Raw genomic sequence first — 288,358 nt, forward strand, 5'->3', positions numbered from 1 at the left:
TAAAAATAAATGTTCCTTCCTTGTCTTTTTTCCGGTGTTCAAAATCGGAGTTATTCTGTTGGCTGCCTTCAATCCTTTATGTGAAAGTATTCTTCCCCTTATGAGCCCTTATAACATTTGCTTATCACGATCTAAGCTGAATTACAGTAACGCTTTCTCTCGCACTGGATTTTAAGTTTCCCGAGGGCAGGCAAGGCCTGTGTGTGTTCATCTTTGTATCTCTTTGTGTAGCACAATGGCTAGACAGTGTTTAATACAGGTGGGTTTCTTGACCGTTAAATAATAACTACTCCATTGCTTTTCCTAGTTTGTGGATGGACTCACGGACTAGCATGGATACAGCACGCTCCACCAACATTTGCTTAAAATACATCAGGCTTAAAGACCAATTTCCCATCCTTGCAATATCTCCAATGAATATAACATCACTATGACTGATAAAACATAATTGGCTTGTATGCATATCTCAAATCATCACAATGTACACTTTAAATATCTTACAATTTTATTTGTCAATTATATGTCAATGAGGCTGGAAAAAAATCTAATAAAGAGAATGCTAGTTTTAAAAAGAAAAAAAAAAGGCTTCATTCATGAAAGATAGTATGTATCATCTGACTCTTACCTAATGCTCCTCTGGAGAAGTACCCAAATCCATCTTATAAGCCTGGATTAAAGCTTAAGTGATGCCTGAATATAATAATGCAAAAAATTACTTGTAATGAAACCCCCTGTTTATGTGCATTGTTTTGTAACTCCAAAGCTAATTCATGTCTGTTCTTCAGCATAACCTTTAAACTTCTTTTATTTAATTAAGTAAATATTTGAAGCCTCACTCTGCCAGGTATTATACCAAGTGCTGTAGATACAAAAACAAAGAGAAAGAAAAACATCTGTAGGGGCGCTTGGGTGGCTCAGTCGGTTAAGTGTCCGACTTCGACTCAGGTCATGATCTTGCGGTTCACGAGTTGAAGCCCCACATCAGGCTCTGTGCTGACAGCTCAGAGCCTGGAGCCTGCTTCATATTCTCTATCTCCCTCTCTGTCTCTGCCCCTCCCCCATTCACTCTGTCTCTCAAAAGTTAATAAACATTTTAAAAATTACCAAAATAGGGGCGCCTGGCTGCCTCAGTCGGTTAAGTGTCCGACTTCAGCTCAGGTCACGATCTCGCAGTCCGCGAGTTCGAGCCCCGTGTCGGGCTCTGGGCTGATGGCTCAGAGCCTGGAGCCTGCTTCCGATTCTGTGTCTTCCTCTCTCTCTGCCCCTCCCCCGTTCATGCTGTGTCTCTCTCTGTCTCAAAAATAAATAAACGTTAAAAAAAAAATTAAGAAAAAAAATTACCAAAATAAAGAAAGAAAAATGTCTGTCTTCACAAAGTTTATGAGTCAGTGAGGGAAGCTAAGGGAATATGGATTAGTTAACAAATATTTATCAAATAGAAAATTAAGTGCTATAATTTTGGAATTATAACAATGCTAAAGGAGTATATTTAAGAGTCTTTAATCCAGAAAACAAGAATATCTATCTATACTCATTTTCTTTTCCTTTTTTTAAAAAATAACTTTTAAAATATTTATTTTTGAGAGACAGAGAGACAGAGTGTGAGCAGGGGAGGAGCAGAGAGAAAGGGAGACACAGAATCTGAAACAGGTTCCAGGCTCTGAGCTGCCCACACAGAGCCTGATGTGGGGCTCAAACTCCCAAACCATGAGATCATGGTCTGAGCTGAAGTTGGACACTAAACAGACTGAGCCACCCAGATGCTCCTATACTTTTCTAATGAAAAAAATTCTTGTGGTTATTTTCTGTTACCAATTAGTTTAACTAAGCTCATTTTTAAATTGTTCTGGCGGGGCGCCTGGGTGGCGCAGTCGGTTAGGCGTCCGACTTCAGCCAGGTCACGATCTCGCAGTCCGTGAGTTCGAGCCCCGCGTCGGGCTCTGGGCTAATGGCTCAGAGCCTGGAGCCTGTTTCAGATTCTGTGTCTCCCTCTCTCTCTGCCCCTACCCCGTTCATGCTCTGTCTCTCTCTGTCCCGAAAATAAATAAAAAACATTGAAAAAAAATTAAAAAAAAAATAAATAAATTGTTCTGGCATTATAGATACCTTCCCTTTCATCCCCTAGGAACTTACAAATTGGACAGCCCAAGCTTATATTAATGATTAAATAAAATAACATATATAAAGCACTTAGCAGGGTACCAGGGCCACAGTAAATGTTGTTCTCATTGGCCTTCCATGTGCCATGTGTTCTCCTAGGTACATTAACAAAGGCCATTTGTTTAGTCCTTACAACTACCCAATAAGGTAACTGTTATCACTATAATTCCCATTTTAAAGACCAGAACACCAGGGCTCAGAGTTCAAGTAACTGGTCTCAGATCACCAAGAAATTTGTAGTAGTGCAGTGAAGATCTGAACCTTGGTCAGTCTGAATATTAAGTACATGTCTGCTTTTTCTATTGCACTCTGCTATCTGCACTATCTCCTTAGCAGCCTAGATATTCCTAAATATTCACTTTTTTAAAATTTTTTTTAAAGTGTATTTATTTTTGAGAGGGGGATGGCAGAGAGAGAGAGAGAGAGAGAGAGAGAGAATCCCAAGCAGACTCCACACCATCAGCGTGGAGCCAGATGCAGGCTCGAAACCACTAACCATGAGATCATGACCTGAAACGAAATCAAGAGTCGAATGCTCAACCAACTGAGCCATTCAGGCGCCCCCTAGATATTCACTTTTATTTCTGTCCAGATGTTTCAAGGGCCTGCATACCTGATCGTTATACTTACCATGCTTTCCTTTGCTACATCTACCTTGATGCCTCCAACCCTACACTCTCTCTAGCTCTATTACATTTCTTCCAATAACTCTAGTACACCTCAATCTTCCTTTTTATTGTTTATAACTGGTAACTGGTGACTATTCCTCTTTTTTATTATTATTATTGTTATCTGAGAGAGAGAGAGAGAGAGAGAGAGCGTGAGCAGGGGAAAGGGGCAGAGGGCAAGAGAGAGAATTGTAAGCAGGCTCTATGGTCAATGTGGAGCCTGACTAGGCTGGATCCCACGACCTTGGGATCATGACCTGATCTGAAATCCAGAGTCAGACATTCAATTGACTGAGCCACCCAGGTGTCCCACTATCTCTCTTTTGATATTAATTTTATAACCCTTTTCCCATGGCTAATGATAGGGCGCAAATTTGACGATCCGAGTATTGCAGGAACCTAGAAGGATAGTCCAGATGTTAATAGAACTACTTTTAGATTCAGATCAATCTAAATTCAAATCTTACTTCTAGTGCCTTATGTAGCTTCCTGAAATTCTTCTGCTTCTGGCTGTTTACCTGCAAAATGAGGATAACATAATTATTGTGAGAACTAAATTAGGTAATGCTTCTGAGTGCTTGGCATATGACTGGTACATAGTTAAGAGCTCAGTAAATGGTACACATGGTAAATATCATTATTCAGATATGTTTAATGAAATAGAATAATAAGCTTCTTAATAATGAAAAATTGTTAAATGAAAATAATGTTATCTCATTTTATCACAATGTGGATAAAATAATGACAAGATTTGCTAAATATATACATAAGACCCATGTAACCAATTACAGATCTCTTACACTACATTTTTATAACTCTGTATTTGGCTTACATTAGTAGTCAACAATAGATAACAAGCCACTTTTCAAAGTTGTAGGAAGGTTAGAAATTAGGATAGCTAGACTTTTATGCCTCTAGTGATTCTTCCTCATGTTCATAGCTTTTTAAAAATGTTTTTTCTTTTAATGTTTACTTTTATTTTTGAGAGAGAGAGAGACAGAGCATGAGCAGGGGAGGGGGAGAGAGAGAGAGAGGGAGACACAGAATCCGAAGCAGGCTCCAGGCTCTGAGCTGTCAGCACAGAACCTGACACGGGGCTCAAACTCATGAGCTGTGAGATCATGACCTGAGTCGAAGTCAGCCGCTCAACCGACTGAGCCACCCAGGTGCCCCTCCTCATGTTCGTATCCTTCTGTGGTTTTCTTCCCCATAAATCAGAGCTGGTATGTGTGATTGATAGAATATGACAAGTGTCACAGTGTGTGACTTTCAAAGCTAAGTCATAAAAAGGATAGCTTCTGCCTTGGTTTCTTGGAATTCTACTCTGCTGCCATATTATAACATAGAGCAGTCCTATGGAGATGCCTGCAAAGGATACAGGGTGAGATCTCCTGCCAACAGGCATTGCTAATTTGCCAGACATTGAATAATCCACTTTGGAAGTGAATCCCTCAGCTACCAAATCTTCAGATTCTGCAGCCCCAACTGACATCTGTCTATAATCCCATGACAGACCCTTAGCCAGAACTGACCAATTGAGCTACTCCCAAATATACCACCCACAGAAACTGAAAATAGTAAGTGATTATTATTGCTTTAAGACACTTAATGGATGGATGTGTTATTCCAGCACAGATAACCAATACAGACACGGGGGACTTAACCCAGGCATTGTCTCTTATCTCAGTCTCCATGTTTCTTATTACTTTCTGCTGGAAGAAACTCCATTTCTTCAGGATCTTTGAACTTTTAGCTTTATCTCTTTCTGAAAGAATATTTCCAATTAATATCACCAGCAGTCTGCTGGATCTTGTTGCTAATACTTCTAAGTCACTACGATTTTTACCTCTGTTCTTTGTTTTTATGCTGATTTAGGTAAATCAAACTTTTAACGTTGTATCTACCTATATCTTTTTCACTACCCAGCCTTTCTTGGACCATATTTGCATGGAACATATATCGCACCAGCCATCATTTTGGTCAGAGTGGCTGTTATGAGCACATTAAAGAAGATGAAGGAGGGGGATATATTACTCTAGGGCTTTCATGTGTTTGATTTGTGGTTATTTTTCCATTCCTTAGGGTCATGAGTTCTCCAGCATAGGCTGGAATAAATAAGCAGTGCTTATTTATTGGTCTCAATTATTTCCTGTTTGTTTTGGATCATATTGACAATCTTCTTAGACTGTACAGCAATTTTCCACTTCTCCTTGTATATCTAGGATGTTCAAAGGCTGACGGTTCCTGGAAAGGCCAATTAAGATGCCTTAGAAGCTCTTTAATCATTAAATCTTACCTGATTGGTCATAAATAGTCATTATCGTACAGAGGGGGGAAAAACCACAAGAGACAAATGATCAGAGTCTTGTGTGACTCTGTGAAGGTTGTTTACTCAGTCTCAACTTCAAATCCTCATCCATAAAATCATACCTACCATTCAAATCTGTAACGAGGACAAGATCTAAAGTTAGTCCCAGATACTCTACAAGTGCCACCCATTACTAAAGGGGATCTTCCCATGATTCAAAGAAGTGCATATTTCCCCTCAATTGCCCCTCCACATGCAAGTGTTTTACCTTTTATTCTTTTTAGAGTGATCAAAGTCTTTTAGAAAACATGAGGGTGATCATTTCAAAGAAAATTTGGGAATCCCAGGTAAGCCACCTGTAGTGGTCCTAATTTGAGGTCTATATAAATCACTACAGGTTATTTGCAGGTTATTAGGCATTTCAAAAGGTCTGTCAAAGTATATAATATATCCTTCAGCTAAAGACGCTGAATTTGTTAAAGTCAGTATAGTTTTCTGATTAAGATCACGTGTTACGAAATTTGACTTCCTGGCTTCAAATTCCAGTTGGCCACTTATAAGCTTCACAGTAAGTTGCTTAACCTCTCTGAATCTCAACTATACACATGCATGTGTGTGTGTGAAATGAAGATATTAATAATGCCTGCTTCACAGAGTTTTTAAGGACATTAAATATGGTACAATATATTGAATATGTAGCATATTACCTGGACCAAAGAAAAACTCAGTACAATCCCAAGAGATGCACTGCTATGAGGGCAATAGGCTATTATGTTGCCTTAACAATTTACCTGGCTCACTTCTGCATAAGTAAAAAAAACAAAGTTCTTCTTCCCTTCCCATTAGATAAATGCTTCCCAAATAGTTTCCTGTACCAAATAGAGCTCTAAAATACATTTATGGTATAATTTAAGAAATGATATTGAGGAACACCTGGGTGGCTCCGTCAGTTGAGCGGCCGACTTGGTGTCAGGTCATGATCTCACGGTTTGTGAGTTTAAGCCCCGTGTTGGGCTCCGTGCTGACAGCTCAGAGCCTAGAGCCTGCCTCGGATTCTGTGTCTCCCTCTCTGTCTGCCCCTCCCCCACTCACTCTGTCTGTCTCTCTCTATTTCTCAAAAATAAAAAAATATTAAAAATTTAAAAAAATGATATCGAGTCCATTTATAGCCCATATTAAAGTGTACCTCAAAGAAAAGAAATATGTCTAAGACTCCAGCAGACTACTCTTCTCAAAGAAGTTAAAACTAGTTACAACTTAGGCTTCTTCAATGTTTCTTTCCCAATGAAAATCTGTTCTTGTCAAATGGCTTAAAATGATACATGTCTTCACCTTCAATGACATTGTACTTTGGAAGTTCTTCCAGATGGTCTCTGGAGTAGATTTATTACAGTTTTTGGATCAGTAAATATATTTCAAAGTATATCCATCCATAACTCCTATGTCAAATGAATGAGACCTGGGTTGAGTCCCTGGGTATTTTCTTCATCATCAGCCACCATCACCAGGCCAGATTCCATCAGAGAAATTTTGGCATGCTCAATCAATGCAACACAAAGCTTCCAAGGATCAGTTATGTGTCCTGTGAGGAATGCTGGTTTTAACATTCACAAATTCTCTTTTGTCCCAAACAGTAATTAAACTAGTGTCCTCAAGTCCATGGCAAATTAACAATTGGCTGTGGTTACCAGGAGTGAACATGTGATTCTATAATTAGCATTGCTTATCTCCAATTTCATAAGCAGAACTTTGTCAAACCAATGAGGTTGAGATAATAAGAAACAAGTGTTTTCATACTTTTCATTCCATAATTTATGGACTCTTTCCAGGAGAAGGAAATAAGAAGAGATAGGAAGAGAGAGGAACTTAACTTTAATCAGATAAGTTTCTTAAATGTTTCTATTTGTAAACTTCTTTTATTAAAGAAAATTAAAACAAAACAAAACAAAAAACCATAACATCACAAAATCCACATAACCTCTGTTAACATTTTTAAAATAAAAAATAATATATGCACATAGCTTAGAATTTCTAAGAGTATATATATACACACACATATATATGCTCCTATGTATATACACAAGTATATAAACATACTCTTAGATTATGTATAGTTACACATATTTATATCTATCTATGTATATAGATAGATGCTTGTAAGTGAAGATATTTTATTTTATATACCTGAGTGACTAGGACTACTTGGTAATACAAATGACTGACTCAGGATACATAGAAGATAAACAAAATAAGTTTGTACGGAGAGGTAATTTATGAGTCACTAGTTTATACTAACAATCTTAAACTGCTGAGATTAGCCCAAGGTTCAAATATTTAGCCTTTTATCCACAGATCTTATTATAAAGATCTCATTATAAAGATTTTAGCTATTGCATTTTCACAAGGGAGGATAATCTAGGAGCAACTTTTTCTGGGTACAAGGAATTATAAAACCAATATCAACAATAGCTAATGTAAGAGAAAGTTTATTCTGTTTCAGTTACTGTGTTAATAGTTTCTCATTTAATCTTTACCATCCTTATGAAGTAGATACTACAGTTTTTCTCATTTTACAAATGAGGAAACTCAGAGTTAAGCAATGTGTTCAAAATCTGATTATCAAGTGTAGGGTTTGGAGCCATGTTGATCAACTATAAAAATCTAAGCTCTTAAAACATTGCTATAAGATCTGAACTTTCTAAGACCTAGAAGATACCTATCTCACTTGCTTGCACTGAACCTGCACAAGCAATATATAATTTTTAGATTGAGTATTCAGATAGGGACTTTATGATTCTCTTAATTCTCACAATATGAGATGAATGATAGTCTGTTTTACAAATAAATTTTAAAGATGTTTACAGATTATATAAAATACTTTAATAATATGAATTACTTTGAATAAATGTTAAGAATAATTTTTTTCCTCCAATTGAATCCAGATCTGTAAAATAATTTGCTTTGTAAAAAGTAGTTTAGACACAAAGTAACAGCATTTCAATTGATTAGATTTTTCTCCTATTTTCTATTATTCTAAGAAATTAACTATTCAACCTGTCAGTTGCCCCTTTTCTGAGGTATCATTTAAAAAACTACTTTCATGAAAGTTTTCATGTCATTTCCTTTAGCATCTAAGGTACCTTAAATGGGAGTTAATGTTCAGAGTGATGACCTTCAGCACTATAAAATCATCATCATCAAAGATTCAATGATATACCCACATTTTCTAAGGCAACCTTTTATCAAAAAGAAAATCTACCCAATGAAAACACCTCATAACTTGGAAAGCATAACTATTCTATTGGAAATTTAATAAAAAGATGAGTAATAAAGACATAACTCTGGAGATGGATAGGCAGAGGAAGCCATGGACGTGGAACCTAAACTCAACAATGGAGAATCAATTGGGGTAAAATGGAATGTTCATTGCTTTGGCCAGAAACATCGTGCAGGAAAAATAATCACTGTTATGAGAAAAGTAGAACCCTGGGAGAGAATTTTCCAAGGCTTATGCCAAGATCTATAATGTTACTATTATTTTCTATATAAATATATGTTCTGTAAAATGGACCTAGAGTGATTTGATACGAAGACCTGATTCATTAGCAATATCCAATAAATCACAGCTGTGACACAAACCCTCACAGAGCATCTAATCATGAGGCATATTTTATTTGCAACTTTGGCTCTAACCAGAAGTGTCAAGTTATTAGTTTTCATATTTTATAGACTGGTTTTAGTAGATTCAATATAGCCAGAGGATATAAGTTGGTATTAGAACGAACGCCCTTATGGAATTTTCCATCGAAGCTTAACTGAGGATAATCCCGGAAAAGACATATTATAATTCATGCGTATGAAGGTGTATGTATAAAGCTTTCACAGAGAAAACAAGAGCACCTGGCTAAGGATTCGTTTATTCATTCAGGGATGGACTTTACTCAACATCTCTTTCAGCCTTCTTTTACAGCACTTTCCTGTATATAGAGTCTGGAAAGGTGAAAGTGGAATTTCCCAGACTCCCTTGAAGCTAGGGTTCCAAATGTGATATTGGTTCTGCCAAGAAAGTGAACTCTGAGGAGAGAATCAAGATATGACGCAACCATTTTATAGGTTCAGGTCAGCAGGTAGAGCAGGTACCTGAAGCCAACCTTTCCTGCTGTTTCCTCCTGACCTCCATATCACTGCTAAGTAATGATTTCCTACAGACAATGATGTAGTAGGTGTAGCACCTTACTGAATGGATTGTGGATGAGCTAATGTAGTACCAGGGCCAATAGCTGGTATCATGATTTCCTGCTTCCTCAGCTTCCTTGTTGTGGAAGAGATAGCAATTCCCATAATAAGCAATTCTTGTAGTTTATTCTGGGATTCTTTCCTTGGGGACAAAGGCTAGAACTGGCTCCTCTAGCCCTTGTAGTGATTTTATAAGCACCTAAGAGACTATTTCAAGTATCCTTCTGCTCAGAGATCAGATAGGGGTAAATTTTCAATTTAGACTAATATGAAAGATGGAAGCTCTGTTTAAGTCTGTTAGTGCAAATTGAATTCCATATTCCTGAACTTTTTAAGGATGAAAGCAGAGATTCAGTCTTAAAATTCATAAATGTTGATGACTTTAAGAGTAGAAAAAGATATTTTTCTCTTTATGTAATTATTTATTATTATTATTATCATTGTTTTAATTGTGGGAGAGATCGATTCATAAACTTCATGGTTAAGTTCCTACTCAATATCTTTGATTCAGCTCCTAATTTTGGTGGAGTTGATCAAATGAAAGTACTTCAGATAGCGATGTCAAAAACTCTACTGGAAAAAGGTTGCTGTGATCCTTGAATGGGGAGGGAATTCTCAGCTGTCTTCCATGCCAACAAAACCTCTTTGCTCTTTCCAAAGCAATGTTTTATATACAGATACAGATATAGATAAAGATACAGTCATAGACATAGACACAAATGAAAATAGATGGATCACAGAGACTAATTGGGCCTCCTTGACTACTTGATTGGCTACTGGCAAAGTTAAGTGCACCCATATGCATGTTATGCTGAAGGGTAGGTAAACAGAGTCTTAGTTTTTTGTAGCAGATTAAACCGTCTCACTTTTTGCTCCTCTTTTCTTCCCTAAATGCAGCAGTACTGTCATTTCTTCTGACTCCGAGACCAGCTGGGGGGTAAGTTTCCAACTGAACTAAGACAAAAGATAAAAACTCTGTTTCGATTTTGAATCTAAACTGATTTTCCAACTTAACTTTATCAGTATCTTACATTATGTGATACCAGGCCCTTGACAAGTTAATAAAAACCAATACCTATTCTGCTGGGATTTGAATGTGGAGGTTTCTGTGAGACATCTTGGGTCATGAATAAGGCAATAGTCAGTTATTCCTGAGTTGATGGTGATCATATCAAAAACCTCACCTTCAGTCCTGGACTTAGGAGTGGGGAGTAGAGTTTTTTCATTGCTCTTCTGGTAGTCTAGTATCTAGTATTTTTGTGAACATCTGGCAACCCAAGCCTTAAAACTATAAAATGGAAAGAAATAGTTTAGTGGTGTCCAAAATAAATATTCACACCTAACAAGATTATATTTGCATAAATCCTTGACCTACTTGGGTAAAGATGGTTTTAGAACTGTCAGGTATTCTACTTAAACCACAAGGGAGTTAGTAAAAGCAAGTACAGAAATAACCAAGGCTGCATCACTTCTTGGAAAAAGTACTGTTTGATCGAGTTCTCATTATGTTGAATGCTATTCTTCCTCTAAAATAGATACTGCATTTCCCTTTTAAGTGGGCACTTCAAGGTAAAAACAAGATCCCCCACTGTTTAACTATGGTACATACCTAATCAGCCAAGTACATTTTGTCAACTGTAAACAAATGCCAAAATGTTAAAGCCCTTTAAAACATGAGTAATTTGGTCTAAAATCCAAGGTTAGATATATAATTCGTTAGCTGCTTTAAAATATTGTATAGATAGGAGAGAGAGAGAGAGAGAGAGATGAAGTGAGGCTAAATCTTGAGCCTAACCTTGCTAAGTTAGATTTCACCAACCCCCTGCAGAAATTGATAGCAAATGCAGGAGGCCCAGGATTGAGAGGCAGCTCTGAATAAGAAAGCGAGACTAATGAAAATCAGGTTTAAACTTCTCTAGATGGTAGACTTCTCCACTCACCGTGACTGACTCCATAGTTTACAGTGCTTTGCACACTGGCTGAGAATCTTGATCTATTTCATTGGTTAACACATCTGAATCCCGACTCAGCTATAAACACCTGAAAGACAGGGATCAATTTTAGCACTCTAACAAATACAAAGCTCTGTTCACTCCCGGCAAAATTTCAGTGAAAGTTGGTGGAATGAATTAACCATTTGCACGTTGGATTTCACGTCGGTTGATGGCACCAAGAGCTCTAGCCGAGTGCTTCTCAAAACAAATGTGAATGGTTATCTGAATTTTGTTACAATTTAGATTCTAGATTGAGGAGATCTAGAGATTCTGCACTTCTGAGAAGCTCCCGAGCTACTTAGATGCTTCTGTTCTTCTGCCCACACTTTCAGAAACAGGGATCTAACTCCCTCCATAAAGGTCCTATTTCTGTGGGGCAATGCCGCACAGTGGTTAAAATCATGAAATGGCGCCAGAGAGACATGACTCAGATTTTGCTCCTATACTTACTAATTGAGTGACTAGGAAAATTATTAATCTCCCCATGCTTTAATTTCCTTATATATAAAAATTGGACAAATGTATCAGATATTGTGGGTATCATGATGTTTAATGAAATAATGACTGAAAATATTTAGCAGAATACCTAGCATATGGCAAGCACTCAGTAAGTGGAGCTATGCATTCTATAATTTTTCTCCCTGCCTGTGACTGAGACATTCAAAAAATGTCTTTGTAGGCTACACGAGGTTAAACCTCAAGCCAGTCTTGCCAAATTTGATTCCCTTGACCTGCTGCAGAAATTGATAGGAAATGCAAGAGGCCCAGGGTTGCAAGGTAGGTCTGAGTCAGAAGGCAAGACTAATGAAAAGCAGAGACTTATAGACATCAGATAGTAATGTGGAGATAGTTACTGAAAAAGCAGAGTTTTTATAGTGAAATAAAGGAGGGGCGGCTAGGTGGCTCAGTCAGTTAAGTGTCTGACTTCGTCTTAGGTCATGAACTCGTTGTTGCTGAGTTTGAGCCCCATGTTGGGTTCTGTGCTGACAGCTCAGAGCCTGGAGCCTGTTTCAGATACTGTGTGTCTCTCTCTCTTTCTGCCCCTCCCCCACTCGTGTTCTCTCTCTCTCTCTCTCTCTCTCAAAAATAAACATTTAAATTTTTTTTTAAAAAAAGAAGGAAAGGGGGTTAAAGAAGAATATGTAGAGAGACGACCTGTTTTCACAGGAAAAATGGAAAATGTGTACAAAATACAAAAATGTCATTCAGAATGTTTTTATTTTTTATGTCTTATGTCAGGTTGCCCACCAGAAAGACGGTGAAGCAAGGATTCATGGTAAGTGGTTTAGTTTGGAAGTTTTCTCAAGGAAAACCAGTAAGAGTGTGGGAAGCTGACAAGGGAAAGAGAGAACACTCAACAGAGGTGGACTGGCTCTCAGGCAAAGTCTCACAACGGAAGCTTCAGCCAGACCTTTGGGGGAATCCCTGGAGTGTAAATTTGCCTCCAAGATGTCTTGACTTGAGGAAAGAGAGCTGTTTTATTCACTGGTTTCAAGCTACCCCAGAGAAGTGGGAGAGACATAAAGTTAAGTCTCCACACACTTTTTATTCTCCACAAAGCAAAGCAGGCCCCAGTGCCTGAAGGAGTCTTTCAATAAAGAGCCACAGGGCCTTGAGGTGAGAAGACAATCCCTACAGAAAGAAGGGAGAGGACACAAAATGATAGATGCCAGACTACTGAAAATTAAATTACAAAGGAAACATTATTGTTTATACCTTCCCAGGACAACTGCAAACAATGAAAGTAGTTATTTATCTCTGTGATTCTTTCAGTGCCTACGGCTTCTGATTGTGAGACATTAAAGAGAAATGCCAATGTTCCCTGCAAGTCAGGTTGATTTTTCAATGTGAGGTCTTGTCTTGTTTTATTGTTTGTTTCATTGTTTTAAAAAACTCACTCTTCAGTACCAGAACCAGTGAAAATAAGCAAGATGAAGGGAATGTTAGTAAGCACTGTCGTATATAGAAATTAGGAAGGGATGCCTAGGTGTCTTGGTCGGTTAAATGTCAGACTCTTGATTTTGACTCAGGTCATGATTGAGCCTCCAGTTGGGCTCTGCACTGACAGCAAGGTACCTGCTTGGGATTCTCTCTCCCTCTCTCTCTGTCTGCACCCCCCCCCCCAACCGTGTGACCTCTCTGGCTCTCTCTCTCTCCAAATAAATAAATAAACATTTATAAAAAAGGAAATTGGGATAAATATATATATCACTTATAAAATTTAGATTGAAGATTAGCTATAGTCAAGTTGCTTAAAACCTAATGTTGTAGATCAGAAAGGAAAGTGTCCAAAAATTATATGCTACAAGGAAACAAACTATGGCACCAAAAATGCCATTAATCTATATGACTTTAAAATTTGTTTCCCTCTTATGTTTGTCTCACTTTCTGAGATGAATAAACTATCATTAAAACTATAGGGCTGAATCAGCGATGTATTGAATGATGTCCAAAATAGCTGTGCAATTTTAAATTTCATTAATTGACTGGCAGAAACTTAGAAGTTGAACATAGAATGAAGCGTCTTAGGGTAAAAATAAACTGAAATGTTCGGTTCATTCACTCCAATATATATATTCACTCCAATCTAGTCCCATATATCCCATTGCACACAAACTGAATCTGAGGTGAAAACTAAAAATACTTGAATGTATTTTTTGCACTTGCTACCAAAAATACTGAAACTGGAAGAAAAAGAGGAATTGCTTTTCTCCAAAGACAAGAAATTTAGAATATTTTCTTCTAAAATTTGAGAGTTCCGTTAGATAAGGCAAGCTTTAGGTTAACGCTCAAATAACTGAAGTTTAAGAGAACAACAAACACAAGTATTGTGTATATGTGTGTGTATGTATAATATATATATTTGTTGTATATACATATATATAAATCATATTTCTCAAGTAAATTATTTTACATATAGTTATTGAATTAAAATATTCGTTATAAGAATAGACTAGCAAAGTATCTAGGGTCCTTTCAAGTACTTTATTTATTTTTTTATTTAAAAATTTTTTTAATGTTTATTCATTTTTGAAAGACAGAGGGAGACAGAGCATAAGCAGGGGTGGGGTGCGGCAGAGAGAGAAGGGGTGGGGGGGACACAGAATCTGAAGCAGGCTCCAGGCTCCAAGCTGTCAGCACAGAACCGGAGGCAAGGCTTGAACTCACCAACCACTAGATCATGACCTGAGCTGAAGTCAGATGCTCAACTGACTGAGCCACCCTGGAGCCCCCTTTCAAGTACTTTAGAAACAAAACACATTTCAAAAGAGCAACAAAAACTATCAAACACCTAGGAAGAAACTTAATAAGAAATTTCCGAGACCTATGAAGAGCAAATTAAACAATACAAATGAAAAAATACAAGTAAAAACCCCAAATAAGAAACATTTTCCCAGATGGTAAGACTCAAAAATTATAGAGATTGTCAGCCCAAATAATATGTAAATTCTATATAATCTCACGAGAAAGTCATTAAATTTTCAGATGGAATTTGGCATGGTAATTCTAAAGTTCACCTGAAGTGGAAAATGTGACAGAATAATGGAGATATTCTTGGTAAAAATAAGGAAGCAAACTTATCAGATCTCAAATCTATAAAGATACAGAAATTAAAACAGGATTGTTGTAAATGAAAAGATAGATCAGTCAAACAGAATAGAGAATCTATAAGTATTTGCATAGGGATTTTAGTATTAAAAAGTTAACATTGCAAATCAGTGGGAAAAATATATGCTACTTGATAAGTGGTGTTTGGATGTGGTGCCTGGGTGGTTCAGTCAGTTAAGTGTCCAACTTCAGCTTGGGTCACAATCTCACAGTTCATGATCGCAAGCCCCACGTCAGGCTCTGTGCTGACAGCTCAGAGCCTGGAGCCTACTTTGGATTCTGTGCCTCCCTGTCTTCTTGCCCCTCCCCTGCTCACGCTCTGTGTCTCTCTCTCTCTAAAAAATGAATAAACATTAAAAAATTTTTTTAAAAACTAAGTGGTGTTTGGATAATGGGATCTCCATTTGTATCTACTAAAGGCAAAAATAAATTCCATATGGACTAGAGATCAACTTTAAATGAATTAAACATAAACAAAAAGTACACATGAGAAACACAAAAACCAAAAACTATAAAATTTTAAAAGAAAATAGAAGGAGATGACTTTGATAATATTAACGTAGGGGGAACTCTCCTAAGCAAGCAAATCAGAGACAAAAAAAAAAAAAATCAGAAGGGTCTTTTAAACACTTAAAACATCATAATGATTAAAGATGCTGTAAAAACAGTTAAAATATAAGGGTCAGTTCAGAGAGAGAGTATTTGTAACATTTTTAACATAAAATACCAACGTCTCAAATATATAAGGAGGCTAAAAACCTATAGGTAAACAGATATTTCACTAAAGAAGAAACACCAATGACCAATTACCATATAAAAGATACTCAATGTCACTGATAATCAGGCAAATACATTATAAAATGGGAAGCTAGCATGTAAGATAAGAATACATTCATACAAAACTTGGTAGGGCATATTGTATATTTTTAATTAATATTTGAATAGGTAATATTTCCTGTGGGCCCAAATGCACAAGTACAAATACTATATAATAAAAATCTCCTTCCTACCCAGTTCCCTGCCAGCAGTTTATCTCTTACAGGCAATTAATCTAACTAGTTTTCTATGTATTTTTACAAAAATATTGTATGCATATAAGCCAATACACAATACTTGCACTTTAATTTTCACATAAGCATACAAAGAGCTTTCTCATTCTTTTTTATGGCTTTATAGTATTCCATTGTACAGATATGACATAATTAATGGATAGATAGGTTGATTACAGTGCTACAATAAAAAAAAATACTACACATAAATTGTATCACATAGATGTGAATATACATGCAGGATAAATTCCTAGGAGTATAATTGTGGATCAAATAGTATCTGTGCATTTGTAAATAAGTACAGCCTTTTGAGGAGGAAATTTGGAGCCTATCCCGGGTAAAAGCACTTTTCACGTTAAAAAAACGTTCTCTGCAAGGATCACAATAAACTGGAAATCTAAATGTCCCTACTATGGGAATGGTTTTGTATATTTATAAAATATATAATGATCTCTTCACCTCCCAAAATAACATGCAGCTATTAGAAAAAACGAGTTAGGTCCATATGAACAAAGATGGAAATATCTCCAAGAGGTATTTAATTAAGTGAAAAAGCAAGTGACTGAACAATATGTATCATATGATTTGTTGTTGTTGTTTTTTTAATATCTCTTGTGTCTGAAAGGATACACACCAAGTTGTTAAAAGTGATGGTCTCTGAAAAAAATGAAGAGACACAGAGTAGAGGGGATGGGACAATGTGAAGAGGAATTTCATTATTTTTGCTGTATGTCTGGAATTAAATCAGTTTTTAAATTACAAAATGAAAATGTTAAGAATGCTACCTGAGTTGTGAGAGGCAGGGGCATGGGTGAACTCACTATGAAAAGTCAGCTCTAAAGTCCTTTGCGTGGCAGCCTCCGAGATCCTAAGGTGGAGGTTACAGACTGCAACAGATAAAAAGGTATATCCACAGGGATGACAGCTAGCCAACACCAGCACAGGCAGGAAGGCTGACTACCTTTGCCGGTACATGTGGTATTCCCATTTTAAAAGTACCTTTTCAGCTCAAAGTCATAGATCTCATGTTAAACTAAAAAACAAAGAAAACATAGCCACAATCTTTGCAATCTTTAAATGATGAAATGTGGTAACCTTGGCTATATATATATATATATATAATACATTTTATGTAAAAAGGAAAATGTGGAACTAATATAAATAAATCATGTTTTACAAGTTATTTGCAACTGACTGCTTTATATGAATCTACCATATGAGCCTATACTTACACCTTATAAACATGAAAAAAAAATAACTAAATCAGCAGGAGGGACTCCTTTCCCTCAATAAAAGAACCATATGCCACGTAGAAAGGAAAATGATCAAATCCACCAATGCTGTGTCTGAACCTCTGTCCTTGCTCAGTCACAGTAAACAGCTGAACCCAACCATCCATTTTACATAATGACATACAGTAATCTTTACTTAGGATGTGAATCAGGGGAACAGCTAAGTGGAGGGACTTTCTATTCCTGATTCCATCACCTGAGAAGCCACACACAGAAGTATTCTTACTGAAAAGTCGGATACAGCCCATGATAAAGACCTGGTGTAAAAGTCCCTATTCCCCATCCCAGTGGGGTGAGGAGAAGGTAATCAGCAAATCCTGTCATCATCAATCAACCAGAATTATCACCAATCCAGGTGAAAATTGAAAATTTTCAGTTTTCCATTTGAATCTTTCTCTCTTGTTGGTTAAGATATTTGGTTCTGCTGTTGATTTTGATTGTTTAATACTTGTGATAATTGTGATAGTTTATGCGGGTAATAAGAGTATCTGATTGGGGGCACATGTGTGGCTCAGTCAGTTAAGCCTCCAACTTCGGTTCAGGTCATGATCCCACACAGTTCGTGGGTTCGAGCCCCTCATCAGGATCTGTGCTCACAGCTCAGAGCCTGGAGCCTGCTTCAGCTTCTGTGTCTCCTTCTTTCTCCACCCCTCCCCTGCTCGCAATCTGTCTCTCTCTGTTGCTCAAAAATAAATAAATGTAAAAAAAAAAAAAAGAGGATCTGATTCAATAAGGAAATATGTTCATCATAATTCTCATAGGATTTTGTCCTTACACCTACTCTATCAAGTAGAATGTTAAGAATTTAATGATTCACCCCATATTTTTTTAGTACTCTACATTGAAAAAGAAAAAAAACCACTAATTTCTTTCAAGAAATTTCTTTTAAGTTAATTTCTTTAAAAAAAATTTTTTTTATTTATACTTACAAAGCCGGAAAGATCAGTCTCTCCCTCACTATACTGAAACGGATCATTAGTAAATATTTAGCATGGAATATCATCTGCTTTCCAAGGCTCTTGACAGGGAAACATTATTTGTGAATACCTCAGTACAAAAGGCAAAGTTTAATATGCAGCTTCAACTTCTAGATTTTATCATTTCAGAGCCGGCCCTTAGGTGCCCCCACTCTTTCATTCTTTTTTTCTTTGCTCTTATAGTAGTATTTATGCTTATGTTTCCTTCATTCTCAGTATTTCTGAATAGAAAAAATAATGATAAAGATTTCAGTGCATTCTATTTATTACTTATGCAATAACAAATATGTTAAGTCAAATTTTAAGAAAAGGAATAGATCAAATAAGTAAGACCTTATTTTTTTTTTAACGTTTATTTATTTTTGAGACAGAGAGAGACAGAGCATGAATGGGGTAGGGGCAGAGAGAGAGGGAGACACAGAATCAGAAGCAGGCTCCAGGCTCTGAGCCATCAGCCCAGAGCCCAACGCGGGGCTCAAACTCACGGACCGCTAGATCGTGACCTGAGCTGAAGTCGGATGCTCAACCGACTAAGCCACCCAGGCGCCCCGTGTAAGACCTTATTTATGTAACACTTAAGCTTAGCTAATTTAAAACTTAGGGTCCTAGTTACATTTCCATTGTAAAAACTAATTATTTATTAAATTCTGTTAAGCTTAGTTAAGCTTAGTTTTTTTTTTTATCCTTGTATTTTGCCAGTTTCACTATGATATGTCATACAGAAGATTGATTCAAGTTACGTCTGAAGGGAGTTCTCTGTGCCTCTTGGATTTCAGTGCCTTTTTCCTTCCCCTGATTAGGGAAGTTCTCAGCTATTATTTCTTCAAATACACCTTCAGCACCTTTCCCTCTCTCTTCCTTCTCTGGAATACCAATTATGCGTAGATTATTTCTCTTTAGTGCATCACTTAGTTCTCTAATTCTCCCCCATACTCCTGGATTTTTTTATCTCTCTTTTTCTCAGCTTCTTCTTTTTCCATAATTTTATCTTCTAGTTCACCTATTCTCTCCTCTGCCTCTTCAATCCGAGACGTGGTAGTCTCCATTTTATTTTGCAGCTCATTAATAGCATTTTTTTTAGCTCCTCCTGGCTGTTCCTTAGTCCCTTGATCTCTGTAGCAATAGGTTCTCTGCTGTCCTTTATACTGTTTTCAAGCCCAGCCATTAATTTTATGACTATTATTCTAAATTCACTTTCTGTTATATTGTTTAAATCGTTTTTTCATCAGTTCATTAGTTGTCGTTATTTCCTGGAGGTTTTTTTGAGGGGAATTCTTCCATTTCCTCATTTTGGATAGTCCCTGGAGTGGTGCGGGACTGCAGGGCACTTCCCCTGTGCTGTCTTGAATAACTTGCGTTGGTGGGCGGGGCCACAGTCAGACCTGATGTCTGCCCCCAGCCCACTGCTGGGGCCACAGTCAGACTGGTGTGTGCCTTCTCTTCCCCTCTCCTAGGGGCAGGATTCACTGTGGGGTGGCGTGGCCGTCTGGGCTACTTGCACATTGCCAGGTTTGTGGTGCTGGGGATCTGGCGTATTAGCTGGGGTGGATCGGCAAGATGCACAGGGGCGGGAGGGGCAGTCTCAGCTCACTTTTCCTTCAGAGATCCGCTTCCAGAGGGACCCTGCGGCACCGGGAGGGAGTCAGACCCCACGGAGGGATGGATCTGCAGAAGCACAGCATTGGGTGTTTGCACGGTGCAAGCCAACAAAGGGTTAGTTTTAAGAAGGTCAGAAGTGGATGAAATGGCTTTTTATCACTTGTTGTCACAAGCAACTCTAACTTTCATAATTTTGTATCCATGTTGCAATTTAGGGTGATTTAAGTGTTAACATAGCTTTTGTAAGTGAACCAGTCTCAAACTATACAACGGAAGTGTTTATGTTATATGTTTGCACATTTCTTACCATGATCAGAGCCTTACCTTATGGGAGTTATGGTAAGGTGTTAACCGACTGAATGAAGAACTAAATGCGTGAATTAGAAAATAAATAAAGAAGATCTGGTTCTTTTGATAAACAGATGCTATGTATTGAGGTAAACATTGATAGTCACTTAACTTAAAGGAAGATTACGCATATCATGCATATAATATAAAATGTATTGTGTGTACTCAGTGTGCATTGATGGAATTGTACCTCTCCTTTGTTGCCAATACAGACACTCAGCAGTTTAGAGAAACTTAACCATCTTATTAGTGAAATAAATACTATAAATACAGTTAATTATAAATAGATTCTGGGAAGTGCTAACTGTACTTCCTTGATTTAAAGTACATGTTTCCCATGTGTAATGTGATGGTGAACCTTTCAATTAATGGCTTATGTAGGTCAGGAAATAGATGAGCTATACAACCTGTCTCTAACTTATAATACTTCAACATACTCCTCTTTAGCCACCTCTTTATCTTAGAAACATAAAGATGTGGCCAGAATTATGTGTAAACAACACTCACACTCAACATTGAATTATAGTGATGAATGGTCTGCATGGCTGTACCAAAGAGCTGTTCCAGCAGTTAAAACATGAAGAAATTTGACGAGTGGCATATATCACTAGAAATTTGGGTCCAAAAAGTTTTCTCATATTCTACATTGTGTATTACTCATATATGCTCAGTAGAAACATATCATCTCTCATATAATCATTGTTCTTTCCTATAAAAACAGATTAACCAGAAAACCAACTTGAAACCAAAATATGTATGGAATAGAAAAACAAGTTTTCTTAATTATATCTTTAAAAATAAGGATATATATCCAAATGATCTATTATGTTGGATATATTTTAATAAGCCCTCAAGCTTCATTTTAAATGTTATCATTTACAGTGTTAAAATGGCTTGGTAATCTTTTCCAGACTGATAGGCACATTAGGAGCACAAGGAAACCATTGCAGTGGAAATTTACTGCCATGAATTTAAGTAAAAATGTTATAAAAGGTAAAATGTAAAAGATAATACATCAATCTACAAAAATGTACTTCATATGTAATCAAGGATATTTATCATATTAAGATGAACAAAAACACAGCAGTCTTGTTTTAATTAATAAATGTATATCCTCAAAGGGGCATTGAAGTATTACTGATTACTTCTTTTGCACATGACCTATGGAAACATAATTTGATTCAATTATTATTGAGTTAATATGTTGATTATATTGTGCATATTCCATATAATAAAATATACATAATACATGTCAGTATATTTTAACAAAATTACACAAAATACTGCATTATTTTATTGCTGGAATTTAAATGAATGACTTCAGTGAAATGCTATTTCATAAGACTTGTAAATCAAAAAGGGAAAAAACCCTATATTTCAAAATTCTCAATTCTTTACCACAGTTGTTCCCACAAAAGGACCATAAGAATATCAGAGGAATCGGAACACAAAAATCATTGCCCTAAAAAGTAAAAGTTACATCTGAGAAGATGTTACTTATTAGTTACAAAAGACAAATAGTCTGAATCACATAAAGGAAAATGACCAGATTAAGAAATTGATAAAGTCTACCCAAGATGTCCCTAATACTATTACCAGGAAATGCTCTGAGCAAAAAAGCGTCATGTAGTCTTGGAAGAAATACCACATTTTCTCTGAGAATCTTTTACTTCTATCAATGTTTGCCTACATGTACGTGTGTTTGCATGCTTATTTCAATCCCTCTTCCCCATTAGTCAACAAATTCCATGACAGTGGGACTCACGGTTATTATATCCAGCCTAAATGACAAAGACTCTCTACTTGACCAAGTTTTAGTCAGACTCCTCTGAATTTGTTTCTCAACTAGACCCTGACTCAGGCTTCCTTGTTCAGACTCTGCAGAGTCCAATTTTAGCAAGAATCCTGCGAAGTCAGTTTAACCAGCATCCCCCATTCTCTATCAATATCTGATCACACTCAAATCTGATCTGGTTGCTCATCTTCCAACCACCCCTCAGGAGATGTCTGATTGCCCTGGCCTGCAGTAGGAAGCCTGGTTACTGGTTGTTTAAGCCAAAGTCCTCCTCAGTCCTGATGTTTCCTCTTAGTGGTTTTCCATCCACTGACAGCGCCCCACCCCCCCCACCCCCACTCCCTGCATCCGCATCTGCACCTGCACCTTGGCTATGAAATAAAATCTTCACTCTTCTTTGTTGTAAGTAGGAGCTCTCTCCAGTCTCTTTCCCTACTACAAAAGTCCTTTGCAGTGTTTCTTAACACCTACTGTGATGGCCCTGATGAAAGTCTGCCTTACTGCCTTTAACAAGTGCCATGAATAATTTTTGTCCTTAACATGACAAAGAGTATGCCCTCAGATTTTTTTAAAAATTACAATAACATTAAAATGTCTCTCAGTTGGAAATTAATGATGTGTACTAGAATATTAGAAGTTTTGGGGCGCCTGGGTGGCTCAGTCGGTTGAGCTTCCCTCTGGCTTCAGCTCAGGTCATGATCTCACAGTTTGTGAGTTTGAGCCCCGCATTGGGCTATGTGCTGACAGCTCAGAGCCTGAAGCCTGTTTCGGATTCTGTGCCTCCCTCTCTCTCTGCTCCTCCCCCGCTTGTGCTCTCTTTCTCTCTCAAAAATAAATAAACATAAAAAAAATTTTTAGAAGTTTTAAGTGACTCTTCAGTAATGGAAACTATTTAATTTTTAAATTTCTGTTTTGCAACAGAAAAATTCATTTTGGGAAACTGAAATGCTAGGCTAATTGTAGCTTTCCAATTCTGGCATGTAATGTAGTCAAAATAAATATAAAGATAAGACAAGAAAAAAATGGCTATGAGGATAGGTATCCAAGTTGAAACATGTTTAAGGCAGAACTCATTTTGTAAACTATTTGGACATTAAGCAAGTTTTGCTACCTATGATTACTATATTCCAAGGATTGAACTTGGTTTTTAGTTATTTGAATCCCATACACAATGCTATGTAACATGAGCAAGATACTGCCTTAATATTATCTTTACTTGTATATTTTTCCCATGCATATGTTAACCTAAAGTAACGCTTTAGGTTGCGCTTTCCTATAATATTAGTAGCATCAATATGATAACTGATATGTAGATATGATAATAACTTTCTTGTATAAAATTAATACATTGGGGTGCTTGGATGGCTCAGTTGGTTGAACGTCTGACTCTTGATTTCAGCTCAGGTCATGATCCCATGGTTTGAGACTGAGCCTCCCATTGGGCTCTGTGCTGACAGTGAGGAGCCGGCTTGAGATTCTCTCTCTCCCTGTCTCTTTGCCCCTCCCTCACTCTCTTTCTCTCTCTGTCTCACTCTCAAAATAAATACAGAAACATTTTTTAAAGAGTTAACACATCCATATTATTGACTGAAAGTTAGTTACACTTTTCAATGGTGTGGAGTTCCTCAAAAAATTAAAAATAGAATTACCCTATGACCCAGCAATAGCACTACTAGGAATTTATCCAAAGGATACAGGAGTGCTGATTTATAAGGGTGCATGTACCCCAATGTTTATAGCAGTGCTATCAACAATAGCCAAATTATGGAAAGAGCCCAAATGTACATTAACTGATGAATGGATAAAGAAGATGTGATTTATATATATGATGGAATACTATTTGGCAATGAGAAAGAATGAAATCTTGCCATTTGCAACAACATGGATGGAACTGGGGGTATTATGCTAAGTTAAATAAATCACTCAGAGAAAGACAGATACCATATGTTTTCATTCATATGTGGAATATGAGAAACTTAACAGAGGATGATGGGGGAAGGAAAAGGGAAAAATAGTGTCAGAGAGGGGGACAAACTATAAGAGACTCTTAAATACAGAAAACAAACTTGATGGGATGGGTGGGGAGAGGGGGAAATGAGTGATGGGCATTGAGGAGGATACTTGCTTGGACAAGCACTGGGTGTTGTATGTAAGCGATGAATCATGGGAATCTACTTCCAAAGCCACGAGCACACTGTATACACTGTATGTTAGCTAACTTGACAATAAATTATATTTAAGAAATAAATAAAGCTAATCTGCAGTGCAAAAAAATTGAAAAATTTATTTTTATGTAGACTCAGCCATAGTCTCAATATTCTAGACTTTGAGAGAAAGCCATTTTAAATACATTATACATGCAATTATATATGAAAATATATATACATCATAATAGATGTAATCTTTTGCATTTTAATTTTTTCATACCTGCAGTGTTTATTACACATTTTTCTATTTTCTAGCCAAAACTACTATTAGTAAAAGATATGTTTATTTGTACTGTTTAAAGTAAAATTCCAGGAGTAAAATTCTGAAAGATAATGCACAGCTATTGTGAATAGTTTCAATGTTTCAAAATATCTATTCAATGGGTATGTCAGTCAAATCAGTAAATCCTCCAAAGATAAGAATCACTTCCCCCAAAATCATTAAGCATAAGTTAAGTAAAATTCAATATGAAAATTCTCTGTACCTTTAGGAAATATATTCTTTTCTATTTGCATGAAAAATATTATAGAAATGCAGAAAATGTATACTTTGTATCTCGATAAAAATTAAGGCTTATTTGTCAATTATAAAGTTTCATATAAGAAACTACATCTTTGATTCTTTTTGCATGAGTGGAAGAAAATGGAAGTTAATGGACTACTAAATTTCCTTCTACATAAGAGTCTCAGCAGATATGAATTGTTATCTTTCCATGTTTATAATTCTAGCATGATAATTTGTATAATATCTACATGGATCAGGAATATATCTTTCTGTTCACCACCTAACATTTTATCAGGATGTCTCAAATTAATCTTCTCTTCCTCCTTACTTTCTTATATGCCTTTTACTATGTTTCCTTAAAATCTCTTATACTATTTTGTTCATTTGATTAGGTGTTTCTGGAAGCAAGAAAATCTCAAACATTATAGTTGCATCGATAGCTATATGTACCAGGATAGAAATATCTGAATATTTTTTCTCTGACCCTCACTCTCCCCAAATCTCTCATATCTTACACTGAAGCTATTTCTTAAACATCAATATATGCCACACAATTAAAAAATATTATACATGTGCTAAGTTATCTCTTGTAATTGTAATGGTTTTAATAATAGTTGTCTACTTTAAATCAGAGATTTATCATTTAAAAAAATTTTTTTAACATTTGTGTATTTTTTGAGAGACAGAGAGAAACATAGCATGAGATGGGAGAGGGGTGGAGAGAGAGGGAGTCACAGATTCTGAAGCAGGCTTTGAGCAGTCAGCACAGAGCCCGTTGTGGGGAGCGAACTCATGAACCACTAGATTGTGACCTGAGCTGAAGTCAGACTGAGCCACCTAGGCACCCCTCAGAGACTTATCATTTTAATTTAAACTGGAAATATATGATAGCATTAGTATATGTAACAAAAATAAGTGCACCTTTGCAAACAAATCGAAATTTTAATCAAATCCTATTTTACCTGTTCTTAGATTATTATCTACACCATCTATTTCGATTATCTTGGAGATTGCATATATAATTTTAAAATATCACTAGATGAATAAAAAAAAATATGATCTAGAGGTGTTCTGTCCAATACAGTAGCCACTGGTCACGTATGACTATTTATTTTTTTTTTCAACGTTTATTTATTTTTGGGACAGAGAGAGACAGAGCACGAATGGGGGAGGGGCAGAGAGAGAGAGAGACACAGAATCGGAAACAGGCTCCAGGCTCTGAGCCATCAGCCCAGAGCCTGACGCGGGGCTCGAACTCACGGACCGCGAGATCGTGACCTGGCTGAAGTCGGACACTTAACCGACTGCGCCACCCAGGCATCCCACGTATGACTATTTAAATGTAATTTAATTAAAGTTAACTTTAGCAAAATTAAAAATTCAGTTCTTCAGTTACATTAGCATACTTCAAGTACTCAATAGACACTTGTGGCTGCCATATTGGACTGCACAGATTATAGGTTAAAGTTATTTTTGACATTATAACATTTCATTATCAGGAAAGTTCTATTGTTCAGCTCTGGTCTGGTGAGGTGAGATCAAATCAGCTGTAAGAAACTAGAAGGTATTTTTTCTGAAGTCATAGTCTTGCATATAAATAATTCAAGATTTCCCTTTTAATATCCTCAATATTTCAGTGACACAGGCAGCCAGTAAGTAATGTTTCCTTCACCTTTCTCACAGATGTGACATGGATGTGATTATTTTTCTGTTTCTTGAGGGCACGTCACACTTGGAGTTCCCCATGGTACTATGCTACTAATTCCCAGAATTTCATTCCTTTTTGCAATCAAACATTTTACTGTGACCGAAAAATCTAATTTTTCAGTTTAGTTGATGTAAAGTAATTATTCTTCACCATCATTTTGCTGCCAAAGATCCTGGATTAGTTGAGGCTTACTGATACTGGATGACTTTATCATGAGAAAAAAAAAGATAGCATACTGAGTGCTGTCTCCCCTATAATTTAATATAAAGTTTTCTTATCAAGGCCTGAAAATTCCTTCTAGTTTTATGAGTTCTTTCTTTCCAAAAGACCCTTCATTATAGCTATTTCATATCTTCTTTCTTAAGGTTCCATTTACTTCCTTTCATCCTCAGAGCAAGTGACTATGTAATATTTTCTTTTTTTTTTTTTAATTTAAATTGGAGTTAGCATACAGTGTAGTCTTGCGACCAAGGCTACCTACCTGTGTTTTTACATGTAAGTTCTCTCATACTTTTTGCTTCCACACTCTTGTCTACATCTCTGTTCTCTCCCTTCCCTGATGTTGTAATCTTCTGGGAAAGAGAGCCTATCTTCTGTTCCAAAAAACTTTTCCATCCATTGCCTTTAAATTCTACCCGCTCTTGTCTTTCTGTAATGTCTTAAATCTCTAACTCCTTCCTGGTTCCTCTTTATATTGCATAGGATTATATGGTCACAAACAACAGAGATTATCCCTGGCCAACTATGAAAAAGAAAATTTATTGGAAGCACATAAATTCCTCACAGACTTACAGGAAGAGTTGGAAAAAACAGGAAAGGGCCAGAAACCAGAGGAGCTCTAAGGGTCCAGACGATGAGCTCAAGTCAGGCAAGACACCACGATTAAGGTGGATCAACTCTAACCATTTTTCTCACATTTTGGCCTAGGAGAGAGCAGAGCACCTTAACCAGAGTGCCACCTGGCTGTATACAAAGGGACAGAGTAGTTTTCCTAAAGCAAGAGCAGGGTGTTGTTACTTGAAGAGACACTGCATGCTAGAATGCATGAACTACAAATCTGTATTATACTTCCCTTTCAAACATACACAAAACCACTTTAAATTCACATGTACACACAAATGCACCCCCTAAAATATTATATCATTGGCCTCCTACAATTATCATTCCATAATAATATATGTTATTCATTGGGCATTCATTGAACATTGAGTGTTATATGCAAACACTGTTCTAAATATTTTCATACGCTATATTATTTATTTCTACAAGTACGTTGTTGGTAGGTGCTATTATGATCCTCATTTCTTTCAAATGAAGAAACCAAGTCTATCGCTCAATAGGGTCCAACTTGCATCTTCCTGATTCCAAATACTGGATTCTAAGCAAATATGCTGGAGTATTTCTATTTGCAATGAGTTTTTCAAGTAAGGAGTCTGTGGTCTGTTTTGTATGTTTTTATTGCATTCATAATTTTCTTTAGTCCTCTAAAAATGGTCTTCTGTTTCTTTCCAGCCCTGAGACACTACTAAATCTCAGTTTATCAAAAATTTTCTCTTAGTCAAATGCAAGGCAATTTCTTTCAGCCTCTCAGACTTCTGTTTCCAGATAACACCATGAACCATCCTTTTATCAAAATGTTCTTCAGTTTTGAGGCACCTGGGTAGTTCAGTCGGTTGGTTGAGTGTCCAGCTCTTGATTTCGGCTCAGGTCATGATCCCAGGGTCACGGAATCAAGCCCCATGTTGGGCTCTGCACTGACAGCTCAGAGCCTGCTTGGGATTCTCTCTCTCCTTCTCTCTTTGCCCCTCCCTTGCTCCAGCTCTCTCTTTCTCAAAATAAAACAAACAAAAAATGTTCTTCAGTTTTTGTGACACCATGTTCCTCTTGTTCTCCTCTCATCTTCCTGTATGTCAGCTCCAAAGATTGTTCTTCCTCCTTTTGTGTCAGAACCCTGGATGACTTCCTTAGCGTATAAGCCATAAATGCCAAAGACAAAAAAAAAAAAAAAAAAAAACAAGGCCAAGGACAGAACATTTATGCCAACTTTCTTAGAGAGCTAATCAAGTCTTGTGGCCATCATTACTCAGTGCTATTTATGTCAAACGATGCATACCAATTTCTAACTCTTTAAATTCTAATTTCATATTTGCAGCTATCTGCAGGCCACTAGCCTTTCCAGCTTATTTATAAAATGTATCTTAATTGGCCATCCTTTGGGACATCTCTATTTCTGTATTAGAACAATTAGGCCACTAAATCCTGTCAACTATTTAAATTATTTTAGGATTTTTGCCTGGATCACTGAAATTGCCCTTTAAATATAATGGAATGATGATTGCTTAATTGATATTAGTCTTAGGAGGCGCCTGGGTGGCTCAGTCGGTTAAGCATCCAACTTCTGCTCAGGTCATGATCTCATGGTTTGTAGGTTCGAGCCCCACATCAGGCTCTGTGCTGATAGCTTGGAGCCTGGAGCCTGCTTCAGATTCTGTGTTCTCTCTCTGCCCCTCCCTTGCTTGCACACGCACTATCTCTCCCTTTCTCTCAAAAATAAGTAAAAACATTTAAAAATTTAAAAAAAATATATTAGCCTTAGATTTTCCCCAGTGACTCTGATCTCCAGAACTGAATACATCTAAATAGCATACTCCACTTTGCTCACTTCCCCAGCCAATCCTCACCATGGGGCAGAGCTTAGAAGAGATTTTCGCAGTCATAAACCCAGTAGTATCTGCTATACCTTTTTGAGTCATGAACATCCACCCATATGCCCATAAAAACTTAGTATCTTCAAACCCTGCTAAGGAAGATGGTATCATGCAGCAGTCATAGATATATACCTTTGACCGAGTTGTTTAACTTTCTATTCTTCAGTTTCCTTAACTGTAAAATGAAGAGGATAAGGTCACTTACTTTACATGGTGCTGTGAAGAAATAAAGGACTAATCAAATAAATGAACAAGTAATCCCAAGCAGAGTAAGTGCTATGATAAAAATAAAACAGACTTATGTAATAGAGTAAATCAAGCACGTAAAGGGTGGTGGGGAAGGGAGGGTTACTTCATACAATCAATGTATCCAACTAACAACTACCCAACTTAGGGGCACCTGGGTGGCTCAGTCGGTTGAACGTCTGACTTAGGCTCAGGTCATGATCTTGTGGTCTGTGAGTTCGAGCCACATCAGCCTCTGTGTTGACAGCTCAGAGCCTGGAGCCTGCTTCAGATTCTGTGTCTCCCTCTCTGTCTGCCCCTCCCCCGCTCATTCTCTGTCTCTCCCTGTCAAAAATACATAAACATTAAAAAAAATTAAAAAAAAAATAAACTACCCAGCTCCTATTCCTCCATCTGGCACACACAGATATCATGAAATATTTTGTCAAATATCTTGCTCAAATTGTGATAAGTTTTGTCTATGGCATTTCCAAGAATAGCAGCCTAGTAAATTTCACATAAATTCAATAATTTTTGCTTTCATGACTTGTTCTTAGTGAATTCCTTGCTGGCTGCCTCCAGTTACTTTCTGCTTTTGTCGGTGCTCACCAAATCATCTGTTCAGTAATCGGTTATGAATTTTAAAGTAAACAGCATAATGCTTGTTTCTATGTTTGTTTGTTTTTTCACCAGTGAGCAGATTATATAGAAAACCCTAGAAAGCTATATCTTTAAGTTTGATTTATCTCAATATTGTGACTCTGTTAAAGAAAGAAAAGACAAAGACAAACAAGGATCCAGCAGGTTGAGGGGGTAGTGGGTGGAAAATTACTAAGAAGAGACATCAAACACAGGGGGATTCTTGCTAAACTGGCCTTACAGGATTCTTACTAAAGAGAGACCAAGGACCTAACATTTAAAGTAGGAGTTGAAGAACTTTATCAGATATCAAGGGTGATCAAATATCAAGGGTGGGACTACTTAGAAGGATTATTTGCTAAAACTGGACTGAGCAGGCCAAAGACAGAACTGGATAGGGGCCAAATTTGACGGTTGGTTGAAAAGAAGTTTCAGGAGAGCCTAACTAAAGTTAGCTGAAGAGAGAGTGTTTGTCAATTTGAAGTCACCCATTTTAGTTATTAATTTCTTTATGACATAACATGGGTTGCAAATTAAAAACAAAAAGAATCTAAATGAGTGATGGCTGGCTATGAACTGAATAAATGACATGATTGTCAGTGATTTAAAAAAAAAATCCCTTCTTAGCAATTTCTGACCTCAATTAAAGCTTAGCAGTATCTGTCCTTTGGAATAAGATGAAGAAACCATTATGGTGACAAACACTCAAATAATATCCTGTCTTCAAACAGTTATATGAGCCCATTTTCTTGAAAGTTATTCTAAACTGAGTTATCATTTAAATGATTCACCATGCATAATTATATCTCCAAGGCGCCATTGTAAAGCAAATATTTTTACTGACAGCAGAATTTCAGAATAGAATATTTGAAGCATGATGAACGAATTTCTATTAATTCAATTAATATAAAATAAGGCACTCGCATAATTATTGTACTCTCTCTTTTCTTTCTTCTAATTTTTTTAAAAAAAATTTAAACATCTTTTTTTAATTTGAGAGAGAGAGACTGTGCAAGCAGAGGAGGGGGGCAGAGGGAAAGAGAGAGAAACTTAAGCAGTCTCCTCTCTGGGCACGGAACAGGACTCAATCTCACAACTGTGAGATCATGACCTTGAGATGATGACCTGAGCTGAAATCAAGAGCTGGATGCTCAACTGACTGAGCCACACAGGCGCCCCGCCCCCCTTCTTCTAATCTTAACACTGTGTATCTTTATGTATTTTTTCATAATTAGGATATCAAAAAAGGTAGAGACTTGCTTGATAACTAATAAACATTGTTAAACAATATGTTATCTTTTAAGACATGCCAATAGTCTGCAACAGAAGGGTCATAATCATTTCTACCTTTCTACCAATCTTTTCTGACTCAAAAGAAATTCTGAAAGGCACTGATTTCATACTTCCATCTCAAAGTTACAAGCAAATCACTTTCTTTTTTGTTTTTTGTTTTTTATTGTTTTTAATGTTTATTCATTTTTGAGAGACAGAGGGCAAGTGAGGGAGGGGCAGGGAGACAGGGAGACACAGAATCCAAAGCAGGTTCCAGGCTCTGAGCTGTCAGCACACAGCCCGATGCGGGGCTCGAACCCACGAACTGTGAGATCATGACCTGAGTCAAAGTCGGACGCTCAACCGACTGAGCCACCCAGGTGCCCCCAGACAAATCATTTTCAATGAACAGATCTAATTATAAACAAAGTATGTTATTCTTCCTTTATAAAAAGAAAAACAACTTCTAGCAAAATAAGTAAAATAATAAATAAATAAATACATACATACATACATACATACATACATTTGGTTGTGAAGTATGTATAATTGTTTATAGTAACACACATTTTGTTTTACCAGTTAGACAATTGCCTCTTTTCTCTGGCTTCTTTCATCTTTGTGCCTTCTGTTGTTATCACATATATTAGTAGTTCAGGGAGAAAATGTATCTGATTGCTGCGCAACTGCTCTCAAAAAAGATATAAATCAGTTCCACAGGGTCTACAGATCCACATTTACAATTTATCAAATCCATGGCCCACTGATGAGTATAAAGTTTACATGTCTGGTCAGCTTGGCAGTGGTTACCAAATCAATTAGATGGTGGCTATGTTGACATACTTCCTTAATAGCCTTCATAAAGATCATTTTAAGAAAAATATTTGGCACTTTTATTGTCTATAAAAATTCTATATGCTTTCTACAATAATTCAACAAAAGTACCAATAAAAATGTAGGAAAATCTTTCTTTATTCTATTTAGCAATAACAATCATCAAATTCAGCTGAACTGCCAGATACTTTTCTATGCATAGATCTATGTCTATATCCATGTTGATAGCTGGATCCATATCCACATCTGTCTAGGGATTCAGGTAAGTAGATAGTAAATACACAAGCAGATAAATAGATAGTATCTACTATGTAGTAGAGAAGTATGTAGTTATAAGAAAGTAAATGTTTATTAAGTGACTTTTATTGAATTTTAACTGACATACAATATAACATTACAAAAAATAACATTACGAAAATTGGATTTAACACTAAAAATTGATGGACCCTATGCTAACAGTCCCTGATGTTAACATTGCAAATAATAGCTTCTGCTGAGGCACTTAATTTTCAAGCTAGATTTTTCTTTCTCTTAGATAGAAAAAATAAATCTGTTTCATCAAAACATATTATTGAAGAATGAGAAAAACCATCAGTAGATAGTAACACTAAAATGACATGAATGTTGGAATTGTCTGACAAGGGTTTTAAAGCAACAATCATACAAATGATTCAATAAACAATTACAAGCACTTGAAATAAGTAGGAAAAAATAAAAACAAAGGAAAGGCCCCAATAAAGAAATAAAAAATATAAAGAAGAACCATGTGAATATCTTAGAACTACAAAATTCAATAGAAATAGAAATTCAAAGGAAGAGCTCAACAACAGAATGGCAGGGGGTGGAGGAGGGCAGAAAAAGAATTAGTGAACTCAAATATAGAATTCTAGGTATTACCCAACATGAACAAAAGAAAGAAAATAAATTGCAGGGGGGGAAATTATGAGCAGAGCTCAGTGACTTATTTAAGTAAAACAAAATAGTTAACATCATGTCATTGGACTCAAGGAAAGAGAGGAGAAAAAGAGTGGGACTGAAAAATATTCTAAGACCTAATGGCTGAAGTGTTTCCATATTTGGCAAAAGACATAAGCCTATAGATTCAAACATGGATGGACCTTGAGGGAATTATGCCAAGTGAAATAAATCAGACTGAGAAAAGTAAACATCATATGATTTCACTCACATGTGGAATCTAAAAAACAAAACAAATGAATGAATAAACAACAAGCAGAATCAGATCTATAAATACAGAGAACTGATAGTTGCCAGAGGGAAGGGTTTGGGGGATGGATGAAATGGGTGAAAGTGGGTAGGAGATATAGGCTTCCAGTTATGGAATGAGCAAGTGTTGAAAATAAAATGCACAGCATAAGGAGTATAGTTACTGATATTGTAATAGTGTTGTATGGTGACAGATGGTAGCTATACTTGTGTGAGCATAGCATAATGTATACAAAGTAGAATCATTATATTGTACACCTAGAACTGATGTAATATTGTGTGTCAACTATACTCCAATAATTTTTTTTAAAAGAAGCTGAGTAAATTCCAAATGGGGTAAAGCCAAATAAATCCACAAAGATATACCATAATCAAACTTCCATAAACTATAGACAAAGAAAAAAATCTTAAAGCAGAAACAGAGAAACGACATTTTCCCACTAGAGGTAAAACTTCAAATGACAGATTTGTCATCATAAACCAGATACCAGAAGGAAATGGCACGTTTTCAAATGCTGAAAGAAAAGACATGTCAGCCCCAAATTCTATATCTGGCTTCAATTATCCTTCAGAAGTTAAGGGGGAAATCAAGACATTCTCAGATAAAGGAAAATGAAGAGAATGTATGGCCAATACACCTACCCTAAAAGAATGCCTAAAAGAAGTTCCTGAATATTCATGCACTTGATTGTTTCACTGAAGAAAGGTGTAGTTAGTATTCTTATCCAAATTATATAAAGGAAAAGTTGGAAGCTTAAAGCTATGAAAAACATTATTCAAAGTTGTCCAGAGATAGTGTTTTATGATAAAAATCAGTCATAAAGAAAAAGCTATTTAACATGTTTTATTTCCTCCTTTTTGGGTCCTTAGTTACACTTTAGTTCCTCCACCATAAAAAGTGATTGTTTTCTTTAATCTTTTAAAACTCTTTAATGGAATTATAAATGCCTTTTAATTGTAATATAAGGTGTAATATTCCATTCATATAACTAGACTATAAAAATGGGTATAATACCTTTAACAAATTACAGAAACTATGTTCTTCAAATATCCTGCCTTAGCTAACGTCTATAATGACAAACAGTGAAATTATTTTGAATCTACTGGGGCCAATTTACTGGTGCAGCGCACAAGGTCCAGTGCTTCCAGCTATAATTAGAAAATGGCGCCTGCTCTCGATTAGTTTCGGTTACTATAGTAATTCCATATGCAACCTATGCCTGCTGACTAGTGAACTAGATCGTGTATCTTTTGTAAATTGCTCTTGTTAGTCACTTGCAATTTATTTTATGTTTCCAACAACAATTTTAAACCAGCATTGTCAGGAACACATGTTTTTGCAATTATTGGAAAAACAGACCAGAGAATGTGCACCCTCAACCTCATCCCCACTATTGGCTATCAATATTCATGCAAACTACTGAATATTTTTGAAGATAATCAAATCATCGTGAACATATTTTTTTTAATACAAGACAGAAAACATACTTCCTTTTGGCCAGAATATTGCAAAACTATGAGATTGCATAGCATATGAGAATCTCTAAAAGAGACTGTAAAATAACTTACAGTCTGCATTGTTTTCCCCATTCTGCATTCTGATAGTCTTTATCAGTAATAGATTTTTTGAAATTTTATCTTAACATCCACTGTGGATTCAAATTCAGGGAATATTTTTAAGGTACCTAATGTGTCTAAGGTTAGCAAAAACCTTTTACCCATTCTTGTCCATGGCTGCATCTATATTCAGTGGAAGCTAACAGTGTGCTATTTTCTTGTTCCATTCTGGCATATTGTCAATGCTCATAAATGTATGCATAGCCTCAAACAGAATATCTTACAACATAAGTATTGATAATATGTCAGATGGTTGGTATAATAATGAATATTTCAACAGCTATCCCATAGAGTTTTGAACAATTATAGAAGGTAAAATATCCAATACTGATTTACAAACATATCTATATTTTATATATTGCTTTCCAGATGTACTTTTAAGAAATAAAACAATTGGTTCATAACATAAAAATATATACACTAAATAAATTGGTTTGTAATAAGTTTTAGTGTACTAAGTCACAGACTGGTGTATAAGTAGGTGATCAAGTGCTATTTGAATAAATGAGTAAACATTTGCAACACAAATATGAAACTGAAAGGTTATAGTGAGGAGGCTTTACTCGTGGTGAGAAACAAATAAATTTGTCTCTAGAATAAATTTATTTTAAATATTTATGCGATATATATTTTAAATATTTATTTTAAATATTTCAGTACAAATTTCAAATATGTCCCTAACATTAAGATTATAATAGACCTTATTCAGAACTTGATAATGCTACCTGTAATATATGCATAAATGTGAAATGTACACTGATTATTCACATTTTATAACCCTATGCTTATACTTCTGAATTACTGCATAACAAATTTTCTAAGATTTAAGTCCTGATCATCCATGAGATAAAAAGATAAAACCACAATGAGACTTTAAAACACTGTAAGCTCTTTTGAACCCAAACCTTTACCCCAATATTAAGAGTAATGAAGCTTCAAAAGACAGTTGTATACACATTAATTATTGTAATTATTCAAGCTGCTTTCCCTTAGGGCCACCAGATTTCTAAGCTGAAAGGGCATTCTTAGCCCACCAGGACAATTAGTACCTGATAAATGATGCTACTGCCACACTTTTAAGATAGTGATTGATCATTTCCAATTAATTCCTGAGAGAAATCAATGCTTCCTTCCTAGAGCATTTATGTTAACTAATTTATGTTAATATAAATTTCTATATCCACAATTATCTAGGGAAGATGGGCCATTCTATTTATAACTGGCCCAGGAATTTATAACTTTAGAGCATTGTTTCAGAGCTCCAAAAATGTGTAAAAGAGCTATAAAACCAAATGAAATTAAGCAATTTAATGACAGCAACTAAATCTTGACATTGATGAAGGTGGATCCATATCAAACACAACAAATAAGCTTTAGAAGGTTTTTCAGATTGTTGGCTTACAGTTTGAAATAGCTACCACATATTGAGGGCTCCACTCTCTTTGTCTGGATTTGTATTCCTTGGACCTACTAGGAAAATGACATGTGTTTCTTAAAGATATGACCCAAAGGGTGACACTCTAATGAATAGGTGACACTCCTATTTTTTGTTGAGTCCATTCCCACACACTCATAAATAGTTATCAACTACTTATCATGCCAGTATGTCTAATGCTATGGAGAGGACAAATAACTTGACATCAGAAAGCTATCTTTTGAATTTGGCATCAGGTATTGAGGGCAGAAGTTAAATTGGTGTGGGTTAAAGGGAGAATGAGGACTTCCACTCTGGCGAAGCTATAACTGTATGTCCCATAGGGCTCAACTGCTACAAACATTTCAATTCTCAACAAAACATACTTTTAATGCTTCATTGGAATTTTAGGAAATAAAGGAAATTTCCTAGCCGCCTCTCTCACACTTCACCACCCTACCCCTCCACCCCCTGCCAAACATATATGTCCAAAGGCAGGGAGACGTGAGTAGCATGCAAACGTGTGGCTTCATGTTTGGGGCTACAGAAGTTCCAGCTGACTTCAGCGATATGATTCAAAGTAGCTCACTAGCACCATACTAACATTCCAATACATTTGAAGGGAGAAAGGGCATAAGGAAAAATAATTTCATGATCCTAGAGTGTGAATCCTAAGCTGTTCCTATCAATTCTGCTTATATGTAACTGGTCAAAACCTAGTGTGAGGACCATACCCAACTGCAAAAGAAAATTGGATATTTACTAACTGGGTGGCCATTTCTAGCTGAAATGTGGGGTGAGATAGTTTTATATATCAAAAAAGATATGTAGTACATCAACACAAGACTTTCAGTGAAAGCAGAATTCAGAAGTCACTTTAAATGTTATATAATAATACAAAAAGAGGGTGCCTGGGTGGCTTACTCAGTTAAGCCTTCAACTTAGACTCCGGTCATGATCTCCCAGTTAGTGAGTTCAACCCCACATCAGGCTTTGTGAGGACAGCTCAGAGCCTGGAACCTGCTTTAGATTCTGTGTCTCCCCCTCTCTCTGTTCCTCCCCTGCTGGAGCTGTCTCTGTCTCTCTCTCAAAAATAAACAAACATTAAAAAAATAAATAAACATAAAAAGAAGAGTTACAAATAAGCTAAATGTCTTTGTTCAAGAAGGAAAGAATAGAATAAAGCAAAAAAAAATGAACTTTTGAAAAGGAAAAAAATGTATGATAAAGTGTTAGTTTGCTGGTAAAAATTATGTAACATTTAACATCTGAAGAGACTAACTGAAAAGAAAGAAAAGACAGGCTATGTAAGAAAAAAAAAAGAGACAGAACTACAGATAACTAATGATGAAAAAGCTGAGAAGATACTACTGATTAAAAAAGTAAGAAACTACTTTGTTCCAATAAATTTGAAAAGTTAGATGAAATAAATTTTTAGATAAGTGTAACCTACCAAAACTGACTTAAGAAGAAATAGAAAGTGTGAATAGCTCTTGTAACCACTAACAAAATTTGAATTTTAGTTAAGCAATTCAATTAAAAACCATCAAGCTCATATTGTATTAGAGAATAATTCTCTGAGCTATCAAGGAATTGATCATTCCAATTTTATAAAATTCTTCCATATGGTAAGAAAAACAGAAATAGTCCATAATTCAAACTGTATGGACAATATAATCTTAATTTCATACAAAAATAAGAATAAAAAATTATAGGCTAACTTCACTCAAGAATTGAGATCAAAAATCTAAGCAAAATATACATGAAATTGAACAGAATATTAAAAAGTTTATACATTTGACCAAGTTGAGTATCCCAGAAATGCAATGACAAATTATCATTAGAAAAGTTAACATAATAAAGGTGGAAAAATACCTCAACATTTTCATCTCATTAAATGTAGGAAAAGCATTCAACTAAAATTTATTTAGGGCTTAGTCTATAATCAGTGCAGGTTTCCCTAATTTTAGAGACTAAATATGAAAACATTTGATAACTTTATAAAATTTAGGAATGGTATGTACATTTATTATAGCTATGGAAATAATAGACTTACGACCAAAAGATGGGAAGGAATACACAGACATGTAAATAGTGCCAAGGTGACAGGCTATCCCTTTAATATTGTCATTATATTATTTATACAACAGAAATGTGTTTAAAATATTAAACTATTTTATTTTTAAATTTATTTTATTTTTATATTTATTTTAATGGTCAAATCTAAATAAGTTTCATTCTTAGCTCTCATTATAATTGTCTGTATGGTTGCTTTTCATACTAATACTAAAGGATTAAGTGTAGATCATAATTTACAAACATGTACTTATATTTATCAGCTTAAAGAAGAGAAAATAAGTGAATCTGCCTATTTATAACTTGTGACATCATTTTCATAGGCATTATCATTTTATCTTTTAATTATGCTAATTAGCAGACAAAGTGGCATTTTTCCATTTTAAGATGAATAAACTCTCAGAGAGCAAAATAACTTGGTAAAAGTTATAGCAGGTGACAACCCAAACGTAAAGAATATTGAAAAAATGTAATGCTTCCCCTGTGCCAGACCCTGTGTCAATTTGAAGTATACAATGATGATACAGACCTTTTAATTGAACATCGGTTTTCAAGTTACCAGTCACCTAAGATTACCAAAAAGATATGTGGAGCAGTTCAAGTTAGAAAAGATCCAGATCTATGTTGACTTTACCACCTAAGAGCCATGCGGTGTTGGACAAATCGCTACCCTGAGCCTCAATTCCTGAGTCTCAATAAAACTGGAAGCTCATAGGACATTGCCTTGTTTTACAGAGGTTCTGCTAGATGATTTAATTGTAGAACTTTGTGAACTATAAGACACCATACATAGGACACCATACATATGCCTTATTTATTCTCCAAAAGCCAAACCTTATACGTTTTCCATTAAAATGTTACAAGTAGCCAGCATATAGACAACAGTATTTAAATTTGAAATATTTTAATATACTTAATAAATGTACAACTAGCCCAATAGAAGTTCTAAGAGAACATTGAGATAGATGTCGTTAAATAATACTGACAGCAACACAACAGACATGAAGTCGTTTTATTTGCTGACTCATGAGAAGCTTGAAGCTATTTACTCCATTTCCCATTCTTTCCTCTCACTTTTTCTTATAGATTCCTAGAGGAATAAGATTGCTGTATTCAATAGCATATTTTCAAGTATTTAATGTTGCTTAAAATAAGATAAAAAATACAGATTAAGGTTCTAATCTTAGCTTCATTTATTGAAACATTTGGAGTACCTACCACATGCCAGGCACTGTGCTAGGCTCTGGGGGAAATAGAAAAAAACAAGATAGAGCTTCTGCTCCCATGTCGCTTATTTTGTGTGCCCTTGAGTATTCTACCTGATCTCTTTCAGCCTATACCCTGATTTAAAGAATACAGTCTTGGTGTGAAAATTAAACAAGATTATCTGTGTAATGAACATAACAGAGAGCCTAAAATAAGGTATGGGAAGTATAAAAATGATTTTAAAATTTTCTTTACTTAGGTCTATGTCCATTTTTATCATTTTAAATAAGAGTTTTCAATGTAGCTGTAGAACTAGGGAAATAAGTTTACAAACTGTCATTCTCTAAAACTAAAGCTTAGAATTATGGAACTTAGAGTTATGGGTCACAATTAGGACCTACCCCCGTAAAACTTCTCAGGGTTGTTTCCTGAAACAAGACTTTCGTGTAACTGATAAAAGGAATTGCCTTTCTATGGCAAGCAATCTAAAAGATGTGCTATATGGATGAGAGCTAGAAAAAGGAATCGGCCAACAGGAAATAAAAACTGGATACTGTTAACCCAGATAATTAAAAAAAAAGTGTACATGGTAGGGGAACAGTAGTTTACTCCAGATTCTACTATAGAATTAAAAATTCTACAAGATTACACAACTCCTCATTCTAATTCCATTTGTGAAATTAGAAATTAACTTTCTGAAGCTTCATATGTTTTCCAAGAAAATGTTGCTACCAACTAACTTGGATAGGGACAAAAATTTCTTGATGAATGCAAAGTTATATCCCCCTAACAAGAATTAACAAATTGCTCTTAAACTGAGTGACTGGGAACCACTCTGCCAGCTGTGGAGCATCTGGGTAAACTCATGAAATTAGGTTCCTACAAACACTAGACAAATATTCTAAACTGTCCCCAAAGGGCTGCCACCAAGGGAAAAATGAGGAAGTTTAACTATTTTAAGCACTTCATTTAACATGAGGCAACTGTAACACCAAAGTTGTGATTTATTAATCTAGTTGGTGACAGAAGCTGCTCTAAAATCTGGGTCTTCTAATTCATGTTTTGTTTGATTCTTTTACCATCAAATGCTATATTAAACCCATGGGCATATATTCGTATTTACTATACTTTAAGCAAAGTTTTTCCTCATCCTGAAGTCAGCGCTTTAAAGTACTGTTTGGTCTTTGAATTTCAGGGAGTAGTGATTTGCAGAAATGAGAAACAAACTTGCTGAACAACACAATTTCAGTACAGGTTGAGGCTGATTAATTGGTTAGAATATTAAGTTAAAAAGGCCAAAGTCCAGGGTTTAAACTCCAAATAGCCCAGTTAGCTTTTAAAATGAATATATATATATATATATATATATATATATACATACACATATACACACACACACACCAACACATGTTGTTGGTTAAAGATTAAAGAAAGCTTTAAAGCTTTTCACTACTTGGGGGGCAGGGGAACCTAAAAAAGTAAATTATACTGATAGAAAAAAAAAGTGTTTTGTCACTTTGAAAACTACATTATCTTTTCAGCATTCGTAGAAATGAGCCTTTAATAAAACTTTTTTTTTAATGCTTATTTTTGAGAGAGAGAGCACGAGAGCACAGAGAGAGACACAGAATTGGAAGTGGGCTCCAGGCTCTGAGCTGTTAGCACAGAGCACGAGGAGGGGCTCAAACTCAGACAGCAAGGTCATGACCCGAGCTCAAGTCGGAGGCTTAACAGACTGAGCCACCCAGGCGTCCCAGAAGTGAGCCTTCTAATATGCAAACTATTGTTAACCTCATGGCTTTAAGGTACTTGCAATGTCACTCCTCTATCCACAAAATCCATGACAACACGAGGCAGTTACTTTGCACAATTGTAATTGTAAATTATAATTCCGTCTATTACAAATTAGCACCTAAAATACTATTTTGTACACATGAAAGTACAGATCTGGTGCAAGCACTGGAATTTTAATTCGGTAAACCATACATTCAAGTAATAACAAAACATGGCCCAAAGCGAACTGGGGCCCGGTCTGAGACCTAAAACTTCTTTTTTCCTAAGTGCAGTATCATGACCCACACCCAAGAGCTAACAACAGGTCTGTCCAGATGCTGAGACCACGGACTTGAAAATCTCCATCCTTCGCCTTACAGGACTCCAGGGCAGCTAGAACGTCATCTTTCAGAGGTGGGGGGGCCTGACAGAGGCTTTGAAATTTGCCATACAACTCCTCCCAGGGCACATGTTGGGACTCAGTTCCAATCCAAATGCCTTTCTGAAGGTCGTAGTGCAGATGTCGGGCCCAGTCTGCGAGCAGACCCAGATAGACCCGGGAGAGCTCTGGGTGGCGGCCTGCCACCGAAGTTAAAAGCCCGGCTGGGAGGTTACGGCAAAAGGCGGCCATGGCATCCGACTTCGTCAAAAGCCAACGGACCAGCTCCTGATCCCCGTCTGCGAGTGTTTTGGGGGTTCCCGGTTCCAGCTCCTCTTCTTGGAGCCGGGGAGACGACGGGGGGAGCAACAGCGCGGCCGCTATCACCTTCAGAAAGTTGTTCTGAGGCAAGCGCTCCCACAGGATGCTGAGAAACCGGCTAGGGCCCTCGGCTTCGGCCTTCGGCACCTCTCGCAGACGCGCCAGCAGCAGCTCCGCCTGGGTCTTCAGCACTGAGTCCTCCTCAAGCACCGAGTTCTCTCCGTAGCCGCTGAGGCGCAGCAAGTGGACAGCGGATCGGCGGCGGGCGAGGCGGGCCAGGTTGCCTTGGAGCGTCTCCGGGTCGGCGTCCGGGACGCCAGGGCCCGGAAAGAGCTCCTGCAGCAGGTAGTGATAGGCGGCATCCCCCAGGGCCCGGTTCTCTAGCAGGCGCAGAGACAGCAGGAGGTCACAGCGCTCCAAGGCCTGGAAGTTCGTCAACCCGGGGACCGGAGAGGACCCAGAGCCGCCCTCCAGTCTCCACTGGTTTTGCAACCGCCGTTCCAGAGCCATGCGAATGCGGGCATGGCGTCCAAAGCGCCTATGGACGTGGCGCAGGTAGCGAGCCCACTGCAAGGCCCTGCGCACTGTCGCGGGGTCCCAGGTCCTGACGTGGGTCGTGCGGGAGACCGCCAGCACCTCGGAGAAGCGCTCAAAGTGCTGCAGGAGCGATTCCATGGGGGCGTGCTTACTTCCGCGTTCACCTTGGAGACGCCGACTCTCTGCGTGCCGATTGGAGCGTCTGTGTAAGGATACGCCTCTCTACAATGCTATTGGATAAAGTCCCTGTCGCTATGACAAGGACGTTCATCCGGGTACTTTGACCCTGGGAAATTTAAACTGGAGAAAAGGCCCCGCGGTTTTACTTTTGCCACTAAAGTGTTCAAAACAGAGTTCTCTGCGTCACGTGCGAGATACTGTTAGTCGCGAGAGTCTCCATGCTTCTTTCACTTTGGAAATAAGCCCAAGTAGAAATTTCTTGAGCTTGGCCTGAGATGGTCTGTGCTGACGTTTATTGGGTAATGCCAATTGGGTAATGCTGTTAAATATTAAATGAAATCTTTAGTTCAATTCAGCTTAGTAAAAAATGTACTGACCACCGATTAATTAATGCCAGGCACATTCTTAAATTCTGGGCCTTCACATTGTTATTTTGCTATTAGAGCTGAAGCCCAGATTAACTGAAGCAGACAAAAAACTTCAATACTAGTACTTTTAAATTTTTTAAAGGAATTTAAATTTTTATTAGAAAATTGCACTTTTTTTTGTTTTCGTTATTCCCATGGCAAAATAGCTTAGTTGACTTTCATTTCACACAAATAACTGAGCAAAATGACAGTTAAGACACTATGACAGAAATATATTTGACTAAGATTGTGGGAAGAGGGGAGAGGAAGAAGGATTCAATTCTGGAATGTCATCTGGATTATTCACTCATTTATGCATTCAAAAAATACTTACTTGCCAACTTCTAGAGGTTGCATTGTCTAAATATGACAGTTTCTAACTTACTGATGTTGGTGACATAATTCATTTAAGCTGAATTTCTTTACAGTCCTAAAGACACTAGCCAACACTTTTAATTTAAGTAAGCAGAACTGATGTTTCCTTTTCTTTTGTTTTAACAAAAAGGGGAAGAGAAATTTAAGAGGGGGAAGAGTCACGTTTTATTAAGATGAGCATTCCCACAGTTTTTTTTTTTTTTTAATAAATAAAGCAGTGGTGCTTATGCTGTTAATTCAGTTTTATTTTTTTGATATTTTTTAGCCCACATTCTTTTGGTCTTGAAGTATTATTTGATTTTATGCTAAGGATACCGTATCCTGAAATTCTTTGTATTGGCTACTAGAAACTTTGAGCCCAGTGTGCAGGCTGCCTTTAGAAAATGTACAGACTTCACTAATTCACTCATTTATTCATGCTTTTATGAAGAGTACTTATTACATCACATCCTGTAAGATACTAAGGATTTAGTGCTAAAGAAAATAAATGTGACCCTTGTCCTGGTGGAGGAGTTCATCTCCTCACTTTTGAGAGTGACATTAAACAAATAGCCTCAAATGTGGTAAGGAAGATATAATGGAGATAGCTCAGCAAGACTTAGGTGATGAGGCCTCTTTAAGAAACTGACTTTTCCGGGGCACCTGGATGGCTCAGTCGGTTAGGTTAGGTTAAGTGTCCACTTTAGCTCAGGTCATGATCTCACAGTTGGTGAGTTGGAGCCCTGCATTGGGCTCTGTGCTGACAGCTTGGAGCTGGAGTCTGGAGCCTGCTTCCAATTCTGTGTCTCCCCCTCTCTCTCTGCCCCTCCCCTGCTTGTGCTCTGTCTCTCTCTCAAGGATAAATAAACACTAAAAAAAATTTGTTAAAGAAACTGGCTTTTCCCTGGGAAGTTCAAAGATGAGTGTTGAGAAAAGTTTTCATGACCAAGGGAACAGTTTAAGTTGCAGATACCTGAGATGAGAAAGTCAATCCATTCAAGAAGGTGAGACATCTTCTATTCAGGATGGGGTGAGACCTTATGGCAAGAATGGTTCATAACTTTTCCAGCTTCATATCTTTCCACTTACCTCTATAAAATGCTACTTTAGGGGCATCTTGTTGGCTCAGTTGGTTAAGCTTCCAACACTTGATTTTGGCTCAGGTCATGATCTCCTAAGTTCATGAATGCAAACCCCGTGTCTGCTCTGCACTGACAGCGTGAAGCCTGCTTGGGATTCTCTCTCTTCTTCTCTCTCTGCCCTTCCCTGCCTGTGCATGTGCTCTCTCTCTGTCTCTCTCTCTCCCTCAAAATAAATAAATAAATAAACATTTTTTAAAAAGCTATTTTATTTTAAATCCTTACTTGAGCATTATAATGCATAAATGTATGCATATTTCACGTTAGCCCATTTTCCTTTTTTTTTTTATATGTTTACTTATTTTTGAGAGAGAGAAAGACAGAGTGTGAACAGAGGAGGGGCAGAGAGAGAGGGAGACACAGAATCCAAAGCAGGCTCCAGGGTCTGAGCCGTCAGCACAAAGCCCAATGGCTGGGAGAGGGGGGCAGGGTGCAGTGCAGTGCTGGAACTCACGCAGGTGCCCCAGCCTATTTTCCTTAAACAATGTCTGTGAAGTTTTCCCCCTTAGAAGAAAAAAAAGAAAAGCCTAGGGTTTAGAGCTTCTCCTCAGTGTTCCATTTAATTCAATAACATTCAATGAGCATTTATTAAGCTTCTACTCTATGTAAAGTGTTAGAGATTGAAAGATAATTATGACAGGGCTTTCACTTCAAGAAATCTACAATCTTGGGGCACTGGGTGGCTCACTCAGTTAAGCATCTGACTCTTGATTTTGGCTCAGGTCATGATCTCACAGTTTGTGAGTTTGAGCCCCGCATTGGAGCCTTCTGAGGCTTCTCTCTCTCTCTCTGTCCCTTGACCCTCACCTCTCTCTCAAAAATAAATAAATAAGCTTTAAAAAAAGGTGTCTAACAATCTTGAAGCAGGGGTGGGGAGGGGCAGAAAAATACTTAACTGTAATGCAAATCGGTTGTTATATGTTTTAAAAACTGTAAGAATGATTCTATCAGAGACCAGTTGTAATCTGGAGAGTTCTACAGGAGCTTTATAAAGGACAAGTACTTTATTTAGGCCTTAAACTGAGCAATCAGGGAATAAAGGAAGATTGAAACGAGAGGAATAACACAGTAAAACATATAATGACGTGACCATGTACCATGTGGACTACACGTACCAGGAGCAATCTCCCATTTCTTGGTTATGATCCCTAAATTCCTGGGAGACAGTAAATTAAGACAGTGAATGGAAGGCTGACAGCTCAGAGCCTGGAGCCTGTGTCTCCCTTGCTCTCTGCCCCTCCCCCGCTCATGTCTGTCTCTCAAAAATAAATAAACATTAGGGGCGCCTGGGTGGCGCAGTCGGTTAAGCGTCCGACTTCAGCCAGGTCACGATCTCGCGGTCCGTGAGTTCGAGCCCCGCGTCGGGCTCTGGGCTGATGGCTCAGAGCCTGGAGCCTGTTTCCCATTCTGTGTCTCCCTCTCTCTCTGCCCCTCCCCCGTTCACGCTCTGTCTCTCTCTGTCCCAAAAATAAAATAAACGTTGAAAAAAAAATTAAAAAAAAAATAAGCAAATAAACATTGGAAAATTTTTAAAAAAAGAGTGAACAGAAGGCCAAATTTCAGGAGATTTTTGTTAAAATATGATAATTATTCAAACCATGGCTGTTAAGCAAAGGTTAAGGCTTTTCCAAAAAAAAAAAGGCTTTTACAAAATACATACCTCATAGGGTCCTGATGAAGAGCAAATGAGATAATAAATGTAAAATGCCATACTTGATATTGTGACTGTCTTTCAATAACCATGCTGTTATCAGTCCCACCCACTTTGAAAGATAACAATGCAATTGGGGATACTGACTCAGCTCAGCCCAAGGGGTAGTACCTGGCAATTTTGAGCGAACCATTTTAATCCACCCCGCTCTTAATTCAGTAATTAATTTAGGAACCCAGTCTTTTATTTATTTTTTTAAGTTTGTTTTTGTTTTTGTTTTTGAAAGAGACAGACAGACAGACACAGCACGAGTGGGGGAGGGGCAGAGAGAGAGGGAGACAGAATCTGAAGCAGGCGCTGAACTGTCAGCGTGGAGCCCTAAGTGGGTACACAAGCTGAGTATCAGTCATGCTTAAGAGCTAGTTTCTGTCTTCCTCTTGATATTGTTATACGTTTATATGAAGTCCGCAGCTGCCGCAGCCATCGCCTTCCCCAGAGCCAAGAGAATCTCAGAATCACAAAGAATCCATTGAATTAAGACAACCCTCAAACTAACCCTGTTTAGGATTATAGCCCGATATATTCCCAGTTGTGGTGGGTGTGTGTCTTATTTGTTTGGCTGATGGTGGGTTTTCTTGTGTGTGTGTGTGTGCCAGTTTCAGTTTCATTTTTGTCACTTTCAGCTAAATGCACCCAACTAGTACAAGCCCTTTAGAACACTGAACAGCACTTGTAAACAATAAGCATTGGCTGTTGTTGTTGTTGTTGTTGTTGTTATATAAGCCTCCAAAGCATACATTTTCTCACACCTGCTCTAAATTCCACTCCTCCCAAATATAAAAGAGCAGCCACCAACATCGTTATGGGTGATGGTGAAGAAAATTTTATTGAAGAAAGATGCAGCTTGCTGCTGAAGTATTTACTCATGGTCCTGCGAGTTTTCTAATACACTCTTGTTCAATGGACTATAAAGACTAGAGAAATCAAATTGATTTTATTCTCTAGGTTAGGTCTAAATTTCTGGTTATTTTAAGATATACCATCAGCCGGAAATTATAGGACACTATCCATCTGAGAGACCACCGGAAACAAAACATGCTGGTATCTCTTTATTCTACTCTGAACAATGTCATAGTCACATATCACTACATTAATTTCAGCTACCTGGTTGTTGAAATAATATCTTTCTATATGAACAAGCAGACCTGGACTCCCCATCTTCAGGCAAGGTGGACACAGAGGGTTTTCCTTTCATCTAGGAATGCCTTCGTGAAAGGAAAGTGTTTTGACTTTTTTATAGTCCCTCTGAGAGCAAATATTATGGGCAATAACACCGGATCCTGACTCCATTACCTCATTCAAAACAGGGGTAAGAATAGGTCTGTCTGTATTCTTCAGTAACAACAATGAATAACAAGCTGGTACACCTTTTAAAGAATTTTATTATTGAAATATAGTTGACATATAAGTTATATTAGTTTCAGATGTGCAGCATAGAGATCTGACAATTCCGTACATTAAGCAGCGCTCACCACAATAAGTATAGTTACCATCTGTCAAGTTGGCACAACTTTTGAAGACAGATTTCTCATAAAAACTTTGCAGACACTTTTGGATTTTTTTTTGTTTTTTGCAACAATGCAATCTATCTTTCTGAGAAACTCGTCATGGGAAAGGGGCCCAGGAAGTTAGTGGAAGAGTTCCAGATGTCCAAGAAGGACAGGGCATAGAGGAAGAAGGGATTAAAAGGTGAGACTCTCCATGTAGGCACAGGTGTAGATGTTCACCCCAAATCTCTGTTTTTACAAATTTGAGACACTCCTTTCCATTTGCAACTATATGTGGCTTTAAGTGGTCTTTTAGTAGCAGAAAGGCTGCTCTAACAATGCACATATATTCTGAAAATCAGAGCTTTCACGAAAACTTTTAAATTCTTGGTATTAGAAATTTTTGGATTCAAAATTCATTTGCAACATTATTGATAAGGTTTAACATTATGTTGCCTTTATAAGGAAAGAAGAGCTTTTCTTTTAAATATAATCTCATTTCTTGGGGCACCTGGGTGGCTCAGTCCGTTAGACGTCCGACTTCAGCTCAGGTCATGATCTCGCGCTCTGTGAGTTCGAGCCCTGCCCCGCGTCGGGCCCTGTGCTGACAGCTCGGAGCCGGGAGCCTGCTTTGGATTCTGTGTCTCCCTCTCTCTGTGCCCCTCCCCTGCTCATGCTCTGTCTCTATCATTCTCAAAAATGAATAAATGTTAAAAAAAAATTTAAGGGGCGCCTGGGTGGCGCAGTCGGTTAAGCGTCCGACTTCAGCCAGGTCACAATCTCGCGGTCCGTGAGTTCGAGCCCCGCGTCGGGCTCTGGGCTGATGGCTCAGAGCCTGGAGCCTGTTTCTGATTCTGTGTCTCCCTCTCTCTCTGCCCCTCCCCCGTTCATGCTCTGTCTCTCTCTGTCCCAAAAATAAATAAACGTTGAAAAAAAAATGTAAATATAATCTCATGTCCTGTAAATTTTAATTGGCACAAAAATGGTTGTATCTGTTTTATTAACAATATTTCTAGTCAATGGTGACTCTCAATGATGATCAAGAATTGTGATGGACCATACCAAACATAAAACTAGTATCTATAAAAAATCATGGACTCAAGAATTTCCCTCTAAAAAATTTCAGAATTTCAAATGTCGTTAAGAGGTTTATTATAAATTTAATATGTAGATTCATCTCTATTCATACTAGCATAACAGGAAAGTGCAAAAAAAAAGGTTTTTTCACCATGGTTCCCAACTCTTTGTTGACTGCCAGGTACCACCATGTGAGAAGGGTGGAAAATACTGCTCTAACATAGGCATTAGCACAGCTAAGGAAAGGGGAAAAAATAAAGGGCATTGCAATTCAAATTAGCCTGCCTGAGGTTTTTATAAATATGATGAGGCAGAAAGTTAGGTGGTTAATTATTCTCTTTTTGTACCTCCCATTTTATTTCATCCATTTTCTCCCTTCTCTCCCCTGCTCTGCACAGAGGACTGGCCTCATCCTTGACTGTGTCCATCTCTTCTCTTACCCTCTTGCATGCTGCTGAATTAACCAGCCAGAGGCATTAGCAAGCAATCAGAAGGAGGAGAGAGTCATAGGGTTTTTCTTTCTCTGCTCTCAGCTAAGACCTCAGGATTCTTGTTCCTTCCTCTAAAAGTTCTATCAGGCCCCCTTGAGCTTTTGATAGCAATTACTCCCTGCAGTCCTGGGGACTTCCTGCTGTTGCTAACCCTGGATACCTTAACACACCTATTGATTTCCTTAACCCTGGCCATACCTCTGTAAATATTGCTCTGCTAAATTATTTTCAAAATCCCTGCTGACTGAGCCTATTTCCTGCCAAGACCTTGACACAGTTATTTGAATTCTCAGCCATTCCTATAATTAACACGAGTCTGTGAGTCATAATATTATCAATCAGTATATGTTTAGGGAATGCTGGGTAGTCTAGTACAATGATTCCCAAATACCTTTCACTGCCATACACTGCTGCCAATATATTACAAAGTCATCATTATTACAGTGATACATGAAAGATAGACGACAGCACAATGTGAAATGTTTTCATAAACATAATTAATTTAAGCAAAGGGAAAAAAGCATTTCTTTATAAAGCCATGGTGATATTAAATGGTAATTTTCATGGTGTTTTCATTATTGGAAAAATGGTGTTTTCATTATTTGGAAAAATGAGAGTCTGCAAGTATTATCTTAGATGCCTGCTTTAAAATACCTATGTGTGTGGGGCGCCTGGGTGGCTCAGTCGGTTAAGTGTCTGACTTCAGCTCAGGTCATGATCTCTCGGTTCATGGGTTCAAGTCCTGGATAGGGCTCTGTACTGACAGTGTGGAGTCTGCTTGGGATTCTCTCTCTCCCTCTCTCTCTCTCTCTCTGCCCCTACCCCACTTGCACACTCACTGTCTCTCTCTAAATAAATAAATCAATGTAAAAAAAAGAATATATATGTGTGTGTATAGATATATGTTTCTATCTAGATATATAGATAGCTTATAAATCTATGAAATCCACAACTCTGAAAATCTCCTGTCTACTGTAGAAGTGTTTATGAAGACCTTGGAAGATTGTACTAAGTAACAGGGTCTGTGCTCAATTGGCAATCAAATGCTACTGACAACTTTGGAGCACAAGAATGACATGATTACTAGATTACTAGATTACTAGAATGCAATGTAGAGAATTGGTTGTAGCCAGCTGGGGAAAATGGCTAGAATGGAGGTCCAGTAGGAAAATATTGCAATAGTTGAAGTGCATAAAATGACAGTTTCATTAAGGGAGTAGCAGAGGAAACATTAAGGACAGGTGGGTAGAAGTTGTGGTAAATTGATAGGAAAATTCTTTGTGAATGAGAATCAATATCTTAATGGAGAGGAGAATCAAAATTACCTAGCATATTCTCTTTAAGTGATTGGTGAAATCTCTTTGTTTTTAATTTTTTTTAATGTTTATTTATTTTTGAAAGAGAGAGAGAGACACACAGAGTGCAAGTGGGGGAGGGGCAGGGAGAGAAGGAGACACAGAATCCGAAGCAGGCTCCAGGCTCAGAGCTGTCACAACCCAAGCGAAGTAGGTTGTTTCACCACCTGAGTCACCCAGGCGCCCCTGGTGAAGTCTCTTTACCTTTGGAATGGAATGCTTGGATTGGTATTGATTTTGATTCATAGCAGTATTTGGGAAAAAGAAAAAAAAAAGCTCATAGCAAAACATGGCTAAATAGACATTTTAATGAATTTGTTTAATCCCAGACTACTGTCATCCCTTACCCTCTTTAGGGTCCTCTGGATTAGCATGTTAAATAGTAGAACAAATAATTCGTGGATCGTATGCTAACTTGAGAAGACATCTTGCCTGCATGAGGATTGAGTTATTAAAAATATGGATTGAATTATGCAAAGGGAAGAATTTAAGCAAGAATCTCTCCAGTTCCTTAAATAATCTCAGATTCAATTCCCAGAATCTGAGCATTTAAATTGATACCTCTTGGATTGCTGATTTTCAGAAACTATTTAAATACTTGAATTAATCACACTTGAAGAAGCTGCTCTGACTTTTATCATTTTTATGTATTTTCCACTGCTTGGCACATGTTTTTTTTTTTAATTCTATATAAAAAGGACAATGATGAAATTCATGTTGACATTAATAGAATATATTATATATAGTTTTATCACTATATATCAATACACAGATTAACACCTTTCTCTATTTATATGTGTGTATTTGTACAGAAGTAAATGACATGAAATTTCTGATAAGACACTGGAACTAAATAATTGAACTACACTTATTTTTAAGATTTCATTTTTCTTTCACAGTTGGTGTTTTTTTTTTCTTTTTTCCTAACGTTCATACCAGAAAGAAAAAAATAAGATGAATCAGTTTCTCTCTTTACCTTTGAATTAGGAGTTTGATTTCCATGGAGGAGAGCTCTGTAATAATGTCTGGATGCCTTTATTTTTATCCCACAGTTATCAGTATATTGCTATATAACTACCTGCCAGGAAGGGCTTTTTTTTTTTTCCTCTGGTTCAATAACTTTTTAAGTGTCTGTTGTTCCCATTTTCAAGTCTCCAAAAACTTTTATGTGAATTCTTTCAGCACATTTTTTTCATTATTTCCCAACCTTCTTTTTTTTCTGGATGGCTGAAGTTTCCAGACATATAACCTGAAATGTCCTGAGAGAATTAATATATAAAAAAATAAAACTAAGGAAATGGAAAGCAAAGTATGCATGTATAATACATGTATATAGATACGTCAATTCATTTCAAATTTTCCTTGAAAAAGCAATAGATGAATCTAATTTTCCTTATTAATATTCTCTTACAAAATAGCAAATATGGTAGAAAAGTTCTCGAGAAGCTTTCTTGTTTTTAATAACTTCCAGACCTAATCTTAGTTCTTAGATTGGGCTAGTCTGTTAATATCATTAATGTCAAGAAGTGTTTTCCCCAAAGATTCCTAACATTGCAAAATAAACGGACCGAAATAAGCCAAATAAGTGATTAAAACAAAATTCACGGTATCACAGAGACATTTTATTGGAATGTAAAAATTCTTTCTGGTAATGTTTTTATCAGTAAGTTACAGAATTTTAAATATAAAGGGAGGCTTTAAAGGGAATATTTCACTGTCAGATGTGAGGGAAACACTGCATTTGAGGGGAGGGAGAGATGTTTGAAGCAAAAGTGCCATAGTTAATATTTCTTTTTCCTTTATTCTTTTGAGTGGGATAATGAAAGTTGTAACTTTCTACCTACCAGTTTGTGTGTCTTTACTTCAGCTGACCTAGCGAGTAAAAGCCCCTATTTCTTGTTATCTTAGAATATGATGAGTCTTTACCTTCCTCTAGTTGATATATTTTGGTATTCATCTGTTTTATTGATGCTGGACATAGAGGAGGAGATACATACAACTGAGCAATATCTCTTTTTCCAGCATGTTCATAGTACCTGGATCCATTTAAAGACATTTCAGTTTTCCTTGAACAGCTCAGAAAATGCCAAGAGTTCAGAACAAGACAAAATTATTGAGGGAATTGTAAGGTAGAAGGAAAAAAAGCAGTTATAATACTAAAGGCAAGATTTAAAAAAGGTATGTAGCAAGCTAAATTTGACTGTATAATGGGAAACACTGAGAAAATTGTTTTTCAGAGAGATATGTGCCAAATAATGTTACTGAGATATTACAAAGTTAGGGATATTACAATCAACAATATAATTTTAAGCAAATTTGAAAATGTCAGATTTTATAGTAAGAAGTTTGTGTATTAAAAAAATGTATTTTTTAAAGTATGTCAACCTAAATAAAGAGGTAAACTGAGGCAACGTCAAATTACCAGAAATTGAGTCTATTTGGGAATAGCAATTTGAGAAATGCATACTGTAGCAAGCTACATATGAGTGAGTCCATTGAGGGTTTGGGGTGGGCTGCATTTATGGTCCAGAAGTGCGAAGAGTGGGGAGTTCACCCCCAATCCAAGCTGCAAGCTCATTGGCTTGAGGATGGAGAGGGATTCTTAGCAGATGTTAGCTGGTTAAGAGATGTATCTCTCTCTTCTGTAAACCAGGTGTTTATGGGAAATCAGTTTCTCCAGATCTTAAGTTCGGTTCTTCTGAGAGTGCATTCATGAGATTCTCTATTTCCTATTTCCTGGGTTCCATTGTAGATTGAAATTCTTTCACCAGTGTAACGTTCCTAACTTTTCCTAGTTCAAATAGAATTTTCTGCTCTTGGGGTTCTTGGTTGTAAAAATATAAAATGCGTTTGGTTTTATTCATTTAACTGAGAAAAAACAATTTCGTATTTTTATCCTCTGCCCAACCAGGAGAATATCAATTAATATCTGCAACTGTGTATAATGAAAAATGATTAAAGTGAACACTGTTCTCCTCTAGCTTTGCAATGTGGAAATTTTAATTAGTTTCTTTCTCTCTCTCTCTCTCTCTTTTTTTTTTACAGATTTTAGTAAAAAGGAAAAAAATAGCTTACTTTAAACAAGATGACTGAATATCTCTACAGTGTGGATTATGATGAATTTACCTTTCATTGCCTATATTAGCTGCCAGATTTTCCCTTACTTTCCTCTGATTTTTCAAACTTAAAGTACACTGAAGCTAGCGCTCAAGTTCCAGCAGTTCAAGCATTTTCAACTTAAAACAAAAATTTTTTTAATGTTTATTATTTGAGAGACATAGAGAGAGAGCATGAGCAGGGGAGAGGCAGAGAGAGGCAGACACAGAATCCGAAGTAGGCTCCAGGCTCTGAGTTGTCAGCACAGAACCATAGGCAGGGCTCAAACGTGGGAACCCAACCGTGAGATCGATCTGAGTGGAAGTCAGAGGCTCAACCAACTGAGCCGCCCAGGCGCCCTGCATTTTCAACTTTAAATCCATCTATGTGTTCTTGAATTTTGTAATCTCATTAGGTATATAGGCGAGGAGCATGATCTATGAATATTAATCTGACAACTAAATGACAGGAAATTGGAAGGACACCCCGCGCACATCGTTAAAGGAAATGGACCACTGGAACTACAAAATAAAACTCTATTTTGAGAAAGGTGGAGTGTTTTGGAAACGGAATCATAAGACCTTTGACTATGTTAAATTGTTTTTATATGGCATGTTTTTTAGAAGGTAATCCAGAAATCAAAAACCTCCTTCACACACCAGTCATGTCAGCGGCTTAATGAAGTAGAATTAGCACACTGCCAAGTTTGTTTTCTATTTCTGAACATTCCTCCCTCCCTTCTTCCTCCTCCCTCCCTCCCTTTCTTCCTTCCTTCCTTCCATTCTGTTTATCTTTCTTTTTTGTTTTTTGTTTTTTTTGTCTTTCTGTTCACTCCTTTTTTTTTTTTTTTAAAATATATATGGTCAGAATAAGACTCAACAGCTTTGCAGGATACAAAGCCCTAAGGAAAAGGGAGCTAATATTATTTTGTGCGTATAACAGCTGAAAAAGTAGCAAGAAATATATGCAGGCTTTATTTTATGATTTTTTTTTTAAATATGCACCTTACCTCTAATCTGACTAAAGTAGTTTCATTTCTATTCCAGAACAGTCTTGTTTTTTCTTTTCTCAACCATGTTGGTACTAATGATTCTTGCATCTGGAACCATTGTCTTCCCTTCTGCTTTACATGAGACTCTTACTTCCACGCTACAAAACCTAAGTCAAGTCTTACCTTTTTTATGAGTCTTTCCTGATAACCCCAGCTGAAAGTAATCTGTTTCACGTCCAGATTCCAATAACGCTTGTGGCTGGACTGTTAATTTGTCATTTACTATTTACTGCCTTTTACTACAAGTTAGGTTCTTTTTATGATGCACACAGCATAATAGTTTAATGACATGAACCTACTGGATCCGTCACCAAGCTAGGTATATTGCTACTATGAGATCCAATAGTCCAGGTTCATTGTGCAGGGTCTCTCCTCCATAAAAATGGCAAGAATACGCAAGTTAATTACATTTTCAAGTGGATATGTGCATCTTAGGTCTGACTTCACCTTTTTGAATGGGATGGCTGTGTTCTTAAGAGTATTTTTAAAGTCCACAATACTTTTTACAGTAACTTACAGGATACAGGAATGCAAGATGATGGACTGGAAAGGATATTTGTCTTCTTAGATGGTAAGACTTCTTTTCAACAGACATTGAACTTCTAGAGGGGAGGGACTAAGTCTTTGAACTTTTGGTTCTTCGAATAATCACTGTTACACAGTTGGTGGTTAGTAAGTGTTGAGCTCAACCAAAGCTTGGAATCAGACAGACCTGGGATTAATATCAGTGTTGCTTTTAAGTTTTACCCTGGACAACTTACTTAACTTTTCTGAGCCTGTTCCTTCATCCATAAAGAAGACATAATAATATTTGTTGTAAAGACTCCGTGAAATCATGTTTGCAAGGCATGTAGCACAGTTACTAGTACATCATCATGTACAATTCATATTAGAGAGTTCTTTTTCTCATTAAGGATAGATAGACAATAGATAGAGATGTTAATTGGCAGACAGGAGATTGAGAAGGGTATTCTAGCTACAAGGACTGGCAATATGAAAAAATCAGGTGAGCAAGATGCATTTGAAAAATAGTTTATTCATTTTTTCAACTAATACTTTTTGAACCCGTATCACGTACCCTATTATGTGCTAGATATATGCTAATGAATACAATAGAGCCTGCATCAGCAGACCCAGTCTAAGAGAGAAGAAAACTTCAAATAGTCAACAGTCATAGTTGTGATTGGGTTACTGGGTCTGGCAGTTTTAAACAGGGTCCTAGCAGGGTGCCAGGGTGACTCAGTCGGTTAAGTGCCTGATTCTTGATTCTGGCTCAGGTCAGATCTCAAGGTTTGTGAGTTCTAGCCCCGAATCAGGCTGTGCTCTGACAGTACTGAACCTGTTTGGGATTTTCCCTCTCCCTCTCTTTCTGCCCTTCCCCGGCTCGCACTCTTTCTCTCTCTCTGTTGAAATAAAGGAATAAACATTTAAAAAATAATAATAATAATTGGGGCCCCTGGGTGGCTCAGTAGGTTAAGCGTCCCACTTCGGCTCCAGTCATGATATCGCCGTTTGTGAGTTCGAGCCGGGAGTCGGGCTCTGTGCTGACAGCTCGGAGCCTGGAACCTGCTCCGGATTCTGTGTCTCTCCATCTGCCAGCCCCTCCCTTGCTCATGCTCCGTGTCTCTCTGTCTCTCAGTAATACATAAACATTAAAAAATAAATTTAAATAAATAAATAAATAAATAAATAAATAAACAAACAGGGTAACAGAAATAGTTGACACTCCTCCTATTGAAAGGATAGACTAACATTGCACAACAGAAGGCATGCTACAGGACTCCCGAGGCTAGATCCCAAAAGGGCCTGCGGCTTCCATGGTTCTCTCAGACTGCCTGCTCTCAGGACATTCCTCCAGCAACACTCTCTCTAGGAATCTGGCCACCCTGCTGTGAGAAGGCCAATTCACATGAAGAAGCCTTCTGTTATCCAAGCCCAGACACCAGATGTGTGAGTGGCAAAGTCTGCAGATTATTCCAGTTCCTAACTGAGTTTCCCACCTGAGATGTTTTGTGACAGAGATAAGCCGTCCTGCACTGCTCTGTTTGCTATTTCCCATAGAGTTTGTAAGCAAAACTATGTGGTAGCTGTTTTCCATTGCTCAATCTGGGGTGCTTTGTTGCACAGCAGTAGAAACTAGAGCACAAGGGGATACCTGGGTGAAGGTGCTGAATTCAAAAACGAAGTTAAAGACTATGAGGTCATTATCACTTAATGGTTCGCTACTATTTTTAAATTCCTCCAGTCGGGATTATTTAAATACTTTTCTTCCTAGGTAAGTGTAAAATAACTTGTAAAGTAACTCATAGGTCCAAGTGATGGGAAATAAATAATAAATAATATAAAACTTACTGCTTTTTTCCTGATAAAAAGAGACATTCCTTCCTATTGTGTAGTGTCTACCTGGATCTTTATTACGAAACTAAAAGACCATAAAGAGTTAAATGGTTAACTATACTATTGCTCATGGTTAGAAACACAATTTTCATTAGAGAAAAAAATATACTGTGTGATGCTTACATCTGAATTGATAACCAACTCTGTTAGAAAATTAATTGAAAGCTTGAGTTATACTCTTAAGGGTCCAAACTTCTGTTTTTTAAATTTATTTATTTTGAGACAGAGAGAGAGAGTCAGGGAGGGGCAGAGAGAAAGGGAGAGTATCCCAAGCAGGCTCTGTGCCACCAGCACAGAACCTGATGTGGGGCTTGAACTCACCAACCATGAGACCATGACCTGAGCCGAAACCAAGAGTCAGACACTTAACCGACTGAGTCACTCAGGCACCCCAAGGGTCCAAACTTCTTAATATTGTATCCAACACTATCTAAAATCTGGTCAGAGCCTCATCCCCTGTACTAGCCTCTATGATCTGAATGCCCAGGCTCTCCAGACTGCCTCTCATTCCCTGAAGACCGGACATGTTCACACCTCCGCTCCTGGGCTCACCTCCCCTAAGGTACCATCTAAGGAAGGGTCACCCCACCTTGCCACCTGCCCTGATTCTCAGGGACATGCTGACTCTGCATCACTTTGTTCTTCTGTGGATGGCCTTTTGTACTGATATTTAACATTTATTTCATTTTGCGTTAGGCTAATTCTTCATGCCTGTTTCCTCCACCAAGGGAAGATATTTCAAGGGAAAGACTGTGTCTAATTCATCTTTATATTCCCACAGGATCTATCTTCGGTACTTAATAAAGATTTCCTAAATGATAAAAAAAATACAGAACACACTCTGAGGTAAGTGTGTAACATGGCAAGAAGCATTCCAAAAACACTATCAGGGTCTCCATCTATTCTTTAATTCCAAAATGTGTTCAAAGAACTTGAAAAACAAGAGCAACAAAAAAATTACTGTACTTTGTTGAAATCATAAATTCCAAATAGTAGAAATTGCCAGTTTGTTTTGGAAAAAATTAGTGTCTCTATTGATGAAGACATCTGTCTGTATAATTCCCATACATAATTTAGTTCTACTTATAAACTCTGTCTCAATGAAAAAAATTAATGTATGGTTTGGCAGGCCTCATACATGCCTCATCTGCTGGAAAAAAAAAATTAAACCAAACCATAAAATGTAAGTAGTATTCTTTCTTGATACAGAGCTTAGCTTTATTCCCTTACCTTCTATGTGCGTAGCACAAATATTTAGGGTTAAATATTAAATTTTAATTAGCAAGATTAGTGCAATGATTAAGGGTGAGTATATGAGATTTTTAAAGTTATTTAATAATTCTGAGGAAGAGTGTTAAATAAGTTTTTTGTTGATAGTATGTTTTTGTATTTTCTGTGCCTCTTGGATCGTACTTTATCCCTGTTATTTCATAGAAATATTATTTAATAAAAAGTAAAAATATCTTTACATGGCGTCATATTGTCTAAGACTGCAGACCAACATTATTCATGAACAAGGAACAAAAAGTATTTCTAAACGAATTGGAAATTTCTTATTTCAATCACAATCATAATTTCTACAAACCTTACACCAGAGCATATCCTAGTTTGTTGATGTGTCTTCTGATTCTTGCCTTAGAATTCCGGTCTTCAACTTGGCCACATTTCCTGAAACTTGAAGCTTTCCCTAGTCTCCTTATGAGTTACAGCAACATATGTCATTAATGAAGGGAGTTGGGTAACCTCCCTGCTCTTGTTCTTAATTCAGCACATGACAGACACCAACCATCAATTAGGGAGATCTGCCTTAGGCACAGAACGTTGAAAATAAGTACCTGATGAAGCAAAGAGGATGATCTAAGAAAAAGAAAAAAAAAATAGAACAGGACTGGGTAAAGGAGAAATTGAATGAATGCGAAGAGTATGTCCATGTGTTGGAGAAGAAAAACAATGTGTAATCCAGGTAAACTATAAAGAATTATGGGAAATTAAAAAATAAAAACAAAATCACTGAGAAGTAAATCCTATGCTTCAACGAATCCACAACCAAGTGGTAAAGCAATATGAACAAATGAAAATCATCCCCATACTTTATTCACAAGCTACAAGATATATGAGCTAAAGAAAATTGCTGACAGTGGAAATAGTCAAAGGTAGTTCAAGTTACGGTGGATATCACACAGAAGTATTGCTTATTACTTTCCCACTGGTCGTGTCTGTCATGACTGTGTGTATGTCACTTATAACACCTATTTTTGTACTCTGTGCTGGATATTTTCATTTTTACTCTCTTAAAATTTTAATATTTTTCACTCTTCTTTAGTTTTCTCTTTCACATAGTATTTTGAGATAACTTTCAAAAATTTATGAGCACAGGGAAGAATGACTACTGTATTTCTATAGCAAGGAGATAGTGGGAAGGAAGGAATATTCTAAGAGAGAAGAACAATGAAGCAGGAAGAATCCAGTGACCCTGTAAGAGGGGAAGAACTCTGGAAATGTGAATAAGGTGAAGAAAGGGCAGTAGGATAAAAACAGAGTTCTCCATCTCTTCCTTCTTATTTTATAAATTTAAAGATCCTTTTCATGGCAGGACACATCAAAACATAATGACCCTAGGAGCTGAAAGTCAGAACTCTTTGTTACAGCTCCAGATGAGAGAAGGGTGCCAGGCAGAGTCATGTAAAGTATTGCATCCTGGAACAGGGTAACAGCAAACAGGAGCTGTAGGGGACAGCTTTTATATGGCAAGCTCAGTGGGTTTACACAGTTTTTCAGAGTTCCCTGTGGACTGAATAATTTGAATAGCTTTGCAGACGTAGGGCAAAGGGGCTCCCCAGTTGTTGATACCTGGCTTCAGGAAAATTAGAGTGATTGTGGGTAAATATCTCCTTGTCACCTCTTTCTCCTGTGGTGCTTAAGTTTATGTATCAGCCTGACTAGGCACAAATATTTGGTCAAACACTATTCTGAGTGTTGCCATGAGGATGTTTTTAGATTAGCATTTAAATTGGTCTACTGACTTCCCTAGTGTGGGTGGGCCTCATCTAATCAGTTGAAGGCCTGGTAGGCTAAAAAGACTGACTCTCCGTTGAGTGAGAGGCAATGCTTGACTAATTTTGAACCAGAACATGGCCTTTTTTCCCACCTTCAGGCTCAGACTGAAACACTGGCCCTTCCTCCGTCTTAAGCCTTCCGGCCTTCAGACTGGAACTACATCAGCTCTCCTGAGTCTTCAGCTTGTCAACTCACCCTGCAGATCTTGGGACTTGCTAAACACAAGAGCCAATTTCTTATAATAATCTCTTTTGGTTTCTGGGCTATTTGGCCTGCTTATGCAGTGGGAACTAATTAACAAGAAGCCTTTCCTGACTCCCAACTAGCCTTTCCTGCAGCCAAACCCAAAAGGAAGGAAACTATTTCTAAGTAGAGTTTGAAACCTTCTCTTGACTTTTCCTGGTCAGAAAATCTGTCAAAAGAAAGCAAAGTCAGAAGGAAGGAAGGAAGGAAGGAAGGAAGGAAGCAAGGAAGCAAGGAAGGAAGAAAGGAAGGAAGGAAGTGAGGAAGGAAGGAAAGAAAATATGAGTCTGAATCCCACCTCTGTGCCATTCAACAGACCATTTTTCCTATTATATTGTGAACTCCCAGAGAGCAGGGCATATGGCCTCACTTTTATATAATAAGTACACAGACAAGGCTGGAGAATGAATGAATAAATGAATGAATGAATGAATCATGAAGCCATTGATGTAAAAGGGTATAAAATGGAATGCCATAAAGTGGGGAGGAGAGAAAATTCAGAGAAAAGATGAATAAAATTCGCTGATCTTTTGTACATTTAATGATGGTAATGTCCTTATCCCTGGGGTTGGGATGAGGAATTACTGTAATGAGACAATGAGATGATTTAGGTGCTCAATTAGTAATAAAATACCTAATATTCATTTCACACTTGCTATCTGCCAGAGAGTAAACTAAATATTTACAGGTATTATATTATATAGCACTCAAGTCATGCCTATGAGAGAGGAGACATTTGTTAATTTCACCTCACAGATGTGGAAACGGATAGCTGGAAAGGTTAAGTAATTTACACGTAATTTTTAGCAACTAAGTGAAGAAACTAGAACTTGACCTTGGGTTTGTCTTTCTCCAAATCTGGATTCTTAATCATTATGCTAACTGTAATGACTATTATTTTTTACAATTTAATATGTTTATTCTTTGACAGCTTCAGTGGGAACAATGGCTGGTGACATCTCTTTGCAAATCTCGAGTCTGAGTGGCTACTGTGAAAGCAGCTGTACTTTCCTCTGCCAAAGGAAGCCCCTGGTCACTTCCTGTGTCGCTCTCTCACTTTGGGCCAAGTGTGCCACATTTCGTGGCAAGTTGCCTGGTCTAGAAAAGCCCTTTGATGAAGAGCTATTTCTCTAAATGTTTCATGTAAATCAGCGGTCGGCAAAGTTTCCCTGATTATAAATTAGGTTATAGTTACAATAATGGAAGTTTCAGCAAGTTTTGTCAGTCTTAAACAAAGTAATCCTAAGTTTGTCATTATCAGTGTTCTTAAAATGTAATGGACAGATGGACCACGGTCTGCCTTGAGTCCCAAGATATGTGACAGTAGAATGTCACTTATAATGTAAATTGTTCTACCCACAATGATGCAAAATCAGCAGCTGGTGCCATCTTTGCAGAAGAATTTCCATTTAGTTCTTTTTTGATGCACACAGTTCTTCCCTTCTTGTATCAGTTCCATCACTATTTATTCATTCATTCAACAACCTTCGGTTTGGTACCATGCTGAGGACTAGCTATGCAAAGATGTATAACCTAGTCCCTGTTCTCAAGGGACTCACAGTTTAGTGGGGGTGGGGTGGGGTGGTGGAGATACAGATGCATAAGAAAATCACTGTGATGTTACATTATAAATAAGATACACAAGAGATGGAAAAATTCTCAGAGCACCAGACAGAGAGACACAGCAGTATTTCTGCCAGAGAGAGCAAGAGAACCACAAAGAAGATGAAGCCACTCCTAGAAGAATGAATCTGATTTCTTCTGAGGGAGAAAGTAAAAGGTAAAAGATCATTCTAGTCAGCATGAGCAAAGGCATGGAGGTGTGATGGTGTACAGTGTTTGGAATATTGTGACATTACATCATGTCAAGTCTACTGCTAACAATATATGGGAACATCTGTTTTGTAGTTTATAATGAAACCATCTGTTCACTGATACCCTATCTTCATTTTGACTGATTCTCTCCTTAGTTTAGTTTCTAGGTCAGATTTTTTTTTTTCAAACTGTGGGTTGTGAAATGTATTTAGCAGTTCTTCAACAGCATTTCTTTTCAAATGAGTGGCATAGGAAGACTAGAAAAAAGCCAAATAGAAAAATATCACAAAATTTTTTTTTTTTTAAATATCAGAGTGCACTAATGGAGGAAGGTAAGTACTGTTATGTGAAACCTGGTTTGGTCCTGGGTGTCTGAGTGTGTGTCTATGGGTCTGGTCCATAATGTACTTTTTATCGTGGGTCACAATAAAAAAAGTTTGAAAGCCACTGAAGTAGTAATTTTTTCTATTACTTTTCACTGCAATCATATTATATTGGTTATGATTAAACCTTGAGTCCAAATCAACCTTGGTTTTTAATGAAGTGACAAGTGACACAGACTGACCTCATTTATAAGCCTGGCACGCAGGCAAGCATCTGTTTTACTGAACGCTAGTTACATTTTACCAGATGAAACGATTCTAGCTTGGGAATGAAACCATCATTTACAATGTTATTTTAACATTAGTTTTCTATTCTGAGTTCCAAACTACTAAATTAAAGACAATATATAAAAATCTAACCAATTAGTAGTAAGTTTCCTAAGAGACTGGCTTTTACTGTAATAGTCATTTATTCATTCAACATTCATTGAGTGCCTACTATATACCCATTGGCATTCTAAATGCTGGAGATAACAGTGGTGTAAAAGAAAGACAAGGTTATTGAAATAAAAATAATTTATATTAAGCACTCATTAAATTTGAGCTTCTTGCAATTAGGACGCCATGATATTTTAACAAAAGGTTTAGAAACAAACCACAAAAAAGTTTAATGAAAGACAAGTTAAAAAAACCCACCTCCAACCTAGACAAGGAAAATCACACAACAGTCTACATTGTATAGGGTATTTAAAACTAGATGAGATAAATGGCATATTTCATGAAATGATTTTAATCTATCCCCTGTGTAAAAGTGAGAAGACATAGGCTTATATATAGCACACATTTTGCAAAAATATGAGTCTTGAACAGTAGGGAATGAACATCTCTGCTACTGTTGTGCTGTGCTTATAAAGTTTAAAGTTCTCCATTGAGAGTAAAGGCAATAGATTTTTTTTTAAGTTGCATGTCAAACTGAGTAAACCTTGAGCTTTTCCCATGAAACTTCTCTCGTTTATTCTTTGTAGTTTTATACATGAATGGTGATGAAAAGTCACAGCCTCCACTTTTTATCCCTAACAGTATTTGTAATTACCACGACAGGACTTTTGTTTGCCTTATGATATTTAGAAAACATTTATTTCAATATATATCAGTTGAAGGCCTGCACCATGGGCCAAGATGCTAGGTAGGGAAATATAAACATGTTTTACATCACGGATAAAGTATTTCAATAAAATGTAAGTGTTTCACTTATTCCATGTCTTCGATTCTCCAGCATCACCGCATGTGTCTGCGTGTTGCTTTCCGTATCATTATTCTCACCTGCTTTGACAGCTAATCACTTGCCGTCTTTAAGTGCCTTTTTGAAGTTATTTGGCAATATAAGAGTGTCTTGGTTACCTTTGCACATTTATCTTACCCAGTATGTCTTTCCATGTTATTTAATGTATTCCAACACGCTGTCTGATCCCCATCATCTAGTGAAGGTTTGCCCTACTTTTCAGAATAAGTGAGTATTGATTATTTCCATGAGGGAGAGAAATGAGGGAGAAGAGAGAGAGGGGAATGGGAAGGAGGAGAGGCTGGCCTATAGATGAGGAAAAAGTAAAGAATTTATTGCTCATTTTCTCTATGTACATATTAAAAGAAAAGGCACACAGGGGCGCCTGGGTGGCTCAGTCGGTTAAGCCTCCGACTTCAACTCAGGTCACGATCTCGCGGTCCGTGAGTTTGAGCCCCGCGTCGGCTTCTGGGCTGATGGCTCAGAGCCTGGAGCCTGTTTCCGATTCTGTGTCTCCCTCTCTCTCTGCCCCTCCCCCATGCATGCTCTATCTCTCTCTGTCTCAAAAATAAATAAACGTTAAAAAAAAAATTTAAAAAAAAAGAAAAGGCACAGTTCATATACAAGATGATATCGAAGGTTTAGAATGCCCGAAACACATATTAACCCCGAAACTTTCAATATGGAGATCCTCTAAATTGTGGTAACTTGAAAAGGAAAACTAAACTATGCTTTCTTTAAATCTGGCTTGACTTTTCCTTTTTTATGCTGTCAAGCTTCAGGAATGTATTTAGACATTGTTTTTTACCTCATTAGATGAGGCACTTGTTTCCTGCACCGTCACATTGGGGAGGTTATAGTTGGGTCTGTTGGGCCATGGTTTTCTAAGATGAACACATTTAGGTTGAGACCAAGTCAAGAAAATTCTTGGGTGAAAAGTGTCTGACAAATGTATCAGTGGCCAATCAGAATACATAAACACGTTTGATTTTGAAAGTCACAAAATAAAAAGCAAACAGGAGTTGTTAGAAATGCTGAAAAATTGTTAAATGAAAACATTATTTTGATGCCTCATCAGAGCTCTTTTGTATTATTTCTCTTTTGTCACTAAAAGAATATTTAGCACAATGCTCAGACGTGAAGGGAGAAAATGCATATTTCTCCTAGCATTTTCCTTTTGGCTCTTGCTAAAAGGACAGAGGATGTGCTATAATGCAGATATTAAAACTAAAAATACCTGGACGGAAAGGCCTTGGAGGGAGTAATTTGAATGACTATGCTTTCCCAATGCTTCTGTAAGCTTCTTTATTGTCCCAGATTGGGTTGAGCATTGCTCCTGAATCAACAATAATACTGCCTTAAGCTTTGCTTTTTATATTATCAATATTGAACAATATGACAAGAATATTGGTATCTGGAGAGAAATAGGATAAAAGATTTTCAAAATGCATGGTATTAGATTCTTTGAACTCTTATTATATACCCTGATGATACTTAAATTAACATCTATTGGCTGATGATATTTTGATCACAAAAAAAGTATCAAGGATGTTTGATCTTCTACTTAAATTGCACAGATTCAGAAACTCCAGATACTTTATTGGGGATCTTGGAATACCCAGATCTGGTTACATTCTGAGAAATTTTTATTATTCAGCATCATTCACTCAAATTCATCAGTAAGCTGCTCGGTACGTTTTGTTGTTTATGTGTGTCTAAGCAATAATATAAGCTTTTTATAATGCTATTTCTCCTTGAAATGAGGAATGGCTCTTTTCCCCTTCTTGTGGGAAGCTAAGGAGGACTATGGAGCTGACAGCTGCGACATCAAACCAAATTAAAATAAAAACCTTGGAGTTCAATGACGTCCAGCGTTCCAATCTTTCTTCATTCTTTGTACTGTTACAACAAGCAAATAACTGATGCAGTTTCTAGATGTTGTAGAGCAAATAACCACTTCCAGATGAAAGCAATAATACACGCAAAATGCCTTTTTTCCCATTATATCTAAAGTTATGCACATCACTTAGCTATGTGGACCTACAGGTAGTTACTAGCAGGAGCGGGGGCAGGTGGTCTAAGTTACCCACCAGGTAAAAATATGATGTTCAACAGAAGATCAGAATACCTGTGTCCTGCAACCACATGCATGGGATGGAGCTGTACAGGCCACTGATGAGCATGTAAACACAATCACAACACAAAAGTGTGATGGTTTTCATCTACCCTCCGTGGAGAGGGGTAACCTGACGCTATGAGGACACTCAGCAAGAGTCACATGTAGAGTAGAGGTGAAGCAGACGCTTGAACATCTGTCCGCTTCATGGGAAGGCTTTTCATCTCAGCATACACGTACTAATAAACAACAGTTGGAGAAAATTGTCCACGACATTCAACATGAAGCTGAGCTTTAACTGAGAGAAGGAAGGGTGGACTTGTATTTCCCTTTGCAAAGCGAAAACAGCCGTTGAGCGCGGCCTCTTCTAAAATCTGATATTTAAAAAGAATTGTAAGAAATCAAATTGTTCAATTTGGGACGAAGAGTGGCTGAAGTTACTGGAAAGCTCATGCCTCTGAGTCTGCAAAACCGCTGGCCAGGAGAGGAAAACTTTTCCAACACCCAATTTGAATATTGTGCTAACGCCATTGACTCTGTTAAAACCCTGGAGTTAAATAGGATCCCCTCCCCACTGCACCCCCCGCCCTTTCTCTCTTAGGTTCGTGTTTGGGGGACAAGGGGGCTGGAGCTTGGCCCCAACCTCGGAATTGCTGCCAAGGGCTTGTAATACAATCTCTCCCCATTTGAAGGGTAAATCAGTGTCAATTGGGTTTGCCGTCCACCAGAAAAAGTAAGCATTTTACTTCCGCTCGGTCTATGTGGACTGATGAAATGTAGGAAATCTGTTTCTGGCAGGGGGGAAAATCGTTTTCCCAAACAGCACCGAGAGGAGCCATCAGAGAAGTATGAAGAGGGGCAGTGCGGCTGTCGCTGCTGCCTCTGCCGCCGGGCTGCTGGGGTGCGGAGCGCGGCTGCTGCAGGACCTGCGCCGGCAGGGGGCCGGCCCCGAGACGCTGCGGGAGCCCAGCCGGGAGCCCCGGCGCCCCTGAGAGCCGCCAGCAGCCAGCTCCGGACGCGGGGTGAGCAAGGCGGGCCGGCCGGCTTCCCGCCGGCGCCGCCGCAGCCGCAGCGCGCGCTCCGCAGCCGGGTCGCTGGGGGGCCCTGCCCGCCGGTGCGCGCGGGGCGGCGGGGGAGGGGCGCGCCTGACGGTGACCTCGGGGGCGCGGCCGGGAAGGGCGAGGAGCCGCGGCCAGGCGGACGGGCTCTGGCGCTGGTGGGTGGGCACTGCAGTGGGTGACTCGGGTTCCCTGGACGCAACCATCCCTATTGTGGAGCAGCCCAGATGACCGCGTCCACGAGAGCCCGCTGGGGCGGCTCAGCCAACCAGGGACGGAAGTGAGGGTTTCTAATCAGCACATCGATTATACACGCACACTTCTGCATGCGTGCACAGGGGGTCTCTGTGATGCAAGCTCAGCGTGGTCGGTTCCCGGGAAGAGGCGAGCGGAGCGAGGGCGGTCTTCATGGATTGATGTTGGGTGTTTCACTTGAGTGGGGGAGGCGGGGATGGGAGGAAAAGGGACGACACTTGTGATTTGGGGAGATACTCCTTGTTTTCAACTGATGGGTTTCACAGAGTTGAGTTCTTTTACGTGAATAACAAAAACGCTAGCCTATGAACCAACCCCTTTGGGGAGATTTTGCATAGTAGTATTGTTCTTTTCATCCAAAGAGCGGAGCTTTGGAATCCGCAATTGTTTGGGGAGCAGAGGAGCCAACTTTGCTTTGGAGGCATTAGTTACTCCGGCAAAATTAAATTCTATCAGCCCAGTAGGGTAAATTGTCATTAACCCGGCCCAGACACCCAAAGTTTCCACGGCCTTGAATAGAGAGGGAGCAAAAGCAGGGGTTAACAGATTCTGTTTTCTGCATTCCAGTACAATTGGGGTAAGGGGTGGGGGGGTGGGGGGTGGGTTGTTCAGTACTTCCCTCCGGAAATCAAAACCTTCGCTTCCCCACCTTCCTCGTCTTCATTCTCACACCTCCTTCACTTCCATCCACTTCTAGTTAAGAGTTTGCAAAACTTTACCGTCCCTCTTGTAAACTCCTCCCTCCCCCCAAGAAGCCTCTCCAACAAAGCTAAATCAGCTGTGTAGGGGAGATCTTTTGTGGGGGAAATAAGATCTGCGTGTGCACAGGAACACCCATTTGGCCTCCTAGTGTTAAAATAAAGGTGCAGACAGGTCGGATGTGCCAACCAGGCAGAGAAGTCCACCTTTCCCCCTCACCGAGCCCTGAGGTTCACCGCCGCAGGGCTGGAAACAAGCCGGTGTCGGTTATTGATTCCTGCCCCCAACCTCCTCGCGGGGTGGACACTGATTAGCTGCAGCTGGGGTCTAGTTTACCCAGCCTTTGAAATCGATCAATGAGTTCCCTCTCGAGGAATGCTCCCCCTTAACTGCGGAGGAGAGGGGGGTGGCTGTGGTGGTCTTCTCCAACATGGGCGTCCTGGTTCTGACTGCCTAAGAGAAGGTAAGGGGCAGATGTCTGAGGCATGGGGCAGGCGGCCTTTGCAATGCACACTGAAGCCTTCACACATGGCCCCCTGAATGGGCTCTGGAATGGAAAGGTAGCTTGAATTTCAGCCTGTGTGTTACTAAACTTTGGGCTTGTTTCTTCACCCTACTTTTTGTGATGTGGACTGCGCTTTACTGGGATATAAAGTCATATGGCACAATTTATTTCTAGTATCTTGGTAAGAAATCTTACTTAAACTTGCAGGTGTGGTGAAATGGTGGGTCTTGCATTAATCCAAGTGTGTTATGTAGAATTTTAGAATTTTGATTCAAGGCTGCCAGTCTGTATTCTAGACTTTTGGAGCCTTTGGAAGGCCAAAGTTACCTTGGGTGAAAGCAAATAATGAGGTGCTGGCAATTTGTTTGCCGAGTTTTGTTAAAACTGCAGTTGATGTTAAGGCTGTTTTGATAGCTTTGTGGTTTTGATGTTGGGGCACAAACAGGATGGCACTATTTCTTTTCATTTCTCCTGAGCAACAATCAAGATTTTCCACTCAGTGTTTTTGGACTAGAGAAAAGAACTGGAGAGAAGATACAAAATATCCCTTGTCAAAATGAGTAATGCTTGTGTAATCTTTCTGACCTAAGTGTTTTCAGGGTCAGTGGAGTTTTTACTACTGTTTTCCCCTTATATGAGACTATTCTGCACAACAGATGTATGTGTTCAATAGAGTGTAGAACTCTGCTAGCCCTCAATTTCATTATAGCAATCTTTGCATCACAGACAACATCCAAAGCCCCGAAGTGTCCTCATGAATTAAGGTTTACTTACTCAACTTAGATGAAGTTTTGAGGTAAGTCTTTAGTCTAATTGATTAATTACTTTCAGATGTTTTTCTATTCAAATTATGTTTTAAGTTAAGCTGGTAGGGATCCAAAAACCTGTGCTAAGTTGTTTGGAAAAATGGATTGATAGGGCTTTTAAAAACTTGAAAAAAAATTTTCAAGTGCCATGGAAATACAAGAATCGGTGTCTACTCTGTTATTTTTGGGTCATGATTTGAGAAAGAATTATTATTACAGGTATACCATCATTTAGTTCAGGACAAATCATCATGGGGCTGCAAGAAGAGAAAGAGATTCCTGGAAAAAAAGTTAGCATTACTTGAAATTGGAGGCCAGGAGAGCTGAGTAGGATATTTTTAATGATTCTGTGACTAAATAGCTTTGTTGCTTTGGCCAAAGTATCTTAGGTCTCCAGTCTCTTATTAAAAACCAGGAATTTGACTGTTACATCTTCTATGGTCCTTTTGAGTTTAAAGATTTTGTTACATAATTAGAAAAATTAATAATGAGTGTCATTTTGCCTTTACTCTTGGTGTGTGTGTGTGTGTGTGTGTGTGTGTGTGTGTGTGTGTGTGGACAAGTTGTGCTTCTTAGCTGAAATGTGCGTCCATTTCTAAGATCTACAGTGACATTTCTGATTAAATTTTGGACTTTTATTTTCTAATTAGACCCTTAGGTTACAGTTTAGCATTCATGACTTCGTTGGGATGGTGTAGCTTTGTAGAGATACTATTGGTTAGCCAAAATGGATCACATAGGAGGAAAGAACTCAGAATGATGGAACAGCACATCTAGAGTGGTCCTTGGTCATTAGTTCTTCGAATCTCAGTTGGAAGATAGCAGTTTCTCCTTCCAAATTTTGAAAGGGTGTTTGGCGTGGGGTGTTTTTTGTTTGCTTAATTAAAAAAAAAATAGTGCTGGGCGCCTGGGTGGCTCAGTCAGTTGGGCGTCTGACTTTGGCTCAGGTCATGATCTCACGGTCCATGAGTTTGAGCCCCGCGTCGGGCTCTGTGCTGACGGCTCGGAGCCTGGAGCCTGCTTCGGATTCTGTGTCTCCCTCTCTCTCTGACCTTCTCCCGTTCATGCTCTGCCTCTCTCTGTCTCAAAAATAAATAAACATTAAAAAAAATTAAAAAAAATAGTGCTGTTGGCCTATAAACTTTGTTTCTGCAATGCTTCACACTCATAACACACAAAATTGAAAAGAGGTGAGGTCAGTGCTGTTAGATCAGAACAAAATTGGCCTTTAGGGATGGGAGACCTTAACTGTGGGTTCATTAGCACTGTTTTAAATGGCCACAGTTAAGGAGTGTGTGTGTGTGTGTGTGTGTGTGTGTGTGTGTGTGTGTGTGTGGTGTGATGTGTTGGGGTGGGGGTGTGTTGTGAGATCTTTCCTCATTTATTTTGGGAGGTATAGCATTCCCCCCATCTTAATTAACAGCTTCTGAGTCTTCAACTGGTGCCAAAAATGAAGTATAATTTGTTACCAAAATTTGTTTTTAAAAATACTTGTAAACTTCTCATTTTAGAACTTAACATGTCATTCTTCACCTTGGGGTTTCATCCCTGTCAATAAGAAAACTTTGGATTTTCCATTATTTATGGCTTTATTCCATCAATACTTTGTTTTCATTTCTCCTTTTTTTTTGGCTTTTCTTTGTGATTTAGTTCTATAAAATCTATTGTCTTACAGGAGTTTTATTTTGGCACATTTTTTACGAGGGTGATTTAGGCTTCGCTAGTATTTATTGGATATAAAGTATATACCTCAAACTGGCACAAATATTTAATCTTCCGAACTATCTTTGAGGTCTTTGTCTCCATTGTATACACTGGGGAGCTCCAGTACAAAGAGAAAAAGTCATCTAACTGGAGAAGAATAGCTATTCAGTGTCGAGGTAGTGGAACCAGTATTTGACCCCAGCACTTCTGATTCCAATAATAATATTCTAATCCATTAAGTAAGCTTCTTAGTGGATCTCATAGCAGACAGTAGTGATATAATGTTTATCATTTTATTCTTATTTTTCTTTCCTTCCCCTTTATTTTCTATGCAATACATTTTTTTTTAAATTTTTTTTTCAACATTTATTTATTTTTGGGGGGAGAGAGAGAGACAGAGCATGAACGGGGGAGGGGCAGAGAGAGAGGGAGACACAGAATCGGAAACAGGCTCCAGGCTCTGAGCCATCAGCCCAGAGCCCGACGCGGGGCTCGAACTCCCGGACCGTGAGGTCGTGACCTAGCTGAAGTCGGACGCTTAACCGACTGCGCCACCCAGGCGCCCCTGCAATACATTTTTAATAACATGTCAGCAACTTCTAGAGATAGTCTGGAAACCATCTTGGTCATAATCAAAGCACACCTCTAGGTGGCGTGAAAGAATACTTTTTTTCAGAGTCAAAACTATGATGTCTTCAACTGGGATTGTGGAGCAACAGACTAAACAGTCTTTAAACATGTGAGATTTTACTTATGGAGTCATTAATTTTTTCTTCTTCCCCTGGGCTAGTTCAGTCTCATCATATTCATAATGGTTATTCCAGAATCAGTTCTACTATGGAAAGAAAGAAAAAATAATACACACACACATTCTTTGAAGAATTCTGTATTAAGTTTCTGCATGTTTTTCCCTTTAAGTTTTATTTTTCTGAATTCCAAATCCTGAGGGTTGCATTATCCATTTTTAGATAGACCCATACAGCTTGAAGAAGCCATAGCTCAGAGAGTCATGGAAGCATTTGAATCCTTACTTGTGTTTCCAAGGCGATTGGCTTTGCCTAGTACTTACCAAAGTCACTTATCAAGCTTTTAAAATATTTAGATTACATGAATTTTCATGGTAACATCTTTCAGTGCTTACATACCTGATACAAAACATTTTTCTTTCCCCCAAACCTAACTTTTTGCTTCAAGTCTAATGGACCATTAATCATTTTATTTCCCATCTTTAAAAGCTACTCCTTGGCATCTTTTTTGGTTTTTGAAAACTTTTGAATGGATTCAAAGGATCAGAAATTATCTTTTTGTTATAATTTGTTCTTTGTGATATAATTCAACTCATCCACTTGGTTAAAGTTGAAAATATAAAAAGATTACAATCCTGCAGTGATCTTTTTATCTGAGTGATATAAATTCATTTGGTTGTTACCTATACCAGTTTAATCATTTCAATTAGAAATTACTTCACGATGCAGTAATTCTTCCACATTCCAAATTTCAATCCTAGCTGAATTCATTTCCATGTTTCCTATTCATGTCTCTGCCATATTTAAATCCTAGACTTCCGTGTACTTTCAACTAAACCACAAAGGCATGCTAGGTTTGATGGTGATTTGAAATATGAAAAATGGATCAGGAGAACATGGATTGAAATCACGATTTTTTCCCAAGGCACATAAACAGAGGAGCCCTTGTCTATGACAGTGACCTTAGGTGTCTATGTATTTGATACATGTTTAATTAATTTCCATTATATGCTAATTACCCACTAAGCCATCTTTCTCTCCCCTTTTGCTTCCTGGGGAAATATAATCCTATTATTGCTTTTTTTCCCCCTTTGTATATAATTTTGATTATACCTGAAGCAGCATAACAAAAATTGCTTAGTTACTCTTCTTATTTTTACTTAATGATCATCTATAAATATTAGAAGATAGTTTGAATTACATTTCTGGCAAAATACAGGACAGACTACATGAGAAATAAATGTGCCACTGTCAAGGAAAATAAAAACTTCACTGTTTGGAAGGATTGAGGGGAAGGATTGTGTCCCTTTGGCTCATTGAAACTGTTACATGCCTTTAGGCTTACTGTAAACTATCCCTTGATGAATTCTTTGCTGAACAATGAGCTTAAGAATCTGAGGTGTCTTCTTCCTTTTACCGAGCAAAGTAGGCTTCTGATGCTTAAATGGAAGTTGCACAGCACATAATAGGATGTAGGTAAAGTTACTGAAGTACAACATCTCACTTTCAGGAAAGTAGTGGGAGAGATTGTGTCTTGAGAAGAAAGGCATTTTAGAGGTAACCCTTTTAAGATTTCAATGAGTTATTTAAATGTATCAATCATGTGCTTAAATGTATTATTACTTAAATGTTTGTTTCTGAGGCTAGCTAGCCTTTACCAATCCTAACCAGCCACAGGTAGATCTTTTGTTTTCCTGGGACTGGACCTATTTTTAAAAGAATTGGAGCAAAACTCTTTTAGGTTTCTGATATTTAATCACAGGGTTTGGAGAAAGCTTCAGGACATTGTATGAATAGTATGATGATTAACCGCAAAAAAAAAAAAAAAAAAAAGGCAATAATGATATTCTGGCTCCTGTAATGATAATTTAGAAACATAGGACAAATGTATTAAAATTATTTCACATTTGCACTGGTTCACTTTAGGTAATTAGATATATAGAGATTTATAAAAAAATGTTTTCAAAGACAATTTATGGGAATTTTTTTTTTTTTTTGCAAAAAGTTATTCCAAAGCATAATTGCTTTGGAAATGCAATTGTCTGTGTTTTTAAATTATGCATCTATGACACTTTTTAGGTGTTTATTCACATTAGCAGTTTTTTCTAATACTATGGCAGAATGTTTGGGAAGCAGTCATGTTTTAGAATTTTCTAAACACCAATGTTGTCTTGTTTTTCTTTCAAAAGCAGTCTTTAAAAGGCAAAAAATTAGCCTATGATAAGAGAATTAGAGTTGGACATTAAGTAGAAAGGATTATTACGTAAAGTTTCAAAGAATAGAACCAACAAAAGTGTATACAACTTATATTGGTAAATTTAAAATACCGTAAATAATGAAATATAGCTGAAAACCCTATTATATCTTATCATACTTCTTGCCAGCTGCAAATATTTTCATTTTCATTAGTCATACCATACTTGGTTATTTCATATGCACTCTTTGTGTACAGAATAGAGTCCTGCACGTTGTTGAAGTGATGAGTTTATTTACTCTAGCTACTTCAATATTACTTCTATAGTCTTAGGTCCTATAAATAATGCATACAAAGTGCTACATTCAAGGCCAAGTATATATTCAAACATCTCTTCTACAGCCCATACAGGGGACTGGGCTGCTCATAAGCCCATAAGGGACTGGGGTAATGAAATCATCTTTTATTTTATAGACCTAAGACATTTAATTACTTCTACTCTAAAAATGATCACAAGCAAAACCTAGTGTGTAAAATATGTAAAGTGGGAAGATACAAACTAAGTTAAAAGAAAACCCTATGGTAGTATTTATTAGAATTCCGTTCAATTCTTGGGTTATAGTATGGGTTCTCGATGAATCTATTTTGTAAAAATGTATCATTCTGGCAAGAATAATGGTCTTAGAGTATGAAGACCTAGGTTCAAGCCTGACTCTGCCATGATCTTGTATATATGATCTTGGTTGAGTCACTTATCCTCTCTGGTTTTTGTTTTTCGTTTTTGTTTTGCCTTTTTTTTTTTTTTCATTAACTGTAAAATGAGAAAAGTGTGGTAGGGTGTCTTTGAAAGCACCTTCTACCCTGTCTCCCCACCAATTATCTAAACTGTGAGTTCATATTAACTTACCCAGCTGAAAGAGCCAAGTGCTATACTTAATTGTATAGGTAAAAGTTTTGAGAGAGCTGACCATGTTTACAATAAATTGTGCAAATTATGTCATTGCTTGCACTCAGTTCTAAAATTTTGTGGAAACCTGTGGTTTCAAATATGAACCCAAACATTGGGAGTGTACAATTGAGATTCTAAAATTTTAATCAAGCCCTTTTCATTGCTTTTGCATAGTGGAATTTCTTGCCTTAGACGCTGACTTTTTCTAGTATGGTGTTTCACATGAGCTTAGAGCTTAGTGTTTGATTTTTCTATTTGACCTCAGATTGCTGCTGTTTCCTACCAAGTGATTGGTCAAAAGTGATAGGGCCAGTGCAGATAAAGCAAGTAGTGTTTTGTGGGGTTTAATAATTAAAAACCTCACCCGTCATCAAAACGTCCATGGATCTGGTTCCTTACTGTGTCATTGGCAGAAAGATTTTCACGAGACAAGTCTATACAAAAAGCAACTCCTCTTTTTTTTTTTTTTGTTTTCAAAACAGGTATTACAAGTGGATAAATGATGTGCACTGCTCTGAGCCCAAAGGTACGCAGTGGACCTGGCCTTTCTGATATGCATCAGTATAGCCAATGGCTGGCCAGCAGACATGAAGCGAATTTGCTACCGATGAAAGAAGATCTGGCCTTGTGGCTAACCAATCTATTAGGTAAGGTTATAAGATCTTATTTTGTGAGCCAAGGTAACAGGCTGTTTTTTCTCCCCCCTCATGTAGTGTCCTTCACCTAAGCATGTGACGGCACCTTGGGAAGAAAGATTTCATTATTTGGATTTTGCATCTGGGAAACCTGAGGCAGGTGGAAATTTTAAATGAATTTCTCAATATCTCTCACATGAACTGTGCTTAGTAATACCAGTATCATGCATTGAAATGTGGAAATGTGTGGTCAAATCTCTGGTTTTGTCTATAGGCCGGTCTGATTTATTTTTTACTTTTCTTTCATGCAGCTGACCAATTTGACCTGTTCTTTTGATACTGCACACGGGCCACAGTCTGTGAAAATCTGACTTCTAAAACTAGATTTCTTCGTCCTACTTTTGTAGCACACCTTCCAAAACTGCTGAATACCCAGACTCTAGAACAAAATTGTCTATCCTTTGTCTAAATGAGCTGGCTGGAGTCATCCAGCCTTGAACTAAAGTTTTCTTTGCATTTCATTTTTGTTTGTAAGTGCTCTTCCAAAATTTGTCTCTGAGAAAAACGCTACCTCATGCTAAGGCTGCCTTTTTTTTTTTTCTGTTCTGCCAGCATATTCATAGGATAAAATTTCAACCATGTGCACAATGGAATCGTGCATTTAAAGGATCATCATGTTTTCACCAGTAGCTTTTCACAGAGGATAGAATTAAAACCTGAAGAAAGGACCTTTATAGATATATGATAGAAGAGTTGAATACAGAGTAAACATAGAAAGCATGTGGTGCTTTATCATTTGCAGAAGGGATTTCACAACATTATTTTCTTATTTAAAGGATCCGTCAAGGCACATTTTTTATCTTCATTTTCCAGCTGATGAAAATGAGGAGCTTAGTGAGAGTGCCCTGTTTATCTAAAAACGTAGCAAGGTTTTGGCAGGGTTTGGCAAGATTTTAGCACATTTTCGCAAACGTTTCCTTTTGCTCACCATGGCTCTGGAGTTTTGCAGGGCTTTTATGTTTTTTAAGCCTTTATCCTAAGGTGAGATGTCTCCTTTTTCCTCAGTGTGTACATATGACTCTATGTGGTGTAGCAGGGCTACGTGTCGGTTTTCAGCGTGCCCAGCCACAGGGTAAGGACAGGAATACCAAAGGCATTCCCAGGAAGACCCTTTATTACGCTATGACACTATATCCCCTGGAAGGAAGGGGCTGTCCCCTTTTAGTAAGACATCCATACAAAGGTAGAGGTTTTATCACCATCACATACAGGGAGTCAAGTTTGTCTAGGCAGATGGATTTCCCTCTCTCTTTCTCTCTCTCCCATCCTTCAAGGGTTTACTAATGATTGTTACATTAGTACTTTATCATTAACTTTGAGCTGTCCTCAGATACACAGGCTATTGCAAGTGTAGCAGCATAGAAGAGAAATTAAGAGCACAGATTTGAAGTAGACTGCCTATTGTGCTTGAACCCCAGATCGGCCACTTAACTAGCAATGTGATCTTGGGCAAGTTACTTATGTGGTCTGTCTCTCAGTTTCTTCATCTGTAAAGTGGTAATAATAGTAGTGTTATTCCACAGGGTTGCTGTGGGAGTAAATGATGAAAATACATATGCTAATTAGTACTGGGCATCTTCTAAATGCTATATGGTTTGTCATTGTTATTCCATTTATATAGTTTGGTGATAGTGTTAATTTGATTTTGTGGATAAGTTAATATATTCAACAAATATTTGAGTGTGCTACCGAATTATATATCAGTTTAGGGGCCCCTGGGTAGCTCTGTTGGTTAAGCTTCCGAGTCTTGATTTCGGCTCAGGTCATGATCTCATGGTTTTGTGAGTTTGAGCCCCACATCTGGCTCCACAATGACAGTGCAGAGCCTGCTTGGGATTCTCTGTCTCCCTCTCTATCTGCCCCTCTCCCACTCACACCATCTATGTCCCTCTCAAAATAAAGAAATAAATCTAAAAAAATATATATTATATGTATAATATATATTAGTTTAAAAAATGAACTCTGGAATCAGAGTGCTTGAATTCAAATCTCAATTCCATTAGTTACCAGCCCTGTGATACTAGGCAAGTGTCTTAATGCAATGTGCCTCAGTTTTCTCATCTATAAAATAAGTATAATATCAATACCAACCTCATAAGATTGTTGGAAATTAGAATGACATCACCAGCTTTAGAAATAGATCTGGCACATAGTAATCAACTAGCTGGGAAATACTAATTCTTGTAGTTAACTGTGTTTTAGACACAGTCTGCTAAGTCTGGAGGATAGAATAGTGATTAGGAATAGAGTACCGGCTCTTATAAGAGCTTGGAGTAAATTGAAAAAGAAACATTTTAAAGAAGTAAGTGAATAAATAATTCATTAACTGAGCTTATTGTAAACACTAAAAGATACAGGTTGCAATAAGAATGTAAAAAGAAGGAAGTGTGAATGGGCAAAGCTCAGGGGGCTTGTAGGAGGGATCCTCTTTAAAAGGTCTTATATTTGGGGCGCCCGAGTGGCTCAGTTGATTAAGCATCTGATTTCAGCTCAGGTCATGATCTCTCAGTTAATGAGTTCGGGTCCCACGTCGGGCTCTGTTCTGACAGTTCAGAGCCTGGAGCCTGCTTCGGATTCTGTGTCTCCCTCTCTCTCTCTGTCCCTTCCCTGCTTGTGCTCTGTCTCTCTGTCTCTCTGTCTCTGTCTCAAAAATAAATAAACATAAAAAAATGTTTTTAAAGTTCTTATATTTAAACTGAAAACTGAAGAATAGTTAACAGCTAGCCGGAGAAAGCATGGGAGAATAACCTGAGTGGAGGGAATGGCATAGGCTGAGACAGGAAGGAATTTGGTACCTTGCAAGAACTCAGTGAAGGCTGGCATCAGTGGCACAGACCAAGAAGGAGAGAGGTTCATGTGACTTGTTGGGGCTGGATCGCATACTGCTTTGAAGACCGTGTTAAGGGGCTTTATAATTTTTTGTAGGGTGAAGGAAAAGTCAGGGAAAGATAATGATTAGAGTATAGCCTGTTTGTATAAGCATGTTCCAACGTCCGGTGACTTGTCATCAAAGACATTTTATTTGGTGAATGTGATCATTTACAAAGCAGATTGATCAGGGTGAGCAGCCCAAGACATCCTCAAAGAATAGAGACTCACTGTGTGTGTAATGGAAAGATCTTTGGATTAAAAGTCAGGAGACCTGGCTCCTAACTGGGTGTCAGGAGACCTGGCTTCTGATTCTGGCTCTGCCACTCGGTAGGAAATTTGCCCAAAGTCACTCAGCTATCTGTTCTGGGCTCAGTGTCCTCAACCATAAAATGAAGGGCTTGGAGTGGATGATCTCTAATGTCCTTTCCAGTTCCAAAAGTCTAGGTTTCCAAGAAATCCATCTCTTGAGACCCAGTTTGAGATCATCAATATGCATAAACAAAGTGAAAACAATTTACATAAATGAATAATCTTTCTTTTAGAGAATAAGAATAATTTTTTTAATGCTAGTATTTGGTAACAAACATGCAACTGATGGTTTGTGAAATTTTCTCAGAAAAGGAATCTTAATCTCAAGGTACAATAACGTACCACCTCGCATTGACTTATATTCGTAGAAGTAGAGAGATAATAGCTTTCAAGTGAATATTCACATGGTAACTTAGAAAGTTAACTCATAACTTGAGATTATTTTAAAGTGGTGAAGCATTTGGAGTTAAGAAAATGCATTATGTACTAGAATGGTAATGAAGAAGGGAGAAGAAAATGTATGGCTATGTTAGAAGATACTTTTATGGGGTGCCTTGGGTCGGTTGAGCATCCGACTCCAGCTCAGGTCATGATCTCACAGCTCGTGAGTTCGAGCCCCATGTCGGACTCTGTACTGAGCTCAGAGCCTGGAGCGTACTTTGGATTCTGTGTCTCCCTCTCTCTCTGCCCCTAACCCACTTGCATTCTGTCTCTGTCTCTCTCAAAAATAAATAAACATTTAAAAAATTTTTTAAAAGAGGGTATTTTTATTACACATAATAGATACATTTAGAATTCACATATTTTGGAAATGGAGTCCTTAAATTAAATTTTAAAATTATTTATTACTGACCTTTTTGTCACCTCAGATATTTGCAAATTTATATTGTGTAGTTCTCTTTCAATTCTTGTTTTTCATCTACTTGAAAGTTAGAAATGTTTTGAAAGTAGTTTCAAAGTTGATACTGTCTCCATATAAAGTTTCTGCATTTTTTGGCAATGTAGAAATTTATATACTAAATTAAGCCTTTCAATTAGATGGTGCCATTGTGATGTGGACCTTACTTGTGGAAAGGCTTTCTGCTTCTTTTAAGTAATTGATTAAAATATGACTTTTTTTCTCTTTCAAAAGGAGTATCAATGGTTGTTTAGATTCATATATTTCTGCTCCTATATATAAAATGTAAAATATATAGTTTCTTAAAGAACACTCAATATGTATTCAGATTTTTTGGTATATAAAAATGTTTGTTAGAGAAAATAATTACTTTGTTGGTTCAGTGACCAATATTCACATTCATGCCATATATGGAGTTATATAATACCGTAATTTCCAGGTACTTAATAGGTAACAATAATAAATAGCACTTTACATTCTTAGGCATAAAATTAAAGCAACAATAGTGAATTTTTATATGGAAATTTATATATTAGAATATCAAATGCCAGCTATCTTATGACAAATTAACTAGTTATGGTGAATAAATAGTTATGGTAGTTGGGATTTGTTTATGAGATAGCATACCAACTTGATTCATGAAAAGATCATCGTGTAGATGTTTATTGACTACTCACACATTCTTGGAAATATCTACCCATCTTATTGAAAATAGTCTTTGCAGTCCAAGTATATTTCTAGTACCTGGCACCATGGAGCGTTTTATGAGCAACATTCAGAAAAGACAGCAGAAGAACCCCAAAGACCCCTTTATTCTTCCCTATAAAACATTTCTTTGGCCATTGTGTCCTGTTACACATTAAATATATACATTTCATCTTTATTTTAGGCCTTCTGTTTTGTTACTTTTTTTCATGAACTAGTTATTGCCCATTTGTTATTTAACTGTGTCCTTAGGACACATTTGAACTTCAAGTGATTATACAAATAAATATTGGGGAAACAATTATCACTTTGAATAAACAGCATGTTATTAAATTAACAGTCCCAGATTATAGCACCCACCCCTCCTTGAAATAGATGAGGCATATTCTATGAATTTCATGATTACTGATGGAGTATTGAATATTGCTGTTGGCTTAACTTTGAAATGAATATACTAATGTAAATGTTCTCAAGTTGTTTATTTCACTTGTGTTTCTTTAATCATTTAAAAATAATGGTCTACCTTTACCTTCAATTAGTATTTGGTTGATAACATTGTATGAACCATATGGTAATATATTTTTGAGAAAAGATTTTAGTTGTTAAGCATCCAAGAAATCGACATTGTTTTTAAAGATTGTAGATCTTTAGGATGTAAGTGTATAAGTATTTGGATATATGCAGGGACTTTGAGTAAATCATAAGATATATTACAAATTACATTATGCTGAATTGTTTCACTTAAATTTAAAAATGCATTATAGTAATTGATAGTATGTGATTTACCCTTTGCCTGACTTTCCTACATGCACAGGAAAGAAAATCCAGTTATTATATGCTTAATATGATCAATATAAAATATTTTAAAATTTTCAGTTATTTCTAAAATTAACCATATTTCAACATTAAAAAAATTAAGCACCTGTTTATTGAAGCTGCTTCTGTCAAATACAACTGCTGTATAATGAGTTTGGAACAACTTTCTTTTCTTTTTTCTTAAAACCCTTTTATCAGATCCGTATCCTGCAAAGTTTTCGTATTCTTGACATAGTCAATAAAAATTCCTTAGGAGAGGTGGTATCTTATGCTAGTTCAAAAGTTTAGAGAATCAAATTCATGTTCATGAGTTAACACCTTTCAGAGAATATACTGCCTCATTTTTTTTAACCCATTTTTTCCAACAGAAACAGCTTTGTATTTTCTTGATATACATGGAGGGTAGATACTGTGAATCAGAGGGGACCAGATGCTGATCTAGGGTTTCTGGATATAATGAGTCCTTTCCTATCTCCCAACCTTCAAATTTCAATCTCAAAACACTGGCTAACCCGAGTTAAGATAGCAGATGAGTTTCTTTGAGTTCTCCAATTAGTGAAATATGCTGGGAATGAGCGGTGCATTGAGCTTGGAGTAGAGTTTGGTCCTGCCTGGATCAGCTCTAGAGAAAACATACACCAGTTTTCTCTGCAATGAATCAGGCCTCACATCAGAACATGCCTAAATGACATTCTCAGCTATTCTCTGATCTACACAGTGGACTGCGATTCAGTTTTTAGCACCACTGTCTTCATCCCCAAGCTGTTTCTGTTTTTTCTTTTTGTTTGTTTGTTTTTGTTTTTGTTTTTTCCTGAAAGGCTTTTGGTGGAGTTTCTACAGAGAAAAAGACAACAAGAATTAGGGAGAATGCTTTATTATAGAAACTAGTCATTTGTGTATTCAGCAAATATTTATTTAAGTAGCCAAGCACAGTGGCTAGCTAGGAGCATTGGACTGTAGGCGTAGACATCAGAGGTTAAAAATCCAGATTCACTGAGTAATTTTAAGCAAATTGCTTAATCTAATACCTCAGTTTTATCATCTATAAAGTGAATACCATAATAGCCAAACTTCACAGTTTGGTGAGATGATTAAAAAACATGAATACCTGTAAAGTGCCTGACATATAGTGAGGTTTCAAATGTTAAATACCATTATTAGATGTTATCATATCTGCTAACTGACTGGGAGGAAAGCTTTCTTTCTTCGCCAGGTAGAAGTCGAAAGGGATTCTTTTTCCACATGGCTCTAGTCCAAAACACCACAGGTTGATACTTAATCTTTATGGAAATTATGACAAGGCATATTTCTGGGAGGAATACACCGATGTGTAAAAGCGTGTGTGCTGATTTAGTTATTTGACAAAAAATTTCAGGCAGATCTGCATTTCATATGATTGTGCCCTAACATTTTATGAGGAAGTGAATTAACTACCATCTTTACTCAAACTCCCTGATCTTTGTCTATTGGCAAGCTGTCAGTCATGACTGAATTGGTGGTATGACAATCAAAGTCCGCAATTATGAACGCAAGAAGTAAAGATATTACTTCTAGACAAGACTGTTTTAGATTAACCTTCAAGTCAACGGTCTTTACATCCTAGTGTGGGTCAGTTGGTACTCCAAGATGATTTGATTATATCTATACATTGTCCTATCTTTTCTTTTCTTTTTCAAAGTTTATTTATTTTGAGAGAGAAAGAGTGCACACATGTGTGTACACATGAGTGGGGGAGGGGCAGAGAGAGAGAGGGAGAGAGGGAATCCCAAGCAAGCTCCATGCAGAGCGCGATTTGGGACTTGAACTCACAAGCTGTGAGATCATGACCCGAGCCAAAATCAAGAGTTGGACACTCAACTGACTGAGCCACCCAGGCACTCACCCTATTTTTTCCTAAGCATACCAATAACCTGGGAGGACAGAGCTGGGGAAGAAGTGATTCTATTCTTCTAGAATCTTACTGCATGTAGTATTTATAATCTAATGTCTCAAAACAGTTACCCAATTCAGATTAAAGAAGATCTGGTTTTGCCTAGCAGAGATATTTCATTTTTTATAATGTTTACTTCAGAATTGGAATTAGTATTTCATACCTTGTTCTAATGGACTTGTCATGGTTAAATTGAGCTAACTTCATATACTGATATAAAAAAAACTGGTAATATTAATGTAATAAGATAATATGTATCATTCCATGTAAAGTTTATATTGATTTCTTATAATTATAAAGTATGTTTAAAAATATATTTTATGATTCTTTGTGTGGAAAATATATTACACATGAAGATTAAAAAAAAAACTTCTCCATCTTGCATTTTTTTCCTTCATCCGAGGCAGTATATTTCAACTATAAAGTATGTAACAGTGTCTGTTTTAGCAAAAAAAAATCCACCTTTTGGAGCTATAAAATATACAGAATTGAAAGCTGACACCTAATATATTTTTCATTAGATACAGATGTTTAATGTAAACTCATTCTTTAAGTATTCAGGAAAATCAGGCTAATGAAAATTTTTCAGGTATAGTGTATAAAAAGTAAAAATCATACCTTTTGGTAAATTGCTAATAACTTTTTAATGAGAGACATTTTTCTTTTTATAATTGACAAGTTCTTTTAAATTAACTGTAATCATCTTGCCACTTACCATTATGAATAGAATCTTTCCATTGCCATGGAACTTCATGAAAGACGAATACCTAAATAGCTCTTTTAAATGAAGATAATCTTATAAGTAATTTATAAAGGGATCCTTCAACAATTTGGAGTAAAATTTACCTTCTCTACATCAAAATGTAACTTTGGTAATTTTGAAAATATTTCTAATACTTATTTTTCCTACTTATTTCCAGAATTACTTTCTTACTAGACAATGCAGGCCAACATGGTGACTGCATAACACAAATTTTGCTGGACCGGCCTTTTGTATCTCCAGAATATTACTTTCATTCCTGAATGAAGTTCAGCTGCATACAATTTTGAAATAATAGTAGTGTTGTGTAGGCTACCTCTGTGGTGAGTAGTTAGGGCTCCTGATGTTTTGCCACCTGCAGAAGTCATCATCCTATCTGGGGGCTAAAATGCGAAGCATCCAGTAGGGAAGAAAGAACATTTTTAAAAAGTTAATTGTCTTTCCTTCTTTACCTGCCCTTCCCCCCAAACCAAATCAAACAAACAAAAAAGAATTCCAAACAGATGTTTCTTGAAATCCAAATATATTCTATGTTGTGAGTTGAACTTTAAGCCAGGACTTTATCTGTTGTTCCAGTTGGGTTATTTTTAGGTGTTCATGGAACTGAGCTGCATGCGTTGCCCTTACGATAAAAGCTCCTCCTAAGAGAGTCTCAGTACAAAACTTTAAAGCACTCCTTTTTTCCTTTTTTTTTTTTTTTGGCTTTAACTTAACCACTCTTTGCAGAAATAATACCCAGCATTTTCTCCAAATTTTCCAGCAGTTTGTTTCTTTATTTGTTAATTTATGTGCTCACTGAACACATTATCTAGGTGCCTACTATGGTAATATCATTATACTTCCCTCTGTAGGACCACACAAACACACACACACACACACACACACACACACACACACACACACACACACGATATTGCCCCAGGAGGTTTGAGGAAGACAATAGGTGCTTTTGGAGCACCTGGGTGGCTCAGTCGGTTGAGTGGTTGAGCATTTGACTGGCTCAGGTCATGATCTCATGGTTCACAAGTTTCAGCCCCATGTGGGGCTCTGTGTGGACAGCTTGGAGCCTGGAGCCTGCTTCTGATTCTGTGTCTCCCTCTCTCTCTGCCCCTCCTCTGCTTTCTCTCTCTCTCTCAAAAATAAATAAACATTAAAAAAAGAGGTTTACAATGAGATACCACCTTACACCTGTCAGAATGGCTAACATGAACAACTCAGGCACCAACAGATGTTGGTGAGGATGCGGAGAAAGAGGATCTCTTTTGCATTCTTGGTGGCAATGCAATCTGGTGCAGCCACTCTGGAAAACAGGATGTAGGTTCCTCAAAAAACTAAAAATAGAACTACCCTACGACCCAGCAATTGTATTCCTAGGTATTTAGCCATGGGATACAAGTGTGCTGTTTCAAAGGGACACATGCACCCCCATGTTTATAGCAGCATTATCAACTATAGCCAAAGTATGGAAAGAGCCCAGATGTCCATCGATGGATGAATGGATAAAGAAGATGTGGTATATATATACAATGGAGTATTACTCAGCAATCAAAAAGAATGAAATCTTGCTATTTGCAACTACGAAGATGGAACTGGAGGGTATCATGCTAAGTGAAATTAGTCAGAGAAAGACAAAAATCATGACTTCACTCATATGAGGACTTTAAGAGACAATAGAGACAATACAGATGAACATAAGGGAAGGGAAACAAAAATAATATAAAAACAGGGAGGGGCACAAAACAGATGAGACTCATAAATATGAAGAACAAACTGAGGGTTACTGGAGGGGTTGTTGAAGGGGGGATGGGCTAAATGGGTAAGGGGCACTAAGGAATCTACCCCTGAAATCATTGTTTCACTATATGCTAATTTGGATGTAAATTTTAAAAAATAAAATTGAAGAAAAAAGGAAAAAAAAAAGTTTGAGGAAGACAAGAACTTTACACAAAGCATATTACTAGCAGTAGAAGTTTGGAAAGTTACCAAAATGAGTGATGCCTTTGAGTGTGGCCATCTAGAAAAGAGAGCAGTGTACACTGGGAGAATCTCTTTGTGGATTTCTGATTAAAGGAAAGATAGAACTTGGTCAGGCAGATATAAGGAGGATATTGTAGACAGGGGCCCACCAGGAAGAAAGGCTTGGTGGTAGGAATGGGAAGGTCTTGCTGGAGAAACAGTGAAGGCACTGTGTAGACCAAGAATCAAGGAGACTATAAAGATGCTAGGTTAGAAAAGTGGATTAGAGGCATAAGTCTCATCCTTTGGATATGTTAAAGTGGATATATTTCATATTTGGGGTAGCACAGAAGATTAGGGACTATGCAATAAAGAAGAATAATGACCCAGGAAGGATAGTGTTTAGCAACAATAATTTTAGCAATGAGTGTGATATGTATTGGAGAAGGAAGTTGAGGATACAAGGAATAGCCGTTGTTTTTGTTGCTAGAGGTTTAAATATCAAATCATGAAAATCAAAAAAGAATTTTTTTTCCATTTTATTTATTTTAGATAGAGACAGTGAGGGAGAGGGGCAGAGAGAGAGACAGAGAGAGAGAAAGAATCTTAAGCAGGCTCCACACTCAGCATGGAGACTGACACAGGACTCAATCCCATGACCCTGGGATCATGACCTGAGCTGAAATCAAGAGTCACATGCTCAACCCACTGAGCCACCCATGCACCCCCCAAATTTTTATTAATATTATGGTACCAGAAATAAAAGGAAGTATGGATCTATAGGAGCTGTGACTCATAAGTTATAGGAAATTAAGGCAGGAAAATAAAATATGTTGAAACTTAGAGACTTAGAGTGCATGAAAAGGGGAGAAGTTAATTTGGGTTGCATATAAGAAAAAAATAGTGGTTTATAACACTGAAAGAAAGAAGGAATCAGGAGTAACAGGTTTAGGGTATAGGGTTTCGTTTTGGGGTGATAAAATATTCTGAAATTGTTCATGGTGATGATTGCACAAGTCTACTAAAAGCCACTGAATTATACACTTACATGGGTGAATTGTAAGGTATGTGAATTATATCACAATGAAGCCATTATAAAATAAAAGGAAAATGAAGAAACAAAATCTGTTTGGGGAGAATAGAAGAATGAAGACAAACGACCTTTAACTGGTTAACTGCCAGGGATGAACAATGGTAAATGATGGTCATAAGAGCAGTAGAAGAAGCCGAGTGGTTTTGAGGAGAGAGAAAAGCAGAAACTGAACCCAATAATCCTCAGTTCAAGGATGGTGGTAGGAAGAGGAATGGTTAGAGGGGTAGTGTTTCTTTCAGGGTTGCATTAGTTTCACCTCATCATCTTAATCAGGAAAACAAACTCAATAGAACTTAGAGATGTGGTTTACACATTGGCCGTGCCACTACAGTTGCCAATGGTGGTTGACTTTTCAATGCACTGTGACTCTATTTCAAATTAAAGAAAAGAGAGCTTATGGTGTTCTTGTAGTCAAAGACATAAACAAAACACAGGATGCAGGCTCTGCCTTCTGCCTTCACCTTGTGGGCCAGAGTAATCAAATGGGCTCCTGAGGGTAAGTTGAGTGCATCTCAGAGGTCAAACTGCAATCATGGGAAAAACATTTTGAATTTCGTTGACTGGTTGGTTTTTATTCCTCTGGATTGCCAAGTGGAGGGACTCTCACATAGGATATCTCTTTGCCATTTTGAATGTGAAATAAAACTTTTATGCAGTTGAAATTATGTCATGAACATCTAAAATGTTGAGATTCTTGCCACCAGAGGAAAACATAAAATTCCAGAGAAACATTCTTTTCCTGTGTTCCCATCCCAGATATGCAACCCAGCTGGAATAGAAGTTTTGGTGATAAAAGCTGTGTGTCAGATATGTTGGCATGAATGTCATATTTGCATTGGGGAATGCTTATGCTTTTATAATTCTCCTTTTTGTTATTGCAGGGAAGGAGATTACGGCAGAAACTTTTATGGAAAAATTGGATAATGGTGCCTTGCTCTGTCAACTTGCAGAAACCATGCAGGAGAAATTCAAAGAAGGCATGGATGCTAACAAGCCTACAAAGGTAGGAGATCCCCAGGCAAAATCATTCAGGAGGCGGATTACATTTGTAGTTGCTTATGAACAGAGGTTAATTTTAGTATTTTGTTGTCAATGGTGCATTAATATGTCTATTAACAAAACACAGAGGATGCATCTTAATCAGGCAACATGTAATTTGCACTGTACATAAATTACATAATCCTTTCAGTAAGTCTAATTAACTAGAAGGTTATGAAAATTGATGGTATTAATGCAAAACAAGTACTGTGTATAAGCTGGTTGAATATGATGTATTGATTACAAATTTAGCACAGAAATAATTTATGTAATCAGGTGATGAACAAAATCTGGTCAAGAAAGATTTACTGAATAGGTCTTTGTTTCCACATAGATTATTATAATAGATCATTGGAATAAAGTATCTGGAGTGTGTAATTTTTTTGTAAGTAGTAGCATTGAACTAAGTAACTTTAGATAAATTACTTTTTTCTGACTGCTCAGATTTCCTTTGTGCACATATTCTTTTAAGATTATTATGAGTTCATAATGAGAGTATGATGCTTGTTATCTTTTTAAAAATTTTTACATTGTTTTATTTATTTATGTTTGAGAGAGTGAGGGAAAAAGAATGAGCAGGGGAGAGGCAGAGAGAGAAGGAGATCCAGAATCTGAAGTAGGCTCCAGGCTCTGAGCTGTCATCACAGAGCCCCACGCAGGGCTCAAACCCACGAACTGTGAGAGAATGACCTGAGCAGAGGTTGGACATCCAACCGACTGAGACACCCATGTGCCCCTGATGCTTGGTATTTTTTGGAAGAAACAAGATAGATGACACTTTTTAATTTTTAAAAGAGAAAGAAAAAGCATAAGAAAAAATAAGTTTAAAATAATGTTGAAAATAGCTTAACATAAAAACTTAAAAATTGTTAAATTTTCTGCAACTGTGGCAAAAAAAAAAGTAAATCTGATTACTCATGTATAGTTTCTTATGATTACTGAACTAAAATTCAAACAAAACTCAAGCTCCCTAAAATAATGCATTTTTTTACAGCTCTGTACTTACTTTGGAGATAATATTTTACATCACTCTGTGAAGTACTGTATGCTATATACAAAGCCCCTCCATTATATTTTCCATCTTAAAAGCAGCTCTTTGAAAGTGTTAGTTAACGCAGTGGTTCCCAAACCTTGCTGCACATTGGAATCACCTGAGTGTCTTTAAAAATGATTCAGACTGGGCTCCTGTGCCTGAACATCCTGATTTAATTTCTGTGGGGTGCAACCTGGGGATTGGGATGTCTCAAAAGTTCTGCAGGTGATTCTCATGGGCAGCAAAATTTGGGAACCACTGTGTTCATCTTTTTTTTTTCTCTATCGGATAGATGCTAAGTGATCTGTGGAAGATCAACAGGCTAGTAAGTGACAGAGCAAGAATTTGCTGTGGACCTTCTTTTTCTAAGCCTCTCATTTTAGTGCACTGTGTGTAGTATAGACATGAAGAGATAGATCATTTATGAACATGCTTATGTCACACTTAGTGTGAGGACGTTAGGAAACCCATAATTCTTTTGCCGTGCTTTCCATTGTAATGAGACTCTACTTCAGCTGACCGAGCAGAAAACATAATGCCTAATAGGAGGACAATTTGTATAGAAGGTTCACTGTGAAATAATTAACAAAGAGGAAAAAACTGCTGGGTGCAAGATTGTTTTGAGATCATTATGTTAATATTGCATTGGTCCTGAAACTTCTATTTATATTGCTTGTTGTTGAGAAGAGAGACCGTTACTTCAGTGCTAAGGTCTTGAGCCCTTCATAGTAACAAAGAATAAACAACTCTACAAAGGCTGGTGTAAGGTTTTCTTGTTTTGTTTTGTAAGCTTATATTTTATAAAACAGAAGCTGAGATCTCCAAATAGAGTTGTACGGCCATCAGCTGTAAGAGAACCCCCAAAGCATTAACCTATAATTTAAAGGCTTTGTTCTTGGGCACATTTTGCTTGGGTTTTAGTTTTGTTATTTATTAATTGGACATGTCTATCTTTGATTTCCTTACCTGTAAAGTAGGAGTAATAATTATGCATATATACGTTCCAGAAAGCATTGCACAAAAAAGACTTTAGATAAATATTATTTCCCTTCCCTACGTGAAAGAGTTAAGAGATCCTGATGAGAATTTTTGATTTGCTAGAAGAAACTAGAAGAAAAAGATGAGTACTTTGTAAATATAACTACTCATAGTTAACACGATATATACAAATAGGTGTATCTTTTCTGTAAATCTCCATGAGAATATGTAATAGAATAGTTATGGATCAGGATTTTGATAGCTGTTTCTCCTTTGAAACATTCATTTCAAATTATATCATTTTTATAATACAACTATAAAACATAAAAAAGAAACAAATTAAGTTTTCCTTTCAAAGTGAGTAAAAATAAAGCAAGGTCTTATTAAACTTGAAATACTTCCTTGACTCTAAGCAATTTGTTTAATTAAATATAAAGTTCAAATTTATTCTGATCATAATAAATATATTTTAGTATAAAAACTCAACTGGTAATTGAACAAGTGTAGATTTAAAAATACCCTTTATGATCTCACTTTCAGTGCTCAAAAAATCAAATTTAATTTGAGTTAGAAGTCGACACAATTACTCTTGACTGAATTACCTTCTGTGTCCTTGGCAGAATTTATATATTTTACAACTTACTTCCAACAATATGCAGCTTAAATCAAAATAGCATATGTCTTACTATATGAAAAAAGTGCAAAGAAGGTTAGTTTTCCTTTTTTACATTTTATGAAATATTTTTCAAAAGATGAGAAACCACATGGCTAATACTTCATTGCTATTACTGTTCATAAATATAATTTTGTCAATCTATCCAAGTTTGATATGAGCACTTTCATAAATCAAATATAATTTTGTTTTCAATCCATCTTTTGTCTAAAACAGGAATAGATGTTATATGAAATTGTACAGTATTTTGCTGTTATTAAATCTAAATTTAAACAAGAATAAATTCACTAAGACCCAGGTAGTTAGGTTGACATTGAATATTTCCCATAGAAAAACAAGGAGGCTTTCAAATTGCATATAAATAACCTATGGGTTACAATATTACCTGATTGTATGTATGTGTAATTATTTTCCATCTTGGCACTTTAGAATCTAGGAAAAACAATAGTGGTAAAGACTGGTAAGTTGGTTAATACCTTTGCTGAATTAGTGAAACTGTTACATTTAGGGAGATATTAAAACATAATTACTTTAAAAAAAATCAACCACAAACTTGATCCCTTCTTAAGTCCTTTGTAATTTTCTCCTAGCACTTAAAGCTCACATGTTCGTTCTCATAGCAATATTTTTACTTTTCCTAATTGATATTTAATTTGGAGATTTTATAGCCATGTAAACACATTCAGATGAGTAAGTTATACTTGGTACATGTGAAGTATGTCTGTGTTAAGAGTGACTTAAACAATCCTAATACTTGCAAGCCTATTTAATAAATATGTTAGACAGTTTACATCTTTAATATTTGAGTTATAAATCCATGAGTTATATCCTATTCTGGCTTGATAACATATCTCAATGAAAGTAAATGATATCCTATGATTCTTTCTTTCTAGGCATCAATAATAGATCAATAAAAGTAGCCTCTCTCTGTTTGTTAGCTATAAGTAGTAAATCCTACCCTTTGCATTTTTTCACTTTGCATGGAAGCAATGCAGAAATTTCATAGAATTAAGCAATAGGTAGGTAGAAGTATTTGAGACTCACGTGCATCAGTTTAATGTATAATTTGGTTTTGATTAACTCATATATACCACAATATGATTAATTAAGTCTAACTATAAATGTTAATATTCCTGGAGCTGAGGACCCTAAAAGGCAAAAATCTAACCAAAACAAATCTTTCCAATATCATATCAGGGTAAGAAAACCAAAATAAGCGATAAGTCCAAGGTCATATTTTATGTTTTTTGATCCTTAGTTACCTGACTCAAAGTTAGCATCTCCAATCAGGACAGAATAATTGTACCTTGATATATGAACTTTCACTTCGTGGTCCGGATAGTATTCAACTGTAGGAACCCCTTCTTATTGTGTATTTACTTTTCTTTTAACACCAGCCATCTTGTATACTTGCTGATTTGTACACAAGATTCTCAACGACTGGGGCATCAACATGGTGCAAGTCATTCAAAGGGTTCAACCTCTCTTTTTCTCCTAACATTCCTTTCCATTTGTCTCATTTATCTTGACAGTCTCTGCCCCAGGCATCAGAGTTTTCCTGGGTTAAGAGCTTTCTTTGACTTCAAAGAGCCCTGAATGGTTAGATCAGTTTTGAAGCACAAGAAGAGAAAAGAAAAGAAAAAAAAAAAAGAAGTTCTGTTAGCTAGTAGAATGCTACATTATGCTCCAAGGAAGGAACTGAACATTCACCATCTAAATGTAGAATCCAGGCCTTGTTTGAGGGAAAGAACATCCTAGTCAGATAGAATGTCCATAGTACATTTGCCCATCAAGAATATCTAGTTCTCAGGGCGCCTGGGTGGCTCAGTTGGTTAAGCGTCTGACTTCAGCTCAGGTCATGATCTCACAGTTCGTGAGCCCGAGCCCCACGTCGGGCTCTGTGCTGACAGCTCAGAGCCTGGAGCCTGCTTTGAGTTCTGTGTCTCTGACTCTCTCTGCCCCCTCCCCCACTCGCACTCTGTCTCTGTCTCTCAAAAATGAATAAACATTAAAAAAAAAAAAGAAGAATATCTAGTTCTCTGAGCTGTAAGATAACACTACCTCAGGATGTCTAACCATCAAGGAATTAGATAAAACATAGAGATTCGAGTTTTTCCCTTCAAAATCGATAGCATGTTTTGTTTGGAGAACATCTTACTTATCAAGATTGATTTCAGAGAAATCCAGTAAAGTGTGTTTACTGCTGAAGCCTCTGACAGAACAAGGAAGTATGATAGAAATGATCAGAGGTTTTTCTTGAAAAGAAAATCTCAGCTGTGATTAATCTAGAGTCATCTATATCTGGCTGTACAACTAAAATAATTGTGTATTTCTTAAGAAATTCATGGTTTTTAAATACAAATGTAATGCTAGGACTAGGACTAAACCAACAGAGTGAGTCATGATAAATGGAGGGACTAAAGGTGTAATGATGTGGACATAAATGTTTTTTTTCTTTTGAGTTATTTTGCTGTCTGGGACTGAGAGGAAAAGGAAAAAAAAAGTCAGGGATAAAATCCAATTACTCAGGATTAAAAAAAAATACAAATATCTTCAAATTTTAAATATATAAAGGTGAATTATTTACCAATATAAAATTAATTCCTTGTCACCAATTTTCTAAGTCCTTGATCACCAGGAAAATCTTAATCAGAGGCCATGAAATATCTTGCTGAGTTTTTTTTTTTCTCATTGGGGGTATTACTATTCTAGACCATCTTACAGGGTTATGTCTAAGTCAGGTTTCACTGCCATAGCAGTAAGTGTTGATGAATCATATAGAATGTTAGGAAAAGAAGCTCAACTTTTTTTTTCTACCCATAGTCAAATAGTCATAAGAGACTTGATACTCAACTTGATCTGGGTTGCTGTATGTATGGACTAAGGAGAACAAAAGCAGCAATATGAAAGAATGGGTATAATTGGGAGTGAATGATGTACTTATGGAATTTACCTGTATCTTAAGGCCTAATTGAACGAATGCCATATGTGAGAGAATATTTGTAAGTGATAGAATATTGGTGGGCACCACCGAAAATGTGGCCAAGTTGATTATCTGGCACTAAGTTCATAGTAAACATTTCAAGTTCTATGGTCCCTGGTGTCCCAAGATGGAGATTCGACCTCCATAAGACAACAATAGCAAGTTAGGAACATGTGCATAGTATCCTTTACATAGAAGGCAGTGTTCCGACATGGCCCCTACTGCTGGATCCAGAAACTTCATTTAGTTAACAAAACCCCATCCTGAATTGTCACATAATTTATCCCCTAGAGCGCATGTATTTTATGAAACCATCTAGTTTGCCTGCTATTCCTGCTCTGTAACGTCAAGTCAGCCAAATACCGTGGACCTAGTAGAAGAATGTGTTGTGTGATGTTGAAATGTTCCTATAGTTTACGTTTCAAAGCCTGAGCCAATGTACAGGATAGTAAAACACTTCTGTTATTTTTGTCAAGTGTATGCAAACAGCTTCTGGAATTTTCTATGTTTCAGGATTAAGAAAATTGCATTTCCAGACCAAGAGATGCATGCTAAGTACTAGGATATTTTCTAATATGTATACTTCAATGGAAAGACCAAATCTGGAACAGCAACTCGATTGACACTATTGATTCATTATAATATCCCTGCTGTTCCCCATGTCCCATCCATCTTTCATATTGGCTTGAATTGAATGGAGGTGTGATAGAAATCACTTTTCTGGCAATGTTCAGGTCACTGATAGTAGCATGAATCTCTGACTTTTTCTAAGTTGTGACATTTTATCCCATATGTTAGGGAACAAAAATTATGAAAGTTGCTGAGAATATCCTTGCCAATTATATATTCATGGAAAAATGTAAAAATAGCTTCTATATGTTCAAAGGCATAATAGTCATAGTGTAACTTAGGCTTAGGTCAAAATCCATCTGTCACTTGATCCCCATAAGGTATTTCCCTTTCCCTAATGCATAGCAAACTCTTCAGGTCCCTTTAAAGATTAGAAGGAAGCTTTATAGGAAAGACTTGAGATCATTACTCCTTTCATTCAATGGGCCCTGGGTCTATAAATTGGCTGTAGTCTAAGAACTAGGCCATCAGAAAGATTCTCTTATTGTGTTGCTGTTGCTGTTTTCTGTTATACAACGCAAGAACTTAGGAAGTTGCCTTTCAATTTTCAGCTAAAGGCCTCATGATTAATAAACCACATTCAGATCTCCTGTGGGGCAGGTTATTCTAAGAGATTTGATTGGCCTACTTTGTATGCTAGCAACCATATCCACCTTGCCTATGAAAGTGCTACCATGTATTTCTGCCACCCTGAGAATCCCCATTCACATTAATAAGAGAAAGCTCCTGTCACCAGCATCCTCTCTCTGAAGTGAAAAATCACGTTAGGAAATTAGGGAACTCTCCTCACCAACCTGTTCTTCATATCTTAGCGAAAAATAGAGCATCTTTGGGCCCCACTGAGTGACACTGTAAAAAGTTTGCTTCGATGAGGTCCACATTACAAATTCCATGCTGCATTTCTTTTCCAAGGTTTGAATTCCTTCCCCTGTATTTTACTAAGTGATTTCTGGCCTTTTATTGTCATTTAGTGTGGGCTAGCATCACATCTACGTTTGTGTCAGCAAATCTAGCAGACTATTAACGGGATCATCTGTGGCTGTCCACGTTAGCACACCGAATTCTATTTAGTGCAGTTAAAGTGCATTAATTCTGCCAAATCTCAATTTACATCCTGTTCTCCTCAGACTAACACTCCAAGTCTATTACATTAATAAAGAAAAACCCTGCCATAATACACTTAGTGGCACTCAAGATTTTAAATGTATGTTGAGATACATAACCAGTTGGCCAGGGATTCCTGTGTTGGCTAGGAGTTATGCTGTGAGAGGGATCTAACTCCATCCTGATCCAGACTGCAGTATTTTGATACCTGATGGAGATCATCAGCTCTGACTATGGCTAGCTGAGATTCGAAGAACAGAGCAGTGGTACCAGGAATGTCCAGGTTAATTCGTAGTCCTTTCTTAGCCTGGTCCAGGAGAATACCAGAGGTAGGGGAATCCACCATGTACCTTCCCCAGTTCCTGAGAAGGAGTGCTTGCTGTTTCATCCCAGCTTGCCCCCACTCTTTATGTCTCTGCCACTCTCCCAAGATAAGAATGTCTAGCTGTGTCCCATTTGGAAACAGAAAACTGGTCAGGGGACAGGAATTAAGCAAAGGACAAGAGCCAATACCAAATGCAAATCATATTACTTGAATTATTTCTATCACAACTATCCTGTGGAAAATTATTCTGCATGCAAAAGCTCACATGTAAAAGAAACTTGATAAATTTCTCTAAGTGGGACAACAGAATTTTAGTAGATTTCAAAATTTATGGCATTTATTAATAATGAGTTATGAGACTGAAAGATTATTCTAAACTGTTAAAAAAGATTTCGTTTTGCTTAATCATGCTAAAAGAAAGACCGGGTTATCTTTCTATTCTCTCTATGAAAAGATTTCCAAGTTACTGTTTGTGAAGGAGCAACCAGAAAGTATAAATAAAGCCAAAATCTATAAGGAAAAGTAAAATAGTGTTCTGTCAGGCAGTTAATTGATTAAGATATTATATTCTTTTTCTTTGATGGTTCCAGTGTTTATCCTCTTTAAAAGTTGTTTGTTTGTTGGGCCTTATTTTATTATCCTAAGTAAACATCTAATTCCCTATCTAAGTTTTTGTTCATAACCCTGTATTCTTTTTCATTAAGAGGATGCCAAAATAGTGTAAGCTTAAAAGCCCACAAAAACAGTTTATTCTCCATAAAGAGAATGCTAGTTTTCCGTTCCAGTATTAGCCTCAACACCAATTCCAAATATCCTATAGTTTTCTTTTTTTAAAAAAATTTTTTTTCAACGTTTATTTATTTTTGGGACAGAGAGAGACAGAGCATGAACGGGGGAGGGGCAGAGAGAGAGGGAGACACAGAATCGGAAACAGGCTCCAGGCTCTGAGCCATCAGCCCAGAGCCTGACGCGGGGCTTGAACTCACGGACCGCGAGATCGTGACCTGGCTGAAGTCGGACGCTTAACCGACTGCGCCACCCAGGCGCCCCAATCCCATAGTTTTCTAATGCCAAATGCCTGAACTTTACTCTCTGAGACTAAAGAAATAAAAACCGATGGCTTTGGAGGACCTAGGATTTATACCAACTCTGAAGGTTATAAAGCGTGGATACATGAGCATTCACTTCAGAGTACCATTATTAGAATGAATCATTTTAAACACTTTTAGAGAGCTCAGCTAAATAGAGTGGTTAATTGTGTGGACTCAACAGGCACACTTTCTGGGTTTAAATCCTAACTCCACTGTAATTAGCTTGGGAAAACTACTTAATTTCTCTGTGCCGTAACATCCTCATTTGTAACCATGTAGCTAATAATAGTACCTAACGTATCAGTTGTTATGGAGGCTAAATTTAATATACATAAGCACTGAGTAATACCTAGTGTACATGGGTGCTCAGTAACATTAAACTATTAAATCCATTTATCATTTCTCTCAAGTTTCAAATGTTAGCAAGAGGGAGTTTGTTTAGTGTGATGAACAGTCAGCTGTCTGACCAGGTCATGGCTTTACCTTGATTGATGTGTTCTCAGACTGAATAAAATGAGATAGGGAATATTTCCTAAAGAAAAGGTAGAGGGATCTTGGAAAAGTAGAGATGTTTTTAATATTTATGGTTTCCCCATCTGTCGGAGTACCTGTACTATATTGTTATACTTAGTTTTTTGCTTGCCTTTATCCCTTTACTAGACCCTAAGATCATTGAGAGCTTGGTTAATGTCTTATTTGTATGTAGGTCTATCATAAAATCTGGCATATAGGTCTTCAGTAGATCTGTTTTTAGATGAATGAATAAATGAATGAATGGGCCAATGTAGATATTTACTTGTAGATCCAGAATGCTGTTGTCAGTGGGTTTTAGCAATTCTCGATTTTTAACCCGAAGACTTTTGTCACCAAGTTTGAAATTCCTCCCTCTGCTGGTTTTGCTTCACTCAAACACTTTGATGTTCAAAATCATAAGGCACAAAGCTGACATTTTAAGTAATGGGGAAAACAGAGAATCGGAGAGTTTTGGGGTGGTTCAGGGAAAGAAAAAGGATCTGAGGACATTAAAAGTGCTGACAAGATATTGGTGAAGTAATAGACCATGGAGGCCTAAGTTAGTAAGGAAGTTCTGGAGGAGATGGGTCATTTAAGTTAATTGCAAATGAGATTATGTAGTCACACACTATGTTATATTATTTGAGTTCAGAACATTATCTAAAGGTAAAAATGATGACAAAAATGAGCATATTAATATCCCAATGTTTTATTCCATTGAAGGATTACTTTTCAAGACCTGTTTATAGTGTTTGCTGTGGTTTGAATAAAATATAAAATATAAAAGGATAATAAAAGGATCAGATGAGTGATAACTAATGGCTTTATGAACTTGCTTATCATTGATAATTAAGAAAAAGAATAATTTTAGGATCTTTCATGGACTAACTTCTCAAGGGGTACTTTTGACCTGAAATAAGGTACTACTAGAGTAATTAAGGGTTGTGTCTTTCAATGACTGAGGAGCTGTAAAGATATAATCCCTGTGGAGGTGGGTTTTTTTTTTTTTTTTTGCATCTTTTTCTCAATAACTGCTCCTTTTGTCCAATAAAATAGTTGGTGAGTGAAATGGGAATATAAGAACCATTGTTTCTTTTCAGAGCCCTAATTAGCCATCTACCAAAACACTCTGTAACAACCAAGGTAAAAATACAGTTTCTGTAAAACTGCAGGAGGGAGTCAGAGAATTCTTTGCGTAAGAGCAACGAGCAATAAACGCTGCTGTCAGCTTTCCAAAAAAAAATGTGTTATTTTATTAACTAAGGGTTAACTCAAAAAGGAGATAAAAATGACCATGGGGCAGAGCAAGTTCATCATTTTAACAACCTTAAATAATAGAGAATAGTATGAACTACAAATATTTTACAATAACTGAGTCCTATTTCTTTTTTTCTTTTTCTTCTTTAATGTTTATTTATCTTTGAGACAGTGAGAGAGAGAGAGAGAGAGAGAGAGAGAGAGACAGAGAGAGAGAGAGAGAGAGAGACAGAGAGAGTGTGAGCAAGGGAGGGGCAGAGAGAGAGAGGGAGACACAGAATCCGAAGCAGGCTCCAGGCTCTGAGCTGTCAGCACAGAGCCCAACATGGGGCTCCAACTCACTGACCAGATCATGACCTGAGCCGAAGTTAGACCCCTAACTGACTGAGCCACCTGGGCGCCCCTATTTATGTATGTTATTTTAAAAGTTGATATATGATTGATGAGTATAAGAGCTCTTGTTAGAAACAAGAGATGACATTATTTACTGTGAATATTTCTGTGCGTATGTGTCATTGGTAATAATGGTTGTGATGTAAAGGTAGACAGTCTTCTCAAGGAATTTACTACCTATTAGGGAGAAATAAGATACATGCGGTATTATATAGATTTTGAGATCAAGCTCACAAAATGATTTGAAAACGAATTAATTTTAAGCAGCCACAGTTTAAATAAAAGAAAGGCAATATTTATCATGTGACTGAATTTAGAACAGAATTTAAAGCATATAGTAGTATACATTGAAAAGTTTTCATGCACATAGTTGTTTAAAATTTTTATTTTGAGTGTGTCTCATCTGCTTTCTAAATCAAAAGGTATACCAATTAAAAATCATATCTGCTTTATAAAATAGAATGGCTGTTGTGCTTAAGCCTACTGCAATGATTTTAAGTGGATTTCAGTATATTAATTTGATTGTTCCTACTACCCATACATTATTATTACAGCTTTTTCCTCTTTTATTATCACAGAGTCAAAATTTAAACTATTCTCATTTGGTTGTCCTCAGTAAATCATAGAAGAAATTGCCACTTTCCCTTATATATATATAACTCCTTCGGTGGGTGGCAAAGACAGCCAATGTCTAAGCCAGGTGGGCTGAAGTTTTTTGGGAATTACCTAAAACAGTATAAAGTTTGTTGAGTTGTCTGTATGATGAAATTAGAAGTGGAACGATATTATGGGTTTACATACTTAAAATTATTTGGACAAGCATACAGGGCTCGCTAAATGGAATATAACCAGGTGCAAAGCATGGAATTAACCTTTGTGACAACACTCATGTTTGAGATGGTTTTCTTTTTATGTACAAAGAAGCAAATGAAAAGAATCAGAATTATTTTAGAATTTCCCTCAAATTACAAGAGAGTAAAATATACCCTACCATTATCATATTTGGCTCCCTACTTGTTTGTTCTAAACCAGTAGTTGCCAACCTCTTAATGAGCAAGAGTGAGTCATTTTCCCAAATCCTAAGCTTCTTTTCTTATTGGAGTTTGCTTCTGATGAGCTAAGAGATGTGAAGGGGTATTTCTAGCCCTATTCAGTACCCTGCCAAGAATCTCCACATTCCAGAGTGAGGGGGAGAAGAGAAAGACAAGGTGGCAGCACTGAACTTAGAAATTTGCCAGGTTTCAGTAGCTGTATGTTTATGTGAATCTGCTGATAAATCGCCCTCCTTCAAAACTGCTCAGCGGTTCTTTCCTCTCAAAAGTTAAAACTGTAAGCTATTGTTTGGTAGTGTAAATAATGGTTGCATTAAAAGCATACGAAGCATAAGACTAAAAATAAAACATGTCGAATTGAAGTTCCAAAAGCATGAAAAAAAAAAAAAAACAGATCTGGCTTAGAAGAAGGAGTACACACACACACACACACACACACACATTTTTCATCTACATAATTTCATAACATCAGCAGAACATTGCCCCCGAGCGTAAAAGTAAAGCTGATCGAATTTTTCCACAGTGACATCATCTTTTCCACTTATAGGCTCACATCCTGCATTTAACCGCATGCAGGCACATGGGCAAGGCGTGTAACTGGGGAACTGTTTTTCTGATATTTGATAGCACTGACTGTGGCCACTGCTGTTTCAAAGCACTGTGGATATAGAATACTATGTCAGGAAAAGTCACTCTCACCATATGGAAAATAGAAAATTAATTACTTTAAAATGAGCTGTTGCTAAATGCTTTGGAGAAATTCTGGTCATTTAAACAAATCAATAATGAATATGCATGCCATTTCTTAAAGCAGACCATTTACAGGTTTTATAACAAGAACATTTTTAAGGGGCTGTAAATTCGAGGAAAAATGTTCCTTTTTAATTTGAAAATGTCTGAGGATTGCTAGATGATTTAAAATGTAAGTACTCACCATATGTGTGTGTGTGGTCCAAGGTATATGGTACTGGTGCATTGCAGAGTAATGGCATAATGTTTTCTAGATGAGGTAATTGAGTTTATAGTATGTAGAGCTCTCCAACTGTATAAGCTTTTAGGAGCTGCCTACATGAATACCTGCTATTGTTTTGCTTAGCAGTTTGAATATGCATTACATATCATGCATGGAGCTGTCTCATATGTGTTTTGTGTTTATACCACTTTGCTGGTCATGTCTGATTTCCCACAGGCTGTTTGTCTAATGGATGCTCCCTGTAAGAAGTCATAATGCAGCAATTCCTGTATCTTGAAGCCAAAACTAAAATAGAAACAAAACAAAGAACTTAGCTCTATCTACAATTGTTAAAAAGAATGAAACCTCTGAAGTAAAAAGGAAGAAACGAATCTTTTTTTTCTTTTTACATTTATTTATTTTTGGAAGAGAGATACAGAGCACAAGTGGGGGAGGGGCAGAGAGAGGAGGCACAAAATCCAAAGCAGGCTCCAGGCTCCCAGCTGTCAGCACAGAGCCCAGCGCGGGGCTCGAACTCACAAACTTTGAGATCATGACCTGAGCAGAAGTCGGACACTTAACTGACTGAGCCACCCAGGCACCCCAGGAATCTTTTTTTTTTAAAGGTTTATTTAATTTTGAAAGAGAGAGGAAGATTGAGAGAGACAGAGTGTGAGTAGGGGAGGGGAGAGAGAGAGGGAGACACAGAACCAAAGCAGGCTCCAGGCTCTGAGCTGTCATCACAGAACCTGACACAGGGCTTGAACTCAACAAACCACAAGATCATGACCTGAGCTGAAGTTGGACGCTTAAACGACTGAGCCCCCCAGGTGGCCCAAGAAGGGAATCTTTTTTTTTTTAAATTTTTTTTTTAACGTTTTATTTATTTTTGAGACAGGGAGAGACAGAGCATGAACAGGGGAGGGTCAGAGAGAGGGAGACACAGAATCTGAAGCAGGCTCCAGGCTCTGAGCTGTCAGCACAGAGCCTGACGCGGGGCTCGAACTCATGGACCGCAAGATCATGACCTGAGCCGAAGTCGGCAGCTTAACCGACTGAGCCACCCAGGCGCCCCAAGAAGGGAATCTTAAAATGGGAGTGAACTGACTAAATTCTGAATAAGTCTAGGGAATTTCTTGAGAGGCAGTTTTGTACTAGGTGTTATAAAGGCCAATAAGTCACCGACTCTGCCTTCTAGATCAGAGACAATTATTTTTGTATCCTGCCTTCTTTAACCATTGGGTGAGGCCTGCCGATCCTTTTTCATGATGATGTTTTTAAATGCATGACATTAAGGATTATAAAACACAAAATAGAGGGTATCAACATTTTTTGAAATATGGTTACTACATTATTAAAAATAAATATTAAAGCACAAGTTAAAAAAAAATAAGCAATGTGTTTGCTTATTTTTATTAATCTGGCATTGGTTTTGAAAATACTGTAGTTTTTTTAAAAAATGTATTTCAATTCTATTGTAGTTAACATACACTGTTATATTAGTTTCAGGTGTACCATGTAGTGATTCAACAGTTCCATCCATTACTCAGTTCTCACCATGACAAGTGTACTATTTAATCCCTTTCACTATTTCACCCATCCCCCACCCCCCACCTCCCCTCTGTTAACCATCAGTTGGTTCACTCTAGTTAAGAGTCTTGTTTTGGGGTTGCCTCTTTTCCCCCCCTTTGTTCATTTATTTTGTTTCTTAAATTTCACATATGAGTGAAATTATATGGTATCTATCTTTCTCTGACTAGCGTATTTCACTTACCATTATATCTTCTAGATCCATCTGTGTTGTTGCAAATGACAAGATTTCATTCCTTTTATGGCTGAGTAATAAGATTCCATTGTGTGTGTATATATATATATATATATATATATATATATATATATATACACACACACCACATTGTTTCATCTATTTATCTATCAGTGGACACTGAGGCTGCCTCCCTAATTTGGGTATTGTAAATAATGCTGCAATAAACACAGGAGTTCATATATCTTTTCAAATTACTGTTTTTGTATTCTTTGGGTAAATACCTAGTAGTGCAATTACTGGATCTTAGGGGAGTTCTATTTTTAACTTTTTGAGGAAACTCCATACTGGTCCTCAGTGGCTGCACCAGTTTGCATTCCCAAACAGTGCATAAGGGTTCCTTTTTCTCCACATCCGTAACAACATTTATTGTTTCTTGTGTTTTTGAATTGACATTGAAAATCATTAGATCAGAGGGGTACTTATATTTTTAATTTTTTGAGGAGCTTCCATTCTGTGTTCCATAGTGGTTACACCAGTTTGCATTCCCACCAACAGTGAACAAGGGTTCTGAAAAATACTGTAGTTTTAAAGTAAAAGAGAAAGTAAACTTAATATTTCAGGTATACATTCTAGACATTACATTCATAATAAAAGTATATTGAAAATCAGAGGAGAGGGCAGCCTGGGTGGCTCAGTCAGTTGAGCATCTGACTCTGAATTTTGGCTTAAGTCATGATCTCATGGTCATGGGATCAAGCCTCCCATTGGGCTCTGCACTGAGTGTGGAGCCTGCTTAAGATTCTCTCTCACTCTGCCCCTCTCCCCCACTCTCACACTCTCTCTCTTTCTCAAAAAATAAAAAATAAAAAATAATTAGAGGAGAGTAAAAATAAACATAATATTTTGCTTCCCAGACCAAGAACGTATTCTGGATGATCACAATCTAGTGAAGAATAGTGTTATAGACACTATTCATGGTCTTCCCAGACCAAGAACGTATTCTAGATGATCACAATCTAGTGACGAATAGTGTTATAGACATACAAAACTCAGAATAAACATATTTTACACAGGTACGGTGGGAACATTAAGACAGGAAAGATTAATCTCTATATTTGTATGTATATGATAAATGCATGTACAAATGTATAAAAAACATGTGTGTGTATTGAAAATCATAAATGAGGAACCACCCCATATTTTGTTCCATGTTATCATATTTGCTATGTTTAAATATTTTTTAAAGTTTGAGAAGTAGCTATCTGATCTTTTTTTCAGACTTACTGAATACCATGAGATATGATAATAAAGTAAGCTTTTACTAAGTACTTATTCTTTGTCAGAGTAAACTTTTAACATAGATTAAACCATCAAATAATTTAAAACTTATAACATATCATGCTATTTCTTAGCTGACAATTCTCTAATGGCATCATGACTCACTTCAACTAAAAGCCTAAATCTTTATGATTACATACAAGGCCCTACATACTCAATTTCCTAGCTAACTATCTGATCTCATTTCATGTGACTTTCCCCAAACTCTGCTTTGCTGCAGTCATAATGACCTCCTTGGTCTTTGAACCCAACAAACAGGTCCCAACTACCACAGGGCCTTTGCAATTGCTCTTCTATCTTCTCAGAATATTTTTTCTTCAGAAATATATATGACTCGCTCCTCACTCCCTTTAGGTCTGTGTTCAAATGTTGTCTTTTGGCTGATGCCTTCTCTGACTTCCCTATATAACGTCTTTCACAGATGATCTAGATTTTTCAATTGATAGATATGTTTTGAGTGCTGTATTCAAGATACTGATAAATAAAAAAAAGTGTAAAACATTCCTGTCCCCTCTCAAAGGGCTTAGATTCTAGTTAAGTTAATAAAATACGAACATGTAAGAATACAGATATAAATAAATGTTCAATAAATGACATATATCAGCAGTTTGTATCGCCATGCCATCCATTATATTGATGCCATTCAATCAATTATTCAAAAAGCATTTATTGAACACCTAAAATATGCTACCTTGTGGAGTAGCAGGTTGTTAGGAAGAATAACATTAAGCAAATAGTTAAGCTAACAGTGAATTACAACTGTGTGATGTGTAAGTATGGGAAAATCCAAGTATATGGTAACTTTAAAAGGGCAACGTTGTAGAAAGGGCAGTCTTGTCGAAAGGACTTTTATATTATTTTGAAGCAGGAATGGGAATTAGCCAGACAGAAAGGGGATCTAGAATGTTCCAAATATGGAAAATAGGTCATGGGAAAAGCTCTCAGTTGTGGAGGTGCATGATGACTTTAAGAAACTAAAAGTCAAGCAAGTGTTTGGATACTAGCATGTATTATTAGTGTCCAGAATGAGACCAGAGCCAAATTTGTTGAATGTTGGCCCGTATATTAAGAACAACAAATAAGCTTCCCACTTTGACTCAGGTAGTGATCTCACTGTTCATGGGTTTGAGCCCCATGTCAAGCTCTGTGCTGACAGCTCAGAGCCTGGAACCTGCTTCGGATTCTGTGTCTCCTTCTCTCTCTTTCCCTACCCCACTCACTCTAACTCTCTCTCTCTCTCTCTCTCTCTCTCTCTCTCTCTCAAAAATAAATAAATGTTAAAAAAATTAAAAAAAAAAGAACATTATGCCATTGAAGTATTTTAAACAGGGGCTTGATAGAATCTTTTAAAAAGATGACATTTGCAGTGTGGTGAATGGGTTGGAAGGGAGAGGTGAATATGGAAGTAAGGACCTCTCGTAGGAAGCTAGCTATTGCCCTGCTTAGGAGAGAGATAATGACCATCAACCTGAGGTGCTAGCAGTGATACTGGAAAGAAGCACGTGGTTTTGAGATCTATTGAAACTTGGTGGGACAGGGATGGAAAATGTTTCCCTTCTTCCTTTCTAGGGTCTTTGGCTAGCCTAATAATTAAACTGACCCAAGACAGATTAACAGACAGAAAACAAATTTAATTTCATATGTTTGCGAGTCCCATAAAAATATATGACCCAAAGAAGTGACCAAAGCAGGAAGCTCTTATAGCTTGTAGACAAAGAAACAATACATTTGTGAAGAATTGACAAGACAAAGGGGTTTGGACTTGGAGTAGTAAATTAGTGAAGAAGAAGAAGAAGCATAAAGCTTGTTTACGTAGACTTCTTGGCCCTAAATTCCCATTCTCTGGTGATAAGGATGCTGTCTTCCCTCCTGGTACCTTTCACATGGGAGATTTATCCCCTGCTTGTTGAGAGACCAAGTAAGGTCAGAGCGCCTTTCTTGCTCTGGCTGTTTCTCAAGTATCTCTAGTTCAAAATAATATGCCAAAAGGTGAGGGAGATTGGGTTTCATATGTGAAGAAATGGATGGCGGTGCTTTATTTTACAATTGGAAAAGCAGGGGAAGAAAAGTTTGGGGAAAAATCATGGGTGTCTGTGCCATATACCCTCATGGGTATCCAAGAGTTATGAGCCCTGTGGGCTCATCTCACACCACTCTTTACATTTCTGCTCAAGAAAAGAAATAAGCAAATGAGTTGGCAAACTTACTTGGGCAAAGAGGTAAAGGAAGGACAGAGAGAACCCTTGTGTCAGGGTTGTGTGGTGGGAGGGAGCACGGGGAGCATCAAGAGTGGGAGTAGAGGCTGGTGAGCCTGTAGGGGGCATTGAGGTCCTCTGCTGGGTCCGCAGGTAGGAGTGGGGCTAATACAAATCGTGGAAGCTGTACTAGAAGGAGCTTTGCTTTATCCTAAAAGCACTGGGACGCTAAATTTGCCTTTTTAAAAGTCTACTCTAATTGGAATGTGGAGAACAGATATGAATGCACAACATAATAATGAAAAGAAATTAGAAGATGGATAAAAACAAATTGTGATTAAATCACCATACTAATGTAGAGCGTCTGCTTTAAATTTTTTCCCCTAATTACAGATGTGACGACGTAACTATTTTTCACTTCTCCTCAGGGCATTCTTTGTAAAAAGAACTGAAAGTAGACACATATTTGAAAAAAAAAATAACATTAATCGAAGATAAGCTGTGGTCTAGGATAGACACTTTCCAAAACATCTTATTTAATTCTCAAAACATGTTACAAATGATAGATCTGAAGTTCCAAAAGGTTAAATAGATTAACTAACTTCTTGATGACTCAGTCTGATTGCTGATGAGTTGTAGTTTCAAGGCTTAAGCCTTTTCTCTTTGATTTACTAAAAGTTTAACATTTCCATCATTCAAATTTACTGAAAGTCTAGGGAGCTATCCCTATTGGTGAACACTTGTAGTGTGCCTAAAATCTGTAGTGCAGTGAAGTTACCAAAACAAAGTGAGAGAGAGAGAGAGAGAGAGAGAGAGAGAGAGAGAGAGAGAGAGAGTCTTTGCTCAAAAAGTGTTTGGAAGTATGCTAGCCACTAAAATAAATTGGGTTTTCTGGAATCCATTCAGGAAACAATCCTTGGACTTCTGACAATGCTTTTCTTTGTTGGATATTTTAGAGATGCCTACCAAAAAGTAGTTTTAGCTAAAATATTAGCATCAGTGGCTCTGTGAACTCAAAATTTGCTGCCAATCATTTTAAATTATTATGTCTTAAAATGTACACAATGTTAGTGGGAAACGAAAAATTCAAGATGATGAGGGTAGGGGGTAAGCTGAGGGCAAAGTGCAGGCTAACAGCACCCCCCCCCCACCCCCCATGGGATGCATATGATACTCCTTGAATACTCCAGGCTATCCAAAAACAGGAAAGGACAAAACCAAAAACAAAACAAAACAAAACAAAACAAAACAAAATACAACTGGTTAAACAGATAAGAGTCTCCACCAGTTTACCAGAAAAAGGCGATCCCATCATAGCCTAAAGTCCAGGAACTTCCTACTGTCTTAATGTTAATGCTTTGCTAGAGGGAAAAACAACCTCAGCTTGACAATAGCTAGGCCTCCAGTAAGTCTTTAGCATATGAAAGCTTTTTTGGAAACCCTTTCTCCCTGACTCCATTAAATGGTCACCCCTCCCACAACCCCAGTGCACCTTTTCCTGCCCATGGGTCCTGTCTCTGTGCTTTATTAACATCACCTTTTTGCACCAAAGACATCTTCAAGAATTCTTTTTTGGCTGTCAGCTCCAAACCCCATGAACCCCAAATCATCCCAAAACTTCGTCACAAGATACATCTGATAAGACTTTTCTTGCTTGTTTCCTTAATATAATTCCTTAATTTTAGAAGGGACACAGAAAACTAACATACATTCTCAAGAACATGTTTGAAACTATCATCAATTTGAGCTCCTATAATTAATTAATAATTAAGAAATCTGAAGGACTGCTCTGCCTAGTATCCAACAGCCCTTTTTTTTCTCTGTGAAATCTTTCCGGTTCACAGAGTAAGTTTCTCTTCTTCCGATTGATGCCCGACTCGTGAAGTCTTGGTACTCTTGCTGTGAAGATGGAGATGGCAGAAGAAAAAGAAATCAGTTATTTTTTACGTCCATAGAATTATGTAAATTTTTTTATTCAGTCCTTTAAGTCACTGTTGACAACAAATAACATAATTATTTTTCCAGAGGATATGTGTAGTTGGATTACTTATTAGTTTATATGTTAAAATCGTTTCCTGCAGGCAAACACATGCATCCGTCTATAGATTCAATTGTTCAGAGTCAAGGAGTTTGCACATCAAAATGTCTAGATTTCCAAATTCTTCTAAAAAATTGAAATGTCTAACAACATTGAGACTGTATTTTTTATGGTGATGTCTTAGACTTAAATAAATATGTCGGCCCCTCCTGGACTGGTATGAGTTCTTCAGATTTCCACAATCCCCATCGCTCCTTATAATCTCTGGGAACCAGCTGCTTCATTCTTTTATTTGATCTGCCTGGCCACTTCTGGGCCTTTGAGTTTGTAACCCTGGTTTAGATTATAATATTGGCAATTCTTGTAAGGTATAATTATACCTTTTGTGACTCAAACCCAGTTGACCTTTCCGGTCTCATTTTCTCTTCTACGTGCATTTTATGCTCACCCATAGCAGCCATCCTGGTTCAGGCTTTGTCTGATGTTTCACTTTCTGGACAGTACTGTCCTTATATGCCTGTTGAGCACTTGAGATCCTTCAATTGTGTAAATTACTGCCCCTTTCTGAGGCTTTGCTATCGTGGTGTTCAATCAGCCCCTCCCCATTCAGGTTGAAATTTCCCAAAGAGCTAAATTTTAACTTCTATTTAAATACTTAAACTTCTATTGTATTTCTTATCATAAGAAGTGATGATTTTATTTATTTATTTATTTATTTATTTATTTATTTATTTTTGATGATTTTTTAATGTTTATTTTTGAGAGAGAGAACATGAGCAGGATTGGGGGGGGGCGGTGCAGAGAGAGAGAGGGAGACACAGAATCCAAAGGAGGCTCCAGAATCTGAGCTGTCAGCACAGAGCCCGACGTGGGGCTCGAACTCACGGACCCCGAGATCATGACCTGGGTTGATGTTGGACATTTAGCTGACTGAGCCACCTAGGTGCCACAAGAAATGATGATTTTAAAGTCTTTTTCTCAAAGTCACTGAGGGTCTCTGAAAAGCAGCCTCGGCTTTATCTTTTTTGTATTTCTGTCTGCAGTGCCAACCGTTGCAACTGATGTGGAGCTATGATTTAATAATGATTGCTTGAGTTGATTCAGATTAAATTATCTCTATTCAGAATTAGTAGCTGTGCCAGTTAACTGAATTTTAAAGGGTAGGACTAGACTTTTGAAATTTTTAAGAAGCTAATCTCCATCTGGTCATATGTAAATAATTATTTCGGAGAACAGAAGCTTTTCATAGTAGCATAGCATTTATATAATGATTCCCATGTGGGTGTATATGTAAAATTAGGCACAATGTACATAACAATGGAAACAATGCATTTTTTTGTTTGTTTGTTTAACACCAAGGTTTTTTTTCTCCTTTGTGAAGCATTTGGTGCTTTTAAACACCTATCAATAACATAATAACTTTTTTATATACTTTAATTTTTAGAGCAGTTTTAGATTCAAGGCATACTTGAGCAGGACATACAACTGGATGGTACATTTGTTACAAATAATGAACCTATATTGACACGTCAATATCACTCAAAGTCCATGGTTATAATAGGATTCAGTCTCCTGGTTGTGAATTCTGTGGGTTTTCACAAATGTGTAATGATGTATATCCACCATTATAGTATCTTACAGAATAGTTTCAGTTGTTCAAGTATCTGACTCTTGATTTCTGCTCAGGTCATGATCTCGTGGTTTGTGGGTTCAAGGCCCATATCAAGCTCTGCACTGACAGTGCAGAGCCTGCTTGGTATTCTCTCTCTCCCTCTCTCTGCCCCTCCTCTGCTCATGCTTGCCCTCTCTCTCTCCCTCAAAATAAACTCAAAAAACATTTTTTTAAAAGTTAGTTTCACATCTTAAAAATCCCATGTGATGAATCTCATGGTGAATCACCTATGCATCCTTCCCTTTTCCCTATCCTTTAATTATTTTACTGTTTCCATAGTTTTACCTTTTGTATATAATTAGAATCATGAGATTCGTAGCCTTTTCACATTGGCTTCTTTCGCTTAGTAATATACAGTTAAGGCTCCAACATGTCTTTTAAGGCTGGATAGCTCATGTCTTTTTTTTTTTTTAACTTTTTTAATGTTTTTATTATTTATTTTTGAGAGAGAGAGAGAGAGAGAGAGAGCGAGCATGAGCAGGGGAGGGGCAGAGAGAGAGGGAGACACAGAATCTGAAGCAGGCTCCATGCTCTGAGCTGTCAGCACAGAGCCCGACGTGGGGCTCAACCCCATGAGTCGTGAGATCATGACCTGAGCTGAAGTCGGATGCTTAATCCACGGAGCTACCCAGACGTCCCAATAGCTCATGTCTTCTTAGTACTGAATAATATTCCATTGTCTGGATGTTTGTAGAGCAGTTTCATTCACCTATTGAAGGGCATCTTGGTTGCCTCCAAGTTTGGGCATTTATGAATAAAGCAAAACTGCTATAAATATCCATGTGCAGGTTTTTGTGTGGATGCAAGTTTTCAACTCATTTCCATCTTAACTTTCCATTATCCATCTCATCCTTTCAGCCTGAAGTTTGAGCACTAGGCTTGGACTTCATTGCCAGCATCAGTTTACGTTATGCCAGAAGTATATTTCTGATGATTCAATTTCAGATGATTCAAAATCTTAACATGTTTTCTACATTTATTTAAGTGATTTCCTCATGATTTACTGGGTATACCAGAATTCTGATGTGAGAAACCTTTTAAAAATATTTAAAAAATTTGTGTGAATATTTGTATGCCATACAGCATGGAGATTACACCAAATTTTGCTCTAAGACCTGTTCTCTCTAGGGTAGAATATATCTGGAGAAGGAAAGGAGAGAAGAGGTTCATTTTGAGTTAAATCCAGTGAGTTCAGTTGTGACTGTATTAAATCATAGCTCACTCTGTCTGAGGCATAAAGTCCTATTGCAGAATTCCCAGGAGAGGTTGGTGGCACCAGAAAGAAGTTTCTCCTATTTTTCATTTTAATAATTTTGATCTTAAAGGATACAATTTCATCCTTTCCAAAGCCACTTGGTAGTTCTGTTTAGATACCTTGATACTGTGAATGTTCAAATAATTTTATTGAGAGGTTTTCTTCCATAAAATATATCAGTGAAACTAAAAGCAACAAGGGGATACAAGTGGAGACATTAATTCCATCATGGAAAGAGTGACTTTATTGCCTGTGTGTTTGAACAGTACATTCTATATACTCTTTGGAAAAGGAAAGATATTAGTTCTTGGCAATTTCCACATCTTCTTTTATGTATGTCTTCTGTTTTATATCTGAAATGTCTACTAGATGCAATCAAACTTTGGTGAAGAATGGATTATTTAAACTACTAGTATTAAATTTTCAGTTCTCTGCGTGCAGAGGACCAGAGATGCTATTCTCTCTATTCTCTTTTTAGTTTGACAGGGGAGAGAGAATACATATTCTTCATTTTAATGTTACCTGGCCAAAAAATGGGAAAATAAATCAACTGCTGAAATATATTAAATTCCAAGCATTGGTGAGCTATTATAGAACACTTAGCAGCATATGGGTATAAGAGATTGAATAATTTGATTTAAACTATGTATGAGCTCAATTTTTTCTTCTTGGAAAATGTAGAAACTATTACCTACCTAATTCAAGGCATCATTTTTTTTTTAAGAATGAAATAGGATAATCTATATGAAAGTAAGTTTTGTGTGCCTGAAGCATGGTTGTCACTCACAGTTTTAATCCTCTCTTTTGCCACCCACCATATGATTCAGACCAAAATAAATAAGTCAGTACTGCTTGTAAGTAAGGCACTAAGTAATATTCTGTTTCTCTAGGTGTAGGCTATTGTAAGAATTATAAATAGATCTATAAGTACTATATGTAATCACGCTGCCCTTTTGAAGCTACAACACTCACAACCTTAACTAGGACATACACAAGTTGAGCTCTGCAGCATATAAGTTAACTCTTTGTAGGTGACCAATATAATTGTGTGTCTCATGTAACTATATCCAGGGGAACTATTGGTTTTGAGGGTAGTTGAAAGAAATGAAAATGGTATTAGTTCAAAGGAAACTAGTCAAGTGGCCAAATATTGGACCCTCAAACCCCAAAAGCAGCTGTCCTTTCTCTATTATGAATGTGCTAATAGGATAGCCATAAGCCACATGTGACTTTTGAAATTTAAATGGATTTTCCCAGTTTTATTGAGAAATACTTGACATACATCAGTGTTTATGTTTAAGACATGCAGCGTTATGGTTTGATTTACATATGTTATAAAATGAATCCATCATAGGTTCAGCTAACATCCACCATCTCACGGAGATTAAAATGAAGTAAAATTGACAAATTAGTTCTCTAGTTGCACCACAGTTCAAAGGGTTTACTAGCCCCATGTCACTAGTGGGTACTCCCATGGTAGTGGAGTAAACTTTATGAAACACTTGCTTCTGCACTCGAATTATATTATTTAACTCACATTCACACACGTATACCCGATGAGATGCATTGTCTTCTATGTGCATTTGAACAGGAGGCTGAGGCACTGAAACATTAAGTCATTTGCCCAGAGTATCCCAAGAAGGTGAGATAACTGACTTTGGCCTCTAAAGCCCTAGCAGATAATGGAAAAAATTAAAAGCCTTTAGAAGTAAATTTAAATTCTTTTTATTGCAACCTAACTTGTTTGTTGCCAGAAGGGAATGGGAAGACACTTTAGAATTGAAACCATTCTTTTGTATATTAATCATCCAGTCTGTAAGTATTTTGGGGGCCATGAGTACATATCCTGAGTTAATCCCACTGAAAGAAAAAAATACAAACATTTAACTCGATACTAGAAAAATTAATGTGCACCCCGTTGACTACTTGCATGTGATCCCAGTGATGGAGAGTCACTTCTCGTTTTGCTAACACAAAATATCGAATCCCATGCTATGGAGGCTGGGATACAGTAGCATGACTCTTGCTAGTGAGTCAGTGAGCCTAAATTTTGACCCAGTCTCGGTTCAGCGGGGTGATTATTCTGTACTCACCCTTCTATATTCAGTAACTTTCAAAAACAGTTCAAAGGTGTTACTTTGATTTTTCAGTTATACATTTCTTAGTTTACAGAAATAATGTAATGTATAAGTTATCCTATGAATTTAATGAATTTTAAAGGCCCTGGAAATGTGCCCCCTGGGAATGAAAAAACTCCGATGTAAAACTTTGCTCCTGCCCTACATTGATTCCAATATAGTTTGAGGGGTCAAGTCTTAGCATTCATGCAAGTCTTACCATTCATCAGTCAGGTTTTGGGGACATAATGAGTAACAACACTGCCTGGAAAAACTTACATCAGTAAATAATTGAGATGGTCTATAATTTAAATGTTGTAGGAGTTGTTTGAAGAGGTGAGCAGTAAAGGGAAAATTAATATGGACGATATGATGAGCCCTGTGGGGAGGTTCCCTTTCAAATCTCCAGTTCTTTAGGGCAGAAGTATTTCTCTCCATATCTATAGTCCATTTTCAGCTTTTCAAGTGTACACATCCATGATTACTTATAGCAGTTCTCTGGAATAAAACTCTTCTTCAAGATTTTCTAGGCAAGGAAATAGTTCGATTTTATCCAATTTATTAGTTTTTATTTTGTTTACTGATATTAAAGAAGAGATCCAGAGTTGGTTCCCCACCCCCCACCCCCGACCCCAGGATTTTCATGAAAACCTAAAGAAATTAACAATTAAGAAAGTAACAGGGAGAACCTGGGTGGCTCAGTCCGTTGAGCATCTGACTTCACCCCAGGTCATGATCTTGTGGTTTGTGAGTTGGAGCCACGCATTGGGCTCTGTGCTGACAGCTCAGAGCCTGGAGCCTGCTTTGGATTCTGTGTCTCCCTCTGTCTCTGCCCCTGTCCCACTTGCACCCTGTCCCTCTTTCTCTGTCTCTCTATCTCAAAAATGAATAAACATTAAAAAAAAAAAGAAAGAAAATCACAGAACTGGAAGAGATATAATTGCCAAGGTGTTTAGAACTTTATAAATACTTTGGTATAAAATATGTCAAAAACAATTTTAAGTTCAAAAGGATTGAGGGCTGATATTATTAAATCATTTGTTCTGTAATTCAAATGAAATCAAACTTCTGCCCTAGGACTCTTAATTATAAATGACACAGTAACCCTGGAAAGACCTTTGATTTGAGGGTGGTGTTCAACCAGGAAGAATCATAGATTCTGTAAGTGTGCTACTTCTCTTAGCCAGTGCACAGAGATCCTTATTCCTGGTTATGTGTTATGACCTTTATAGGTACTGTGTGTGAGGGCTCAATTAGTTAGCCATTTGGACCAATGAGGATGACTTTTTCAAATTTTACCAAATAAAACATTTCATCTGGATGGAGATTGGAAGTTTCCTAAGTCTTCAGGTGATACGGAAGCACTAAATCTGACAGCTCCAGAACAGAAACAAACACCCTATAAATCACTTAAATAACACCTTGTTAGATTGCTATTACTATTGAATTCCTTGCACTGGAAATTCCCAAGTTATGGAGTATCAGTAGCCAGCTTTCATTTTATTTAGCCTACAATAACTTTCATGTCTTCAAATATGAATGAATTTTAAATAAAACTTACATTCAGGTATATGTTATGTAAATGACTTTGTAAGGTTACAAGCTTATAGGGGAAAAATGCTATTTTCATTTCTGTGTTCAGTGCTTGTCCTTGTAAGTTCTTCAAGAGTAGGCTGAATGATATTTGAGGGCTTGTTTCTTGTGAGTATTCTCTCAAAATGTGTCCCTTGGTAGATTAAGTGTCAAATCAATCTCTAGCTTCTCGAGTGCAATATGGATATTGTATTCCTTTCTGCTATACAGGCTGTGAGCCGTTATGTCCTTAATGTGCCCTTAACTGTGTCAAATAGTTTATAATTTCTAGGTTATACTTCCTATATGAAAACTCATTCCTATGTTTTAAATAGCTTTACGTGTTATTTCTTTCCCCACCCAGGGATAGAGGTGGTAAATCTTTTTTTTTTTTTTTTTTGAGGTGGTAAATCTTAATGTGGCTGTGTTTGAATCTGTTGATGTTCTTTCTTTAGAGATGATGTTTGCCTTAGTCACATCATAAAAAACTTTATAGTCATCTCTTAGAGATTTTTTTCCCAGAAAATCCTCTTTTATGTTTGAATGATACAATTGGCTGATTTTGACGATTTAATCTGAAAATATTGATAAAATAGTTAAAGTCATTTAAAATCATCCTACTCAGTTTGGAAATATGTAATGAAGTAAATGAAACTATATGCATCAATCACCTTCCTCAGTGGTAATTACGATCAATTTAATGCATGTCATTCTTTAATTTTCCCTAAACTAACATTATTTAAGTTAGTATGATACTCATATTTATCATACAACATATTTATATGCAACTTAACCTTATATATGGCCATCTGTATCTCTCCGTATATAGTGTGTGTATGTATACACACATGTACACACAATCATAACATGAAACTGTGGTATACATATCTGTTGGCAAATTATTTTCAAGTACATACTGAATATCTGTATAGTTCAATATACATACATTTTTTCCTTGCTTTTTAAAAATAATTGCTTTGTGTTCCATTGTATGTATACTATGTATTATTCCACCAACCAACCCTCTTTTGACATATTCTTGTTTCTATATTTTCTGTTCAACATATATTTGTATATATATTTTTAAGCCCAAATGCTATTATATCTTTAGGATATATACTTAGAAGTGAATTGCTAGATTTAGGATATATATATTTTAACTTTAATAAGTAGTGATTGATGGTTGTGAATATTTTTTAGAGGAAATATTAAACTATGCTATTTCTGATTATTTTTACAATTCATATAGAAAATCATTTCTTTGGGATGCCTGGGTGGCTCAGTTGGTTAAGCATCTGACTCTTGATTTCCACTCACATCACGATCTCATGGTTCGTGAGATTGAGTCCCATGTCAGGCTCTGCACTTGAGATTCTCTCCCACTCTCTCTGCCCCTTCCCCACCCTGTGCACATGCACCTGTCTGCTCTCTCCCTCTCTGTCTCTCAAAATCAATAAATAAACTTAAAAAAAAAGAAAATCATTTATTTCAAAACCATTACTTACCCAAAATCGTTAAGGGGTTATTGCTGCATAAGTAGCCCCATACATGATTTATGTATATGGCAGTAATGCCTAAAATATATAACTATAGACATATTTGTGTGAAAAAGTCTTGATCATGTCTCCTCTAAGTTAAATTCAGTTGGCAAGAAAAAGACCTTTGTGATTGGACAGACACAGACTTTAAGTGAGGTAGTAACTGAATGTTTTAGGTATGTGGCTATAAAATCTTTGGACAGGAAGAACTCTAGTATGATGTTAGCAGGACTTCACCAATCTACTAAGGCCACTATCTCATTTTTTATAGCTGTTCCTGCAAATGAACTCAACAATCAACAACATTTTGCTTCTATTTTTTCGTTTACAATGAATGGAGGAAACATTTATTTATGAATTTAAATCACAAAGTGAATTTCTCTCCTTGAGGCAAAGCTCTATGTAGCCTCCACCATGCAAATGCATTGTTCACTCTTTCCCATCACATAGAATTGCATTCTGTGACTTCCTGGAATGCCATGGAAATTGGTTATGTTCTATTAAAGAAAGAAAGCCCACACAGTTCTTTATAACACTTGTTATGGTACCAGTGGAGATTTCCTAGCTAAAATTTTATGACAGACTGTTAATAAAAAAGTCTGTCCAGGTTCACACCCTCCCTTTATCTTCAGAATTTTCTTATCCCAGAAGAATGTCAACATGTTTCAGGGTCAGATAGCAGAAATCCAACCAGAATTATTTTTATATTATAAGGTAAAATATTAATAATATAATATATTGATATATGTGTATGTATGTAGGCACATAAGAATGCAGGTTTGTGTATTACATATTATCTATCTTCATATAGTATATTTGTGTTTCATTCTTTCACAAATGGAAAATACATTTATAAATAATTTGTGAGAAGTAATGATAGAGTACTTGGATGAAAGATAAAGCCAAAAAAAAAAAAATAATAATACAAGAGAAAGAAAAGAGGCATTCTGAGCCAGGGAAGGGACTTATGTGTATTTCTACTAGACAGTAGAAAAGGCAAGGATTTGTTTATATGGACAGTTTTTTAGAATTTTTTTTTTAAGTTTATTTTGAGAGAGAGAGAGAGTGAGTGGAGGAGAGGGGCAGAAGGAGAGAGAGAGATCTGTGAATGCCAAGAGGGCCCTGCACTGTCAGTGTAGAGCCTGATGCAGGGCTTGGACTCACAAACCGTGAGATCATACCTGAGTTGAAATTAAGAGTAGGACGCTTAACCAACTAAGCCACCCAGGCACCCCTATAGTTTCTTAATGGCATCTAAATGTCATGTGCATTTCACTTCCTTTTCTATAGCTCTTCACTAACCTATTTATTGACATGAGGTTATTCTAAAACATTTTGTTGAAAACATAAATGTTTACTTAATGTGCTGCTGTGATGACTTTGCCAGACCTTCCACCAGAGTGAGATTTTTTTTGTTTTTTTTCAGCGTCTGCCTTTGAAGAAGATTCCATGCAAAGCCTCTGCGCCCTCAGGCTCCTTTTTTGCCAGAGACAACACAGCAAATTTCTTATCCTGGTGCCGAGATTTAGGGGTAGATGAAACCTGTCTGTTTGAATCTGAAGGTTTGGGTATGTATTTCCTTCAGAATTTTAGCTGATAAGATTATTATGTATCTTTGTCATAACTATCAAAGACTTTGTATAGCTATCAAAACTTGTTTGTGTGGTCATTTCACAGGTTAATTGAAAAACTTCATGTAAACTTGCAGTTTTGCTGTAAACTTGAATCTTTGAAGGTAGAAAAATATGCATGCCCTTTTACTGTTTGTCACTTTATGCATGAAAAGATAGGAATATGAATAGTGCCATTCTTTCCAAGCTAAAATCATGTATATACAATGCAAAACTCGGGTATTTGGAAAATGTAGGCTTCAATTTTACCACCAGGCTCTAACCTGGACTAGAACAGTAGCTCTATATGTCTGCTACAGCCATAAAGGCACCATTGTCTTTTCACCTCTACAAAAGGATGAAACACCATTTCCTGTAAACTCTATCTTTGTTGAAATGGACGTTTATTTATGTATCTATTTTTAGTGAGTTAAAAATCAGGTAAGCAAGCAGGAGATTGGGATAATTGAAGATGATGAAATAAAAGATACTTTAGTGTCTAAACCTACCCAGATAATTATGGGGTTTTTTACTTGTTTTACTTATATAATTGAATTTTGGCAAATCCACTTCCAGACCACAGAGCAAGCTTTTGTATTTCCTTGGGAGGAAACATACATTGAATGGTTCAGTGTTGTTTTTTTTTTTTAATTTTTTTTTCAACGTTTATTTATTTTTGGGACAGAGAGAGACAGAACATGAACGGGGGAGGGGCAGAGAGAGAGGGAGACACAGAATCGGAAACAGGCTCCAGGCTCTGAGCCATCAGCCCAGAGCCCGACGCGGGGCTCGACCTCACGGACCGCGAGATCGTGACCTGGCTGAAGTCGGACGCTTAGCCGACTGCGCCACCCAGGCGCCCCGAATGGTTCAGTGTTTTGACATCACTTGATATGCTACTGTTAAATGTTGAACCCACCTGTGTCAGCTCTGCCCAGTATAGCTCTTGCACGTAAAGTATCGGAATTAAAGTCCCATTATAATGAAATAGAACTGAGTGAAGAATGGAGACATCTGTGGGGGAAGGATGGGAGCTTTGGTTCTTTTACTGAGGCTTTAAAAATCAATTCACAAAATCACATAATACCAAATATTAGCATCAGAGTAAGCAGAGCATCCTTTAGAGAGAACAGGTATACAAATTGCCTTCCAAACGGTGAGAATAACCTTTTGCCCCGAAGCCTCACAAAACATTTCCCTGCTGAACCCAGGAAAATTGATGGTTAACAGCTAAAATCTTACTCATTTTATATGCTTATGGAAATTTGTGTTTGTACTAAGAGGAGGGAAGGTGATGTGGAAAAGATTGCCATCAAATTTCTGAGAATTCTCTCAGCAGAGAGGAAAATTATATGAATTTAGATGAGGAGAATATTTTATACTATACCTGAAAGAAAAAATAAACTGGAAGAATTGCACAGTAGCCTACCAGACACAATCATGTGCTTCTTGAATGATCGTTATATAAATGGGCTTTGACTACTGTTTCCGCACATTAAAGTAAACCAACCTTGGTGGAAGATGTGTGTACATATATCGCTCTTCTTCAGTCTTCTGCTAATTTTACAAATAGATTTTAACTTTCATGTTTATGGGAAACTATACGATTGAGGAATTATAGGAGGGGATCGTGGTGGAATTGTTCACACACACACACACAAATGTTTGAAAGAGCAAATGAATGAACGATAAGTTAAAAAATTCAGATCTTAGTCACAAGGAGTATACTCTTCCTATGTGGACAAACAACATCATGATTTAAAATTCTGCAGTGCCCCTGCGTTATGAAAGGAACTACCACGTGGGGAAACTCCTCTCTTACTTGAGCATTTGTTTGTTGTACTGGTTTTCATTTAAGAAACATCTTTTTCAGTGACTGCCCTAGGATGAGGAGGAGCTGGGAATGGGAGTGTGATCTTGTCTCAGTTTTCTCACTGCCTCTGAGTTCCTTTTGTTAATTGAAGTAATAAAACTTTTGGTTGGAAGCCAAGAAGCTTGGATGGCTTTTTAAAACCCCATTCGGATAATAAGCAATACATTTTATCTTGAAACAATAAAGCCTAAAGCAACTGTATAATAAAGGTCCTGGTATATAAATACATACTCTGCAGCATATAAAATTATGTCAAGTTGAATTTTGCGATGACTTAGTTCTTCACTCTGCTTGAAAAAGAAAAAAAAAAACGCTGACTTTATAAAAAGAAAATCCAAGATAATTTATGCATAATAGCTACTGAGTATTTTATTGAAACCTCTTTCATTTTGAATATCTTCTATATTATAACTTGCAATTAAAATGTATTTATGTATCTAAGAAAGTTTAATGACACCAAGTTTTCGAGTAATTTTTAAGCCTCTCGGTAGCAAACTAAATCAGATAGTTGGGCTTTCTGGTTTGTTGCTCAGTGAAAGACAAATTTGAAATTTCTGCTGCTCAGAATAGGACATGAGGTGAGGTATAATAGACCCTGTGGAGACAGAAGGGAGCCAATATTATAGCGTTGACTTTAGGATTATTCAGAGAAAGGAAACAGCTGTGCCCATAGATGCTAATGATAATCAAGAGAAGGACAATGAGAAATTCCATTTCCCCAAGTGGAACCCTTTCTTCTTAGATTTTTCTTATTATTCACTGTGGGTAAGGAAGCGATTGAGTCACTGCCGATGGCCTTGGACTCCGGATTGCAGAATTGACTTTCTTGCAACAATAACGCTGTGTACTCTGCTTGATGTCTTTTCACACTTCACTTTTGAAAGAGAATTTAGGGCAAGCGTTTTTCTTTTTTCCTACCTCAAGATTTCATTTCAGTGACACACAAGATGAAGTGCATCCTTTGTGTCCTGGTGTTTTGAACAGCAAATAAATGAAAAGATGCCCTGATGAAGGGGAAAAATCTGTTTGAATGAATGATAAAGTAGATCACTGTCCTGAGTGTGTATCAAGAGGCTTCTGTCTTTAGCTGTTCAAAGGTCTTTGCCTGCATAAAGCATTCTTATCTTTGTGGCAACTGATATGCTACCCTCTGTTGCAGTGTTTCTTTGTACAGTTATTTGCAAGGGGATCTAGATTCCCAACTCACTCAATCTGTTCTCTTTCCACAACAGCTAATGACAAGAAATCTCAGTGGTGGGGAAGGTATGCCAGGGATGAACTGGGGTGTATGGATAGCGGCTGACTCCATATGCTTCTCTCATGCTTCTTGTCTTTTTGATTCTTGGCAGATAGCTTTTTATGCCACCCGATATAATCACATACAGGGTATAACCTGCAGTTTATCTTCTATGAAATTCTTGATAATTATTCCTCTGTGAAATGTCAACTCTCAGATCATAAATTCACTCTATCCTAAATAGTGTTTCAGAAATGAGGCAATAGAAAAACGGACAAAAGTCATGAACAGCCTCGTCATAGAAGACATAAAAAAATCTAATAAAGATACAAAACCTTAGCAATAAGGTAAATGCAAATAAAAGCTATGGAAAATTAGCAAAATAGAAGAAAATTATATATTTAGGTTGAGTATGTGGGAAAATAGGATCTTCTATACATTGCTGAAGAAAATTGGAAATAGGCATGCCTTCTTTAGAGGGCAATTTGGCCTTATGTATTAAAGACCTCACAAGTGTGTATTTATTTATTTATTTTCAGCAAATTGTTCTACTTCTAAAAGTTTATCCAAAGGAAATAAGTAGAAGTAAGCACCAGAATGTCCACTGAAATGCTTTTTTTTAAATAATAGTAAAACAAAGGGAAATGAACTGACTCTATGACATTTAGTGATATCTTAAACAAACTAGAGGCATCTGTGGATACGAACCAAAAATATTGCTGAGACTATTTAAGGATATAGAAAACCTACAATCTGCTATGAACATGAGGTCACACATATATAGTAAATGACCATTAAAGTATTTTCAGAATTTGAAAGAAAGACAAACAGAAATCAGGTTATAAACGATATTATTTTCTTCTTATTGTCTGTTAACAAACATCAGTCAATAGAGGTGGCATGCTATCTGAAGTATGAGCAGTTAATGTTATTTATATTAAGATATCATTGGAACCAATTTGCATAGAGAATTATTTGTTGGCCTAGAATTGTACACACTGAGAATTGTAAGGGCTATTTCCCATTGTCGAAGTTAAAGTGACATTTCAAGTGCTTGGTGAATTTTATACTGCTCTAAGAATAGACCACGTGGATCTTTGTGTGCTCTGCGGGGCAGGCTTTACCCTTACAGGTCTGCATATAATGCTCAGCTACAACCCCCACTGTTCAAACCATGCTGACATATAGGTCAGTGGCTAGAGGAGATTTGTTTTTTTTTTTTTTCCATGTCTCACAATTGGTTTCATTGGATTCTTTAAAAATATTTAGGATTGTGCTTTAGATTCAAAAGATGAACATGAATGCTTCCTTAAATTTAATAGTATGTAGTTTATCATTCTAAAGACGAAATACTCCCGCCAATAATTATTTTAAAAGAAATGAACTTTTCTTTTAATGGTGAAGAAAAAATGTTTAGAAGATTCTAGGTGTGAAAGCATTTTGGTTTTCAGTCTATAGAAGTTAATAGAATGTATTAATATTCTCCCTAATAATAAATATAATAATTTTCAAAGGTTAAATATTTTAACAACCTTTTGTAACCCAGTGCTGGATATTTTGATATGGTTCATTTTTTATCATTTAAATTAAGACCAAAAATCTATGATATACTCTCAGTCTTAAAAAGTTTTAAGTTATGAATTCCCAATATTGGTGCTCTTATATGAATTTCTCTAAGATATTTTAAGTAAGAAATTTTTTCATTCATTAGCAATGTTCTTGTATAGGGGATTTATTATTTGTAATTTACTTTACTATACTAATTTAGAAATTTTCAAGTGTAATTATTTTTCCCAGAGCCTTATTTACATTGCTCAATATGTATACATTCCAGGGAGCTGTGAGATGGGGGGGGGGGGAGGATGGGGTGGGGAATACTTTAAAAATGCGTAATGTTGTGTTTGCAGTAATTGTGTCTATATCATTATGTCATTGGATGATTATAGGATTTGGAAGCCAGTGACTATCCTTCATCTATTTCTCAGAGAAAGAATCTACTCAGCAAGAAAAGGGTTTGCTATCTGTTGTGCTAGCATGCAAATGTGTGTGATTTGTTCTTTATTTTTATTTTCTGTGTTTGTGTTGGCTGTGTGGCGTTGTCTTCTGTGGATGCATGACCCCAATGAGTAGTTTTACAAAACCCTTTCTTTTACTGAACCTTGGTCAAGCACTGTTCTATTCACAGTATTGGTTTGATGTTGCTGCAAAAAACTAAAAAGGATTACGTGTGGACTTTTAAATATTGTTGTCCATTTTATAGTTTAAAGTCACTTGTTAACATCAGAAAAGGAATCTATGCCTACCTTCCAGTGTTTGATAAATCATCTCTTGTTATTATCTTGTTATTATGGACTCTAAGAACATTTCTATGGAAAAAAGTTATATTAGTTTTATTAGTATAAAATAAAATATCCTTTTGTTAGGATGACAGTTTCAAGACATCCATTCAGCATTTGGGTTATTTATATTCAGTCTCTTTCCCAGAGACAATTATGTTAGACTTTTGTTTTTTTAATTTTAATTTATTAGCATCTCAGTTCACATTTTTACTTTTGAACTCAGAAATTCTTTCCAAATTTAGCTATTTGCCGTATGCCAGGGCAAAGGTATGAGAAAACAGTACAGAATCTGATTGAGAGAACTAAACGTCTCCCTAGAATGATAATTACATCAAGACTCAGCAAAGTCAAAGTTAAATTAGGGAAATGAACAGCTTTCTAGCTTTTCCAGGATCAAATTTTTGCTGTACAATATTCAATACTAATAACTATATGCTCAATAATGGTAGCTAGGCAGTGCACGTCTTACCATATCTACTTCTCCAACAACCTTCATTTTATAAATGAGATCCTGGGGCCCAGAGAATTAAATAACTTGCCCAATGTACACACCTTCTCAATGGCCCAGGTGGAATTTGAATTCAGCTCCATTTACCTCCAAAGATCATGCCCCTGTGTTATAGAAAGTTATGCTCTGAGTTAATTTTAGAAGTTCATATGATTATTTAAAGAGGAAAAATAAAGTGTAACTACAAACCAAATTAGAAAAGATTCTTGCCTCTAATTGCTGTTCTGATTGTTAGTGACTTAACCCATTAATTTCACATGAAGTCCAGTACTAAAGAAAGGAAGGACATCACTTGGTGCAAGACATTTCTTGACTCAGTGGCAAAGGCACTTAACTGCATTTCATTCTATACATATTCCATAACTGATGAGATTATGAATGAAATATTCTTGTTTCTGTGAATTATGTGGATGTCATAGCCTTTCTAAATGTGAATAATGATTCTGAGAAATCTGGGTACACGCACACCCAGCGTTTATGAGTTGGTGAGATTCTTTGCTTTTTCTTTAGCTTTCTTGAGATCAGTTTCAAGGCACCTAAATTGCTGTGCTATCCCTAATTGCCCCCTACCTTTAAGCTGAAAGGTTTCTGCATGGGTCTTACCAGGAGTGACATACAGGGAGCAGTTTGTGACTAGCCCTTAAATTTCTAGAATTTCTAGAAAAACATTTTTAGTACTTTATTAATCCTGGCAGGAGAGAAATGCCCATAGTACACATTAAGGGCTAATTCAATGCATGAATTACTTTCCCTCCATTCATCATCATCATCACTGCTATCTGAAACATTTGTAGAGCATATTATATATAGCAAAGCACATTGGAATCTTTTTAACAAAATAGAGGAATTATAACTGATGTTTAATGTTTATTTTTGAGAGAGAGAGAGAGAGAGATAGACAGAGTGAGCAGGGGAAGGGCAGAGAGAGAGGGAGACACAGAATCTGAAGCAGGCTCCAGGCTCTGAGCTGTCAGCACAGAGCCTGATGTGGGGCTGGAACTCATGAACTGTGAGATCATGACCTGAGCTGAAGTCAGATGCTCAACCTACTGAGCCACCTAGGAACCCCTGACTGATGTTTATTATAATAATCACAGCATTGGCTAATACAGTGCTTTTCCAACCTTAAAGTGCTTACTCATCCCCCGGAGAACTTGTTTAATTGTAGATTCTGATCAGTAAGTTTGGGGTGGGGCCCAATAATTTGTAGTTTTATTCAGCTCCCAGCTGATGCCAATGCTTCTGGTTTGTGGACCCCAATCAAGTAGCAAGGGAGTCACATTTTTTAAAAAAAAATTTTTTTTTTCAACGTTTATTTATTTTTGGGACAGAGAGAGACAGAGCATGAACGGGGGAGGGGCAGAGAGAGAGGGAGACACAGAATTGGAAACAGGCTCCAGGCTCTGAGCCATCAGCCCAGAGCCTGACGCAGGGCTCGAACTCACGGACCGCGAGATCGTGACCTGGCTGAAGTCTGACGCTTAACCGACTGCGCCACCCAGGCGCCCCAAGGGAGTCACATTTATTGAGTACTTGCTATATGTACCAAGTGCCCTTCACCTCATCAGGAAGAACAAGTAGAAGGCAAAATGCCTGTTTGAGAGATGAAAAAATTATGCAGCCTGGCTAGAACTTCATCCTTCTGACTTCTAGTTAACTGTATTTCCTATTATACCACCTTTCTGAGTATTAGAGCCTTCCCTATTCTGGGAAGGTGGACAGCTATTAATTTATGATATTTTCATGACTAAACAATATTCTGTCAAAAACATAATTGTATTTCAAATTTCCTTCCTAAATATAAATCTAAAAACCGGTTTCCCTCAAAGCCAGTGTGTAAATATTGTAGTCTCTAATGTACAGACACCAAATAGACAACACAATTTTTCATGCTTTCGTTTCTTTGCCCATGTGTTGAAACTTAATACATTTAGCTAAACTATACATTTATGGTTGAATGCATTTTATACTTGCAGATTCTGTGACATTGAAACTCTACCCTTTGCTTTAGGGGAAGGCCTCATTTCTATTCCTGGAGCTAGCAGCACTCCATTTGACATTTGATGCCCATGAGATTTTTATAGAATCTAGGTTATAAGACTGAGTCTCTTGCCACATATTTTTGAATAGGGATCTGTGTTACTTTCCCCAGAGGTGTTCTGCATTCTGCTTTTCTTTGAGATGGTTTTGATTATTAAAAGAAAAACCTCAATGATAAAACCTTTGGCATAATAATGACCATTGACCAGAGAGCTTTTGATTTGTTTTAAAAAGAATTTTTTATAGGACAGAAAAAAGTAGTGATCCCCTCTTCTAACTTAAAGGAAAAGACCATGTAAATGTTTCGATGACAGACTGAAAAAAAATGTTTTCTACTCTAAACTTCAGCATAAGTAGAAGTTTTCTTGGTTTTTTTTGAAAAGATGAATCAGTAAAGTGATTTAACATAAATATACTTAGGACTCAATACAAAGTCTTTAGTTCAAATACGATATACTAAAAGCCATATTTTTAATCATTGCGACAAAGACATGCCTTCAGTAATACATAATCAACTTAGGTAATTTACTAAACATGGACTCATCTAAATTATTTCATTCACAGATACAGGAAAATTAATGTAGGGTGTTTGCTGTTTCACAAAATCACGTATTTTAATACAATTGTTACTTAAGCTCTGTATTGAGCACAAACTTGTAATAGGTATAGGATATCTGCTTTAAATTTCTTTATATGCTGACCAAATTGACCTACTTAACCTGGCATTTGATTTAGATTGATTGATTTTTAATTATTTCTGATATAAAATAAATGATAAAATATTCAAAATACACTCCTTATAATGGGACCACTTTAAATTATACACATTTTACCACTAGTAATTTTTTATTCCAAAGTTTTTTTTAATGTTTATTTATTTTTGAGAGAGAGAGAGAGACGGAGTGTGAGTGGGGGAGGGCAGAGAGAGGGAGACATGGAATCTGGAGCAGCTCCAGGCTCTGAGCTGTCAGCATAGAGCCTGATGCGGGGTTCGAACCCACGAGCCATGTGATCATGATCTGAGCTGAAGTCCGACGCTTAACCAACTGAGCCACCCAGGCACCCCTATCCCAGAGTTTTTATAGTGCTTAGTGTAATGACTAATATCTGACTGGTGCACACACAAAAACACGTTTTTAGGGAAAAAATAAGTGAATTATTGTTGGCTAAGCTAAATGAAGTTAATCTTTAAACAAAGAATTTATAACAAAAATTTAAAAAATAATAAAACTAACCTCGGGAAAATCTTTCCTATGTGCCAAACACTGTGCTAAGAATAACAATAAATATTATTTGGCTTAATCCTCACAAAAATATTGCAAGGTGTAAACTGTTGTGTTTCCCAAAACGAGATTTTACAGAATAACTTCCCAAGAGAATACAGCCAGTAAGCATGAACACTCACACTCAGATCTTTGTGATTTGAATCTCTTTCTATTAACTTAGTTTAGAACTTGTTTCAGTGCAAAAACCAAATAAAGTCACCTCTTTGGAAAATTTAGATACTATTTAAAGACTCTTGAATTTAATTTTATAGCAATAGGGGAAGAATATTTGCTTTTACAATTAAACAAACATTGCCATAATTTGCATTTTCTCAAGACACCAGCTAAGGGTTTAGTCTTTATTTAGTTCACTGTCAAAACCACTATCATCGCCAGATGATTGTCATCATCCTTGAGTTTTGAGATATATTATTTATTGAGTCATTACTGTTTTGTGTTAAATTTTGCACCTGTACAGCTTCATCTCATTCATTGCTTATTAGTAATCAGATACTGTTTTTTTTTTTTTTGGGGGGGGGGGGCGGTTGGCCATTATGAGCCAGTTATAATATGCCAATTAAAAAAGCCATTAATATGTGAGACAATAGCACAAGTGTGGTTTTGAAGCAATGTTTTCCTTTATAAAATATATTTCCAAGAAAACTGGGCAGTAAAATATTATCATTCTACTAGTTTTTCCTAAGAAATGATGCTGAAGAAGAGGTTCATTTGTCTTAAATTGTATAGGCTGAATCTGTTAAGGATATGAAGAATCATGCAGTTACTTTTTAGTTTGCCAAAATTAATTTTCTGATGAGTCCATGGTAGATTCAACATCTGAGTTTGGGCATGCTAAACCTGTTTTAAATTGATTAGCTCCGTTGAGGAAGCAAAGAAGTACACAACAGTAATGTGTCTTTCCTTTAAATTTTTTTTTTATTGTTTATTTTTGAGAGAGAGAGAGACAGAGAGAGAGAGTGGGAGGGGCAGAGAGAAAGGGAGACACAGAATCTGAAGCAGGCTCCAGGGTCCGAGCTGTCAGCACAGAGCCTGATGTGGGGCTTGAACTCACCAAGTGTGAGATCATGACCTGAGCCAAAGTCGGACGCTTAACTGACTGAGCCAGCCAGGTGCCCTTGTAAAGTGTCTTATATATCACATTGTCTTTCCTTTACTAGCCACATGATTGTTTTTTTCAGGATGAATTTTATTTTCCATAAAGTGTATCTATCCCAGTGCTTACATAGTCCTCAAAATATGTATAATGAGTTGGTTAAGGAATCAGTATAGTTGGGTCAGGTATTACTTTTTATATCTGGGTGTTGACTGCACATTGACACAATTTGGTCAGTTCACTAGTAATTTATATATTTTGACACCATTTTCATTAAGAAATGCATGAGATTTTATCCACATCTCCTGGTGCGGTAGCCACTTGCTTCACACAGCTTTCACCGAAGATGAGGGTATTAACAGAGCCTTGAAAATCTTCCTCTCCTCAGTTTTTGTATATTCCTTTTTCCACTCAAAACTCCTGTTTATTATTTTGTTCTATGGACAGCGTATTTTTTTTAAAGACTGAATCAGAAAGAATTGATTATCTAGACAGGAAGATTGATTTATTTGTTAGATTCTGCTTTCCAATGTTTGTTATTGTTCTCTTTTTGAAATTGATGCCTATGTGATATTACAGTCCATATGTTATATTGCACTGAAGTCGATTTAATATGTCAAAAGTTGTGATGTTTGTATCATTCCAGCCAGGGTCAAACAGTAGTGCATTTGAAGTTGGAAGTAGTAAATATCCTTATTTTAAGATCTTTTAATTAGAAATAATTTTAGGTTTTTTGATTAGGGGAATTCACTGATGGTCAGCTAAAACTTATATGACCAAGAATTGAAATAGTCTATAATCGAGATTTTTCCATAATTCTGTCTTAAGGAGCATTGTTGGTGGGAATAGAATTTAATTTAAAAGCTTTAAAGGTGACATTTTATGACAAGATGACAAAATTGTGTCCGTCTAAAGCCAAGTGAAATTATACACGTTTACAATCCAAGTAAATGTTCGTTTTATACTCATCACAAACAAATTCCACTCTGGCATCAGTGAACCAAATGTTGCCCCTACCATAATCTATGGAGAGAAAGAATTAGATATTTAAATTAAAGGAATAGAATAATGCTGGGAAATGGAATTATAAAATTATATGTTTAAGAATTAAAGCAAGATTACTTTCTTAAAATAGATCAATAAGCTATCAATAAGCCAGTATGTTCTTTTATCAGGATATTGTCTATGTAAAGACCATTCTCTAAGTCAATATATTTTTTTCAGTATCTGTTGACTTTATTAGGTGATATATATAATAATATTTTTAAAATTATTTAATCTTTGTTTAAAATAAAGCAATACAAGCAGGAAATACTCTTTTGGTAGATTCAACAAATGCAAGCGTGATTGGACAGCATTACTGAATGTGTCCAAAGCAATTAGTAAAGCAAATTTTATTAAAACATGAGATTATATTAGAATTTGATCCAAACAAAGAACAGTCTTCTAATTTTCTCATTTTATGGGCAAAGCTGGCTGATAGTATATATATACATATATATATGTATACATATATGTATATATATATGCATATATGTACATATATACATATATACATATATATGTATGTATACATATATATGTATGTACATATATATGTACATATATATATGTATGTACATATATATGTACATATATATGTGTGTGTATATATATATATATATATAGGTAGGTATTTGCAAATCCATTCATTTGAAAGTATATCATTCTAAAGTACCATTTAACCAGACTTGATCAGGAAGGGACATCAAATTTCAGAATCTCACTTGATGTTATTGTTTGGCAGATAACAAAGGATAATTTTTCTTATATAATTTTTCTCCGTATTCATTGCATTATTTCTGCCCAAATCACTGGTGAAGATAGACTCAGGATTTTGCAAAGTCTAGTCTTTGCTCCACTGTCTTCTGTGTACTGTGTATTTTAGGAAAAAAAATGTTAAATCATTTTTGTAATGTTTATTTATTTCTTTTTTAATTATTTAAAATGTTTATATTTGAGAGAGAGAGAGAGAGAGAGCAAGAAGGGGAGAAGCAGAGAGAAAGGGAGACACAGAATCTGAAGCAGGATCCAGGCTCTGAGCTGTCAGCATAGACCCCAACACAGGTCTTGAACTCATGAACCATGAGATCGTGACCTGAGCCGATGTCAGACACTTAATCGACTGAGCCACCCAGGTGCCCCTGTAATGTTTATTTATTTATTTTGAGAGAGAGAAAGAGAGAGAGAGAGAGAGAGAGAGAGAGAGAGAGAGAGAGAATCCCAGGCAGGCTTTGTGCTATCAGTGAAGAGCCCAATGCAGGGCTCGATCTCATGAACCGTGAGATCATGACCTGAGCTGAAATCAAGATTTGGATGCTTAACCTCCTGAGCCACCCAGTTGCCTCATGTACTATGTATTTTAAAATATCAACTATTTATATCATAATACAGCTACTTGTGTTTCCGATATTGACTTACTAATATTAACTAATAAAGCATTTTCCGGGGGAGATTTACTCAGGATGAGATTTCCTGAGACTCGTGGCTTGGAGGAGGGATATTGGGCAGAGTTTTGAAAGGGCTTTAAGACTTTAGTAGAGCTAAGTGTATCGTGGGATAGGATGGTTTCTGTGAATGTCAGAATGAAGACTAGCTCATTTACTGGAAGCATGAGGGAAGAGAGGTCATTGGCAAGCCTGTTCGCTATTGAGCTGCTTTACAATCCCTTCTATTGTAAAGGTGTCCACCTCTGTCTTGTCTTTCAGTCCTCCACAAGCAACCCAGAGAAGTGTGTCTCTGTTTGCTAGAGCTTGGCCGGATTGCAGCCAGGTAGGTCAAACTGTTGCCACTATGTCAAGACATGGACCATCCTCAGCATCGAAGCAATTGAGAAGCTTGCTGGTTTTTCGTTGCTAATTTAACCTGGGTTTTGAGAAGCTACTTTTTCCAATATAATCCGTCCGAACAGCGCAAGAGCAGTTGTTCAAAATAAAGCATGCCACTAATATTCTTAGCACCATGATCTTGTCGAAGCCACTATGTCTGATAAGCATTTACTAAAAGCATATCCTCCCATCCAATACATTTTCTCTCAACTGACTGAGCCACCCGGGCACCTGTCAGCTCTTTTAGCTTCTACTTCTGAGTAGGGGGATAGTTTTTAAATTATTCTCCATATTTTGGTTAGAGACAGTCCTAGAATATTATCCTTCATAAGGGGAGAGATGTTTGGAATCCTTCTCTTCTAGGAAAAAAGGAGTAATTGTAAAAGTCATAATCCTAGCTAAGTAGGCAGAGAAAGGGACTTTATTACCTCAACTAATCTGCTTTGGTTTCACGTCTTCTCTTTTATTATCTGGCAAATGACCAAATGGAACCTCTGACAGTTCTATGAAGCCCAAAGAATTAGAAATGAGGATACAAGTGGTTGAAGAAGTCTTGATTCAAAATAAAACTTAGGAATTGATTGGAAGATGTTGTTTTCATCTAGATCTGGGTATACTTTTAAGACAGAGATCAGATGAACCAATAAAGTGAGAGCTGACTCTGGGTGAAAATTCTCAAAGAGAAATTTATAAAGAAAATCAAGGTAAAGAAAATACAAAGTGTGCACATCAGACTACAGCAGTGGGTAGAAAGCTTGCTGCCAGTGAATAGACCTGTGTTTTGTTTTGTTTTGTTTTGTTTTATTTTGTTTTGTTTTGTTTGGTCTGATGGGAAACTAACCTGCAATCAGAAATAACTCCAAGTTCTGTAAAATGTGATAGCAACATAATCTCAAACAGTTGGACATCAGCTGTGAATTTTGCTTTACCGCAATAAGTGGGTATGAGAAAGATTTTTTCTTTTTTATTTAAAAAAAATTTTTTTAATGTTTATTTGGTTTTGAGACAGAGAGAGACAAAGCATGAACAGGGGAGGGTCAGAGAGAGGGAGACACAGAATCTGAAACAGCCTCCAGGCTCTGAGCTGTCAGCACAGAGCCCGACGCAGGGCTCGAACTCACGGACCGCGAGACCATGACCTGAGCCAAAGTCGGCTGCTTAACCGACTGAGCCACCCAGGTGCCCCTTTTTTATTTTTAAATAATTCAAAGTAAATCTGACTGAGTCTCCACTCAAAGTGAAAAAGTCAATTTGAGACATTTGGAGGTTTCCCTATTCTCTCCCACTCTGTTCCCAGATACTGTGTGAAGGCCTTGGGAGAGGGTCCCCTAGGCCTCTATCTCTCTACCACTAGGGCTTAGTTTGAGCTTGTAGTGTCCAGCTATTTCCTGGAACCCCACTCCCCTACAGCACTGTCACCTTCTTGGTTTCTATGAAGGAGTAAGACCAAGCTATCAGTTGCTTCTAGGACTCTGCTAAACTACTCCTCCACCAGTCTTGGGGCTTCTGACCTGTAGGGCAAACAACCTTGAGTCAAAGGGCTACCAAGGACTCTACAGATGTCCCCTAAAAGGGGGGAAGTTAAATACTCAGGCAGGAGGAAAATACACCAAGTAAAATCTCAGTAAATGAGCAACTGTCCCTGAAATGGTAAAGTGAGAGAAACATGGATGGTCTAGAATTCCTGTTTAATAGAAGGGTAGGCAGAACACTTTTTGTTCAGTTATTTATTTAAAAAAATTTTTTTAAGTTTATTTATTTTCGAGAGAGAGAGAGAGAGAGAGAGAGAGAGAGAGAGAGATACAGCACAGTGGGGGAGGGGCAGAGCGAGACGGAGACACAGAATGTGAAGCAGGGTCAGCAGCACAGAGCCTGACATGGGGCCCAAACCCACAAGCTGTGAGATCATGACCTGAGCCGAAGTCGGACACCTAATTGGCGGAGCCACCCAGGCGTCCTTCAGTTGTTTATTTTAATTATACTGCTAGAATATTCTACAATGCCAGATTCCATTTTGTTGCTTTCATAATCTAAATATATGAATGAAATAAGCATCATGGTTCTGAAAGCTGTGATATGGAGGTAAAGAGAAGGAGTTGTACCACCTGCAGAATTAGCTGTGAGTTGTCATTTTCCTCTTTAATTTGTATTAGTTGCCTGTGTTTTGGGTTTGTTTTATTTTTTGTAATTACACTTTTTATGACCAGAACACTCTGATTAGGAATCCTGCTGAAGTAAACTTTCTATGACTGAGTCATCAAAGGAGAAGACATGCTTCCCAATGACAAAATCCCTCTAGAAATCTCCATGTCTGGTGTAAATTGCCCCTTGCCATAGTATATAAAACAAATTAAAAATTTAATTTTAATGAAAGAGGATCATAATGGCATGGTGAATTTCATGATGAAGGATCATGTCAACTGTTATGGGTTTTTTTCCCCAAATCTTTCAAAATTGAGATTCTGGGTTGCTCCATTTCTTTCTTTCCTTTTTTTTTTTAAAGCACTTTATTGCCTACAATTGGCAAAGAAAAAGCTGTACGTATTTAATGTATACAAGTTGATGAGTTTAGAGATAAGTATACATCTTTGAAGCCTTCCTGCAGTCTATGCCATAAATCTAACCATCACCCCCCCCCCCAAATTTTCATCCTGCCATCAGCAGCAGCAGCATCTGTGATAGAAATGGGTGGCTAAATTTCTCACCACACTATGACCATGTGAGCTGGTGAAAGCAGTAATTACTCACATTACAAAAAAATATTACTACTTTCACAAAGGAATTATCTAAGGATTAAGATAACCTTTGTGTTACAATGCTTGATTTGTACACATTGCTATTTTATTCACCTATTTAGGTGATGTGAAGTATTGCACACCTACACTGAAAACCAGAAATGTGTTGGGGTTATTCAGGGTGTTACTTTTGTTGTGTGCAGGATAAGGTAAAACAGTCGAATGCCAACTGGATAGATTGAACATTAAAATATAAATGTATAAACAGGGCGCCTGGGTGGCTCAGTCGATTAAGCATCTGACTTCCGCACAGGTCATGATCTCCGGTTTGTGAGTTCGAGCCCCACGTCGGGCTCTGTGCTGACAGCTCAGAGCCTGGAGCCTGCTACATATTCTGTGTCTTCCTCTCTCTCTCTGCCCTTCCCTTGCTTGTGCTCTGTCTGTCTGTCTCTCTCTCTCTCTCAAAAATAAATACAAACATTAAAAAAATAAAAAAAAATAAATATAAATGTATGCACATTTTATTTGCACACATTTGAAGACCTTTTTATTTTTATTTTTATTAAAAAAATTTTTTTTTCAACGTTTTTATTTATTTTTGGGACAGAGAGAGACAGAGCATGAACGGGGGAGGGGCAGAGAGAGAGGGAAACACAGAATCGGAAACAGGCTCCAGGCTCTGAGCCATCAGCCCAGAGCCTGACGCGGGGCTCAAACTCCCGGACCATGAGATCAAGTGACCTGGTTGAGGTCGAACGCTTAACCGACTGCGCCACCCAGGCGCCCCTTAATTTTTATTTTATAGAAGGTCAGTTGTGTTTTACAGTCAACAACCCAATAAACCCAAATCTCATTACCTAAGCCCTAAGTTGGAGCATATTAGTTAAAGGAAAAAAAAAGGAAAATTCATCTACGTGATCTAATTTTACTCCTAAATTTTTCTGTAGACGTATTAAAACCCATGTCTACATCTTTATTTTGTGCTTCCTCCTCTCCCCACTTCTCCACAGAGGATTACATACATTATTGAGTTAAGGCAGATTTAGCCAAAACAGGCAGTTTTGCTCTTAAAAGTCAATACATGAATTTGCACACACAGTAGATGAGTTGTGACTCTAACAAAGTCTCTAGTACAATCTTGTGAGTTTGTGTGCATTTAAAAAAATCACTGATAGATGATGCTTTTTAAAATATTTGATTGTGATCACTTACATCTTAAAATTATACAGATGTTATCTTAAAAGCATCAACATCACTTCAGATATGATTCTCAGGATGCTTCTGATTCTCTGCCATGTTCTTTTGCCTGGGAACACTCAGCTAAGCCCCATTGGAGCTGGGCTTCTCTGAGTTCTGAGATGGGAGAATGAGACCACTTATTTTTGTTCTCATGGGTAAAATTTCCTATTATTTTCAGCTAAATAGAGCTATCATCACTGGAGAGTGAAATCCCACTGTTAATATTTCAGAAACCAAGTCAGTTTCTGAGTGTAAAATATGCATGTTTTTCTTTTGAAAAGTAAAACACTCAGCAAAAACAGGTCAATAAACACTGAAAGATCTTTTTAATGACAATGCTTTGATATTCATTGCTGAAAAATGTTCCTATAAATTCACCCTCTTACAGACTGCAGAGTTAAGATTAGCTTTACGTTAAAAGTGAACTTTTTTTTATATTTTGGTTTGGGGCCATAATCAATAATTAATATCTTAGTGGAGCTTTTTATATTTTTATTTTTGAGTACTTCCTTAATTTTGAACACAATTTATGACCATTTGAAAGAAACATACTTGGTGAATATTTTCATTAGTCTCCTATTTCAATCTGTGGCCTAATTAAATGTTGCTTAAAGTAAATATACTCTTATACAAAATTTATTAATTAATGCATCCTAATTAAAGCACTTGACTCTGACTACTAAGACCATCACATGTGTTCATGTAGGTGAAATTTCCTTCCAAATGTAAATCTATCTTTAAATTACTTCAAAACAGAATAAAAATGGGCAAAACTGCAAGAACCTATAAACCTCTGTTAACTATAAACTTATTCATTTATCTCTAAACTTACCTGCCCTAAAAAGGGGGAGTTTTTTAAATGTCTCCCCCTGACTGTAGTGAAATAGGCCCCGGATGTCTTTTGTTTGAAAATTCTAGTCTAGTTAATAGTTTGAATGAATTCTCTCATTCAGGGCTCAGTTTGGAAGCTAAACCATGTCATCTAGACTAATCTCAAAAATTGTGTCATGTGCCAGAAAAATAAAAACACCATTCCTAGAACCTCTTGATAAAATCCTTAACCAGAAGAGCCTTCTCCTAGCCCTTTGCATTGTTTTTTCAATGAGACAAAACCAAATTCATTGCCCTTTCATTACTCACTCTAGTCTTCTATAACTGGAGTATACAGAAGATTTTTGTGCCTTCAACCTTCTTTCTGTCTTTAGTTTGACCCTTATTCAGTGGGAAAGCAACAAACTCTCTTTTCCAAAACCCTAAAACCTTATAGCCAAAAAAGAATGCAAAAGAGTATAGATTTGTGAAAGCCTCACAAAGTAGAAATGTGAAGTGGTATAGAATTAATCATGGAAACCAGAAAGGAGCAGCCTTTTGGAGAGTAGAAAAAAAAAAAGACCTATTTGGTGACTAAGTTGGCTTGCAGGTGCGGGCCCCCAGCCCCAGGGGAATGTCATGATTTACAGCCTGTTGACATCTCCAGACAGACAGGAAGCCAATGAACGGTATTTAAGTGTGCATTTTGGGACTAGCTGACTCTACCTTAGGCAGCTTGAAGTATTTAAAAGCCAATATAAGCAGAGATTTGGAGCTTAGTGTTGATTTTCTATGTTCAGTGGCAGAGCTAATTTTCAACATTCCCAGATAAAGAAAAGCCTCCAGGGCAAGGTTTTCTGCATAAGACTTTGTTACCAACTTCATTCAAACTAAGTCTACTTTGTATCAGATATGGTGAAGGCTGTTGTTACTCTAGTAAATTTTTTATTATTTTTCTTTGAAAAAAAGAGAGAGAGAGAGGGAGGGAGGGAGGAAAGGAAAAAAGGGAAAAGAGGAAGGGAGGAAGAAAGGAAGAAAGAGAGAAAGAGAAAGAAATGAAAGAAAAGAAAGAAAGAAAGAAAGAAAGAAAGAAAGAAAGAAAGAAAGAAAGAAAGAAAGAAAGAAATTATGCAGCCTATTCCTGAAAGGTGGCCTGATTCCACCAACAATTACAAATGAAATCATATTTTCCAATTGGCTTAATTTGTACTTTGAAATATGATGCTTTTACTTATGACTGACTTTTAATTGGCTGCGAATTCTAGTGTGTTAAATTCCTCTAGCTTCACTGCCCAGTTTGTGTTATTCTCTTAAGAACATTAAAACATAACACAATTTTATGCCTTGATGGACTAAGAATTCAGAGAAATCCAGGGAGATTAAAAAGGGTGAGGTAGTAGCAAAGCTGAATTTGTAACTTGCTGTGTGACACTCCAGCACTGAGATATTTTCTGCTGTTGAAACTGGTATAAAGAAAGCCTGTAATAAGTTCTTTTGTAAAGGATACAAACAATAGTAATAATATAAACAGTAGTGATAATACTACTTTACATCTTAGTATTCAGGCTGTTACATTATTTCATCTGGTGGTGTAATATATTTTTCAAAAGCTTTGCCCAAAGTACCTTAGTGCTGCAGTTTCCTAGTGGTACAACCTTTGATATGTCAATTACCAACACATTTTCAGAGGCTATGCCATGTATTAGACCCTGTACCGAGCATATAATGGATACTCCTTTAAAATTCCTTCTAACATTATTAAAACGCAGGAGTCAGAATTTCCATTTTCCATTGAACTTAAAAGGAGCCTCAGAAATAATGTACGTCAAGATGCCCAAATGTGCTGGATACATTAAAGATGGTCAGCAGTAGTTGTTTTTCCAGCATTCTCCCTCCCTCCCTGCACTGTTCCATAGGACCTCTAGGGCAGGCCATTTTCATTTCTACTTTCCTGATAGAAAACAGACTTCCAGAGGTTAAGTGACTTGCTAAATTTAAAGAATAGGTCAATGGCACAGTTAACTCAAGTCTACCTCAGGGAAAAATGATACGCAAATCTCCACGTGAGTGTTGTTGGTACTTGTCAACAGTAATGAGATGCTGGGTTGGGTTCAGTGTAATTAATGAAGTAGCAGAAAGGAAAAACAAAAGATGTATTTGGGTTGGTTTTGGACGGGGTTTTAAATCTGGAAAAACTTTTGGTAAATCATTTCTATGCACTTACTATTGACATGTTTTATTACAATGATAGGCAATTAAAGATCCAGAATAATGAAACCACATTCATATTTGGAACCCCAATCATTGTTATATGACACTATGAGGTTTTTATTTTCCATTCACATAGTAGCCATTGAGTACCTGCTGTGTGCCAAGATCTATGCCAGCTCCTGGGGATGCTGTGAATCAGACTGTGGGCTCCACTCTTACAGATTTGCAGACTAGTGCATGCTGTCCTTATGTCCCATGAACTGAATAATATATGTAAAACATTAAAAATGCAGTAAATGGTGCCTAGGTCTTTTAGCTAATGATTTATGTAACTAAAAATTACTATGTTCATTAGAGACATTTCCCCAAACGGCTATTGTTCGGTTGGGTTGTGGCAGCTTAAACTGTTTTGTACTAAATTCCAGGTTTTCAGCTTTCAAAGAGACTCTGACACATCATACATCCTCAGCCTCTAAATTCTGAAAAAAATCAGAAATTGAAATAAGAGTGTTGCAAATGGAACATCAAATAGCACCTTTATTACTGATAAGATCCATGTTGACAGGCATGCTCAGCATCTTTAACTGACCTCCAGAAGTTGGCCAGTTTAACTACCTAATTACAAAGATGAGTCATGGTGGAGTTTTCTTTAAAAAATTTTTTTTTAATGTTTATTTATTTTTGAGAGAGAGACAGAGTGTGAGTGGGGGAGGAGCAGAGAGATAGGGAGACACAGAATCCGAAGCAGGCTCCAGGCTCCGAGCTGTCAGCACAGAGCCCGACATGGGGTTTGAACTCATGAATCTCAAGATCATGACCTGAGCTGAAGTCGGACACTTACCGACTGAGCCACCCAAGTGCCCCAAGGTGGAGTTTTCCAATGGGGCCTTTTTGAAGGCAGCCTCTTCCCTAGAAGAAGGGGGAACTGAGTCAAGCATGCTCAGTTGATTCTTAGATCTTACAATTTGATAAATTCCTTCATCTCGATGGAGAAGAGTGAGTAATGAAAGAGAGAGGCCAGGAATTAAACTAACTGAACACCCTCAACAGAACAAAACATCAAGAGTGGAGAAATTGCTTCCTTTACAAGTATGTACTGAACACATGTGATGATGTTAGTTTAAGTAACAAGCTGTTAGAACAGGACAATAATCTAAGCTTTTGGATTTAATTATCTTTTTAATATACTATTCATACTAAAGTAGTAGACATACCTTCTACATAGTCTTTCTATATAGATTATTTACTTTGTAGGTTATTAGTAACCAATTTTTTAATATTTCCAAGGGACTTTTTCCTCTTCTTTCTTTCTTTTTTTCTCTCCTTTTTTCCCCCTCTCCTTTCCTCTCCATGTAATCACCTGATTAAAATCCCAGAGAAAAAGAGGCTCAGCCCTGCACTCAAAAAATTTGGATTTTCTTGTCTTGCTCCTAGCTAGTTCTATACCCTGTCTGGATTGTTATTCTGTAAAAATGTAAGAGTATAACTAGATGATCCCAAAGGTCCTTCACAACTCCCAAATTCTGGAATTATCTTTGGTCTTCTCCACCTAAATAAACTGATATACATCTAAGAAACCAAACCAATTTTAAATTTAGCCTAAGAAAAATATAATTATGGGAGATAAGAATGCTGATAACAACTACATCTCTGTTTTCCTTGAACTCCTATGGCACTGATAATTTATAACACAGAATTTTTAATATATTATTATTCTAAATTGCTACTCTATTTCCTCCCTATTCATTTTCTTTCACCATACCCCTATATATGCCTTCATTATGTTGTTTTTTAATTTTTTTGCTTATTTATTTATTTTGAGAGACAGCATAAGTGAGGGAGGGGCAGGGAGAGAGGGAGACAGAGAATCCCAAGCAGGCTCCACACTGTTAGCACAGAGCCTGATACAGGGCTCCATCCCACGCCTGTGAGATCATGACCTGAGCCAAAACCAAGAGTCAGACGCTTAGCTGACTGAGCCCCCCAGGTGCCCCTGTTTTTTAAATTTTATTAAATATTACTTTGTTTTATTTTTGAGAGAGAGAGAGCCAGAGAGCCAGAGAGAGACAGAGCATGAGCGGGGGAGGGGCAGAGAGAGGGAGACACAGAATGTGAAGCAGGCTCCAGGCTCTGAGCTGTCAGCACAGAGCCCGATACTGGGCTCGAACTCATGAACCAAGAGATTATGACCTGAGCCGAAGTCAGACGCTTAACCAAATGAGCCACCCAAGTGCTCCTCCTTGTGTTGTTTTTAAGAGTATCACATATGACACAGTATAACCCATAGTACATTGTTCTGGGCTCATAGGAGTTGTACAATTAGCAGCGAATAAGGATGTTTACCTTGGGGATTGCTATTTTTGTCTTTAACAAGTTTGTGTTCAAAATAGAAATTCAGTTATAACAATCTCAAAGCTAGTAAATCTAAAAGCTGAAGGCTAAACTTTACATGCTAATTCATGTTATTGCCTCAATATATTACATGGGGTATTTTTATTCTTAATATGTCAGATGTCTGTTAGTGTGTGTGTATACATATCTAAACATAAGTGTGTATGTGTGTGTATCTTTATTTACAGACCTATATCTTCAAAACACTCATCTATAGATACATATATCTAAATCAGATATATGTGTTTTTTCCTGCTTTAAAGGATGCCAATTTAAGAACTTACCATTTCAATGCCAGAGACAGTTAGTTTTAAAGTCAGCAATTTGGTCCTATGCATGCAGTTCATGATCAAACGTAACGTATGGCAAGTCTATCTTTATAAGTTATGCATGTGTATTGATCTGGTGTCTTTTAAAAGGTATGGTGTGGAACCTCCTGGTTTGATAAAATTGGAAAAAGAGATTGAACAAGAAGAAACACTTTCTGCCCCTTCTCCTTCACCTTCTCCTTCATCAAAGTCTTCTGGAAAAAAGAGTACGGGGAACTTACTGGATGATGCAGTAAGTAGAATTGGTTGGACTTCTTACCAGCACTTTGTCTTTTTTGAACTTCAGAACTCATTCTGTATAATTTCTTATCAGTCTAACCTTTGAAATTCATTTTGAAATCCTATGAAAAAGTTTGTAGTCCTACAACAGTTGAAGTAGCTAATCTGTGATTCAAAACGGAGCCAGTCATTTGCAATAAAGTATCACTTAAATCTACTGAGCAGTATCTAAAATTTTAGGCTAATTAAGTTGGCTTCCTAAAAGTTACCTTTACAAACAGTTCAACCTTGATAGTTTTGGTTCACGGTTCTTCATTTCACAGATAAGGAGCCTGAGGCGTGAGATCTTGAGGTTTGTTAAAGAAGAGAACACAAATATACCACAGGGAACATAATGGCCCTTTGGTGCCTGCCTGCTAAGGGTCAGGATCCATCATTGTTTTTCAAGTGCTGTTGTTATCAGAGGATGCGTTTCTTGTTGAAGAAGCTGAAACTTTGGGGTTGAATCATCTGCTGAGGGGAGAGGAGCTTAGATCCCAACCCGGTTTTGTGAACTGTCTGGGGTCCCCACCCTTCTACTTAGCAAAGTCCCAGAGTCACAGTCTTTGGCAGATTAGGGAATAGTTTCATTATACCCTCATAATCACACAAAACAGATTCTGGGAGTAACAGCAAACTGGATGAATTAAAATGCTCTGGCTACTTCTGTTGTCTGTTAAAAGTAGCTTTTGGTTATAGGAAGCGTGTTTGATGATGTGCAAGTATTCATCTCCCAGCACATCTAATTTGAGTGCAAATCTAAAAAGTACTGATGCAACTTTTCAAAAAACTGGTTACCTTAGGGATGTGAGACTGAAGTATGTCTCCGACATGGGCAAAGTCCTTAGAAACTAGCAACAACCATAACACCAGTTATGTGGGCTAGGCAGGACTGCAAAGCAGTGCTGGCCCATAGCTTGGTTTCCTTCTCTAGGGTCTGAGCTGCAAAGAGCTGGGAAAATGGCTGACTGACACTATAGGCTGCAGACACATTGCCTCATCTTTTGCTTTTCCCCATGTGACACAATGGCCTATATTGCAGATTCAGATAAGCAGAAGTGCAACAGTTTGACAGATTGAGAATTTCCATTTCTAAGGGCAACAAGCTTCACCTTAGCTTGTCAGGGTATCTTAGCCAATACCAATTTAATTGAGTTTTCTTTTGTTCAATCCACTCAGGAATTAAAGACTAAGCAGGGCATGTTAATACAATGCCATCTAAAAGGATTTTATAACCACAGGACTGTTTTTAGGTTTGGTCACATGCCTTGCTTGCTTCTCATAATTATCATTTTTATTAGAAATAAAGGAAATTAAATAAAATATTGTATTAATAGTAGATAATGGTGTGTTATTTATAAAATGATGAGAACATTTTTTTTTCCTTTCCTAGCTATACTTCTTGGATTCAACTTATTTTAGAATAAGATGTTCCTTTAGTCTTTCTTATAAAGTGTTTCTCTGGGGCTATTGCACTTGATTTTTTTTTCCCTTTTTGTCTTAGCTGTGACCTCTGTTGACTTTCTCCAGTGCGTTATATGTAGAGTTCTGGCCAAGTCAATGCTTAGACTTTTAATGAGTAAATTTCTGAACCAAATGAATTTTTTTTTTAGTTCTCAAATTATGAGACCACTTTCTGGTGTTTGATACTGTTTTCTGTTCTTATAATTTTCTCCCCTGATCATTATTGCTACCAGAATGATTAGCAAAAAATGCAACTCAGACTTGATTAAAATTATATAGGGGTTCCCTGTGACATTCCAAGGTAATGCCCAAACTCATTTATATGCTACGTGAGCCTTCCATGTTCTGGCCCATTTTGTCTTTCCTTGAATTTTTATCCTCTGGACTTATTCTTGCATTCTGATATATCCATTGTAAGCATGTCTGCTAATCCCAAATTTCTAAGGAAATTTTACATTCTGTGTTTTTCCTCACTTGCTTTCCTCACCAGAATTCTGCTTACTCACCCTTTGAATGTTCATTTAAGTACTCTTTCATCTTTTAAAATTCAGTTTGCACAGCCTCCTGTAAACTTTGTTGGCATCTCTTATCCCAGGCAAAATGGACAAATTAGTCCTTGATGCCCCCAAAGTTTTGTGTATATTTAATGAGGGATGTGCCTTATTGGGCATAAATGCCCATTCTTCTCTGGGTGTAATTCTCGTTCTCAGTGACAGGACCATATTTTATTCATCTCTATCACACTGGATAAATTAACAACGTAGGTAAAAAATCTTTAAAAAAGCTTCTGCGTTTTTTCTATTTATGAAGAAAAGCCATGTGTTCTGGGGATATGTGTACTACTCAACCGTGCTGTAGCTTTGCAGAGGGTGGAGACATTGCCACTTGAAGCCATTTACATGAACCTGGGAGAAGTAGCCAGAAAGGGTCCATTTTTTTCACCAGCTTGTCCAGTGTGTGATCATCCTCATCTTGCGTAGAGGAGAACAATGACAGGAGGGAGAAGGTGGTGCAATAAGTACGAAAGGGACTTTTGAAAAGTTTTGCCAATATTCCAGCTGAGCAGAATGAGATGGGCACTGTCTTTAAGATGGCCAGATTGTCACTCTGTGGTGGTTCTCTCTGCTCCAGGCTCTGCTCACTCCACTGCAAACAAAGAAGGGGATTTCAGAAGAGCTTTAAACACCCTTTAACATTTACCAAATGGAGTTTGGGAACATAACCATCTATTTAGTTAAGGGGTTTTAACTGAATGTAGGAAATGTGTAAAGTGGATATTTCTGTATTGTTGCCAGCTAGAATACTATGTTTTAAAAGTCTTTAAACCAGCCTTTCTCAAATAATGTTTAATCAAACACACTGCCAGATGCCCCATGGGGAAAACAATTCTATGGTTATGTTAGTTTGAGAAATGCAGCTTACTACAGTCCCTATCTGGAGTTTGGCAGTGCTCTTTGGCATGTCAAAGGCAGTAGTGAGTTCTATAATACGGTCTTGTTTAATCTGGAATTTTCCAAACTTATTTGGCCACAGGAGTCTCTTACAGTCTCCTTCATGCTACATTGGGGAAATTGCATTGAAATATTCACATTCTGCTTAAGTGATAGTTTCTCATTGGCGTATTTTATTTCAGGGACAGTGGAACAAAGACAAAAAATAATCTGAGATTCACTAATGGTTTAAATCCGAGCTTCATATGTCAAATAGATAGAGTTCCTATGGCAACTGCTTCACTGTATGTAAGGCATATATAGCCATTGGGGAGTTGAAAGTCATGAACTGCAGAATGCACTGTAGAATAAGGTATAAGATAGAAATTGCTTGCAAAGTCCCTGTGTTTATTTAATAATATTGGCTATTTTTACTCTGGAGAAGTTATTATTTTATGAAAAAAAAAGGAAAGGAAGGAGAAGAAAGACGGGGAGCAAAAGAAGAAAAAAGGGGGGAGAGGGAAGAGAAAAGAGTAAAGAAAAAGAAAGAGAAGCTGACCTGTGCTAAGATATCATATTCCAATGAACAGTTGCAGCAATAACTGCCAGTTTGAAACTTTCAATGTTTCCTCACATTTCTTTTGAGAAATTGTGGAAAATTGAAAAAAAAATTGGTGACCTTTATGCAGATAATCCGTGCCACCTTCTTTAATCAAGATATCATCAGAGAAACACAGTGGAGTCCATTCAGATGAATATATTCTCCAGATGTCCTGATAGAGGGAATCAGCTGTGATAAAACAGTGGGGTTAGGTTGAGTTCTCTGTTTGCCTTCCCTCATGGTGAGCGCATTCCCACACAATGAATTGAATACAGTTCTAAGAAACCATTCTTACTTTCTTCCTCTTCTCCATCAACTTCCTCAGTCTGGGGATGAGAGATAGTATAATTCTGAGTAATCAGGCTCCTCTTGAAATCCTATTTCAGCAGAAAATTGGCTGGGTTCCTGGCCAAAAACAGAACACCTGCCAGACTGACTTATCCCAAGGTAATATTAGAAGCACAGATGTCATCAGTAACTGTTGACTTAACAATATATTTCCACTACCCACAGTCTGGCCTTGTCTCTTCCATTTCTGCCTCCACCCCTCACACAACTACAAAAAAGCCCTTGGTTTTAAAAAAAACAAGCCCATTTTCAAAGCTAGGAAGGCATTGGAGAAGGGCAGGTCACTTGAGAAAATGTTCCTTGTGTTTTACTTCATTTCATCCCAATAGTTTCTTTGTTTTGTATAAGAACATTTCAAGGCGGAAATACTTTCCATATATAATTGTGATTGTATTGTCTTAGCAGAGGAACCACTTGGACACCAGTCTACTGTTTTGTCCAGTTACTATGTGGCAGTGAAGCTGTGCCAAGTATGGCTCTCCTAGAGTTTGGGCCATGTGTTTTTACAATGCTTACTGCCTGATTTTCTTCTGGATGGCCAAAGTCCTTCTCCCTCCCTCCCTTCTTTTCATCTCTCCCTTCTTTCCTTCCTTCCTTTCTTACGGAAGCCCTTATTGGGGTGAAAAGTTATGGTATAAATTAGTAGTGGTATAAATTCAACATAATTTATATATAGTTGTACTATGTATACATCTTTATTTTAAACACATTTTAAGAAACATGTATAGAAAGAGATACACATAGAGGGACTCTGAAAACAGCCTACATTCATTGACACCTCCATACCCCAGAATGTGGTTCCTCATTATGGAAGGGAATAACACTTGTATTACCCAATTTTTGTACTTCTTGTTCGATAATTTCCATCTTGTTCAAGAATATCCCGTCAAAAAAATCCCTAGAGGCAGAATTCTTTTAATACTGGGGTGGGTGGGTGTATATAGCTGTGAGCCAAGTTTTATACAGTACAAAAAATTCATAACTCAAAGACATGGGCCCAATCACTAACTTAATGATTGTTAGGTAGCTTCCTCATTTTTCAGTGAAAACCATTTCTACTATTCTTTGAATCCAGTCTTGATTTATTGCATTAATTTCCCCCTGTGTCCTATATAGGTACATGTCTTATTTACCATTCATTTATTATTCAATATGCATTTATTGAACACATAGTCCATTAAGGCATCATGCTTTATTTCAAGAAGTTAAAACTGTAATGAGATATTATCTTAACCCAATGTAACTCACAATCAAGCAAAGAGACATTAAGGTTAACCAATAACTGAGACACAATTTGCTATGGTAAAAATAAGTACCAAGAGTTATAGGTTTGTATGTTGGTAAAATCAGGGAGTCTGGAGGGGGCTGATGAAAACATACATCCTGAGGTTGATATTCTTTCCCTCAGCAATAGTCTTAATTCTTTATAGGTCTTCGCTGAGGCATATTGTATAGTTCTTAAGGTAAGTTTTGCTTCAGGATGCCTCCACCCTTTCTAGTTTTCCCTCTAGTGTCTTATGCTTCCATTCTTTCTAAAACCTCTCTTATTCTAGGGAAACCAAGCTGTTTGAGTCCTTCACACCAACGTGCACATGTGTTCGTGTGTCACTCTTCCCGTGGTTTTTACCTAGTGGAAGGCTGATTAAAGTCAGACATTGAGTTGAGGGACTATTTGAGTTTCTTTAATGAAAAAACTCCTGGGGCACGTCTGTGGCTCAGTCGGTTAGGTGTCTGACTCTTGGTTTTGGCTCAGGTCATGATCTCATAGTTCTTGAGTTCAACCCTTGCATTGGGCTCTGTACTGTCAATGCAGAGCCTGCTTGGGATTTTCTCTCTCTCCCTCTCTCTCTGACCCTCCCTTGCTTGTACTCTTTCTCTCTCAAAATAAATAAATGTAAAATGACAAAGCTCCAGGAACCATATCTTTGTGGTAGAAAGAATTTGGGTGAGGGGAGCCTGAGTGAATTCCTTTAGGATCTAAATTTGTTCTATCTAGCTTCTCAAATGCAGGCGGCACATGACAGCCTTTCTTTTCTTTCTTCCATGGTGACCTTGGCTCAAAACACAGGAAATTATTGTTCTGGTTTGTTTGTTTGGTTGGTTAGTTGGAGAGAGGACAGTTATGAGATATAGCATGGCATCTTCCCAGTCAAGGAAAACATAAGTATAAACTTGTTCCTAAAATCTTGGACTATCCAGGGGCACCTGCGTGGCTCAGTTGGTTAAGCATCCGGCTTTGGCTCAGGTGATGATCTCACAGTTCGTGAGTTCGAGCCCCGCATTGGCCTCTGTGCAGACAGCTCAGAGCCTGAAGCCTGCTTCACATTGTGTGTCTTCCTCTCTCTCTGCCCCTCCCCTGCTCATGCTCTGTCTGTCTCTCTCTCTCAAAAATAAACATTAAAAAAAATTTTTTTAAATCATGGACTATCCATTATCGTCTAAGAGCCACAACTGTTTATAAGTGTTGTGTGCATATCACTTAGATTATGTATTTTTTAAAGAGTAGCGAGATAGAGAAAATAGAGATGGACTCCAATATTCAGACATGAATTCTATAACATGTAAATTGTAAGATACTGCCACACAAATAGGTTTTGGTAGGTGAGGTTTACTGAGATGGAGTGAATTTCTGGGTGACTCTGGGTGAAATAGAGACAACTTCCTAAAGGAAATCTTAGAGTTCAAAACAATATGAAACAATGGGTTCATTTTTAAAAAATAATAATTTAATTCTCATTTATTTTTAAAATGGTAAAATTAATATCATCACAATTATAGTAAGGAAATTTTACTCTGTTAGCATACATTCTGTTCTAGCTTTCAATCTGTTTATCTTGGCAACCAGATGTACACTATCTTTTTAATTCTCCCCAGTGAGAACCTTACTCATTATTCCTCCACTGCCAAGGGATTTGCTCATCATTATCCTCCAGCATCATTATTATTGTCATCATCCAACTTATGCCTTAGTGCAGTTATTTGGCCTTCAGAAAATGCCTTCAGGGCCTGACTTTTACACAGTTAGGGTGTAATGTGATATTTCTGTGCTCATATCATGTCCATAGTTTAATATAGAACAAATTTGAAAACATTAATGGTCCAGGGCCTTTGAACCCATGGAACAAATCAATCTAAATGGAACCTGATTAAGGAAAATGAACTTGCTTGCTTTTCTCTTTCAGGTGAAGCGAATTTCTGAAGATCCTCCTTGCAAATGCCCAAACAAATTCTGTGTGGAGAGGCTCTCCCAAGGAAGATACCGAGTGGGAGAAAAGATCCTCTTCATTAGGGTAAAGTTTTACTTTTTACTTGGTATCTTGTCCTTTATGAGAATATTCAGGGCTGGAGTTGGTGGTTATAGGGGAAATATGACCTGTAACTAAGCAAGAACTTCCCTTATGGTGTTTACAGTTGGATTGGAAGATACCAGGTATGAACATGTTTTTAAATGTATTATACATAATTACTACTGAGGGCTAAATAAATAGAACTATCTTTCTCTTTTTACATAGATACAAACACACACACCAAACAAATCATAGAGATCGAGTAGAATGAGAAAAAGAAAAATCAAATTCCTTTTCTGTTTACACATTTAGTTTCAAAGGAACTAACCCCCACCACCACCACTATCCACCGACCTCCACCTCCCATCCCCATGGGAAACAGAAATAGTGTTCTGTCCTAGTTTTCCATATTCCAAGTTTAGAACATGATCATCCTATTGGTTCTGGTAACTTTCAAATGATTTGAACATGATTTGGGTTCAGAAGTTTGGGTAATGAATATTACCCAAGCGAGAATATTACCAGAGCGAGAAGAATGAAAGCTCATTCCAATGGCATGGTTAAATAGTGACCGCCATTTCTCACTTAGTGTTCTGGGTTAGAATAAAGAAACGTGGATGTGTGCCAATGAATGTTCTGGTGGTCTCTGTCCGTTTTACAATCATTTACAATCATTAATGTCCATTTTACTAATGAAAATTCTGACTAAATACCACAAGAGGTTTTAGGCTGTTACTAGGGGCTCAAAGTAACATTTCATGCCTTTCATTTGATCTGTTTTGTCAATAATCAAAATCATTTAATCTCAAAATAAGTTTGTGACTTTTCCTAAGACCAAGATTCTTCTTTTCAAAAACAAGAAGACGAAAATATAGTACTGACCTATACCTAGAAATCTGCAATTCATAAGTATTTTTCTACCATATTTTTTAGTCATTTCCTAAAGAACAGAGGTTATGATTCAGAGGAACTGTATTCTCTCATATGAATAAGTTGAAGTATCTTGCTTGTTATTCTGTTTTGTAGAGCAGAATGAATGTGTACATCAAGTACCATCAATGAAAATGCCTAACAATACTCAAAGTCAGTGATGACCCAGTAGTAATTTTGTCACTGTAAAGTTTTCTTAATTTCAACTTTTGACTGAAAAGTATTCACGTGAGAATTTTTAAGGCTCTACAGCATATAATTAGAAGAAAAGTTTAATCATAATTCGTCCTCAAAAATGATGTCAATCATTTTGTATTTTAATTTTAGAGCCATGTTATTGATTTTTTAAAAAACTTCCAGCTAATAATTGCTATTTTGCTTTGTAATGGCAATGAAAAAAATATAATGATATGTGACCATTAGAGGTTTGAGAACAAATCTGCAAGAATGTCCTCGCCCAGATAGATAGTTGCCTTAGTAATTGCTTATTGTTCTCTAATTCCTTATTACAAAGATTACATACATGTTTATTTTTGCCAAGCTGCCTTCCTTTGCTTTAGTACATTAAAAAATAAGGATTTAGCAAATGTGTTTACATTTGACTAGGTTGATCTTTCTCAATTGAAACTCATGCTTCTTGAGAACATTAGGCCTTAGTGCCTGGAATCAAAACATAGGGCTTCATTTATTTAGAAATGTTAACAAACACATGATCAGTAAATTAGATGCTTTTCCCTATAATGTAACCCAATATCTTTAGGCAAAAATATATATCACATATGTCTATTTCTGTCTGGTCTTCCATATTGAGTCAGTGGTCTGAGAATTTAATACCCACGTTTATAAATAACCTGAATTTATATCATATTGGACAGATAAGGTATTTTTTGATGCTCTGTTTTTGTGTTCAGAAAATGGTTTCCTTTCAAGTGAAATCTTTTCATGGCTTGTTTCTAGAGGTATTGAGATTTGCTTTACTGAAAACAGTTGCCTCCAAGTCCTGAGTGATAGTGTTTGAATTTAATGTCAGTTAACAAAGCAGAACATATCGCACACATTCAGTTTCATGCTTTTGATGTTCCAAGCGCACTAAGAGGGTTAACTGGGATATGGTCATTCCCTGACTGGCCCCGCAAGTTAGGGCATTACTCAGCTATGACAAGTGCTGTAGAACAGTGTTATAATGACCCGTAGTCCTCCCCTTTCTCTGTTTGCAACGTCCACAGGTAATTTATACTGTTTTTTTTTTTTTTACAACAGGCTTCACTTTAAAATTGGTCCATTTTTTTTTCAAATCCTTTTAAAAGGAAACTTACTATCATTGCATACATTGGAAACTAAAACTGTTTGCCAAAAAAGGAAATTATATTAATACGTATTCGTTGAAATTCTTATCCCTCAGCTTGCTAGGAGTCTATTCTCCACCCCACCCCCACCATGGAGTAAATTGATTTTAAAAACACCCCTCTCCTTGTCTCTGCTTTCCCTTTACCTCCCATTCTGTTGCGTCTAGGAGCTGAAATTTCACATGAAGTCTATATCCACCTTTCATTATATGCTGTCTCCCTATTTCTTCTTCTACACTGAATTCACAAGCTAAAAAAGTCTCATTGATGTGTATGCACTTTGGCTAATACTTTTTGATTTGTGGCGCAGACCATATTTAATTGATTGTCATTTTACACTCACTTATTGTAAGGAGCTGACAGTTACTACTCAAAATGCCTAGGGTATTGGTTTTCAAATGATCAATTGGTTGTTGCTGCTAACATCTTAACTTTAAGTTGCTCTGAACACCAGGATTAAGTACTAAGTGCCTAGAGTCAAAATCTCAAACACACTAGGGGGGATTGCCTCCCTGTCCCTGAATTGCAGTTCTGTGGTTTTTATTTTTGCACTTTTAACATGGGCATATTTTAAACTTTGCCGTATCTCTTTTGAGGCTGCAAGGTATGGTCATATTTACTACATTATAAGTCAATACATTTATGCATATTATTATGTAACATGTACAAACGGTGAAATATACATGGTATATTATCATTTATCCCCTAGTGTTCTGTCCATCCTGAGAACAGCAGTATTTTCATATGGCCATAGTGAACTTGTCCATCCAAAGGGCAATTTAGAGTCATTTAGGTCTGTTAAGACTGTTGACTTAGCATCTACTTAAAGGTAATACAATTGCCAAAACACAGACTTTCTACCCCTTAGAAAGTCATAAATACAAGATTCTCTGAATAAGTCTGTACCTTGTACATTTACTCTTGATCTACGCTTCTCAACATAAGCCAGAGTTAACAAGTTCATTGCTAACTGATTTCAAGGTTTGTTGACAACACCCAATCACCTTACCTATGTATGGTTTTATGATTATTATGTATATGAACGCAACTTCTCCTTATACATTCAAAAAGATATAATAAAAAAAAAATCAGAATGAAAAATACAAGAATGTTTGCAGATTAGAGAGAAAGAGCCCAGAAGACATTTTTGGCAGATGTTGTCTTTGCTAAGCATATGTCTTATCTGTGAGTTTCTAGAAAGCAAGGTATGAATAACTACTTTGCATATCTGGCTGTGCATGTGTACTTATGTACACACATCTGTATGCTTATGTGGGCATGTTTGTTTATACACATATATATCTTCATTTAAGGTTGAGAGACTAATGTCTACCCAAATATAAAGAATGTCTGAGATTTTTGACTGTGTCTTTTAGGCAAGCATGCAAGTAGTCCCCTAACAAAGTCACGATGCTCTTGTTTCTAAATGTAAAAACAATTTCTTGAAGCCAGATTTTTGCCTTACATCTTCCAGTGGGTGACATTGTTTTTGAACTATCTGGTGGACAAGCAAGCTAAGTGCTTTCTTTCCTCCGAGGTATTTCAGTTATGTTTCACTGACTTGAAATTGGACAATGATGCCAAAAAGCTCCTTGTTGACTTCTGTGGTGGCACATGTTTGGATGTTACCATTTGGCCATGCTATGTATCTCTGGAATATAAATACATGGATCTGAGGCCTAAAGTTGTGATTTTGAGGATGAGAAACATGCGCATTTTCCAGTGTTTTCGTTCATTCAGTTACTTGGTTTCTACACAGGCTTCCAGTATCAAGAAGTCAGGCGCCAATATAAATCTGTATAAGCTTGTAGGAAGGGTTTTCCGAAATATTTCTTAGATGCCATGAAAATGTACTATTCAATTTGTCAGTCCCAATTCAATGATGATAATATTCTATATAAATGATAGTAACTTTTAAAGTGATCTCCCTGCGGGGTGCATGGTTGACTCAGTCAGTAGAGCATGCAACTCTTGATCTTGGAGTCATGAGTTCAAGCCCCATGTTGAGCATAGAGCTTGTTTTTTTAAAAAAAAAGAAAGACTACACTAAAAAAAAAAAAAAAAAAAAAAAAAAAAAAAAAAAAAAAAAAAAAAAAGCGATGTTCCAGATAAGCAGCATTGGCATCATCTAGAAAGTTGGTGGAATCGCAAATTCTTGGGCCTCACCTGGGGTGGCAGCTAGCCATCTGTTTGAACAAGCCCTCCGGGTAATTCTGATGTGTGCTGAAACTTGAAACCTCTAATCTAAAGGAAAGAAACCACTACGTGAAGGAAGAGATTTGTTGTACAACAACACAATTAGAAATAATTTGCATGTCTGATGATGGAAAAATATAACCATTCAGATACTAGAAATGATCATTTTGGAAACTTTTGTGTATCGTTGTGGGGAAATACTGAAGATACAATGTTAAGTAGAAAAAAATCCAGATTTTGAAACCGTACTCACATATAAAATATCTTTCTGAAATACTTATATAAATATTTCTATATTATATACATAATATAGAAATTATATATAATTCTGATTAAGACTTGAAGAGAAGAGAAATAATTCAAAAGTTTTTAATTGTTGAGGGCATAGAATTATGAGTGAGCTTCTTTGTTGTTGTTCTGCATTTATTTCCGATGATGACATTAAAAATATGAACTCTTTAGAAGAAGAAAAATCAGCAACCTGATACCGTTGCAAATTTGAGAATAACTAAAGAGACTTGTAAAAGGCATCAGGTTAATTAGCTGACTGCTCATTTTTCTGGTCACTGGCTAAGCTTTCCATCTTCTGAAAAAGGGTACAGAGGTTTATTGGAATCGTGGTGTTATTTAGATGAGGGAGGACTTCACATTTTGCTGTATACTTGCAGCATATTGTTTCCTTGGATGAAACTCTCACCTTTTATTCACTTCCTTTACTATTTTATATCTTCATTTGGAAAACCGGCTCAGATTGTTTTGGGTTAGCACTAGCAAACATGCAAACATCTGAATAATGTCCCTTCTCGTTGCAGATGCCATCAGTGAGCCATACACTCAGTTTTCTCCCTCTTAGTCATTAAAGCTTTAATCATTTGATACCCCTTTCCTTTTAAGGCTCAACTTTCAGTGACATGCAAATGGTCCAACATGATAAACTGATCTCTGCCAATGCATGAAATAGGCGTAAATGGCTCTAATGAGTAGAACATCCCTGGGGTAAGATCTTTACACCACATAGTTGCTCTAATGTCCTGGTTGTAGGAATCTCTGGCAAAAAATACAAGCCAGCGGAATCACGGAATCATGTGTTGTGAAGTAGTTGACTTTTTTTGTGTGTGCTACTTGATTTGAGCACTAATATGCTGAATAGTCTTTTACTTAATTACACTTTGTCACTACTCTTAACATCGTACTTTAGCATTGTTCAAAGAGTGTTCCAAGGAAAAACAGCTCCAGAAGATGTTCAAAGATATTATTTGTAAAGAACAGTTATCACGCTAAAGAGTTTAAACAGGACTCCTTTTATTGAACTGACTCTATTGGCCTCTGTCTGCTCACATGGTATATCTCATTTCAACCTCTCCTCCTGATGGAACATACTGTTGCCATTCTTACTTTACAGATGAGGAAACGGAAACATGGAGGTTGAATAACTTCTCAGACTGATAAGCTCATGAGAGATAAAAGTGGCATTCACAGGCCTAACTCCCAAATTTACACTCTTTACCACAAAGCAATACTAATTTTTTTTTTATCTGAGATTATCTGGGATTTCTCCAAGGGTTGAATATACTCATATGATCTATTAATTCCTACAGTGAGATGTACTATTTAACATTTTCTAAAATGTATCCCACCATGGAAGGTTTATCTCTCCAGCCCTTCCCCTCCCACCCCGCCCCCCGCATTCCCCCCCCACCCCCCCCTCCACTCCCAGCATCGCATCATCCTGGGATAGGAGGTCATGAAAACATACTTCGGGGAAGACATTGTCAACTGAAGCAAATTAAGAAAAATAATTTGTAACATAGAATTCTATTGAAATGAAAGTTTTCTACCATTTGCCAGAGTTGCAACCCATATATATTGAAGTACTGCTAAGAAATACTGAATTTATGCTCATTTTTACTTTCAAGTTCCATTTGGAAATTATGACATAAAGAATGACTGGAAAATCTTTAAAGGAAAGAGGGCTAAAATGTAACAAGTATCATTTATAGCAGCCATTTCAGCAGGTGCCTTGTATATATTGCCTCACTAGATTCTCTCCATCTCACAGCTGGTTTTGAAATTGCTTTTATCTTTTTGTTACAGATGAAAATACAAAGTCTTAAGGAGTTTAAGGTCTCAAGTAGGTAGTATGATAAACAATTTGAAGTCCCAGCTCCCAAACACATAATACTACACTCCTCTCAAAGCTGTCTCCCTAGGGCATGTCCATCAAATACAAGTATGCTATTCCACAAGGCTGGTCCTCTAAAAAGGACCTGCAGCTTTTTATAATATATTTAAGGCTCAACCACATAGTAGTGTATTCCTTATATCATCTTTACTTTAAAAATATTTGGATTGAAAAGGTCATTACAGTTGCATAATCAGTAGTGCCTACTGTATAGAAAGGGATATAATGTGTTTGACTGTATTATGATAGTGATAAAAATTATAATAATATTTATTAGGATTAGGTGTTTACTTGTATGCCAGATGCTGTTCTAAATGCTTTATATAGCCTATCTTGTTGATTAGGCAAAACAAAGTAGAACTCTATGTATTACAAATTATATTTTCTGCACTGTGATCTTTTTTATAGAAGTCAGAATTTAATTCTTCTGTATTGCCAGTAGGGTGTTGTTGAATCTTCTTGCTAATTGTAGATATTTTTAAAGTAGATTAATATCATTTCAAGACATTTTTATACCAGACCTTCATAGCTGGGTAAAATCGTATGAGGTTCCATGCTAACACTCTAATGGGTCAAGGTATTTTTCCCCTACATTTTAAGAAATGGGACTGCTTAAGGAGCCTAAAGAAAAGACAATGAATAATTTAATTGGAAGTCAGCAAAGGAATTTGAAATCTTAGGGGGTTACCTTCTTAATACTACTTTTGAATTAAATCATCTCAGATCAATGGAAAGGTCAAACACCTTGTTATTGATTCTTTGTAATTTCTTATTTACCATAAAAATTCTTCAGGTTTATACCTGTGTGATAAAGATCAATTCACTGTAACAAACCAAGCAAGAGAGGCACAAGAGCTCTGTTACTATAGCAACCCAACCTGGCAGTATCTTCTGGGACTAGCTCTAAGGGAAGGTCCAATGATAGCGAGGGATATTAGTTTCTTTTCTGCTCTTATGACACATATTGATTTACTGTGAGTAAAAAGTAGCATGGTTCCAATTGCATACCTTTCCTGGTAATGAAAAATGGGCTGTTGTGTAAAAATGCAAAGGAGTTTTAAACAACTGGCAGGGAAAATAAAACTTTCATTTATCTTAGTGGAAACATTGCACAAACAGCCATTACTCAGCAGCTGAATGTTAAAAATTCATGTTTTGAGTAACACGAATATAAACCCTTCATCTCATTTAGCAATTTATGGGAGCAGTGGTTATGATTTCAAAACTATCTAATGGCTTATATTCACTTCTATGAAAAAATATGGCCATTTTTGCCTCTGATAGATGTAAAATCTCAGGCAGCATTCATAGTGCTCTAATCCATGGTGAGAGAAACATGGCTGTTATTAGAACGTGAATGTTTTAAAATTGGATCCCTTTCTTTGCCCAACTGCCTCAAAACTGAATGCTAATTCAGAAAAAGCAAGCAACGGCATTAAAAATGTATCCAAACACTTTAATTTCAGATTTTAAATTATTTTTTATAATAGTTTTGCTCCATTAAAAACACTTTCATTTGTTTGTAACTTATTCATGTTCAGTGAGGCTGGGCTAATAACATGGATATAATTTACAATTTGGTAATACATCTCTCAAAGGACTTTGCAAATGTTAATAAGTCCTCTTCACCTTTTTTTTTTTCTGAGAAAGGCATAGATCTTGGATGAATGCAAAATAATGATTAACCATTGCTGTAAAATTTTAGCTGATGAAGTCCTATCTTTCCGATAGATTCATCTCTTGAGTCTGAAAACCTTTAACCAGGGAGAAACTGAAAGTTGACTTTGTCCAAGATTGTACCCACTACTACACCTGACACCACTTTTGAAAGCAAGGGAAAAAACGCAGTTTGATATCTCTTAAAAGAATGGAAAGATTAGCTAATATATCAGGACAGTTCTTTATGTTCTTATTGGAGAATTCACTTCGTCTTCCATTGAATTGTTAACAAATGTATCAAGTGTGAAGAACAATGAATAAATGAAAACTCAAAACCAAACATCCCTTTTCCCTGAGAATTTGTCACTATTGACCACTTAGCATTGAGAAGATTTTCAAGAATTGTATCTATTTTCAGCTGACCTGAGAAGCATTTTTATCCATCTCTAACTGGATTAGCAGGATTTACCTACCATATTGTACAATACATGTCTGACTCTATTTCACCTTCAATCATTTTCTTTTGCCATTGCACTGCATCTAAATAAATGGACGATTTTTTTTCAATAGCCACAAATCAAAATTATTTAACTTACAGAAGCATTGAGAAATTAAATGGCTTCACTGAAGAAAAGCACAGGTCCTATGATCTGCATTTCCAATTTCTCCATTGCTACAACCTTCCTGCCATTAAGATAAATTTGCATGTGTGTGTGCATATCTTATATAGTAATATGTGTGTGTATGTGTGTATATACACATACATGTATGTATATGTATATGTAATGAAAAGGTACAATATTAGAGTAAAATTAGTTCAATGATTGGGCATTTCAGTTGTCAAAAAATTCTCAAGTTGATTAATCTGTGCCTAAAATCTCTAGTCAAGGATTTTGTCAAAAAAAAAAAAAACAAACCTTCTATTATGTCTGTATTTCTTTACATATACTATATAACACTTGCCAAATGTTTTTGTGTGTCAGATGCTTTTCTAAGAACTTCCTTGGATTCTTTTATTTAGCCCTCACCACTGTTTGAGATAGGCACTGTTATTATCTCTGCTTTAAAAGTAAGGAAACCAAACATTAGTGAATTGATTACTTGCCAAAAGTCATAAAGCTAGAAGAGTCAACCCTCTTTGAAATCAACATATCCGATTTCAGGGATAGGTTTTAACTATACATTATTCCTTCTATTTCAGACCGTCTAGTCTTTTGGCGGGTCATGTTGTGAGTCTTACTGTTCAACCTTTCAGCATCCGTAAAGAAGTGATCCATACTTAAAGTGTAGCTCCTAATTTGCCTAGGCCTTTGTTGGTTCTGACAAATGGAATTGAACGGCTAATCCCTGTTGGGTGTCAGACAAGAAGAGTACCCAGGAAACAAAGAATCTTGTAAAACAATAGCACTCCCCACCCCCATAAAAAAAAAAATCAGAAAAACCAGACAGAATGGCATTCACAGTGTTCAATATATTCATTGATTTTTTCTTTTCAATATATTGACCAGATTTGAAAAGTCTTCCAGAGGTAAAAGTTTACTCTGGAATCTAAGGAATATTTTCAAGCTACTATAATTACAGTTACTGTAATTACCTATTTCCAATTTGCTTTTGTGCAGTTAAGATTAAATCTCTTTAATCTGATTATATGTGAAAGGATTTTCTGTACATGCTATGGTTACAGTAGGGAGGTGACATTGTCTTTTAGACCTTTTTATACTTTTATGAAAGGGTCTAAATTAGACTTAGGACAAAATGCAACCTGAACGCTTTTGGCATAGCAATTGATGCTTTTGAAAGCAAGTTCCCTAAAAACGGATGTCAAGTAATTTTAAATAACATTTTTTTCTTAACTGTTTTTCTGCTGGTACTTCATGGTGGTAAAGTATATCTTAGTTTTATCTGATTTGTAAAATACATTCACTTATACATGAACTCATTTTATTTTCATTACTACTCTGTGAGAAAAAGCAGTGTGATTGTTAATTTACACATTTTACTGATGAGAAAACTGCAGATAATAGAGATTTAACAACTTTCCCAAGGTAATCCAACTAGCAAGTGCTTGATCTAGGTTTAAATCATATTATGGTTTTTTATATATTAAATTCCACATATTTTAAGTTTCACACAATAAAATTTCCCTTTGAAGGTTTTTGTTTTTTTGTTTTTTTACCTTAACATAAATGAAAACCCTTAGTTGTTCACTGTGTTTTTGATTAAGGATCATTGGCCTTGCTTGCAAAGTAGATATTTCACAGTAATGAGATTGTAAAGTTTACAAGATTTTTATCTTCCTTCCATTTGTCATCATCCCAACAAGAACATTTCTGGGTTTATATGTCCTATGCTGATATAAATGTGAGTCACTTTTAGCGATTAAAATATCAGTGATTTATTTTGCAAAAGGGAAAGAAACAATTATGCACAATGTGTCATGTTCTTGAATTATTGATGAGTCTTCTAGAAGCCAAAGAGCAAACCAGTGAAATATCTGTCATTGTAAATTGTACATAATTAGGGGTACCTGGCTAGCTTGGTGAGTAGAGCATGCAACTCTTAACCTCATGGTTGTGAGTTCAAGCCCCACTTTGGGCATGGAGCCTATCTAAAAGTAAATAAATAAATAATCATAATTATCCCATGGGCTCAAGTTGCATAAACAGATTGTAGCAAGATTCATGAAGAAACACACTTTGCAAATGTGGCCATCCTGAGTTTGTATGAATGTAGTCAAAATGGTGGAAGTTTTATCATTACAGCGTTGATTATAGCAATTTAGGACTTGTTTATTAAAATCAGTTGGTTAAGTGTCTGCATGACTTGGTCAATTTAGACTTTGCCTTGCATTTCCCTCTAATACTTGGCATTTTGAATTTCAGTTCCTCAGTAAAAACATGGACTCTCAGTCCTGGACCCAGTAAGTGCCACCATCACCTAACTGCCCAGCCTTTCGTTGCAAGAGCCTTACTGATTCACATCAAATTTTAGTTCACTAGAATGGTGTATTCAAAAATTTATTAGTATTAACATTTTCATTTGAAGCTGGGTTGTGTGTTGTTTCAGAGTATATTCTGCCAATTCCTGCCATCTTGTTAGAAGCATACTAAGATCTTAAGGAAATCTTTGTGTAGATTTTGGGAGGAACAAGGCATAACTAATCATATTTGATTTCATGTTAGCCTTAGGATATATACTCAAATTGCTTTATAATAAAAATCTTGATGTTACAAAAAAAAATCCCAATCCCAGTGAGTTATTTGGTGACATTCTCCCTCTTTCCCTAAAAGGAATACCAGAAAAAAATCATTACATTACATTAGTCTTCTAGTTGTAGCTTTCTTTTCACATTGTCATTTCTTACACACATTCACTTCACTACACTCACACATTGTTCTAACGTTCTTGGCTATTATAAAGAAATGCCTTGTTTTTACCCCAGAGTTTTTCTAATCTACTATGTGTTACAGACAAATTTGAAGGGTCTGGAAATTCCATGGGAAAAAAAGATTATAATTTCTTGAGCTATCACCATGTAAAGGGCTTTTTATCCTTTTGTTTTTAAACCAACCCATCCCAGTGTTTGACTCTTCATTTTCCCTTGGTTAACAGTCTCTTTTACTCTGAACATTCCATTTGTCTTCTTTTTCTTTAAATCCAGCCTCATAGAATATGTGGGGCAGAGATAATTAAATTGTCTGAAGCCTCATTTGAAGGCAGGTAAAGGGCAGGGCTGATTTCAAATCTGTCTTCTAACCTTGGCATTAGGCATAAAGTCTCCAAGGGTCACATTCACAAACAGCAATATCCAAATAGTAACAGATTCATTTGTCATCATCTACCAGTGTGTTAGTCATTATAATGTTATCCAGTCTGGGATTTTTTAAAAAAATAATCATGGTGTTTGAAGTCCTGGGTTAATAGAAAAATTATGGGAACTCATATGGCACAGAGAACATTAGGAGTATTGTTAAAGTCTCATTCCCTGCCCATCTGATAGGACTAAGGCTAAGGTGGGCTTCAACCTTGCACAAAGAGGCACTTTGGACCACAAAGTATATGTCACCAAATTCCTCTCCCATCATGATGTCTACAAAATACCTTTCTACCTCCTCTATTTCCCTAACTATCTGCAGCCAACATGACAAAGAACTGGAAGTGTTTTCAGAGGCAAAGAGAGGAATGTCTCTCATAATCAACCTTGAGAATCTTATCTATCTCCTGTATTTACTCAGTATCTTACAACAAAAAGGAAATTTCCATCGAGCACTGAAAGAATTCCAGAGAAACCTGGATTTCAATTGACACCTTGGCACCAAAGATTGAATAGGATCTTTCTTCATATACAGCATTCATATATTTGATGGATAACACTTTGACATATATCAACTTGAGGAAAGATAAGGATGGAATATTCTTAGCATGAGAGTTTCCTCTTTGACTAAAAAAAAAAAAATTACAGCCATGATAGTATCTAATCATGGGAAGGGAAAGAAATGTTTCCTAAGAATGACTTTACTTTGGAACTCTGATGCTTAGGCAGAGAATCTGGGACACATCCTTCAGTTATGATTAAAGAATTTACAATAAATCCCTTTTCCAATAATCTAGGTGTCTCCTTGTGAGTATGTGACAATTGTGAGGTTAGGATTCTGCATACATTTTAACTTACAACAGAAGGAAATGGTGGAGTATCTTGTGTGTCACACAACTTTCTGAGGGTGAATATGATGGTAGGACCTTGAGTAAAGAGCAAAGGGCCAAAATGAATGAGCAGAATAGGCATCAGCAAAGTTAGAACAAGATGGCAGGATTTTCCCCTAAAACAGGAAATGTCATACAGAAAATAAACACTTTGTTTAACTTAACAATTTTCTCCAGGATTTCATTAGACATTCTCTAGAGTGTGGTTTGTTTTTCTTGTGGAATCGAGACACAGACTTGATGTCTCTTTCCCTGGTAAAATTACTTTCTTCCATATCTCATGTTTATGATAAAAGCTCTGAGCAAGGAGCGGAAGACCAAAGGACCCCGGAAAATAGGTAGTTCCAACATTTGTGTTTTAAAATGTCAACGGCCAACACTGTCTACAATTCTCAGTCTGTGTATACCTCAGTTATCACTTAGGATCACTGTAAGATACAGTTATCACTATCAGATAAAAAGGAATATGGGAACAGTTCTTACTGCAACTTGACAAACAAAGTTTTCTCTAATCTTATCGCAAGAGATCACAATTTGCATTTTCAGGTGATGTTCGTGTACCTCTCTGCAATGGCTATGAAGAACATTTTATGAACTTCCTATCTTCTTGTTTCAGTAGGGTCTTCATGGTTGTGACTATGTCTCCACAGCCAAAGCAAAGCAGACATTTAAGGTAATTACTTAGATAATTAAGGGGAAAACCTCTCCACTTTGCTTTCACTGTGGAACCTTGGCCTCCAGTCAAATGAGGAAAGTTGGGCACCTAAACGTGAATATTGTACCTGTTTTAAAAATTTCAGCAAGGTATTAAAATGCTGTTTCTTCTTTGGTTTTCCCATCATTCTTTGTAAAAACAGCAAGGTGGGGCTTACTGTGTGTGGGTGGCAGGCAGTAACCTAGTGATTTCCGTCTTTTCTTAGTACAGTTTCCATGTTCCTCGTGTGTTCCTTCCCTGAGCTTGTTATTAGAATTATTTGGAAGTATAAACCTGCTTTTGGCTTCTGTATGCAGTATCAGCTTAGTCTTTGCTTTAAAATATTTAAAAACAATACCCTTGTGGAATAAAAATGAAACACGATATAATTTCACAATATCTCCATACCGTTCCCATTGCACAAATTGCCTTTGTGGTTTAACACATGGAACCTCATGAACCCCTGCCAAATTTCTGCTTCTGACACCACACCTAACCTCTCAATGTATCAGCAGCGCTTTAACTAACACATGTGACTTACCACTTCAGTACAATAAAAGTTAAAGAGGTTGAGAATGGAATAAGACCTGAATTTGAGGCCTTGAGGTTGCCAGTGTAAGTAGAAACATTGGATCATTTTTTTTTGTTTTCAAATATCAATAGTTATGATTTAGAAAAAAGTAGCCTACTCGAGTAGGTCTTATCTATTCCACATAACTACAAAATGGTTGTTAGAAAAGCCCCATTGTGTAAATTCTCCTTTAAACAGGATGACTGTATCTTGAAGCTAATTATGAGAATTCGTTTAGATTTCTAAAGTATTGTTACATTTATTTCTTTATCCATAATCTCCTCTGTTATTCATTTGGCAAATACATAAGTGTATACTGTGTGCAGAGAGCTACCAGAAAGCCTGAGGATACAGTTTCTCAGTAAGCTCTGTTTCTTTATAAAGATTGTGCTTAGCAATGTAGATAATGGGTCATACACTGCTGATAATTCTGACAATGAAATATGATGTCATTGGTTATCCATATGAATAATTGGCAAGCAGGAAAGAGAGATGAGTCCCCTTAAATTCACTTCTAAAATCTTCTCAATGAACCTGAGAATGTCATAGACCATCAGAGTGCATGACCGACTCGGGTGGCAGAAACACTGGGCATAACTTTGCTTGGACCTGTTGAAAGACATTGCGTGGTCTTGGGAAGCAAGTGATTATTAAATGAAGGTGAAATCTCAATCAGTTGGTCTACTCTGGCTGTGACCGCCTTGACCCCCATGTGTCACCAGAGCTGACTGAACCACTCCTGCTGTCTGGGTGTGCAGTTTCCCTTGTCACTGTTCAGGTGTCACTTGGTTAAAGAAGAAGAGGCTGCCCTACAGGTTTTCCTTGTTTAAAGTATATAAGTGGCTATGTTCTTTTCACTACCAAAATGACCACACCTCTCCCTGCTTTCCTGAAAATTATTTGTTCTTAAAGTTTAAAAATCCATGATGCCTATTGCAATCACACTAACGTCAAAGATTTTTAACTTATCACTGTTCTTCATATTGTAAGGGTGAGTCTCTGTAGAAAGTCTTTGATGTTAGTGTGATCCCTGTAAGTATTGTGAATCTTAGAGGGGAGCTTTGTAACGAAGCTGGTGTGCCAGTTCTTTGCGGGTAGTACACATCTCCCTTTGGGGAGGCCCAAAACTGTGCAGAGTTCTCTTCTCCCCTTTTCTCTGCCTTCTCCTCTTTCCCCAGAGTCGCCAAGTTTTTTAAGGTGACATCCCTTTCCTGGTTGTTGTTCTTTCTTTCAAAGCATGTGTGCTCTAAGTATGGACATAGAACGACAACACTGGCATTGTCCTAACTGGAGTCAAATGCACCAAAATCAACATCTAGGCTTGCTTCCTGGGGGGCATTGCTTGGAGACCCCCTAATGCCTAGAGAAAGAGTTCCTGGAGCTAAGTTTTATTGTTCGGTAGGTATGGTCCTTTCAGGAGTTATTTCTCCTTTTACTCTTGAACTCAGGAGCTTCTGGGAGAGTACCAAGAGTTTCCTAGACAGTGGCAGACATGATTTAGGAAGATTTCTCACAGCTTGGACCCGTGAGTCAACGTACCTGGGGGCCAGCAGAGGCCAGTGCCCTCATTCTTTCTCCTCCTGGAGGCTGCAGTCTGCCTCCTGTGATTCCACCCTGCTCTCACACCGTTCCCTACAGGAAGCTCAGGCCTGTGGCCTTTCTGACTTCTGCTGGAGAGACTGTCAAGCTATCTTCATCTGTGAGTTTCATTATCCATGTCTGTACCCAGTTTTCAGTTTTCCCTGCGTCGTTTCATACACCTTTCCACAGGTGGGACTTATGCCCTACCCCTCTTTACTCTATATCCAAGGCCACACCACAATCCTAGTCTCCCCAGTTTAGACCACCTTCAGATCTTGCCAGACCTGTATAGGCCTAGAATTGGCCACCTGCCTTGGGATTTGTTGGTATGAACCGTTGTTCTCTCTGAAGCAAGATTACCTTTTCTGCCTGCTGTTGTTGACACCCGTTAGATCAATTCTTTTTATCCCCAATATGTCACTTGCCACAGCAGGTTATAAAAAAGATGGCACGCACCATTTTAACCATTCAGATTACAGCAGTTTCTACATAACCAGTGGCTGGTGCAGGAGGTGTTGAGGTACTTAAAATGCCTCCACCCAGTGTTTGCTGCCTGGACATTACTAGTTAAATACATCAAAGTTCCATTTACGTGCAATGTTTTAAATTTATTTTTGAAAGAGGTTAGAGTGGAAGAGAGCCAAAGCATAAGAGACTCTTAAAAACTGAGAACAAACTGAAGGTTGATGGGGGGTGGGAGATGGGTATTGAGGAGGGCACCTTTTGGGATGAGCACTGGGTGTTGTATGGAAATCAATTTGACAATAAACTTCATATATTGAAAAAAAAATAAATTTATTTTTGAGAGAGAGAGAGAGGGATTGTGAGTGGAGGAGAGACAGAGAGAGAGGGAGAGAGAGAATCCCAAGCAAGCTACATGCTGTCATTGCAGAGCCCGATACGGGGCTCAAACGCACAAATCACATGATCAAGACCTGAGCTGAAAGCAAAAGTTAGATGCTTAATCAACTGGGCCACCCAGGTGTCCCTATGTGCAATTTCATAGTCAATGATCTTCAAACCTATTTACTGTGTAACAAGTATCTCCCAAGAATAACCCAGTGCTTTCTTGTATTACCAGGTGTTGGAGCTACTGTAAGTGGCTCATCTTCATCTACATTCTCTCTCTGATTTCTTTAAAGTGAAGGGTTTCAAACCAAGAGTTATGTCTTTGCTTAAAGTATATTTGGTATGCCATTTTGAACAGAACATTTTTACCATATTTTAGAAGAACAATTCCTGGACTTTTTGTTTGTTTGATAGCAAAGCATTGGAATATTTATCTAAGAGACCCATAGTTGAATTGCCTTGGGAAAGTGCTTAAGGCAGAGCTTGTACATTGACTTTAAGAATTTAGGCCATGTTGGGGGAAACATTAAAGTCAAATTAGAGCTCTATCTTTCACTAATCTTTCATGTGATACATTTCTTGGCGTTAGTTGGGGGTTAGAGTTCCCAAAAGAGTGTTACCTATCCTAGGGTTTTCCTGTTAATCTGGATCTCAGGAATCAAGAAAGGCTATCAAGGGAAAGAGAAGTCTGAGATGAGACTCAGGGAATAAGCTGAGGTTAGCCAGCCAAGATTAGAAGGAAGAGTGTTTCAAGCAGAATCAGGAAGGAAACAACATGCACAAAGGCTCAGAGCACCAGAGGGGAGAAAAAAGGAGAAAGAGAAAGGGGCATAAAGGGGAAAGACAGAATGAGGCATTGTCAAAACTCCTAGAAGTGCAGCCATCAGACCAGAAGGCTCAAGGGGAGGAGAGGGTGAAGAGAGGTGTGAGGCAAGGGGAGATGTGAGGTAGGCAGGTACATGAGTCAGCTCCTGAAGATCCTCCTGTGCTATAAGAGCTTTGGCTTTCTCCTGAAGGCAGTACAGAGATTTGAAGCATTTTCACAAGCGGAGACATATGAATAGATTGCATTTTAACTCACTCAGGCTGTAGTACAGAGAATGAATAGAAAAGGTAGAGCACTGGAGGAATACCTTTCAACCATGTTGGCTTGGGAAGTAGGTGGGTGATGACAGTGGCAGCCCAGCCTGGAGCGTTGTCTGATAAAAATCTGAAATATAACACATATTATGATCTACTGGGTGAGGCTATCTTGGCATATAGTTTATTCAGAATTGAAACACTGTTTTTCCCTTAAACAGAATATGTAAAAACCAGCATGTTGATTTTGGCTTGTTCTGACACATCTGCCTGGCATAGAGGAATTGGCTGGGTTTCAGTAGGTCAGAATTTCTGCTTGTTAATAAGGAGTTTCTTTGGTGAGAATTTTACATACGATAAAATTGTAAGTTACTCATAGAAACTAAAAAAGAATGGTGGGAAATGGTGTTTTTATATTTTACAACTGTGGTGTTTTTTTTTTTTTTATTTTAAACCTCTGGGTAATGTCAATTGACAGGAGTCAAATAAATTAATAAAAAGGCACAGGTTAGTGCTCCTATCAATAGGTTTTTAGAAATTTGTTACCCTAAGCTCTTATTTTCCAGATGTTACCCAGTTTCTGAGTTCCAGATCTGCCTGGTGATTTAGTACATATTTCATTTAGCATAGCAGGGCTATAAAAAATACAGTGCTCTGCCCCCAATAAGCTCCATGGCGAGACCAAGGCATTTTCAATGAAAACTGTTCTTTGGGCCAAGAATCCTCCCCTGAGTATTCTTTGGCCACTTACAAATTTCTTTACATGAGTTCATTACATATATACCCAGAAAGCAGTGATTCCAGATGTGTGGCCAAGTTCCGAGCCTTCAGAGGTACCTGTTAATGCAACTTATCCTCTCCTGTTAAGTCTACGAGTGGTCAGCAGCAGATATTAAGCACCTACAATGTCCCAAATACAAGTTTCATGGTTAGAACAGTGAACAAAACTGTCTCCCTTCATATTCTGATTGTGAGGAGACAGACAATAAGCAGGGCATGGGTCAGATAGTAAAAGGCCAGATATAAGTATTTTAGGCTTTGTGGGCCATATGGTTTCTGTCACAGCTACTCAACTCTATTGTTTTAGCACAAAAGCAGTCTTAGACAATGGAGGATGAATGAGCACATGGCTTTGTTCCAGTAAAACTTTATTTATAAAAAAAGAATGAGTGCTAGATTTGTCCTATGGGCCATATTTTGCTGACCCCAACATATATCAAGAACTGAGTAGGCTGTTCTCATGTACTGATATGAAAGAGGACAGAACAGGATCATATAGAAGCGAGGTAATGGATGTGTCTGCTTTGGCATCAGCAGTTAGAAGACTTCTTTGTGATTGGACTAAATCAGTGTCCAAAGGATTAAAGAGAAAGTTGTTAATATCATCTGTCTTTCACTTAAAATATGCATAAAGCTATTAAAGCTAAGTGACAGATCACAAAGTTATAGAAGGTAGGGACCATATAGAACAGCCTGACATGTATAGGGACTTCATAATTGTTGCACTCTTCTTGAAGAGAGTTTGAGATTATCTTCCCATAATGTCTCGGTCGTCACTGATTCACATTTCCTCTGAATTTCCATGGCATTTATTAAATGACGATACTCACTTAGCATTGAGAAAATACGGCATTGGTCAGTAGTATGTCTTTTGTGTATGTTCGTTACCTTTTGCTACCCTGAAGTGTATGGGCCCTGTTTTATACTAGTTTCTATCCAAAGTGCCTAGTTTGGTGTCCTTATGTTGTTGACACGTGATAGCTATTGGGTTATCATATCATGAAGATCAGAAAAGTTAAAAAAGAGTGCAGCTAGGATTCCAACGAAAAATGGCTACACTTGAATTTGCTTTCACAGCATATCAATAATGTTAAAACATTAACTGAAGGAAAAGGAGGAATATACTTTTGAATCTCAAGTGGTCTCTCTGATAAGGTCTGCAGGTCTTGTTGTTTTGGGTGAAGTTATTGTTAAATTCTGAGCCATACAAGAAATCAGAGAGCACAAGCTTACCAATAATTTTATTTGTGGTTAAAGCATGTGGAGTAATCTTTTAAACAACAGGTATTACATCCTGTGTCTAAGGAGCTGAATAGAAATTATGACCTCAGACCTCGAAGATCCAGTTGGGAAGGGATCCAAGAATTGATAACACAAATAAAATTTAAAAAGACAAGATAAAGGTTGCCAAAAGACAGGACATGATTTCAATTACAGATTCAGCAATTCCTTTGACAAAAATTTGTTGAGCACAAACAGTGAGCTAAACACTATTCTAGGCACTGATGAATTTAGGAACAGGTGGATCCATGTGCATTGGATTTATCTGGAAAGCTTTCAAAGAGAAGATGGAAATTCACCAGGGTTTTGAGAAATGAATGGGATTTGGATGTGGGAGAGCATTTGGGGAGGATAATGGGTCAGCATGGTGGAAGAAGAGGAAGAACTCAAGAGATGTTTAAAGTGAATGGGCCAGGTTACCTGGAGATCATGTAGAGAGTTTAAGTAGGGAATAATGTAATAAAGGATGCTAGGGACAACTGTGTAGGTCCCCGAAAATAAAGCCAAAAAATGTCCATTTTGACCTGAAGGTGTTAGACAGCCACTGAAGGTGTTGATCAACAGCATGATAAATTGAAATGTAAGGCAATAAATTTGGGAGAGGCTTAGATATAGAATTATCAATTGGAGCAGGGAGAGACTAATAAGTAAGAGGCTATTCCAGTTATTCATAATATAGGAGTATTAATTAAAATGGTGGCAGAAAGAATGGAAAGAAAAATATGAATAGTATTTTGAGGGTAGGCTTGTTTGGATATTAATAGAATAGAGGAAGGAGGCAAAGAAGAAACTAGAATTTAAAAATGGTGATTTTCATACGAGACATTACCTTTTTCCCGAAAAATTCATAAGAACAAATATTATAGCTTACAAGAATCTCTGAGGTCAATGTGATTGATTCTGCCATCATCAACTTGCTGTGTAACCTTGATCAAGTTATTTAACGTCTCTGTGATCCATCTGCAATGTGAATTATAATAATACTCATTTTAAAGAACTGAGCATTCATTCATTCATTCAACAGATGTGACACAAATTATTTTCTAGCTCCTGAGAGTAGGGTAGTCAAATAAGACAAAGCCATTTACTACTGCCTTTAAGGAGTATGCTTTGTAGTACAGATAGATTATTTTCAAGTAGGCAAATATACAAGGTAATTTGGGGTTCTGGCAAATGTTAAACGGAAACATTTTATGTAATAAAGAATAATGGAAGTCAGAAGGGGTTACTTAGGTAAAGTTCTAAAGGATGGTCTCTCCAGGGAGGTGATCTTTGAAGTAAGACCTAAATGGTGAGAAGGAGCCGGGCTCAAAAACAGCAGGCAAAGATAACAGACAGCAAGTACAAAGCACAGCTTATTTGAGGAGCAGTGTAGCAGATTTTTTTTTTTTTTGCCTTCTATTTGAACAATTCTGGAAAATGAGACCAATTTAAGCGTGCGTACCGACAATCCTAGCGGTGTGGTGGTTGTGTAGTGGGTGGAAATTGCAGCAGATTTAAAGGAGACACCTGCCCTCTAGTGTCCTCCCTGGGTTATTTAATCCATTAATAGGTTTTTCCCCACCTCTTCTCAGTACTATGGAGGCTGTTACAAGTGGGTATGCGTTCACTGGTTCCGCGAAATGCATTAATGTATGCAGGAAACAAAGGGAAAAAAAATTCTGAGAAGCCAGATTCTGTCAAAGAGCAGATTTATATTTATTTATTTATTTTTGCAAATGAGAAGGGTTGGAGACAGAGGGGAACAAGAAGTGTTCTGTTGAGAGGGACAACTTGCATATTTTGGTCTGGTCTGTTCATTCTTATATAAACTAGGGCAAAACAATGATCCCATTAAGCCCTGTCTTTTCTCACATCAGTGTTTTTCCTTTTGGGCGGGGGATAAAGCTAGAATCAGAGAATACTTTGATTCTGTGGTGTGGGTGTAAATTCTAACTCCTCACCCACAAGAAAATTCAGAAAAATGGGCCATAGAATTTTTCTTCTTCATGAACTCTTGTCCTCTTTCTCATTTTTTTTTTTTGGTCCCACCCCCGGCGCCACCTGGTTTAGAAGGTGATGGGGAGACCATAGAGAATAATGTAAAAGGTTTTGGACCCTGACTTCCTCTACACTTACATCTGGTGTCTTTCTTGCTCTGCTCCAGCCACATTGGACTTCTCTTCTTACGACACATTGTGTTGTTTCCTTAAAGGTCTTTGGAAATACTGTTCTTTGTTCTGGATGCACCTCCTCTCTCTGTCCATTGCCTAACGTCTCATGTTTAGTCATTACTCCTAATGGCCTGTTGTCCAGAAAAACTTCCTTCCTCCCCACGTTGGGCCCCTGTTTAAATTAGGTTTCTCAGTTAAGGTGCATGGATCCCAAGCACCCTATCCTTCTCTCTCTCTTTACTACAAAGGACCTTGGGGGTATGACTCATGTTGTAGTTGTTCATTGATTTCTCTCAGTACAACATACTCTCCAGTACTCTGCCTTGCATATGAGAGTTGCATAATATTCTCAACTGTATTGCACTGAAATAAACAGATATTGTTGAGACATAATGCAGAATTCTGGAAAGTTGAGGGACTCTGAAAACAAGGATGTGGAAAAGTAATTTCATTAGTTGGCCGTGAGTAATAGGAACAAACAAAACATCAGTAACTTGAAGATGGATGTGTGTCTGTCTACCATAAATGTCCGGGGCTTGTTTGGTGGCTCTGCTCCTCCGAGTCCTCAGGGACACAGGGTTTCTCTAGCTTGACACTCTGCCATTACTAGTGGTGGGTCTCGGACACATGGTCTAAGATGTGTCTGTGCCTCAGGCAGAAACATAGAGGAGAGAAAAGACAAAGAGCCTGTACCATTTAAGGAAAGCTCCCGATGCACTTGACTCATCTCCCTGCAGCGGAGACTAGGTAGGCAGCCTTTATACTAGGTAAACATGTGCCCAGTTACATTTTGACTACTCTGAAGGAAGACACAAGGTACTATAGATGGACTATATCTTCCCCAGGAGATCTGAGTAAACATCACAGAGAGCAGGTATAAGCTGAATGACCACGTGGCATATAGTCAAGAATTAATTGTGGCCTTGGATTTAAGACTTTGATTCCATAATTTATAACAAAAATTAAAGGCACAAGACAAGAGTTACTGATAGTAAAGGATGTATTTTGAGTAGTCGCTTATGTGTTTGTTTCACTGTAATCTGTACAGGAGACGTGCACATCGAGGAATGCTTTAAAAAAATTTGTTTTAATTTTTATTTATAATTGAGAGAGAGAGCATGAGTGGAGGAGGGGTAGAGAGAGGTAGACACAGAATCCTAAGCAGGTTCCAGGCTCTGAGCTCTCAGCACAGAGCCCGACGCAGGGCTCTAACTCATGAGTTGTGAGATCATGACCTGAGCTGATGTCGGACGCTTAACCGACTGAGCCACCCAGGCGCCCCATCAAGGAATGTTTTTAAGAAGAAATAGCACACTTTTCTCATGAAATCGGTTGACTGGCAAGCAGTTTAATTCTAACGTGGGTTCAAGGTTAAATTCAGTCAACCATGTGAGTCTCTAACTTTCAAAAAGTAAGATAAAGGAGAATAAGGTGGGAAATAAAGGAGAAAAATATTCTCACTACTTTATGTTTATTTAATGCATGAGTATTGACAAAACACTTTGAGTTAGGGATATTTGACCTCATAGCAGCCCCCAAAGCTAGACAGATGTATGGATAAGAACCTGAGAAATTAACAGACCGAGCCAGTGTCAGGCAACTTTTAAGAGATGGAGTTAAGACTGGACTATGCCCATGTCACAGCAAGTCCAAGTACTTTCTCCTGTCCCCAAAGACTTGTCATACTGGGTGAGGGAGCACGTTGGAGTATGGGTAAGAAAAGATATACCTCTTAAGTGCCTTTTTGGTAAAGCAGGCCATAGGAGGGGAGCATACATTATGATGTTTATAGCTGTTATTCTTTGATCATAGTTCTTAGAGAAATCTTTTATGGAATCTTCCATGGTGAGAGCTTTTCATTACTTAATTACTGCAGCAGAGCCAGCAGAGGCAGCAGACTGCCAGGGTCTACGGTCTCTCGACAAACAAGGGACAGCACACGCACAGGAAAGATGCTGTGGTCTACACTCCGCTGTCACTAAGCAACGAGAGCAGATTTCTTTGTATTCGGAGTTATTCACCGAGCTGGGGGGGGGGGTGCTCCCAGAAGGCCCTTCAGAGCTGGACCTTATGGAGAGCTAGATTAAATGAAATTCGAGGATATTATGGCTGTTCTCACGGGATATCCATTTCCTGACGTGTGTCCCGCCTCTGCTATCGCAGCAGGTCACGTATGAGTGCAGCTGCCACTTGGCCTGATTCAGAATTTTTCACTCACAGGTTTAATTAAAATTTCTAGCGAGCACCATCTATCATTTCTCTTTTGTAATTTTTCTCTCTCAGAGAGAAAAGCGTAGTGCTCATTACCTCTTGTGTGTTTATACTGCCCATGTTTCTATAGGAAGAGATTCATAACCCCTTTAACAATTCATAGATTTTCACTGGGAGCATTAATGGAAAGGAAATCATACTTGTTGGTCTGTGCTTTTAATTAAAGATGTGTGGGTAAAGTCCCTGAGGTTTACTATTTAACTCAGTGTCATATATTATAAAATATAATGTCGTCGGGAATTATTTTATAAAATAATGTAACAAAGTAGTTACTACCTTGAGATGTCTAGATCCCCAGGTCTTTGCTTGTAGAAATGGGGGTTCATAGGCTAATTTCAGTTATATATCTCCCCCAATAGCAGGGGCACATGGGCTTACCAAATTATCAGGCCTCAGGTCAAATTAGTATAATAATTGTTTCTGTTTTTTGTTTTTAAACTATTTTTTCGACGTTTATTATTTTGACACACACACACACACACACACACACACACACACACACAGCGTGAACAGGGGAGGGGCAGAGAGAGAGGGAGACACCGAATCTGAAGCAGGCTCCAGGCTCCAGGCTGTGAGCTGTCAGCACAGAGCCCGACACAGGGCTCAAACTCACAGACTGCAAGATGGTGACCCCACCTGAAGTCGGACGCTCAACTGACTGAGCCACCCAGGTGCCCCTGTTTCTTTATACTAACTAGTTCATGTCCTAAGTAGAACAGCTTTGTTTTTGATTAACTAGAATGGAATGAAGTTATTTCTTAATGAGTGAAGTTTGAAGACAGACTTTCTCAGCACGAGATGTAAAAGGATGTTGATTTTAGAATAACATACGCAGCGTAGCCCTGGTACTGTTATATCATTTTGAGTAAGCCATGCAAGTACTGTGAGAATGAATTTTCTCGTCTGTACAAAGGGGATCAGTGACATCTGTGACAGATTTGTTGGGAGAACTAAAGAGCGCACCTGGCCCAGTAACTAGCATACAGTAGCCTCTGTTTGAAAGCTCCACAAAGTCAAGACTTGGTCAATCTGGGTCAAGCCAGCTTGGGCAAGCCATGACATCATTTCAGAGCTCCTGACTCGTCTGAAAAAAAGGGGAAAGCACTGGATTGCTCATCTCTAAGACACTCTCTAGGTTAGATAGTTTCTATTCCTTACCACCCAGTCGAGACTTCCCCTGCCATATATGAACATGCATGAACATACATGTATACACGAATAGTGTCGTCTGTCATGACACCGGTCTTGTCTATTTCCTTGTCTATAAAATGGATATAGAAATATCTGCTTTCTGGAGTATACGGAAAGTGCCTGGCATATATGAAAAATTGTTTAGACTCAATGGCAGCTCAAAGCAGTCCATTCAACTCTTCCTACACTACACGCAAGGTTTTCTGGGTTCTTCACCATCCTGGTCATACTCTCTGGGTACATGCCACATTGTCCATATCCTTCCTCTATGGCTTGGAAACCAAACCAGTCCTGCACACATGTTCTCATAAGTGGCCTAGATTCTCTGCCTATCTTCGATCTCTACTCTTATGTAAGGACCTTTCACCTTCATTTCTGACACCTCTCTCTTGATAGTCTTTCTACCTGGTTTTCTCACCTAGTTGTTGACTCTGTAAGGTCTGAGGTCATGGGTTAGATTCATTTGTAGACCAGTTTGCGTCTTCTGGCACGGCCACAGAAAGCTCTGTAAACCTGACATAACAGGCAAAAGCCCGCGCTTCCATTGCGAAGACATCCTCACTCTTAGAGAACAAAAAGGGGGAAAAGTAGTGAAAACTCCAAAGTTTCTCTACCACACTCCAAATGCTTCATCTCCATGAATTCTGAATGCCAAGGACAGCTTGTTTGACCTGTGTGAGCCACTGCTGTATTGTCATCTGAGCCCAACCTACTCCATGTATCATAGGTTCGTGATTCACAACACCATTGCTGAGGGAAAAAACAAAGCAAAACAAAAAAAAACCCACAGCACGCAGAAAGTACATCCTCATGGGCTGCATGAACAAAGAAGGTCAGTGGCACAAAGCATTTGGAACTCTACCATCTCCTCTGTTTCCCTTCATCCTGAGTGGGTGGATCTTCCACCTTCTTTTAGACTCTCACCTAGCTTCCCTGACTCATTCTGACACATTATCCTCATTGGAAACTATTTTCCCGTACGCCCGACACATTCACACTGTATCAGGTCTGTGCATCACCAGAAAGTGCCAGATGGTACTGAATCACCAGCTGCTTAATATTCGAGAACAATATTATATACAGAGCAGAACAATGTACGTGCTGATTAAAGGACTTTGCTAATGTCTTGGGAATCAGGGAATGCCCCAGTCACCTCCACAGCTGTGCCTTGACAATTTGTATGGATTACCAGCTTCTCTGGGGACTGTTTGCTGCTGTGTCTCCACCTTTACTTTTGCTACTGTACCTGTGGAACTTGGGAGTTTTAGCTCTGAGCTTTCCGCCATTCAAAGTACTGGATGATGTGTCACTTTCACTGGAAGGGTTGTTAGCCTCCCGAGTGCCGAGTGCCGAGTGCCGCTCTTCAGGATGGAGTCTATAGGAACATAACTACAAAAACAAACAAGCTATCAATATAGATGATTTTACTTTTAAGGAGGAATTGGCATTATAGTTCTGGAAGATGTCAACATGCTAGCACATCTGGGGGTTGCTGTTATGCTATGAGTTATATGAAGTGATGTGAGTTGATTCTGCACATAAAGAAGTACAATACATAACAAGGCAGACCTCCTCTCAGGTAAGTCCTGCAAAAGGACTTAATTTTCCATGAAAGTGTTGGTTAAAAACTAAAGCAAAGCAAACCAACAACCAACCAAACAACAAACCCACTGTTGCTGCGGCCATCTCAAAATAGCATAAAGTATTCCTGATTATGTCTCATAGTTATGTTAAGACAATCACATTGTCTTGCCAGAACCTCATTTCTGGAAACCAATTGCATTTAAATCAGTTGGTTTAAAAAAAATGTGAAAAGGAGAATTTTATCTGAGGTGTCACCATCACTCTTTATTATTTTTTAAATAATTTGCTGGATAGAAATATTGGTAAAGATTACTGTGAATGCCCTGAACTGGGTTTTGAAGATTAACCAAGAAGACTGGCCATAGATCTCATCACTTAATAAGTCACGGTATGTCTATTTCTCTGTGTACTCATATAGCAGTAGGTTATCACTTGTCTACTATGTGAAAGGATCTGTGTTCAATAATAGTAATTTAGAGTTGGTATTAATAATAATCACATCTCTAGATATATCTTGAACATCTTGCTGAGGTGCTAGAAGATAATCAGTAATATAGAACAACGATGATTCTAACTGTATGCACCACTAATTTCTATGAATATTGGCTTTGCATGGAAATATTGTTCATGAAAGTAGACAAAAATAGATTCCCACCTTTCTCACTGAAGTCACAAAATTGATCACATAACAGAACACAAATGTGTTCTCAGGGTTGGTAGGCTGCAAACTTGTATCGCCTTTAGTGCCAGACATCATTGAATAGCCTTCTCCATAGCTCTTTGGCATTTTCCATTCTATCTTTGAGTGCTTATTGAAAAGAAGTGAGTAAAGTCTTCTAAAACTACTCAAAACTTTATTCTCATAGTCATGACCCTACAGATTCTCAACTATAGCTGAATATTAGAATCACCTGGGGACCTTTAAGAAAATAGTCTCTAGATCAATGGAACAGAATAGAAAATTCAGAAATGGCCTGACAACTATATGGTCAACTAATCCTCAACAAAGCAGGGAAGAATATCCGATGGAAAAAAATACCCTCTCTTCAACAAATGGTGTTGGGAAAACTGGACAGTGACATGCAGAAGAATGAAACTGGACCACTTTCTCACACCATACACAAAAATAAATTCAAAGTGGGTGAAAGATCTAAATGTGGCCCAGGAAGCCATAAAAATTCTAGAGGAGAACACAGGCAGCAACCTCTTTGACCTTGGCCAGAGAGACTTGACTTTTTACTAGATAGGTCACTAAAGGAAAGGGAAACAAAAGCAAACATGAACTATTGGGACTTCATCAAGATAAAAATCTGCGCAGCAAAGGAAACAATCAACAAAAGTAAAAGGCAGCTAAGGAATGGGGGGAGATATTTGCAAAGGTCATATCTGATAAAGGGTTAACATCCAAAATCTATAAAGAACTTATCAAACTCAACCCCCCCCCCAAAAAAAAAGAACCCAGTTAAGAAATGGGCAGAAGACATGAACAGATACTTTTCCAAAGAAGACATCTACATGGCTAATAGACACATGAAAAGATGTTCAACTTCACTTATCATCAGAGAACTACAAATCAAAACCACAATGAGATACCACCTGACACCTGTCAGAATGGCTAAAATTACTAACAACACAAAAAACAACAGTTGTTGTTGAGGATGTAGAGAAAGGGGAGCTCTCTTGCACTGTTGGTGTGGATGCAAACTGGTGCAGCCACTCTGGAGAACAGTATGGAGGTTCCTCAAGAAACTAAAAATAGAACTACCCTATGATCCAGCAATTGCACGTTAGGTTTGCCCAAAGGATACAAAAATTCAGATTTGAAGGGATACATGCATCCCGATGTTTATAGCAGCACCATCAACTAATAGCCAAACTGTGGGGAGAGCCCAAATATCCATTGATTGCTGAATAGATAAAAAAGATGTGGTATATATATATAAATGGAATATTACTCAGCCATCAAAAATAATGAAATCTTGCCATTTGCAAAGATGTGGATAGAGCTAGAATGTATTTTGCTAAACTAAATAGGTCAGTCAGAGGAAGACAAATACTATATGATTTCATTCATATGTGGAATTTAAGAAACAAAACAGATGAACATATAGGAAGGTGGGGGAAGAGAAGAGAGGGAAACAAACCACATGAGACTCTTAACAACAGAGAACAAATTAAGGATTGATGGAGGGAGGTGGATTGGGAGGTAGGCTAGATGGGTGATGGGTACTAAGGAGGGCACTTGTTACGATGAGTACTGGGTGTTGTATGTAAGTGATGAATCACTGAATTTTACCCCTGAAACCAATATTACACTGTATGTTAACTAACTAAAGTTTAAATTTAAAAAAAGAAAGAAAACTACTCTTGTACGAAATTCTGGTTTAAATAGGGACCGTGCTTAGTAATCTGCACTTTAATGCATCAAGGTAATTGCTTTCATTTTCCCACATGAATTATATTTACTTAACACCATCAAATGAGCATAAGCTATTCTTACAATTTATAGAATATATTTGTAGCACATATCTGTCTTTGGTGAGAGAGAATAGAAATTAAGATGAGATTCCTCATCTCAGAAAACTCATAGACTTTGAGCTCTCTGAAATATATAACATGAATCCCACTTCCATAGCTTATTACACTGTGTGAGTCTGGCCAAGTTGTCCAACCTCTGATCCTTGACCGTTAAACTGCAAAGGGAGAAAGCTAATACCTTCCCACAAGGTTGTTAAAAGTATTAAATGAGATAAAGTGCTCAATAGAAAATGACTGGCATTTTTGCATGTCTACTATCACTATTATAAACTGCACGTATATCACTCATGCAATAATATGCAATAAATGCAACTTATGTACATACAATATAACAATATGTATATAGTGTATGTATATGGAATGTCCACATGTACACCTAACATTTGTTACTATCACATAGAGAAACAAATATTCTAGAGTGAAAAGTAGATTTATTAGAAAAAAAGCAATTTCATAATTTTAAGCCCAATAAGTGAAAAAAAAAAAGGCAATGGTGAGAACCATTGGGAGAAAACATGTTTACCCTGTTGTTCCAATAGATGTAAGCAATGCAGCACTAAAATTTTAATGTGGGATGATCATGTGCTTATATGCTGCTGCCACCTAGTGTCTAGATTCCATAACTGCAATTTTTGCTACTTGTTTCATTGGTATTTGAGATTCGAAAACAGTTTGGTTCCTTGCTAGTCATTTTGAAACAGATGTTAAATAATGTTGAGATGTGTCTGTGGGGATTTAGTTGTTCCCCTTCCCTTTTTAAGTATGTAATTGTGAAGAGCTGCTGGCCCAAGCGGAATGGGTTACCGACTTCTTGCTGGTCATGTGATTTGTCTGTCTTTAAAGTGTCAGAGTGCCTCTACAATATGAAAGGGTTTATGTTGCCTCAATTCTGCATTTTAACAAGGGGTTGCTTCCCTGCAGGAAAAATTAATGTTGCCACCACTATTATGTCCTGTATTATTCCTATAGTAAATACTATTTTGTGAGCCTTGCATGTTAATCTCATGTGAGTAAAAGCAGCAGTAAAAAGAGAGCCTAAGTGTCAGGAGAAACAAGAAATTATGGCTGAGGTTGAGTGTGTAATTAAATAATTAAAGTGTGTGTGTGTGTGTGTGTGTGTGTGTGTGTGTGTGTGTGTGTGTTTTCCCCAGGAATGGTTTTGCAGTAAAAATCTTGTCATGCCAATCCCTTGCTTAGAACCTGTCAGTGACCTTTGTTATCTCATGTGCATAGAGAGGGATTCCGGTTCCTCTTACCCTTGGTCACTTTTTACCTCACTGGCTGTATCTCCTAGCAGTCTCTTTCTCATCTCTCTCACACTCAGCTATGGGAGTTGTGAACTACTCAGTGTTATATACAGATCATGCTGCTTTACGTTTCTGTCCCTTTGCACTGCTTTTCCTGACAATGGGAGGTCCTTCTATCCCTTCTTTATCTAGAAAAAATCTCAAGAGAGTGCTTGTTGAGACTCAGATTACTTCTCCAAGAAATATTCACAAGAACACTTGCCCCTCAAAGACTAGGCTGAAGGTATTTCCAGTAGGTGTTCATAGCATCCTTTAGAAACCTTTACCAGAGCAAGCTTGAGAAAGGTATGTGGGAGATGATTGAAATTATGTTAGAATAAAGAATTTTAAGATAAGACATGGTACACACAGAGGAGACTTGTTTTTGCTCCAGAGTGTCAAAGAACACAGAAATAAAACAGCCTCTACAAATGTACCCCAAGGGAGGAGTAAAAATAACATGGGAACCTAGACAACAACAAGGCTGCAACAAAGGTGAGACGACATCCTAACAGAAATAGCTTCCATCAGAGGTCACATAGTCTCTGAATGAAAAGCAAAGACAGATCAGGTGAGATTAAACCCCCTTCCTGAAGACCTCTTACTGATTTTGGAGAGACACAGAAGCAAAAGGGAAGGTTTGAGATTTAAGAATGGTGAAGGTGAAGAATGGTTTGAGATGGTGAAAGTCTGAGAGGCTGGGTAATGGAGTTTTGTGCAGCTGTGCAAAGGGCTAGAAAAGATGGAGAAGGAGCATTCACTAAACGAACTAGGCAAGGAGGGAAGAGGCGAGGGTTTTAGGTACGATGCTGCTCTTCCAAGATCACTGCCAGCTTGGTGTTGATGGATAGTACACCTCAGCTGGAAGACCCCGTGCTGAGGCTTCAAGACGTCAGATGGTCATGCTTCTAATAAGTGCTTTAGAAGCTAATGGGCAAAATATGAGTATCCACCTCCATTAAATGATTTGTATTAATCATGTGCCAAAGGAGAGAGGGGAGATCTAAAATCTCGAGGCCGCTAATATGACTTTAATATTAATTTCAAAATTTTCGTTTTTATCTTGCCACAGAAGTTTGTTAGACGCTAGGGAGCACGAATCAGAAAGGACAGGAAAGAGCTTTGGGTGGCCTCAAAAGATATCGGAAGCAGCAAAAGAGGACACTGAAGGCAAAAGAAGGAAGGAGCAGAATCAGGGCCAGTTACACTACTGTCAGCTTGCCTGCAGAGGACCCATACGTCAGATAAGGGAATGGCTTCAGGCTGTCAACCCGGTGACATCTGTTGTTAGCAAGTCGGAATGGAGTCTGCATGCAAGGCCCTGATGTAAACAAGCACACTGGAGATTTAGCTGAATTTGAATCAGAGTATTAGGAAGTATAGATTCTACTTGTCGGTGAGGAGTAGATACTGCTGCTCCTCTATCATTGAAATTAGAGTATAAGGGACACAGGAAAGTGCCTATCAAAAAAAGCATGGTTTCTTGTTGACATGCAGAGATATATAGATGCTGGAAAGTTCCTGAAATATATGAAGATGTTTGTACAAACAGGAACATATCATCACATCACGTGCATTGGGTGGTTGAAGAGAGAAAAGGAAGTGGCCGAGGGACCCACATGGCTGAAGATGTGTTCTGTGAACTCTGTCATGAGAAAATTTACATTCTTAGAGTAGGACTAAACAAAAAGATAGTTACTCCATTGTGGCAGCCAGGCCCTCATTAGGGAAATGATATCCCTCTAGTAAGAGTTGAGGGAAATAAATACATGGGAAAATGGGAATAGATGTGTATATATTTATATGAGATGGAATACACTTATGTAAATTATTTCTCTGTTTATGTGTACATAACACACCCACTCCCCCATAATGGGCACTTATGAAAGACTTTAAAAAGCAAAATTGCAGAAATGAGAAAACAGGGATATAAAATTCTAGAAACATAAAAGTAGAAGATGAACTGGTGAAAATTTTAGTGTAAACTTTCACGTGAAAGAAACCAACATTCTTGGAGATGAAAGTAAATTTAAAAGCAAAGAAGGTCAATGTGGAAATTTGAGGAATTCATGTTTGAAAACGGTGAATTTGAGCTAGCAGTTTCTGGTGATAATTTTTAAGGCATTAGTTATGTGTGGGTTTTATCAAAAGAGTTTGTGCCATCCTCCCTACTGGGACCTCTGGGTCGCCCCTTGGAACAACAGACTCATTTGCAAGGGAGCATGTGACCTGTCCCTGAGGCAGGAATGGGTAGACAGTCTGTGATGAATTGTTTCATTTTTCTGGACTTATTTAAGGAGACTGGATAATCGGAAGTGACCTCCAAACTTCACCTACTCGTTGTGGAAAATGAAAGAAAGAAATAGAATATTCAGCAAAGAAAGACTTTTGGATCAGAAAAAGCACCATCTATTTGAAAGATGTGCAAAGAGTATGGCTGTGTGAAAGATAAAGACAAAGTTGTTTTGTTTTTTAAGCCATATACTACTTGGCAATGAGAAAAGATGAAATCCTGCCATTTGCAACAACGTGGATGGAACTGGAGGGTATTATTTTGAGTGAAGTAAGTCAGTCAGCGAAAGACAGATGTCCTATGTTTTCACTCATATGTAGAATTTGAGAAACTTAACAGAGGACCATGGAGGGAGGGAAGGGGAAAAACCAGTTTCAAACAGAGAGACTCTTTAAGAGACTTTTAAGTACAGAGAGCAAACTGAGGGTTGATAGGAGGGTCGAGGAGAGGGGGAAATGCGTGATGGGAATTGAGGAGGGCACTTGTTGGGATGAGCACTGGGTGTTGTACATAAGCGATGAATCACGGGAATCTAGCCCTGAAGCCAAGAGCACACTGTATATACTGTATGTCAACTAACTTGACAATAAATTGTATTTAAAAAATAAAGATAAATGCCATATACAAAAGTAATTTTTTAAAATTTTATTTTAATGTTCATTTATTTTTGAGACAGAGAGAGATCGTGAGCGGGGGAGGAGCAGAGAGCAAGGGAGACAGAATCTGAAGCAGGCTCTGGGCTCCAAGCCGTAGGCAGAGGGCCCAACGCGGGGCTTGAACTCACAAACCATGAGATTGTGACCTGAGCTGAAGTTGGACACTTAACTGAGCCACTCAGGCGCCCCTACAAAAGTAATTTTTATGTATATATTGATAAGTGGGATTGGTTTATATTATTCTTCTATATTCTTGAACTGTTTAAATAGCATAAGAAACTGACTTAGAGGAAGAGGAACATTTCTGTGCCTTAGAGAAGATTTTGGGAGCCAATTAGGATTATAGAGAATTCAGTGATTAAGCTATAGAAAGTGTCTGGCATTTTATTAGAGTGTAGCGAGAAATAGGAAGAACAAACAGTCATGATCTTGGAATGAAAGTTTCTGGAAGAGAAATGCTGAGATTTATAATTGTTCAAGACTCAGAAATATGGGAAAGGAGAGGATAAAACAAACTAAAAGAAAAGAAAGCAAATAGCAGAGCTTTGCACTCCTAAGATCATGTCATGGTCTTATCTGAGGATATTGTGATGATTTTATGTGATGTTGGGAGAGATCCAGATATGCATGATATGAAAATAATTTGAACAGTGACTTTAGAGGATAAAATGAAATGATGTTGGAAAGGATTTTGTAAACTACAAAGGACTATTAAAATGTTAGAAAACATAATTGAGATCAGGTAGCCAGTTTGTGCCTAAGGTATGAATGTTCGGAAAAAAATGTAATCATTCATTTTGCAGTGATTTCAGCTCAAATTGCATCCTTATATCAGGACGTATATGAGAGCCTGCCAGCTATTTTGCAAAGAAGAAGGTTTTCAGAGCAATAAAATAATTTTCTGGATGCTTAAGGATATATTTTTTCCTATGCTTTGGAATTTTTTTTTCTTTTTGCTTTTGTTTTCTTGAGTACCAGAACTGAATATTTTAAATTGAATTTTTATTTTTATAAAGAAATACAGGTATATAGGCAACAAAATGGTGCTGTAAGATTTATGATCCCAAATTGCAGGCCTGCCCCTTCCCGTGTCCCCTCTTTCCACTCATTTTTTTCTCCTGAGTTCTCCCAGAGGCAACTCGTTTCACCCTTTCTAGCTGTTTCTTCTTTTATTTATCTCCAAGTTTCTAAATTATAAAATTATGCTGGTCTGTCTTAGTTTTTACACTGTCAGCATTTTTCTATGGAATACTCACAAACCCAGCAAAGCAAGAGTAGGAAGATGATGATTTAGTAGTCACATGCCTTCCTCTCACCCCACCACACACATATGGACTCCCCTTCCTCTTGTTTGCCAGGCATCATCGATGATACCAATATTGGTCAAATCAGTATTCAGTATTTACTTTATAACAATCATGGGGGTGTCTGGGTGGCTCAGCCGGTTGAACGTCTGACTCTTGATTTCAGCTCAGGTCATGATCCCAGGTCATGAGATTGAGCCCCATGTTAGGCTCCACCTGAGCCTACTTAAGATTTTCTCCCTCTCTCTCTCTCTCACTCTCTCTCTCTCTCTGCCCCTTTCCCCCATTCACATGTGCTCTCTCACTCTCTCTCTCTCTCTCTCTCAAAATAAAACAAAACAAAACAATAATCATGTAAATATTGTAGTGTGCTGTGATTACTTTTCCTTTTCTTTTTTACTTAACCATTTCTCTTTTCCTAAGTAGGACTAAGAGGCCCTTTCCAGATCCCCTTAGAGAATTGTAAAAACCTGTCACAATGGTGTCATAGGCAGATATACTGGCTAAGCTAGGGGTTTCGTTTCTGGTCCCTCTATGTCTCTCCTGCCCGACGTTGACCTCACAGTGTCATCTGAGATTTTAATTTGCTCTTATGTTGGATTCCCTGTTTCCTGTATCACATGTCTTTTGTGGATTACTCCCTTATTTTCTTAGGGGTCATCATGAGAAAATGTATAGTCATTAACATATTGATTGAACATATATATTTATTGAACATATATTATGAAATAAGCACTATTCAAAGAGCTAAAGATATATTAGAGAAAAACACAGATGAACCCTGACTCCCTCGAAGACCTTTATGTTACTCTGTGAGTGCTTGTGTGTGTGTGGTTGGGGGAAGTTTAGGGTTGCCAGATTAAATACAGATAATCTACTTAATATCAGGCAAACAACAAATATTTTTTAATATATTATTTTCCAAATATTGTAAGGGACATACTTATACCTAGAGAATGTTTGTTGTTTATCTGACTCTCAAATTTAACTGGGTTTGTTGTATTTTTATATCACAAATCTGGCAACTTTGATTGGGAATCTTTATATTGTATAGATAATTTATAGACAATAAACATAATAAATATGTAAGTTATAGAGCTTGCTAGAAAGTGATTAGTGCCACGCTTGGGTGGGGAAGGAAGAGTAGGGCAGGATAAGGCAGATTGAGGGTGCCAGGAGCAGAGACTGCAATGTTAAAAGGGTGGTTAGGGTAAGCCTCTTTGAGGAGGTGAGACAGTGTCAAGGGCGTGAAGGAGGTGAGGGGTTAGCTTTGCAGTTATCTGGGCAAAATGTCTTCTGAACAGAAGGAACACCAAGTCAAGAGCATGCCTGAAGTGGCCTTCTAGTGTTTGAGAAATAGCAAGGAGGCCAATAGGCTGTGACAGAGCATGGGAGCGGCCTGTGGGAGGACATGAAGTCAGAGAGATAGCAGGAGTCCAAATCACATGGGAACGTAGACGGCATTGGAAGCACTCTGGAGTTTACGCCCAGTGAAATGGGGAGCCACACAGCGTTTTGAGTGGAGTTGTAACAACAGTAACTTCTGTTTTAACAAGATGCCTCTAGTTTCTCTGTTGAGAACATACTGAGGGGCAAGGGCAGAAGCAGGAGGAGCAGTTGGAGGGTTATTACAGTAATCCAGGTAAGATGGAGGAAATTTGGATTTAGGAATGGAGATGGGGAGAACAGTTGGGTTCAGGATGAAGTTTTCCTCTAACATTATATTGTGAGAAATTTCAAACATACATAGAATACCCACAGAACGACCATCTGGGTTCTATAATGAGCACTTTGCTGCCTTTGCTTTATCATGTATTTACCCATCTCTCCATTTGGTTCCTGTAACATTCCCTAGCCTGGAGCATCTCTGATTCAATTTCCGCAAAGATAAACCTTCAGTGTCCTGCTGAGATGACACAGTCATTTACACTATGGGATACTGTCACAGGCATAGCAAATCTGAGGTGGGGTGCAGGAAATCTAACCAGCCCTTAGACTGGCGTGCAACCAATTCTCCTTTTTTCAGCTGCACATCTCTCCTCACCTGATGGAACTACCTGGTGATTCTAAAACCTGAATTTCCTATACTTTCAAGGCATGGCTTGACTTGCTTCTTTTGGGCAAGCTGTCATTTCAGGCTTTGAGTTTCAACTCTCTCCACTCTTAGTTGGTTACAATTCATCCCTCTGTTTTCCATCCTCTAAAAATGTGTCGGCCTTTCTTCTCTACTGTAATATCCTCTCAATTTCCCTTTGTCCTGTGACTTTAGCACATTTTTATTCCTTGCCTTTCATTTGAATGGGGCTTTGAGAAGAAAGAGACTCATGTTTTCAAATATTTTGTCGATATAAAAGATCTAACTGTATTTATTAATACTTTGTTTTCCATTTTTCTACCAATATACTAAAGATCCGTTAAAAAACAGTAGCAAAGTAATAGTTTTTCCAGTGTCCACATTACAGATGCTGTTGTTGCCTTTCAGGACCCAGGAGGACACCGGGTTGGGAACCACTGAAGTGTATCATTGTCACGAAAAAGACTGTGCTGTCTTTGGCTGTCTTGGTGCTGTTGGGTTTTGGTATCAGTGTTTCGATGAAAGAGTGAGAACTCAGATTGAATCAGACAGACTTGAACCTGTTTGATCAGTGGAAGGAATGGGTTTTCATTGCCCCTTGGAGCCCAGCTCCCCTTGCCGAAGGTGTTGCGTCTTTGGGGTGGATGAAGTCTAGTTTCAGTTGGGCACATACCAGCTATGAATCCTTCCTCTAGCCAGCTCTTTCCTTTCCACCACCAGCATTTTTGCCTCGTTGCTTTCATTGTGCTGAGTGTTCCATAAAATATTTATCATAACTTTGCCTTTCCTGTCTGAAATGGTGCCGTAGACTGGTAATTAGATTGCAGCTAAGCCTTCTTAATTTCATTTGGTGCAGATCTGGGAAAATGGAGACCTTACATAACAAGTCGATAAGAACTGACAGGCAGTTGGCAGTAAGTACTCCTACACATATTTCCAAGCAGATGCAAATGGAACATTCTGCCAGTCGATCGTTACATTCATCTGCAAGCTGCTCTTCTCATGTTTGCTTCCAGAAAGAAGCTACTGAGTCTCATTTGTCTACAACGAGCCTGGGAAGTGAACTATTCACTTTCCTTCTCCCAGAGGGAAACAACAAAAGCAAGCCAAGAATTTTTTCTGGCCAGCCCCAATAGCCAGATTCAAGGCCCCGTTCATGTTGGAGGATGGTTTGTCACCATTGTCACTGAGTGGTTTAGCCTTCAAATGAGGGTTTGAGGATTGTATTCTCCTTAATGCATGATTTTGTTACTGAAGACAACAGATCACAAAACTGGGACTCTAAAGACTAGGGCTGTGTTCTTGCTGTGTGTCTGTGAGCCACCTACCTAACCTCTCTGAGGTTCCATTTGTGCAATGGGAACAGTAATACTAGCCTGCAGAACAACTGGGCAGGGTGTGATAAAATGAAATAACTTAAGAGAAAGTACTTTGCAGACTGTCAGGGGTCTCTCCCATAGAGTTTCCTTTTACAGTGTGGAACCAACAGCCAAGCACTCTGGTGTACCTAATTTCAACATTTTTGTATGGGTGAAACATCAGGTTCAAATGCGAATAAATTCTCCTAACCACATATTAAAACACCTTCTCTTTTCTGGTGCCAGGTACATTTAGAGTTGAGCGATATGATCATCAATGGAGACACCATAACACATATTCTTAGAAAAAAGAAGTGTTGTCCATGGAAATAGTCTAGATAAGAAGCCAGACAGTCATGACCCCTGGCAAAGCCCCTTTAGGGCATATAGTTAAGTGGTAATGTGTATTATCTTTGCGGTCAAAGAGACTCAGGTTCCAATCTAAACTTTGTCAACTCCTAGCTAGGTGACTTTGGGAGATTTACTTAAGCTTTCTGGAACTGCCATTTTCTCATCTGTAGGTGTGGATAGTAATGCAAACCACTTAGAGCTGTTGCAGGAATTAACTGAAATGAAGCCTGTAAGAAGCTCACCATCATCATTGCAATAACATTATTATTATTTTAATAATAATTTTAATAACAAAAGCAATGGCAGGCTACTATTGAATATCATGTGCCAGGTGACGTTGCTACATGCTAACATATATTTATCCAAAAAACTCTATATTAGAAACATTCTACAGATGAGCAAGGGAGGCACAGAGAGATTAAATAATATCTTAGAGTTATACATATAGTTGGTGGTGACCACATCTCTCTGAAGCTTAATCTAAGAAAAAGGCACAAAAGATTATTAGGAAGATAGAAGTGAGATAACACCTATGAAAAATGTTTTGTAAACAACAAAGGGGTAATTCCAGAAGCTTGTCTATTTGAGGAGTATTTAACCATTTATAATTTCAAATAGCTAGAGAGGTTGAGATGAATCCCCAACCTTTGACAAAGAAGTCTACATAGGGCATCTGTGGTAAACAGAGCCTCACTCGCCCTATTACCAGGTGACCTTATCACTTACCTTGAAGATGCAGGTAGCAGGCTTTCAACATGGCGGACTAGCGACTGAACACCTGCCACTTTTCTCCTCCATGTGTCCATGTACCTTAGGCAGCCAGCTGAATTCCCAGTTGCCCAATTTTGAGCATATGCCATTTCAGGATAATACCAGTCGATGACAGAGTCTGTTGTCCTATAAATTAATTTAACACTCTTTCTCTGGAGAGCAGATGACTGCGTTCTAAACACAATATTTTCACTCAAGTTATGATGGCTTGTAAAAACACACAGTGAACGGGGTTGACAAGGAGGTATTAGGAAGCATATGATATCCCAGGAGGCTGAACTGATTTGAATTTAGGTGGCTTACTCCTCTAGGCAGTCAGTGTCAGAGATGGTTGTCTCTTAAAGGGGTGGCTCTGGTGGAGAAGAGCAGTTAACAGATTGGGTAGAAATAGGAGCCATTGTGGTCAGTTACGTGGGGAAGGGCTTAATGAGAGCTAGAGTTATGCTGAGAGACCCAAGCATTTTAACACTTAAGCATGAATAGAGAAAAAGGAGGGGCTGCAATTTGTAGTGAGTAATTTGTTACTATAGTGAGTGGTATTTCTAAAACATGCATTCCAAATGTAATGAGAACTTGTGAAGGGCGATAATGAAGACAATGGTATACTTGATTTTGGAATCATTTGGGAGATTTTCTTCTCTCCTCCATTCCCCTTCTCCTTTCTCTCTCTCCTTCCATTGCTCTGATTCTCACTTCACCCTCCCTGTTACTTTGGGTCTTTGACCCAAAATGTATCTTTCTCTCAAAGGAATTCTCTAAGCAGTGGTTAAGGTGGATTATCATTCACATCCTGGTGTTTTTCAGACTCTCCCTCATAAAGACCAATCATTTTCATCTTTTCCTTTTTTTCTTTTCTGTAAATAAGTAATGTGTTCTACATATCACACACTACAATTGTTGTCTGGTGTACAAAGCTGAATAGGATGTGACCTTTTAGAGAGGTCACAGGGAATTAGAGAAATATGGACAAGAAAATAGGCAACAAAATATGACAGGTTCTATGCTTGAAGTTTGTGAAGGAAAATCTCAAGGTCCAAAAGAAGTAATCTAAAGGTTGGAGAGTGCAAAAATATTCCATAAAGACAGTGATGCCCTGGTGGAGCATTAGTAGGCATTAACATTGCTTATGCATTCATTAAACAAACATTTATTGAGTGCCCATTGTGTTGTTGGCACTGTACTCAGCCCTCAGGGCATGAATTTAGTAAGGAATAACCTTGCTGGGCATTCAACACATATTTATTGAATGGCCATAGGAAGGGACTCACTTTAATTCACCTGGTGAATGTGGATGTAGAAAGGCATGAAATCTTTAGGGGATTCCAAGGAGTCCAGAAATTTTGCAGGTTATGCAATTTGGAGTGTAGGTATGGGCACAGACAAGTAGGGCCACACAGTAGCTGCATCATTGTGCAATGCACAACCTACACAATGGTATGTGGTCTTTAAGGCAGAATGAGAAAGAAGGTGGGGAAGGAACAGTAGCTGAACCATGAAGTGCTTTGGGTGTCAGGCTAGTTGTTCTCATAGCGGGATGGGGAGGGGCAGAGGTAGGACAGGGGGTATCAGAATTGCTGACAAATTGTTTCTTCAAATTATGTATGCTTCTGCCCACCCTCAAGGTGCAGATTCTGCCCTGGTCCCACACACCTGTACACACACACACCTGCATTCACACCACTGCTCTTTCAGAATCTTTGCCACAGACTTCTTGTGCTCATGAGAATGAGTCATATTCTTCAGGTGAGCTGGAGCTAAAAATGGCTGAGAAACACTACAGACAATGGAGACCCATGCACAGGTTCTTAAGCAAGGCCGTAGCATGATCAGATTTTCCCTTTGGAATGGCCACTCTGGCCCTGAAGTAAAGGCTAGATTGGTGAAGTGTGAGAGAGGGTGAGGGCATCCCGCTGGGAAGCTTTCACATCCTCAGGGGCTGATGACCTTGGTATACAGAGAATATGACATATATTCCTCTCCCCCAGTTTTCAAGGTCACAAACACAAGATTCAAATCTGAATGAAAGAGATTTGTCAGTGTTTTGCTGAGAAGGTGGAGACGCCTGAAACTTTTCATAGGAATTATGATTTAGGACAGATGTGAACATTCACGCAGATCTGTGCTGGGGAATTGATGAAATCCACCTACCAAATATGAATATGAAACATTTACCTTTATTTATTTATTTAAAATTTTTCAATGTGTTTTAAATTTATTTTTGGGACAGAGAGAGACAGAGCATGAGCAGGGGGAAGGCAGAGAGAGAGGGAGACACAGAATCCGAAGCAGGCTCCAGACTCTGAGCTGTCAGCACAGAGCCTGACGCGGGGCTCGAACTCATGGATGGTGAGATCATGACCTAAGCTGAAGTCAGACGCTCAACTGACTGAGCCACCCAGGCGCCCCAGAAGCATTTAACTTTAAATTATGTTTATTAAAAGACATGTCCTGCTCTTGTTTATTTTTGTTTATGATTTATATAATATAGCTATAGATAGCTTGGCCATCTTGACAACAAATGCATCACCAATAAATCCATATTATTTTCTGGCTCTGTTACATGGCCATTTCTTTTTCATTTAGTCAAACATATGATTTTCTGTGATTTACATAGATATCAGCTGTGCCTTATCCGCAAAACGTGAGTTGATGTATTTCTGTTTCGAAAGACTAGTGTCCGCAGGAAGAAAAAAACATACTTTTCTTGCTTTAAGCTCCTTAAGACCTATACATGATGTGATTCCAGAATGTCTCTCCAAGCTATAAGATTAGGGAAAAGAAAATCTCCTTTCTGAAATCCTATTACATCATAAGAGCCAGAGCACTGGACCCCTTATACTGCAGTGATCACAGCGTTTGTAGGGAGCGGTTGATTAATCATTTCTACAACTTTAAAATTTTCCATTGTGATCTAACTTAATATGGGAAAATTAATGTGTTTCCTTTCAACCCATTTTTTTTCCTTTGAATTAGTATGTGGATGAACCACAGAACTTTTTGGTTATAATTTTTTTTCCCTATAGTGTTAGGAAAGTAAGATTGAAAGGTGGTGCTAGAAAGCAGGCTTTAGGCTGCATATTGTAACCTAACAAAATGTGCATTGCATCCGAAAAAACAAAGTGAGGACTTACCTGACATGTCACGAACCATTGCTGGGTCAATATATTAAATGATTCACCCACCTTTAAATATAGGATTCATGTTTAGAGTAATAGTTTGGGGAGGAGTATAGCTCTTCAACTGTCAGGCTGTGTACTAGATGGGGAATAAAGAAGTGATTTCTAGTGTGGCCCTGGGGAACCTCCTGGGTGACCCTCTGTCTGCCTGTGAAATGAGAGCATTGCCAGTGACCTCCGTGTTTCTTTTTATCTTTCTTATTTTAACAAGGCATATCTGTAGATTACCTGGCACACAGTGGGTGCTCTTACTATTATGACTGTGTCATCTAAGGAGAAAAAATTCCCTTTTGCTGGCACGTAGGAAGAGGCCTCGTTAGAAAACAACACATAATTAAGCATTATGATGGGAAAAGGCATAAAGCAAAATGCCCTTGACACGAATGGAAATGTTTTCTCCCATTACCAAATTATTAAAAACAAAAACAAAAACATACCTTTGAGGCATTCTGGCTCTTTTCTTGGGCAAGGAATGTATGTCACTCATAGACATCAAAGAAGAAAATATTCAGGGCACCTGGGTGGCTCAGTCAGTTAAGGGTCTGACTTCGGCTCAGGTCATGATCTCATTTTGTGAGTTTGAGCCCTGCATTGGGCTCTGTGCTGACAGGTCAGAGCTCGAAGCCTGGAGCTTGCTTTGGATTCTGTGTCTCCCTCTTTCTCTGCCCCTCCCCCACCCTCTCTCTCAAAAATAAACAAACATTAAAAAAATAAAAAATAAAAAAATAAAATATTTACAGTATCTGCAACAGTCCAGATCTGCTTAAACTTCATGAAGGCCACTGGGAGAAATGTTGAGACAGATTTTTGTTACTGTTTTGGGGTCTTCTCCCCCCCACCTTCAGCATTGAGAGATGTTGCTAAGTTGTGCTACGTTGGTGATGAATCTTCTTCACCTTCTTCACTTTTGGTAGGATCAAAGGCACCGTGAGGAATGAGGCAGGTTGTAAAAACTAGGAAGAGCCAGAATTAGGCCTGATGGGGCAACATACGGCTTTGCAACATATAGTATTGGAGATTTGTAGCAGTTCTTTTTCTTTGCTTGAGAAGAAAGGCCACAAACAGCAGCATGGATAACCACTATTAAATACTCAGTTCACTTGTGATGCTACCAGTCAAGAGGAGTTATCTTTTGGAACGGAGAACACAAAATTGTTCAACATTGTGAAGCATCATAAGTAAAGGAGCTGTAACCGAACAGAGAATCAAAGTCTAGTCCTACTTATGCCGACAGATGCCTGGCTATAAGTGTATTCTATCCTATTACCTGCACTTGACACATGTTTATTTCTAAAGTAATTAGGGCCACTACAGTATAATCTTCTGAAATTAAATTTGTGTTTATGTAGGGTTTATTAGAACATAGCCCCATAAATCATTTCATGTGAGCATTTGATTTGCTTAAGCTGCTTGTTACCAACTCTGACACTGATAATTCCTTGTTTGTGCTAAATTTCACTTGTAAGTAACTAAGCAGTATGAAAATCCACATTGAAGAGCTTAACGGAGTCAGTGGGTATGGCAGAATGGGAAAATGGGTCTAGTCCCAGATTTGTGCTGTGATCTTGCCCAGGTGGTTTAAGAGCAGCACTTCTCAGAGCATCAGTGTTGCCATTTGTAAAATGGAGTAATGCTGAAAATGACGTCATCAGTTAGGCAAAGTTAAGTAGAGCCTGTGGAAGTATATATGAAAAAGAGTATTAATATCACAATATTGATACTGTTCTGAGCTTACATATGGGAGATTAAAAAATGAGAAGCACATCATCACTCTTTTTGGAGAGCTCGGATGTTATTAAAAGAAGCACACAGGTAAATTAGCAATTAAAGTAGATTAAAACAATTGAAATCATGTGTCATCTAAACAGCATACAGCAAGGAAGCATTCACTTATCTGGTAAGGTGGATGATTGTTGGAAATTTTTCAGGTGGAGGTGACGTTTGAATTGATGTTTGCGGTCCAGGTAAGTAGGGAGGGCAAGACAGAAAAGACACTCCACATTTAGGGGCAAATATGCAAAAGCATGGAAGAAAGGCTGTGTTGTCTGGGAACATAGAACAAAAATAATTCACGAGTCCCAGAGCTCAGGGAAGGACAGGTGAGGCTGACAGGAGTGGTCTTGGTGAATAATGCATGCAAACAAAGGGAATTGGATATTAGCCTATAGGAGAGAGGGAGCTAGTGAAGGCATTTAGGCAGAAGACAATCAAACAGGCATTTATGGAAGTCCCTTTGGTGGGAATGGACTTACTAAATGGATCAGACTCCCCCAAGACTAGAGGCAGTGAGATCCTCTGCACGCAGCAAAGCTTAAAAGTAGGCAGAAGAAAACAGAACCCTGAAAAGAGGCAGAGAAAGTACGAGAGAGGTAACAGGAGGTCCAGTAAAGAGTCTTGTCACAGAGAATAAAGGAGTAGGGAGTTTCCTGGAAGGAATGGTCAATACTATTAGATACCTCAGTATCTGATAAGATCAAGACAGATAAGGATTAAGGACCATCCATTGGATTCAACAATCCCAGAAGCCACGATTCTCTTCTTCACTGTGCAGTCAGTTAAGAGGTGGGGGCAGAAGCAACGTGTAGTGGGTCAGACAGTGACTAGGAAGTTGGAAATGAAGACATCACGTGTAAACTTACCAGAAAGCTCAGAGGTAAGGCAAAGATAGGAGAACAAAGTAGCCTGGGATGGAAGGAGTTGAGTTTTGCTTTGTACGAGAGTGGGAGAGGCTTGGGGATAAGGACCATTATACAATAAGTTGGAGAGAGAGGTGAGTGGTGTGATGTCTGATAGGAGCTTCTGCATAGTGGTAACAGGAATTAGGATATATGGGGAGGAGTTGACTTTGGACAGAGGGACTTCTTTCTGTGATGAGGAAAGTGGAGAAAAGGGTAAATATAGGCTGGAGTAAATAAGCCGGTGGAGGTGCTGAGAGAGAAAACCATGTCTGATGACATGCTAGATGCCATCCATAGAATGATGAGGACAGAGATGAGTGGCACATTTGATAATATTAGGAGGAACAGGAAATGCCGCTGACCAAAACCAAAAAGCAAAAGGATCAATTGACTGCAACTGACCTAATGTCACCCATTCCTGAGATGAAGAGTTCTTCCAGAAGGAGCTCAGTGGCTCTGCCCTGATTCTGAGGGAAGATTATGCACTTCAACCAAGGCTGGGGTTTTGTAGGGCAAGCACTGGGTGGGGAGGGAGGGAGGCGCTGAGAGTAGTTTGGTTTATAGCAGGTTAATTTGCTTTTAGGTTAAACAGTAGGGGTTTGGTTTATGGAGATGGGGATGGGTGTTTTCTTTCCTTTTTTCTTTTTCTTGAGACTTAGCACAAACTAAGGTAAGGCATGGAATTTAAATCTCTATAATCAAGGATGTAAATGCTTATGGCCATGAAATCTTAACCCCATGCCTGAAACTGTTGTTCAGTTTGACCACTGGCCTTCTTGGAGAATTACAGCTTGCTGATTAGTTATTGAAATGAGATGAGGGAGGGGGTGGGCAGAAATTTAATCCCTATGTTAGTCACATTCAGTATAACTCTGCTTCATGTTGGATCCACTACGCATGCGTGGATTTATTAAAGAATCTGCGAGAAGGGTTTGTACCTAAATGACCTTATATGCCAGGCGGAAAACCATTTCTTTCACTGTTTTCCAGCGTTAGCTAATTGTTTAAAAACTATACTGACTGGTAGCTCTTTCTGGTTGAAATAGCTCACAGTCAAGTGAATTTGGGCATTCTGCCAGGCATTCATACCAAGGATGTTTAGAGGAAAACTCTTAAATGTAATTTGTAGGGCTGGGGGGCAGGGTATGCCAGAACTTCAACAATATGCCAAGCTGTTCTCTAGAACAGTGGCAGAAAGGGTCAGAGTACTGTTTTGATGCCCGCCTTTGTAATTTTTGTCCCAGCAACTCCAAGTTTTGGAAGCAGGCAGTAGAGGCACACACAGGAGTTTGTGGGAATGGAAATAGGTCAGTCAAATTATAAAGGCCTTGATGGATTTTGCTTTACAAAGAACTGTTGGTGGGACAAGTATTAGACTGGAGTCAGGAAATCCAGATACTAGTCTAAGCAAATCACACCAAAGATCTGGGCCTCAGGATCTTCATCAGAAAAACAAGAACACGGTACCACTGGCAGGACCGGGGAAGGCAAAATGGTTACAGCTGAATCCTGACTCCTTTTGTCTGCTCTATGTTACAGGGATTCCCATTGAGGTTTTAATGAATAGATTCTGATGCTAAAATAGGTTTAAAACTTCTAGCTAGATGTTTCTGAAGGTCCTTTCTGTTCTAATTCTATTCTTAATTATAATTCTAATTCTCTAAATGAGAATAACCAGTCGAGTTACATTTAACTTCATTTTCTTATGAGTCTTATAGTTTCTATGGATATCCAGCACATTTTTGTTACTTTCCACAATATTTGAAACTGCTTCATGTCAACCGCATGAATCAGGATTTCTTAGCTGGAGTCCACGGGTGGATTTCTGGGAGTCTGTGAACCCCCTAAACACACATGCAAAATTTTGTGGATACAGACATCTGAAAAGAGAGTCCAGAATTTCCATCAGATTCTCAACAGGTGAATGAAAGCAGTAAGTATATGTCATCTTCCACTTGATGGGAGTCAAAAAACTCCAGATCTCAAACTGACACAGCAAGAGGAATTCAAATAGATTTTACAGGCTCTGCAATGTAAGTGACTCCCCAAATCTCCTCACCCAACTATCTGTCCTTCCCAAGACTACACTGCCAGTATGTATTCTTAACATCACGGGCATGGAACAGAGTCAGCAGGATCTCTGATTATGGAGCAACATCTCCCCTTTATCTTATATTTTCTGATATTTGAAAAAAGCCAAGATAAACGTCTTTGGCTCTTCATGCCAGACGTCTACAGCTCTGACATGTTTTTAGTGATAAAAAGAACCATACATTCTTCACTTTTTCAATATGTAGCCTGTTACCTGGAAATCTAGATGTGACATAGGCCTGAAGGTAAGTTTTTTTTTTAAAGATGTATTCTAAAGTAATTAGAAAGAATAAGAGTAAAGGAAAATATAAATGTTTGGCCATTCAACAACATCTTGCCTTGAAGGGCTCAGTGACTGGAGAAGACTTCAGTTTTTCTGAGTGCATTTCCTTTCCATTTCGCATTGAGCATTTGTGTGATTATTAACAATTATTTTCAAGAGAGACATTTCCATGGTCTTTTGAGTCCTCGTTCAGAGGGGAATAACTTGGTGGGAAGAATGAAGCACTTATCTGAGACAGTGGGCAGAAAACGGGGGAAGTGATGAGGCTGTAATGGAACATCAGATGTCAGACAGAAGCCTCTATACACATCCAACCAAACAAGGGATTATACATAAACCCGGATTCCCATAGCAGGGCAAAGCTGGGTCCTGGGGATGTGTACCCATGATCCACTTGCATGGGAAAAACAAAGCTTCTTTCATATACTGTATGCTAACTCAGGCACTGTGCACCAAGTAGGAAAACAATGGGGCATAAAAAAACAAGACAGAAAACAGTAACAGTGCTAAAAACGAAAGTTGGTTTAAGATACTGTAAGAATTCTCAGAATTTAATCCTTTTGCTCTTCTTTCATTTCAGATGCTGCACAACAAACATGTCATGGTCCGTGTGGGAGGAGGATGGGAAACTTTTGCAGGGTATTTGTTGAAACACGACCCCTGCCGGATGCTGCAGATCTCCCGTGTGGATGGCAAAACATCCCCCATCCAGAGCAAATCTCCAACTCTTAAGGACATGAATCCAGATAATTACCTGGTCGTCTCTGCCAATTATAAGGCTAAGAAGGAGATTAAGTAAAACTAGTTGGTCACTACAAGGGGACTCTCCTAATGGCCTGTACCCATTTCTCCAGTGTAGTTAGTTTAGCTCACTTGCTCTGACAATTACTTTGGAAAAAGGCGTAACAGCCAGAAAAATGTCATTATTATTGAAAAATGTTCAAAGAGTAGCACTATTTATTTTGATGCTTCTGTAGAACATGACCAATTAAAAGAAATTCTAGGCTCAGATTTAAACTAGAAAAATTGTAGGCAAATTATTATTTCTTGATATGTGAACACAGGATTTAGTACACAGTACTAGAAGTTCAATTCTAGCTAGAGATAAAAACTCTTAGAAGAAAATATTTAGGATTTATAGATAAGTCAACAGAAAGTGCCTGCTTTATGTCTACAAAGTAAAAGCACCCCAGACATTTTTATAATTGCAGGATTTTTAAGCTAATTTTTAAAAAGTGACAATTAGTGTGATAACGTGCTACTAAAAATATTCAACAGCACTACAAATAAGTACAGAGTGTTCATAACCGTAACACTTTACTAGAAAGGCCACTTCAGAAAAGTTTACATTCACTTGGAAGATTGCCTTAAAGTTTATTCCTTATCTATGACCAAATATCTGGGGTACTTTTGGAAGTTTTCAGTACACCCCTTAGAGAATTGCTTATGAAGTGTTTCACACATTCCTAAGCACATGGCTGTGTTGAGACCGACTTAGTGTATTTCACACACATAAGCTGACATACGTTTATATTTTGACAGGATAAATTGTACAGTCCAATGTTCATTGGCTTCATGTTATTTTAAAGCATTTTCTTATGAAAATATACCTTTAGTTAATCCTACTTTGCTATGCTGTCTAGTAAAGTAAATTCACTGTAGCTGATGTTACAGACGTATGTATACCCTTGTATACCTAGGACAGGGCTGTTGTGTACCCATAAACAGCAAACTATTGTCCTCACTGATTCAAGAATTAAAAAGATAAATTAAAAAAAATTATGTCTCTATATTAGTGCTTCATTCTGAAATAAAAATAATCTTCAAATGGCAACTTTCCGTCAGAGTTCTAGAAAGAGTCGCATTAGGGTTCCCTAGTGCTTCTTCACTTTTGAGTGTTAGCATTGTTTGCTCCCCTTAGCAGAAAAACAAAATATTATCGTAGGTAATCCCTTAACTGCCACCTTGAGTTTAATAAGTATAGGCAGAGTTAATTTGTCATTCCCTCATTCTTCTATGATAAAAAAAATCTACCTCTCCTGCTCCAGAAAGTCAGGAAATATCTCAATTTGTCACATGACTGATTTAGTCAAAGTACACACAACCTGTTCATTGTGAAGTTTAGTGGTACTAGAAATGGGGTTGTAATTATGCTGGGAAAAAACAATTAAAATTAAAGTTTTATCAGAGATAAAATCACCTTGGAACAGTAATAATTGTAATATCTTTTAAAATACAGACATTGAGTGATTTGACTTTTATGTTACTAAACTAACGTTAGCACTGAATTTCTCTATATAGTAATTGGCAATAGTATTTTCCTCAAAACCTTCTCCTGTGCTTAATTTCTTCCCACAAACGTATCTATGTCCTTAAAAATTAAAATTAATTTCATTTAGTTAAAATATGTATAGGTAAACAAAAATCATATTAATCCCTTCATCTATTTTATTGGATGTTCTATGCTAATGTACTAAATTACCAGAAGCGTAGTGGCTTAAACAACACAAATTTATTATGTTATTGTTCTATGGGCCAGAAATTTGAGATGGTCTCACTGGGCTAACATAAAGATGTCAGCAGGGCTGTGCTTCTTCTGAGGAGTCTAGGAGAGAATTCGTTTCCCTGCTTTTTCCATGTTCTAGAGGCTGATTTCCTTTGCTCATGTTCTCTTTCCTCTATCTTCAAAGCCAGCAGTAGAGTATCTCAACGAGACTTCTTTCTTTACATCTCTCTGACCACAGGTAGAAAGATTTTCTGCTTTTAAGAACCCATGCGAGGGGCGCTGGGGTGGCTCAGTTGGTTAAGCATTTGGCCAAAGTCGTTTGGCTCAGGTCATGATCTCAGAGTTCATGAGTTCAAGCCCCACGTTGGGCTCTGTGCTGACAGCTCAGAGCCTGGGGCCTGCTTCAGATTCTGTGTCTCCCTCTCCCTGCCCCTCCCTTGCTTGCTCTCTCTCAAAAACAAACATTAAAAAACATAATTAAAAAAAAATAATCCATGTGATCAGAATGGGTCCACCTAGATAACATAATGCAATCTCTCCATTTTAAGGTCATTAGATGAATCACATCTGCAAAATACCTTTTGCCATGTAACGCAACTTATTTCCAGGGTCCAGTGATTAGTATGTGAACATATTTGGGGTAGGGTGGCATCATTCTTTCTGCTTATACAACATCTATGATGGTCTCTTAGGTGTTGCTAAGAACGTGGTCACAATTGACCTTGAGGTCTAGCTGCTAGCTGAATGGAATTCAACAAGGATATGGAAAAACGAGACTACATTCAGAAGGAAATGACCAAATGTAGATTGCTCTTACTCATTGACTCCTTAGTGAAAATTACTATGTTCTTTTTCCTAAATTGTTTTCACTATTATAAATCTTGCATTTCCATGTAAATTTTAGGGTCATTTTGTCAATTTCTCTGAAAAAGTTTGCTTGGATTTTGCACTGAATTTATTGATCAATTTCAGAATGCAATTTTGACAATACTGAGTCTTCTAAACCATGAACATGCAATGGTCCCAAACATTTAGGGTTTTTTTTTTTTTAAACTTCTCAACTATGTCTTGTAGCTTTTAGTTCAGATCTTTTACTTCTTTTATTTTTTCCTAAGTATTTTATTCTATGTGATGATGCTGTAATTGAATTTTCTTAATTTTCAGATTACTTATTACTTGCCTGTAGAAATAGCATTGACATTTTCATATATGGACTTGGTATTCTGCAGCCTTGCTAAACTCATTAGTTCTACAAATTTGTGTGTAGATACTTAAGAATTATCTACACGAGACACTTGGTATTTTTTTAACCTACTTTAAGTATGTCTGTTACTAATAACCTACCTGAGAAATGTAGGATAAGAAAAGGGCACCCTAGGAATTAGGTAGAATAGGAAGTTTAGGATAACTCCTTGACTTCTGACTGATGTAAGAAAAACAGATTTCAGAGAAATAGCCTAGAAAGAGTTTGTATGCAAAACTACTTAGTTCCATTTGAGGTTAAGTTTGAAGTACTTGCAAAAGTTGGCTCAAACCTGTGACTAGAGGACATTGATTTGAAACCCAAACCAAGTATGTGCTATAAAAATAGGCAATGCATGGAGCCTGGGTGAATCATGACATCAGCTCAGGTCATGATCTCACGGTTCATGAATTCGAGCCCTGGAGCAGGTTCCGTGCTGACAGTGTGGAACCTGCTTGGGATTCTCTCTCTCCCTATCTCTCTCTCTACCTCTCCAACTCGTGCATGTCTCCCCTGGACCCCACCTCAAAATAAATAAACTTAAAAAAAATAGGCAATGCAATCTGGGCTATAATAAAAGTATCATGTTCAGGTCAGACCATAATAGTCATATTTAGAGGTAATATTTGCAAGATGAAACATATCTGGAAGAATAGAAAAACAAAAAGCCATGTCATATGAGAAATTTTAACTGAGTTTTCAAAACAAACTTCTCTGAATCAAACCAAAACTTGTTCAAAGTCTATGAAATACACAGATGCCTTCCTAGTGGCTTTTGAGAAAATCAAAGAAAATGGCTATGGTGTCACAGTTGAATCAGCTTAGAGCACATGTAGTAGGGGAATTTGAGATGCTTGTTTGAAAGTGTTAAAAACAAAACAAAATAACCACACACACCTTAAATGTCAACGCAGATAGGTGTGCCTACCTACCTCTCTCTTACTAACCTATTTATGCAGATATTATTCAAACCTAAAACTGACAAGTTACTTTTTCTTCTAAGGGTGTACTATAATTCCTAGTGAAGATTTACAAATCGGACTGTTGGAAAAAAACCCTCAAAGCTTATGTCAATTCTTCTGGGGTACAAAGGATAGCTAGAACTTTTACATTATTGTATTTCTCTAAGGCAACAGGAGACTATTACCATTTCTCCTTTAGAGTATAGAAAAAGAAACATGCCTATCTGTAAATTCAGGGATTGTATGAACATACCAAATAGCCTTTAGCTCTGTTGTTCTCATTCATGCCAGAGGTAAGAGCGTCATGGTTTCCCTAACCATTCACCCAAGTTCTAATTATTCAATACGCCGTGAAGATACAATTTTGTTAAAGAGATGGCCAAACTCAATTTTTATATAAGAAAAATGTATATTATGTCCCCATAAGGCAATACAGAATTTATAACAAACTATGTATGTGAAAACTATTAATTACATTCCAAATACAATTGGTGAACCATAGTATCACATATAGATGTTTTAAAAAACATGCAGCATGTTAACAAAGGGGCTATATGATAATATACAACTTTTTTTACCATATTGTCTGATGATTAAAATTAAGAAGCAGTGGTTTTAGCATTTTACATCTTAATATGATAGTTATATAAAAGTATTTCACTGTTTCAGTTATATTTTAGTCATTTGTTGGAGGGTTTGGGTGACATATTAAGCATTACCATGTTTTCCTACTTGAATTATGATTTATGGGAAATTGGCTCCAAGTTAAGTTTTCATCAGGAACTGATTCATAACTTGATGAGAGAGAGGTTGGATATATATGTGCTTTTTTTAGTAGTCACTTAATGGTTTCCTATCAGGCATCTAGTCTCCTCTTTTCCCTTCCCCTTCCTAAAACTATTCTTAACATTTGAGTATCACCCCTTAGCCCATGCAACCCATATCTTTTTGCAGAAAGCTGATTATACCCATGGAAGCAGGCCATGCATGATTGGCTGGAGCAGGATATCCCATTGTTCCCAGAAAGCAATACACCAGCATATCGTTCATGGTTCAACAGTAAATACACATGGTCTCTGGATATAAACTCTATTAGAAACAGGGCATTATCCCCTGGATGTAAACCTTTGTTTACACCAACTCAAGTTGTAATTCTTAAGACGTAGTACAGATAAAATTGTTCTTTCTATATTAAAGCAGAAGGAAGGATTTACACAGTTCAAGGTTAGTACATTCTGGCTTTATATCTATTCACCTACTGATGATGTTTTTCTTCCTTTCTGCCTTGGAGAAATTAATCATGTTCATAAAGTCAAAAATTTTATTTCTAAAATAAAGTTCAATGATTTCACTATCCTTTATCAACAAAAATACCCTGACCTTCTAAAGGATGAAGAAAAACTGAGCCTGTCTAAATATATGTCTTGCCTGGATATTCATAAACTATTTTATGCCATAATAGAAAAAATAATTTTTCCAATGAAGAGTCAAGAGACCTATAATATAGTTCAAACTCTAAAATTATCATATATGATATACCCCTATGTAATACAGGTCTTGTGGGAGGGATGAGCACAATGATGGCTCAGTTTTCTTTTTGTAAATCAAATAAGCTGGTCGAATTTATAGTCTCCATTGGCACTTAACTGTCTTACAAATTCTAATTTAGGGCTCAGATTGTGGCCTTGTCATCCAAAAGAGTTAGCAACCAAATTAAAAGATATAGGAATTCTCCTATTTTAGCTTATTATATACTAAAAAGGAAAATTCAAAAAACAAAAATGCTATAATGTTACTAATGCTCATGTTACTAATGAACAAAAACTAGAAAAGTTTATGACTATGCATCACATAGAGTTACCTCATAGTATGTTTATGTTTAAAGTAGACCTTTTAAATACAGTACCTACATGTTTCTATTTCATACATTCACATTTGCCTTGGCAATTTCGCATGTGTATAAATCTTGAGATCATTCTTTAATAAATACAAAAGAATAAAAACACCTATGAAATTTGGACAAATCTATTATCACTCAATATAGCCCATCAGATTCTTAAACTCATTCAGTTACTACAACTATCTTTAGAGCTGAGTCTGACATCGTGTAATAGATCACTGCCCTCTGATGGTACTATTAATATATAATTTTAAATTCAGCAAGCAAAAAAACACTTTTATTGCAATGTAAAACCCTACATATTAATTTTATAAGCCACAGAAATAGAAAATAAATTAGGAGAAATTCAACAGTTTCTACAAATTTTCATTACTCATTCATTGGTAAGATACAAAAATTTAGTGTCCCTTCACATAAGCCCTTCAAATGATTTTCAACATTTTCCCTGATGATCAGTTTAAAGGCACAAAGTCCATAATTTTAAGCAAAAGCCTTCATAGATAATGAAATAAAAACAGATACAAGGCTAAGCAGAAAAATATAGATTGCTAGGTCATCATATAAAGGAGAGAAAATACAATGGCAAACTTTAATGTCTGAGGTGTATGCAGACTTTTTGCATGCGACATATATATATATATATATATATATATATATATATATATTCACTATTTAGGTCCATGTTTTAATTACTAAAAAATGGCAAATCACCCACTACCTGCACAAGAGCAAATGTAAGAAAATAAGTATTTGCTGAAGGGTCTGGCCATTTTCTAAGTTTGAAGATCAAAAACAGTTTCGGTCTATCAATACTGGAAAAGCACTGACTGCATTTAATGGCACTACAATTACAATAAATTATTTTATTTATTCAAAGAGAAGACATTAGGCTGCGGACGTCCACTTGATTGCAGATATTAGTTACTGGCAGTAGACTTTTCTACTCACGTTACGCTTATGAAACTGTCCACTAGAAAAGATAAAAACACATGGAGACAAGTAAATTTTATTTAAAGTCAATGTAAAAATATCCTAGTGAACAAAAATAGAAGTATGGGCTATACAAATGTGAAGTGATTTCTGTGCATAGCAGTGATTAGTATAATTTTACATGATGGTCAACTTCTGAAATAAGACAAACGATTGTTTAAAGACATAAAGAAGTAAAACAAAATACCTGGGCAGATTAATGGGTAGCTAAATCCCAAATAACCAATAATTAGCTCAGGAAAACCAAAAGAAAGTACCACAAAATAAAAGCAATGAAACTGTAAAATAAAAATACAGGAATTCTTGTTTGAGGCAGGGAGCCACAGAATGGCAGAAATTGTTACGTAATGGTTTGGCAAAGTCTTTTTCTTGCTTGACTTGAGAAACTTTGTTGTTCTGTTCAATCAAGTCTACTACATCTGCAGGAGTAAATTCTGAAAAAGTCACTGGGATAGTACCAGGTACTTACCAGTCTCTTGAGTAGTGGTTTTCATGTACATCCAAGCAATATTATTGGGTGTTATATATATTTTTTAAATCTGTATTTCAGTTTTGAAAATTAAGGGTTAATCCAAGTAAATTGCTTTCATTTTAGGACTTCTTAGAGACTTGGAACACTGTGCACTTTTGAATCTCTAAGAAAGGGATTCAGTATACAATATCATGTCCAGGAATTTAAAATATTTTATTTTTTACCACGGGACTCTATTTCCCACAATATATCTTTGAAGATTAGTGTTAAAAAGACCAGAGCAGTGATTCTCAATCTGGTTTGGCGCATTAGGCTACCTCGAGGAGCTTAAGAAAGTCCTGATGACTAAACTCCACTCTCAAAGATTCTGATTAGCATAAGGTGGGAGCCAAGGGTCAGCCTTTTTTTTTTAAAAATTTTTTTTTAACGTTTATTTATTTTTGAGACAGAGAGAGACAGAGCATGAACGGGGGAGGTTCAGTGAGAGGGAGACACAGAATCTGAAACAGGCTCCAGGCTCTGAGCTGTCAGCACAGAGCCCGACGCGGGGCCCGAACTCACGGACCTCGAGATCATGACCTGAGCCGAAGTCGGTGGCTTAACCGACTGAGCCACCCAGGCGCCCCCAGGGTCAGCCTTTTTTGAAAGCTCCTCATGAGATTCTAACATGTAGCCAGGGTTCCGAGCCACTGCATTAGAGGTCTGCCACTACTCCTGTACTGTCATATCCTGTACTGGTATTAGTTTGTACCATGTCATCATCACACTGAGCTCTTAAAATAAAGCTTCCTTGCCACTCTAGAAGAGAGTGGGGGGGGGTCCTCAAAAAATTAAATCATTTACATGATCCAGTAATTCCACTATTGGGTATTTACCCAGAGAAAATGAAAACACTAATTTGAAAAGATACATGCACCAGTATGTTTATTGCAACATTATTTACAATAACCAAGTTAGGGAAGGAGTCCAAGTATCCATTGATAGATAAATAAAGAATATGTGGTGTATGTATACACACACACACACACACACACACACACGCACACACAAATATCACTTAGCCATAAAAAAGATGAGATCTTGCCATTTGCAACAACATGGATAGACCTAGAGGGTTTTATGCTGAGTGAAATAAGTCAGACAGAGAAAGACAAATACCATATGATTTCACTTATATGTAAAAACAGAAAAAACAAAACAAATTTTAAAAAACAGAAACAGGGTCATAAATACAGAGAACAAACTGATGGTTGCTAGTGGGGAGACGGGCGGGAGGATGGTCAAAATGGGTTAAGGAGAGTGGGAGATACAGGCTTCCAGTTATGGAATGAGTAAGTCAGAGGGAAAAAAGGTACAGCATAGAAAATACAGTCAAGGGTATTGCAATAGGGTTGTACAGTGACAGATGGTGGTTCTAGTGAGCATAGCATAATGTATAGACTTGTGGAATCGCTATGCTCTACACTTGAAACTAAACTAATGTAAAATTATGTGACAATGAAAAGAAATTAAAAAGAAAAAAAAATGAGGTTGCCTTCCCGGAAGATAGTGAGCATTGCCAATGCCAATCATCCCCGGAAGAGGCAGCGCTGGTCAGATGATGAATATGTGGAGTACATGAAGACAGAGAGAGGCCATGTTTTCCTCATACTGTGAAGTCTGGTGAGGAAAAATCTAGCTACACGGTAGAGGCCACACCAGGCCAGCCTGCAGAACAGGCCTGGCAGCAGCTCTTAAAGGACCTTAGGCCAACGGGTTTGAAGATTAAAGCTACTCTCTGCCTTCTGTTTCCCCTTCTATTAGCATTGAATCTCTAAAAACTTATTTTGAACTTCACTGTATGCTCTCAATGATCTACACAGGTGGTGGAGGGGAAAAGAGCATGTCTCTTAAAGCTAGTGTGTCAATGGTAGAAGTGATTAGGAATATTCCAAGAGAAAATGACCCAGAGTACAGCAGGAGTGGCTTATCACAATGAGCCACTGTCCACCTTGATGGCCTTGAGGGTGATTTTTATTAATGGAACCAGAGAGCTTTCTTGTAAGAACAGTACACAAAGAAAAACAGGCAAAAAATTTAAAATTGGGATGATTTTAATTCTGAACACTGCTGAAGGGACCAAAAGCAGCACATGGCCTAATTTATTTCTAAAGTATAGGCTTCAGATTTAATTAAGAAAGCTACTTTCTTTCTTAGAGTTTAAAATCTGATGTTAAATTTATTAGATTAAAATATGTCAAATAAATACCTTCTTAACTCTGACTATATATAAAGTATCTTTTTCTTATAACATTATATGTGATTTTGATTGTCACTCAATACCCCCATTTCTTCTATTATGAAACACTGAAATTCAGCATAATTTCTGGCCACACACTTTAATTTTCACAATTTTTGTTATTGTTTTTGAGAAACTTCTATGAAATAAACCTGGTGGCATACACCTATATCTCAGTAATGAACGCAAACATCTATACTTCTGATAAATATCCTGATTTTGTATCAACCAACTGTTTCACTTACCAGAAAATTTATTCTCTTCTATTGTGCAGGTATATAAAAAAACATAAGCACAACAGTCACAGCTATTTACCTTAAGATTGAAACCAATTATTCTATGCACTGTTAAAAGTTGATAAAATCATATTTTCTTTTACTTTCATTGACTAAACAAAACTAGATGAATTAATATACAATGGTAAAATACACACAGATAAATCTTACTTCTGCATGATATTCCTGAGCCAGAAGCACCTCTTCTCAGGATGCTTCTAAACTGCCGGCCCCACAGGATAGGAGGATATATACATGTATGTATTTATATATAGTTTTAAGAGCTCCCCCCAAAAAGTCAGTGCTATTGTAATAACATTGTATGGTGACAGATGGTATCTACACTTGTGATGAGCACAGCAAAATGTATAGAGATGTTGAATCGCTATGTTATACACCTGAAACTAATTAACACTATATTAACTAGACTTAAAAAAATTAAAAATCAAAAAACTGAATTGCAAAGACAGTAAATCAGCTAAATAAGTGCTAATAAATCATTGACAAGTTAGATATAAATGACTGAAATTCAGGACATTGTCCTTGTGACAAAAACACTTACGTGAAAAATTTATTTCCTTTAAAAATGGACCAAAGAATAAAATCTTTTTTTTTTTTAATTTTTAAAAATATTTATTTATTTTTGAGAGACAGAGTGAGACAAAGTGAGACTTGGGGGAGGGGCAGAGAGAGAGGGAGACACAGGTTTGGAAACAGGCTCCAGGCTCTGAGCTGTCAGCACAGAGCCTGACACGGGGCTCAAACCCACACACTGTGAGATCATGACCTGAGCTGAAGTCGGATGCTCAACCGACTGAGCCACCCAGGCGCCCCAAGAATAAAATCTTAGTATCTGAACAATATTTTCTTGTGCTTTAACATGTAAAATAAAACCTTTCTAGAAAACCTTTATAGAAAACTGTAAAGATCCTCAAGTTCAGGGTCCTGTTTAACTTGTCCATCATTGTATTTCCATGTCAAGAGCTGCAATTGCTACGTTGGGAGGTGGGAGGTGTGTATGTCACACTCACCCCATAGAGTCTATTGTCCAAACTGACATTTACTGAACTATGATAATGAGTGACCATGAAAAGCTCAAAATCCTCAAATCACTCAGTGAAAAAAATGTAGGTTATTTAAAAAAAAAAAAAAAAAGGGATCTATAGTGTAATCCAATTCAATTAAGATTGATGTACAAAAGGATATTAGAAATGAGGTCTGTCAAAATGACACTGAATTGGGGTGAATTTTATGTTCTTCTTTATACTCTTCCATATTAAGTTTCCTATATATTGTTATTAATCATATAAATACAAAATATTAAAATACAGTGCTAAGGTAATCAGGAAAAACAATCTATTTTCATTTTTGGAAATGCTGGAATGTCCACATAAATTGGCACTTCTTCCAATCTATTTATTTATGCTTTTAAATTAATTTAAAATTTGCTGATAATCCATTTCAAGAAGAAACTATTGAATAGATTGCTACTGACATTTTTTAACATTCCAAATTAATTAAACTGTAAGTAAATTTTAATACTTACCCTAAGTCCACCTTCTGGTGGGGGCCCAGATGTAGCAATTTGTTTTTCTATTTTTTCCTTTTTCTTTCTCTTTTCTTCCACAGACCGAACATCCAAAATGCCCCGAGATGCAGCCTTTAGAAAATGTATTAAATGGTTTAGAAGAACAACAAAAATTAGCATCCAGTGTCCAAAAGGTATTTGTTTGTTGCTTTTTAGGTTTTTCTTTGGAAGAGAGTTTTATTTGTGGTAACAAAGAATTAGACTACTTCTATAGAAGCTTTGCATAAAGCATCATTTCTTCACTGGGTATTTTTCCCCTAAACTTAACTTGACATCTGTCAGTGCTTTATAAAGTATGGCCACTTTATCCCAAAGAAGAAGGTTTTATTAAAGGGGCATCTCACATTACAGAAGACATCTGTACAGTAATTTTCATGCATTAAATGATATAAATGCATTAATGTATGTTATGGAAATACAGAAATCATTTAAAAATGATTATATATAAATTCATAGGATATCAGACACAATTTTCATTACAGAATACTAGTAATAAGCATCTATTGAGACTAAAGAACACAATTATCTATGTGGGCAGAATTTTATTAAAAAAAATTTTTTTTACTATTTATTTTTTGAGAGACAGAGCATGAGCAGGGGAGGGGCAGGGAGAGAGGGAGACACAGAATCCAGAGCAGGCTCCAAGCTCTCAGGTGTCAGCACAGAATCCAATGCAGGGCTTGAACTCACAAACCGTTAGATCAAGACCTGAACCGAACTCATATGCTTAACTGACTGAGCCACCCCAGCACCCCTATGTGGGCAGAATTTCATTTCTACTCTTACCTCCTTCTGTCTTCTCTCTGCAGCCTCTGCAAGCTTTGCTCTTTTCTCTTCCTAAAGAAATTGTGTGTAAAAATATGTTGTAAAATGAAACCAAACATCATGGATAATTTATATATTATAAACCAATATATACAAAACCAATTTACAAAAATATTTAGTACTCGTTCAAAACGTCCCACTAAGACTGCCACTATTTACAATATTTATGAAATACTTAACTTCCTGAAATTCATTCTCCAAACCGATATACCCTCAAATAAGCACATAAGACACATATACGTAACATGTATTATAAACGCATATATATTATATATATTCAGGTTGTGCTATAAAATAATATAGTTGCTTTTTTTTTTAAGGCTTACAAGCTAGTCAGTTTAATAATAAAACAAATGGCATTTAATAAGACGAGAAAGGAAACATGTGGTTTGAGGTAGGTGGTATTTTCAGGAAACAGTCATGAATGAAGTGGGCTAATCTTATTGTGTAGGACATGAAGCCCTGAAGGAAATTTTAAGAGGTACTGCTCCATGTTGGGACACACTGAACATTACTTTTTATATCATGTATTACTATTATTAATTATAAATTATACATTCATTAAATATATAAGACAGTAAGCAGCATTCCCTTGGCAGCTGTGTTAATAATTTCTTTGTTTACCCTACCACAATACATATATTCATTCATTCACTGGACAAATATTTATTGAGCAACCATCATCCCCCAGGAACTTTTCTAGGTGCTGAGGATGCGTGGTAAAAAAACCTGACAAATGTTTCCAACCACATGGAACTTACATTCCAGTGAAGGCACACAGTTAAATATAATCAAGTCTGTTTAACATGTCTGTTAAATAGTTGTGCTTTGAGAAAATACAAAGAAGAGTATGGTGATTAAGAATTGGAAGGGTGGGTGGGCGGTATAGTGGGAGATCTATTTTACTTTGGGAGGTCCTGGATAAACCCCAAAGATAAAGTGACATTCCAGTAGTGAACCATGTGTTTATCTGTGGGGATAGCCGGGAGGGCTTAACAAATGCTGGCATATTGGTATTTTACCAACAGCCAAATAAACAAAATTAACAACATTTAAAAGCAACATTAGCAAGAAAGACAAGGTAAATTTTCCCATATCAACTTCCAGATCATTTTTAGTACCTATAATCAAATGGCTGAAGAGTTAATGTACTTCCCCAAACACCTTACTTCCTTCAACGAATTTTTAGGTAGAAGAAGAGAGTAATTTAGGTTTTCTATTATCAACAACCTGTAAGGACTATTAATGTAAAGATACTGTTATAAATAGAAAGCTACAAAAGGTATAAATGACTTGTACCACAAACCACTTAAATACGAATTTCAGCTAAACAATGAATAATTTCTAGTATATGTCCCAAATATTGCATGAGATACACCTATTCTTAAAATACATATTTTTTTGATCTACAAATTCAAATTTAACTGGGCCTTCTGTATTTCTATTTACTAGATGTGGCAAAGTTACAAACTCTACATTCCGTACTACGTAAAATCTTTATTGTTTAAAAAGAAATTAATAAAGAGATAAAATGGTAATGGGAAATAGCTGATTATTATAATATCCAACAGAGCACAGGAGCGTAAGAGATTTTATTAAGCACCTTCTTTATACAGTTGGTACAGACACAAGAAAACGCACATCGCCTAGATTAAGAACTTCAGTTGCACCCTGACTTCATCCACCGCATCGCCAAGAATGGCCCACACACCGCACCGTCTGCGTACGCCTGCGTCCTTAAGAACTCCCAATTTCCCCCAAGTGTGCGAAAGGTAAACAGACTCCGGAGCCCCCTTTGGGCAATTTTTTGTAACGGAAGTGGAGAGACCGACACGGAGGCGGCGGCGGCTGTGGTCCCGCGGCCAGACCCAAGGTCCCTCGGAGCGTGTCCACACGTCTTCGCCAGCAGAGACCCACCGGCGAGCTGTCCGGTCCGCGCCTCCGCCCCCAACGGCCAGCCCGGGAGCCCCCAGCTCGCGGCCTCCGACGCGCACCTCCGGAGAACAGGTGCGCGCGGCGCGGGTCGGCCGACACGGGAACCCGGGGACGCGGGTACGCGGCCTTACTCACCAGGTCCGGCGAGGGAGGCGCGGACTCCCCCGGACAGGGAAAACACATCCCCATGGGGAGAGCGGCTAAGGGGTCCCTCTCTGGGCCCGCCCAGACCTGACAGTGCGAACTGCGCGGTCAGATCCGCTTCCCAGGTTCGCGGCGCTCGCCCCGCCCCCACCCCTGCCCGGCGCCTCGGCTCCGCCCCGCCCCTCTGCGGCAACGCCCCGCCCCACCCCTCCTCCGCTACAACGCCTTCCCCCCCCCCCCCCCCCGCCTGTCTCTCCACCACCCCGTCTCTCCCTACCGCCCTCTAGAGGCAATTCGCCACCGCGCTCAGCACAGCTCCTCCTGGCGAGTGCCAGGGTGGCAGGCAAGCAGGCAAGGCCTCCACGCCAGGAAAAGCTTGCTGAGTTTGGGTAGCTAGAGGGAGAGAGAAAAATAGAAAAACTACCTTTTCTTTACTCACTTGTCAATGGACAGATTAAGTTGTTTCCCTGCGTTGCTATTGTGAGTACTACTGCAATGAACATGGGGTTACAGATTCCTCTTCCAGACGATGCTTTGGTTTCTGTAGTCTATAGATCCAAAAGTGGGATTCCTGTATCATATATATGGTAATTTTAATTCTAATTTCCAAAGAATTTCCATCATGTTTTCCTTGGTTACTGTACTGGTTGACAATCCCAGCAACAGCATACAAGGGTTCCCTTTTCTCCACATCCTTGCCAGCAATTATAACTTGTTTTTTTGGAAATAGATATAGTAGCAGGTGTGAGTTCATACCTCATTGTGGTTTTAATTTGCATTTCCCTAATAATTAGTGAGTTGAGCACCATTTCATGGACCTGTTGGCCATTTGTATGTTGTGGGGAAAATGTCCTTTTAGGTTCTTTCACCTTTTTTTAATTGGGTCATTTGTTTTTTGCTGTTGAGTTGGACTTAACTTGTGTATTTTAGATACTAACTCATTATCAGATATATAATTTGCAAATATTTCCCCCATTCCATAGCTTGCCTTTTCATTTTGTTTCTAGTTTCCTTTGCTGTGCAGGCGGCTTTTTAGTTTGATGTAGTTGCACTTATTTTTGCTTTTGTTGCCCTTGCTTTTGGTGTCAAATCTAAAATATCACCAAGACCAAAGTCAGGGAGCTTACTGCTTATGTTTTTTATTTTAAGGAGTTTTATGGTTTCAGGTCTTATGTTCAAGTCTTTAATCCATTTTGACTTCATATTTGTGTGCGGTGTTAAAAAGTCCATTTTTGTTCTTTTGCATGTAGCTGTGCAGTTTTCCAAACACCATTTATTAAAGACTATCCTTGGGGTGCCTAGTTGGCTCAGTCAGTTGAATGGCCAACTCTTGATTTCTGCTGGGGTCATGATCCCAGGTTTCTTGGACTGAGTCCCACATGGGGCTCTGAGCTGTGTGTGGAGCCTGCTTGGGATTCATTCTCTCTCTTGCCTTGAGCTCCTCTCCCCCGCCCTGCCATGCTCTCTTTCTCTCTGAAAGAAGAAAAAAAAAAGTTTAAAGAGACTATCCTTTATATGTTATTGGGTCCTTTGTCAAAAATTAACTGATAGTATGTATGTGGGTTTACTTTGGGGCTTTATGTATGTATGTATGTGGGGCTTTCTATTCTGCTCCCTTGATCTTTACATCTATTTTTATGACAAACCATGCTGTTTTGATTGCAATAGCTTTGTAATATAGTTTGAAATCAGGAAATATGATGACTCTAGCCTTGTTCTTTCTCAAGATTGCTTTGACAATTCAGGTTCTTTGTGGTTTCATTCAGATATTTAAGATTTTTTTTCTATTTCTGTGAAAAATGACATTGGAATTTTGATAGGGATTGCATTGGATCTGTAGATTGCTTTTGGTAGTATGGACATGTTAACAGTATTAATTCTGATCTATGAACATGGGATATTCTCCCATTTATGTCTGTGGTAAACACTGCTTTCTCTCCCTATAGGTTAACTATATTTTCTAGAGTTCCAGATAAATGGAATATCATATGTGCTTTAACTTCTTTCCATTCAGATAAAGTTTTTAAAGCTCATCAGTGTTATGTGTGTGTAAGTTCCTTCAATAATATTCCAGTGTTGTAGACATATCTTTTTCATTTCATTTCATTTCATTCCATTTATATCCAGTTTAGTTAACCTACAGTGTAATAGTTTCAAGTGTACCATGAAGTGATTCAACAATTCTGTACATTACTCAGTGCTCATCAATATAAGTAGATATACCACATTTTAACAATCAGTTTTCCTATCCGTGGACTTAATGGGCTATGTACATTTTGAGGCTGTCATGAACAAAGCTCTATAAATATTCCTGTGCAATTCCTTGTGTGAACATGTTTATTTCTCTTTAGTGAACATGTGGGTGGGATAACTGGGTCATATTTCACATGTATGGAAAACTGTTAGGAATTTTACAGTGCTTGTTCCATTTATGTTCATAGCAATGGTATAAGCAAATACCAGTTGTTTCTTATCCTAGCCAAAGTTGGTACAGTCAGCTTTTAAAATTTTACCAATTCAAATGGGTGTGTAGAGTGGTATTAGTTTGCATTTCTCACCTTTTCATGTACAACTTGGCTATTTGTGTATCTTTTTAGAAATAGTTCAAATCTAGGGGCGCCTGGGTGGCGCAGTCGGTTAAGCGTCCAACTTCAGCCAGGTCACGATCTCGCGGTCCGTGAGTTCGAGCCCCGCGTCGGGCTCTGGGCTGATGGCTCAGAGCCTGGAGCCTGTTTCCGATTCTGTGTCTCCCTCTCTCTCTGCCCCTCCCCCGTTCATGCTCTGTCTCTCTCTGTCCCAAGAAAATAAATAAACGTTGAAAAAAAAATTAAAAAAAAAAATAGTTCAAATCTTTTGTCCGTATTATGGTGTGTTTATATTCTGTAATTTAATTGTAAAGGTTTTTTTGTTTTTTTAATTTTCTGGTCAAAGAACATATTCTTTATCACTTCAATCCTATGATATCCACTAAGAGTTACTTTATGGCCCAGCAGATGGTCTATTTTAGTGTTCTATGGTGTACTTGAAAGAATATGTGTTCTGTTTATGTTTGTGGAATATTCTATGAATATCAGTAAGATTATTGGCTGGTAGTGTGATTTAAGTCTTCTATGTCTTTGCTGATTTTCTATTTGTCACATCATTTGCCTAAGCGACGAATGTTTCTATTTCAGTTATAATTGTGGATTTGTCTATTCTTTGAATTCTTCCAGTTTTTGCTTAACATATTTTGATGCTCTGATATTGGGTGCATATGTTTATGATGATTATGTCTTTGTGTGAACATTTTATCATTATAAAATGTTCATCTATGCACTGATAATATTATTTGTTCTGACAACCAATTTATGTTAATATAGTCATTCGAGTTTTCTTAAGATTTTTGTTTTCATTGTATATATTTAATTTTTAAACCTTTTAATATTTATATACATAGTGTGTTTCTAATAGTTTGTAGTTGTTCTTGCATTTTAAAAACTCAGTTTGACAATCTCTGTCTATTGGAAGAAAATTCTCCATGGGTCTTTCATGTATCTGTTTTCTAAGCAAAGATTTTAATATAATTTGTCCTAGACTATCTTTTCAAGGATGTTTGTATAGTAAGCAAACTTGGAAGATATAGTCTCCTCTAGAGCAGATTTGTTTACTTTCCGATATAATAGAGATGATGTCTCCCTCCAGAACAAAAGTTGGATAGATTTGCTAGTAACTCTTTATATAAGATTGGGGTTACTTTAGCTGTGACACAAACCCACTGTGTGCACAGCATTCACCTGGACATACCTCTTACCAAGGGAAACCAATGTAAGCATGTACTTGAGGTAACAAAGTCCTTTGTTTCCTGCAACATCTTTGAAGGTATGACAGTCTGACCTCTTATCTTATGAAAATAAAGTCTCAAATCCTTCACAGTTCTTGCTACTTTCTTTTAGTTGGAATCCTTAGACCATTTACATTTAATGTAGCTAATAATCAATTTGGTATTGATAATCTTGCCATTTGTTTTCTTTATTTTCAAATCTGTTCTTTTTTCTTTTTTGCTTATTTTTCTATCTTCTTTGGATGGATTTTCAGCATTCCATTTTTATCTTCACTAATGGCTATATGTCTTTGTGTGTGTGTAGTTTCTCTAGTATTTACAATACATTTCCTTAACACATCTGAGTCTCCCTTCAAACAATGTAATTATTTGTGTAAAATATAAGAAGCTTTCATTGAATTGTTTTTCCATCAATCCTCTCCCACCCTTTGTTATTGTCATACATCTTATCCCTGCATGTTATTAATATCACAATACATTAATTTTGCTTAAAACAATTATTTTTTAATTAAAAATTAGAATACATTTCTCTTATGCTTACTCATGTATGTATCATTCCCAGAGCTCTTAATTATTTTGTGAAGATCCAAAAATTTATCTGATATAATTTTTCTTCTACCTGAAGAACTGTCTCCTGCATCTGTGGGTAATAATTTTTTTTTTTGGCTCTTCTTTTCTGGAGAAAATATTCTGTACTTTTGCTTTCAGTTTTAAAGGATATTTTTGTTCCATATAAAACTTGAAGTTGACTTTTTTTTTCCCTTTAAAGATATCCTTTTGATTTACCTGGTTTCTAATTAGGTTTGTGGTTTTCTTAAACTTGTTTCTCCATATTTAATGTGCCCCAGTCCCCCCTGATGCTTTCCTTTCTCTTTTCAATGCTTTTCAGCAGTTTGATTATATCAGGTAATTTGGTAATTCTTGGTTTTTATCTTGGTTTTTATTAAACTTTTTGGATCCATGAAATTCATTTTCATCAAATTTGGAAACTTTTTGGGAATTTTTTTCACTCCCATCATCCCGCATTCAGACCTTCCCAGTTATTCATATGTTAGACCACTTGAAATTGTCTCAAAGTTCAACAAGGAGCTAATCATTTTCCTAGTTTTTTTTTTCCTATAGCTATTGCTATATCTGCTATATCTTCAATTTCAGTGACTTCTTTTTTACATCTAATATACTGTTAATATCACTCAGTGAATTTTAAAATTTCAGATATTTCTCAGTTATGAAAGTTCTATTTAGTTCTTTATAATATCTTTCATTTGGAGCGCCTGGGTGGGTCAGTCATTTGGGCATCTGACTTTGGCTTGGGTCATGATCTCACCATTTGTGAGTTCAAGCCCCATGTTGGGCTCCATGCTGAGAGCTTGGAGCCTGGAGTCTGCTTCAGATTCTGTGTCTCCCTCTGTCTCTGCTGTTCCCCTGCTTGTGCTATGTCTTTCTCTCAATAAAATAAAATAAAATAAAATAAAGTAGTAAAATATAATATAATATAATATAATATAATATAATATAATATAATATCTTTCATTTCATTCTTGTTATATTCATGTTTTTCTTTAAATTGCTGAGCATAGCCAACGTATTTATAATAGATGTTTAATTCTTCTAATTCTGTCATCTCTTTTCATTTTGTGTCTGTTTCCAATGGCCTGATTTCCTTTTGATTATGTGTTACAATTTCCTGCTTCTTGGCATGCCTAGAAATTTTGATTGGATAATAGACATTGGACACTGATAGTAGACAGAGAGTAAACAGGTATGATCTTTTTGAGTTTCACCGTATGCACATGCAGTTTAGCATCAACAAAGACTCAATACAAGCCATTGCAGATCTACAAAGTACTTTGAGTAGTTCCTTACTTTCTGGAATTTGGCCCTACAACTTCCAGTTACCCCAAGATTCCTGAATTCTTATCTTTGTTCCTCAGAGTTCATCTTTACCTCAGGAAAACTACTGTGCTCTGCTTATGGTCCTCTTCTCTGCATCAAGATCTGGAACACTTCTCTAGGCAGTAAATGGGATTCATTTTGTTTCTGCTCTCTTAGAGATCACAGCTCTTTTTGACTTTTGCCTAATTTCTGAAATTTTGTTTTTAGTATTTTGTCCTGTTTTCTAGTTGTTAGTGTGAAAGCATAATTCCAATAACTTCCTTTAACCCAGAATAAGAATTCCCTGTACTTTATGTATTTATTTTTTTAAATGTTTATTTATTTTTGAGACACACACACACACACACACACACACACACACACACGGAATCTGAAGCAAGCTCCAGACTCTGAGCTGTCAGCACAGAGCCTGATGTGGGGCTGGAACTTTTGAACTGCGAGATCATGACCTGAGCTGAGGTCAGACACTCAACTGACTGAGCCACCCAGGTGACCCATCCCTGTACTTTACTTTAAATTTTATTTTGGAGACTGCAAATCAGTTATCAAATATAATGTTTTTATTAATTCAGCAGTCAGTACTTTGTTTATAAAATAATTGTGATAATTCTATTTGCATGTTAGAAATTACTTATGAAATTAAGACAGCATTTTACAAAGATAGATGTGATTATTATTTATACATAAAAGTAAAATTTAATTCAGTATTTAAATTTTACCTTAAATGAAAATTTTAATCACATGATAGCTCATTTGCAGTATGGAGATATAGTATAGGCTTTAGTTATATTAAAACTCTTTCTGGGGAGTCTGAGTGGCTCAGTCAGTTAAGCATCCAACTCGTGGTTTCAGCTCAGGTCATGATCTCACAGTTCATGGGTTCAGGCCCCACATCGGGATCTGCCCTCGCAGTGTGGAGTCTGGTTGGGAGCCTCTCTCTCCTCTCTCTACCCCTCCTCTACTCTCTCTTTTTCAAAATAAATAAACTTAGGGACTGTGTAAAGATTTTAAACGTTTTATTTAAACACAAGTCGTTATAAATATACAGCAGAGAAAATATCTTTTCCCCTTTTGTTAAAGCATAATTCTAAATCTTTAGATAGGTGATATATTTCCATGCAGAAATTTAAACAGGAGTATATAATTTTTAAGGACCTGTATATTTTATTATTCGTTGAAAAAGCAGAAACTCCCAAATTTACCACAGGAAAAAAATGGTGATAATGAATTATGGTATTTAATAAAATTCTAGACCCTGTGGTTTGGATGTTACATGGTTGCACTGCATTTATTTTGCTGAAATGACAGAGTATTGCCTTTATGTTTCAAATGAAGTCAAATTATGAGATGTCACTTGATGTTATAAATCTGCATGTTATGGTCTGGCATGATTTCTTCTGTACAGATTCCAGCTTTATGACCACTAGAAGAAATTAAAATACATAAAGAAAAATAGATTCAATTAAAATGTATACAAAGAAAATTTTATATAAAGCTATAAATTATTTGGGAAAGGCCTCGAGAGGGAGTATACTTTCTTATATAAAAAGAATTTTATAAAGAGCATTTAGAAATGCTATTCTAAATTATAGCAATGTCACATTCAGATAATAACCAAATATGAAAGGCACTGTTATCAAATAACTCATTACAGGGAATGAATATGATATAAAGATTTTTTTTCCCCTATGAGTCAGGTAACAAACACTAACTATAAACAGGAAGAATTTGTAGAAATGAAAAATAACAGTTTGGAGGAAGGGTTAAAGTCGTTTCTAAACATAATGGATATGATGGAGATGTTAAGCATAGGGGTTTTCTTTTTTCTTTTCCAGTCTTATGGCTTGTGGTTGCGAAAGCATATTATAGGTATCTGTTGAGAGTGTTTTAAGTCTTGAAATGACTTACAGTGAACAACAGGGATAAATAAGTGGAAATAGAAAGAGTTCATATACCAGTATTGGCAGGAATTTAACCATCAAATACTATTTCAGGATTATTTTAATATCCATGATTATGATTAGTAATGATATAATTAAGAGATAATTTTGTTATAGAGACTTTAGACAGACAAAAACCAAAACCAAAACACCTTTCAAACTTTTTACATCTAGGTGCTCTAGCCTTATCAGGCATATCCTCTCTTCGCCTGGGCACACCCCGTATGTTGAAAATACCTGTATGGACTCAGGTTTTTATTTTCATCCCAAACCATTTAAGTTGTACAAATACTGTTGTTGTATATTTTCCTGAAGCCAAAGGTCAATTTAAGAATAAAGAAAAAGAGGAGAGGGTATTAGTAGGGATGCTGTTGACAACCCGACAATTTGCAGAAGATGTAAGAGAAGAAAAAGCAAAGCGCAAGGATCAGTACAGTTGAGTGCCGTGTTACCCTGTGCGGTCTGGTTTGCTTATCGTCATTACAGCTTTGCAACAAGATCAGTTAGACAAACTGAGAGTAAACATTTACGTTCACTTGAAACAATTTGAAAATGCTGTGACATTTTGACCACGTGTTACAAAACGATCACGTGTCCACAATGATTTGAAAATTAGACAAAACCAAACCAAATCAGACAAAATTGGGCCTGACCACATTTGAGAAGCACTGAGAGTTCAAGCCTTAATATGATACAGTAAACCTCTTGGTCAACATATAGAAGAAACACTAGAACAGGGTTTTCACAGTACCTCCCTGCCATTATTACCCTGTGGGGAGTGGGGAGAGGCCCTTTAGCCTAGGGTGTACTTTGGGGCTTTGAGGCCCCTGATGTTCTTTCTTGGTAGAAGGGTGCATTTTCTGTCTTACAGGATATAAGAGCTCTCATGACTACCTAATACTGCCGAAGGAAAATATCTAGATTCTTTGAAGACAATTCCAGAATCCTTGTAGTAAGGAGAATTAAGTACTAGATTGAACTCAGGCTTCTCATATGTCATACATTTTATATTCTATATTTTTATTTACTTGGAGACATTTTAGTTGTCTCTGAAAGCTCAAGTAAGTTGGTTGGATAATTGATATAGAACAATTTTGTAGATGCTTCTATAAAAAAAATCTGGCAGCTCAAGGAAAAAAAAAGGAGTTTTTTAATGGAGAAATCCTAAACGGTGTGTTGCTGAGGGGCAAGTCACAAGGAGAGAAGATTCCTGGCAGGAGATACCTGAACTGGCAATGAGGTTGGAAAAATTAACCAAACTAATGTGTGTACATAAATTAAAAGTTAAAAGGCTCACTGCTTCACATTCTGTGTCTCCCTCTCTCTCTGCCCCTCCCCCGTTCATGCTCTCTCTCTGTCTCAAAAGTAAATAAACGTTATAAAACATTAAAAAAAAAAAGTTAAAAGGCTCAGAAGTAGTGGCAATTGCCATGCCCTCTAGAAAGGTGGTTGCAAGAATCACTGCTGCCTTCTCCCTCACATCCCTTATTATTATACTTTCCCAAAGCATAACTGTTCCGATATAAAATATGTTGTGCGAGCGTATTTCAATGCATATCTAAGAGGCCATGATTATGTGGCGGTATTACAAACACTAGCCTATCAGCAAGGAAAGAGCTGTGTGGATATTTAAGACAGTGCAGTGACTCTGTAAGGTTGAGGATCCTGGATTTGTAGGTGGCAACCGAAAGCTCCTTTGACTATGCAAAGACAAATGAAGGGGCGGGGGATGCTGAAGGGTTAAACTGTTACTAATAATTTGTAGTTAGTCCAAAACTAAAGAGGAGGGTGAATTTTAGAACGAAGACCATCACAGCCTGAAAAAGGAAGGCACTTTCCTCCACGCTAATGGAGTCTTGATTCTCTTCAGAGCAGCAAAGAAGCCAGTTGAATATTTCACCACTCTATACATACTTGCAGCTAGGGGTGGCCAGTGACTCCATTTGGACAAAAGAAATATAAGTGGGGGTTTCCAGACTGACATGTAAAAGAACTTGGAAATCATCAGTCCCATCCTCATTAGAAAAATGTTGAACCAACTGAAAATCAACAACTCTTCTACATCCATCAGAGAATTGAGGTCATGGGACACACTGCTGTCCTGGAACCTGGAGAGACCAATGATGCTCCTGGAGCCAACACTGTCCCAATAGGAACACTCAAACTTTAGTGGACGAATTGCTGCACCTCAGTATGGATAAGCTTCAAAGTTAAAAACTCAGGGTGGGGGGCCAGTCTTAGGGAAGCCCCCATATTTCCTTGAGTTTTACCTCCAGGAGCCCCACCAGGTCTTACTGTGATAATCAGGGAAAAACCTCCTTTCGCATCCAGCAGTAGGAGGGGAAAAGCAACTATTTTGAAATTCTCCAGGGCTCTCTCTTCTCCTTAATAGGGCCCTCAAGGGAAACTATTTTATCAGAACCTAAACAATTTGGGCTTTATTAAACCCTCACTGACCTGGGGAAGGGGAATAGCTGAATCCAGACTCTTCTACATGGCAGAGAGAAATACCCAACTCCAGTTCCCTATAGACTCCCTGTTTCACTTAAGGGTAAATGTAGCTCAATAGTTCTAAGGACACAGACTCACTAAAAGCCTGAGACCTAATCATAGGCTTCTCTTTCCCCCACAGTTTGCCACCACATTAGTAAGGCTCCTATACAGTATCAGAAAAGTCCAACGTAAAGTGCTGCAAGCCTCAGTTCCTGCTTAGAAAGAGTCTCCAGGGGAACTCAAATACAAGACGAGACACAAATATAAGGACACCAGAGTAAATTTTCACCTCTGACACTACAGGTACAGCACACAGAAAACATAGCCTAAATCCTAGCCAGATAAACACAAAATCTCACACTAAAGGTTTGTCTATCTCAGTTTCTAACTTACTCAATGTATCATGTCTGGCCCTTAACAACAACAACAAAATATAAGGCATGCTAAAAAGTAAAAACAAAAACAAAAAACAGCCTGAAGAGATAAAGCAAGCATCAGATCCAGACTCAGATATGGTAGAGATTTTGGAATGATCAGGTTGGGAATTTAAAATAATTATGACCAGGGGTGCCTGAGTGGCTCAGTTAAGCATCCAACTCTTGATTTCAGCTTAAGCCATGATCTCACAGTTCATGTGAGCCCACATGGGGCTCTGTAACAGCGTAGCCTGCTTGGGATTCTCTGTCCCTCCCCCTCTCTCTTCCCCTCCTCCACTTGCTGTCTCTCAAAAATAAACATTAAAAAGAATTTAAAAATGAAATAAAAATGATCAATACACTAAGGACTCTACTGGCAAAATGGACAAGATGCAAAAACAGATGAGTAATGTAAGGAAAAAAAAATTCTAAGAGAGAATTAAAAGCAAATGCTATAAATCTAAAACACTGGCATACATTAAGAATGCCATTGATGGGCTCTCATCAGTAGACTGACACAGTAGAGAAAAGAATTGGAGCTTGACACTATGTTAAAAAAACCTATCCAAACTAAACAGAAAAAAGAAAAAAGGATGAGAGGAAAAAAAAGGGAATAGAATACCTAAGAACTGTGGGACAATTACAAACTATAAAAACAAATTAAATCCAACAATGTATATAAGTTGTTAATATTTTATTGAAGATTTTTGTATCTGTGCTTTGAGAGACAGTAGTCTGTCATTTCTTTTCTTGTAATGTCTTTGGTTTAGGTATTAGAGTAAGTAATGCTGGCCTCACATAATAAGTGAGGAAGTTTTCTCTGTGCTTCTATTTTCTGCAAGAGATTGTAGAGAACTCGTGTAATTTCCCTTTTAAATGTCTGGTAGAGTTCACCAGGGAACCTATCTGGGCCTGGTGCTTTCTATTTTAGAATTTAGTAATTTCATTTTATTGATAAAATTTATTATAGTTGACTCAACTGCTGGTATGAGCTTTTTGTCCTCTGTCCTATAATTTTTTCTCTTGGAATGTAGACACTGTATCTACCATTGTGGAAGCCTTTTTGAGACCATGAGAATAAAAATCATATGAGAAGTTTGAAGGATCATAAAGACAGAGGGAACCTGGGACTTCTTTGGTGATTTTTGGAGCCAACATGTCAGTTTTAGACTGCCTAGGTCAGGAGTTCTTCTTTGGAGACAACATATACTCTAATATGATTAAACCACTGAAGTTGAGTTTCTGTTATAAAGAGCTAAAGTTAGCAATTCCTATTTTACATAATTATTCATTAGTTGTGCTTGTAAAATATTTTCTTTCAAAAAGAAAACCAACAGGAAAAAAATCATAATTATTGGAAATAAAATTTTTCCTAAATTTTTCTATAATATAATATAATCCTAATCCTGGAGATTGCCTGAATAAGGCCAGGGCTCACTACTAAGGTGAAAGAGGAATGTATGAGGAAAATGGGGATTTTCACCCTAAAAAAAAGCCTAAATATGAAGGAGGGTAACAGTTGTCCTCAAGTGTCTGAAGGGCTTTAAAATGGAGGGCAATTGGATTCATGTCTGGGTACAAGAAATATAATTAATACTACATGTAAAAGGCTCATGGAGGCATTATGACATGTTATGTGGAAGCACTTTTGAATTCTTGTCAAGAATAGGGGCTCAGTCAGTTAAGCATCCAACTCTTGATTTCAGCTCAGGTCATGATCTTGTGAGTTTGCGCTCCACACCAGGCTCCATGCTGACAGTGTGGGGCCTACTTGGAATTCTCTCTCCCTCTCTCTCTGCCCCTCCCATGCTCTCTCTCTCAAAATAAGTAAAGTAAACTTAAAAAAAGCTAAAAAAATATATAAATAAGTAAGTAAATAAGTAAATAAATAAATAAATAAATCCACATCAAATATATGCAAAAATGGAATGAGCTGTAATTGGTGTAGATTGTTCTGATGTTGCAAGTGATTAAGCCTAGGCTGAATAACTATTTGGCAGAAGATTTTGTAATTTATTTTCTAAATAATACAATCCAAAAGATTTAAGTAATGATTTGGGGAAGTCAAGGTCATATATGGTAAAGCAAAAACTGAAAACCAGAGTGATGTAGTATATAAGATTTTAGTCTTTTCAGTAAACCCCATCATCTCCAGGAAACAATCTGCAAAGGAGATTTAAATAGGCTCTCTACTTCTCTCCATTGGACAGAGAGCCACTTCTTTTTGTGAAGTGCCAGCTGGTCCCTGAGATATAATGGTGAAGGTTAAAATAAATGTATTTGGACATAATGGGTTCCTGGTCATCAGCGCTGCTTTTAACTCTGAAAAACCAGATATCATCATCATCTATTACTGCTTCATTGATCTCAACTACATGTCCTACATGTTCCAGTATGATGATTCTACCCTGGCAAATGCAATGGCACAGTCAAGGCTGAGAACTGAAATGTGTTATTGATGGAAAGCCCATCTCCATCTTGCAGGAGCAAGATCCCACCAACATCAAATGGGGTGATGCTCTTGCTGAATATGTTGTGGAGTTCACTGGTGTCTTCACCACCATGGAGAAGGCTGGGGCGTGCTTGAAGGGTGGAGCCAAGAAGGTCATCATATCTGTCTCTTCTGCTAATGCCTCCATGTTTATGATGGGTGTGAACCATGAGAAGTATGACAACTGCTTCAAGGTTATTGGCAATGCCTCCTGCATCACCAACTGCTGGGCCCCTTGGGCCAATGTCATCCATGACAACTTTCATGTCATGGAGGGACTTATGACCACAGTCCATGCCATAACTGCCATCCAAAAGACCTTGGACCTCTGGGAAGCTGTGGCTGATGGCTGAGGAGCTTCTATTGGCATCACCAAGACTGTGTGCAAGGTCATCCTTGAGCTGAATGGGAAGCTCACTGGCACGATCCATGTCCACACCCCCAGTGTGTCAGTCATGAATCTGATCTCCCTGGGGAAAGCTGTCAAATATGATGACATCAAGAAGGTGGGCTACACTGACCTGGTTGTCTCCTGCAACTTTAATAGTGACGGCCACTCTTCCACCTTTGATGCTGGGGCTGGCATTGCTCTCAGGGACCCCTTTGTAAAGCTCATTTCCTGGTACAACAATGAATTCAGCTACAGCATCTGGGTGGTAGACCTTATGGTCCACATGTCCTCCAAAGAATGAGAACCCCCAGACCCAGGGAGAGGACAAGAGTAAGAGAGAAGCCCTCAGCTGCCTGGAGTCCTTGCCCCAACTCATCCACCGACACACTGAAAATCTCCTGGGCTGAAATCCATCATAGAGCCCCTGAAGAAGGAGAGGGGCTTAAAGAGCCCTACCTTGTCATGTACCATCAATAAAGTACACTTTACCCAGCCAGAGAGAGAGAGAGAGAGAGAGAGAGAGAGAGAGAGAGATTGACTTAAATAATAGATGAGAATTTGATTAGAGGAGTTTTAAGGTGACTTCCCAGACTACTATTACACATTTCTCAAAGGAAAGGGGAAACACAAAATTTAGAGTACTGCATAAATTAAAAATAAGGATGTGTTTTGCATTTAAGGAGCTGTTGATTTCAGTGAAGTCTCTATGTTGTACTTACTAGGAGTCCTGGTTCTGGAATAGGAGCAGGTCTTGTAAACCGTTTACTGAGTTTCCTCTTCTGTTTCCTTAGGTTTTGCATATTCTCAATACGTTTATCTCTGAACTTTTGGAAAATTAAAAGGAAGGAAAACAAATAATACTTTTTATAACAAAAAGTTAACATGCTGATTGTATATTTTTAATGTCAGTAAAAAATATAAATACAACCAGTACATAGCTATGTAAAAGTAGGAAAAAAATCCTTTTTCAAATGTGTGGTTCCTAGATGAAGAAAACACCCTAGGGCATCCCTAGAGTTTTCAAATGAGCCTGTTTCGTCTCTCTCTCTCTCTCTTTCTCTCTCTTTTTAAAAGTTTATTTATTTTGAGAGGAAGAATGGAGGAGGGGCAGAGAGAGAAAGAGAGAGAGAGAGAGAGAGAGAGAGAGAATCCCAAGCAGGCCTTGCTCTGTCAGCATGGAGCCTCACGTGGAGCTCTCTCTCACAAACTGTGAGATCATGACCTGAACCGAAATCAAGAGTCGAGTGCTCACCGACTGAGTCACCAAGGGGCTCGAGACTATTTACTCTCGATTCCCATTTCACCAACTATGGGACCCCTGACTCATATATATGTGTGTGTGTGTGTGTGTGTGTGTGTGTGTGTGTGTGTGTGTGTGTGTGTTTTATTTTGAAGTCATATTCATTTGGGGCATGGGGCTGGTTCAGTCAGGTTGGTTCAGTCAGTTGGGTTAAGTGCCCAACTCTTAGGATTCTCTCTCACCCTCTCTCTGCTTCTGTCTGTCTCTCTCTTTCTCTCAAAACAAACAAACAAACAAACAAAAAAACCTTAAAAACAATAACATGAAAATAATGTCATTAAACCCCCCAAAGGAATTTCCTTTATAGAAATAAGAAAACAAAATTTATGCATATTCTTTAGTTACCTTAAACACTGCATATGCCAAGCAGAAATTTTTATGTTCCCATTTTATGCCATCTTTAAGTAACAGAGACCTTAAGGGATCAAACTAGAACACTCTGAAGATGAGGAAGAGTATTAGGATGCAGAGTATATGCATACTAAAAATTTTATCCACTTCCAGTGGGAGTGCAATTGGTGTAATTGCTTTGAAACCTACATGGTATTACTTTATAACAATGAAACATTGTCTTGTGCTATTATCCAGCCATTGTATTCCTATTATGTTAAAAAAACCAAGAATACAAAGCATTTAGGTTATTCTCATGAAGACTCATTCTAATAGTAGTCACAGTCCTGTGAAAGATAACCCAGAAGTATCTAGCTAGTAAAAGTTCTATCATATTAGAGACCCCTGCACGTAAAGGAACAAGATAAAGTCACAATCTTGAAGTACCCAGAATTATTTATTTTTTATTTTTCAGAGTGACAGCATGAGTGGGGAAGGCACAGAGGGAGAGGGAGACAGAGGATCTGAAGCGGGCTCTGCACTGACAGCAGTGAACCTGCTGTGGGGCTCGATCTCAGGAACCATGAGAGGATGACCTGAGCTGAAGCTGGACACTCAACAAACCGAGCCACCCAAATGTCCCCAGAGTTATTTATTTAAACATTACCTGCCGTGCAGTGACATCTGAAGGGTGTTGCTGTCTTGGCCCTTCCTACATAATATGTAAAATTAAAACAAAACCATAAAAATCATGAGCAAACAACTATTCAGTTATTATAATGGGAAGCCTATGCTACTGCTTTTTATTTATGTAATATATGCTTATTATCTCAATTTGCAAAAGGCAGGATCAGAATAAGAACATGAAGGTGAAAATCAGAGTGGAAGATGGCAATAATATCACGAGAAAAAAGAGTCAGCTCTGAATCATGTTACAAAGACCACGTAGCATACTGCGATTTATCATGGAAGGAAAGACAGGTATGAGCAATCAGAAAATTATGTTTCTGCTGGTCCTCAGGATGATTAAGGAACCCCAGCAAGTAGTATGGTTTTCTGAGACACAGGGAGCTTGGCTTTACTTTCTGGGGTTCCCACACCTTCCACTAATTTCTAAATTGTGCTTTAAATACCTTCCGCTCCCCTCATTTTGCTCCAGTTGTTTAGCCCAAAGACCCAAAAGCAATCTCCTCCCCATCTGAATATTGAGAAACTTATTCTGCCCCACCCCCACTTCTGTAAGCCCCATCCCACCTCCGGGACAAACGACTGAGGGTGCCTGGTTTCTAGTGGGCACAAAGGGAAGCTTTTCCTCCTTCGGGAACTAGCCTGTCTACCTCACCCGGGATTCTCAGCCCCCAGCACCAAAGCGCCCACACTGGGCGTAATTGCCAGTGATCAGTAATCGCAAGTGTCCCAGGCACATGGCCTGGGAAAGGGGCAGACAAATTGGGTTTGGGGTCTTGGAGAACTCACGGGGTTCACTTGGATGGCTTCGTCCCCCCTACAGCACAGACACATGCTGCTGAGCTTTGGAGCATCCCCCGCTCGGCAAAAGCCCCTGGTCCTGACCAGGACCAAGTCACTGAGGGGTACACCACGCGACACCCCGGAGCCCTGCCCGGCCGCGTCACAATTCTCTTTGTCTTCCCCTGCGGCCCCCTCCCCCCACCCCCCAGTGCCACTGTGGGATCAGAGCTGCTGGGTTACCACAATTGCCTGTTCTGCCAGTACTCTTGCTCAGACAAGCACATGATACAATAAACAGAGTTTACTCCTCAACTCTGCCCTCTTTCTGTGGACCTCTAACTTAGTTCCATGGTCCTTCACTTCAGCCTGTCATCGGGTTCTCAGTTCCATCTCCTGGTTGTTCTTCCGTCTTGACTTCCAGTTGGGTCTATCCAGCTATCTGCATCATCCCTGTCAATCACCGGGCTAAAGAGGGGGAAATTTGAGAATTGTCACAATTGCCTAGACATCATCTCCAACTTAAACTGGGTTTTCACCACTGCTTCCCACCTCTTTTATGTTTGCCTTGCTTTTTCTTTTTTTCACTCGGCAATGTTCCTTCAAACTGTCTCTCCTCTGTTGAAATCTCTGAGCCCACTGTCCTCCAGACACTTTCAGCAGAACTAGGACAACTCTTGCTTCACACACCGAGAGTGGCTAAAGCTTCAGTAGAGCTTATGCTCAGCACTGTTAGATGAGTGCATATATATTAAATCATCAACTTCTTGCAACAACCCGAGAGAACAAGAGCATGGTTATTGACATCTGGGAAAAGAAGGCGTTAGTAGGTTAAACAACTTGCCCGAGGTTAGGCACTGGGACTTAAATACACAGAGTCTGCTAACGGGACCTGTGCTGTTTGATCATGGTGCTGGGCCGCCAATTGCTTTTAAAAGCCCAGACTGGGGCTACCTCAATTCCTTCCCACCTGTAAGTCTATAACATTGTCTGTATCCACATTATTCTTTTTTCCCTGTAACCCCATTAAATTGAAAAAGTTGTTGCCCTTCTGTTTTTGTCTTGAACAAATCTGTTCATTTTTGTTCCCATGCCATTTTCCTCTTACAAGCCTCCTCAGAGACCTTGCCCTAGATTATTCCCTCCCCTTGCTAACATCTGTATCTTGCCTGCTTTCTTTAAACAATTAAATGCAAGATGCTCAACTCATCCCCTATTTAAGGTAATAAACCAAAGCCCTTTGAACAACAGCTAATTGTAACTATTGCCCATCCCCTCTATTTACAATAAATAATCCTAAAAGCTGCTGGATGAGATCGGATTCCCGTTCCTCTTTACGCCTAATGCAATATTTGGCTTACTGCAACCTTCAACCCCCATTGGTACTTGTTTCAAAGTAGGTCTCTGGTGATCTTCCTACGGAATCCAGTGGGCATTTTCTATTACATGACATTTGCTTCGTGTTAGAAGCTGCAGAGATTTCTCTTGGAAGAGTTAGGCTTGGGAAAATTAAATAATCTTACTCACCCAGGGTGCTGAAAACCATTGGCCACTTCCTGCAACTCTCCTCTCTGGGAAGAATACAACTTAGAAAAATTGCGTGATCTTGCTCATGATCACGCTCCAGAAACTGATTGGAAATCCTGTGATTTTTCTAATATGCCATGTTGCCTCAAGAACATATGTTTTGGGTACTTACTATTACAGATCTCACTAGGTCCTGGGAATACAAAGATAAATAAACTCATTCGCTGCCCTCAAGGAAAGTCGACAAACTAGCAACAATAAAAAAGTAAAACAGTGTGTTGGGAGTAGTAATAAGGACACATGTTCCGTTAATATGTTAATTTTGTGGCAAATCCTTGTGATTAATGGATAGGGAATTCAGTGCAGTCCCTTCAGGTTTTTGGCGCCTGTAATTATTGTAACCTCTTACTTCAATCCACTATTTCTAGTTCTGTCCTCATGGGCCTCATAAAATAAACTCATTCTCCTCTACATGATGATAAGGTTGGCGAAGAGGCTGAGGTTGTCAGACTCTACAGGCTTTGAGGAGGGAGCCCACAAATTGGGAATCAGACCTCTGAGGAGGGGAATATCGACAGGCTGAACTGGTACCCCTGGATGTTGGTTTGGCGGGGGGATCCTTCAGAGCTGGGGATCAGAGATCTCTTAGGAGGCACTATCTGGCAGGTGCTGTAAGACCAACTCTGATTGTATAGAAAAGATAGAAACTGGAAACAACTGTTGCTGGAGACAAAGGCTACTGCCAGGTGAAGTGTCACTGCTGGGGTGACAACTGAGGGCAAGAAGACAGGCACAAGTGAGATCCTTCTCCACTCCACTCAACTTCCTATCTCCCTCCAGCATCCTCACCCCCTGATTGGCTAAACCTACCAGGACTCCAGCTGGCCAGATCTCCAACTTTTTATTTCTAAAGAGAAATAAAATATGCAGAGTCCCAGCCCAGGCTTTATTTACAAGGTAGGATATGGAAGGGCAGGTTTGGAGCCGAAAGACAATAGGTTAATGTGGCACAGGGAACATCGTGCCCCAAATCACCTGCAGTCCTTGGATTATACATCTTTGAGAACGGTTTCAAGTCTCCCCATTATCCAGGTTGATAACTTGTATTACACTACAGTCAGCCAATGTCCTGCACCAGACACAAAACTCAAAGTGTGGTATAAGGAAGAGCCAGAAGGGCAAGAGCATTAACTTCCCAAGTTCAGGCAGTACATTTGCATAAACATTACCTTTGCAGAAATGGATAAAATTTAACTGTAAAATAAATTATGAAAACTCCTGAATACTAAATGCAAGCACAGTCAATATTCCTGTTTGTTCATGTTTGATCAGTATAGAGCTACAATTCTCAAAGTAAACTCCAGAAACTACCGTTTCAAAGTGTTTATAATTTTATGTGAAAAATAAAACAAGTAAATAAGCCACCCTATCCCCTTACATAAAAATAGGTACCAAGTTCAAATAAGTTTGGGACATTCTAACAAAGGTTAAACAAAGGTAAACACCTAACTTTACTGCAGGGCCACTCAGAACTGGTAAAATGCTGAAGTAATTATGAATATACTATACAAAGGTATAGTATACAATGTTTCTCCAACTTATTTACTTGTGGGACCAGACCCTCTTTTTTAGTGTGCCATTCATAATGGAAGATTCTATATTAAATATAGTAGTTATTTCTGAATAACTAAGTATTATTTTATATTACTTCAAGCATGACATATTAATTATGTCACAAACTGACAACCCTGGGTATCCATATTTAAATCACAATTTTTTCACGTTCCAATTATTTTCCTCATTTTTTTCCTAAGGAACATTTGCTGATTTTTGTTTTAGATTTTAAATGCAGTTTCTTAATGCAAGTAAGATTCACTGTTATAGTGTTTCCATAAAGCAGAATTTATAGAAAGATGTAAATATTTCATTCACATCTTAAAAAACAGCTCATCCTGTTTGTTTGATGTTTCCATAATTAGGTTTTATTTTTGTAAATTTATACAAAACCAGAGCAAGTTCTTAAAGAATTAACTTGTAGGCTTTTCCACATAAATGAAACAACTTGTGCAGAAATATAGATAGAATAGCAACATTGATCTAATTTGTACCATTATTCACAGATTTTCGGTTTTGTTCATTTCCTGGGTTTACAGTGGGTCATGGAATCTATTTTGGGGCATTAAGAAACTTTAATTATTTAGTTTGATTTCAATGCAACTGTTTACCTTTTGATGTGAAACTGTTTTACAAAGTAAATGGAAGAACTTTGCCTAATTTGGGTATTTAGGGTTATCTAATGACTTTATTTTTTAAAATAAAGTTTGAGGGAGTAGATCCTCTTCAAGTCATAATATTCTTTAAATACTGAAAATATGTCTTACGATTAAAGTCTGTTCTCTTTTGATGACAGAGTGCTATTTTTTATTTAGTAAGGAGATGTGTACAGGCTCACCACTCTTTCTTCTGGACTGTTCTTTCATTCAACAGATATCTGTACCCACTGAGTGCTCTTTTGTTCCAGGCTCTGTGCTTGTGCTGAAGTTTTTGTGCTGAGCAGGTAGATAGGAGTCCTCTCTGAATAAGTCCTCTTTAAAATAATAGCCAGTGCAGGGCCAACTTCACGGTTGCAGGGTCTATGCAGTCACCCAGGGAGTCATGCTTCAAAAGATTAATGCTCTGTTCTTGCTGTCTTAAAACGCTTAATTTTTAAGCAGCCCTGCATTTTTCTTTGGCACTATGACCTGCAAATTGCGCTAAATGGTCTTAAACCTAGCCTCCGAAGTTTGTGAGAAATTGTCTATCTTTCTGCCTGTCTGTACTGAGTTTATAACAGATGTTCTTTTTTTTTCTGTACCTAGGCAATTATATTGTGAAATCTAGGTTATAGACTTTAAGTTTGTCCATATAGTAAGTTACATCTTTTTAGATTCAACTTTTTCCAACCTGTCAAGAACAGTTTTTTTTTTCTTTTCTATAGCACATCTTCATGTCTTATGCCATGAACCTTGCTGCCATTCAATTAAACTTTCTCCTAAGTAGTTTTACATTTGTCTGCATTTCAGCCTCCTTACCTTTGCTGACTCTGCACCTATCATGACTGCCCCAATATAAAGCCAGATCTGTCCTGGAAATTATTCCTCACAGGGGCGCCCCGGTGGCTCAGTTGGTTAAGAATCCAACTTAGGCTCAGGTCATGATCTCACGGCTGGGCTCCTGAGTTTGAGCCCTGCGTCGGGCACTGTGCTGATAGCTTGGAGCCTGGAGCCTGCTTCAGATTCTGTGTCTCCCTCTCTCTCTGCCCCTCCCCTGCTCACACTCTCTCTTTCTCTCTCTGAAAAATGAATAAATTTAATATATATACATATATATATATATATCCCTAAATTGAGTCCAAGATAAAAGAATTAAATTATTCCTCAGAAAAGAGTAAGTTGCTTTATGCCAGAATCTTTATGAAGTCTCTGTATTTCAGACCCCTTTAGTTTGAAAAAATAGAGTTCTTCAGAAAAATGTATTGGTTGGGAATGGACTTGAATGCCAGCTTTGGATACTTATCAAGGTCCCCTATATGAATTGGCAAAACAAAGTAATTTAGTAATTATCTCTTTTAAAAGTCATTGTAAGCAAGTCTTTTAAAGATCACTTTAAAGATCAATTGAATAAATAAGTGGCTGTATTTTGGAGATCTTTAATATACACTTACAGCACAAATGAACAGAACAAACAACTTCTAATGTTACGTGAAAGAGTACTTAGGCTTTGGATAAATTTCCAGTAACATGTAATAGGATCAAACTAGAATTTAGAAAGGGCTGTATTTCAAGGCACTGAGATGGGAATGAAAAGTTAGTATCTTTAAAAACTGCTCAAAAAGTGGCTTTGGCAACAATTAAGACAGTGACGTTAAAAATGCATGCAAAGAGGTTGAATAAAACTGTCTAATGAAATGTGGGGACAGAAATAAACAATATTTTAAAACTAATATATTGTTTATATAATGTGGTTTCAAATGTGGATGTGTAAAAAAATTAAATTAAATATTACAAGTAGACATTTGGCTATCATAGCTACATCTCTAAAAGTTTAAATGGTCAAGTTGACCAAAACAACTTGGGTTTATTTGCCCTTCTAAAATGTCTCTTTCTCTTAATTGAAATAGTTTAATTTTTTATCAATCCTGTATTATAATTCAAAATGTTTGAAAAAGACTGTAAACACAATTTCTTATCAGAAAGAACCCAGTCTTAACTATTGATCATCACACACACACACACACACACACACACACACATTCTCTCTCTCCCCCCCTCTCTCTCTCTCTCTGTCTGTCTCTCTCTCTCTCCAAATAATGCTGTTGTTAAAAGAAACTGAGGCATATTAAAATTGTTTAAACTTCATTCGAGCAAGAATCAATTCAAGTGGGACAGTGGTTAGGAAGTGGTTAGTAGGGTTGCCAGCTCACAGGAGAAAGAGGAAAGACTTTTCTAGAGAAAATGCAGAAGCAAAGAAAGGAAATCATTTGTTTGGTTATAGCTTAGAGCTTAGTTGGCGGTTTGTGATTGGTTGTCCTTAGAGTCTTGACTTTGTAACCTTGAGGCATTTACGGTTTAGATTTTGGTTTGCTTATATAGGCCGCCATGGCATGAGAGCCACATCAGGCTCATGGCTTCCTTGTTTAATTAATTTAACAGAGCGTAACGTTTTCGCATCCCTCAAGTGTATGAGCAGACTTACCTTTCGTGACATACAGTCAGCCTGGAGAAAAATGTAGGAGCCCCCTCTTGGTTTGTCATCTGTGCTCTGGTTTGGGGAAGTCTAGGTTATATGATCCTTAGTCCTTGCCTCCATTACCCTGAAAGGCAGATCTTTACACTGAAGGGTAGGCTGGATCTTCAGTGTTTTCTGAACGGAGTATCAACAACACAAAAAAGACTTGTTCTGCTAATGATGATCAGCTTTCACAGCCAAATTTAAATGATCTTTTCCCCACAAGGGGTGAACTTAAGAAAGGGGAAGAAAAACCCCTTGTGGCCTAATTTCTATCTGGAGAAATCTTCCAAAAGTGCTGATAGCTTCATGATTCTTCTTGGAAATGTTATGAATCTAAAGATGACATATTAATAAGTTACTCATCTGCATTGGCAATTAATTCTCTGTTGGGAAAAACAACCCCAAATTTAAGAATCTTACATTAATTTTTAGGTAATCATCAAAGCAAAGATGAAATGAATGATTTATAGTCACACTTCATAATTGTTGAGTATTTAACTTTATATATTTTTAATGTTTATTCATTTTTAAGAGACAGAGCACGAGAGAGGTAGGGACAGAGAGAGAGGGAGACACAGAATCTGAAGCAGACTCTAGGCTCTGAGCTGTCAGCACAGAGCCTGACAAGGAGCTCAAACCCACAAACTGGGAGAACCTGACACCTGAGCTGAAGTTGGACGCTTAACCGACTGAGCTACCCAGGCACCCCTATTTAGCTTTAAATCTGGGTAGGGCATGCCTTAAATGGCTATACTGGATGTATCTTTATTAGACAGAATGCATTTCTAGGAATTGTCTATTAAAAGTAACTTGATATTACAGTCAGTAATGTTCAAGACTCATGGTCAGTTATAGTAAGTCCTAGCTTCCCTTTACTCTCCATTTTCCTCTATGTTCACACTGTTCTATTTGAATTTACGGGGACAAAAAATAAAAGACTCATTTGAAAACTTTTCTTATTCAATTTGTTTTTTTTTGCGACTTTGGATTATTTAGTTTATACTTGTTGAATAAAAAACCACAAACTATTTTCAGAGAAAAGATTTAAGGGTTAAGCTGTAGTGATGGAGAGAGCTCCTCTAACAGTATATAAAAGTCTTAAAATTTCATTTGATGGAGAAAGTTGGATGAGAGAGGTAAATATGCTAAAACTGTTGTCCTCTGTAAGATATATTCAGGTTCACAGGGATCACAAATCTCTTCTTCATATATTCTCTAGATTTGGCTATCATGCAATTTTCTGCACTAAGCTGCTATTTTGAGAACACATGAAAATACATAGTACAGAATTGGAGATTCACATAGAACACAGACCTATTTGTTAAGCGAGAAATATATAACCTTATTTAAGTTATGCTCATCTTTACTTGAAGAAGTAATTCTTTTAAGATATCTGATTCTATCTTATCTTTGATCTTTAATTAGTCTACCAAGACTGCCTTGGGTACTTAACAACATAGAAATAAATATGAATTGCTTTGGTAATTCTTTTTATACAATCACAAGAACATTAAAGGTTGAATCAATATTTCATAGAAGATGTTGTCCAGTTAGCAGGAACTGAAAAATCAGTGTGGGAAATGATCCTCACTTTGCAGTGCCAGACACAATGACTTTACTTTGCTACAAAAGAGAAAAAAAATGTAAATGCAATGTTGTTTCTTAGGAAGCATTTTCTTTCAAGTGCCTACTGTATGTCAAATACAGATGTCAGTGATCATTATACTGATACACTAACTTAATCAACTTTCTTTGTCATAACATTGAGTGACAGTGCTGTATTAAATAATAAGTCCTTTGGAAAGCTCCCCATTCCTATCTTCATGTGTTAGACCTGACAGCGTACAGATTAAACTTTATTGAACATATACCATATTTAAAAAGCGCTCTGCTGGGCGCATGGATTGATTTCTTCAACAGTATGATAGGTTTACACTTATATACCACATTTATAATAAGTTTCCAAATTTTATAATGAGAAATCTTTCATTTCATGTGGTGTTCATTTCATCTGAACTCCGTAAACCTTGGGAGGAAAGTAAAGTATGAATCCACGGATTTTATAATGGAATTTAAAAAGAGGAAGCTCGGAGAACTTAGGAAAACTAATGAAGGTCATCCCATTCAACATTTCTTAAGTCAATAAATATTTCTGGAGTTTTGTATTAGGTAGTATTCTTTCAGTGGCGAGAACAGAAACATTGAGGAAGTGACAAACTGAAAAGGATTCTTTTTCGGTTTGCATGAGTAGGAAATACAGGAGGAAATTTCATTCGGTCAAATAATAATTACTCATTTCTGTGAGCTATGCTTCACTCTTCAGGTTGGCCTTTGTCTTGCTGAAAATAGATTTTTCTGTAGCTAATGGGGACCTCTAGCACCTCCTCTATCCTGCTAAACTATCATCCTTTACAGTTTGACCCACAACCTGGGAGAAAGTCCTCACTCACAGTTTTTGGGGAGGACTCTGATTGGCACATATTACCAGTTAAGCGGACATATAAAATGCATAATTAAAAAACTCAAGTGGAATCACATTAAATATGACTAGTGTTGCAAATTAACGGAGCATCTCTTTTTTTTTTTAACTCAGAAATTTTAGCATTCTTATTTTAAGTTGAATCTAATCAACACTTTAGAAAAAGTGACAAATTATTTTTTCCTTCTTTGGTCTTTTTTGTCCAGATACCAATATGGAAGATGTAAATTCATCGTTGTTTTTAAAGATATCCAAGCAGAAAGAAGCCCAGGATGACAAATACAAAGTGTGGAATTCAACCTGTAAAAAAGTTAATAAAGGGTATAAAATGATGTTGACCGAAAGCTAGAAAGTTCTGACAAGGAAACATATCCATTGAGATTAGAAAATCCTTTAATAGGCTTTAGGGGCGCCTGGGTGGCTCAGTTGGTTGAGCGTCCGATTTCAGCTCAGGTCATGATCTCACAGTTCGTGAGTTTGAGCCCCGTGTCGGGCTCTGTGCTGACAACTTGGAGCCTGCTTTGGATTCTGTGTCTCCCTCTCTCTCTGCCCCTCCCTCGCTTGCACTCGGTCTCTCTCTCTCTCTCTCTCTCAAAAATAAATAAACATTAAGAAAATCCTTTAATAGGCTTTGAATAGTCCTATTTATAGAGAGTCTACATTTACCTAAATCTTATTAAGTAGCAATGAAAACAGGGTAGAAGAAGAAGAGGCTTCTTCTAAAAATACTTTGGTTCAAAATTCTCTGTGTTCCATTTTGATATAAGGTATTTTATGCAGCTAAACTACATTTCAGTTTTCCAGTGGGGCTAGTAGGGATAATACTATTTCTTAGAGTTGTAAAATTTAAGGAATAATGTATTCAAGTATGCTCCAGTATTATTTTATTTTCCTCTTTAACTAATGGGTGGGTAATTTCTCATGTGTCTAAAGGTTTCATGTGGATAGCAAAAGAGCTGAGAATGGGTTGCCAAAGGAATAGCTTCTTTCTCCGTAAGAATAAGTAAAATACATAATAACTCTTTGGATTATTAGAATATTATGTGTGGGTACTTTAGGATAATTCTTAGAATCAGGAGGTCTAGCTATTTTGCAAATATCATTTTTTTTTTCTAGGGCGAGTAGAATTCTTGCCCTTGCAGATAATCATCTAATGTCTCAGCAGCTCTTCAGGGTGTTTGTTTTTAGACCAAAAAATCCAGCAGGTGGCGCCTCCATCATAATATTTACACAGTAACGATTTGAAGTGAGAAAGAAAACAGAAAATTATCACATAGCCAGAAGATGGTGCTAGATGACCAATCTTTAAAAAACAACGTCTGCATTTCAAATAGGCAACTTCAATTTTACCGAACCTCAGAATTTATAATAAGGGTATTGTTGACACCATTGTTTGGGATTCTTCAGTAACTTCAGGAGCTTTAATTTTAAACTTCCAGTGTATTGCTTGTACAATAAAAGAACCTGACCAGCACATGAAAGAAAGAAATGCTTTCTGACTCTACTTTTTATCACTCACAGCCTTTACAAAGAAAGATTATATTTAAAATGTTTTATTTTGCTGTCCCTCTATCCTCATATGTTTCATGATTATACTTCTAAAAAATATATAAGCACTACTCACCTCAAATTCCTTGCTCCTTTCCTTTTATTCTTTCTCTAAGATTCTCTCAAGAAGATGAGATAGTAAATTAACATACCTAGAAACCCACAGATACAGTTTCTGATGTATCCAAGTAAGAAAAAAGAAATGTGTAGGGGCGCTTTGGTGGCTCAGTCGGTTGGGCGTCTGACTTCAGCTCAGGTCATGATCTCCTGGTTCCTGAATTCGAGCCCCTTGTTGGGCTCTGTGCTGATAGCTCAGAGCCTGGAGCCCGCTTCAGATTCTGTGTCTCCCTCTCTCCCTCTCTCTTCGCCCCTCCCCCACTCTCCCTGTGCTCTCTCTCTCAAAACTAAACATCAAAAAACTTTTGAAAAAAAGAAAAAAGAAATGTGTTGAAACGCTTCTTTTGCTGTACTTTGTGGACTTAAAAATATTTATTTATTTATTTATTTATTTATTTATTTATTTATTGTGCTTTGTGGACTTTCAAAAACTACTGTTTAGTTTTAGTATCTTTGTACATTCAGTATTCAAGCCTTTCATCTTGCAAAATAATAGGAAATTAAAATTAAACTGCTTTGTAACTTTGTTTTATAAAACCAAGCAAAATTGTATTAGCAAAAATTATTTTCTAAAAATTGTTGCTGGTTGATTTGGCATTCCAAACACTTCCCAGTTAAATATCTCCTAAAGCATCTATTTCTTTCTCACCAGCCACCCCATCTCCTTCATCATCTAGTCTTCGCTACTGGACCATCACGGTAGCCTGCCAATAGTTGACTTTCCTTCCTTCTTGCTTTCCCTCCATGTGTTTTCTCTCACAGGATCAGAGCCATATTTTATAAGTGCAAATTTGGTTATTTCATTCCTGTTCTTAAAACCCTTCAATAACCTCCCATGGCTTCTAAATACCCAAACAAACCGTAACCACACCCAAAAAGCACTTCTCCAGATGTACTCATACCATTCTTTCTAATCATTTTCTACACACTCGCTACACCACCTTCCTCAGACTCTCTGCTCCCTCCTCCTAGAAGTCTGGTACAAGTCTTCTTTCAGTCAGGAAAGCTGTTCTCCCATGTCTCCACCTTTGTGTCTCATACGTGTTCTTCGATCGAACTCAAACATCACCTTTTCCAGGAAGCCCGATCTATCACCGAAGTTTAGATCAAGGCTCTATACTATGTGCTCACACAGCACTGAGTGCCTCTCCTTAATGGCACTCCCCTCTGTAACTGGACATGATTTATGGCGGACATATCAATCAATGTCTTTTTTTGCCCTAACTCACATAAGCCTCATGAAGACAGAGGAGTGTTTGCTTTTCTCACTATTGTATTTCCAGAGTAAGAGTGTCACGCTTGACATGTGGGAAGCTCTCTATCAATTTTAGTAGATTGATAGAGTGAATGATCAACGATAAAAATCAGAGGCTTCTGAAAAGTCCAGAGTATTTTCCATTGGTGAGATGTTTACCCTTAAGAGAATGTCAGGATGCAGGTGATAGCTGTCATCAGATATCTACAAGGCTGTCATGTGGAGGAGGGGCTCCAAAGAGCTGATCTAAAACCAACAGCTTACAGGAGAAATTAAATCCAAGATTTTAAAAACACAGTATCTGAAAATAGAGTAAATTTCTGTAGTAGGTAAGGAACTGCCTGCATCCTAAGTTCGTAGTTTCTTGGTGGGGAGAAGAAAAGGGAATTACAAGACCAACAGGGCAGTTAGATGGCTTTTGAAGTCTCTTTGAGCTTTGGGATTCTATGGAAGTATGATTTGTTATAAAAAAAAAAAAAAGATCTGTCTTTCTTTCCCATGCTGGTTGCATTCTGAGGCCAATGATGAATGAGGTGGGGATTAGAGTTCTCCTTAGAGTTTTGGGGATTAAGTTTCATTATGTTTAGGACTTTAAAGAATGGTGATTGCCTAGCATGATCTGTACCATTAATTTCAGCTTAAACTCTTATTTCCAACCCCTTCTTGGGATACACTGGAAACAGGATATACCTAGAACTTGTTTCAGATGTACTACTTTCTCTGATAACTGAAATCATCTATTTCAAATTACATTTTTGATCTTTTTACTGAATCACTGATAATATTTGCTTTCAGGGGGTGGGACACATTCTGTACTTTAAGTACATTAATCTTCTTAATTTCATCTGTGAACATAAGTAGTTAATGAGCTCTTTGTACCATGAATCTATTTTTAGTCTACTGAAGGAAAAAGGTTCAAGATCTTTACACTTAATATACTAAATCATCACTTTGCTGCCTACCCAGATTTTAGATCAAACTACAAACAAAAATATTAATTCATCCTCAAGCCTCATAATACATAAATTAAGTAGTTCTTAACATTTTTTTTGGTAGATGGCACATGAAACCTGCATTTACATAGTTTTTTCAGTCAAGTGAACTCCAGCTGTACTAAGACACACATTACCTCATTGTTTAATCAAAATGAGGAAGCAATCTCAAAGTTGATTAATAGGATAAAGGTTAAATAAACTACATAAAGTGGGCCACATGAGGCCTTTTAAAAGAATGAGGTAGTGTAATAAGTACTGATATGGAAATATGTCCATGATATATTGTGAGGAGAAAATATCAAGTAGCAGAGAGTATGTACAGTGTGGGCATATTAAAAAAAAAAAAGTAATGTATGTAAATGCATCAAAAGAGGTCACAAAGGTTTTGTCCCAATTGGCAACAGTGGTTATCCCTGGGCAGAGGGATTGCATACTGGGATGGCCAAAAAGATAAGAGGTCAGAAACTCCCTTTTTATATGTTTTTTTTAAAGTACCTTTTATTTATTTTGAGAGAGAGAGAGAGAGAGAGAGAGAATAAGCAGGGGAGTGGCAGAGAGAGAGGGTGATAGATAGAATCACAAGTAGGCTCCAGGCTATCAGCATGGAACCTGATGTAGGGCTCAATCCCATAAACCATGAGATCATGACCTGAGCTGAAATCAAGAGTCAGAAGCTTAACCAACTGAGCCATTCAGACGCTCCTTTGTTTTTACATGTTTGATATACTTTGTAAGGTGGATTGTATTTTTCCCACATGCATTTACCTTAAAAAAAAAAAACTAAGAAGGATGCAAAATAATACAATCTAATGTTAGCTTTCTTCTATAAGAACAAAGAGGAGGAAATGAATCATAGCCAAAGAGACATAGAAGATTTTCATTTCCAGTGTGCACTGTTCAAATTCAGAGTTGTGTTGGGAGAAGAATAATAATGAAATCATACATAGAGATCAGACTATACAAACATACACTTCTGAATCATCCTTGCTCTTGTGTCTGCCAGCTCAAGAAGAAGTTCTAGACTTCTGAAAAGTCTCTTTCCACCTAAACTTTTTGAAAATCTTTTTTTAAAGTTTATTTATTTATTCAGAGAGAGAGAGAGAGAGAGAGAGAGAGAGAGAGAGAATGAGTGGGTGAGGGGCAGAGAGAGAGGGAGAGAATCCCAAGAAGGCTCTGTGCTGTAAGCGCAGAGCCCAATGTGGGGCTTGATCCCACGAACTGGGAGATCATGACCTGAGCCAAAATCAGGAGTCAGACACTGAACTGAACGAGCCATCCAGGAGCCCCATCCACCTAACATTTTTATGGGCTCGGGGATTTCCTAGCACACCATCTCACCATGTTTTTGTCCTGTCAGATAGCCCACTGCAGTTTCTCTACACAGATTGCTGTTGCTTTGCCGGGCGTGGGGGGCTGTGGCAGGAATGTGAGAACTCTTCGCCGCTGCACTATGTGTCCTGGTTTCTCTCAGGCTTGAGCAGGCAAAAGGGAGACACAGACAGTACAAATGCATACACAGAAGAACGAACAAAGGGCATTTCTAGGAGTGGTAAAAAGGCCAACTTACGTGAGAAATTTGTGTTGGAAAGGAATGGAATGAGATGTAAAAGAAATAGTTTTGTTATACAAGGTAGCTATGCTTACAGTCACAATCAAGTGAAATATAGGTGACTCGGTAGGGTTGTGTGCAGCAAACAGAAATTAAGTATATTCAGCGGAAAGGAATTTAATACAAGATATTAAGTACTTTCACAGTTGTTGGAAGGGCTGAAAGAACAGTTTCTGGGCCAGACTTTCTGGACTGGTTTCTGGAATAATTCAGAGCTGATCCACAAGGGAAGCTCCTATCTCTGAAGCAGCCACACTGCTACATGCTGTCACAACTGCCTCACACCCTGGAGAAAGAGCAGCTGAAGCTGTGATCCAGATGTTAGGAAGTTAGACTAGGAAGTCACTTGGTGTTTTCATGCCCACAGTAGTGGAGCAAGGGCATGAGTGCAGCTGCAGGAAAGTCTCACATTTCTATATCACCAGCAACAACAGCCAAGAGAGGTAGGGAAACAGTCACCTCTGCATTCTGCCTTCCAAATCTCTCTCAAGTACTGGTGGCATATAATCTGCATCCAGAATGCTAGCTGCAAGAATATTGGGGGATCTAGATGATAGCTTTCCAGACCCTACGAATCAAAGAAGAGTAGAATGGGGGTTGACAGGCAAAGTATCCTCCATACATAGAGAACTTCCAAGTAGGAAGACTCTCACTGATACTATCACCATCCAGATAAAATAGCTGCTAATATTCAGTTACATATCTATTATTTTTTCCATCTGTGTTAGTCCATCTACTTATCTCTCTAACCAAATATCTATTTCATCTATTCAATTGGAAGTAGTTATTATTTTTCTAGCTTGTTGAGCAGACCTTCCTACCCTTCTTCGGTACCTCAATCCATTCACCTTTTTCTGGCCAACAAACCTTATCACCTCCAACCCTAGTACCCTGAAGTCTAACTTATAGGTTATAGGAACCAAAAAGTTCCTTTTTTCCCTAATCATTATTCACCTCAGTTTTTGTCAGTGGTATCTGATATGTGACAACTCCTGATATGTGATGTGTGTTTGTGTATCATAGAATAGGACATACTTTGCAACCTGTGTTTTTCATGTATAAATATGGAGAGAGAGAGAGAGAGAGAGAGAGAGAGAGAGAGAGAGAAGAAAGAGAGAGAAAGGAGTGGGGAGAGAGAGAAGGGTATACTACGAGGAATTGGCTCATGTGATTATGGAAGCTGAGAATTTCCTAGATCTGTGATCTGTAAGCTATAGACTCAGAAGAGTTGGTGGTATAATTCAGTCCTAGTCTGAAGGCCTAAGAACTAGGGGCCAATGGTTTAAATCCCAGTCTGAGGGCCAGCAAAGATGAAATGAGATATCCCAAACTCAAGCAGGCAGCAGGAAACAAAAAGGGGTCAATTCCTTCTTCCTTCACTTTTTGTTCTATCCAGTCCTTCAATAGATTGAATGATGCCCATCCTCACTGAAGAGCCTGATCTACTTGACTGAGTCCACTTATTCAAGTGCTGCCTTCATCTGAAAACACCCTCATAGACACATCTGGAAATATTGTTGAGATATTCCTATTAGTTATTGGACTGACGAAAATCTAGAACTTCAAGGTAATGATATGAATTGCTTGATGAATATCGCCACTATTAAGATCACATGTTGTTTTAATTTCTTATGTACTTTCCCCCACTATTTAAAGAAGCATTTCTCAACAGTCAGTCCTCATGTTATAGGGACTTTTTAACAGTCTTTTACTCCTGCCCCTTTCCGTGCTCCTCACAGGACAAGATTTGCGTCCTCTTTTTTGTGGCTCTGTCCTCTTTCTGTCTTCCTCATGTTTGGCATTTTTGATGGCCTGAAGTATCATTGGTTTTAGGGGAATTACTAGCACATATGAAACAGTATATTAGAAGATAGCAATTAAAAAAGCTTTAGCATCAGACAAAGTTGGGTTTGAAGTCCAGCTCCATCTATTATTAGTTGCCTAATCCTGGGAAAATCTCTTTGAACTTTATTTTGTTATTTGTAAGGATTTTTACAGAGATAATATATAAAAGCAAGGTGTTTAGCACATAGGAAATTAACATTACGAAGACAAATTGTCAATATGATTAGTATCCATTTTCTGCAGTCTGATGAATAAAACAATAATGAAAGCTTTTCCTGTACATTGTTATACTATTACTATTTTCCATCTTAAGCAATTGCTGTCACAATGCTGAGCTGTTTTTTTTAAATAAAGATTTATAAAACGTAGTTATTTGAGATGAAATAAGGCTGGTGATTCAGGTTGAGGATTGTTTTCTGGAGTAGATGATACCAAGAAAAGTAAAGCTTCACAGAGAAGTTTCTATTGTGTGGTGATGATTTCAGCCCGACCTATTCTATTCACATAGACAATGGCAAAGTGTGTTATGTGGGCACGGATATTGACTGAGGACTGTCTGTGCTGCGATAAATTCTGTTTTAGATGTCTATCCTAAAGCCTTCTATTTTAGCAGAGATCCCAGCAAGTCAGCAGCATTTTTTTTTTTTGTGGTGCAGTCAGAATAGTTTTCAGCTGAGTCCCTCTTTCTTCTTTAACATTTATCACCGTGGGTTCCTCAGGGTTGTGCAGCCCATACGAAACAAGGTTTACATCCGCCTTTGGCTCATTTCTCTCCACATGCAGCATTCACCCCATAATGGGCTGCGCTGTGCTCCAACATCCTGCAGAAAAAGCGCTGGTGTGATTCATCTCCTTCCTGTGGATGTCTCAGCTGCTTTGTCACCCCTGCCTTACATTGCAGCCCAAGAATGATGAGAGGAAACAAGAGCAGAGATGTTGCTTATAGTACCTGAAGATGATTTCTCAGGGGAGAGTAACCAAAGGGCTCCTCCTGTAAGCAGCAGATTGCAATTTTAGACTGCATACTGCATTTTGCAAAGGAACGAATACTAACTAACCCTTTTGAATAAAACTTGAATTCTGTTTCCAAACTTCTGACTTTTTTTCCTGGTTACTTTTTGAGAAAAGGGTGGAAAGAACAAGGATAGCGCATACACCACCATGTTTTTCTCTACTCCTGCTCAGGGCTAGGGTGGTTGCACATCCAAATGTGTCTCTTCCTTTCCTGCTAAAGGGATTCCAAATGGGTCTGTAGGGTGCCCAGTATCGTGATATTTTTTTTGTCTGGGAGTTGGAGGCCAATGAGATGTAAGGCAATCCCAGTGGGGGATATCCTAGAAATAATTTGCCTTCCTGGGAAAAGCATGTAAGCGGAAACCTGTTTTGTCCATGCTTCTTTCTTCTTTTTTATGTCCGTGTCGAAATATGTTTTTTTAAATTAATTTTAATTAACAATGTAGTTAACTAGCATTGATATATTAGTACAATACAGTATTTCAACAATTCTGTATGTTACTTAGTGCTCATCAAGCTAAGTGTACTCTTAATCTCCTTCACCTATTTCAACCATTTCCCCTAGCCACCTGCCCCCTGGTAACCTGTTTGCTATAGCTAAGAGTTTATTTTTTGGTTTGTCTCTCTTTTTTTCCGTTGTTCATTTGTTTTGTGTCTTAAATTCCACAGAAGAGTGAAATCATGTGGTGTTTATCTTTCTTTGACTGCTTATTTCACTTAGAATTATATACTGTAAGTCAATCCATGCAATTGCAAACATGGCAAGATTTTATTCCTTTTTGTGGTTGAATAATATTCCACTGTGTGTGTGTGTGTGTGTGTGTGTACCCATGTACCACATATATCACCTCTTCTTTATCCATTCATCTATCGATGGATACTTGGGCTGTTTCCATAATTTGGCTATAGCAAATAAAGCTCCAATAAACATAGGGGTAGACATATCCCTTCGAATTTGTGTTTTTGTATTCTTTGGGTAAATGCCCAGTAGTGCAGTTACTGGATCTTAGGGTAGTTCTATTTTTAACTTTTTGAGGAAACTCCACACTGTTTTCCAAGTGACTTTACCAGTTTACATTCCCAAACAGTGAACGAGGGTTCTTTTTTTCTCCACGTCCTCACCAACACTTCATTTCATAGGTTTTTGATTTTAGCTATTCTGACAGGTGTGAGGTGGTATATCATAGTGGTTTTGATTTGCACTTCCCTGACGACGAGTGATGTTGAGTGATGTTTCATGTGTCTTTTGGCCATCTGTATGTCTTCTTTGGAGAAATGTTTGTTCATTTCCCTACTTTTTAAATGGGATTATTTGGGGTTTTGGGTATTGTGTTTTATAAGTTCTTTATATATTTTGGATACTAACCCTTTATCTGATATGTCATTTGCAAATATCTTCTCCCATTTCTTAGGTTTCCTTTTAGTTGTGTTGGTTTTACTTTGCTGTGCAGAAGCTTTTTATTTTGATGTAGTCCCAATAGTTTATTTTTTTCCTTTTGTTTCCCTTGCCTCAGGAAACATTATCTAGAAAGATGTTGTTATGGCCAATGTCAGAGAAATGCCTGCGTGTGCTCTCTTCTAGGATTTTTATGGTTTTGGGTCTCACATTTAGGTCCTCAATCCATTTTCAGTTTATTTTTGTGTATAGTGTAAAAAAGTGGTATTTCACTCTTTTGCGTGTAGTTGTCCAGTTTTCCCAACCCATTTGTTGAAGAGACTGTCTTTTTCTCATTGCATTTTCTTTTCTCCTTTGTTGAAGATTAGTTGGCCATATATTGTGGGTTTATTTCTGGGCTTTCTACTCTGTTCCACTGATATATGTGTCTCTTTTTGTGTCAGTACTATATGGTTTTGATTACTACAGATTTGTAATATAACTTGAAGTCTGGAATTGTGATACCTCCAGTTTTGTTTTTGTTTTTCAAGATTATGTTCTTTATTCTGGGTCTTTATTGGCTCCATACAAATTTTAGGATTGTTTATTCCCGTTCTGTGAAAATGTTGTTGGTATTTTGATAGGGATTGCATTAAATATGTAGATTGCTTTGGATAGTATAGACATTTTACCAATATTTGTTCTTCTAATCCATTAGCATGGTAAATCTTTCCATTATCTTTGTGTTGTCTTCAATTTCTTTCATCAGTGTTTTATAGTTTTCAAAGTACAAGTTCACCTCCTTGATTAAGTTTATTTCTATGTGTTTTATTCTTTTTGGTGCAATGAGATTTTTGTAAATGGGATTGTTTTCTTTTTTTAATTAAAAAAATCTTTGTTTATTATTTTTGAGAGAAAGAGAGACAGAGTGCAAACAGGGGAGGGGCAGAAAGAGGGAGACACAGAATCTGAAGCGGGCTCCAGGCTCTGAGCTGTCAGCACAGAGCCCAACATGGGGCTCAAACTCATGGAATGTGAGCTCATGACCTGAGCTAAACTTGGATGCGTAACCAACTGAGCCACCCAGGTGCCCCTAAATGGGATTGTTTTCTTCATTTCACTTTTTGTTGCTTCATTTTTAGTGTATAGAAATACAACAGATTTCTGTACATTGATTCTGTATCCTGTGACCTTACTGAATTCATTTATCAGTTCTAGTAGTTTTTTGGCGGAGTCTTGAGGGTTTTCTACATATAGTATTATGTCATCTACAAATAGTAAAAGTTTTACTTGTTTACCAATTTGGATGACTTTTGTTCCTTTGTCTTGTCTGATTGCCATGGCTAAGATTTCCAGTGCTATGTTGAATAAAAGTGGTGAGAGTGGACATCCATGCCTTGTTCCTGACTTTGCAGGAAAAGCTGTCATTTTTCTCATGGTGTCTGATGTTAGTTGTGAGTTTTTCATGAAGGCATTACACACAGCTGTTTCTTCTAAACATACTTTATTGAGGATTTTTATCATGAATAGATTTATACTCTGTCAAATGCTTTTTCTGTATCTTTTGAAATGATGATATGGCTTTTATCCTTTCTCTTATTGATGTGATGTCTCATGTTGATTGCTTTGCAAATATTGAATTACTCTTGCTTCTCAAGAATAAATCCCACTTGATCACTGTGAATGATTTTTTTTAATGTATTGTTGGCTTTGGTTTGCTAATACTTTGTTGGGAATTTTTGCATCTATGTTTATCAGAGATGTGGTCCTGTAGTTCTCTTTTTTTATTTTTTATATTTTTAAGTTTATATATTTATTTTGAGTGAGAGAGAGAGCATGTGTGAGCAGGGAAAGGGCAGAGAGAGGGAGAGGGAGAATCCCAAGCAGGGTCCCTGCTGTCAGTGCAGAGCCTGATTCGGGGCTCATTCTCACAAACTGTGAGATCAGGACCTGAACTGAGATCAAGAGTTGGGAGCTTAACGTACTGGGCCACCCAGGTGCCCCTGTAGTTCTCTTTGTATGTGGTGTCTTTATCTGGTCTTGGTATCAAGTTAGTGCTGGTCTCATAAAATAACTTTGGAAGTTTTGTTTCCTCTTCTATTTTTCAAAAAAGTTTGAGAAGAATAGTTATTAACTCTTCTTTAAATATTTGGTTGAATTCACCTATGAAGCCATCTTGTGCTAGACTTTTGTTTGTTGTGAGTTTGTTGATTTCTGATTCAATTACATTGCTGATATTCAGTCTGTTCAAATTTTCTATTTCTTCCTGCTTCAGTTTTGGTAGGATATATGTTTCTAGGTATTTTCCATTTCTTCTAGGTTGTTCAAATTTTTGGCAAATAATCTTTCATAATATTCTTTAACAATTGTTTGCATTTCTGTGGTGTTGGTTGTTATTTCTCCTGTTTCATTTCTAATTTTGTTTATTTGAGCCCTCTATCTCTTTTATGAGTCTGGCTACAGGTTTATCAATATTGTTGATCTTTTTAAAGAACCAGTTCCTGGTTTCATTGATGTGTTGTACTGGTTTGTTGTTGTAGTTGTTGTTGTTGTAGCTATGTTTTTAGTTCCTATATCATTTATTTCTACTGTTTTGGGGTTTTGTTTGTCCTCTTTTCCTATCTGCTTTAGGTAAGGTTAGGTTGTTTATTTGAGATTTTTCTTGCTTCTTGAGGTAGGACTGTGTTACTATAAACTTGTCTCTTAGAATTATTGTTGCCATATCCTGAAGTTCTTGGACTGTTGTGTTTTCATTTGCATTTGTTTCCATGTATTTTTTAACTTGTTCTTTGATTTTTTGAATGACCAATTCATTGTTTAGTAGCATGTTATTTAATCTCCATGTATTTGTGCCTTTTCCATATTTTTTCTTGTGGTTGATTTCTAGTTTCACAGCACTGTTGTCAGAAAAAAAAATTATGGTATGTTTGCAGTCTTTTTGAATTTGTTGAGACTTGTTTTGTGGTGTAATATGTGGTATATTCTGGAGACTGTTTCATGTACACTTGAAAAGAAAGTGTATTCTTCTGCATTAGGATGGAATGTTCTGAACATATCTGTGAAATCCATCTGGTCCAGTGTGTCATTCAAAGCCACTGTTTCCTTGTTGATTTTCTATTTGAATGATCTGTCCATTGATGTAAGTGTGGTGTTAAAGTCCCCTACAGTTATTGTATTACTATTGGTTAGTTCCTTTATGTTGTTTATTCTGTTTTATGTATTTGGGTGGTCTCACATTGGGTGCATAAATATTCATAGTTTTTATATATTCTTGTTGGATTGTCCCCTTTATTATTTAATAGTGTCCTTTATCTCTTATCCCAGTCTTTGTATTAAAGTCTATTTTGTGTGATATAAGTATTGCTACTCTGGCTTTCTTTTGATATCTGTCTGCAAAATAAATGTTTTTCCATCTCATCACTTTCAATCTATATGTGTCTTTAGGTGTGAGGATTTTATAGGCAGCATTTAGATGGTTCTTGTTTTTTTTAATCCATTCCATCACCCTTTGTGTTTTAATTGGAGAATTTAGTCCATTGACATTCAAAGTAACCATTGACAGGTATGTATTTATTGCCATTTTGTTACCTGTTTTGTGTTGTGTTTGTAGTTCTGTTACTTTCTTCCCTTGCTCTCTTCTCCCATGATACATTGGCTTCCTTTAGTGATATAGTTGCGGTTTTTTTTCTCTTTATTTTTTTGCATATCTATTACTGGATTTTGATTTGTGGTTAACATTAAGTTTGTATGTAACATCTTCTCTATATAGCAGTCTACCTTGAGTTGATGGTTGCTTACTCCTCTCCTTGCCACATTTTAGATATATGGTGTCATACTTTATATCATTTTATTTTGTGAGTCCCTTGACTAATTTTTAAAGATATACTTGTTTTTACTGCTTTTAGTTTCTTTTCTTATTCTTACTTATGGTCTTTGCTCTTCACTGAGAGAGTCCTCTAATATTTCTTGTAGGGCTGGTTTAATGGTCATGAATTCCTTTAGCTTTGTTTGTCTGGGAAACTCTTTATCCCTCCTTCTATTCTGAGTGATAGCCTTGATGGATACAGTATTCTTGGTTGCACTTTTTTTTTTCCCTTTCAGCACTTTGAATATATCATGCCACTCCCTTCTGGCCTTGAAGTTTCTGTTAAAAAGTCTGCTTATAGCCTTATGAGGTTTCCCTTTTATGTAACTGTCTTCTTTTCTATTTCTTCTTTTACAATTCCCTCATTATCACTACTTTTTGCCATTTTAATTACTATGTATCTTGGTGTGGACCTCCTGATTTTGTTTGGGGAGGTTTGTGTCTCCTGACACAATCTGAATATCTGCTTCCTTCCCTAGATTTGGGAAGTTTTCAGCTTTTATTTCTTTAAATAAATTTTCTGTTCCCTTTTCTCTCTCTTCTTCTATGATCCCTATTATGCAAATATTATTATGCTTGATGGATTTGGTGAATTCCCTAAGTCTATTCTCATTTTGAATAATTTTTTTCTCTCACCTGCTCAGCTTGATTACTTTCCATTACTCTGTCCTCAGGTTGCTGATTTGTTCTTCTACTTCCTCTGGTCTGCTCTTTATTCCATCTAGTATATTTTTAATTTCATTTATTGTGTTCTTCATCTCTGATTGATTCTTTTTCTGTTTCTTTTTTAAGGACTTTACTGATGTTCTCCACTCTTTTCTCAAGTTCAAGGAATGTCTTTATGATCATTACTTTTAATTTTCTATCAGCCATATTACTAATCTCTGTTTGATTTAAGTCTCTAGCTATGGTTTTGTCCTGTTCTTTCTTACCAAAACTTAGCACTTCATGGGTGTCTCCTATGAGTGTTGTGTGCACAAAGGCTGAGCCATCTTTGCCGTCATCTGCAGTGCCTGTTGTGATAACTGTTTCGTCCCTGAATTGTTAGTGGATCAATCTGGGGCTGCCTTGGTCTTGAGTTGAGTCAGATGAGTCATTTACCAGACATGCAGTAGCACCAAACTGCAGGTCACTTCCCTTGTGTTGTCCCCTTTATTGGTGGGCAGGGCCTATAATCAGAAAAGCTGTCTGCCCCACCCCACTGCTGAGGCCACAATCTAACTGGTGTATAATAGTTATCTTTTCTTCTCCCCATGACAGGAGTCACTTTAGACTGGTGGTGCTGGCCCCTGTTGGCACTACTTGCATACTGCCAGGCTTGCGATCCTGGTTTGAATGGACTCTGGCCAAGGGTATATTGGAGGGGGCAGATCCAAATGTGCTGGGGGGGATGGGTCATATAGTGCCTGCAAAGTTTGTGCACTAGTGAGAGGGGATGTGCCACCATTGCTGAGACCAGGGCCAGCTGACTGGATCCATAAAATGTGCATGGGCAAGGCATGCAATTTTAACAAGGTGCATGCCTGTCCTCCATGGGAGGGGATCTGCCACAGCAGCAACAACTGCCGCAGCAGCCAGAATGAAGCTTCAAAAAGTGTGTGGGTCAGAAGTTATGTTGTTCACAATGGTTATGCAGGTCTTCAGAGGGAGGGGGCTCATAGAGCTGGGACTGAGGCAAGTATGAGTGGAAGGGGCAAATTCACTGAGGCAGGGGCGGTGAGTGCAATACTCGTAGCAAGTTAGGTAGTGAGTGTCAGCACCAGGCTGGGTTTTGCAGGTGGCAATGTGTTTATGTTGGGGGATGGGGGAGGTAAATGGTGCCAGCCAGCTCCTTTTTTTCCTAGAAGAGTCTCCCAGGGATCTCTTTCCCTCTAGGACATTCTCTGAGATTAGTAAATAACTCTCCTTCCTATATGCCCCAAACATTTTCAAACTGCTTCTTCTATGCTGTATCTCCACAGACTATTTGTTGTGTTGTCTCTTTAAGGGTGGGGACTTAGCTTCCTATGCCCTTCCTGCTCTTCCAGATTGAGTCCACTGATTTTTAACATTCTAAGCTTTAAGAATGTTGAAAGAACTCACAGAATTCAAAATTCAGCCCCTCTAGTTTTCAAAGCCAAATGCTATGGAGATTAATCTTCCTTGTGTGGGCTCTCCAGTGTGATCCTCTTTTTCTCTCCCTTCTCTGTGCCTGTGGGTCCCTCCATCCAGCAGACAGTCCCATGGTCTGTTTAACTCCCCACTGTGTCTCTTCCCTTCCTATCCTCTTTGATGTGGCCTCTAAATTTAGTTGTGGAGTTTGTTCTGCTATCCTTCAGGTTGTTTTCTGGGTTATTTACACTGATGTGTGTGTTATCTAGTTGTATCTTTGGGATGGTGTGGGCTTAGGGTCCTCCTACTCCATCATCTTCCCTGCCACCAATTCACCCATGCTTCCTTTTTTCTGCTTGAAAAGCTGTTGTGCCCCTAGCTGTGGCAGCAATCTCCCTGTCATGTTGGGATTCATTGCCAGCACAGGGATGGCAGAGGGAAAATTCAGAAAGAGTTTGGATCTTCGATAACAATGTTGAAAGGCTTCTCCAACACTAGCATGTCCTACCTCTAGACTTCTGATTTGGTATGATAGAAAGTGCCAGTGTTGTTTTAACTGGTTTTAATTGGAGATTTTGTTCTTTCAGTGGCAGGCTTTCTCATTGATGAGCATGGTACTTGATGTCCTTTTTGATTTTTGGAGCAGGCTGAGTCATCCTTTCCCTGAATTTGTGCCAGGGTGTAGTGGAATAAAATGGAGTCAGGAGGGATGGGCATCTGAAGCATCCAGATGAGGAAAAAGTCTTCACACTAGTGCAAATCAATTTCTAAGAAGCTTAGAGATTCAAAGCCAAGGAAAATCCTAACGTCCAAGTATACCCAAAGCTGATAATAAAACATGAAACACAAAAGATCACAATTCCCTGGGTGGGACAGCAGAAGTAAGAGTATGGGTCAAGTGAGATAATTAGGTGTATTTCCATGAAAAAGATAGGATGCCCAAGGCTGATAGTTATTGGATGCTCTCTTGCCCCCTAAGGAGTGTGTGATCCTGGCTTAAAAGCACAACTTCAGAGAGATAAATGAGTCTTCTTTCTAACATCCTAGCATCTTTCACATTCCCCTTTCCCTAAGCTCTGAACCACAGAAGGCATCTTCTGGTAAGAAGCGGATTTGTAGGTTTCTGAATGAAAAGTTATGCTCTGTGATTTTCTACAGAATAGCTCCTATTCTAAAATCACCAGCCAAAGCAACATTCTGCTCAGAAAGTGGTAAAAATATGCTTAGGGAATGTTCATATACTGTGCTTCATATAGTCAAATTAAGAAGCCTTTCCCCAGAGCCTTTTATGAGTTTGGCACTGGACTAGTTACCATCTTTCAGGAATAACAGTGCCATATTGTACAGGAACCTTATAAAATTCACAACAAAATATAGCAAAGAGCACAATTTCTTTTTCTATCAAGATAGTTTTTCTCTTTAAAGACAATCTTTATCTATCAGAATCAGTAGAATCTGTTTCTCTAATACAACATGAAATACCTATCTATGATGTTTCTCTTCCAATAAGTAGACATCAATAAGGGGTTGGCCAGCCTCTGTAGAGAACAGAGCAAGAACACCCACCTGGAAACAAATTATATGTATTTCATAATCATTTGTCAAATCTTCCTGAAACATCTGAATTCAGCATTAGGTGCTGTATCAGTCAGCATTATTAAGTACAAGCAACGGTAATAACTACTCCAAGCAGAAGACATATCAAAAGCTTATTGCCAGCTGTCAGAATCTCTAAATGGTACAAAACCAAGGCTATAAACTATGTAGCCAATAACAATTCCCCAAATGACACTGAAGAACTGGTCTAGATGCCACAGCACTGACTTGGTCATAGTTACCACAGTTTACTCTTCAGACACCATCAAAACCGATCCATGGCACTATCTTTAGATATGCAGTGTGGCTTACCGGGGATGGAACCCTTCTACTGATGGCACCCTTTGCAGAATAGACTCTATGTAGTTACTGGTTTTTGCACTATTAACATAAGAACAAAAGCTAGGATGTATATGTGATTAGAGGAGACCGGAGACTGGACTACATCCCTGAGCTTCAGTTGAAAGAAAGACCAGAAAAACAAGCATTTGGAATATTCTTCTTTTATAATAGAAAATGGGATTTGTCTCATTAGGTAGGGGTTTGCTAAACCAGTGATTTGGGGAGGCATTTAGCCATGTCTGTAGACACTTTTTATTGTTTATGCTTTGGCTTCTAAAGCCTCTGGTATTTTTTCCAGTCAATCTCTAAATTCTTATGCCAGTAAATAGCTGAGTGCTGGTCACTTTAAGAGTTCTATTAGAGGATATGCAGCTACTGTGGCCACACCTTGGATTTGAACCAAGTCTGCCTGACTTTAAAGTTTATGACTACTCACTGGAGTAGTTCATAGTATTTTACATGTATATAGGCTGCTGGAAATATTTTGGCCACCATAGTTTATTCCTGGATTGCTGAATTTTCAAATCTTTAATTGCCAGTCCGTATCCTGTTCTAGGTAATAAAGTGAATGATGTAATTGTTCCCTTTAAAACACTGGGAAAAAAGAAGCATGTGGGGCTGCTAGAGAATGGCTTATACTCAGAAAGAAAGAATAGAGCCTGCTAATTGTGCAGGCTCTGGTGCTAGTATTCTTGGTTTCTAATCCTGGCTCTTCAGGTGATTAAGGGGGTAGATTTGATCAAATTACCCATCTTTGTGTCTCATTTTGCTCATCTATAAAGTGTAGATAAATGCACTTCTCACAGAGTTTTGCTGTGAAAATTAAATTAATTAATGCACAGGAAGCACTCAGAATAGTGCCTAGAATGTGATAAAAACTCAAAGAGTGTAGATTATTATTACTTTCTTGAAGTACTGATTTTCATTTTTTTTTCATAGTGAAAATATCACTTCAGATGGAATCTTAACGGAAAGCCAGAAATGAATGGAAACTGAATAATAGCAGAGCTGCTTTGGTAAGTAAGATGGGAGTCCTCATTTCACCCAGTCTCAGGCTTCCTTTAAGGCATCGCCGGTAGATGGCAATAGTTCAGATTTGTCAAACTTTTACCCTGTACCAGGTTCTGTGCTCAGTTGGCTTGCATTTTTTTCATGTGATAAGTACAATGACCCTGTTAAGTAGGTATTGTCTCCATATACAGATTTACTTATTTATAGGTGATGAGACTGAGGTTTTTTGAATGTTAATAACTTGCAACGAGTCACATATCCAGTAACTGTCAAAGTCAAGACTGGAGCCAAATCTGCCTGATGGCCCTGAATCACATATTCTTAACCAACTCATTGCGCTGCCTACCCTTGTGGATCAGGTGCCTGGTTTTAACACAATTATAGATGAATTGGGCTATTCTTCCTTCTTGCAGTGATGAAATATTGGTTGGACTCCTGGGTATTACCCAGGAATCAATTAGGAGAACACTTTTTTATATGAATTTGGGAATCTCTACTGTATTAAATTATGTGAGATATGAATCCAAAGAAGCTGAATTCACTGGGATGAGTATAACTATTAGGTATGGAAGTGAAACAAATACTATGCATGATTATAAAAAGATAGCTAATTAACAAAGAAGAAATAAAACACTCAGATTAGTTTAGAAGGGCAAAATATTATTGATGCTTATTTCTTTGGGTCAATGTTCAGAATCATAAAATTCACAAAAAGCTACTGGAAACTCCTATGTGGAGAAATTTCTACTTGTCTGACAGCCAGAACCTTTATGATATCTGGTGATGGGCAATCTCCTGCTCAGAGTAGATGTTTTCCTGGTAGTCCTCTTGATAATCATTTATCTCATTTCTATAATGAATCCTTCAGCAGGAAGCAACTTTTTTATTCTTAGGTGCTGCCATCTTGTGTTCTATTTCCCACTGATATCTGGAAACTTGTCAGGAGAAGGCACTGTTTTTCCTTTGTTCCTCCTTCCTGCTGCTACTTAGGTGGCAGGAAAGAAATTTCCAGACTTACTGCATCATAAAGATCACAAAGTGTATGACTGTTTACTATCTCCCTGACCCAGGCCTAAAGGGACAATTGGAAGAAATTGTTGCAGGACCATGGACAGAGTCAAATAAGATGTTCATTGTGATAGGAGAAAAGATCTTTCATTAAGATACACAAATTACTTGAAAGGAGCTAGCTAGTGGAAGCAGTACCATGATCTTACTCTTTGAAAACTGCTCAGGAGTACCCTTTGGGTAAATCCAAGTGGAAGCCAGAAGGTACTAAAAGCTATTGATGTAGCTCATGCAAGTCAGCCTCTGAAGGCAGCAATCAAGAAGAAGATGGGTAAAAAGTAGAATGAATGAAGAAATGTGTGCACGTGCACATACACACACAGAAATACACACTTAATGAAAATCCACTTCATGCCAGTTAGGGTGCAAAATTCACTCCTTGGCTACAATGACGGAATTTTTTATTATCAGTGGAGCTGGTCTTGGCAAAAAGTTTCTTGTATTTCATTGCACTTTGTTATAACTCTAAATCAGCCAGCTAGAAAAATTGAAAAGTAAGCTAATTTACTTCTCAAAATTTGCAAATACTTGTATCAGATGAAACTGTAGAACAAAAATCTCATTAGTCCCCCAAGAGACAATTTTTGTAATAGCATAATTAAAGCTGTCAGTCATAGGTACTGGAGCAAATGATCAGAAATATATTATCCCTTTAGTCCTTCAGCATGGATGCTTTTCAGACCAACCCATACCTGTTGCATAGATTGGATACATTTTTATTCTACATATTAACTTTAGTGATCTACAGTAGGTCTAGCTGTATAGTGAACCATGATATATTCTTATCATGAGTAGTCCAGCTAATTTAAGTGCACTTCCAAGGGAATTCAAGCACATGGTCCCTAAGGCTGAGAAAAAAATGTGTTTCTTTCTGGATATCATGTATATATAGCTGCGGGTTTGCATTAAAGGAGATTTTCAAGGTTCCTGCTAAAGGGGTCTAAGTTTCAGAAGTTACATCATTACAGTGAATTCAACTTTACTGTCCCTGAAGCTTTCAACATTTTTGAGTTTTCAAAATGGTCATTAATGGATGTGCATGTTAACTTGTTAAATAAATTATGAGAGAACTTTGCCGCTGAATTGAGGGTGTCAGGGAATTTGTTTGTTGAGGTGGCTGTAAAGGTTAAGGTATCCATTCCTCTGAAACCAGGCCCTCTGTAGTTAACTCTTGGAGGGATACTGAACCAAGAAGAATTCTCTGCTGTGCCTTCCATCTCAGACTCCCAGCTCTTAGGTATTATGGACATCTCGCCTGGCTCCAGTCCCTCAAGGACATAACTCTGCTCATTAAAACCAGTAGCACTATATCTGGTCAGAAACAGGAAAGGAACCATTTAACCCAGAGGAGGTGATCTATCAGGGAAGTTCAGAGAGGAAGAACCTTACAAAACCACCCCAACTTCTCAGGACCAGCATTCTTAGTCTATTTTGGCTGATATAACAAAATACCCTAGACTGGGTAGCTCAGAAACAATAGTGAGAAGGTAACTATGACAAAAATGCCTTTCTCACAGTTTTTGAGGCTGGAAGTTTGAGATCAAACACCTGTTATGTTAAGTCATTATTTGTTAAATTTTAAATTTTCTATAGGTAAATAAATTCTTAAATTTCCATGAGACTCTGAAGATCTCTTGTTCTTTACCTTAAAAAGTCACATAAAGATGATTGTGCACCCAAAATGGTCACTTCTACTAACAAAAAAATATTTCATTGATAAGTATCAATGTAATTGACAATTCTTATCGAAGTTTTGGGGTTTTTTTTTGGTATTAAAGATATCTCAAACTCTCTCAACTGATAAAAAACCACACTAAAAATCTTTACAAAGGCATATTTTGGAAATTTCATTGATATGTACCCCCTTATAAATGAATAAAATGATAATAAATTTAACCGTAAAGTTTACCAAAACAAAGTTAGAAGCACCCAAGAAACACATCCTTGATAAGGAAGTGAATAGAGACATAATCCCTAGGCATATGGGGATTGAGAGACAAAAATCTAAAAAGGAAAAAAGTGTAATATTCATCATTGATTTGAAGGTTGCTATTTTTGGTATCAATGCATTATGCATCTGGCCATTGTGGTACATAATAAAATGACGGACTACAACTGGTTGGACTCTCTGGTCATTTGAGTGCTTTGGTTTTAATTAATCAGATATTGAAGTACATAATTTAATTATGACATTTTATTGACCTGTGCCAACAACAAGGCACCATTTCCCAAACAGTATGTTAAGAATAAAATAAATGAGGGGCGCCTGGGTGGCGCAGTCGGTTAAGCGTCCGACTTCAGCCAGGTCACGATCTCGCGGTCTGGGAGTTCGAGCCCCGCGTCAGGCTCTGGGCGGATGGCTCGGAGCCTGGAGCCTGTTTCCGATTCTGTGTCTCCCTCTCTCTCTGCCCCTCCCCTGTTCATGCTCTGTTTCTCTCTGTCCCAAAAATAAATAAAAACGTTGAAAAAAAATAAAAAAAAAGAATAAAATAAATGATTAGAATATTTTTATCATTAGTGTATTTAAAATTATTTCTCCATCTTTTATTTACATTTTGTTCAATAATGAACAGATAAGGCAGCATCTGGGTGGCTCAGTCGGTTATGCATCTGACTCTTGATTTCAGCACAGGTCATGATCTCTGGGTTGTGGGATTGAGCCTTGGCATGGAGCCTAATTGAGATTCTCTTTCTCCTTATCTTTTTGCCCCTCCCCAGCTCGTGTGCTTTCTCTCTCTCTCAAAATAAATAAATGAGCATTAAACAAAATAATGAACAGATAACAAATAGCAGATCTGTGCTGCACCTGCTATGGAGGTCTCAATCGTGTACAGCCAGGATATGTTGCACATTCAGCAGCTTCAAGCAGCTGCCAAGATAGGAGGGAATATGGGAATAGAAATGATTCTCTTTGACTTTAAGTATAGTTTATACCTTTCATTTTGCCTCCTATCTCCAAATACGAGTATGTTGCACAGTTGGATAGGTTTTTTCTACAGAATGACTATGTTGTGGCCTACATCCTATGGCTCCTTGCCATTTTCACTGCTCCATTGTTTACCATAGTTGTAATATACGGCTGCCTTTTTGGTTTTGTCCAGTAGAAACCCAGGCATCACATTCTGGTATTTTGGGGGATTCTGGTAACAAATACCTGATGGAAATTGAAGCTTGAATGGCAATATTATTTTATTCCTTTAAATGGATTTGGTTTTTCATATCTTCATCATTTTTATGTAAAGCAGGAGAACCAAAAGGGGGAGAAGGAGACCGAGACAAAGAAAGAGAAAGAGGGAAAGAACAATGAAATAATTAGGAGGACGAGAGCCAGTTTCATTCTCTTATGAGCAAGTGATCTTGGGAATCGTGATAAATTGAGCCTCACTATCCTCATTTGAGAAATGGAGAATATAATATCTCAGAGTGTTTGTTATAAAATTGATATTTTTTAAATAAAAAAAGGATTTTTTTTAAACCCCTCCTTTGGTTTCAGCTTCCTCAACTACGGAGGGGGTGTATTCTAGGTGACCTGAAGTGCCCCAGTGTTCAGCTGTGTCACTGGGCTGTGTATAATCAGGTTCAGACTGTGAGGCTGTTTCTATTTTAGGCCTAAAGCTTTACCACTTTTTGGTTTGCATGACTAATACAGCTTCTGGCAATACACATGATTAACACATAATAACAAGAGAGAGAGAGAGAGAGAGCATGGGGCGGGGGGAGAGAAGTAGAGAGATTGAGTATAACTGGATATATAGAGAGGATTCTGAGTTTCCATTGAGTTCTCATGTTCCTTCTTCATGAATACACATATATTTAATTGCAGTCTTGTCTGCTGTATATTTTAATCTTTTTATATCACAAAGTTTGGCTAATCTGTATATATCACTTTCTACTTTCACATGTATAAAAGTCACTTCCCAAAACCTTAGAAATGCATATTCTTTGATTTTTCTATACATTTATAGTCTATTGAGATAGATCTTGAGTAAAAGTAGCTAAACTTGAATGTTATTCATTTATTAAGGCTAGCTAGCCTTTTCCTGCCTATTTTATCTTGCTGTCAAACATGCTATTGACTGTAACCTATCATGGGCAAATGTTTTTTGAACTAAGTCAATTATATATAACTTATACTATTTAAATTTATTTTCTTTTTACTAAAAACGACTCTTCTGCCTATTTGTATACTACTAAGGCACTTGTTTTTAAGGATTTATTTTTAAAAACTTACGTTTATTTATTTTTGACAGAGAGACCGAGCATGAGCAGGGAGGGCCAGAGAGAGAGGGAGACACAGAATCCTAGGCAGGCTCCAGGCTCTGAACTGTCAGTACAGAGCCTGACATGGGGCTCAAACCCAGAACTGAGAGATCATGACCTGAACCGAAGTCGGTGCTTACCCAGCTGATCCACCCAGGCACCCCAAAGATTTATTTTAAAGTAAACTATTTTAATCATCAAAGAAAATATCTTTGTGTATGCAAGTTTATAAATTAGTTAGCCATATATACTCTAAACTGTAGTGCTTTCCTTTATCAATGAAGTTAGAAGTATAGAAAATTGAATAATATTTTCAAAAAGAAGAAAAAAGCTTCCATAATTTTGCTCTCCTGATGACAGTCTCACTTTCACAGAAGAAATTTGATTTGTATTCAACATACATGTGCATATTTTAAATAGTTGTAGTCATTATGTTGACAGCATTTCTGATTTTGAAATTTTAATAAACTTTCTCCTGTGTCTTAAGAGACTGGATAATTATGAAAGATTATGTTATATTACACTCTGTTGACTTAGCATATCAACTTTTACTTTTTTATGGGATATTTATGTGTCTTTTTGTTTTCTTTCCTCCCTCCTTCTCCCCTTCCTTCTGTCAGTTAATCAATTAATTAATACAGTGCTTTCAAAAAATACCATAGACTGGGAGGGTTATAAACAACAGAAATTTCTTTCTCGCAGTTATGGAGGCTGGGAAGTCCAAGATCAAGGCATTGGCAGATTCAGTGTCTTCTGAGAACCTGCTTCTTGGTTCATAAGCAGCTGCCTTGTTGCTGTGTCCTCACATGGCAGAAGGGATTGAGAGAGCTCTCTGGGGCTTTTGTTATAGGGCAATGATCCCATTCTTGAGGGCTCCACCCTCATGACCTAATAACCCCCTGAAAGGCCCCACCTCCAAATACCATCACTTGGGGATTCAATTTCAATATATGAATTTGGGGAGGGAACACATTTAGTCTATATATGGCACCTTATGAAGAAATCTTATGAGTAGAATTATAGCATCAAAGAGTTTGAATGCCTACATGGTTCTTTCTGTGTTTTGCCATATTTTTTTCTAAACTAGGAATAGTGCTTTTGAAAAACTTTTAAGTTTGGAGAGTCCAGTGAATATACAGAAATAGTCTTAGTTTTCATGTCTAATGTGCTAGTTTGGCTCACATGTCAGCAAATAAGAAACTCACAAAGTGCTGGTCATCCACGTCAATGCTACAACAATTTTTATTCTTTTTTAAAATATAATTTATTGTCAAATTGGCTAACTTACTGTGTGTATAGTGTACTCTTTGTTTTGGGGGTAGATTCCAGTGGTTTATCGCTTTACATATAACACCCAGTGCTCATCCCAACAAGTGCCCTGATCAATGCCCATTACCCATTTTTCCTTCTCCCCCCTCCCCATCAACCCTTAGTTTGTTCTCTGTATTCAAGACTCTCTTCTTGTTTGCCTCCCTCCCTCTCTGTTTGTAACTATTTTTTTTTCCTTCTCTTCCCCCATGGTCTTCTGTTAAGTTTCTCAAGTTCCATGTATGAGTGAAAACATATGGAAACCTCTTTATCCATTTATCAATTGATAGGCATTTAGGCTCTTTCCATAATTTGGCTATTGTTGAAAGCACTGCTATAAACATTGGGTACATTTGCTCCTATGCATCAGCACTCCTGTATCCCTTAGATATATTCCTAGTAGTGCTATTGCTTGGCCATAGGGTAGTTCTATTTTTAATTTTTTGAGGAACCTCCACACTGTTGTCTAGAGCGGCTGTACCAATTTGCATTCCCACCAACAGTGCAAGAGAGTTCCCGTTTCTCCACATCCTCTCCAGCATCTATATTCTCCTGATTTGTTCATTTTAGCCACTCTGACTGGCATGAGGTGGTATCTCAGTGTGGCTTTGATTTGTATTTCCCTGATAAGGAGTGACATTGAGCATCATCTCATGTGTCTGTTGGCCATCTGGGTGTCTTCTTTGGAAAAGTGTCTATTCTTGTTTTCTGCCCATTTCTTCACTGGATTAGTTGTTTATCAGGTGTTGAGTTTGGTAAGTTCTTTATAGATTTTGGATACTAACCCTTTATCTGATATGTCATTTGCAAATATCTTTTCCCATTCTGTTGGTTGCCTTTTAGTTTTGTTGACTGTTTCCTTTGCAGTGCAGAAGCTTTTTATCTTGATGAGATTCCAACAGTTCATTTTGGCTTTTAATTCCTTTGCCTTTGGAGATGTGTTGAGCAAGAAATTACTGCAGCTGAAGTCAGAGAGGTTTTTTTCCTGCTTTCTCCTCTAGGGTTGTGATGGTTTCCTGTCTCACATTCAGGTCCTTCATCCATTTTGAGTCTATTTTTGTGAATGGTGTAAGAAAGTGGTCTAGTTTCATTCTTCTGAATGTTTCTGTCCCAGCACCATTTGTTAACAAGACTGTCTTTTTTCCATTAGATATTCTTTCCTGCTTTGTCAAAGATTAGTTGGACTTACATTTGTGGGTCCAATTCTGGGTTCTCTATTCTATATCATTGGTCTGTGTGTCTGTTTTTGTGCCAATACCATACTGTCTTGATGATTACAACTTTGTAGTAGAAGCTAAAGTCTGGGATTGTGATGCATCCCACTTTGGTTTTCTTTTTCTTTAAAAAAATTTTTAAAAAAATATTTATTTATTTTTGAGACAATGCAAGAGACAAAGTGCAAGCAGTGGAGGGGCAGACAGAGGGAGACACAGAATCTGAAGCAGGCTCCAGGCTCTGAGCTCTCAGCCCAGAGCCTGATTCAGAGCTTGAACTTACGAACCATGAGATCATGACCTGAGCCGAAGTCGGACACTTAATCAACTGAGCCACTCAGGCACCCCTCTTTTTCAATATTACTTTGGCTATTCAGGGTCTTTTGTGGTTCCATACAAATTTAGGATTGCTTGTTCTAGCTTTGAGGATGCCGGTGCAGTTTTGATTGGGATTGCATTGAATGTGTAGATTGCTTCGGGTAGTATTAACATTTTAACAATATTTATTCTTCCAACCCATGAGCATGGAAGGTTTTTCCATTTCTTTGTGTCTTCTTCAATTTACTTCATAAGTTTTCTATAGTTTTCAACATACAGATCTTTTATATCTTTGGTTAGGTTTATTCTTATGTATTTTATGGTTCTTGGTGCAATTATAAATGGGATCAATTTATTGATTTCTCTTTCTGTTGCTTCATTATTGGTGTATAGAAATGCAATGGATTTCTGTACATTGATTTTGTACGCTGCAACTTTGCTTAATTCATGTATCAGTTCTAGCAGCCTTTTGGTGGAGTCTTTTGGGTTTTCCATGTAGATGATCACGTTGTCTGCGAAAAGTGAAAATTTGACTTCTTCTTTGCCAATTTTGATGCCTTTTGTTTCATTTTGTTGTCTGATTGCTATTGCAAGGACTTCCAACACTATGTTAAACAACAGTGGTGAGAGTGGACATCCCTGTTGTGTTCCTGAGCTCAGGGGGAAAGCTCTCAGCTTTTCCGCATTGAGGATGATATTAGCTGTGGGCTTTTCATGTATGGCTTTTATGATGTTTAGTAATGTTCCTTCTCTCCCAGCTTTCTTAAGGGCTTTTATTAAGAAAGGATGCTGTATTTTGTCAAATGCTTCTTCTGTATCTATTGACAGGATCATATGGTTCTTATCCTTTCTTTTATTAATGTGATATATCACATTGATTTGCAAATATTGAAGCAGCTCTTCAGCTCAGGGATGAATCCCACTTGATCATGGTGAATAATTATTTTTATATGCTGTTGAATTCGATTTGCTAGTATCTTGTTGAGAATTTTTGCACCCATGTTCATCAGGGATATTGGCCTGTAATTCTCCTTTTTAATGAGGTCTCTGTCTGGTTTGGGAATCAAGGTAATGCTGGCTTCATAGAATGAGTCTGGAAGCTTTCCTTCCATTTCTATTTTTTGGAACAGCTTGAGAAGGATAGGTATTAACTCTGCTTTAAATGTCTAGTAGAATTCCCCTGGGAAGTCATCTGGCCCAGGACTCTCATTTATTGGGAGATTTTTGATAACTGATTCAATTTCTTCACTAGTTATGGGTCTGTTAAAATTTTCTGTTTTTTTTTCCTGTTTGAGTTTTGGTAATGTGTGGGTGTCTAGGAATTTGTCCATTTCTTCCAGGTTGTCCAGTTTGTTGGCATATAATTTTTCATAGTATTCTCTGATAGTTGTTTGTATTTCTGAGGGATTGGTTGTGATAAGTCCAATTTCACTTGTGATTTTATCTATTTGGGTCCTCTCTCTTTTCTTTTTGAGAAGTCTGGCCAGGGGTTTATCAATTGTGTTTAGTTTTTCAAAAACCATCTCTTAGTTTCATTTATCTGTTCTACTGGTTTTTTTTATTCTATATTGTTTATTTCTGCTCTAATCTTTATTATTTCTCTTCTTTTGCTGGCCTTGGGGTGTCTTTGCTGTTCTGCTTCTAGTTTCTGTAAGTGTGCTGTTAGATTTTGTATTTGGGCTTTTTCTTGTTTCTTAAGATCGGCCTGGATTGCAATGTATTTTCTTCTTAGGACTGCCTTTGCTATATCCCAGAAGGTTTGGACTGTCCTGTTTTCATTTTCATTTGTTTCCATATTCATGTTGTTAATATTAATGTTATTTTATTGTTAATTGTAACAGTTTTAAAAAAAAGATTTAAGTCCTGGAGGCATTTGCAGTAGTTAGGCAATATCTCTGTGGACTGATTCACAAATTTGGAACAAAAATTTCTCCTGACTAAAAAGATGTGCTTTCAATACATTACTATAGATTATATTATCTTCTTTTTCAAGAGTTTTAAATTTTATATTTTTAGAAATTTATATACAGTAAAAGTGATCTTTTGGGGTGTATAGTTCTCGAAATTTCACTACATATATAGATTTGTATAACTACAACCACTATCAGGATACAGGAAAATGCCATCTCCTTGCCAAATGTCCTTGTGCTATGCACTTGCCTGCCAACTTTAACTCTAGACCGTGACCGAGGTGCTCTCTGGCAGAGTTTTGTTAGCTCAAGAATATAATAAAAAATGTAATTATATGATATGTAACCTTTGAGACTGACTTCTTTTATTCAGCATTAGATTTCCTGTTTTTCCATTTCATTTGTCTATATCCCCTTCCTTCCTTCCTTCCTTCCTTCCTTCTTTCCTTCCTTCCTCCTTCCTTCCTTCTTTCCTCCATATCTCTTTTCCTTCCTTTCTTCCTTCCTTCCTCCTTCCTTCCTTCCTTCCTTCCTCCTTCCTTCCTCCTTCCTTCCTTCTTTCCTTCCTTCCTTCTTCCATATCTCTTTTCCTTCCTTCCTTCCTTCCTTCCTTCCTTCCTTCCTTCCTTCCTCCTTCCTTCCTCCTTCCTTCCTTCCTTCCTTCCTTCCTTCCTTCTTTCCTTTCTTTCCTTCTGTCTTCCAATTTGAACATCTTGAATATCACATTTAAATTTGTCATTAGTATATTTGATACATATTTCAACACAGCTTTTTAAAAGCAGGTCTGCTGGGAACAAGTCTTATTATTTTTTCATTTGGGAATATCTTTATTTCATCTTCACTTATGGTGGATGTTTCACTGTATATAGATTCTAGGTTGACAGTTCTTTGAATTTAAAATTGTTTTACTCCCTTCTGGCCTCCATGGACTCTGATAAGAAATTCTGAGTCATTTGAATAGGTTTTCCCCTGTTAGCAGCATTTCTCAACTTTAGTATTATTGATATTTGGGGCCCAACTCTTCTTTGTTTTGGGAGACAGTCCTGTGTATTGCAAGGAGTTTAGTAGCATACCTTGCCTTTACCCACTAGATGTCAGTAGCACCTCTCCCACTGTCATGACTAAACCTGGCTCTAGACTTTGCCAAATGTACCCTGTGGGGAAAAAATCACCACTGCTCTTTACATAGTATGTCATTCATCTGGTGACTTTAAAACACTTTTTTTCTCTGTCTTTGGTTTTTAGCAGTTTGATTGCTGTGTGTCTGGACATGGAGTTTTGTTTTTGCCTTCCCTGTTTGGATTTGCTGAGCTTTTTTTTTTTTCTTGTCTATGGCCAAATTTGGGCAGTTTTCACAAATTATTCCTTAAAATCTAAAGTCTGTTTTTCTACACTCTGTAGTCTCCTGGGACTCCAATAACATGGATGTTAAATCTTCTGTTACTTTCTCACAGGTTCCTGAGTCTTTTAAAAATTTTTTCACTGTTTTTTTTTCACCTTGTTGTTCAGATTGCACAATTTCCATTTATCTATCTTCAAGCTCACTGTTTCCTCTGTAATCTCCATTCTGCTACTGAGACTACTGAATGAGTTTTTTTTTAATTTCAGTTATTGTATTTAGTATTCTAAAATTTTTATTTGGTGTTATTAAAAAATATTTATTTTTGAAAAAGAGATACAGAGAGCATGCCAGAGTGGGGGTGGGGCAGAGAGAGAAGGGGGAGGGGGACAGAGGATCTGAAGCAGTAAGCCGGATGTGGGGCTGGAACTCAGGGACCATGGGATCATGACCTGAGCTGAAGTCAGTCGACCAACCGACTGAACCACCTGGGTGCCCTTCATTTGGCTTTTTACATCCAATTTTTATTGCTGGTATTTTCTATTTTCTCTTTCTTTTCTATTTCAAAACCTTTACCTTTACTTCTCAGAGAATTTTTTAATAAAGGCGACTTTAAAGCCTCTGTAGTAGTTTCAATATTGCTGTCATCAAGACATTGGTGTCTATTGTCTTTTCCATGTGAAATGTCATTTTCATTGCTCTTGGTATGGCAAGTGATTTTGAGTTGTATCTTGGACATTTTAAATATATGTATATGGAACTCAGGTTTATGTTTATATCCTATGAGCAATGTGGATATTTTTGTTTTAGCAGGTAATTGACCCAGTTGGATTAAGGCTACAAGTTCTAATCAGCTTTTTGTGAGTCAATGTTGTTTATATTTTCAAAGCTTTAGTAATATTATGATAGGGAAAGTTAGGATAAAATAGGCAGAGGGGGAAAGGTTAGGACCTGAGGTCCCTGGATGGGGAAAACACATATATTTTTTTAAATGTTTATTTATTTTTGAGAGAGAGAGAGAGAGAGAGAGAGAGAGAGAGAGAGAGCACAAGCTGGGTGCGGGCAGAGAGAGAGAGAGAGAGAGAGAGAGGGAGAGAGAAAGAGAGAGAGGTAGATACAGAATCTGAAGCAGGCTCCAGACTCTGAGCTGTCAGGGCAGAGCCCATTGAGGGGCTCCAACCCATGAACTGTGAGATTATGACCTGAGCCAAACTTGGAAGCTCAACCAACTGATCCTCCCCAGGAGCCCTGAAAAACACATATTTTAAAACAATGTCGGGAGCATTTGAGCAAACTCCCTCTGGCATAAGGTTCCTCTTAGGAATGTAACAGTCACCACCCACTGCCCCTCAGGTTTCCCTCAGGAGGTTGACCATCACAATACCTAACTAAAATAGAGAAAGCATAAAACTTATGTTATACGAAGGACAGTATGACCATAGTGTGATCCCTCACACAATGGAATCGAGCCAATCAGGACAACCCAGCACCTAGAGCTATCAAGCCAGTAAGAATAGAACCTGAGAAGGAACAAGGGGGAAGGGGGAAGGCGACCAAAACCCTATAAAACAAAGTCCTTTGCCTATTGTTGGGGGTATTCACTTTCGAATACCCCCTCTCTGTAAAGAGAGCTTTCATACTACTCTCACTTTCTGATCTTATACTCTAATAAACTTTTGCCTGCTGTTCATTTTATTTTGTGTCCCCCTCTTCATTCTTCAAAGTGGTGAGACAACCAACCCCAGGTACTGAAGTAAAAAAAAATCCTGCAACAATATTATTGTGATCTGTCTCATGTATGCACCATCCAGCAACTAGTTGGGATCTTGGTAGTGATCTATCCTGTAATTCAACTCTTAACATCTTTGGCATGCTATTTAGTATCCAATCCATGCATGCACATCTCACAGCTCTATGAGGTGCTTTCCTGAACTCCTCCCTCTCAGTGATCTCTCCAGTCCTTTCTGTTTCTCTGGGCTTCCTTTCTCTGTCCTCTGGCTAGAAATCTGGGCTTTATTTACCTTACTCACGCTATACACTTTCCATGGCTATGCCCTCGTTCAGGACCAAACAGCAGGAAGATAGGAATGGGGGCTTGTCCCATCCCCTTAGGACCTCCAGTCAGAGAGAAAATTCCCCTTTCCTTAAAGATTTAGTCTTGTGGGCCCTGTTGTCACCAAGATTACTTCAGGATTGCTTGGGAGTTGGGAGACCCTAGAAGATGAGAAAATAAACAAACAAATATGGGATCCTCACCCCCACCCCCACCTCCACCTGTATACCCCCTTTCCCACCAGCATGAAGAAACCCTGTTCCAGCTCACAGAGGGTTCCTTATGGAGCTCTCACTACCCATATCGTTGCCCATGTCCATGTTTAAGGCTCTGTTGAGTCTAGGTTGAGGATATACCAAAGAGGGAAAAAAATGGTAAACCGCCTCATGGTTCAGTCGCCCTTTAAATGTTGATCTTTCTCGGTCCTCCTGCTACCATTTCCTTTTCAGAGTCCTCAAAGAGCTGCTCCATGCATTCTGTACACACTTTATAATTACAGTCAGTGTGAGTGATACGATGGGGCATGCTTACTCCACCTTGCTTGGAGCAGGAGCACATGTTACCTCAGTAATTTTTATGTAAATAACCTTTTCGAAATAGGTCTTTAGAGTAGACTGGGTAATTAAATTCATACCTGTCAGATACATTGCAGTCAGTCTCTTTCTGCCAGGGAATAAAGCCCGTGGTGCTGTTGCTCTTCATTCACATTGTAGTGATTCCAGAATGCCTAGACCTGAGGTAGTGTTTCTTGTAAAGGCGTTGAAGACTTAACATGTGGACTAAACAGTTTGTCACATGTCCCATGAGAGAGTTGTGGTATATAGATTCCATGTGCTTGCCTTCCTGGATCTACATGACTTCACGGTAGTCAACATCTATTAATGAGTGAAAGCAACAATACTAATAATGATTAATGAACCGTTGGTGCTTTGTAATCCCCCTGAAAGTGAAGTTCTGCTTGGTCAGAGGGAATCATGTCCACCACTGATCGCTGGTATCTCCTTTACTGTGCAAAAGCATTAACTATTTCTGACATTCATCGAGTTATAACTTAAATACTTTGTCTACTGGCTTCAGTTTCAGTTAAGTCACTCGATGGTAGTGTCTAAATTTTGATAGTTCTTAGCTCTAACTTGACTCACTGTAGGAGATAGCGTTTTTCAATGCAGACTGTAAAACCAAGTGTGGGAGTCTTTAGGAAATCTGTGGGAGTCTATATGGTTGCACAAATGATTGGAGATGCCTCTGTCATTGAGTTGGTAGGTTTTAGGAATTCTAGAGAGTCTTCAATGTGAAGGAAGACCTGGTTAAAAAAGAATATCATTCTGTTCAGTAGGACTCCAATATCCAGTGAAAGAAAATTTACAGACACCCTTAGAGTATTGCAAGAGGTGTTCATATGCCAGACACTTGTGAATAACCTTATCCAGATCCTATGGAATTTTTAAAAAATCAGTTGCCTTATGTCCTTGGAATAAGGTAATAGCATTCCTACTGTGTAGATACATACCTCGTGCCACTGCTTCCATTAAGAACACATCGTTTTGGAGGGCAAGGATGATTTGAGGTGCAGAAATGCTTGTTTAAGAGAAAAGACAAATTAATTAATATGTCATATTACTTTTCTAAGATAGGATGAATGTAGACAGTTATTGCATGCGTAAGTACAGTTTCATGGTAGTGCTGAATGTCCATTTTTCTTTTGCTTCTGTTTGTATTCCAATTTATGATTACTTACAACCTAGCACAGTATTGAAAAACATTGTACATGAAAACTAAGGATCATTTTACAGTACTAAGGAGTTCACATCACTCTTAAATCTGCATATATATATATATATATAAACAATGCACATGCAATCACATATATGTATTTGTTACATTGGCAACAAGAAAATAAATGCTATAATTGTGAATAGTTTTATTTTTAAAAACTAGTAAGGTTTACTTTAAATTAAAAGAAAAATATTTTACCTTACTTAGTTTTTATTTGAAGTGTTAATGTTACTAATTATAATTAGTGTGTTATTTTGATTTTAATAGTTTGAATATTTTAGAAAAAAATAAGTTCTTATTCTGAGGCTTCCTTCTTCATAGTGATTTTCTTCTAAATTCCCAGCTTTTCTAGTTAATTATTAGAAAAAGTCTTCAGTATTGCTACATACAAAGTACTAAAAATTTACATTTATAGTGGAATCGTCCAAAGAAACAGAATAGAATGAAGGGCTTGCTCTTCTAAGTTTTGCATTTCCTGTGTCACCTGATTGCCACCCCAGAGCCTCTCTGACAAGGAAATTCTGGGGCCATCAAGAAACCCTCAACTACTTCAGGCCACTGTAGCTGCTTTGCAAAGGAGCAAAGTTTTGAAGAACATTCAGTTTTGAAAAAGCCAATAAGCCAATAAGAAGGGTGCCTGGGTGGCTCAGTCAGTTGAGCATTGGACTTCGGCTCAGGTCATGCATGATCTCACCATTCATGAGTTCGAGCCCCACATCAGGCTCTCTGTTGTCAGTATAGAGCCCACTTCAGATCTTCTGCCCCCAACCCTTCCCACTCTCTCTCTGCCCCTTGCTTGCTCTCTTACTCTCCCTCAAAAATAAATAAAACATTTAGAAAAAGCCAGTAAGAAAGAAAATCATTTGAATACCAGATCTCTGTGTGAGCTTTTGTGAAAAGTTTGCAAATGGATTTATGTATTTTTGGGTTTTGCGATATTTAAATAGAGAGAAGTGAAGAAAATTCACTGTAATTAAACATTTGTTGTGCTCAGACACCATGTGGGCTCTGGGAACATACAGAGAAATCAGATTCCTTATCCTTGAAGATCATGTAATCTAAGGTCATGTATCTTAAATGTTCTGTCCAAAAAAAAAAATTTTTTTTTTTTTGTAGAGAAAAGTAAATGTGTAATCTCAGGACTCCTGGGATCAGGGACTTCTCCATAATGTCTATAAATGGGGGGCTTAGAGAAACACTCTTAGTTGGAACAAGTTTAGAAGATACTTCTCGTTTTTACTTCAACTGCATGTTAAAGACACTGAAAACAGCAGTTTTTCTTTCATCTTTAATATATAATCTTTCCTAAATAGGAACATTGTTTTTATTTTCTCTGTTTGGCAGTGGCAGAAAGAGACATTATGCCATTGTGGAAAGATCTCAAGTCCTCCTGTGTCATTGCTCTAGGCTACCATTCTCTGGGATGTGATTTGAGTTGCCCCATCCACGCCACAGTTGTCCTTTGAAGTCTAGAATTCTATTTTAGAAGATTATGTAGATTTTTCATTTTCCTTTAAAACATATCTTGTTTTAATATAAAATTAACTGTCCTGAAATTTTCCAGAAGAATGTATTCTTCAGGTATATTTCATGGTTTTGTTTTTGCTTCGTGTATCCTGTGTCTTGTGGGGTGTTTGGACACTAGCTTGAGAAACTCAGGCAGTGGGAACATGGAAATATGAAGGCTATTCAATGATATAAGTCAATTTGAAGTGATCTTTCCTTCATTAATTCATCATATTGAGAAAAGTACTTTTGTTAAAATTACCTTGATGTAAAAGAATCACAGAAAGTACGTGTTTCAGTGCTTTTCATTTTTCATATCGTACAAAATTTTGGCAACCACTAAATGAAACACTTTTTTCAAAGGGGCATGGAAATGGTCTTGCCTTATGAATGTTCTCCATTTCAGTAAAATTTCAACTAATTGACCTCACTTTCTACTTAGACTAGTGATCTCAAATTCTGCATCTCAAGATTTATTAAAAAAAAAGAAACTTGGGGCCCCAGGGTGGCTGAGTCGGGTAAGTGTCTGACTCTTGGTATCAGCTCAGGTCATGATCTCATAGTTTTGTGAGTTCGATCTCTGTGTTGGGCCCTGTGCTAGCAGTGTGGAACCTGTTTGGGATTCTCTCTCTCCCTCTCTCTCTGCCCCTCCCAACTCACACTCTCTCTGTCTCTCTCAAAAACAAATAACTAAACTTAAAAAAAATTGTAAAACAAAGAAACTTACCTCTGAAAATTTTTGACAAAATAAAGACAGAATAGAAATCATTAAAATCTACATGGACCTCCCCAAATTTATTACACCTCTATGTAGTACTCACAGATATTTCAAAGGATAGAGTTAAAACTCTTATGCCAAAATAGTATTATATAAACAAATCACAATATTCATTATAAAATAAGGGGAATTTCTAAACTCTGTCGATGCATCTGGCCTCACTTCCCTGAAAGCACATGATTATATTCATCATTTTTGGAAGCTTATGGTTAAAGTTTTGCACACAATTACTTTAACCTAGAAAAAAAGAAATTAATATTGTTTTTCTCCACATCTTTCCACCCCCAGTTTTACATTCCTTATTTTTTTATATCCATTGTTTAGGTCTGCCATAACTGTGCTTTTATTTTGAACATCAATCTCTTGGAATTGGAAAGGATAAAAATCACTTTATTGCTAATGAATTATCTAATTCTGCGTGTTGTTTTACACCTTCATGCTCATGAAATAAGAGACACATGCACACAGGAAATCTGGCAGGACGGTAGGCAGCACCCATTTCAGAATTATACCCCCCAGATCTGCCTATTCTGGCATTAAACGTTTAGCTGCCAAATTGAGAGGGATTCTGCATGATCCACGTAAATGTAAAGATTCTTCAGTTCAGGCTTTCCTAATGATTGGCTTAACTCCCACTCTAGACTGAAGACACTACGTTGGTTCCTAGAGAGTTAACTTATAAATATTCATACATTCAGAACTATAACATATACAATAGGGTAATAATTTTAATTCCGATTCATTCTTCTGCCCTGAAAAATTGATGGAATCCATTCATTCACTAAAGTGGTTAAGAAAATTATTTTTCCGTCAGTTTTCTAGATTTTGCTTATTGTCTTGTGTGTGTCCCTTGCTATGTTAGTCCTAGGGCATTCTGTGGAATTTGGTTAGGATTCTCTTTAGGAAGAGAAATTATCTTTTATAGTTTTATTGACAAGAGGTTTAAGTTACTTTCAATGAGCAAATCATTACTTATTATGGGAGAGCGACTTCATTTTCTTTTTATAGGACCCCGAAATTTCCTATGTCTGTTTAACTAAGTGTTCTGTGTTTTGTGGTCAGCTGATTAAGTATTCTGTTGCAAGGTGGTATCCCTTCACAGCCCCATCTCTACAATTTTGAAAAGTATCAGAAAATTGTAAGATTTCGTGGCAAAACATGAAATTATTTGGTCTGAGTCTATTAATGGTCTTTACTTTTCCCACTTGTATGAATGGTCACACATCTCACTGCAGTAATATTAATGTGTTTGGTGGACGATCCTGCCTTAGACCCGTCTGGGGTAGAATGTAATACCCAGATTATGCACTTTACTGCTTTTCCAAAATCATAAAGTTCCAGACTCCAGAACAATGTGCCCTCGAGAATGTCAGATAGGGGATTATGAATTCATCAAAGAAAGAACCTCTGTTTTTTAAATCAGATTATACCTCCTGTTGAGGAACCATAGAATGATTAAGTACCTTAATGGCTATATATGAGTGTTAGTGCTCAACTATTTCAGTGTCACTGTTAGGCGACTTATGATGACTTTAAATAACATGGACCAGCCTTCACTAGAAACTATTATAAGACAATCTGAGCAAAACTATACTAGGAAAAGATGATTTCCTGGGTCTCTTCCTGACCTATGATTCTCCTATAAACATGCTTTTGCTTTAAGTTTTTTATTCAATTGATTTCAAGCAATTACTTGGATTTTTTTATGCTACTGGGTATAAAAATATAGGGGGGGAGGGGTCTAGAGCCCAGTGCTGATATTTAAAAGGTATCTTGAAAATTGTTTATTTTAACTTTAGTATTGTTTGAATAATTTAACAATGTCAGAAATTTCTAAAATAAATGTTTAAATTCATAGTTTGGATTTAATGTCAAATTCTTATGTAATAACATGCTAAGAATGCATCCTTCTTGGCTCAGTTTTAGATATTTTAAGGACACAAAAGTGAGTGTCAGATCAAACACATCCCCTTCACCCATAGATATTTTACAAAGGGAATGGAGACAAGCTGTTCTATAACCTGTGAAACCCTTCATGCACTTCTAAGATTGAAAAAGATCAAGAGAGGAGAGGTTATTGGTGAAGAGCTTTCTCTGGAGAGCTGTGGGTGTATTACAAGTGTCCATATGGTGGTGGGTAGGGGTGGGCTGTTTTCTGACTCCACGTTTGATCAAAAGTTCCTCATGGAGAACTTTAAAATATGTTTACTGTAGTGAGAGTCACAGAGAATTGATGCCTGACTCACACTTGAGGAAGCCAGCCTGATGTGACTTCTACTCCTGGGAAAACAAAACCACAAGACAGGGGATTACCAAGAGCTTTGTTGGGGATGTTCATGGAGATGATGGCTGTGTTGAGATTAGCCTGAACTGTCTGAATGAATGGGACCAGGTCTCTCTGATTACCAAGCTTGTGATCCTGAATGCTGTACGATATAGTATACTTATACTTAACTCCATGTGAAATAATACTGTTCATAGATGGATTAAGTAAAAATGAATGTAAATTATACAAAGTAACAGGTTTTGTCAGACAGTGGGGCCATATTTGTATCTGCTATTGGTAACAAAACTAGACAGTTAGGAAAACAATACATTTCTTCAAACTTGAGTGAATTAGATGCTAACAAGCTAGTGGATTGAGAAGAGAGTTTACTCTCAACAAGAATCTCCAAGATGAGTGGTTAGAAGACCTTTATGTATCCCTTAATTCATAAATGATTGCAAACCTGCCTATGTTTCTCGGGAATCTATTTCTACCCCCCCCCACACCCTGCCCCGCTGTCTCTCCTTCTCATGTTCTTTCTCTTCAAGGGTTATATTTCCAGGTATGTACTCACAAAATCAATAATCATAACTTTTATTATGTTTATTATAAACCCCAAATGTATTTTTATTTCACAAAGAAATTTATGATCAACTAGATAAGTATGGACAAAAGTAACCTCTTGGAGATATGGCTGTTGGGCAGTAAGATGGATTCTCCTGCTAGCTAAGTAACTGCCACTCCCCACCTCTGCACACCCCACTCCCCAACACCCAAACCTCCCACCTGCTTTTTGATTAAAAGTCCATCTCATCAAAACAAATTTTGCCATAGATAAAACTTTTTCTTACAAATAACCAAAGTCTTTGCTGCACATATTGTTTCCTCTGTTTCCTTGAATGCCAAGTACTGCACCCCCACCCCCACACAAATTCTGTCCCTTATAAACATTTTTATACAATTAACTAGTATTTGGTCCTTCTAAATTCACGTTAGGTGTTTCTTATGTAAAACTCTCCTGGTATGACTCAGATGGTCAGATTTGACCCTAAAAAACCCTCTGCACCTATCTATTGGAACTTATCCTGTAGCTGGTGGTTTATTCGTCTGCCTCCCCCACTAGATTTTACTCTGTGCAGGTGTTAACTTAGGTTGGAACAGAGTTCCTCAGATCAGAGGACTAAAAGGTATCAGCAAAAGGGAGGAGAGGGAAGGGCCAGAAGCAAGAGAAGAATGTGTTGGTTTTGCAGAAGAAGCAGTTCCCAACAAGGAGAGGTAGGGCCAGGTGTTCCACCAGATATCCCCTTGGGTGAGCCAGTTTGGGCAGGATTGGAGAATAAGGCCTGTACAGAAGCCCCCTGAGTTGCCCTAAAGTTACCTTCTGGTCATTATAATACTAAGATCTCATATGGGTGGGATTTAATGCCAGGTTTTGGACATAGGAGGTATGCACTGGCATGTAGACGTGCTAAGCATGCATGGCTAAACTTAAGTTCCTAAGTAATAGAATGTTTATAAGCATCTTAATGTATATACAAGCTCCCTAGCACCCTGAGTAGAAGTTTTCTGCTCTAACCCTAAGGGGAGACAGTGCTTTGAGAGCTATCTCCCTGCCTCCTTACTTATAACAAATAATACAATTCGTTGTTTTCAATACTTCCTTGGGTTGTGTTCAATCTAATGCACCCCAAGAAGTGAACACCTTTGGTTACAAGGATAGAGAATGTATGTACATATTTGTTATTATTTTTCCTTTAGTGTCCAGTACAGTGCCTTGCACAGAGCAGAGGCTCATTAAGTATTTGCTGAATGAATGCATAATTGAATAAAATGTGAAAGACCTGAAGGAGCCCATCTGTAAAAATGAAGAATCCTGTCCACCTCATAGGATTATCATAATTTAAAGGAGTTAAAAATGCTTAAGTAATGTCCAGCACACAACAAGTTTTATGTAAGTGTTAGCTATTACTATTAGCAGTAAATACAGTGAGCTGGGACGTTGAGAAATATCACCGCATCCCAATGTAGGTATCATAGGGAATTAGACTTAAGGATGCTGCTGGGTGGCAAGAACTTAACTGAGAGGTATGAATGTAACCTGCTTTGTACGTCTATGATCTTTGTTTCAAGCTTGGTCCAAAGTGGCTTTAGAATCTATCAGTGGAGCACGAATATTGGATACTATGATAATGCTGTTAACTTTAATGAATGGAATAGTGAAAGTGAAATTGGAATCAGTGGGCCCAAGTCCAGGGATGCCTTTCAAACTCAATAACCTGAACTTACCCAATAGAATAGGGATAGATGATGATCTCTTGTTGCAAAGACCCAGACTTAGGAAGACAGGTGTTGTTCAATATCATTGCATCTGGCCCTAACGAGGCAGTTTAGTTGGACCCTGAAATAGAAGCATGCCCAGAAAACAGACTGTAAGGAGAGAATAAGCTGAAATCTGATTTAGCATTCTTGTTTGACCTCTTCCTATATAATTTGGAATGTTTTTAAAGAACTAGATATGACCATCACTTCCATTTGACCTTCATAAAATAAAAGTATTCCAATAGAAAAGCTATTAAAAATGACCAGATAGAAAACTTTTTAATGGAGTAGTAAAAGTTTCTGAACTTTTCCAATAATCGTTTTTTCCTTTCCAAAGTGTACAGCTTTAATCTACTGGGTTGGCTATAAGCATCGGTTTACTCATGTGTGACCAGCCCTTTCAGAGTCCATTTTTCAAAATGTAGGTATATTAACTTACAGTGGAAAGACTAAATTTTTTTATTGGGAATTCCATCTCTAATAAGGAAGTTTGACCTTGCGTAATTGTCTTTTCTTCCGTATTCTTTGTGCTAATCTCAGTATGTTTGACTCCTTCATATATTCTTGCTAAACCTTGTGCTAATATGATATTGATTTTTCTCTAAAGTTACATTTTGTGGCAAATTGTAAGCATTTTTCAGATCAACTTATATACTATCTTTAATATTACTAAAAGTTTTTGAATAAGATGGATTGCTAGCATAGTGAGAAAAACATAGTATCACAGAAATTTGTAGGAAGGGCATTTCATTTACCAAACTTCACAAATAATATTTTGTGAAACTGTGAAAGAGAAGCAGAGCAGCATAAGGATTAGAAATGTGTGTTTATTGGAATTATATAGATAGGTACACTGCAAAACTTTGTAGAGCACAGGCAAGAATTCAAATGTAGGTCATGTATCTAAATAGGTAAATGTTGCAGAATTAAGCGATTTATAAAACATGTCTTATCTTCTTATGTAAATATTCCTCATAACGACTTGAAAGACCGTATTTTCAAATTTAGAATGCTCAAACTATGGAGTTTTACATTGAAACATGGCAGCATGGAGAGAGGAGGATGAAGACTTCTGGATCATGGCTTATCCCCTTTTCTTCTCATCCCTCTGTGTGTTCTGAATTGCAAGGTGTCTTTTCTACCCATATGGAAGTCCAAAGCTTGCATGTCCAAGCTGTGCCCAATTCTTTCATACCTGGGAGTTCGTTTCTAACAGGAGATTAAGGTCTTAGGAGACACAAAAGCAGGAATAAACATGCTTGGGCTGGAAATGGCAATTGTGGATGCTAGTTGCTAGTAACATGGTTCTGAAAGGTGAGGTAGGATCAAGGTGCATGGAAGGGAGCCTGGTAAGCGGAGGACCAGAGAGGAAGCCCTCCAAAGTGCAGGACCCAGGATAGAAGCTTCTCTTACTTGAGTCTAATGGTGATACTTACAATTAGACTTTGGTTTAAATCTCTTTCATTCATTATTAACTGTTCATTCTTAGACAAGTAACTGAACCACTGTAAGGATTTGTCTGGCTTCAGAATGACATGGTTTGAAGTCCTTCTCCACCAAAAACTAAAAGTATTACCTTGTGTGAAATAATTAACCTGTCTGTCTCTCAATTTTCTCATCTGAAAATTGAGGATAATCATAGTCCCAATCTCAGAGGGCTAATACGATGGTTGAGAAATTTAATATTTCTAAAGTGCTTAGTATGATTTCTAGCACTAATAAGCACTGTGCATTTGTTTAAAAAGTAAAATAAATGGATTTCTCATTTTTTCAAGTTTACTTATTCATTTTGAGAGAGAGAGCAAGTACAGGCTCATGAGCAGGTATGGACATAGAGAGAGAGGGAGAGAGAGAATCCCAAGCAGGCTCCACACTGTCAGTGCAGAGCCCTTGACATGGGGCTGAATCTCACTAAATGTGAGATCAAGACCTGAGCCAAAATCAAGAGTCAGACGCTCAACCGACTGAGCCACCCAGGGACCCTTGGGTTCCTCATTTAAAAAAAATTTTTTTTAATTTATTTTTTGAGACAGAAAGAGAGAGTGTAAGTGGGGGAGGGGCAGAGGCAGAGGGAGAGAGAATCTTTTTTTTTTTATTATTAAATGTTTATTTATTTTTGAGAGAGCACAAGTGGAGGAAGGGGCAGAGAGAGGGAGACAGAAGATCCAAAGAGGGCTCTGCACTGACAGGTTGACTGCAGCAAGCCCAATGTGGGGCTCAAACTCACAGACTGCGAGATTGTGACCTGAGCCGAAGTTGGTTGCTCAACCAACTGAGCCACCCAGGTGCCCTCTGATGTTTAAAAATAGGAATATACATATATTTATGCACAGAATCTTTGCAATGATTAAATAGATAACAACTACAAAGTACTTACTTGGAGTCTGGAACCTGGTTATAATACATGTCCCAAAGTGTTAAATAATAAGAACAAGAGAATGGAAAAATTATAGATCCACATACAAAAAAAAAAAACAATCTAGACACAGACCTTACACACTTCAAAACTGATAACTCAAAATGGATCACAGAACTAACTTATAAAATGCAAAAGTATAAAACTCCTAAAAGATGACATAGAATATCTTAACTTGACCGTGGGTTTGGCAATAACTTTTTAGATAAAACACAAAAATCAAAAATAAATAAATAAATAAATAAATAAATAAATAAATAAAAGCTTTGATAAAATGGACTTAATTAAAATTAAAAACTTCTCCTCTGTTGCAGACTTTGAGTCTGGAGTTCACACTTGTCCAGCAAGAGAGTGGATGCAGAATTGAATAAAAGAGAGGCTAATATCTGGGATGAGACAAGAGCCCCGAGTAAGGATCCTTGACTTATGTTTATTAGGATCAGAAGGCTTACAAACGTGATGGACGTGCAGAAAGAGACAATAAAACAGTGATCATTAACTCATGTGTGTGAGAGAAAGGGGTTTTGAAGGTATATACAAATCAAAGTCCTGGCTCTGAGCAGATGGCTATTTTCTGCAGGCGCCAGGCACCATGTCTGTTTAGCTTAACTTGTCTAGGGGCTAAGACAGATAGAGCATGCTACCCCAAGGTTAACAAGGCATTTTTCTTGCTAATTAGCTCTGGGCATTTCTACCTGCTGTGGCAGTTTTTTGCCTCTCCCCTTTCTCGGATGCTTTCATCCCATGGGAACAGCTTTCCACTCTTAAGCTGTGTTTGATGCTGGAGGCACTTTCACCCTGTGGTGGCTTTCTGCCCTAAGCCTTGTTAACCCATGCAAGCTCAGGGAATTCCTAAACTTATTTCCGACACTGCCCTGCGGCAGACAGTGTCAAGATAATGAGAAGACAAGGCACAGACTGGAAGCAAATATTTGTAAAGGACACATGTGATGAAAAACTATTACCTAGGGGCACTTGGGTGGCACAGTCAGTTAAGCTTCTAACTCTTAGTTTCAGCTCAGGTCATGATCTCACAGTTTGCGATTTCAAGCCCCGTATCAGTCTCTGCACTGACAGCACGGAGCCTGCTTGGAATTCTGTCTCCCTCTCTCCCTACCCCACCTCTCCCCCACTCAAAAATAAATAAACATTAAAAATACTTAAAAAAAATAATAACTACTATCTAAAATATACAAAGAACTCTTAAAACACAACAATAAGAAAATAAGCAACTTCAAGAAACAACAAATGTGCATGGAAGGTCATAAGCTTCCTGCTCTTGATTTTGTCTCAGCTCATGATCTCACAGTTTGTGAGATCAGCTGGGTGTCAGCTCTGCATGATGGCATGGAGCCAGCTTGGGATTTTCTCTCTCTCGGTCTCTCTCTCTCAAACTAAATAAATAAACATTAAAAAAAAAGAAATGTTGGCAAGGATGTGGAGAAAAGGAACCCTAGTACACTGTTGCTGGTAATGCAAACTGGTGCAACCACTGTGGAAAACAGTATGGAGTTTCTTCAAAAAGCTGAAAATAAAACTACCCTATGATCCAGCAATCCCACCAGTGGGTATTAACCCCCAAATATAAAAACACTATTTCAAAGGGATACATGCACCCCTATGTTTATTGCAGTGTTATTTAGAATATTCAAATTCTGGAAGCAGCTCAAGTGGCCACTGACAGATGAATGGAGATAGATATAGATATAGATATAGATATAGATATAGATATAGATATAGATATATATCCATATAGATATATAGATATAGATACATAGATATAGATATATATAGAGATCTATATCTATGTATCTATATCTATACCTATGTCTATATATCTACATATCTACATGTAGATATATAGACATACATATCTACATGTAGATATATAGACATAGATATAAATATATATATATTAAATTATAAAATATTCAATAATAAAAAATGAAATCTTGCTATTTGCAATAATACAGAGTTGGAGAGTATAATACTAAGTGAAGTGAGTCATTAAGAGAAAGACAAATACCACGTGATCTCACTCATGTGGAATTTAAAAAATAAAACAAATGGGGGGCGCCTGGGTGACTCAGTCGGTTAAGCGTCTGACTTCGGGTCAGGTCATGATCTCGTGGTCCATGAGTTCAAGCCCCGTGTCAGGCTCTGTGCTGTCAGTCCAGAGCCTGAAGCTTGCATCGGATTCCATGTCTCCCTCTCTCTCTGCCCCTTCCCTTCTCATGCTCTGTTTCTCTCTGTCTCTCAAAAAATGAATAAACGTTAAAAAATTAATTTAAAAATTTTTAAAAAGAAAAAAATGAGCAAAGGGAAAAAGAGAGAGAGGCAGAAAGAGAAATCAAGAAACAGAGTCTTATCTATAGAGAACAAACTGATGGTTACCAGAGGGGAGGTGGGGGGGGGCGGTTAGGGAAATAGGGGATGGGGATTAAAGAGTTACTTGTCATGATGAAAAAAAATAAAATAATTTGAAAAAAATGAAAACAACCTGAATAAAACATGGGTCAAAGATACCTTAAGATACCTTAACAGATATCTCATCAAAGAAGATACGCAGATGGAAAACACGCATATGAAAAGACTATCCACATCGTATGCCATGAGGGAAATGTAAATTAAAAAACACAAGGAGCTCCCTCTACATACCTATCAGAGTCGCCAAAATATGGAGTACTGACAATACCACATGCTGGTAAGGATGTGGAACAACAAGAAAGGTCATTTATTGCTGGTAGAAATGCAATGGCTGGTAGTACGGCCAGTTTGGAAGATGATTGGGTGGTTTCTTACGAATCTGAACGTCCTCTTCGTATACAATCCAGCAGTTACACTTTTTGATATTGACTCAGAGGAGTTGAAAACTTACATCCGCACAAAAACCTTCACACAAATGTTTATAGTAGCGTTACTCATAACTTCCCAAACCTGGAAGCAATTAAAATGTCCTATAGGTAAATAAAGTGGTATATGCAGATAGTAGAATATTATTTAACACTAAAAGAAAAAGGAGCTATCAAGCCATGAAAACACATGTCAGAAACTTACATGTATATAGTAAAATAGAGCAATCTAAAAAGGTTACATACTGTATGATTCCAACTATGTGACATTCTGGAAAAGGGAGACCTATGGAGACAATAAGAAGGTCAGTGATTGCCATAGATCAGTGGGGAGGAAACGTTGAATGGATGGAGCATGAAGAAGTTTTAGGTCAGTGAAGCTGCTCTGAGTGATACTATAATGGTGGATACGTGTCATTATATATTTGTCCAAACCCGTAGAATATACAACACCAAGAATAAGCCCTAATGTGAACTATGGACCTCAACTGATAATGATGTACCAATGTGGACTTACAATTTCAAAAAATACATCACTCTAGTGGGAGCTTTAACAACGGGCGAGCTTATGCATGAGTGGGGCAAGGGTTATATGGGAAGTCTCTACCTAATGTTCATTTTTTCTGAGAACCTAAAACTGCTCTAAAAATAACATCCATTAAAATTAATGAGAATATAGCTACAGAAATATATGTATCAAGATATTAAATTATAATATTTTCAGATTTTCACTATGTATTATATGTGTATATGTGGTCTTTTCACCGACAATCACTGGTTTTGCTTAAAAGTTTAAAAATGGAATTTACTTGTTTAATAAAGGTTTATATGCTTTTTCATCAACAACAATCTGAATAACTGTAAAACCTCATTTTATTCCTGTCATTGCAAACTAACCTATCTATTTAGCTCATGTTTGCTTTATGTCTAGCAAACTGAGAAAGCATTGGGCATGTTTGCTATAAAGCAAAATGCAATGGGTTAGTAAAATACATGAACCCACATTAATTCTCTCTGAAGCAGTCTTTTATCCAGTAAGAAAAATATCCTAAAACATTAATTTTATCCTAGAGAAAAGGAGTCTGAGAATACATATCTTCTGTGTTCTTCTGGAAGTTGTTTTACAGAAGAACTTGAAAACTGATCATTTTCTTGACTCCAGTATTTATTAGAAAAGAGAGAGACAGAGAGAGACAGAATTTAACAAGCACTTAATGCCCAGATATGGCAGATGTGATTTCTGATTTTAGGTAATGGAAATTGACAATCTGTTTTTCTTTCTAAAGTTTCTAACATTGCCCATATCTTTAAATAGGACACTTGTGTATGATAATTCATAGAGTCATTTGAGGTCTTGCAAAAACTGTTCTTGTGTTTTTGACAACTTTAGATTAAAATATTGTTCATAATTTATTAGATGGAGTTCATAATATTATTAGATGTTATGCAGTCTTTTAAGGGCCAATTTTTGAGAAAAGGCCAATTGTGGAGACTTTTCAGATTTGAAATGTATGCTGATGTGGTTAAATGATTCAAGGCTTCAGCCTTGTAAGCATTAGTAAGGTTATTTTAAATAATACTGAAATGTATCTAATAAAACTTAATTTTTATAGCTCTTCTGAGCTTAATACTCTTGTGGGCAACTATAATCTGAAGATGGTTACCTCTCCGTCATCAAAACAGAGAATGTGTATATATTTCAAACTAAACTCCAGTTTCTTTGAAATGCCATAACTAAAGATCATGTACAGAGCACAATTAAATAAAAAGATTGATAAAGTCAAGATAGATACGTTTGGGACAGAGGATCTGTTTTTCACACCAAGAGTTGACTTGAATCGGTAGCCTATAGTAAATGAAAAGTTAATCTTTCAAAGATTCACAAGACATTTCAACATAAACTTTTCAGTTTTAACTTTTTTGGTATTTTGAAATTTAAAATAGTTCCCCAGTTTTCAGCTTTGTGTTTAGCATTTCTGAGTAGAATGGAATCAATAACATCTGACATTGCCCAATTAAAAAAAAAAAACTACTCTCATTTGTAATGATATGTACCCCCCAAAATGAAGACAGAATATAATTAATTTTTTTAACGTTTGTTGAGAGACAGAGAGGCAGAGCATGAGTATGGGAGGGGCTGAGAGATGGGGAGACACAGAATCCGAAGCAGGCTCCAGGCTCTGAGCTGTCAGCACAGAGCCTGATGTGGGGCTTGAACTCGCAAACTGAGAGATCATGATCTGAGCGGAAGCTGGACGCTTAACCAACTGAGCTACCCAGGTGCACCTAGAATATAATAATTTAAAGCACCTAAACATAATATAGTGCCTGGAAAAATATGAATCCAGTTTTCCTGCTCCCACTTTACCTGCGTTCAAAGGCTTGTCTTTTCTCTTTCTCTCTCTCTCTCACACACACACACACACACACACACACACACACACACCCATCTTCTCTCTTTTGTTCTTTGTTTTGTTTTGCAAAAAAACCTTCTGGTCATATTTACTATGTAGTTAATTTATGGCATCATTTATTTTCAGACACCTTAGGTCTTAATCTTTAAAGATACCAAGTTAGGACTGAAGGAAAGTTCATCTTCCTGGGCAGAGGAATAAATAAATTTGTTTTGTAATCTTTCTAAACGTTTAGGAGACTCTTTTATTTATTTCCTTTAATATAAACTATTAGAAGTTCAAAATCTTATCAGAAAGATTACATATGTTTGTAAATTGGAAAGATGGGGTTAGTGTGTGCATTAGTCAACTCCTACAATTAAAAGGCATAGGAGTGGTTTAATCAGGCAATCTTTATACAGTCTTGATATTCAAGTCCAGAGATATCTTGTTTTTTTTAACCTGAATGAATCTACTAATATCCATTGTCTTGATGACTTCAGGACATCAAAGCTAGACCTGATGTTTTCTATATTCAAGTCTCTGGTTTGAATAAACAAGAACAAAAAAGATCTTCAATAATTTTGTTTGTTCTTTAACAGAAAAAAAAACATGTCAAGAACAGGTTGTCAGATTGGGGTTGGCAAATATTTGAAACATTTGGACGTTCTAATACAAAAATAATTATTTGTTGTTTACCTGAAGTTCAAATTTGACCTTGCACCCTTTATTTTATTTCTTGAATCTGATAACCCTGGTCAAAAAGGAACTTGTGATCTTGAAATTATGAAAGAAGATTACAAAGTGAAGCAAGCATGGTTAAGAAAGTCATTCAAAACAAGGCTGGGAGGATATTGAGGAAGCAGGACCTATGCATGTCTCCTGTTTCGGTTCTTGGAACACCATGGACTTTGACTTTTGTCAATTGCAACTTGTCAATTGCACCTTGGCCACATTCTGGAATACATCCTTCCACTTTGGACTGAAATAAGTTAATGTAACATGTATTAACTAAATACCCATTTGTGTATTAGTCAGTTTCACTCCCTAAGTTCCAATCATTCTTTTGAAACAAGTTACATAACCTTGTGGTTTTTGCCTTTGTAAGCCTGCACTCCCTCACTTGCAATTCTGAGCACACTTTGAATTTTGATCCACTCCGTGTCTCCCAGATTGCAAACTCTAAGACCCCAAATCAACACTTTGGATTGCTTTACAGCCTCTTCTTCTTGGTCAACAAAATTAATGAATGAACAACCACTTTTAATAAACTTCAGATGTTTGAAATTTAATTACATAAACCAACCATCCCATATTTTAATTATGATTATAATTTCTTAGAATTCTTTTTTCTCCCCCTGCCCCACTGCTCAGTGAAAAGTTAAGAGGATTGTACTAAAGAACAGTTTTTTTCTGAGAGAATTTAATAGTTGATAAAAGGCACACATTTTGAAGCCACATGACATTTATGGCATAAAAATTAAACATCTGTTGTAGCCCAGTGAATAGCAAATCATAGAACATATCTCTAAAAACATGAAAATATTCTTTTCTCAACACTTTATTAAATATACACATTATCAGGATCAATATCATGACATCATTCTTAATTTCTGTTATTTTATAAATATCAGGTATATTTAGACTTCCTTTAAAGTGTGTCTTTTCAGAATTACCTTTTTGTCCCCCTCATGGCTCTAATAATGAAAAATTGCCTTTATTTTGATTGGCCACCCTTCCTACCTTTAGGCTTTTAGCCTCTTCCTTCTCAAATATATTCTATCAAACACTGTAGTTAACCTTCCTTAAAACATATTTATCATTCTGCTTCTCTAGCTGATGGTTATCAGTGGTTTCCTACTTCCTTTTAGCTTCTCTTCCAAACCATATCACCTTCCAAATAAATTTGGCCTTTTTGTACTTGACCAATATTATTTCCAGTGGCTCTACAACAAATATTATTCTTTCACTTCCTGCAATACTGATTTTAACCTCAGTCTGGTTCTGGATCTAGTGTGAGCATTACAGTTCAGAGCCCCTAGCTTAAGGAAGGCTTGAATCTCACAGCATCTGCTGAGCAACACTAATAACCAACATGACATATCTAGGGAGGAAGCTATGAGAACTGAATCTCTTCCTGCTGTTTTGTCTTTTTGTTCAGCATAGGTAAATTAATCTTGTCTGTCTTCATCCAGCCTTTTTTCATTGCTTCCATGACCACTCTCCTCATCTTTCTAGATGCTACTGATATTTTGTCCTAGAGCAAAGTTCAGATTTTCCTTTCCTACAACAAATTCTAACAGGGCTTGTGGTTTGTACCACTGGACTCAACATTTAACAGTGTTAAATACTATCTCTCTCTCTCTCTCTCTCTCTCTCTCTCTCTCTCTCTCTCCTCATTCCACTCTATATCTTGACAGTGTCCCTTGCCCTTAGTTCTTACTCTTACCACTTTTTTTACTATCCACCCAAACAGACCCCGCTGTTTGTTTTCACTTTGTATAGAATCACTCTACAAATCTTAAAAATACTACATTTATATAACACTCTAAGTCCATAGAATTGTTCTGGGGCCTCTGATGCATTGTGTTGAAGTTGGTCTGAGGTGGTAACTAGATGGTAACTGAGTAACCGAACCTCTGGTTCCGAACACTTTTATTTATTCTTTAAGAAATAATTTATCGCCTATCTAGTGCTGTCAGGCTTTTTGGATTTATCAGTGAAGAAAACAGATGATGTGTGCCTGCTGGAGATTAAAGGTGGTGTGACCCTCCAGCCCCCTGTGTCTCTTCCTGGAGAAGCAACGTTTCTTACTTGCCTAGGACATACAATTGGAGCTCTGGAGCTCTGTTGATATCAGTAGGACATGTGTGTATGTGAAGGTCATAG

General features: G+C 37.4%; 3 protein-coding genes, 1 long non-coding RNA gene and 1 pseudogene across 5 annotated transcripts; 2 read left to right on the top strand and 3 right to left on the bottom strand.

Annotated features, from left to right (window-relative positions):
- Positions 1-41,527: 41,527 nt before the first annotated feature.
- On the bottom strand, positions 41,528-43,192 carry FANCF (FA complementation group F). The gene has a single exon (XM_043580825.1). It carries the CDS (start codon positions 42,816-42,818, stop codon positions 41,739-41,741), a length of 1,080 nt encoding a protein of 359 aa, XP_043436760.1. The 5' UTR covers positions 42,819-43,192; the 3' UTR covers positions 41,528-41,738.
- Positions 43,193-67,173: 23,981 nt separating this feature from the next.
- Positions 67,174-198,382, top strand: GAS2 (growth arrest specific 2). 2 transcript variants are annotated; one of them, XM_043580826.1, is made up of 8 exons: positions 67,174-67,283; positions 75,660-75,824; positions 88,092-88,213; positions 118,152-118,293; positions 131,459-131,522; positions 141,384-141,525; positions 148,577-148,684; positions 197,173-198,382. In XM_043580826.1, the coding sequence occupies exons 2-8, from the start codon at positions 75,677-75,679 to the stop codon at positions 197,389-197,391; spliced, it is 945 nt and encodes a 314-aa protein (XP_043436761.1). In that variant the 5' UTR covers positions 67,174-67,283; positions 75,660-75,676; the 3' UTR covers positions 197,392-198,382. The 2 variants fall into 2 exon arrangements, with proteins under 2 accessions (XP_043436761.1, XP_043436762.1); XM_043580827.1 differs by lacking the exon at positions 67,174-67,283 and adding an exon at positions 68,357-68,736.
- Positions 198,383-203,458: 5,076 nt separating this feature from the next.
- On the bottom strand, positions 203,459-211,853 carry LOC122483629 (small VCP interacting protein). The gene is made up of 4 exons (XM_043580829.1): positions 211,702-211,853; positions 209,593-209,643; positions 208,765-208,878; positions 203,459-204,173 (listed from the first exon to the last, which is right to left on the bottom strand). Exons 1-4 carry the CDS (start codon positions 211,753-211,755, stop codon positions 204,159-204,161), a joined length of 234 nt encoding a protein of 77 aa, XP_043436764.1. The 5' UTR covers positions 211,756-211,853; the 3' UTR covers positions 203,459-204,158.
- Positions 211,854-224,338: 12,485 nt separating this feature from the next.
- On the top strand, positions 224,339-225,788 carry LOC122483630 (annotated as a pseudogene).
- Positions 225,789-225,875: 87 nt separating this feature from the next.
- On the bottom strand, positions 225,876-228,335 carry LOC122483631. The gene is made up of 3 exons (XR_006297431.1): positions 228,264-228,335; positions 227,455-227,499; positions 225,876-225,976 (listed from the first exon to the last, which is right to left on the bottom strand). It is a non-coding gene; the product is annotated as an uncharacterized LOC122483631 (long non-coding RNA).
- Positions 228,336-288,358: the final 60,023 nt, after the last annotated feature.

Source organism: Prionailurus bengalensis, chromosome D1 (genome assembly GCF_016509475.1).
Source record: "Prionailurus bengalensis isolate Pbe53 chromosome D1, Fcat_Pben_1.1_paternal_pri, whole genome shotgun sequence".
NCBI classification, from domain to species: domain Eukaryota; kingdom Metazoa; phylum Chordata; class Mammalia; order Carnivora; family Felidae; genus Prionailurus; species Prionailurus bengalensis.

What these genes read in the sequence shown, in the direction of transcription:
- FANCF (XM_043580825.1), bottom strand. Translation starts at nt 42,818, where the DNA reads ATGGAATCGCTCCTGCAGCACTTTGAGCGCTTCTCCGAGGTGCTGGCG.
- GAS2 (XM_043580826.1), top strand. Translation starts at nt 75,677, where the DNA reads ATGATGTGCACTGCTCTGAGCCCAAAGGTACGCAGTGGACCTGGCCTT. An exon ending in ATGCTAACAAGCCTACAAAG is followed by an intron (nt 88,214 to 118,151) that starts GTAGGAGATCCC and finishes GTTTTTTTTCAG; the next exon opens with CGTCTGCCTTTGAAGAAGAT. An exon ending in CTTGGCCGGATTGCAGCCAG is followed by an intron (nt 131,523 to 141,383) that starts GTAGGTCAAACT and finishes GTCTTTTAAAAG; the next exon opens with GTATGGTGTGGAACCTCCTG.
- LOC122483629 (XM_043580829.1), bottom strand. Translation starts at nt 211,755, where the DNA reads ATGGGGATGTGTTTTCCCTGTCCGGGGGAGTCCGCGCCTCCCTCGCCG. An exon ending in CGCCTCCCTCGCCGGACCTG is followed by an intron (nt 209,644 to 211,701) that starts GTGAGTAAGGCC and finishes CAATTTCTTTAG; the next exon opens with GAAGAGAAAAGAGCAAAGCT. An exon ending in CAGAGAGAAGACAGAAGGAG is followed by an intron (nt 208,879 to 209,592) that starts GTAAGAGTAGAA and finishes CATTTTCTAAAG; the next exon opens with GCTGCATCTCGGGGCATTTT.